Source organism: Onychomys torridus, chromosome 5 (assembly GCF_903995425.1).
Source record: "Onychomys torridus chromosome 5, mOncTor1.1, whole genome shotgun sequence".
NCBI lineage: Eukaryota > Metazoa > Chordata > Mammalia > Rodentia > Cricetidae > Onychomys > Onychomys torridus.
The window spans coordinates 57034539-57322896 of record NC_050447.1 but is presented as its reverse complement, the minus strand read 5'-3'; positions in this window follow the sequence as shown (position 1 = coordinate 57322896).

The window sequence follows — 288358 nt, the reverse complement described above, 5'->3', positions numbered from 1 at the left end:
GACCTCCTGAAACCGAGAAGCTCTTGTAGAGCAAAGGACATGGTCAATAAGAGAAAACAACAGCCTACAGAATGGGAAAAGTCCTTCACCAACCCCATATTTTTCTCAATACCACATACTATTGTAGTTGGAGCTTTTTTGCTCTCTTTTTCATGTTACTTTGAAAGAAGTTTAATTATAGAAATAGAAGGATAATATCCCCTTTATCTAAGAAATTTTAATTGATCTCAAAGGAATCTAAACAGTGTTGGAACTAAAAGTTGCCTGATCCAGGAGACTCATTAGAGTCCTGAAATGAAATTAAGGCCTAGGAAGCCCATGAGGCTACAGACTGCCTTTTGCAGAACACAGAGGGAGAAGTTGTGTGGTGATATTGTGTTCTCCAATATATTGTGCACCTTAATAAACTTATCTGGGGTCAGAGAACAGAACAGCCACTAGGTAGACATAGAGGCCAGAAAATGGTGGCACACACACCTCTAAACCTAGCATTCTAGAGGCAGAGAACCTTCTGGATCTCTGTGAATTCAAAGCCACAGTGGCAGCAGCTAGGCATAGTGACACACGCCTTTAATCTCAGGAAGTGATGGCAGGAAGCAGAAAGGTATATAAGACATGAGGACCAGGAACTAGAGTTGGTTAAGCTTTTACACTTTTGAGCAGCAGTTCAGCTGAGATCCATTTGGATGAGGACTCAGAAGCTTCCAGTCTGAGGAAACAGAATCAGCTGAGGAATTGGCAAGGTGAGGTGGCTGTGGATTGTTCTGATTCTCTGATCTTCCAGCATTCACTCTAATACCTGGCTTCAGGTTTGATTTTATTAATAGGAGCTTTTCAGATTTGTGCTACAAAGTTGGATAATTTAGACTAGTGTATAGATGACAGTTTTTAAGACTGCTGACCTCCAGCCCTCTATGGACCTGACCACCATCAGCTCTGTGACCCCAGTGACCATCAGTTATCATTCTGAAAAGACTGATGCAGGTTATCTTTCCCCAGTGTTACCTGTGCCTATCCAAAGCATCTTGTGAGACCTACCTGAGTGGAGTTAGGTTTTATATTTGCTATTTTAGGGCATCATCAAGTGCTTGACCAAAATGAGATGTGTAAAATGTGGTGCTATATTCAGCCTAGTCTCTTCTTGTCAAATGGACACTTGTGAAATTTTTGCTAAAACTTTATCCCAGCTTTGACTTTGTTTCAACTAATAAAGTGAGCTCTGGATAATTTCTATTGTATTTGTTTATTTTGTGTGAGTGTGTGTGGACATGCATATGCCATGACTTTTATGTAGAAGTTAGAGAACAATTTTTGTGTGGGTCCCAAGGATTGGGATCAGGTCATCAAGCTTGCTAGAAAGTGTGTTTGCCTTCACACACTCTGGATAATAGCCTTAGAAAAGGTAGCTTTACAACATTCATGACACTCTACTTAATAAGTGCTTGTTATAATTTAACAATAAAATTTTAGAGAGGCTAATACTATGTTAATATAATACAATAATATTGAGGATGAATAATTAATAATTTTAAATAAACATCACTATGAAAATAATCATAAATGCCATTTTATATTTTGAAATTTTAGTATTTTATGAAGCATCCCTCAAAATATAAGAATTAAATTATTTTACTTTATATTGAGAAATGTTACACACTTTAGTTCCTGCTGGCCTTCCTTGCAAATTTAGATTTACAAATTATTACAACAGTATATTTTGGAAAATAATTTGTTTTTCATGTATGAACAAAGAACATGGTTCACCTAAGTAAAAAGAGTGTACAATATAAGGAGATGAACGATTAGGCCACTTTTAAATAATTAGATTTTTCTCCCAATGAGTCACACATCCCTGGATTCCATCCCAAACAATTACTAAGTCCTGAGTCAGTGTTCCTCACTCCTGGGGGGGGGGAAGCCAGACTTCTTTGCCAAGTGTTCTTGGGCAGGCACTCCATGCATACAGGTTGCTCACTTCCCTCCATTCTGCTTATCTTCCTTCTAAATGTATTTTGTTTTTGTTACATTCAGGAAGAGAGGTTCAAATTAGATAGTCTAGAGTCACTAGCAGATCATTTTAATATTGAAAACATGATTGAAATAACTGCACACTAATCTTATCCTTTCTGATCCCTAGTACTTTATATCTAGCACCTGAATGGTCTTGATGGGGATGACTTTATTTGAAGAAGGTGGATTAACTTTGGCATCTGCTTTCTCATGGAGAAAGCAGAAAACTGTGAAGACAAAGTAAGTGCAATGTTCTATGGTAAGTTCTCCAGCATCTCTAATCCTTTTATCCACTGTCAACTTAAGTGGGATGCCTGGATAAATGAAACTCTCCCATCATTTTAGAATGGTGGACTTCATAGATTACTGTGTTTTCCAGAGGGTTCTGTTTTTAGTTTTACTTCTGGGGTAGTGTGATGCTCAGACTTCTCCCTCCATTTCCTAGTGTGCTTCTGTTATACTGCATTTACAACTGATTTACTAATAATCTACTGTATACGTATGAAACCTAGTAAGGACATTGTATTGTTGTAATTAGGTTACTAAAGTAAATCTTAAATCAGTGTAATTAAAATAGTAGTTGTATGAAAATTATGTTGGCTTCTGGGAGAAAAAAATCCATCATGGAGACTTCCTGAAAAATTATTCAACAAAAGAGACAAGAAGACAACTGTAAAATATCAAAGAAATAGTAAGAAAATATCCTACAACCCCATGAGGCCTCTATATTGAGTTGTAAAAACTGGGAATTTGTCTTAAGTTCACCTAAACTTCATGATCAATTCATACACACACACACACACACACACACACACACACACACACACACACCAAAATAAGAAAAGTTATGGTTAAAAAATTATTTTTCTGAATTATATAATATCCAAATAAATGTGCATATATTTATTTTAGATAAAAAGAAAATGCCTAAAAAAAAAAAAATAGAAAATGCCTAAACTGCATTTAAAAACATTTGCTTGTCAGATAACTTTTGAAACTTGGGTTCAGTCCATAATGTCTTGGCACAAAGATTTTTATGTCAATTGGTATTTTACTAATACAATAGGGACTATATTTAAGATGTAGCCTAAAGCCATGAATGAGAACTGGAGAGGTGGCTCAACAGTTAGGAGCAGTTGCTACTCTTTCAGAGGACTCAAATTCAGTTCCCAGCATACCTGTTAGGTGTCTCACAAGCACCTCAAACTTGAGTACCAGAGTGTCTGCCACCATCTTCTGGCCGTTGTCTGCAACTGCACTCACATGCACATACCCATACAGACCACACATATATACAGAATTAAAACCAAAAATCTTTAAAAACCATGAGCGGAAAGAGGAAGTTTAAGTAATTGGAATAGGATATATAATAGGTTTAGAACTGTTAGACTTCTGAAACATCTTAGAGAGACAGAAGGCAGAAAAAGACCAGTTTGACCTCAGCAGAAGAGACTGTTTATTTCAAAACAGTAAAAGACAGATACTCTCCCATGGGAAAGGGGTATTTGTGAACGGGTAAGAGGATACCTGGAGTTTTCCTAGGAGTTTGGGGAATGGGAAGCTGAATGAAACTGCTGGGGCTATGAGCAATATAATTTCTCCTTGCTTGTATTGTCTGTTCCATCAAGAAAGGTTATTTTGAGAGACATGCTGACCACTGATAATGGTTTGATCAAGGCCAGCTATAACCTCACAAGAATTCTATTTTTATAGCTGAGGCACTATGTCGTTCCAAAACCTATAAGAGTTATAAAAAAAAAAAAAGGAGTGGGGGTGTCCATCCTTTTTTAGCTCTTTCCTACTGAGGAGGGTCATTATCAGGAGGGGATAATTCAGGGTCTGTGAAAGAGGGGGGTCCTCTGGTGACTTAGCATGAGGAGAATTTTGACTTGATCTGCTGTGGTGGGTCATGCAACTGTTGCCATGAATCCCTATAGAAACTTTAGAGAAATAACTAATAAAGGGCTGAGGGGTAGATGATTGGGTTATAGAGTGAAATAGGAAGGTGGAGAGAGGCTAGTAGGAGGAGAGATGGGAGAGACAGAGATAGCCAGTGAGAAGAAGTTGGGTATAGAGTTGATTCAGGGTGATAGTGACTAGTCCCACTGCCAGGAGTGCTGTACCAAAGAGTCAGCACAAGCAATAAGGGACTGCAGAACATTGAAGGTAGGGGACAGGAGAAAACAGGACTCATGTGAAGACTTGTGTCTGGCCTGGGTGAAAGAGGTAATGGTCCTTTGCATCCAGAATTTCCCTATGTCATTTAAAAGGTCCTTTCCCACATGTATCAGTCGTAAATGGAGCTGTGCTGCTGTGAGAGTCATTGGGAAGTGTTTACAGGAAATATCTTGTTTGGGTATAAATGGAAGTTCAGTATGTGAAACATTTAAAAGACAGGGGGAAAATACAGGTATGGGGATAATAAGGAAGAAAGAGTGATCAAGAGGAGGAGCCAGAGCAGGAGGGAACCAGAAGCACATACATATAGAAGTTGTAGTTGAAGTTTTTGTCTGGTCCTTGTGTCTTTGGGCCCCATTCCAAACTATTCTGCATTTGTTGGTGCAGAGATGTACCAGTCATGGATTATGCTCCAATTCTCATCCTTAGCCATAGTCGTCAGATCTACGCTTGGAGTATTACAGCAGCCAAAGAATCGAGTTGGTTCTGAAGGATGTTAAGCTGACCTGAAATTTCTTGAAGGCATTTTGAGAGCCGGTGAGACAGAGATGCTAATTGGTACAAAGAAGGCTTCAGCCCAACTGTTTTAGTTCTGAGTACTGGAAAGCATGCCCAGACTCACAAGAAGACTGATACGTTCTGTGTCCCATGGCCTATTAGTCCCCAACTCAGTCAACACACAAACTGCTTTTAGGGATTTGGGACCTTGGATCATTCTTAACTGTTTTAGGCTGACAAAGGGGCAGTGTAGAAAGGCCAGCTGCTAGAATGCCTCACAGGAGGCATTTTCTCTAAGGGGCCATAATAAAATTTAACAGATGGCCCAAAGTTCAGAACACAAGACAATCATTTGGTGATCAAATAATGGTGATAGCATAAAGTTCTTGGGACATGCTAAGTGAGTGAGGTAATATCTGTAAACATATAAAAAGTGAGACCAGTAGTACTATTAAAATTGTACTGAGGGCACAGTTAAGAAAATAGTTTGGGTAGTTTTGTCCTTTTTCATAGGCAGTAGCAAGACATTTTTTAAAATCATTTTTGTCTATCATAAAATGTAAGCTCATTTGTTTGGTGAAAGAGCTTGAGACATTTTTCATTAGCCAGCATAGGTTCAGAATCTATTGTGTCTTTTATATTGTAACCTGATGTGAAACATTAAGAGTTTGACATCAAATATCTGATTTGACATGAGGCATACTCCAAGAGGTGGGACCCATACCTGAAACTGTTTGGGTGATTAAGAACTTGAAACTAGATAGACCAGGACACAGGGGCTTTCATTCCTATATTTGGCTCCATGTTCTTTATTTAATAACACCGCTTAGAAATTCATCTACAACAAGCACCAGAAAACTTTATGGGAAAAGCCAGTTAAATTTAGCATCTGATTGACAATTTAAGGGAAATAGAATATCCAAAAGACTTTTGAATTTCTGTGAGAATGAACCCATTAATCTACTTATACATAACCAGTTTGTATACATGTCTGCAGATGGGAGATAACCTAAGATGATTAACAAGAAATTTTTCTTATAAATACATCAAGTTGCCAATAATACAAGTACTTGTAACCTACAGGTTATCAGACAGAAAATGATGTAAATATAAGCAAAAAGATCTAGGCTTGGTCAAACAGAAACAATGGCAGAACACAAGACAAAAAAGTTCCAAGAACAGAAACACTATCCTAGCTCAATTACAGGAAGCAGATTTTGAGGCCCAATTAAAACAGTAGGAGTTCCCAGCAGAAACAGTAGGCAGTAGTATTGTGGCTTCTTTTAATGTTTTATTATTCAATAAAGCTCAGGAGTCACATATTAGGGAATAAATCTGATTGATCCATGGAGTGATGGAGAAATGATCACCTCACCCTCTTCTCCAACTTTCCTGATTGAAAAGACTGCCATCGTTTAAAGGTACATTATCTCTGTGTCCTTTTATTTCCTCTGAGTCCACCAGAAAACTCTGTGGTCTACTCTATTAGTGGTCCTAGAGTGAAAACATGAACAAATCTCCCACAACATTTTCCTCCCTTTGTCTAAATAAGAAGGAAAGGTTTTTAACTCTAATACAGTAAAACTATATACAATAAGAACAATTACCAGGTATTGTTTTAATGAAAAGGAAAGGTAAAACTTTAACAAAATGAAACTATATGCAGTAAGAACAAGATTCACAATGTCCAGTCCATTAATATTTTGAAAAATTCAGAGAAAATACTCCATTATCTATCCTATCTTAGTAAGTCCAACGTTTTGTATCTAATTTACTTTCTATTATAACTAAGGAAAACTAACTATACCTATTTAGTCTTCAACCCCATCAGAAACCCCAGAAGGATATAATATTACATGAGTAAGCAAGAAGTACCGAACAAGCAACTTCCAGAACTATAGAAACAACAGAGACATCTGGCTGCCTGGATAGTCATCCCAACACTCCTCTGCAATGTTGGGTCATCCATCTTCAGCCTATGGGTCTAGTATATTGGTGAAGAAGGAAATTTTGAAGGACTGTCCTACCTGTCTTGGCAAAGTTTGGCAGTCACCTTCATTTGTGTCCTATTTGTCCAATTTGGAAAACACTGTCATCAGTCAAGGCAAAGGCAGTTTCTTTCCCAAATGGCTAGCTTTGCCACATTGAAAACAAACTCCATATGGAAGCTCTTCAATACCCATAGTGTCATCCCTTTTTGAAGTAAATTGGTGCTTCTAGGAGCAGATGTGTCTCACTGTCATGAATAGCTTTATGTTATTAAAACACTTCAAATGCCATATTCTATAGGTCTCTGAGTGTTTGAAGACCCTCTATCTATTTAAAATATATCTCTGTTTGACCTTGAAAACATACCTAACATTAACATAAATTTGATTGTTATAGATGACTGACTAGCTTTCAAGGACTAAAACTTTACATTTTTAAATGAGCTGTATAGGCACAATACCTTAAACAAGAATAAAATTTATATATAGTATGACAAAAATAACCTTAAATTTGTATCAATATACAAAAATCCATACCAATGTAAAATATTTGAGTCTAGCAGTTGGTTTTTTTTTTTTTTTAGTTTGAAAGTAGTTTAATAATCTTCCCATTCATCCTATCATTTTTACACTCCCCCCTTTTAGAATGACTGTTTTCAGAAATTTCCTGGTTCTAGCCAAGCCCACACAGTCATAAGGCTCACTTATAGAATTATCACTCAGAAGCTTATATTAATTATAATTGCTTGGTCATTAGCTCAGGCTTATTACTGACTAGCTCTTACACTTAAATTAACCCATAATTCTTATTTTTGTTTAGCCATGTGGCTTGGTACCTTTTCTCAGTTCTGTCTTGACATCTTGCTTCCTCTATGTCTGGCTGGTGACCCCTGACTCAGCTCTTTCTCTTCCCAGAATTCTCCTTGCCTGCTTTCCTTGTCTATACTTCCTGCCTGGCTATTGGCCAATCAGTGTTTTATTTATCAACCAATCATAGGAACATATATTCACAGCCTACAGAAAGACATTCCACAGCAAATAAGAGCCTGAAATCTAATCTCCTTTGTTTAGTTTCCTCCCTGATCATGACAAATAACAACCTGTAACCACACCTCTACATGATAATAAACGTCTATAATCCACCAAATGACTAGAAACCACCAACTCCACCTTTTGGGTATTTGGGTGTCATGTTCTTAAATTATTCCCTGTTGTCTGAGGTGATAGCATCTTTTGGGGATTAGATCTTTCTATAACTGCTTGTCTTTTAGGATTGTGAGGTATACTTGTAATAGGCTTTATGTTGTACTATGCAATAAACAAAAACAAACAAAAGAAAACAAAACAAAACAAGACAAAAAACTCTTTTTCATTTTACTAGAAACATATGCTGGAACATCATCAAGCTTAATTTACACAGGTATTCCCATAATGGCTATAACTTCTAATAAATATTTAGTGACAGAACCAGCCTTTTCAGACCTCAAAGCATTTGCCCATTGAAATCCTGAAATCTATGGTATGGTACCCATACTTTAATTTTCCAAACTCTGGAAAATGAAACACATCCATTTGTCAAATTTCATTTCTTTGAGTACCTTTTGTGTTACTTCTTGTAGGTAATGGAGTTTGGTTATACAAAGAACAAGTAGGACACTTATTGCCAAGTGATAGAAAATCTTTCTTCAAACCTTTGCTATTAAAGTGTGTTTCCTATGAAATTTTGAGGCTTCTAGCACATTTCCTACCAATAGTTGATCAATTTCATCATTACTCATGCTAGAGGACCTGGTATACCCATATGGTGTCTGATATGTGTTATAAACAAGGGATTATTTCTAATTTTGATTATTTCTTGTAATTGAACAAATAACAAAGTCAATTCTGAATCATCTGGAATAAATTTAGCAATTTCAATATGTAAAACAACTCTTTCTGCATATTAAGAGTCAGTAACTATATTAAGAGCTTCAGGAAAATCTAATAATACTATGAGAATAGAATATAATTCTGACTTTTGTACAGAATCATAAGGGCTTTGAGCCACTTCACTTATTTTCCATGACTTACAACCTGCCTCTCCTGATTTATGTGTATTAGTATAGAATGTAGGGGCTCCAGAAATTGATGTCCCTCATACCATGTGAGGAAAATCTAATTAATTCTTTTTATAAACCAAAGTCTCTTGCTTTGGGGTTATCTGTTGCTAGTCTCTCAAAAAACAATTACTTCAAGCTCTTTGCCAATGTTCAGTTTTTGACCATAATGAGGAAATGTCAGCATTAGTAAAAGGTATCACAATTTCTGCCAGGCCTATTCTTGATAATTGACAAAGTCTCAATTTTCCTTTCAGGAACAATTAAAAAAAAATTTGGCATAGGTTGTTAAAATTTTTCTCTGTTTCTAAAATATTATCTTATCTCTGCATAAGAATTCCTGTAGGAAAATATGTAGAAGACAAAATAACTAGAATACAATCAACATGATCAACATTTGCATCCTGCAGTTTTTTTTTAACCAAAGCCAATTATCTCTCAGTCTCAGCTGATAATTTTCTTGGGCTACCTAAGACCTTATCATCTGGTAAGGTTTGAAATAAATTATTTAGTTCTTGAATTGTTAATCCAATTGTGGGCCATAGCCAGTTAATATCTCCCAGCAATTTTTGAAAATTGTTGAGTTCATAATTGATTTCTCTTAATTTGTACTTTCTAGGGTTCAATTTTTTATAAACCTATCTCATATCCTAGGTAATTAATAGACTCTCCTCTTTGTATTTTTTCAGGAGCAATTTGTAATCCCCAACAAGACAAAATTTTCTTCTTCAAACATGTTTTCTAAGGTGTTTTCATCAGAATCAGCTAGTAAGATATGATCCATATAACAATAGATTATAAATTGAGGAAACTGTTTACAAATTATTTCTAATGGCTCTATTGCAAAATATTGACACAAAGTGGAGCTGTTTAACATCCCTTTTGGAAAAACTTTCCACTGATCCCTTTTAACAGTCTGAGGATTATTGTAAGTAGACACTGTGAAGGCAAATTTTTCTCTGTCCTGTTCTTATAAAGGTATAGTGAAAAAGCAGTCTTTTAAATCAATCACTATAATAGACCATCCTTTAGGTATTAAAGGATGTAGGGGAATTCCAGGCTATAAAGAGCCCATTGGCCGAATCACCTTATTTATGGCCATTAATCTATTAACATTCTCCATTTTCTATATTTCCTTTTAATAACAAATACAGGAGAATTTCAAGGACTGGTTGATTCTTCAATATGTTGAGCATTTAGCTGCTTCTGTACCAGCTGCTCTAATGCAAATATATATATATATATATATATATATATATATATATATACACACATACATCCCCTTTAAGAATTCCCAGGTGTCTTACCAGATCTGCTGACAATGACAGCAGAAGGTGAAGGTGAAGCTGTGTGAGGGTAGCCAGCTGTGGTGGTGGGGACTTGGGGTGTGGATAGGCAGATGGACTAGCTCCACTTGGTCAGGCTCTTATGCCAGGTCTTGCAGGAATTTCCTGAGAGGGAAATGTCAGGTGTTCCTGGAAGCTGGCCCAGGCACTTGTGCAGGAATGCACTGGGAAGGGGAGGGAGAGGCCTGAGAAGTGGACTGAAGGGGAAAATTGGCAAGAGAAGCCTCCCCAGCTATGATATGATGTGGGTGACAGGGTCAGTGATGAGTGGCTGGTTTAAGTGGCTTCAGAGCCTGTGGATAGCCACAAATGCCCATTTGGGGGTCTGGGTGCATAGGTGTTGCTGTGGAGAGGATCACAACAGGAAAAGACTCCTGATGGCACAAGTGGTGACCCAGTTGGGAGGGAAGTGGAGGCTTGAAAAAGCCACCATGTGATTTTGCCCCATGTTGGACACCAGATATTGTGGCTTCTTTTAATGTTTTATTATTCAATAAAGCTTGGGAGTCCAATATTAGAGAATAAACCTGATTTATCCACAGAGTGAAAAGAAAGGATCACCTCACCCTCATCTCCACCTTCCCCTATAGAAAAGACCATGCATCTTTCAAGCCCCTCCTTATTATCTCTGTGTCCCTCTAAATCCTCTGAATCAGCCAGAAAACTCTGTGGTTCATTCCATTGGAGGTCCTGTAGTACAAACATAAACAAATCTCTTGCCACACAATTGTATGCTGTGTAGCCAATATCTCCAGGATCACTCTAAGACATACAGCTAAGAAACTTTTCCCCCATAGGGAAAAATTGTTTTGCATAGAAAAACTTGTCCTGCATCCCATAGCCATTCTAAAGTGGGATCCCAGACTCACTGGTGGGCAAGGCTGATGGTATGACTGGGGTCTTTCAGGGGGAGGGAAGTAGGAGGGCAACCCTGCATATGTTTTGCAGTTTCTGCTCTATGGCTCTTGCAGCCACTATTTTCCCTTTATGACAAGCTACCCCAGCTTGGACACTTTCTTGACTTTATGGTTTCTCCCAGGGCCAGGAGGATAGGTGTAAATTAAATTTATATTCTGGGCATAGTTACAAGTGGGAGCTGAGTGGCAGGGATAGGAGGGCTTAAAATGGGTTGGGAGTTATATAGAGGAGGGGCATTGGACCATTCTCCATTCTGCCTTATGAATTTATTTAACTCAGTTTAGATATTACAATTGAAACTTTCAGATATGGGCTGGCAGTGGCCATTGCCCAGTGTACATTGAGACCAGATTAGGGTCAAGAGCTGACCAGGTGTGACTATTCTGAGGTCTTCCAAATGGAACTCGCTTAGATTAGCCTACAGATAAGCTAAGGGTGTGGCCTTTGAAACAGACAATTTGGAAGTAATGGTGGATGTGGAACCAAAGTTAAATCAGGTCTCACAGGGCCCATAGAGAGTTCCTAGAACTCTCTACTGGTTGAGGCTCCAAATGGTCATTGGAAACCTCTAGAACTTCTGATGGAGTGAGTCTTAAGACAGAGGGGATTCCTGTGAACCCCCAGACCTAACCAGACCACCTCTGAGTTAGGTCCCATGAGTTACCTTGCCCTGACACTTTGGCTGTGTTGGATGCAGAGTCTGGTCTGATGGAGAAAGAGCTTCTATTTGGAGGCAAGACTGTGTCAGAGTGAAATGGAGATATGTGGGAGAAGAGACATGTTAGATTTCGTTCTATAAGGAATGGATAGGTAATGGAGGAGAGAGAAGTTCTTGAGAGAAAGGAATGGGTAAGTCTACCAATCAGACTCTGGTAGGCTTGAATGAACTCAGCAAAGGTGCTGGATGATCACAGTCATCAAATCCAGAGTTACGGGTGGCTTTCAGAACTTGGGACCACTGGGGAGGGCCCAAGGTCTTAACAAGATGAAGATGGCAGGAAGAGAAAGAAAGATAAGGCAAAGGAATGGCTGTCTGAAAGAAACATGAGGTCCTGCAGGTTCACTCAGGGCCCATAACTGGGTTTACACAGAATGACAATAAAGCTCCCAGAAACAGAGGCCCTATCCATGGGACTTGCACCACTCATAGGCAGAGGCCACAAAGACCAGTGGTCCCAGGTCCCAGGTCTCAGGTAGACTGATGACAGTTTAGCCTGTATGGTGAGCTTGACAGGTCTCTCTGCCCCCAAGAGAATGCATCCCAAGATTAGAAAAGGACAGTAAGAATATCAAAAGGTCCTACAAGGAAGACTTGGAGCTACCTGCTGGGGTCTGGGGCTCAGGCTGTCCTTCCAGGTTTTAGCACCAAATGTTAGATTTCTGAGATGGCTTAGAGAGACAGAAAGCAGAAAGAGACCAATCTGACCTCAGCAAAAGAGACTGTTTATTTCAAAACAGTGAAGGACACTCTCCCATGGGAAAGGGGTGCCTGTGAATGGGGAAGAAGATACCTGGAGTTTTTGTAAGAGTTTAGGGAATGGGAAGCTGAATGCAACTTCTGGGTCTATGAGAAAGTCTATAGTTTCTCCTTGCTTGAATTGTCTGTCCCATCAAGACAAGTTACTTTGGGAGACAGGCTGACCACTGATAATGGTTTGATCAAGGCCAGCTATAACCTCATAAGAATTCTATGTTTACAACCAAGGCACTCTGTCAAGAAGCCTGTAAAGTAAATAAAGTGTCTGTTTCATTTGAACTGCGTTGGGTATTATGTCAGTTAAATTTATTTTTACTTGTAATTATTATTATATGGTTGAGTGGGTGTACATGCATGGTGTGCATTTGCGGGACAGAGGATAAGTTTGTGGAGTTGACAAAGGATGTCAAAAGATTACTTTACCATTTATTATCAGTAAAAATCCATGCACAAATACCACAGGACAGAATAGGGAATCTGAACCAGTCATTGCTGCTGCCGCCACCATGTCTTCCTCATTTGAAAGGGCCACTCATCCCTCAACTCTGCCTTTTCTTTCCATCACATCCATCTCCAATGAAAACTCAGCCTCTTGGACAAAAACCCTCATTTCAATTAGCTAGCAGACTGGTGACAGAATTCCTGTAACATGAGGTTGCTTCTCTCCTACCTTGACATGGCTTCTCAGGATGGAACTCAGGTCATCAGTTTTTTCCAAAATTGCCTGAGCTAGCTGAGCTATCTCCCTGCCCCATGTGTTAGTGACCTTTATGTCACTTTGACTAAATATCTGACAGAAGCCACTTAACTGAGGAGTTCATGAGATATAGCCTATTTCTATGTGGCCCCTGAGACTTTTACAGCAGTAGGCAAGTGAGGCAGTGGCTTTCTCATATCCTGGTCCAGCAAGAAGCAGACAGTCACATCAGATGCATGGTCATGCTGTAACCTCCATGGCCTGTGTCCCACAAGCCAGCCAGTCATGTCCCAAGGCTCCACAATCTGATAGCCTCCACAAACATTACCACCATCTAGAGACAAGATCAAAGCTTAGTACACACACAAGCTTGTGGGGACATTTCAAACTGTCACAGGTAAGCAAGGGGTTTTACAATATCAATAGATACAGTAGCACCTAAAAAACATTACAACACATTGCTTCCTTTAACATAGTACCTGAAATTCAGAAAGCAATATTTTTATATGAACATAGACATAGAAATTTATTAGCAATTATAGAAGTCTTACTGAATTAGTAGGAAGAAAACATTCTGTGAGGTACTACTAGCAGATTAGAAATGTGTGGTGACTCATGGAAACTCTGCCTGTGTCCCTATCTATTAGAAAATAAGCATTTCTGGGTCAGTGAGATGGCTCTACAGGTAGTCCTTGCTTCCAAGCCTAATGACCAGAGTTCAATTCTCAGGAACCACAGAGTAAAAGGAGAAAAATGACCCCTACAAGTTGTCTTCTGACTTTCAAACACACATACACATACCATACAAACACACACACACACACACACACACACACACACACACACACACCACATACTATACATAGATGCACACACAACACACAAACATATACATAGCACACACATATATGTGCACACACCATGTATATGTGCACACACACACACACACACATATATATATATATATATATATATATATATATATATATATATATATATGTACACACACACAGACACACACACACATATTTTCTGATACCTTTATAAGTCACTTTGAGGACTGAGAAGATAGCTCTGTGGATATAATGTCTATCATGCAGGCCTGAGGACCTTGGTTTGCAAATGCGGCACCCATATTAAAAGCTAGATGAAATGGGGTGTAACCTTGGGGCTGAAAGTCAGGGACAGGAAGATTCTGGGTGCTTGCTGGCCAGCTACTCTAGCTGAAAAAGTAAGATCCAAGTTCAGTGAGAGACCCTGTCCCCAAATAAAAGTGGAGAGTGGCAGAGGAAGACACCTGACACCAACCTGTGACCTCCACATGCACATATCTGGTCAGGTGCACCTTCACACACACATACACTCACATTCATATTCTACACAAATACACACTTGTAAATAAGTAAAGACATATGCTGTGGGCTGTTCTATATGCTAAATGTGTCGCTCTGATTGGTTAATAAATAAAACGCTGTTTGGCCCGTAGCCAGTCAGGAAGTATAGGCAGGACAAGCAGAGAAGAGAATTCTGGGAATAGAAAGGCTGAGTCAGGGAGACACTGCCAGCAACCACCATGACAAGTGAGATGTAAGGTACTGGTAAGCCACAAGCCATGTGGCAACTTATAGATTAATAGAAATGGGTTAATTTAAGATATAAGAACTAGATAACAAGAAGCCTGCTGCGGCCATACAGTTTGTAAGCAATATAAGTCTCTGTGTGTTTACTTGGTTGGGTCTGAGCAATTGCGGGACTGGTGGGTGAGAGAGATTTGTCCTGACTGTGGGCCAGGCAGGACTGGAGAAAACTTTAGCTACAGACATAAATAACATTTAAGGAAATCCCTGCCAGAAGAGTAGCTTTCTGTAATGGTTCACACACAGGAAAAACTGATAACAGAAAATAAATTTATATTTTATATTTTATCTTTAATTTGAATTGAATACTTTCCAGCAGAAAATTTATTTTGCTCTTTCTCTCTAACACACACACACACACGCACACGCACACGCACACACACACACACACACACACATATAGTTGTAATTAGGGAATAAATTATAATTTTTCTTTCTGGTTTTGATGCAAAGCTCCTTGCTCTGGGAAGTATGAAAATGCCTCAGCTAGAATACCCTGGGGATAGTGTCCCTCAACACTGTTTTTGAAGGCTCATTTTGCCAATGATGTGTGTACTATTTATACACACAAAATAGAGACTTCACTTTATCCATAAAGAAGCATTTGGAAAGTATCTATTTGCTATTAGTGGAATGGGAGTTATAAAACAATTAATTATCTGGACACTCAGCAAGTTGTGTTCTGAAGTTACAGAATACTTATAAACATTAGGAAAAAGAGGTATAAGAACTAAATAAAAAGTTAACACATTTTAAAAATAGCATTCATGTAGCCCCTGCCTTCATATTTCCCTCAAACAGTAACCAAAAGCCAAATACCCAACAGTATGACTGCAGAAGTCAGGCTAAGCATTGTGGGGAGAGGAACAGAAAGAGGCTAGAGTAAAGACAAGATATGTCCAGTGTCCCTCAGTGTGAAGACAGGAATAGCTGGTGACAGGTGTCTGAGAAGCTCCACTACCTAACCAGCAGTGGGATGTGCTAAGATGGAATTCATGGAGCCAGGGAATGACACTGTTACCACCATTGGAAATCTAAAGCACTCCACCAAGCCAATGTGGCTGCTGAACAATGCTTCTTCTATTTATTCATTCATTTATTTATGTTATATTAGAAAGAATCACATTAGTAAGAGTCACAGGTTTCCTGTGGCATTTTCATACACTTGGTTTTGGTTTATCTTCAACCCACCCCACATCCTCATCTATCTTGTCCTTCTCTGTATCTCCTGGAGTCCTGTTTCCTGAGATGACCTGTAGTCTCTAAAGTCCCCTTTTTCCACTTTCACATCACATATGTTCCATTACCTTACCAGGTCCCTTCTTTAAAGCTTATCTCCTCATATCTCATGGATGCTTTTCCAGGTTGTTCTCTGCTACCCATATTCACTTTTGCTTTGATACACATATGTAACAATTCCAGAGGGGAACAAATGAAATGTTAAATTTTTGTATGGCAAAGTCTTATGAAAAATATTCTTTTTTGTTTTTAATCTTTATCTTTATTTTTTATTGTTTATTAAGCTTTTATAGTAATGAGTTTAATCATGACAGTTTCATATTATTGCACTTATTAAATTTTCACCCCCATTACCCTCTTTTATCTACTTCCTGTTCTGCTCCCTTTCTCCAAAATACTCCCCACTCTGCTTTCATTTGAGAAAAATAGATACAGAACTAGTCACATATAAAATATGATTAACATATATGATTTTTTTATATGTGTCTGTCTTATTTCCCTTAACACAGTGGTCTCCTGTTCCATTCATCTTTCTGACAATGGCATAATTTTATTATTCTTTATGGCTGGGTAAAAATATCACTTTGTATATGTACATTATTTTCTTTATCCATTTACCCATTGGTGGATATCTAGGCTTGTTCCATAACGTAGATATTGTAAATAGTGGCATAATATGCATAAATATGAAGGGATCTCTGTAGCATGATGACTTTGATTCCTTTGAGCATAAAGGCAAGAATGGTATAGCTAGATCAAATAGTAATTTTAGTTTTAGATTTTTTAAATTTTAATTTATTTATTTATTTTGCATCCTTACTATAGTTTCCTCTCCCTCCTTTCCTATGATCCCTTCCCCCCATCTTTTTGCTCCACCCCAATCCACACCTTCTCTGTTTTTGTTCAGAAAGTGGGAAGCTGTCCATGGGTATCAACAAAACATGGCATATCAAGTTCCAGTAAGAATAAGCACCTCTCCTTGTATTAGGGCTGATCAGGGATATTAGGAACATATCTAAATATAATAAACTCAATATACAGCAAACCAACAGCCAACGTCAAGTTAAATGGAGAGAAACTCAAAGCAGTTCCACTAAAACCAGGAGCAAGACAAGGCTGTCCACTCTCTCCATATCTATTCTATGTAGTACTCAAAGTTCTAGCTCCAGCAATAAGCCACCAAAAAATTAAGGGGATACAAATTGAAAAAGAAGAAATCAAAGTATCACTATTTGTGGATGACATAATAGTATACATAAGAGACCCCAAAAATTCTAACAGGGAACTCCCACAGCTTTAGTGAAGTGGCTGGATACAAGATTAACTAAAAAAAAAAAATAAAAAATCATTAGCCCTGATAAGGGCATAAAAAGAAATCAGGGAAATAACAACCTTCACAGTAGCCACAAACAATATAAAATATCTTGAAGTAACTCTAATGAAGCAAGTGAAAGACCTGTATGACAAGAACTTTAAGTCTTTGAAGAAAGAAATTGAAGAGGATAACAGAGAAAGGAAAGATCTCCCATGCTCATGGATCAGTAGCATTAACATAGTAAAAATGACCATCTTACCAAAAGCAAACTATAGATTCAACACAATCCTCATCAAAATTCCAACACAATTCTTTACAGACCTTGAAAAATCAATACTCAACTTCATACGGAAAAACAAAAAACAAAAAACCAGGGTAGCTGAAACAATCCTGTAAAAGTGCTCTAGCTCATGTAATTAAACCTAAATTTGATTCTTTTTATTAATTTAATTAAAACATTTTTAAGCATTTCACACATTATATTTACAAAATTTCTACCCCACTTTCTCTTCTGCACCTTCTCATATTCCCCCAACAACTCTCAAATTCATGACCAACAAGATGACTTATTTTTAATTATTATGTGTTTATTTATAGATATGTATATATAGATAAAACCTCCTGAGTTAATTTAGTATTGCTTATGTGTATATGTTTAAAGCTTACTTCTGATTCCTACCTCATCAGTCATTAGTTGCTTGTACCTAGTAGTGAGGCCCTGTGAAGATTCTCTCATCTATATTTATTGATATGTCAACTGTTGTTGACATTGTACAAGTTTTGTTTGGACAACCATATTGTTGATATTTCATGGGTGTGCTTGGTTGACACATCTAGGAGACACTACTTCATAGCAGATCCCCTGGTCCTCTGTCTCTTATAATCTTCCCTGTTCCTTCTTCCAAGATGCTCCTTGAGCCTTAGGTGTGGGAGTTATAGTACAGACATAGTGGCTCTGATTCTTGACAAAAAAAGCACACACAAAAAAAACTCTGGTAATATTGATGCAGATTTGAGAGGCTAGCTTGAACTCCACTAGAACAAAGAGAAAGAAGAGACTGGAATTATGCCTGAAGTTCTAAGACACCCTCCCTCCTCTAATACTAACTCAAGACTAGAAGTGGCTTTGCTCATTGATGTAGATGCTGGGATCATTGAGTTGAGGATTGAGTGTGGTAGATACCCAAGCTGAGGAATTTCTGATGGCAGGTTATATGGGGATCAGGCTGTGAAATCTGATCCCTACCCATGTTCTGAATCAATGGAGAACAGGCACCCACTTCATTAATTTGTCTTTGAGAAATCTAAACCAAAACTTTCCATATAGAAAGTAGTAAAATACATTAGGATTAGAGGTGGTGCTTGGAGTTACGGTAGAATGAGGTGTTGAAAGTCTGATTTTAGTACCAGTTGTTCATAATATTAACAGATGAGGATAATTGCATTCTAATCTTGTAGGATCCTATGGATTGAGCAAGATGATGTGTGTATTCAACAAAACTTTGAAGAATTAAGTAACTGACAAGTGCTCTGTCAGCTAAAGAGCATTGACTCTGTGTTGTCTTTCATCACTGTCACCATCACTTTGAAAACTTCCACTGATATTTAGGAAGCCACACTGAGTGTGGGGCTATCTCTTACTCTGTACTCTACAGACCAAGAGTGGGAATGCTGTCAATCACCCATAATCTACCTGTACTTCAAGGGAAATTGAAATTTCAGTCTTCCTGTTCTGCTCCCATGAGGCAGCCTTGATGGGGGTGTGATGGTTCCAATTCCTTGTTTCTGCTTTTAATTTATAAATGCAAAAACATAGCAGTTCCTTTCTATGTTGAATTCTTTTAATTAAAATAGAAAAAATAGTAACGCTTAAAGGTCATGGTGAGTATACCATTAACAAATAGATTTCAAAAAGGCCAGTCTCAATATTTCATCAGTAACTAAGTGTGCTAGAGTCTCACTCTTAAGATTGAACTGAGAAGAAGAGAATTTGGCATTTTCCAAGGCTGCTTCATGTGAGAAGGTTAATGTACTGTGTGACTGGCCAATTTAACACAGAAAACTAAGAAAGTGTATCAGTATTATTCCAGAAAGATGGCATCTCTGTAACATAAACAAACATTAAAAAGATGAACCGCCTGGGTGGGCTAGAGGGATGGCTCAGTGGTTGAAAGCCCTTGCTGCACTTACAGAGGACCTGAGTTCAGTTCCCAGCAACCACATCAAAATGGCTCAAAACAGCCTGTAACTCCAACTCCTGAGGATGTGGGTGCCCTCTTTTGGCTTATACAATTGCAGCACTCATGAGCATAGACTCACACAGAGACATACATACATATCCATAACTGGAAAGTAATTTTAAATATATGAACCTTTCACCTGTGGACTAGAGGTGATGTTATTCAGTCTCTGTTATTCCTCCATATCTTCAGATGACTGCTTGCTTGTAAGAAAACTACCAAGTAATACAATGTATATCTACCTGAAGAATATTCCCAGAGGCCTTTAAACTGTGCATATGCCACGAGTTGGAAAAAAGCTGCCTGCATATTATAAAATCTATAACAAGAAATTTCATTTAAATGATTGTGTAAGAACGTGGTCCTATGAATAATTCTGTTTAATTGTATAGTTAAAGATAAACTTGCTCACTGTGTATTACTGTTGTCCTTAGCTATTGGTAGCATATTAAGACAATTCACACTAACACCATCTTCACAGGGAATTTTCTTCAAAAAGCAATATTTAAAATATAGGTTTTCTAACTAATTTTTTGTTTAATTTTAGTTTTTTGTTTAGTAGCTTTGTATATTTACATAATGAATTTTAATCATTTTTAGCAACATTTCTTGAGTCGTTTGAAAGTCTGGTGCTACAAGATCCTGTCAAAGTGTGGGGCATAATTGTGTCTCCCTGAATTCGTAATTATTAGTAACATGATGGGCTTGTAATTGGTATAGTGATAACTTAGTTTATAATGATTATTTTACTTTTTCTTATGTATATATGTCATTTTGGGGCTATATGCATATGAATTCACTGCCTACAAAGATTAGAAGAGGGTGTTAGGTCCCCTTGAGCTAGAATTCTATGTAGTTGTAAACTACCATGAAGGTGCTAGGAACTGGACCCAGGTCCTCTAGAAGAACACCAAGCACTTTTATCTATTAAACCTTCTCTCCAGCTTAACAGCTAAGATTTTAATGCTTAGGTATTATCCTGAAAGTTTTCCATGCATTAAAATGTTTTAAAATGCATTTAATATAAAAATGAATAAAAAAGCTAAAGACTTTCTCAGATCAAAAGTGACATAACAAGATGTATGATTGCATCCTGATTTGAGAGGATTGTTCTATTAAAATAAGTTAGAATATTAACAGAACCCAATTTGGTTAGAAATAGTGTTATTAGTTTATACATTAAGTATTCATGGAATGGCTATATACCATATGCTTACAGTGTCTAGCTTGGAGAAATATGTAAATGGCAACATCTTCCTACACTATAAATTATGTAAGAATTTTACATTTATAATATGTAAAGTTTTGATGTTAATTTGCATATATTAAAAGAGTAATTACATGTCATTAACTTGGAAAGATTTTAGAGATTAGGTCGGGGTTTTGTAGTTTGTGTTGTTTTTAGTGTCTCCTCTGTTTAAGCTAACTGAGGTAGCAATTATCTCAGACAATAGAAGAATATTTCTCCCTAACTATTGTGGTTAGGCTAGTATTGCCAAGGGATAGAATCTGGAATCATTTGGGAGTTTGTCCTCTTGAAAGGCTGGTAGGCAGATGTATTAATTACTTTTCAAAGACCCGTCCACTATGGGTGGGAGTTACCTGGCTGGGATCCTGGACTGCACAAATGGTGACAGAGAGCTGAGCAGCAGCATGCCTTATGCTCTCTGCTTCCTGATTGTGGAAGTGATGTATGTGATCAGCTGCTCCAAGCTTATGCTTCCTTGATTTTGACACACTGTCCCTTGAACTCTCCCCAAATGGTTTGTATCAGAGTATTATAGCAATAGGAAAAGAAACTAAGACACTAAAACCATATGGGTTATGTGGGAATGGCAATTTCAGGAAAAAATGTTGCATATTTAATATGGACTCTCCCCCTTCCTCACTAATGAGCTAGTTTCTACTTTTGCTTTGTTGATTTTACTGTAGTCATTGCTCTCCAACTCTCAGCATTAAACTCCTAAAACTAGAAATAATGTCTTTGAAATAATTCTCTTCTAAATTATTACTACAAATTTATTATGTTTGAATGACCTAAAACCATTCAAATGCAAGCATTGTGCTAAATACATCTTTCCCACCTTGCTTTGTGTGATGAGTTCAGTTATGTTTCTATAGTGTCCCTGCATAGTTTTGGACTTAACATGCTGTAGTAACTCCTAAGAACAAGACATTTGCCAACAACTATTGGGCAACGACTATATTGTCCTCAAGAACACAACTTTGTAACATCATTAAGTAATTAGCCCATATGTAATTTTTCTTCACTGATGTATTTTTTCTTATTCTTCCAAGTCAGTCTACAATGATAAGCCTTGTCTAGTCTTCTAACTCTTGAAAACCTTTTGATTTGATCTTTATTTTTCATATGAATATTCTGCTCTGAGACAGAAGTTTCAACCATTACATACATGTTTATTCTGCCCCAAATTATCTTTTCCATAATCAGTAAGAACAGTGTTCCTCTCTGTTTTTCTATTATTTTCTTCCTTCCTTCCTCCCTTCCTTCCTTCCTTCCTTCCTTCCTTCCTTCCTTCCTCCCTCCCTCCCTCCCTCCCTCCCTCCCTCCCTCCCTTCCTTTCTTTTTGTTTGTTTTTGAGACAGAGTTTCTTTGTGTACCTCTAGCTGTCCTGGAACTCACTCTATAGACTAGTTTGGCCTCAAACTCACATAGATCATCTGCCTCTTCCTCTCTGAGTGCTGGGATTAAAGATGTGTGCCATCACCACATGGCCCTTTTCTTTACTTTAGAAATAGTTTTGAAATCTTGGGGTCAAGCATATGCCCAGTTTATTTTGAAAGCACATTTAACTCTATAGCCTGTGTTTGGACATAGAAGTTTTAATTCCTAAACCTCAAATTCTGTAACCCTTACAGTTTCAGACTACCAGCTTCACTTTCTGATGACCAATATTTGATTATCTTGCTTGAACATGAAATCACTGATTTCTTATCCTTCTTTGAGATTTATTCATTAAATACGTAAAAGAAAACAGTTGGTCATATCTCATTGTATTTGTGATAAGAGGCTTCTTTTTGTCTGTTTGCTTGGTTGGTGGTTTTGTTTGTTTTCTTTCTTTCTTTTTTTGTTTTTTTGTTTTTTGAGACAGAATTTCCAGTGTATCCCTGGATGTCCTGAAACTTGCTCTGTAGACTAGGCTGTCCTAGAACTCACTCTGTAGACCAGGCTGGTCTCAAATTCACAGATCAGCATGGCATACAAGAGAAGATTGTTAACTATTTACCACAGTTTACTATTTGCATGCAGAACTTATTGTTTCAGTTTTATAAGCAATAAGGAGTGGATATAGTTTGAAGAAACTTCTTATATGAAAAGAGAACATTGCAGATAAAGACAATCTATTTAACAACAAAGTAACAAATCTACAAACACCCTGAATGTTGGTTCCATAGAATTTAGAGAGAGCACAGGGGTTAGCTCTTTAATCTTATATCAGGAAATTACAGCATGTTGAAGGGTCAGCTGCATAGAAGTGTTCTGAGCTGCACATTAGCTGTTTATCCGAATTCTTATGAATTTTACCTTATTAAAATGATATCCACCCAAGCTTCATACCCAGTGCTATTTTAAGAGGAGAAAGAGAGAAGAAAAGAAGAAGTAATGACATTAGCTGAAGATTTACTGGTGATAGAACCATTTTAGCTTTTTCTCTTCTTTCCCCTCTGTCCTTCCCATCACTTTTCCTCTAATTTTTCTCTTCTTTTCATATTCTTTTTCTTTTCTTCAGTGCATGCACTAACTATGTAGCTCCCCATTGGCTTTGAACTTCAGATCTTCCCTCCTCAGCCTGCTTAGTGCTGAGATTGCAGGTATGTCTCAGGCAGTTCCTCTCAGAATTTCTCTGTAACCACTTTCTCCTGTGAATACTGCTATCATTTGGTCATCTTATGTCCCCGACTTGTTCCCTTGTGGGAAGTTCACTTTACATGGTGATAGTGCTGAAATAATAGAGGAGGTAGGGCTTAGAGCAGGTAATAACAGGTCATGGGAGCTGCACCCCAATGAATGGACTGTTGATGTACTTCAGGAACAGGTCATCTCTGGAGTAGATTTGTTTCCATGGGAATAGGATGTTAAAAATAATGATCCAGGTCTCTTGGTAGTGTCTCTCTCTCTCTTCCTTGCCCCACTCACATGATTTCTATGTGTAGACTTTCCCTTTTCACTGTTCTACTGTGTTAAGACTCCGTCCAGGCTGCTAACCAAGTTATCAGCCCTATGACCCCTCAGGCACCACATTTATGAATGAAATAAAATAGTTCATTTTATGAGGAAATTAGGTTTAGATATTCTGGTATAGAAACACACAATGAACACACACAGAGAATTTAAAGTATCCTGGAGCTCATTGCCTTCTGTGAAAAGACGATTTAACAAATCTTTTAAGTTGTTTTTACTTTTATTTTCTCTGCTTTCTGCATGGCCATGGGAGGGAAATGGAAGTTATACTGTAAATGAATTAAACTGCAACATGCATGTCAGGGACACATGAAGAATAAGTAATGTTCAGAAGACTGAATGCATAAAAAGACTGAATGTATGAAAAACACAAACAAGAGGAAAGAGAGAAGAGAAAGTCAGCCAAGTGCTGCACTCACTGTAGTTGCTCTGCCCTTGGCCAAGTGTCACCAATTTCCATATCCAATCCCCAGTCTTCTCGTGGTAGACGGATGGATAAAGCCCCTTGCAGAATCATTCGCCATGAACACGGTGCTGTGTTTACCTAAACCCAGACGGTGGGAAAAGCAAAAGGAAGAGTGGGCAGTCCACCTCACAGCATCTCCTGCAACTCTAAAATTGGTTTCTAAAAATAGAACTTGTGGGACAAGAGAGATGACTGAGAGCAATGGTTCTCAATGGTTGAGAACCTCTGCCCCGGGTTAAATGTGTATACTGCTTCTGAGGGGCTTAGAGCAGGTTCCCAGAACTCCTGTAGGGTGGCTCACAACTGACTGTAACTCCAGCCTCAGAGGATCTGACACTGTCTTCTGGTCTCATTGGACACACACACACACACACACACACACACACACACCTAGTCTTTAAAAACCAAATAAAGAAACATACTTATATTCATTTCAGCCTTTCTTGCACTCTTGAAGAAAGCTGGTTGAAACTAGAGCTTTCTAGTTTTACATTTATTTTAAGATAGAAAGTTCTGTATTGTCACAAAGAGATAAATATGTAAGCATATGGGAATTTTTATAAATGTGTTTCAGATATTTTATTCAGAGTTTTAAAAATGATATGTAATTAGGTCAAGCTATCCAAATTTGCATTTCACTTAAAGAAGTAAACCATAGATATCTAAACTACAACTGTCTCTTGACTCAGAACATGGTCAGATTCCTTTTACACCCTACAGGTGTGAATGGAAATGAACTCATTAACTAAGGAGGGTATTATCTAATAAGGATGCTAATTCTATAGCATCATTTTTTGAATGGTTAATTTGAAATCTTGTATAGTATGCTATTAGATTATATAGCTAATATGAATTGTGTGTAAATTACTTTTTAAGAAATTACACAGCATTATTAATGACTATTAGCATTGATACATAGTAATACACATTTTCCAGTTCTCCCTAGAGATGATTTTAGTTACACAACTATTTTAATTTTTGAGTTCTCATGATGTAACTTTGAGGTTTTTAAGCTAAACTTTGGCCCCCTTCTCTTAATTTACTAGCAGATCAACTCCATCATGATTTAAAATAATGAATTTTAAGGTTGAGCCAATGTTTTTTTTTATTTACTTTTTACTAAGACTTTTTTATTCATTTTACATATCAACCACAGATCCATTGTTATTTAAGTCCTGTTTATCTGAAAACCTCAAGCAAAAATCAAATCAATAGTTTTGTGGTATTTGTCTTGAACCTATTTTAAATGTGAGGAAAACACTGTGTAAATCTTTTATGATCACATCAATTGACTTTGACAGTTGTCCAGTGACCATTCCTTTTAGCAAGAGCTAAGGGCAATAGCTTCAATAATTAATAGCTTTAAATCCACATGGGAATTAGTTATCTAAATCTGTACCACTGTTACCCACTCACAGTGACATTCATGCATGTCCTTATTGAATAAACCTGCGATGTTCTAAAGCTTTGCTGGTTACTGGAGGAGCCCAGGGAGAAAAGTCAAGGTCAAAATTGTGTGACATTTGCTCAGAATGTCAGTGGCATGGTAGTGGTGCTTTGATCCTGAAATATTGTGATGTATGGAGGAGAAAACTTAGGAAGGCCAAATGTAGCCTCAAGCAGCCAACAGATGCTTTGCAAGGTAAGCTGTGCCTCTACTGAGATGGTCAGTTCTCTTCCTGTAGTGTATAGAAGTCTATAGACTAAGATATCTTTCTTCCCCAGCAATGTATTGTGTGTGTGTGTGTGTGTGTGTGTGTGTGTGTGTGTGTGTGTGTGTGTGTGTGTGTGTGTGTGTGTGTGTAGGCTAAAATATCTCCTGTAGTATGCATTCTTTCATTTTTCTTGTTTAGTTTTAGTTCTGTTTTTGAGACAGGCTTGTCTCAAACTCCTGCAGTTGAAGATGACTTGGAACTCCTGATCCTCCTGACACCACCTTCATGAGAGTTAAAATTATAGGCATACACCATTATACTTGGTTTATGTGATACTGTGGATTGAAACCATGGCTTTGTGTGTATGCTAAATGAACACCCCCATCCCACATCTGCTCATTTTAAATAGATTCTCTTATAAATGATATCACAAAATTAAAAGCCAGAAGTAAAAAGTATCAAGAAAACAAAGCAGTGAAATTGTGTACTGTTTATTACGATTAGTATGACATGAGACTGATCATTTACATTATCATGTAGACAAATAGCATACTCTAAGTCATTACAAGTAAACACTAATAGTAAGAATAAATGGTGACAGGGTTGGAGGATGGCTCAGCTAGTCAAAAGCTTTCCCACACAACTGATTGATCCTCAGCACCTACATAAAGAGCCAAGCATTAGGATGTATATCTGTAATCCTAACTCTAATCCTTCCTAGTTCTCACAGGCTAACAAGTCCAGACTAATTAGTGAACTTCAGATTTATCAAGAGACCCTTTCTCCAAAGAGTAAGATACATTGGGATATTGGTGAAATTATTAAGGCCACTCCACGTAGTTAAAAGGGAGGTTTATTTTGTGGCATAACTTACAAATGAAGGGATAGGTAGATTGTAGGGTCTGGCAAAGGTATGGCACAGTCCGGCGGTGTTTTCTGGAGAACTCTGCTCGGTCTACCTCCAGCGTCCAGGGTCCAAGCACCAATAGATCCTTCTCATTTGGATCCTGGGTCTTCAGTGTCCCCTCCTCACCCTGTCTTGTAGGCATGACTGTTACTGAAAGCCTCAATGGGGGTTGGAACTTCCAGGCCAAAGCTGGAATGGCTACCCACTACATATGGATATGGAAATTGATCAGTGGTTGTTTTGTACTTTCTGCACAACTATGAGAACCAGAGTACAGGCCTCAGCATATACATAACTAGTTGGGCATCTTGCAAATATAACTTTATCACACACACACACACACACACACACACACACACACACACACACACACAAGAATACACAGAAGCAATAAGGAAAGATAGAAAGAAAGAAAAAGGAAAGGAAGGAAGGAAGGAAGGAAGGGAGGGAGGGAGGGAGGGAGGGAGGAAGGAAGGAAGGAAGGAAGGAAGGCCACACACCATGATAAACATGTAATAGAAAAACCATCCATTCCATTATTATGGTCTCTGAGCTAAGTGAGATTTTCTTTGTTTTGCTTATGGGTTCTGTGTTAGTGTTTTCACAGTGACAATTAATTTAACAGTGAATTTGTGCTTTAATAATGCACTTTCAGCTTGTCATGTTACATGGTTGAGAGGACAAAAGCTGAAATTTGTAACTGGAGTGAGGCCTTTTCTGCATACAAAAGCAAGACTCCCTAGAATTTCCAAGGTGGGTAATGTTTTGTGAAGGATGAAATATAAACAAGTTCTAATGATGTTTCTATCCTTCACTGCCCAAATAACTTAATAAGTTCTCTTAATCATTCATTACCAAAAGTTTTCTTGATTATTATGTTCAACAAGTTGTACAGATTTAATGGAAAATGCTTAATAGGTTTGAAAACACGTCTGAAACATGTTTTAAATCTGCTGGTAAATACAGCTAGCACATAATTTTTCATTTTTGGGTTTGATTTTGAATACTTGAAGAAAGCTAGGCCTAAGAGGTAGCAAACCTTATCAGGGGTCATCTGGCTTTCTTCAACCCTAGCATGTGCTGGAAGTATACCTTCTGGGAGACAGGATGTGGACGAATGATCTAGAGAATTACTACAAGATAATTGCCCAGAAAATAGTTCTATTTGGTGGCTTTTGTCAAAAGCAGATTGATTTATTCTTTATTAACTCAATTCAGAAATGTTAAATGTCTAGCATTCTTGCTAATGAAAATAAATGATCAAGAAATACTTATCTGAAATTCTTGCTTTTGCTGACCAAGAAAGGCCATGTATCTCTGAATTTGTGTTCTCCCCTAGAATAGTCAAGATTAGAACGTAGGTGGAGCACACCAAAGTGTGGAGACATTACCCTAGAACAGTCACAATCAGATCATAGGCAGAGTACACTAGAGTGCAGAGACATTATAAACATGTCCATGTGTTGCAATTATTATTATTGTAAGAATTATGTGACTGATTGTGGATTTCTATGATTTTACACACACACACACACACACACACACACACACACACACACGCACACACATGCAAAGAAAAAAAATAAACAAATTTTAAAAAAGCAGAAGAGAGGGCAAGAGAGATAGCTCAGTATATACTATTTTTCCAGAGGACCCATTTTCAGAGTCAACATCAGGCAGCCCACAACAGCTTGTAATCCTAGCTGCAGAGGAATCCAACAACCTCATACCCTCTTCTGTCTTTCTTGGGTACCCGTACACACAGGTATACACACATACACATCATTTAAAAAACTTTTTTGGAGATTATAATTGTATCAGTTTCCCCTTCCCTTTCTTCCCTTTAAAACTTCTCATGTCCCTGTTTCCTTGTTGTTTTCCAAATTCAGTCTCTTTCCCTCTAATTGTTGTAGTATACCCATATTTATATATTCCTAAAAACATAAATGCAAACTATTCAGTTGCATTTTTTTAGGCATTTTTTTTTCGGGGCTGGCCACTTGGTATTGGTAGTTAATTGGTGTGCTCTTCCATGGGGAAGGCTATTTTTGCCATCTCAGTATTTCTTATCTACTTGTAGTTCTTTGTGCATGGATGAGACCTTGTGAGATTTCCCTCATCCACAGTAGCACATCTATTGGTGTTGGTTTTGTTCAGCTCATGTTTAGGCAATCATGTTGGGGAGATTTTAGGGGTGTAGATTCTGACATTCCTAGAAGACACAGTCTCACAGCAAACTCCATGCTCCTCTGGTTCTTACAATCTTTAAACCATCTCTTCTGCAATCATTCCTGGGCCTTAGGCATGGTTGTGTTATAGATATATCAGTTGGGACTTACTTCCATAACTCTTCATTTTGATTGGTTGTAGTTCTCTGTAATGGTCTCCATCTGTTACAAAGAGACGTTTCCTTGATGAGGGGTGAGGACTACACTTATCTGTGGGTATAAAGACACGAATTTAGTATGTAGCTAGGGATTATGCTACTTTAGTAAAATGGTGGTTGTAGGTCCTCCAAGATGACTTCAGTAGCTCTGGGTAGTTGGCTAGGTTTCCAGTACCAGGCATGGTTTCCCTCTTGTCAAGTGGGGGCCTTAAGTCCAACTAGAGATCAGCTGGTTACCAACAAGGTATGTGTGCTACTACTGCACCCTGAGGCTTATTGTAGCATGTTGGTTGTTGTGATTCATAGGCATCATAGCTAGGTGGACTGTTGGTTGTTTCCTTTGGAAGCTTGCTTGGTGCCTTCAGGTAGCATGAAAGCTAGTCCTCAGGGAGGAGGCTTTCAGGTCAGTTATAGTTCAGGAGCCTCTGAGCCTTGCATTTGATTGAAGTGCTTGTTGTCTTCAGCAACGGGAACTTATCTTCCACCTCTGTGAGCCAACCAAGGGCAACAGCAAGAGACAAAAATGTTTTGGGAGTTTCTTGGACAGCCCACACCAGCAACTCAAAGGAGGGCTTCTCATACCTGGTGTTTAGGTTTTTATTAGATGTTCTATGGCTCTTATGGGGATCTTGTCATCCCAGATGGGAAATTTTCATTTAATCTATAGATGTATGTTTATATACAGACTTATGTGTATTATAGGTGTTTCTAAAAATTAAATAGTTAATAGTAGGATTCCCTAGAACTTTTCAGACACCCTTACTTTTATGTCACTCTCCTCCCTTTTTCTGCTGTATTTGTCTTCCTCCCCTCACCTGTAATTAGAACCCTCATTTCCCATTTACCTGATCAGATAACCTGTGTCCTGCTATTCCACTGGCTATTGTTCTCTCTTAAAGAGTAGAATAAAACAGAAGATAAATTTTGTGAGAAGAACCATATATTCTTATTTGTGTAATCATTATTTTACTTATAAGTTTTAAAAACTAACTCATATTTGATATAGCAACTTGAGCTGAATTGTCTTTAAAAACATGAAGCATACTTAATGATATTTGTTTAATATTCCGGGTAATATCTGGTCACCATCTGCCAGACTTCACGCTGTGACTAGCACCGGTATTTGGTGTTTTCAGAATCCAGTAAATCCCATTGCTTCAGGGTTATGTTAATCCCCTCAGCTCTCCAAAGGATAGCCAAATTCTCTTGTTATTCAAGTTCACTTTCTAAATTATTTTATTTTATTGTCCCAATTTCATGTCATGTGGATGTCAATAGATTTTAAAATGTATTCCTTTGTTCTTAGTTATTTTAATATAAAGGCAATAAAAGCTTTTGTTGAGTGGTAAGTGACAAAACACAAAGAAGGTGAATAATGCTTTTATTTGTTTTTTTATGTTAATATGAATAGATATTAAGCTTCTTTTTTGCATTTAATAACTTTGTTTTAGCTTCTTAACTGGAAGTTTAGCAAAGAACTGCATGAATTTGATCTTGTTTTGGAGAAGCATCATGAATGAAGTGGAATGTAAGAATTTTATAAGAGATATTGTGATATAAGTCAGGAGTGAGGGGTCTGGGGGGCTGGCAGGTGGGAGCAATGGTAGAGAAGGGGCTGAGGGAGCTGTGTTTGTGGAGTATACCACTGTGGAAGAGAAAGCCGATGTGTGCCAGGAGATCGATACTCACTTTAAAAGGCTCTGTGTTGAGCTTGTACAATCCTCTGGATAATGTAAACGTTGGACAGAGAAATGAGAGTTGATCATGTATCTTAGCACTGAGGTTACATTTCTTGTGTTAGTTTGGGTTGTTGAGGTTGGATCGCCAGCACCACAGAAAAAGAAAATTGCAAACTCATGTAAAAAAATTATTTAAAACTCTATAATCAGATGCTTTCAATTTTGTTTAAGACTTGGAAGAAGAAAAAAACACAGGGAGGAAATAAGAGTAAGCGACACTCTAACTCTATCCAGGCACAACTTTAAAAAGTAAAACTATGAAAGATTTAAAAAGTTAATGATAAGATTTGAAAGAAACTTCCATTAGGCAAAACAATTGAAACAAAACAAGAGCTTAGTTAAACTATGATATATCATATATGTATAGAATATATATACATATATATATTATATTGTGTATCTATCATAAATTATATTATTCATTTTACATATATTAATGGATTAAACAAATAGTGCATCTAAGCATAATCTACTCCTCCCATCCTCAGGGAATTATTCCCACTTTCTGCCCATGGAAACTCTGTCCTTCTTCACTGGAGTGACTTACTCTTCAGTCTGTACTGGAGCCTTATTTCTGGGGTGGTTTTTCCTGATTCCAATTCATATGATTCTCTGACACTTTTTATACCAGAGGATTGGCAACCTTCACACTGTTATACTTGTCAGAGGTCAACTTCTATGCTGGATTCTAGCAGAAGGAGACATATGTAATAGTTCTGTATTATGGCATCCTTATTACATGTTATTTGGTACACTAAAAGTTATTTGCCATTGAAATGAATTTAGGGAGCTCATTATCAACCATTAGAATACAGAAATGAATGGGCAATTGAAAAGAACTTACATGGATGCCCAAATTATACCTTGTCATACATTGATGATAATACAAGAAATAAAAATTATTGTATTTTGTATATCATCCCAATTATAGATATGTACTTCTATATCTATGTATCCACTTTCTAAAATGAATACCTGCATTCTTTGTCAAAAGAGAATTAACAATAATTGATGTTGTGAGTATGATGAAATGTACCTGAAAAAATCACTCATCCTGTGAATCCTACTTGCTAAAAATTCCCTATAACAACTGAGTGCTATTCACCTGAAACATATTAATAAAATAATTTCTTGTATGTGAATGTATGCAATATGAAGTGTCTGACAATATTTCTAGTAAAACCCATAAGTAAATCCTTAAAATCAGAATCAGCATCTCCTTGGTTATGCTGAAGGTAGCAAGGGGATGCAGTGCTGCCCATACACTGAATAAATGTGCTCACTTGACACAACAGAACTACAGTAGGTAGAATGTATGAAGAATCATGAATGAAAAGTAGCTTCACAAATGAGTCTCATTTGTGTATGCAGATGGATGAGTCTCAGGTTTCAAAACGAATTCATCTTCTCAAATTGAAGTTCCTAGTATTAGTAAGTTAATATCATTATAATTGCGATTAAATTAGAAATGTTAAAAATCTGCCTAATTATCTTTTCTGAATGAGGAACGGTGTGAAGGTGACTGCCTCCCTTCTTTTAAATCAAGGAACAGCCACTCATTTATTTCAGCTACTATATTTTATTCAGCCTAATTCTATTAATAGGGACAATGAGCCATAGGCAAAAGTGTCAGACTAGAACATTTTGCATAACACTACACAGAGCAGTAGGATCTCAGCCTCCCAAGGCTGGGGAAGTCCTTCAGGTTTCATTCATCCAGCTCTCAGTGGGGGAAGGATCCTTCAACCAAAAGAATGAAGTCTGTAAAGCCTTTTTATTTAAAAGGAGACCATTTGAAACCACAAGTATTTGCTCCCATCAATGTAAAATTGTCTCATTCTGCTCAATTCATTGTGTTTTTCATTATCAGAAATTGGGTGATCACTTCAAGTGGATTAGTGGCTCACCAAGATCTTTTATCTCTTGGGTGAGAGAAATATTGATTTGTATGATTGCCTGTTTGAGCTCAAACCAGTTATATATTTCCGTGTCATTTATGAGGCAGAAAATTTTTTCACTATCTGAAGAAGTGAGAATTTAAAAAATGTATTAATTGATTTGCATGTAGAGTTTGGGGAATTTGCCACCATGTGGGAGTGGAGGTCGGAGAATGTGCAGGTACCATTTTCCCCCCTCCATCCTGTGGGAGCTAGGGATTGAACTCTGTTCACCAGGCTTGAAGGCAAGTGCTTTCCCCTGCAGGGCCATCTCTCCAGCCCAGAAGTGAGAGCTTTTGTTTCTGTGTTTATCTGGGCTGAAAAAATTAGGATGGAAACCATGTATCTAACGATTGCAATGGAGCATGATCTTTGTCTCAGGCCCATTTTCTGCTCTCCGTAGTGTATCACTGAAGTCTATGAAGAAGACCCAGTTTTGGGAGGTGCATCTTCTGGCTGTTGGCTTTGTTCAAAACCAGAAATGAGTGTTGCAGGGCCTGGCATTTGGGTTCATGTGTATTCTCAGCTATGTTACAGGGCCACAGTGGAGTTGTTCATACCACAGTAAACTGAGCATTTATCAAGGCAGATTAATGAGGGCCTCCTTGTGTGTTCTCTTGTTTCCTTTTTGTTCCTTTTAATAGATAGACTCCACCTACAAATCTGGGCTGTGATTTCTGAAGTAGATCTTATAAATAGTGTACATTCATTCTACCTAAACAAACAAACAAACAAACAAACAAACAAAAAAAACCCCTTATGTTAATGGTGTTTTGCTTGCCTGTATGTCTATTTACCACTTGTGTGCCTGGTGCCAATGAAGACCTGATGAAGACACTGAATCCCCTGAAACTGGAGTTTCAGAGGGTTCCTGGGAATTGAACCTAGGTCCTCTGGAAGAGTAGTCAGTTCTTTCTCTCCAGTTACCACATTACATTTTTAATAATGTCTAGAAGTTGTATATTAAGAAAGCTAAACACAGTTGTTTATATGGAATTTCCAAGAATTACACACACACACACACACACACACACACACACACACACACACACAGTCACTCCTATTCAAACACTCTCATACATCCACACATTTTCATACACATACATGCTGACACTCATGGATACACTTACAAACACTCAATCACATATATTCACACATTAAAAAACTCCCATCACTCCCTGGGCAGTGGTGGCGCACACCTTTAATCCCAGTGCTCATGAGGCAGAGCCAGGCAGATCTCTGTGAGTTCAAGGCCAGCCTGGGTTACCAAGTGAATTCCAGGAAAGGCACAAAGCTACACAAAGAAACCAAAGAAACTGTGTCTCAAAAAACAAACAAACAAAAAACTCCCATCACTCACACACACAAGCTCAACACACCCTCAAAGTCATATACATAACTTACAATAACACACACCATACACTAACTTTTACAGATTTCAGAAGACACACATCTACCCACACATTGAAAACCATATTTATTCACACATCTATCTACATATTCACAAACTCTCAAACACACATTCTTCCAGATTCATCAATGTACACACAGTGCTTTACACAGACACTCACTCAAGCACAAACTCCAATTGCTATTACAGGGGAAAAAATAGTCAGCTCCAATCTCAAAATCGGCTGTAGAAGTCAGGAGTCTAGTCCTGCCATAGAAGGACTAGAAGGAGAAGTGTTCTCAGAAATTTCCACATCCTCTGCATGCAGGATGGCTTCAAAGGAGTCATAAAGTTAAAACTTTGGTGGTCATGCACATGTATGTCCCATCTCTCAGAAAGGTGAGTGACACAAGAGTTCAGAGTTTGCTGTAGACTTGGTCAGACAGTTATCTGTAATTGGGAGGGAAACTCAATAGAAAGAAAATGCAGAGTACCATGAAGCAAGGGAGAGGAGGCATGACCTCCCAAGCAGGTGACTTCCTCCTTCATTGGTCCACATGTCCTCCACTATAGAGCTGGCAGAGCACTTCTCAAGGCAGAAGCTTTCTCCCTTGAAATGGAATGCACTAGTCAGGCACAGTGATGCACACCTGTAATCCCAGCAACTGAGAGGCCAAGGCAGGCAGATTTTTGGGATTTTGAAGTCCTCAGTCCGTGTTGTAAATTCCAGGACAGCAAAGGCTATGTAGAGATAATCTATATGAATCAATAAATAAACAAAGAAAAAAACAAACAAAGCAGATAAATAAAAATGGAATGCATAAATGTAAATGTAAAACTCTTGATGAGGTCTCTGGAATGCCATGTACATGAAACAAAGATGTAAGCAATCATTGTCACTGTTGTCGGAAATGGTTTCAGATCATTTTAAGACTGTTTGTGCCAGGTCATAGATTCTCAGAGCCTCCTGAGCAGGAGGTGGCTTCATTGCTTCAGCTTCCCTAAGTGCAATCTGTAGGAGGATGTGCTGGAGGAAACATTGAAAGGGAAACAAAACTCAAAAATTCTAGAAAATTTAAGATGCACATGTCTTCCTCCTTTGCAGCCTTTTAAAGCCCCAGCCAAGTGAAGCACAGCATGGAGGAAATGACAGAGCACTTTGAACTGGCTCCTCTGCTTTGACTCTTTCCCCATTTAATTTGGGGACACCATTTACCTTCAGGCAGTCTAAATGCCTTCCTGAAAGAAAGTAGTTACTGCAAGGATTGGATCTGTTTCCAAAGGGATCCTCCTAGTCCTAAAGGACAAAGTGAATGTGAAATGGTTTCATAGTCAGAAATCACAGTGAAAATGTCAATTAAGTCAATTATATAATGACATTCTGGGATGCTAAACATATGCTGTCAGCCAATGTTAAAATCTCAATTTGGGGAAGAGTCTGGTAACAGAGCAAAAAATATGTTTTCTAATCCCTGCCTGCCTTTCCTCAAATGACTTCTTGGGTGTTTGTTTTCCTTTTAAAGTAGATGCTTTCCTTCCATCTGAGCAAGTAATGCTTTGTACTCCCACCAGTTATCAGTGAAATCAAACTGTCCTCGTTTGACCGGGACCGTCAGAGAAATGAAACACCAAAACTTAGATTAGCATACACTGCTGATCACAGTGTAACTCTATAGAGTTTAGAACCTTAACTGCTTCATCTTTATTTATCTATAGATAGCACAAGTGAACATTTAAGTGCTGATTGAAGACATGTATGTAATACCTTCTTCTGGTCTCCAGGCCACACACCCCCCACAACACACACACACACACACACACACACACACACACACACACACACACACACAGAAAGAGAGATAAAAGAAAAATAAAATAAAATAATCACTTCAATAGCAGTGTACAAATTTAATGTCTAATTAACCTTCCAAACTTTGAACATAACCTGCATAATTTAAGAATAGTTTATCCTTTTTATTTTCATAGACATATTTTAGGGAAAAAATGTTTGTTAGAAATAATACTTGAAAAATGTCAAAAAAGTTCACTTGCCAGTTGATTTTTAATGTTCCTCACACACACAAAATGTAATGTACATTTTCAAAAATTGTCAAGCTTACACTAATGAGTAATAACCTCTCCGAGTGGTAAGAAATAAAATTTCTGATGAATCAAGCACAGCCGTTCTTCTAAATGTTTAAACCTCTGAGGAGCCTGATTCTTTCATCAGAGCTCACAGTGTTTTCCCAGTATCTTACTCCACTGGAGGTGGATTGGCTTGAGATCATGCCAATCTGTCTCAGTTATGGTGGTCACAGTTAGCTTGGGACATTAGAGATAATGCACTTTCAATAGTTTACAGAAAATGATTTCTCATTGTTTTGGAGGCTGAGAAGTACAAGTTCATGGTGCTGATAGGAAGAATGTCTCCCAAGGTCCTGCTTCCTCCTTCATATATGGCCCTTTCTTCCAGTCTCTGCATGTGGACCACATGAGGGGGTCTACCAGTGATCTCTTTTTATAAGGAACTAGTCCCATTTATAAGAGTGCTACCTTCATGGCTGAACCACCATCCTGTAAGGCACCGTCTATTGGGTAAGAAAGATGTCAGCATATAATCTTGGGACTTAAGGGAATGGTATGCTCATTCTAACCATAGTAACCCTGAAAGAGGCCATCCAAACTGAGAAAAGTAACTAAAATTTAATTCAAAACTCACTGAGTAGTTATCTCCCAGATTTGGTTCTCTATCTGTATTCAGTGAACCTAATCTCTGAGACCAGAGAGGGTTCCAGAAGGCCCTCCACACTGAGATGCTTCTGTGGCTTCATTGCATGTGCTTTCTGGGAGCTACAGCAACCAGAACCTATGCTGTTTTAGATAAATGCACAATTTTACCTTTACCAAAGTAACTTAGAGTTATGATGAGGAAAACAACATAGCAGAAGTCCCAAATATCTCAGAAACATTGGATGTATTTTGATTGACATTGCCAAGACTTGAAAATGAAAAAGTAAGCAACTAGTAGATAAAGCTAATGCCCAGTATGCACACAGAAGCCACTTGGTACTGGTTTTTGTGTTTGTTTGTTTTTTGTTCATTTTGTTGTTGTTGTTTTGTTTTTAAATGGAAATTCATTTTTGAGAAGTCAGTTATTTAGAATGGCAAAAATAAAATGACCAACTCTGTCTTCTTTGTGAGTTGTTCCTGGAGGACTTAGAGAAAGGAAAGAGAAGCTGCTGACTAATCACATGGTAGGGAGTGCTTCAGGATTAATTTTAGAGTGGTAGATGCTAATTGTGCCTCTTTTTTGGTCTCATGTTTCTTTGTGGAGTGGGTTATATTGTGTACAGGGGACCTTGAGCTTATGAAATCTGACGGACATGGCTGGTGTGCCAGGATCCTAAGTGGTGGACGACTGCCCTAGTTTTTGAGTTTTCCTAATATTTCTCTGCTGTTTTTCTTCTGTTTCTTTTAACTTATGACTGCAAGATAATGAAAAAGTTGGAGCCCCCAGCTGGATCAGGCCTTCTGGATAAGTGAGACAATTGAACAGCTTGAACTGTTTGGGAGGCATCCAGACAGTGGGACCTGGACCTGTCCTTAGTGCATGAGCTGGCTGTTTGGAACCTGGGGCTTACACAGGGACACATGCTCAGCCTGGAAGGAGGGGACTGGATCTGCCTGTACTGAATCCACCAGGTTTAAATGAATCCCCAGGGAGGTCTTGGCCCTGGAGGAGATGGGAATGGAGGGGAGGGGATGGGGGGAAGGTAGGGGTAGAGGCGGGAGGGGGGAGGACAGGGGAACCCATAGCTGATGTGTAAAATTAAAACACAAATATAATAATAATAATAATAAAAGATAATTAAAAAGTTGGAAACATCTGTAAGACAGGGGCCCTGAGTAAGCTTTGGGTCTTAATTACTCTTAAACCTGAGTAAGGATTGTGGCTATTTGGCCCTAAGTACCATTGAACTCTTGTTGTCAGAGCTTGAATTTATTTGACTGTAAGGTTGTGGGGTTCACAGGGACTCCAGTTAAGGGGTACACCAGAGCCTTTACCATTATTCTCCAGGAAGCTATGTAATAGTACCTCTCAAGGCACTGTATATGGAACATACAGTTTCAAGTGTTAAACATGTGTATGTAGATAGTTGTCACCCATCAAGAATATACTAAGCAGTCGTTAAAATGAGGAGGTATCATGCCTTTGGAGTTATTACTGAAACCAAATAAGTCTGTTCATTCTGGAGACAAAAAAAATGGCCCAAGCATTAAGATATGGTAAATTTCTTTCTTTCTTTCTTTCTTTCTTTCTTTCTTTCTTTCTTTCTTTCTTTCTTTCTTTCTTTCTTTCTTTCTTTTTTTGAGACAGGGTTTCTCTGTGTAGCTTTGCACCTTTCCTGGAACTCACTTGGTTGCCCAGGCTGGCCTCGAACTCATAGAGATCTGCCTGCCTCTGCCTCCCGAGTGCTGGGATTGAAGGTGTGCGCCACCACTGCCCGGCAAGATATGGTAAATTTCTTAGTATTAGAGGGGTGATCAAAAGCAGGGAGCTGTTAGTCTGAATTTGGCTTATGAACTGATCCTGGCTCAGAGCTTGTACTAGTAGACTGCTAACTAGGGACACAAGCTAACTGAAAGCAGACTAAGGAACTACTTCTTGTAGCGTGTACCAGGGCAAAGGCAGTAAAGCCAAGTGTCAGTGAATCCCAGGCAGCCACTGATTAAAATGAGGGCTGATGGCCAATCACTTGCCTTGGTGCCTGCCTTTCATCTTCAGTCCATAATGTCATTTTGACCATTCCACTTGCTAAAGTTTTCCAAACTAGTCTGTTTCATGAATATTCTTTGCTTAATTAAACCAGGGTGTATTTAACTTGTCGAAGAGCTTTTCTTTAAAACAACAGACTTTCATTTCATAGAGACAAGACTTGACAATCCAACAAATGATCATTTTGCTAATTCCATATTCATGGGTGACTCATGACTCCTCTAGCAATACTGTCAAGCCTCCTTTGTGAGGGGCGACAGCTGCTTTCCACTCAAGCTCATCACCAAACAGTTGTTCTTTATGAAGAGGCTGTGAAAGGAATAATTCTTTTGCTTAGCACGGAGGTAGCTTTCCATGTTTAGAGGAGTAAATTTAACGAGGACTACATATTCTACTGAAGATTTGTGCTTTAGAACACTCAACCCTCTTGAACTGCAAGAATGGCAATGGAGCATACTGCTGTAGAATGAAGAGATTAGAGCATAGATTTTATTGGTTCATCGTTCTCTAGACAGCATTATGATCTACGATTTTCTGAGGTACCTACATGTTTTCTAGGCAAAATCCTACTGTGAGACTTATGGAAATTCATGCATAAGATTTTCCATTCATGCTAAGAACTTTATTTTCCGTGTTTCTAGTCAAAATTCCACAGCTTATACCCAATTCTCATGCCTTTGGTTCCTAGTAGTCTTGTGGGTGGTATTAATCACAGGGCTACCTTCCATCAAGTGTTATTCTCCCCATTCTCAGCCATGGATGATCACAATGCCAGATTACAATCCAGGGAAGATTTATTTTTATTAAAGTGGTATAAGATAATTTTCATTGTTGCAGATTGTGTGCTAGATGGTACTGAATAAGACTAACATTTGGGGAGATTGCTAAAAAAACACAAAATATTTTAATGGTGACATATATTAAATTGATCAAATTGACTTTAGGATTTTCTTTTACCAAGAAGAGACAAGTTGTGTGTGTGTGTGTGTGTGTGTGTGTGTGTGTGTGTGTGTGTGTGCACGTGCATGTCTGATTAGGACAAAGGAAGATAATCAAGTATGTTGAAGCTTGGTTTAACTATTACAACAGCAGAAGCATAGTCATATCTTTTCTCTCTCTAAAGTTATTCTTGATAACACAATGGGACATTGGAAAAAAAATGCTATTGAATGTGGAGAGCTGGTTATTTCTGTTAAATCACCATTACTGCCTCTGTCCCCTCTCTACCTCTCTATAAAAGTGATCTATGTGTGGTCACTCCAGATGAGGACTGACATCTCATTAGCTCTGTTCACCATGAACCTGTCACAGAAAGTACTTTCTTTTCCCCAACAGGGTTCCAGGACTGTAGTAGGAAGGTGCCAAATACTACTCTCAATACGCCCAAGAGTACTTTTTATTTTCTTGGCCAAGTCTTAGCCAGTTCTTTTGCCAGGAATGACCTGTAAACCCAACCCTGTAGTGTCATGCATTCTCTACTCCCTCAAAAGTTTTATTCTTTTCTGCTAAATAGAGTTTTCCCAACTGAACTAAACTTTTGCAGAAAAAGATTTATGGTCCTAAAATGAAGAGATTAACTTTTTGGAGTGTCCCTGTGTATTTTCTTTTAGTATTTTCATGTCATATATTTTAATTCAGTTTGAGATGAATCTGTGCTCATGGTGAGATGTAAGGGTCTGATTACATTCTTCTGCACCTGTATATCCAGTTCCCCCATCACTTTCTTGAAGAGATTTTTCCTTTACCCCATCATGTTCCTGGCACCTCAGTTGAAATTCTTTTGTCTAGAAATAGAATATGGGGCTATCTATTTTCTACCATTGGTTAACATGTCTGTTTTAATAACAGCACCCTGCTGTGATGGTTACTGTGGTGTGGTTATCTGAGATTAGATCCTGTGATGTTTCCCATTTTGTTATTTTTACTTGAAATTGCTTGGGGTCTTTTGTAGTATAATAAACATTTTTGGACTGTTTTTCTATTTCTCTGAAAATTTTCATTTGTATTTTGATGATAATTACATTAGATTTGTAGGTTACTATATGTGGTGATGGCATTTCAGTGTTTATTTTTCCAATGTAGGGACATGAGATATTTTTCATTTATTTGTACCTATTTAAATTTATTTCATTTCTATTATACATATTTTAGTGGGGAAATATCTTACCCCCTTGGTTAAATTTATCCCTAGGTCTTATCTCATCCTATATCATTGTAAATGGAATTATCTTCTGAAGTTCTTATTCTGGTGCCCCACTATTAGTACACTATTAGTACACTATTAGTACACTATTAGTACACTATTAGTACACAGGAACAATATTAGCTTTTGCACATAGCTTTTGCATATTTCTCACTTCCTTGAATTCATTTATTAGACCGAGTAGCTTTTTAAAAAATGTACTTGCTAGAGTTTTCTGTGTACAAGATTATGTTATCTGCAAAAGAACAATTTATTTTTTTCCAGTTTGGCTAACTTCATTTATTTCTCTCCCCTGTAGGCTCTGGCTATATTGAGTATACCCCATTACTGTGTTGAATAAAGGTGCTCTTCTTACCCGATTCCAACTCTCAAGAGAAATGTTTTCACTTTTTTTCTCAGTTACTGTGATTTGATGTTAGCTGTAGGTCTGTTTATATGGTCCTTATGTTTCAGGATTCTTATGTCTAGATTGTGAGCTGTTGTCCTGAGAAGAATGCTGAATTTTGTGATACATCTTTCCTGTACCTATAGATATGCTCATTTATGTTTTATTCTTCATCCTATTAATGTGAGGTATTGTGTTTTTACTGGCAGTCCTTATTGAGTCCCTGTGGCTACTCACTGGATCATGGGAGTGATCATTTTTATGTGGTATTAGATTTCTTTTTACCAGTATCTTGTTGAATATTTTCATATTAGTTAGAGATAGTATTCTGAAGTTTTATTTATTTATTTTTGTTATACTTTCATCAGGTTCTGATATCAGCTTAATACTAGTTTCATAGAATAAGTCTGGATGGATTAATACCCTTTGATTTTATGGGCTGATTTGTGAAGAATTAGTATTATTTCTTGTTTAATTGTTTTGTAGAATTCAGCAGTGAAACCATCCACCTCTCAGCTTTCCTTTTGATGGGATATTTATTTTTTATTAGTGTTCAATTTCCATCTCATTATTGGTCTATTCAGACTTTCTGAACTTTTTCCCTCATTATTTAATGAAGGCTGAATGTGTCTGGGAATTTCTCACTTTCTCCTAATTAGGCCATTTCCTCTAAGTTTTCTGGTTTGTTGGTATATAATTACCCATGATGTTGCCCTTCATTCTTTGTTCTTTTTGTGGTCACTTGAAATGTCTTATTTTTCATTTCTTATTTATTTGAATCTTCTCTGTTTTTCTTAGTTAATGTAATTAAAGTTTTGTGAACTTTATCTTCTCAAAACAAACCACAAACACCATAGCTTGCTTTGTTAACCTTTTTCCCTATTTGCTTAAGCTTTATTTTATTTATTTCTGTGATAATATTTCTTATTTCTTTTCCTGTATTGAGGGTTGAATTTGCTCTTGTCTTCCTAGTTTATTGATATACAGTTGATACACTATTAATTTAAGATCATTTCTTTGTGACACAGGCAATCATCAGTTGTTTTGGGTTTGGTGTGTTTCCATGTTTGTTGGCCTCAGGGAAGTGCTAAATTTTTCTTTTCATCTCATTTCATCATTGTTAGAAGCATATGGTTTGATATCCATATGTTTATAAAGTTGCTGAAATTTTTCCTTTCATTAATGTGTAGTTTTCTCCCATTTCCATCAGAAAGATACTTGGTATAACTTCTGTCTTCTTACATTGGGCAGCTTTGTTTTATGGCCTAACATGTTCTAAGCTAGAGAATATTCCACATCCAATTAGGACGATGTTTATCTAGGCATTATTGAATCAGATGTTTTGTGAATGCTTGTTATGTCTATTTGGTCTAAAGCACACTTCAATTCTGATGGTTTTACTGATTTTCAGAAATTTGGATTCCTTTCTGGTGTATGTGTGTCTGTTATCTTAATGCATAATATGTCTCTCTTCTAGAAGTTCCTATGATATATGTTCTAAATTATGTACCCTAAAATAGATAGGGTACCTATATTAGCACCCCTTTTCATTTGAAATTATAAAGAGGAAGCTGTCGCCATGGAGCAGTCACTTTTGACCAATTTATTACAATAAGTTTTTGTTATCTAATGACATTTTCATCATATAATTGCAATGATAGATGGTGTTGACCTTTAATAGTCACCAACAAGCTCACAGTTTGAGTTTTGATTCTATTTTTCTGACAGGAGTGATGGATTTTTACCATTTTTGTTGTTGTTCATTTTAGTCCGATACTATGATAAAATAGTTTATTATGAAATTCAGCAGAATCTCATTTTGCCAGAGTGGCACTGGGCTTTTGTTGTCCCAGAAGCTTATGCTCAGTGATCTTGCCATCAAAATATAATCTTTAGTCCCTTACTCTCACATCTTGTACAATCACATTTTTAGCTTCTCATGTGTCTAAAATCACTTTTTGGTAACTTACAGCACAATGAGTTATTATTGACTGATTGATGACTTTATTGGTTGGTGGTGATAGTAATTTTTATCAGTCAATAATGTCATCTGAGACCAACATATTTAAGAACTTTGTATGTGTTCCTAAGCTCAGGTGTTTCTTCAGTCGAACTAAAATAACAAATAACTATAAACATCTAATAAGAGGGCAATCTTCACAATGATATAAAGGATGGCTTTAATAAATCGTCACTTTCTCACTAAAATTTTATGTTTAAGAAAGTTAAAATTCTAACATGGTCTGGGCGAGTGCTCCTGAGGTGCTATAGACAGTTAATTTCTGATGAGGGAAGGAGACTCATGTTTCCTTGAGGAGGCTGTATGTTTTCCATGCTCTATTGGGTGTCTTTACCCTCATTGATGCATGGCCAGTGCTTATTAGAATTCAGGCAGCTATTAACAAAATAATAATAACACAGTGGAGATAAGTTGGCAGGTTCCAAGGGAACATGGAGAAAGACAGTAGGGAATGGATAAGATCCTATAAATTGTATACATGCATAAAATTGCCAAGTAATAAATACAAATATTAGAAAACTTTATGCTCCACATTCTCAAGGTGAATGCCTATTCTAAATATAATTCTAGTTTTGCTTTTCCATGCTTTCATCCAAGAAGCCTAAACGTTGAGAACTGTATCCGGCAGATATCATCACAGATGCAGCCCCTTGTCTTCTAGAATTTACAATGCAGTTAGACTGTGACAAAACAAACAAATTCAAATGAATTGGGCAATATATCACAGTAGTGCAGTGGTTCTCAACCTTCTTAATGCTGTGACCCTTTAATACAATTCCTCATGTTGTGGGGACCCCAAACCATAAATGTATTTTGTTGCTACTTCATTAATGTAATTTTGCTTCTGTTATGAATCATAAACTAAATATCTGATTGCAGAATATCTGATATACTACCCCCTGAAGGGTCACAACCCATAGGTTGAGAACCACTGAAATAGAGGGAAATTATGCTCTAATCTGTCAGTCTCAGCAGAAATTTGTGTTTTGTCTCTTTCTCATGAACATTGCACTTTCCATAAATAATAAGCCTGGACTCCAAAGGTACATTTGCGCAGCCCTCCATTTCTCAGATCGTTCCCAAAGTGACCCTTTGGTTCCATCAGCAGCTTTGACATTCCTGCTATATGCAAGTGCTTCAAAGATGGTAAGGCTGATCCATTACAACAGTAGCAGAATATAGTTACAATATTCCATCTATAAAACATCAACAACACAAAAGATTACATAAAATATGCTAATGTCTCAAAATTAGCAATGAGGGAAGGGAAATGAAGCTAGAGGATGGCTGCTCAGGGCATGCACAACGTGTCTATAGCACAGAAACAGCCTAACGTTAGAACGGGAACCTCATGGTCCAGTCCACATGAATTTCCAAAAGGAAATGCCATCATCAGCAGCAAAATATAAATTATCCCTCTTTTCCCAAAGTATTTTAAGCTCTAAATCCAAAACAAGCTGGAGGGAACAGCAGCATAGTAATCCTCTCTGATTCTCGCTTATCTCTGCTTAATATTTCCACAAGCAGCCCAGGCTCACATGCCGGCCACCCTGGTCTGCTGGTCCTGATTCTGCATTTTCAGTTCCTTGGTTAGACTCCCATGGGCAGACTGGAACTTCTCCTGATGGGTGATAGCCCCTCTAGTTGGTAAACACAGAATAGGTTCAAATGAAGGTGATCTTTAAGCAAGTTCTGTCACACATACACCTTAGAAAGAATTCCAACAAGTCTTCTCTTCTTGGGCCACTGGAGGTTCCAGGTCTTTGTTTTGCATTTTGCACACAATGTTCACCCAAGGAGAAGGAGATAATGTGTCTACAGCATGGTTCAGTTAAACCTCTGGTGAGGCAGAGGAAATGGGTGTCGTTATTTGCCAAAGTGGTCTGCTTTTGAATTCTGAGCCTGGATGCTGCTATCTTGCAGAATCAGGAAGGCTCTAGGATCAATGGATTCTTGACTGAGCAGCATGCTGGGCACTGGATACCTTCTGGACATTTTCAAGGTCCTTTATGTTAATTAACATAATAAAAATTAAGAACTAAAGTGCCCTGAAAGAGTTATATTTGGATTATGACTTTGTGAATAATAGACTCTTCTATGATAAGTAATATTGAAGTTAAGAAGGTACTTCTAAAACAGAGTGAAATTAAACATAAGCTTAAGGCACAAAGAAATGAAAATAACGGCCTCCAGAAATTCAGCTGTGTATCCAGATGGTCATGGGGTGTGGAGCTTAAAAACCATAGTACACTAGGTTGGGATTGTGGCTCAGTTGCTAGAGTGCTTATCCAAAATGCACTAAGCCCTGAGTTCAATTTGCTGTAATTCATAAAACATGTGCATGCCTATAATCCCAGCATTTGGAAAGTGGAGGCAGGAGGATCAAGAGTTCAAGGTCTCTCTCTCTCTCTCTCTCTCTCTCTCTCTCTCTCTCTCTCTCTCTCTCTCTCACACACACACACACACACACACACACACAGACACACACACACACACACCATAAATCAAAACAAAATTGTAGCATGAATCTTAATAGGTCTTATTAATAAAATCGAACCTGAGCCAGGTATTGTGGTGAATGCTGGAAGTTCAGAGAAGCAGAATAAGCCACAGCTACCTCACCTCACTAGTTCCTCAGCTGATCCTGCTTCCTCAGACTGGAAGCTTCTGAGTCCTTATGCAGAATGGCTCTCAGCTGAACTGCTTCTCAAAAGCCTGAGAGCTTAGCCAGGCCAAAAGCTTCTAGTTTCTGGTCTTCACACCTTATATACCTTTCTGCTTTCTGCCATCACTTCCTGGGATTAAAGCTTACTTTCTGGGATTAAAGATATGAGTCACCATGCTTGGCTGTATCCTTGAACACACAGAGATCCAAGTATCTCTGCCTCTGAAATGCTAGGATTAAAGGTGTGAGTGCCACCATTTTCTAGCCTCTGTATCTAGTGGCTATTCTGTTCTCTGACCCCAGATAAGTTTATTAGGGTGCACAATATGTGCACAAAATGTGACCACCACATTACACCTTTTTTTTGTCTAAAAATTTAAAAAAGCTTATAACTACTACAAGAAAAACTATCCAATAAATATATACAGTCAAGAATTACATTAATGATGTCTAGTCCATTAACATTTGACAGATTCAGATAAAAACTCCATTATATATTAACAATGTCCAGTCCAGTAACATTTGATAAACTCAGACAAAAAATTTCATTACTTACCTTATTTAAAACAAGTAGTTCCTTTTTAAAAGTATTTTTTCTTTTCATAATAGATTAAGTAATCTACCTTTTGTCATTTTTATATCTTCCCTTTTTTCTTTTTAGAGTAGATTCAGTGATCTACCAATTTATCCTATTATTTCTTTATCTTTTTTCTCAGAGTAGGGTCAATCTACCTCATATCTATATTCTCTTCTTTCTTTTTCCTTTCTTTTTAAACAAAAACTCTGAATCTAATCTCCATGTTCAGCTTTTTTCTGACCATTAACAATTAACAACTTGTAATCAACCATCATAAACAATGACAATTATCCATAAGTCATTAAACGACCCATCCTTCCTCTTGGGACACCCATCCTACCTCTTGGGAATGTGGGTGTCATTTTCTTAATATTACTTCCTGCTTTCTGGGAGCAAAGACATCTTTAGGGAATCCTAAAAAGAAAAAATTTCAGTTAATTGTCAAGTCCTATATTATATGTCCAGTCACTGCATAATGAGAAAGTATAGGGCTTGTTTCAAGTCCTTGTTCAAGTAGTCTGTCAGGCTGGACCATCTCAGCTAGCCATCTCAAAATTGTCCTGAGTATTTTGTAGTTCAAAGTCGATCTTTTGGTGGTGTTAATCAGCTTAATGGTTTTACCATAGTCCATGTGGAATCACCTTTGTGGGGGCCCGTCTTCCTTTTGAAGATATCAAAGTTGCTGTTAGGCGTGGTCATGGTTCCCTTTAGAATTTTTTTTGTGTGTATGCCTCCTCTGTGGTTTGGAGCAATCACAGTCTGATAAATATCTGTCTCTAGAAACTGTGAATGGTCTTCCCTAGAAGAGAAAATCTTCACTGTAATTTCTCCCCACCATTTGTCTTGCCAAACTTTTCCAAACTGAGCTTTGCCTATGCTTTCTTATAACACAATGGTCCTGGCAATTCTTCTCTGAACAAGCAGTAGTAAACCCTTCAACCCAGGGAACAGCATCACCACAGTCACGAACACCATGAGAAGCACCTGGCAACTTGGAGCAGCAGCTGCTACCTCCATGGTACCACCATCATTTCTGGCTGGGTCCCAGCCACAGTTTTTCCTTAGTAAGCCTCCTAGGCTGGCCTCAAAATTGGGATTCTCCTGCCTCTGCCTACTTCAGTAAATCCAACCAGTGTGCCACCACAACTAGCTGAATGTAGCTTGGGTCAGAGCTGGGGCCTGCCAGGCCACAGCCAAGAGGCTTTTTTTGTGAATTCGTACCATGAACGTTGGGTGCCAGATGTAGCATGAATCTTAAAGGTACTTATTAATAAAATCAAACCTGAGGCCAGTTATTGGGGTGAATGCTGGAAGATCAGAGAAGCAGAACAAGCCACAGCTACCTCACCTCACTAGTTCCTCAGCTGATCCTGTTTCATCAGAGTGCAAGCCTCTGAGTCCTTAACCAAATGAATCTCAGTTGAATTGCTTCTCAAAAGCCTGAAAGCTTAACCAGGCCAAAAGCTTCTAGTTTCTGGTCTTCACAACTTATATACCTTTCTGCCATCACTCACTGGGATTAAAGCTTACTTTCTGGGATTAAAAGCATGAGTCACCATGCTTGGCTGTATCCTTAAACACACAGAGATCCAGGTATATCTCTGCCTCTGGAATGCTAGGATTAAAGGCGTGGGTGCCACCATTTTCTAGCCTCTGTATCTAGTGGCTAGATATGTTTATTGAGTGCATAATATTTTGGGGAACACAATACCACCACATAAAACAGGGCTGGGGAGATGGCTTCATGATAAAACCCTTGTTATGTGAGCCTGAGGATCAGTGTTCTGACCTTTATCCAGAACATGTGTGAATGCTGGGTAGTATGGTGGTCCACCTGTAATGCCAGTGCTCAAAACAAGAATTAACTAAAACACCAAAGCCAAGCAAAACAAAACACAACAGCAAAAATAGAACATTAAAACCACGCAACCCCTGCAGGCTGGAGAGATGGCTCTCAAGAGCACACGCTGCTTTTGCAGAAGATGGGAGTTTAGTCCCCAGTATGGATTATGACTACCTGTAACTCCAGCTCCAGGACATCTGATGGACACATAACTAAAAATAAAACAAATCCTTAAAAAACAAACTTTTCCCCAAACTAAGCATAGTGTTTCTTAAAATCAACATTCCTTCCATTAGTAATTTTTAAGCGCATACTTAAATCTATTATTGAAAGGCTATCAAATCCAGGGAGCTCATTTGAATGGCTCAACATAAGGCCTGGATAATGAATTCTAAACTGTGGGTATTAATATTAATAGGCTCATCATGTTGATTCATGACAATATTTTTGAAACTATGAACTGAAATGAAACTTAAAAACAAATTTTATACTGAGTGTTGTATTTTGGATACAGATTCAGAGCATTCAACTTTTAAGATTTATTTTCTTTTTAATTATGTATTTCCATATGTGTCTGTGCCAGGTATGGGTGCTCACAGATGCCTTGAAAGGGCATCTGATCCTCTGGAGCTCAGGCAGTTTTGAGCTGCCAGATATGGGTGCTGGGAACAGAGCCCAGGTCCTCTGCAAGGACAGCCAACTCTCTTAACTGCTGAGCCACCTCTCCAGCCCCATCTCACTGCCTGTATTCCTGACCATGTAAGTCTTTGTAATTAAATTCACAGGAGGCAATGTCTTCATGATTTTATGTATTTGATCTCTAGATAATTTAAATGGGTATTTCATATTGAGTAGTTGCATTCTGCTGAAGATACTTAAAGTTACTGAGCATTGCAATATGAGGCTGTGTGTGGCTTGAACCCCATAACCTGTTCAGTTCCATTTCTCTCTGTTCAGTGACTCATATTTTGAAGGGTCTGGAGATGGCTCAACTCTTACCTTTCTTCTTGGCTTATGCTCCATCTGCCTTGCATTTCTGCTTCTGCCCAGGATGTTTTTTCCCTCTGCTGTAGATACTAAGTTGCACCTTGAGACTTGTCCTTCTCACATACTTCCAAGGGGGTGGATCAGGAGCTCTTTGAGATGTGCCACCATACTACATTTACCACACAGGGAAAAATCATCCTTTTTTGCTGTTCCTTTTTGACTGCCTTGTTTGTTTCCTGTCTGGTGTCTGAGAATATGAGTTTCTGGAAGGCAGGAAAAATCACGATGATCAGCTCCAACCAATACGTAGAGCTTATTTATTTATTTATTTATTTATTTATTTATTAATAAATTGCACTGTATTAATTTGTTAAAATGACCAAAATGGAGAGGTGGTTCAGTGGTTAAGAGCATTTGCTGCTCTTCTTGAGAACCAGTGTTCTGTTCCCAGGACCCATGGCAGGCTGCTCACAACCTATAACTCCAGTCCTAGTGGAATCAACACCTTTTGTCCTCTGCAGGTATCTGCACTCACATATATGTACCCCACAAAACTAAAAATAAACTTACTTTAAAATATCTAAAAAGTCAAATATCTTCCATAATCCCTAACAGGAGACATTTCTGTGTGCAAAATGTAGTAACAACCCCAAATCAAATATTTTATTTTCTTTCACTTTTCAATCTACTTTTCCATCCAGCTGAATTACATCTTGAGGGCTCGGATATGACTGTCCCTCTGCAATGACCCACCTTTGGTAACTGCAGATCAGAACAATGGAGCCACAATGATTCTCTCAACTTTGGAGCTCTGTGCCCTTTCGTTCATTTCTTGCTTGCTGTTTTTATTTATTTGGGAGATTTCTTCTTTTCTTTTTTTTACCATGGGGATGCCAATGAATGCAAAAACACACAGCATTTCAACTTTATCTTTGTAATTGGAATATTTAACACCAAAGAAAGATAGTGGCATAGGCCTGTTATCCCAGTTCCCAGCAAACAGACAAGGGAGGGCTGGAATTCAAGGCTACTCTTGGCTACACAGCAGTTTTGAGAGTTTGAGGCCAGCAGGGACACTCTGAAAAAATAAACTAACACACAAACACAGGCACAAAAGCAACATGTGATGTGTGTGTGTGTGTGTGTGTGTGTGTGTGTGTGTGTGTGTGTGTTTATGTACAAATGTGTGTTGGAAGAATCCTGTGTTGTCTTTGCTCTAGATATTTCTCACACACATTTTCTTTGATTACTTATCAATTTCTTCTTTTTTTCTATGGTGTTTTTTAATATTAGAATATCTGGATTAAAAAAAAGAACCTCCTGGACAGAAGTAGAAATTTAAGAAGAGCAAGCAAGTGCTGAGCCACTTCAAGACCCCTCTCTTGTGTTGTTGTTAACAGTGCCTTGAGTCTGAGAAAAAATTAACGTTAGATATTTCAAAGTCCACTCTCTATTTTTATTAATTCTGATTTTTCTAAAGTGGTTGCGCTAATATTGGAGTCTGGAGTTACTACTTCCTCAGGTGGCCTGTGTTTTGCTAATTGCTCAAACATATGCAATACAAAGGAGACCAGGTATTGTGGTTTGAAAGAAAATGGCCCCCAAAGGGAGTGGCACTATCAGAAAGTGTGGCCTTGTTGGAGCAGGTGTGGTGTTACTGGAGGAAGTGTGCCACGGTGAGGGCAAGCTTTGAGATCTCATATATGCTCAAGTCACACCCAGCGTCTCAGACTACTTCCAGTTGCCAGTGAGTCAATATGTAAGGACTCCTGCCTCAGCACCATGTCTGCCTACACACCATCATGTCACACCATAATGAAAATGGACTAAACCTCTGACAATGTAATTCACCATAATTAAATGTTTTTCTCTTGCTAAGAGTTGCTGTGGTCATGGTATCTCTTTACAGCAATAGAAACCCTAAGACACCAGGTATGATGGGGTACATCTGAAATTCCGGAAAGGTCATCCTGGGCTACATAATTAAGACCTACTTTGGGGAATGGAAGGTTACATAGAGAGACCCTGCCTTAAAAAACAAAGTGAAAGAGAAACTCATAATTTAGGGAATGACTATTGGCTCCTGCAGATTTTATGACCAGAGATTTCTCCTTCCCTGAGTGCTATTGTTTATATTTGGATGAACTCACCCATTTTCTTCCCCCAGCCCCCGTGTGTATTTCTGTGTGTCTGTGTGCATATCTCTGTGTGAATATTTATTTGTGCATTTCTGTATTTGTGTTTGGGTGTGTTCATCCTTGTCTTCAGTGTTGAAGAACTGTGTTTCTCTTTACCCTGCATTTCTATCTTTGAGGCAGGTCCTGGAGACTTAGCACATGGTTGTTTCTTCCTTCTCCTGCAGGTGATTAGCTTGCCTATAGTTTAATCAGTGCACAGTGAACTGTTGATCAGCTCCATTCTACAGCTGCATGCAATGAAAAGGTCTTTGTTTTCATGTCTTGCACAACAGGATTACAAAGCAAACGCCCATGACTCAGAGCTCTAAGTACTGCAGGTTGTTTCTTCAGGATCATTAAGATTTAGCAGCACCTTTTCTTTTTTTCCATTATTGATGCTCCTAGGACTTTCTTTTCATATTTTCTTATTAAGAATTGTCTTACCTGTTGTGATCATCACCAATTCTACTGAAAGTACCAGTCTCACTGTGGGGTAGTAAATTCATCCTCATTGAGATTTATTTGAAGTTGCATAAAATTATTTGACAAAAGAAGCCAAAATTTAAATTTTTTCATATAACAATTTCAAAAGAATCTTATATTTTGTATCATGTTGAATGATGGTATTTTCTTCCTTGTAAATTCTATCTGGTTAAAGTTGGTATCAAAGAACTATTTAATGTTTAATGCAATCCATTGCAAGTCTTTATGTGTACTATTGCTCCTTATTTCTAGCTTGCTTGGAGGTATGCACTTCATTAAGCTCTTTTCATTTAAACTAGAAAAATTTTGCACACATAATATAATATGATATGATATGATATAATATAATGTAACATAACATAACATAATATAATACAATATAATTAACATAATAATATAATTAATAAATATAATGTAATAAGGTAATAATGTAATGTAATATAATATAATAAATATAACAAATATAATAAATATAATATAGCTTTATACTCACCTCCTGTGTGTGCATGTGAGCATATTATTAATTATCTGACCCACCCCTTAGAAACCTATCCCTTGGGGCCACTCTTCTTCTTGATGTAAAAGCCTGATTTAAGGAAAAACCCCTCCCTTCTTCCCTCTCTTCCATTCTCTTTCTCTCTACTCCCAAGAGGTATGCACCCTCAACCCCCTTCCTCTCTCTTCTTTCTGTCTTTCCCTCTTTTCCTATCTTTCTCTTCATCTCTCTAACATAATAAACTCATTTCCGAGCAGATGCAGTGCCTGAGTTGTGAATAACATGCCGCCTCTTGCTGCTACATCTACCCAGCGTGTTTTCCCTCATGTGTGGGAGACCCTGGCCAGCCAGGTACACCACATGCAGAATCATAACATATATGTGTATGTCTCTTTGTATATTTACATGTATCCACACATCTCGTAAAAAGGAGATGTAATGTGTTTCAAAGTTATAAACATAGTTGAAAGTCTTTAAATAATTCTGTTCAGTCTTATTCCTTCCTTCATTTTCAGAAGGAAACCGAATTTTGCAACAATTGGCCATTCTTCCCAAGAGGGCCTTTGATAAACCTGCTGCCTAGCAATTTGTCCATAAATGTGACACGCTTATTTAAATGAGTTACATTTGAGTAAATGATATTAATCTCTGTTTGCGTCTTCATTTTTCTTTAATTCTCATTTTGTTTTTCATGTGATCATTCCCAGATTCAAAGAGCAGGGAAATAGGTTCAATTCTCAATAAAGCTGCTATAAAATACTTGGACATGTTCAAAAAGTAAAGACCATCAGAGAAGCAGAAAAAAGCCAATATCATTCCAAAGTGAGTATATTGCTGAGCCTGAAAATATGTCACTTGGAACTGAGGAATTTCTTTCACCTCATTTGGCTGAGCTGGATAATGGACATGACAGGGACACCAGTTCTACTTTCATTTCAATAATTTTTGTGCATGTTTCTCACTAATTCCCAGTGATAGACTGTGCATAGCAAGTATCTTAGTTAAGGTTTCTGTTGCTATGACAAAACAGCATGGCCAAAAACAGCTTGGGAAACAAGAGTTTATTTGGCTCACACACTGTCATCCTAGTCCATTGTGAAGGGAAGTCTGGGCAGCAACCCAGAGCAGGAGTTTAGGACTGGAACCTGGAGTCAAGACCCAGGGAAAAGGCCATTGAGGAATGCTACCTACTGGCTTGCCTCTCAGGGCTTACTCAGCTTGCTTTGTTATGCAAAACAGGACCATATGCCCAGAGGTAGCAAGGGCTACAATAAGCTGGGCACACCATATCAATCATTAATTAAGAAAATGCTCCCAAGGACTTTATCTTTAGGTCAAACTATTGGAGGGATTTCCTTTTCCAAAAGTGACTGTAAGTTGTATCAAGTTGACAAAAGCCAATCACAGGAAGCAACTTCAAAATAGATGACTTCACTTAACTTTTATCTTAAAAACACACCATTTATCCTTTGTCAGTTACATAAGTGCTCTCAAGTGCCAGCAGATTTGAAGATATTTAGTTTTTCAAGTTTTTGATTGACATGACACCTTCATGCAAAATGTTGGTGAGAGTAGAATTGGATATATTGATAACACTATGTTGCCAAATCAGGGAAAATGCCATCTGTACCCCACTGTCCTTCCCAGTCTCTATGACTGTTTTATAGTTTGCTATACTTTGACTTAGTCTGTCCTAAAGTGATGTATTTTGAATAATGTAGTGATTTTTTACTACACTCCAATGGTATCACACTTCTGATCAGCAACAGACCTTATATTAACATATAGGTAGCATTCTCCCCTTGCCAAGTGGTGACTACTTTGTCTCTACTTGTCAAATACACACAAAATATACCTTTAGAAGAAAATTTCAAAGCATAAGCTTCCATTCCTCAAATGCTCTTTAAAAAAAAATGTACCCTTTGTACTTAATTTCAGTTGTGTACAAACTTTTCAGGTCATTATTGTCCATAATACAGAATCAATCTATAGTTCAAAACACCTAGTTTTTATTTTTACTTTTACTTTTTTTTTTTTAACTAAGCCTCAGTTCTCAGGTAACACTGGGCCCATTAAAAAAGTGACACAGACATGGAGTGCTGCCTGGATTCCTGAGTTTTCATCCAATTGTACTTGAACCCCAGAGAAGTTCATTAAAAAATTATTTGACAAATTCATATAAATTCAAAGAAAGTAAATTAATATGTGTTGTAAAAATGTAAAATAACCACTGACTGTTCACTGCATGCATCAATGGAAGCTAAAAAGCTATTTTAGATTTTTTTAATAGAGAGAACTTTCCTTTGAAAAGAAGCGAAATTCCTTGTAATAGCTTCGTAAGTGGTCATAACAGTGCTTCTGGGATGATGTTGAGGAATTTGTCATCACAGGAACTGTAGAGACAGATGTTTTCATGGGTTAAGTACTTGCCACCTAGTAAGTAGGAGGACCTGCGCTGGAGTACCAGCATGCTGATAAAGCTGGGTGAGACATGGAGACAGAAAAATTCCTGAAAGCTAACAGGCCAGTGAGCTTGTTTTAGGAAGCAAACAAGAGCTCCTGCTTCCAACAATGCAGAAGACAGGGACTAAAAACTGGCTGAGGTTGTCCTACCTTCCCATGCTGACTACTGCCTGTAAGTACCTGTGCTAGTATGCACACAGGGATTGGAATTCTTACCTCTTTTGTGTGTACATCATGATGATGTGTGTGGACACAAACTTAGCAACAGCATGTGTATGGAGATCAGAGGATAACTCTGTGGAGTCCTGTCTCTCTTTCTACCTTTATGTAGGTTCTGGGGATTGAACTCAGGTCTTCGGGCTTGTCCTCCAAGTACTTCATCTGCTGAACTTTATTAGCAGCTCCACAAGAGAGATTGGCTTTGGCAGTATATTTGATCTATGCCTATGGTTTTAAATGCCTGGTGGTACCATAAATCTCATCAAAGTGAATTTAAAACTGTATGTAGACATCAATACATGATGTACCATTACACTTGATTTTTTTCAGCTATTGGTAGTTAAGATCACATGCATTCAGTAATATATTTTGCAACTTATGCACTTACTTATGGATCACTACTATTTTAACTCTTCATGTGTATTTTCACAGGTTTAAAATTATATTTTGAAAAATAACTTAGATAGAATATGAACCAGAATAAACTGTGACAATAAAAAAGAAATTCCTGTTATTATAAAGAAATAGCACAGGGGTGTCAGATGCATCATATTTACTCAGATATGTAAGAATTGTTTATTTTTCTGACACTGCCAAAAATTATAAATTCAAATTCTTTAGAGGAAATTCTTGCCAAGTACAGGATGTATCTCAAAGACGGATAAAAATGATATGGGGTGAACAATATATCAACCACAGCTGGGCGAGAGAAGAGGGGGATGAGAACAAAAAGGTGCAAAATATTTATGAAAATTGCCATAATGAAAACCCATTATTTGTTTACAAATTTAAAGATGACTAACAACAATAATGTATTACCAAATTTGTGGAAAATTTCTTTGAAAAATTATTTTATTATTTTTTGTATAAGCACATTTTGATTGTAGGTATGTATGTGCAAGACCTCTGTACCTGGTACCCTCTGAGATAAGGAGAGGGTACTGGGTGTCCTGGGACTGGAATTACAAACAGTTGTGAGTCACCATGTTCAGTTGCTGTGGAATTGAACCCTGTTCTGCAAAAATAACAAATTCTCTTAACTGCAGAGCCAATTTTCTGCACCGTCTTATTTATTTTTTTGTTTATTTGGAGAATTTCATAGAAAGTAGAAATAGTTGATAGAAGTCTTAGCATGAAAGTTCTATAAATGCTTTTGCATAATTTGCCACATGATTGGCACCATGTATGGACTCAATGTGTTGACACCATCCTAGATCAAATATAACATCTTTGTATTGTATTCCCAGGCCTCCGTGCGGGGTGAGACTCTGACTAAAGCACATGTTAGAATGTGTAAGAAATCTGGGATTTGGCAGACAGACTGCAGATTCCCTTGCTCCCTTCTCCAAAGTCTAACTCAGAAACTGAGAGACACATCACAGCCATATATATATATAAACACCCAGGTGTTTCTGAGGCAGTTCATAGTGATGAGGAGCAGGTGCCCCCAACACAGGTCATTTCAAATCACACCTGGAGATCCATAATTTGCTGAAATGAATCAACTTATCCATGGAAACTTTGTCCTTTATAACACACCATTCCTTAGGCTGTAAGTATTTTTTTCTTCTCAGAGATGTTTGTGATGTGTGCTTCCTGCACTAATAAAGATATGACTCTGACTTGAATCCTCAAGGGAAACATGGGAAACAGCTGAGAAAATAAACTTAGGAACTGTGTAAAGAAGGGAATCGGGTAGAATATATGAATATGCAAATCCAGACTCAGAAGGAAGGTTAGTGAATGGCAGGGGCTGGGCAAGGGAAAATCATCACTACTGCTAATGAGTATGGGTTTTTGGAGGAGAACAAACCTAGAATTAGACAGTAAGAGTGTAATGAATATAGATATACTAAGCATTTGTATATTATAAGGGATTATAGTAGGTGAACAGTGTGTTAATCAGTCTAGTCAACAAAAGAGAAACGAGGGCTTGAGATGTAGCTTAGATCTTGCTGAATGTCCATTGCCTGATTATTTATCTCTATTGTCATGAAAAAATTCAATTTAAATATCTGTGGTACATTTTTTTTTTCTCAGTATGTGACAAAAATACTTGACAGAAGAACTGAAGGCAGGAAGAGCTTACTCTGGCTCACATTTTGAGGTTGTAGTCCCACGTGATGCAGAAAGATAGTGACTTGAGTGGATTGTCTGTGGCAGTGGGAGCTGAAGAGCACAGGAGGCAGAAAGCTGGCGCAGAAACAGAAGGGGATATAACCCTCAATTCCTATGTCTGGCAACCCACTTCTCCTAGCTGAACTACATGTCCCCAAAGTTCCCCAATTTCCCGCAAAGTTCTCCAACCTCCCCAAACTCAGCACAAGCTGGGACCAAGTGTCAAACATATGAACCTTTGGGGAGAATGCTATATTCAAAGCATTGCAGTCCTTAAGAGGTAAACTGGACAATAGATGACTGTGAACTCACATTAGGCTCTTCCTGGGAGATGTCCATAAGCTGCAGTCAAGATGTATTGTACTAAGAGGAGAATAAATTAAAGGAGGAATTTTGTAGCATTGTGTGATTTTGAAGACTTCTCAATCTTTGCTGAACCAAAAGAGCAAACCTTAACTCTTTAAATAGCCAACATTGCACACACCAACCAGAAGTAAGGGCATGCATTCACCATGTTCATCAGCCCACCATGTATGCAAGCATGATCACAGACAGGGAATATAATCTGTGAATTTCTCAAGTTCCTATATAGAAATATGGAAATAAAAAATATCACTCATCTTTTCTGAAAACAAAAACTGAATTTATTTTCTAAAGCAATTAATATTTTCCTTGTGGGATTTCTATCTAATTCTTTTATCAGGTCATTTGTCTTCTTCTTCTGCCACAGCTCTAATCAAAAGATTCAGGATCTGGTTGCTTTTCACATAGCATCAAAGTGAGTGACAGGATGAGCAGAAAGCAAAGAAATTCCTGGGCAAGCACTGAGGAAGTCAACGGTTTTATTGTCAGGGAGTCTCACTGACAAGGAGTCTGTGTATCTTTGTCTCTGTCTCTCTGTCTCTGTTTCTTCCTCTGTCTCTGTCTCTCTCCGCTGTGTGTGTGTGTGTGTGCATGCATGTGTGTGTGTGTGTGTGTGTGTGTGTGTGTGTGTGTCTGTGTGTCTGTGTGTCTGTGTATGTGTGTGTTTGGTGAGGACAGCTGGGTAGACTGGGATACATATTGTTTGAGACACCGTGCCCTTGTCTAGACATAGAAGAAAACCCTCACTGGGTTCTGCTTGGGATGGCACAGTTTACTTTGCACTCCTTCACACCCAAGAGGGATGACTGGAGTTTGATGTTTTGTCATCATTAATCTACATGTGTGGTCTGAGAAAGACCCTCCTCTCCTGGCAGAAGGCAGCAGAGAATGAAGCTCATATACAGTCCGTGTCAGGTCTGACATTTGTTGATGGGGATGCAGACAGGAACCAAAGTGACAGAATGAAGTTACTCGTAGAGTGTGATCTTCTGTTTAAATGCAAAATTGCACGGAATGGCTTACTGTTGATTTAGGATAATTCAGAGGCATAAGGGACAGTTTTTTGAACTTCATAATCCTAAGATTGATGGGCATTTGAGAAGGGGTCACCTGGCTGGACACTGTCTGACTTATGAGCTATGCCGAGCTAGGGGTATAGTAACTGGCCCATCACTGGTACCTATGCTTTCTATGAAATCTCTGTCCTTTGGCAATTTCTCTTTCTTTGGGCAGAACATGTAGGTCTCTGGACAATTAGTGCCATGTAACAATCATGCCCCTTTATGAATCCCATCAGTAAAGTCTAGCCATCTTATCTTATCTTGGTGACTTTACACCTATTTTTTTTTTAATCCATAGAAGAAGTGAAGTAATTTTAATGAAAACAACTATGATGTTTCAGTAGGGGAAATGAAAATATCATGGAAACTATTTGATAATATTTAGGATGCTTTCTACCTCTAAATCATTGTTGCGAAATGTAAAGAATATTTTCATTGAGAATTGTTGCCTCCTCTTTCTTCTTCTCACTGCCAAGGGAAATGCTTGCTGGAGCCTGCTCCTATATTTTCTTGCCAGAAGTAGTCCAGGTAGATTCAATTAAAGAGATTTGGCATTCACATGACTTGGAAAAGTGGGAAAAATGAAGCTATTAATATCATATTATAAAATCCATATGACTTACTTCATTTTAACTGTCAATCTGATACACCATTGGATCACCTGTGAAGGGGTTCTCTACTGAGACACTGCCCAGATAAAATTGGACTGTGGGCATTGTCCTGATTGTTAATTGATGGAGGTGGGACTCAGCACTCCCTGAGATGGTGGTCATGGACTGCATAAGAAAACTAGCTAAGCCTTGGTCAGAAGAGCCAGGAAGCAGTATTCTTCCATGGCTCTGTTTCAAGTTCCTGCTTGAGTTACTACTGTGATGACTTCCCTCAGTGATGGACTGTGACCTGGACACTGAGGAAAACTGCACCCCCCAAGTTCTTTTGGTAAGAGTGTTTATCCCAACAACAGAAAGGAAACTAGAGCACTGTAGCACCAAGCTGTGTGGGTAACACAAAAGTTTCAGCCTCACGTACTGGGTCTGTAACACCGTGTCAATCATTTAGTCTCAGACAACTGAGAACTTGTGTTCTGGCTAGCTGGGTAATTTTTTCTCACTCAGTCCTTCAAATTCAGATGTACCTATTGGTGAAATTATTAAGGCCACTCCATGTAGTTGAAAGGGAGGTTTATTTTGTGGGCTAACTTACAAATGAAGGGATAGGTTGTAGGGTCTGGCAAAGGTATGGCGCAGTCTGGCGGTGTTCTCTGGAGAACTCTGCTCAGTCTACCTCCTGTGTCCAGCATCCCAGAAACAAGCAAGAGAGACCTCCTCTCTATCTTGGGTCTTCTGCTTCCTCCTCCACCCTGCCTTGTGGGCGTGACCATTACCAAAGCCTCAATTGGGGGTTGGAACTTCCAGGCCAATGCTGGGATGGCTATCCACTACTTGTACCTATGGGGAAGGACTCCTTAGAGTTACTTCAGGTCATCCTAAGATTGCAAATGCTCTTGAGATGCCAATGCCAGATGTTCACCTCCAACTTTCAGAATTTATTTTCATTTCCTCAGCAAGTTCTTCTCTTCACTGTCAAGCTTCTGGCCTTAGTTATCCCTCACATAGAAACTGAAGATAAAACAAAACAAAGGAGTTAAAGACAAATACTGCTATGGATTAACACATAGATAGCCATGCTTTAGTTAATAGTCATTTACCATGAGTATGGCATTGACTACGTGTCTTCAAAGCTGTGGTTTTGCAGTGACTTCTTAGCTTTGTTGTTTTTGTAGGGTTGCAACTGCCTCTATTTCTTTGACACCATAGCTAGTTAAAGATGTATTTTGAATGTGAATAAATGATGCTTTGTTTTGAGGAGTTAAGTAATATTTAATGTTTATAAGAACACATTCCTTTTGTTAATTTACCTCATGCCTATCTTCTTTTGATTCAACTGTTCTGTTAATCCTACCCTCTGTATTGCCAATCTCCCAGGTATTGTAGGTCAGATTTCCAAACACTATAGAAGAGTGATATCACATTTTTCAAAGTATCATTTCCCTTTGCTTTAATCTCACATTTTTCTCTTTATCATGACTTTTAAGAATTTAGAATCTAATATTGCTAATATTATCAGAAGGAGCTCCCAATGAATGATTGGCCTGGGAACATAATTGATTGTTACTAATGACCCTGTAGTTGGGAAAGCAGTGATGTAATTGCTTACCCGTCAGGCGTGTCCTATTCCACCACCTTCACGATATTGATATTAGAGAACAGCAGAAAAGTGGGACAAGCTGTTAGAGGATTTGCTTCATTGAAGGCCATGGAGCTAAGAGAAATTCAAGAAGGGACTCTGTGAGACTAGGAGAAAGTTTTAATAATTTGGATTACAGACCAAATGTAGAAGCATATTCTTCTTGGCATCAGACTGAGCATTACCAGAACAAAAGGTTTACATCCCGAAAGAACAGGCTTGGCTGTATTACAGGCTTCAATTTGTTGCTGGCTCTGTATGGTTAAAAACAATGTAAAATTTCTTATATTTGCATGATGGGAGAGGAAGTGGCAAGACTGTAAGGGCTTATGGGAAGGCAGCTGAAGGAGTTTGGGAAATGGCAGTAGATACATTGATTTTCAGAAAATTTAATCACCAAAGAACATTTTTTAATAAGAATGAAAGCTCTGTGTGTAACAAGAAAATTGCCCAGCCACACATTCCTCATGGTCATTCTTGGCGTCACTTGAGACATGACTGTTTTCCAAAGAGCAGACATGGAGACACTGTGACTTGCTAACTGTGGGTCTTGAATACTCAAAGATATTTGGTTTAGAGAAATACAGAGCTGCAGGGGCCTGATTAGCATGTGACAGTTTGCAACCGGCAGCCTGAGGAAGATCAGAGGGAAACGAGGAAGAATGTAATAAATGAAAATGGAGGAAAAGAATGTTCAGAGAAAATTCCTATGGCAGCACATGGTCACTGAATTTTACAACACTGCATTCTTTGAGGCCAGGTGTTGTGGTTTATTCATCTCTTTATGTCCAGCTCCTCATCAGCTGATAAATTACAAAACCCTCAGCAAATATTTGCTGACTTGAATCCATTGAAATAGGTAGTCATGTTGGTAAAGTAGCCCTCTTAGGTCAATAGAACTTCCTGCTTACAAACGACAGTGTCAAAGCTTGAAAAATTAACAGAGACAGAACTGGAAGGAATTGGGAGGAACTTGAGCGTGATCTTTATGGATCAAAACTTACAACATAGCTGGGTGGTGGTGGTGCATACCTTTAATCCCAGCACACAGGAGGCAGAGCCAGGCCAATCTCTGTGAGTTCAAGACCAGCCTGGTCTACAGAGCAAGGTCCAGGACAGGCACCAAAACTACACAGAGAAACCATGTCTCAAAAACCAAACAAAAAACTTCATAACATTTCAATTATAAAAAAGATAATTTAAACTAGGTCTTCAGTCCTATGAGAGAGCTACAGAGAGGAGAGCTCATGGTTGATGATCTTAGGGAATCTCATATGCCTTGCTGTCCCTTCCAAATGATCATAATACATGTTAAAATTTCTGATAAAATGTCTGTTTGGAGTAGCCATTCTTCCAAAAGGCTTCTCACATTTTTTATATCATTTTAACTAGTTTCTCTCTCTCTCTTTTTAAGGGTGTGAAGATAATGGCAGCAAATGAACACCATCTGTCATGCTAAGAGCGATCCCATCACTGGCTCAGACATGATGGAGTACAGTCATTACATTTTGGAACGAAATAATTCAACTTACTAGACATTGTTCAGAAAGTATAAACCAGTGTTTTCTAAATTTGGAATACTCAGAGGTGCATTTTTATAGGTGTAATTTGCTATCTATTCATGCTTCCTATAATGACAGGATCTCTAACTGAAAACATGTTTATTTTTAGCATGTACTACTACTAACCTGAACTAAAACGGGTAGACATGTCATTCCTTAACTTGTGCAAATATGTCATTGAATTTTTCATTAACTTTATATTTGAGATTATGAAGTGGCTTTATTTTTGGCTTATGAATTTATTATGTTATAGCATATAGGCTGTTTCCTTTCCATACAGTTCAAATGGGCTAAGCTTTAGACAAACTTAGAAATAATAGTCATTTAGAGAGGTGGCTGGAAAGAATTTATTCCTAAGTGAACAATTGGATTGTAGAAACTAAGTATTAAAAATGCTTAGTGCTTCAGAAAGTCAAGTTATAAATATAGGGTCATACAAGGGGCAGGGCTTGTATTAGCGCTATTGATTCAGAGAGATTTAGATAGATAAATAGAGAGACAGAGATAGACAGACAGACAGACAGCTAGAGAGAAAGCAGTAATGAAATGCTTAACTCAATGTCAACAAAATAATGGTCATTTGTATTGATTTGTGTTGATTTAAAGTAAAATAATATTGTAAGAGATTAGGCAGTCTAGACATATTAAGACTCTGGCACTTGTATAATTTATATACATACATTTATTTCATAGGAAATATATCTTTGTCCTATCTACCCAGACTTTCCACATTAGAAAGAAAAAAGTACAACTCAATTTACTTCCAGAATAACAACTTACTTTTTAATGTATATTGGTGAAATTATTAAGGCCACTCCACATAGTTAAAAGGGAGGTTTATTTTGTGGGGTAACTTACAAATGAAGGGGTAGGTGCAGTCCGGTGGTGTTTTCTGGAGAACTCTGCTCGGTCTACCTCCAGCGTCCAGGGTCCCAGAACCAAGAGAGAGCCCTCCTCTCGATCCTCTGTCTTCTGCTTCCTCCCCCTGCCCTGCCTTGTGGGCGTGACCATTACCGAAGCCTCTGTGGGGGTTGGAACTTCCAGGCCAATGCTGGGATGGCTATCCACTACAAAAGTATTTACTCCTTTTAATACATTTAATTCACTACTATTTAATAATGATTTTCATTGAATGTTAATCACATGAGAAGCTGCTAAAGTGGAAGTTGAAGAACAGACAAGGTAAACATGTAAATGACAGATGATTGGGTGGATGTTACTTTTTAAATTGATCATTAGGTTATTAACTATAGCATGTTATATTAAAAATATATCAGACTTGGTTACAGACTCATTGGCTAGCACATTAAACACTAAATATATTATTGTCCATAGAAAAAAAACAAACCAGTGTTCTAAAAAATGCAAATATTGTCAGGCAGTGGTGGTGCTTGCCTTTAATTCCAGTACTCGCGGGAGGCAGAGCCAGGCAGATCTTTATGAGTTCAAGGCCAGCCTGGTCTACAGAGTGAGATCCAGGAAAGGCGCAAAGCTACACAGAGAAAACCTGTCTCGGGAAAAAATAAAAATAAAAATAAAAATAAATAAATAAATAAAAAATAAATAAAAACCCCAAACAATTACAAACATTAATGACTAAGGAACCCAAGACAGGGAAGTATCATAACAGATCAACCAGGAAACCTCAGAAATAGTGGAGATTGGATTTGAGCCTGCAGGTTTATAATGCAAGAATTCTAGAAGGCTTCAGAACTACTGATTAAGACCAAGTCATTAGAGATGTGACTACATAAAGATGATGAGAGAACAGGATGGAGGAGATGACAGAAGACCATTGTTAGTTTGATGACACAAGAAAGTTCCTGGTTGGAAGTAAAGATAGTATTTATATATTAGGAGACTATATACAGAGGAATTAAAGTCAAAGCCAGGGAAAATCTTCTAAGATATTCAACTTAGCAATTGAACATTTTTAAAAATCAGGGTGTGAAGTTCATTTTCAATTATTAAAATCTGTGTGTATGCCAGAAAAGAGTGGTATAAATTACTAGACACTAAGTAGATTTGAAAAGTCATTCTGAAAAATATTGCCTGAGGTGATTGAGCACCCTGGGGAAAGGGAACTTCAGATAGCATTCAAGCTTATTAGGTACAGCTAGTACAAGATGCTTTTGACATTCTACATGACTCGCCAATTATTCAAATTATTAAAAAAGCAAGTTCACTGATGCTAAGATCAGTATAAGGAAATCAACTTTATTTCTGCCCATGTGATCATAAGAAACTGTATGACTTATAGTAGCAGTAACAATAAATATTAATGTACCAAAACATAAATCTAAAATGCTGCTATTGAAAGCATATAAATGTTGTTAAATTGATATTTTATGGTGACAACAATAAGTACTTATGAAATTTCAAGCAAGCACAGTTATGTAAAACTTTTACAAACAAAACCATAAAGCTTTATAATTAATAATAAAATAAAGCCAACACAAAACATTCTTATTAGATGTCATAACAATATTAACTCTTCAGAAAATCATGAATCACATCTGTTAATCTGAAATAAAATAGAACAAACTATTTTTAACTTAAAAAGATAGTTACAAAATTTATATGTAAGCATGAGTAAGAGAAACTTTCTTAATTTTGTCTAAAATATAAAGTATGTAGCATTCAAAATAGCATGCTTCAGGAAAAAGGGTAGAAATGATCAGATCTAATGAGCTACAAGAATGTTATAGATGGTAAACAAAACGCTTCATAATAAAGCCTAGCAATCTGAAAAATATTTCTAAGATCTTTATTTCATACACTACACAAAAATGTAAAGGCAAACATTTAGGAAAGAAGCAGGAAATTAACTTTGGGTTCGGTATGAATTTCCTAAGCCAAATAAGCAAAATGTTCTTAAAATAAGCATTTATTATTGGATATGGGGCATTGTTGGGGATGACTCAGTCAGTAAAGCAAATATGAGGACTTCAGTTCAAGCCTCAGAACTCGTTCCAAAAAGGCAGGAGTGGTGGCATGTGTTTATAATAACAGTGCTGGGAAGGTGGAGACAGGCAGAGGCTTGTGGCCCATGGACAACCACTCTAAACTAATTGATGATCTCACCAGGCAAATCAGAGACCTTGCCTCAAAGAGGTGGATGGTGCTCCTTTGAGGATGATATCCAAAGTTGTCTTCAGGTATCCACGTGAATGCATATACATGTACATTCACAATGAAGCACATGCATACCTACACATAAAGGTGTCCACATATGCATATATGTCAACAAACGTATTGATAAGTTTAGGTTCATGCAACCCAAACTTTATGTTCAATTTTGAAGTTATATGAAGAATCTATAACATCTTCTAAAACTTGGTAAGGAAGAGATAGTAAACCCAACCAATCAAAAGATATGACCTGGCATTTTATAGAGGACATATGAGTGAATGATACATGAATGTAAATCCTTTCAACATAAAGTCATTCAAGGCATTAAACTAAAATAAGATAGCAGTTCATACTTAGTGTATTAGCAGAAGCTGAAAATGTAAGAATGTTAGGGTTGTAGAATAGGAGAGCAGAGAACACGAGGAACCTACCTGTGGGTTATGGATTGATGTAGCTCCTTAGACAAATATGAGACTCCTTACCTAGCACTTCATAGGAACCGGTCCTGACCTACAATTCTTGATACTTAATAGATTCCTTACAAAGCCTGTTTCATGTCTGTAAGGAGAATGTTTTCAGTAACATTCTTTTTTGTTGTTGTTGTTGTTTTGAGACAGGGTTTCTCTGTATAGCTTTGCACCTTTCCTGGAACTCGCTTGGTAGCCTAAGCTGGCCTCGAACTCACAAAGACCTGCCTGGCTCTGCCTCCTGAGTGCTGGGATTAAAGGCGTGTGCCACCACCACCCGGCTTCAGTAACATACTTAATAATAAAATGTGTAGCAACTACTATTATTTACTGGGAAAATTCATAGAACATAACAAAAACAAAATATAAAATAGAATGCAGAATATGTATAAGTTAGAATATAGCAGTCCACAACAATGACAGTAAAGAGTTGTAGCACAGCAAACAAACAAAACACCACAAAATTAATATTGAATAGAATTATGAAATTTGTCAGAAAAGAATTTATTCATTTATATTTGTCAAAACCAGAAAATAAGAAAAGTAAACAATGTCTTACTGAAGAATAAAGCCATAAGAGAAAACAATGAAGAAACTGGAGGAGTGAGAGGCAGACAATAACTGATAGTTACCATTAGCTAACAAGATAAACCAGGGCAGAACCCCACAGAGGGTCCCAACAAGATGCTAATGCTGCTTTGTAAGCTCATTGGTGACTTTTGATATTTATTGTTTGAATATGTTTGACTTAAATTTTAGTAAAAAGAAGAATAAAACACCTAGAGTCATAGAAGATTAGAATTTTGGTTTTGTTTTGTTTTTGAATACTTTTTTTATTAAGAGATTTTCTATTCATTTTACATATCAACCTCAGATTCCCCTCTCCACCCTCCTCCCATCCCCCAGCCTTCCCCCCCAACTCTCCCCCATTCCCCCCTCTTTCAAGGCAAGGTTTCCCATGGAGAATCAGCAGAGCCTGGTAAATTCAGTTGAGGCAGGTCCTGAATTTTGATGTGAAGTGCTTCTGAGTGTGACAATGGAATGATGGTTTAGATTTTTTTTATTGATTTTGGACTAACAATAAGATAGTTAATTAATGAACTTCATATTATTCATGTAAGTGGTTGGAAATATCAGGACAACTTTTATAGATTTAGCAAGCATGACAAAGTTGATGGGGCACCATGCAGCCAGCTAAGCCTGCCTGCATCCCTGTATCGTGTCACTGTCCTTATGTCTACAGCAATTCTGATAGGCCTGGCTGACAGAGATGGCCAGGCACATCTCTCTGCACTTATAATTTGATTACATAATGGTAACATTCTTTTTACCTCGTAATTTGCTTGATGACTTGCATATTATATCTTCTCTAGACAACAGGTTTTTGTGTATGCACGTGTGTGTTCATGGGTATGTACGTTGGTGTGAAGGCTACAGACAACCTCAGCTATCATTCCTAGGGCCTCACCAAGTAAGCCTTGCTGACTGGTTTCTCTTGATCAGGTTAATTGAGATATGGAAATCCATCCACTGTGGGTGGTACCATTCTATGAGTTGGGATTATGGTCTTTATAAATACAAGAATGTGAGCTGATAACAATCACCCACCCGATTATAGATGCAATATGACCCATGGCCTCAGACACGTGTCCCTGAGCCTTCTCTGGAATGAGAGACTATAATCTCCAATTGTGACCCAAATTATATTCGTGCTTTCCTAAATTGCTATTGTTAGTGTATTTTATCAGTGACAGCAAAACAATTAAGACACTAGCTTTTTTAAAAACAGAATTCTAAAGATCAAACTAATTCCTCATGATTGAAGGACAAGCATTTTACTATCAGCCATCTTCCTAGACCTGTTACCACCAAATTTTTCCAAAGTAGAAAATATTTCTTCCATTTGTTGTTGCATACCTAATCAAAACCTTTATAGAATTAACATTTGCTGAATGAGTGAATCGAGGCTAATAGAAGCCAATGAGGACTTGGAGCAAAGAGCTAATATGCACTTTCTAAGAGCCAGTCTAGTTCATGAAGGTGGAGGCCCTTCTCAGTGAAATCTACCTGACCATATTGTGGGTCACTCAGTAACCACTGCTTTTATTAGGGGTCAGATAAAAATACTTAAATACTGGTCCTTTTTCAAGTGGAGAGGCTGATGCCCTCCTCAGCATCCATGCTCTGGAACTTCCCTGATCCTCCCCCTTCTCCATAGAGGAGGAGTGAGAAGGATTCAGAATCATGCTGGGTTAGCTGATAACCTCACTCCTGAAGTTTTCTTCTTTTCAATGAATTTACACCTTTTGTATATAAATATATTTGTATACTATTTATCCTATTTACTCCATCTTTCTTAGTTTATTCTTAGAAACTTCCAGAGGCCAAGGCTGGAATTTCCTTTACCCCTAAGTGTTCAAGGGCTGGACACTAGCTATACCTGATGCTTCTTTTCACACCATACTTCTGTGAAGTGAGATGATGGACATACTCCTTAGGAATCCTGCTCGAATGCTAGGATACTCTGAATTCTCTAGAATTGCTGCCATACATAAATCTCCCTTTAGGTTCAGCTCTAGGGTCAGAATATTGGCTGCCAGAGCACTTCACACATGCATTTAAATTTTTGTCATTAATATATGCACTCTTTTAGTTCCTAAGTCCTTCAGATCGAGACTGTTAGCCATGTCCTGGATTGTGACAAGACATTAATTTATATCTGCACTGGGGTCTGGGTATTTATAAAACTGAGCATGAGCCTGGTAATTTCCATGGAAGTAACACATTTGTTTTAGTATTTTTAGATGCAGACTGAAAGCTACCACGATCAACCACTATTCATTTCCAGCCTTTAGGGATTTGTCTGGACTTTGTTGCTGTGTGGAAATGGAAATTTAACTCTCTATTACCGGTGCTGGTTAGCTTATCAGAGTTCTTGTTCATTTGGTTGCTTATGGCTCCTCTGCACCTGTGAGATGTTATATTTTCACCTAAGTGTGTTACATTCGACAGGTCTCCCATGATGAATAGGTTGTGATCCTGATGAATGGTACATACAGGAAGGGATTGAGAGATGACCTGGTTTGGTCCCAGTGCCACTGTCAAATGACCCATAACTGTCTATAACTCCAGTTCCAGGGTATCTTAAACACTCCTCAGGCCTCTCTGGGCACCAGAAATGAAATGAAGTACACATACACATATGCAGGCATTCACACATCTACGTATGTGGACCAGAAACGAAATGTGATACATATACATACACACAAGCATTCACACATACACATACACATATGTGCACCAGAAATGAAATGTGGTACATATACACACACCCAGACATTCACACATACACATAAATCTTAAGAACATAAATCTGAAAAAAGAGCATCACAGTAAATAATATGATATCCTATTAATCTCCATGACCAGAAATGTGGAGTTAAAAGTTTTAAAGAATTTCCTTATGGTTCTCAAATGTCATATTATAATTAAAAAAACACTGATTATTTAATTTCAACTGTACTATACTACAGAAGAATACCAATATGTATTATATGATTAATGTTCCATACACATTTGAAACTTTTTTTAACTTGATTTTTTTCTTTAGTAAGAAAATTTCTACTCACTTTACATACCAACCACAAATCCCACCTCCTCACTCCTCCCATCTCCCAGCCCTCCCTCCCAAGCCACCCCACATCCCCACATTCCTCACATCAAGGTCTCCCATAGGGAGTCAGCAGAGCCTGGCACACTGAGCCTAGGCACGTCCAAGCTTTTTTCCACTCTACTAAGGCTGTGCAAGGTGCCATACCACAGGCATCAGATTCCCCAAAGCCTGCCCATGCACCAGGGATGGATCCCGATCCCCCTGCCTGGGTGTTCCTCAAACAGTTTGAGCTAAACAACCATCTTCCTTATCCAGAGTGCCTAGTCCAGTCCCCTGGGGGCTTCACAGCCACTAGTCAGTCTACAGTTCATAGGCCTCCAGTAGTGTAGCTGGTCATCTCTGCACTTCTTCCCTTCATGATCTCAACATCTCTCGCCTGCAGAATCCCTCCTCTCTCTCATCGATTGGATTCCCAGGGCTCAGCCTGGCTCCTGGCCATGGATCTCTGCATTTGCCTCCATCAGTCAAAGGACAAAGGATCTATGATGATAGGGTATTCGCTAGACTGGTCACCAGAGTAGACCAGTCCAGGCACCCTCTGGACCACTGCCAGCAGTCCAAGGGAATGCAAACTTGTACAGCCACTCTGGAAATCAGTATGGCAGTTTCTCAGAAAACTGGGAGTAAGTCTTCCTCAAGAGCCAGCTATACCACTCTTCGGGCATATACCCAAGGAATGCTCAATCTTACCACAAGGACACATGCTCAGCCATGTTCATATCAGTACTATTTGTAATAGCAGGAACCTGGAAACAATTTAGATGCCCCTCAAAAGAAGAATGGATAAAGAAAATGTGGCATATATACACAATACTACTCAGCAGTAAAAAATGGATGGAACTAGAAAATATCATCCTGAGTGAGGTAACCCAGACTCAGAAGGACAAACATAGTATGTACTCACTCATAAGTGGATACTAGATGTGAGTGAAGGGATGGCCAGACTGCAACCCACAGCTCCAGAGAGGCTAGCTAACAGGAAAAGACCCTAGGAGGGACACATGGATGACCCAGCAAAGGAGAAGTGGATGAGATCTACATGAGCAGACTGGGTGCATAGGGGATGGCAGAGGGCAAGGAGTGGGGGATGAGAACATAGGGAAATGGGAGGGTTGAGCTGGAACAGGGACAGAGTAGGAGGGCAGGAAGGAAGATACCAGGATAGATGAGGACATCATGGGAAAAGGAAGAGGCAGGGTGCTGGAGAGGCTCTCAGAAACCCACAAGGATGACACATTTGAAACTTGAAGTAATGGTTCTCAGTGGTACTATATTGAAATATTTACATCTGTTTCCCAGCAAAATCTTTCAGGAAATATAAAAATTACAATGTGATTACATTCTGCTTTTCAAGTGAATGATTACAATGAATACAAGTAAAAAACAGCATGTTTTCTACATACCTTACATGATGAAATATTTTATGTATTACAGGTGAAAAACAAATTATCCCAAAAGCCCACATACATTCACACCCAAGCAACTTGTTATAGATTAGCAGTGTGTAAATAAGATATTTTTCTCAGACAGATCTTTTACTGGCAAGCTGCAGTTTTGTGGTTACAAAGAGCCAATTACTTTATTACTTAACTTAGGAGGTAATCTTATAAGGAATCTTGAAGAATCACAAACCTAAACGTTTATATATGAAAAATAGTCAGTTTGGCCAGGCAGTGGTGGCACACACCTTTAATTCCAGCACTCAGGAGGCAAAGCCAGCCAGATCTCTGTGAATTTGAGGCCAGCTTGGTCTACAGAGCGAGATTCAGGCAGGTACCAAAACAACACAGAGAAACCCTCTCTTGAAAAAACAAAAAAAGAAAAAGAAAAAGAAACATAATCAGTAAGCTATACTTTAAACCACCTTTAGGGTGCATACCCACTTACTTGTACTTTTATATCAGGAGATTGAGGGTAGAAATGGTTACAAGGAATTAATCATCACCTTTCATCATCAACCAATCCTAGGAAGAAAAGTATGTCAGCTCTAATAATTGGGCTGCTTTGTTTTTGTTCCCTTTGTTCCCTGACCTTAACAAGTTCCCCACTCAACTATGTGTCTTTCTAAAATTTTAGATTGTTTTCTTGGGTTTTTCACCTCAAAGCTATTTAACAAAAACATCTTAGTCTAATATCGTTATTTTCAAAGGTTTGTTTCAGCCATGCTTATCCTGAACCTGTGAGCACATCTCCCAACATTAAGATTAAAAGAATTTAAACTAGCTGGGCTACTGGGACTCAGTTGTTTTCCTTAATCATTAGCCTAAGCCACAGTCTATATGGCTCCTCAACAGAAACTCATGTATTCTAGCTTTGTGACACTTCCTTGTTTTATTTTTTAACAACAAAATTATATTTAAACTAACAATTTTATTATCAACTATTCAGTACAGCTTAGGAATAAATCATCTTCATAATAATCCACAGGTAAAAATGCCCAGTAGAATGGGATGTTTCCATGAGATAGACACACTACATTACAGGCAGTGGGTAGCTCCTCATAATCTTTCACACTGTGCCAGATACCAGAGAAAGATAGCAGCATCAAACATGTAAAGGCACAGCATCTATAAAAACACTAAGACAGTAAGTAGTAAAAAATGCTGTGAAAATGTGTTATAAAACAGGGTGAGAGGTAAGTAATATGAGAATTTAGAATGATAAAGTAAGATCTTGTGTTGAACTACCATGGCATAGAGAGCTGTATTATGGAATAGAGAGGTGGTTGCAAGGACCTACCTGTGTTCAGTTAACACAGCTAGAGGATGCCTCTGAATCCAATGTGGCATGATGGTGACCACAGAGAAGGAAGCTGCATAGTGAAGCCTGGAATGAGGTGGGACCTTAAATGCTGACAGGGCCAAGCCATTGGCTGTCTACAATTCATTCATAAGAAAGACTGACAGAGAGCAGTAAAGACTGAAGCCTAAAACTGCTATGATGGGCCATGTTTTACCAAGAATGCTAACAGAAGGTTAGAGGTTTAGAAATATAATAGGAGGCTACAAGGACCCGGATCTGTAAAGAGTTTCTTGTTGCCTGTCCCCCTAACTTGAACTTACAACTTTGGTCACTTGATCAATTAAAAGTTAAATGGTCCTTTGCCCTTTCTTTCAAAGGACTCCCTGTTTCTGGTACATTTTATTCTCATTGTCTAAAACTTTTGACAGGTTTTCTTTTCAACCTTTTCAAATTATACACATTCATCTGTAATTGCACACTGGTAAAACTATAACCATGTTTTCAAGAGTGTCCAATGTAAGATCCAGAAAATTAAGTTCAAGATGCAAAATTTCATATTGTGTATTTCAATGTATATACTCTGATTATTCATGTACTTGTTTCTGTTTTCAAAGAATTAGTTGCTATTGCTTTTTTGATTTGGGGGTTTTTGTTTGTTTGTTTGTTTGTTTGAGACAGGGTTTCTCTATGTAGCTTTGGAGCCTGTCCTGGAACTCACTCTGCAGGCTGGCCTCGAACTCACAGAGATTTGCCTTAAAGGTGTATGCCACTACCGCCCAGCAGTTGCTACAGTTTTTGTAATCTACATGAAGTTATTATTAAATTTTGTTCACTTTTGTGATGTGTATGTATGCAGGTGTAAATGCATGTTTGTGTGCATACTTATGTGCATGAAAGTCAGAGGTTGATATTGGTATCTTCTCTTTCTTCTCCATCTTATTTTTTGAGACAGTGTCTCTCGCTGAACCTAGATCCTACCAATTCAGCTAGACTGACTGAGAACAAAGCCCCAGGAATTCTCTTTCTGATTTTTGTGGTTACAAATGTATGGGGCTGAACCAATTACTTTACATGAATGTTGGTTAGAGCTGTGAATCCAGATCCTCATGTTTCTGCAGCAAACACTTCACCAGCTGAGCCATAGTTTGTAACTGAAATTGTTATCTTTCACAAAAGGATGTTTCTAAGGCTAGGCTCCCTGGAAATAAACTCAGAGATGGAGATAGTGTGTGGAAAATTTACTATGGAGGGCTCTTGGAAAATACACCTGGAATGGAGTGAGAAAATAAGACTCTGAAGAGTTGGAAGCTGGTCACCAATTCACTTATAGTAAAGACATAAGTAGTTTCAGAATAGCCATGGTCTTCATACTCCTATTTGGTCAATCAGTGGATATGCTGTAGTAAGAGTAGATTAGTTGAAGAAAGACTCAGACATAAGCTAGTTGAACACCTTGGTCCTGTGATGTCTGCAGAGTAGAGTTCACTCTGGCTGTGTATTGATCTGCTGATGCATCATTTTGGGGGTGTGATAAAGCGCTTCTCTCCTTTGTATGTTCTGTCATGGCAGAGTTGTTATTTTACATCTGACTTCAAAAAATGGCTCTGCTTAAGTGCTCAGGTGTCATTCTCCTTTCTTCTGTGGAGGCTGTCTTTCTGCACATCACAGCTAGTGTGAAATGTAGCACTTCCTGCTTATGTAAAAGGAGTACACATTGATTCTTTAATGACAATAGGCTGCAGCTAAAAGCCAGGAAATTCAAGGTCTTTGCTACATTCAAATTCGTGTAGATAACAATAGAGGGATAGCACTTACATCCATCATGCATATGGTAATTCTGTTATTTCTAGAAATTCTTCTGAAGGTGAGAAGCTGAGCTCAAGACCTGATATTTTTATGACATGATTAGGAACAGGGTGGCTGGGGAGGGAGCATCACTGAACTGCTGGCAGCAGCAAGTGGCCATTCCAACAAGCTGCAAGGATGTGTTAACCTTTATCAACCTCACCATGGCCTTGGGCTGCTGATCCCCCAGGAAACAGAATGACTGTGTTTATTAGCCTTAGACTACTGGGGAAGTGTGTCTTCTTAATCCACATAAGAAAATAGAAGTAGAATACTTCCACACTGGGGTTTTAAGTATGTGGTGGTATTTATCTTCCACGAGTGAAAACATGAATACACAGTAATGAAACTGTAATATCTTGATATATTAGTCACCTTTTTTTTTTAACTTTTGTGACAAAAATACCCTATAGAAGCAATGTGAAGAAGGAAGGGTTGATTTCATTTCACAGTTTGAGGGTACATTCCATCATGGTGTTAAGTCAAGAGAGTCATATTGGTTTCTTCTGCACGGGTCAGGAAGCAGAAAGAGATGAATGCTGGTGCTACCCTAGCTTCTTTCCACACTATTTATTCAATCTAGGCCCCTAGCCCGTAGGATGGTAAATCCCACAATGAAGATGGGTCTTTCCTCCTCAGTTAATCATCTTTGGAAACATATTATAATTATACCAAGCTGTACCTACCTCATCAATGGCTTAAAGGTTCCTTAACCCAGCAAAGTTGCTAATTAAGATCAACCATAACTTTGATTAATAAAAAATGCCATTCCATTCATTTTATCAGGCCCTTTAAGGATATTCTTTTACACAGTGGTGTCAGTATCATGCAAGACCTTTGTTGATGATTCTAAGCATCTTCTATCATCTATCACCGGGGGAAACAGACTTTCTCTTCTTTGAATTCACATGGCAATTCTCATTTTGAGTTAGTATCATCTGTCAGTAAGAACAGACTTGTTTTCAAGAGGAAATCCAGTATCACCAGGGTTCATCTAGCTACTCATTATGTAACTAGAGATGGAATATAAAGAGCACTCACAGAGGCCTGAGAATACAAGGTCAGTCCTAGATTTCTCAAAGAGGAGGAAACCTCAAAGTTAGTATGCTACTAAAGGGAAAGAAGCACAAGAGTTTGCCAGAGGATGAGCTGAAGCTGAGTAAGTTTCAGGGATAGGTGAGTAGCTGAACAGCTTACAAATGGCCTGTTTGGCTTCAGCAAGAAGAGCAAGGCAGGAAGAGCTGCTGAGGAGATGGAGGACATTGATAGAATAGGTAGGAATGAAAAGTAAGAGGGGGCCCATGTAGTGTTAGAGTAACAGTTGAAAAGTTTAGTCTTTCTTGTCTCTTTTGGTTCCTCTTCAGAGTCAACAGAGTAGCTTAAGCTTAGTTCCATCCTCTAAATTGTGACAGAACTTGCATCCATTTTATTCATAAATGTATGCAGCAAGACTACCATTGAGACTTCTAGTGACTATAGTTAAATTTTAAATATTTTTTTCAATAAGTTGCTGTTTTGAAGTACTTAAAACTCTGAAAAAGCTCAGTGACCTTAACAAGACCCAGACACCTCAAGAGAATGAGCAGAGGGCTAGGGATAATACCTGCTAGACAAAACTTTGCTCCAGCTGAGACCATCAAGTGGACTTAGTACTAACTCTTCTGGGGTTTACAGTTCAGTCAGACAACCTATTCATACACATGCTTCCATTTACTTGATTTGAATAATCAAGAAGGTCTAGGGATTATATTTTTAATGTCCTATCAGTGTGACTATCAGGAGGTAAGAGGAGCAGATTTCTTAGACTTAGAAACAGAACAGTTCAAATACTGAGCAAATAAGTGCAAAGTATTTAAAAGTTAAATTCTACATGAAATTCTATGGACTACAGCTAGTAAGACAGGAAGTATTGTGGTTCAGGTCCTTGGTAGAGACTAGCGGTCTTCTTAAGGTAGCCATGTGCCCTTATGGGAATCCTTGTTACATCTGGACAGGTTTTTGGCTACCTATCAACAAAGGTTTAAGACTTTCCAATGTAGAAGATAACATTAGTTTATATGTGATGTACACAGACACAGTAACTCTCTCTCTTTTGCTATCTCTCTCTCTCTCTCTCTTTGCATGTGTGTGTGTGTGTGTGTGTGTGTGTGTGTGTGTGTGTGTGTGTGTGTGTTTAATATATTCTAGACCACATCAATTAATAGGTGCCCTGGATCTGAACACAAATCTTCCATTTGCTTGTACAACATACACATAATCAACTGAGCCATCTCCCAAGTCTTCCATGATAGGCCCCAGAAATGGAATCACAGTTGTAACTACAAAAGTGAACATAGAAATTAAATGTAACTGAAATATGGAGATATGGTAGGAAGATTCCTTATTAGATGTGGGAGTTTAGGTATTAAAACATTATGAATGAGTTACACCATAAAAGTAAAAGAAAAGGACTACAGTAGAGCTATGGAAGTATGGATGTAAAGTAGGGAAAGTATGCATGGAGTAGCTTTAAGGTCATGGTAGTAAGGAAGAAGTCTGAACCAATAGCAGATAGCTTTGAAGTCTACCATGCTGTAGAGTTTCTGTGATCTGCCACAAGCTAGCTTCCAATCATTTCTTTGCATAACAATGATACCATATAGATTTTATAAAGCATGTGTTAAGTAAAATGTAATTAACTGAGTTCACACATAACAGGTGAGAGCAGAAACCAAAAAGAAAGGCTGAGTTTGACACCCTAGATATATGGGAATCCAAGATAAAAAGTATTAGTATTAGAAAGAAGGCAATAGAAGCAGCTTCAATGGGTGATTTTTTTTTTTTTTTTTTTGGTTGTTCATCTTAAGTGGAAGGAGTCCAGACCTTCTACTATGTGTGCCAGACAGTTCTTCATTTGGGTGGATGGCAAATTCACCAAAGATTTTGTTTCTCTGCTTCTTGCCCTTCTGGTCTCAGATGTTATGGTGGACCTCATTTCTTTAAGGAAGGAAGTAGAGTCAGGACATGGATATATACAGTTATGAGCTATAAGAAGTAGCTCATTCCATTCATCAGGCCCTCCATGAAGCCATTGAATAGTCATCCATCAAGGAGTGACAATGAAGGTTTTCAAGTACACATGGACATACTATTTTTCAACTATGGCTCTGGTTTGATTGTCAAGGATTTCTTGTAAGGTGGAACTGGAGTGCTGTGTCACCCTTGTGTTCACCTACATGAGGCTCTTGGAACAGTGTAGGGTTGCAATGTGGCATTTAGTAGAAAGATTATACAGATACCTGTCAAAGCTCCATCCAAAAATTGCATGGTAGCAGACAAGTAGAGAAGGAAGAACACAGCAGATGAGTCAAGAATGATTCAGGAGTTGATGGGCAGGTGGTAGAAATGGGAACAGTGAAAACAGCTGATGAGACAGTAGTGTAGAGACAAGTTGAAGGGAGAATTGATATAGATATAAAATTCTGGTGTGATAGTCTCATGGAAATATATGCTAAACAGTTGGATTCTTGTGTTAAATCTCAAAGTTCTATAACTAAACAGGTAGACAATTTCAGAATCCTCATCCACTGAAGGTAATAAAACAAGTTCCAGGGGCTGGGGAAAGGCATCAGTGGGTAAAAGGGCTTGCTGTACAAGTGTGTTGAGTTAGGCTCCTCAGCGCTCACTTACAATAGCATGGTGTTACCATACATGAGCTTATAACTCCAGTACTGTAGGGGACAGAGATAGGAGAGTCTAAGATAGTTGGGCTCACTTTCCAGATAGTTTAGATAAAGAAACAATGAACTTCTGGTTCTGTGGGAGATCATGTTCCAAGGAAATAAGGTGAAGTGTGGGGGTTGGGGATTCAGCTCAGTGGTAGAGTGCTTGCCTAGCAAGCATAAGGCCCTGGGTTCAATCCTCAGCTCAAAAAAAAAAAAGGTGAAGTGCGATGGAGGAACACACTTGACATTCTCCTCTGGCCTCCATGTGAGCACATGGACACATGTATCTGAATAGTCATTTGCAAACAACAACACCACACACACACACACACACACACACACACACACACACACACACACAAAGAGAGAGAGAGAGAGAGAGAGAGAGACAGACAGACAGACAGACAGACAGACAGACAAAGACAGAGAGAGAAGGGTGTTGAAATATCACAGAAGACCAGAAGTCAGGAAAACAGAAGATGAGAGACCAAATTGTGAGATGTAGGAAAAACCAGAAGAGCTCATCAATAGGTGTGAGATGGAGGGAAGTTTGTCTTTCAAGATGGCTCAGCAGTTAAGAACATTTGTTGCTTTTTCAGGGTTCAGTTCCCAGCACCCACATCCAGAAACCTATAACTGTGTGTAACTCTGGCTCCAGGAGATCTGACACCCACTTCAGGGTGAGTCACTCTTAGGCTTCTGGTGTCTTCTGTGTCTGTATTTCATTAAAAAAATACATAAACTGGTGTTGTACTTTTCTTTCTGTTTCTGTGATAAAACACTCTGACCAAAAACAAGTTAGAAGAAGAAGGTTTTAGTTTGTTTTGTTTTCCAGCTTATAGGTCACAGTCCATCAGTGAGGGAAGCTGGGACAGCAGTAACTGGAAAGTAGGAAGCCAAAGCAGAAACTGTGGAGGGCCACTACTTATGGCTTTCTCTCTGGCTAACACGTACATAGTCGGCTTCTTTCTTTCTTTTTAAATTTATTCTTCTCTCATACATTACATCCCGAGTGCAGTTCCTCTCCCCCACCTCCTCCCAGCAAGCCCCCCCCGCCCTCCTCTCTCCTCCAGATCCACTCCTCCTCCCTTTCTCTTCAGAAAAGCACAGGCATCCTAGGGCTATCAACCAAATACAGCACAGCAAGCTACAATAAGACTAGGCACAAACCCTTATATCAAGGCTGGATGAGGCAACCCAGCAGGAGGAGAAGGGTTTATACAGCTCAGGTCCACTTGCTCAGGTAATGGTGCTGTCCAGAGTGATGTATGTGCCCGCACATGTCATCTAATACTTAAGATAATCCCACAGACACAGTCGAAGGTCAGTCATTCTAGTAAATCTGCTAAACGAGCCTTCTCCATGGCTTTATGCTGTGTCAAGTTGATAGTCAAAAGTAGCTAAGAAAATCATCATGTTAATGAACTGTATAGTACATGTGTCAGTCTACCCTCCAACCTAGCCGGCAGACATGGAGATCCCATTTAGGTCACCAAATGCACTTGCCTTTACCATCCCACCAGCTCACAGTACAACACAGCCATTTTAGAAATGGAAAAGCCTGAAAAGTGTGAAAAAATGAAAATTATTATTTCCTTTGGAATCTATGGTTGAGGATTTTTTTTGTTACTTCCACATTTTGATGGTTTCCATGGGTAATAGTATTAACCACCATGTCCACTTACATACTTAAAAAACACAAACTTACATTTTTTGGTTGTGAGCCTAGCCTTTAACAGCTGAGCCATCTCTCCAGCTAGGAAAAACAAAAAACGAACAAACAAAAAAACCCTTATTTGAATAATTAAAGACTCATGTGTTTGCCTTCATGTGCCTTGAGCCTGGTTACTGTCAAACTTCATCAGCACAACAAGGAATAACATTTTCCCTTAGGTATCAGCTTTTGGGGGAGGGGGTGTTATTTCTGTCTTGTGTATTGTAAATAATTTTCTAGTTTTGAAGATGCAGTCTTATAATTTATTAAAAATTTGGCTTTTGTTTCTTTGCAGAATTTTCCTTCAGGAAATGTCAATACCTGTAGTATTCTGATTTTTGTGTTTTCATTAATAATCCATTTAATATGAAAATAAATCAGTGTTCCAATGTTGCAATCCAATAGCTCTCTCTGTTTGTGTAGAAAGCAAAGAAAAAAGTAATATTAAAATAATAGATAGATTCAGAAACTTGAAATTATCACTTTGAAGTGATATGTGTTCATTGGGAAGCTTAGAGAAAGCAGTACCCTGGTACTTTGCTTCTGTGACCATACAAAATGTCATAATTATCAACATTTGTGTCAAACACAACTCTTGATCATCTGTTTTCCTGTGCTGGCAGGAGAGCTGTTGTGTTCTTGGGAATGGAACACCATGTGTATGCTCTTTCTTGTGCTGGGCTGAGTTCTCTGAGGGGGCACAGCTGAAAACAAAGTGCTTTTGTTCGGATGTTTTGCTTGGATTAATATTGCTTTTCCAAGAAGGAAACTGAGTGCCTTTGATAGGCTATTCTTCCCAGATCACTAATGATCCCTCCAGCCCACACTGTAGTCTCCAGGTAGCTGACTGGCGGGCATTCTTGCTTGGATTTAGCATTTTTTCATTTATGTAATTGTTTCTCTCTCTGGGGAATGCTCAAGAGGTGTGGGTTCTCTCTATTTTGTTGTTGTTTGTAGATTATTAAAGTGTCAATAAATGCATTCTGTTAATAGAGGCTTTTCCTTAATTAGTTGGTTAGCTTGGAGTACTGTATAGTAATATTGCATACAGCATACTAACCAGTGGCTCATTTCATATTATTTTCCAGCTTTTTTGTTTTGGTTGGTGTGAATTTATGTGTGTGTATGTAGATATATACAGCCGTGAGCTTGGATGCTAGATGTTGACTTGAGGTTTTTCTCCATTCATTCTACACTTGCATTTTTAAAATAATATTTTATTCTTTGAGAATTTCATGTAATGTGTTTTGACCATATTCATCCTCTTCTCTAAGCTTTTCCTATATCTACTTCTATTACTCTACCATCCAACATTGTGTTCCCCCAACCCACCAAGTCAAGTTTGTGATATCTAACTACTCTTGGGTGTAGGACATGCCCAAATGTGCTAACATGGTGTCCCGCCATTAAAGAAACCAACTCCCCTTCTCTCAGCAACTGTTGAATGTGGTTGACGTACTAGGTATCATGTGTTTAAAAAAAAAAAAAAGAAGAAGATGACTTTGTCTTTTCCAACAGCTATCAACACCAACAACTCCTCAGCTAGGATGGACTTCTTGCCTACCTCCACTCTAAGCTGGAGTTTGTCCTAGAGACTGTTGTGTGACACTAATCCTGAGGAAGCATTAACAAATGTTGACTCACGCCAGATAGCAAACCTAACAGACCAAAGTATGGATACCACCAAAGTCCATCTTGGTGGGCTCATGAGCTTTATTGGAGTTACTTAACAGGACTATGGTGAGGAGGCACTTAGAGGAACGGAAATGACTCAAAGACAACTGTATCACCAAAGCTCACCCCAGCATGGGTAACAGCTCATGTTTCTGGAAACCTGGAACATATTACATAACCTATAACAGCTCAAGGGATTGGAAACTTTTCAGGCAGCTCAACTGCTCTCTGCTTCTTCTAGGAATCTTGACTTGTCTGAGGAACTTCTAGGCAGCTCTTCTGGTCTGAGAATGTCTCTAAGGAGTCTTTACTGCCTATGTACTCTTACAGAGGGAGAAGCCTAGTGAATCTGACCACAGGAAAACCTGCAGGATCAGGTTTCTCCTCCATCATGTGGGTCCTAAGTGTTGAACTTAGGTCATCAGCCTTGTCAGCAAGGTTCTCCTTTAACCACTTAGCCATTCCACCAGCCTGCTAATGCTAATATGCTACAAAGTCATTGAAACCACAGTGAAAACAACATGCAAATTTAGACTATTACCAACTTGTCTAATGATTTCTTCATACATGTTAAACCATAAGAGGCAAAGACTGAATTTCAGCCATTATCTGCAGGACTCAAAGAAGGCACCATCATCCCGGGTATATGGAAATCCTAAGCACACTAGTGCAGCCTGAATACATGAGGCCTGTTGCTATGGATATCACTATGTATAAATAAAACACTAATTGTCTAGTAGCCAGGCAGGAAGTATAGGCGGGACTAACAGAGAGGAGAATTGAGAAAACAGGAAGGGAGAAGGGCACACTGCCAGTGGCCGCCAGGACAAGGAAGATGTAAGGTACCAGTAAGCCACAAGCCACGTGGCAAAGTATAGATTAATAGAAATGGCCTGATTAAAAGAGTAAGAGCTAGACAATGGTAGGCCTGAGCTAATGGCCAAGCAGTTTAAATAATATAAGTATCTGTGTGTTTATTTTATAAGTGAGTTGTCAGACTAACAGGGCTTGGTGGGGGCTGGAAAGAAGGTCTCCAGCTACAGCCTGTTTTCCTTATATGTGAGTTGGAGACAATAAAATACTTCCTAAAAGGTTCACTACATGAACCAAGTGACAGAATATGTTTACCATCAAATGCAGCTCCCAGCTCTTAGTAGATATTTGATCCATCATAATTATCTTTCTTTCTCAGAACAAATTGTATACAAAAGAAGAAAATATGCTTGTACTGCATTTAAAGTATTTTTAGCTATTGTTATCTAATGGAAATACTTTTGTGACAAGCCTTTTTATTTATTTTTTTTAAAAAGCAATTTAATGGATTCCTGACTCAAACATCTACCTGCTTGAATCTGACAGCAATACCAGCCAAACACAACTGCATATTTTTTTTTCTGCTAATGCTGTATTCTCTAAACTAGTTTAGAAGTATACACTCTGAGAAGGAATATGCTGCTCACAAATGCATCTATTATTCAGCTCACAGTCTGTCAGCCTGATGGATTTTGCTTTTACTACTGGCAGAATATCCTGTTCGGAGGATAGCTTCATGTTATCTACAGACACAAACCTTTCAAAAGAGGACATCTCTTTGCCTACTTCATTTAAACACAGTGCACAGAACTTAATGTATATAAAATGGAGTTTTATTTTAACAGAAAAGTCTTACAACTTGATTTAAAATATGTAATTATTTCTAACAGAAGAGACTTGACCCATGGAATGGTGCTGTTACTGGAATTCACAACAGCAAAGACAGTAGAGTTGAGAAATCTGGCTCCTTGATTTTCAGGTTCCACTTCTGTCTGTAGCATTGGAGCCCATGCTGTAGCTTCACAGGAAGTCACCTGACATGAAATCACACATAGAATAGGCCCTGTGTGGTGTCTGTGGGGAGTATCTTACCCCTGGTCCTTCCTCTATTCTCCTCTGTTTCTTGCCATGAGAGTGTGAGCTTTGTTCTTCCACACTCTTTTTAAAGATTTATCTTTATTATTTCCATTCATATCTCTCTCTCTCTCTCTCTCTCTCTCTCTCTCTGTCTCTCTCTCTCTCTCTCTCTCTCTCCCTCTCCCTCTCTCTCTCTCTCTCTCTCTCTCTCTCTCTCTCTCTCTCTCTCTCTCTCTGTGTGTGTGTGTGTGTGTGTGTGTGTGTGTGTGTGTTTGTGTATGCCCTTGAAGGCCAGTGTCCTCAGATGCTCTGGACACAGAGTTATAGGCCATTGTCACCTGCACTTGAGTCATAAGCAAGAGTAGTAAGCACTCTTAACCACTGGGCCATCTCTCCAGACCCTCCTCCAGATTCTTCCTCATTATATTCTGTCTTCCCATAGCTCGGGATCATCAAGCCTCTAAACTCTGAGCCCAAATCCATCCCTCCTCCCTTATACTGTCCCTCTAGGGTGTTTATCACAGCAAAGTTATATCTGATCAACACACTGCAGGACTCTGATTGTTTCCACATGCTCTTTTAAACCAAGGGCCTTCACATGAGTTGTGAAGACAAACAATGAGCTTTTAAAAGCTGTACTTTTAAAAGGCCAGACATGATGGTTCATACCTGTAACCCCTGTGCTTGAGGGGCCCGGGGAACAGAAACAAGATAATCAACTTATGATCAAAGGAGGCTTGGTCTACACAGAAAATTATAGACCAGAGCAACTAGGACTACATAGCAAGACTATCTCAAATAAACAAAATCAAAACTGAACAACCAACAATCAACTTCCTCAAAGGTTCCTAAAATGTAAACCTAGGGATTTCAAAGAGATTTTATTGATTTGTGCATTCTAATGAGAACTGGCATATATAGTTTTCATCCTGCCTTGAGTTGATCCTGGGCAGGGTGTTGGTGTTGCATGGACACTTCTTACTGATGTCTGTATTGTATATTTCAAGAATGGTAGATAGGGAAAGATGGTGGTAGTCGCCAACAGTGGACTGGGATAATGTGGACCTATGGTCATGGAGAATTCTGAGTTCTTTGCAGATTTGAACAGTATCACTGTAGCACTTTCTATTAAAAAGTAAAAACTGGCATTGCCTTGAGAAAATTATTTTTTCTCAATATTAATATTCTATACTGCCATAACACTATAAACTAAAGATGTTAGTATTCAGGAATGTAAGCTGAGAGTGTTATCAGTTATTTAGTGTTTGTTCCTCTTTATAAAACCATGTGCGTTTGGTGTATGTGTGTGTGGTATGGTGTGTATGATGTGTATTTGTGGTGTGTGTGTGTGTGTGTGTGTGTGTGTGTGTGTGTGGTATGTATGCTGTGTATGTGTGTGTGATATATGTGTGTGTGTGTGTGCATAAGTACTTTACTTTAAAAATAGGTTTAGATGCTAGAGATGTAGCTCACTTGGAAGAGTGATGACCTCTCATTCATGAAACTCTCAAATCAATCATGAGCACCAGATAAACTAGTCATGGTGAACCATGCTTGTAATCCCAGAACTTCGAGGTAGAGAAAGAAGTGTAGGCATTCAAGATCTTGACTATATAACAAGTTAAGGGCAGCTTATGCTGTAAGGGCAAGGGAAGGAGACCTAAGTAAAAGGAAGGAGAGGAAATGCTTTTTTGTTGCTATGGTTTTGTTTATTTATTTGTTTTGCTTTTTTTTGTTATGGCTTGCTTTGTCTTTTTGTTTTACTTTTTGAGTCAAGGTCTCAAGAAGCTTTGACTGGCCTTGAACTGACTTTGTAGGTGACAGTGACCTTGAATGCCTGAACCTCTAACTCCCACTTTCTCAGTTCTAGAATTACATATTTGCATGTCCTTGTATGTTTGTCCTTCCATATTTCTATCAAATTCTCAAAGGAAATCAGGAAGAACCTGGGAGAACTCCTCTTAGCATCTACCTAGTGATGCAAACCACTGTCCCTAGTTCCTCAACTGAAGAAAAGTCTTTCTTCACCATCCTGATATTTTGGTAATAGGTAGAGGCAGTCATTGGACTAAGCTTGTTGGCACAATGTCTCCCAGGATCATGAGCTTTCATTGCCTGATGGTGGACATCTTTAAAATCACCATCATTTATTATTTCTGATTGATCGTTTGAAATGTGAGGGTAAATGAGTCTCTTTTATTCTATCTTCATAAGAATCACAACATCCCCCACAGAAAGAGTTTTGGTATCAAATTTACAAATTTCCTCAGAGCTTTCCATCTTTTAGAATTCTGAACAGAAGATGTAGACCTACTCCATTTAGTCCAAGCTGCATGCTATAATTTCTAAAGTATACAGTGAGTTCTCACACAAAAATGATATTATTGTTTTGAGAATACTGTGCTCAGGATGGAAGCTTTGTTTCTGTGTTCCAGTTGCTCTGCTCTTCATGTTCCAGGCTCCCTTCAAGGAATCACAAAGCCAATGTCTTGTATTCTATTTTATATTCTCAGTCTAATAATTTCTCTTTCATGTTTTCTTATATCAAATCAGGCATCTGTTAAATTGTGCTTGGTAATGAGAAACATGTTTATTTCTTTTTATTGCTAGGCATGGCAGCTGCCCTGAGACTACCATGGTAATTCCCAAGGCACCATGAGATACTTTAAGATTACAAGGAGTTCCAGCAGCATTAGATATTTTGTACATTGAGTGAATGACCTGTTTAAGTTAGTTCAAAATGTCAACGTTAGAACATGTTCTCTTCCATCCAAGTAAAAAGTATCTTGGCAAGGTACACTTGTTGAAGTTGTGGTAAAGAGTAAAGATAATGTAAAATTGAGTGTGAATAGGCTACAGTAGAAACAGTCAGCCTGATTCTGAAGTTTGAGATGTTGAAGATGATGGATTGATTCTTATATCTAATAAATAAGTAACTTATCTTCTCCAAATTGAATATGGAATATTTTCATTCCTATGTATGATTTTCACTAATGTAATTATTGGACACCTAAGTGGTTAGGTTTTTAAATACTTAATCGTTTAGATCTCTCTAACTATTTAAAAAAAAAAACAAAACGTTTATTTTGGCCTAGGGTCTGTGAATCAATTATGAGAACCTGAGTGATACCACAGATGGAGACTACACAGGGGCTAGAATAATAGGCCATACTAGCAATGGTATTTAAATATTTTAAAGTTACAATATATAATTAAACATCTATTGTATGACTTTTCCTGGAGAGACATGAACAAACATGTATCCACTGTAGAAAGGACACTTAAAACAGACCAGAGAAATAATTTCTCTCATGTGTGCCTTGGAGACCCAGCGAGCTGAGTGTGGGTACTTGCAGGAATACTGATGACTCAAAAGCAGCTGTGTCACTGAAAAGCACAGCTGTCAGCCTGTGAGTCATCAAAGCTGCATCCCTCAAGCTCCCAGCACGAATTTTAGGCCCTTCAACCAGACCAAGTGTCTCCTCTTCTTAGCAGTTGTTACTAATTATACAACCTTGAAGAGAGTCCAGTAAGTCTTCAGACTTCCTGAGCTTCCTCACTATTCTGAGTTTCCTTTGCTTCCTGGGCATTGTATGTTTTGTATACTTCAGAGTCTTAACATTCTGCATCTAGTTGGGGGGGGGGTTCTTAAATTAGGAGGACTACACGGCAATGTCTTTGTCCTGCCTCAAGTATTATATATATATATATATATATATATATATATATATATATATATATATATATAAAATTTCTTCTGAACACTACAAAAATATCATGTGAAAGTAATTTTAAGTCTGATGAAGCAGAGAAACCCTCTTCCTTGGCTTCATAAGCTTGGTATAAGCTTTAAATTGGAGTCTGGAAGGCGATAACAATATTTGCCTATTTTTTTCATGACCCAAACCAGAGCACCATTTACACACACACACACACACACACACACACACACACACGGTGGTGGGGGAGACAGAGAGAGAGAGAGAGAGAGAGAGAGAGAGAGAGAGAGAGAGATATCAGTGTTAACTGGAAGTCTCTACATGTAAACTTTAACTTTTAAAACATCATCTCTAAGTTGAAAATAAGAATAGAGTGGACTCAACAATTCACGCTCTTACAGTCCCTCCTCTTTCTCGACAGACAATTGGACTCCTGAAGCTCCACCTGGGGCCTGGCCAAGGATCTCTGCATCCACTTCCATCAGTTATTGGATGAGAGTTCCAGCATGACAGTTAGGGTGTTTGGCCATCTGATCACCAGACTAAGTCAGTTCAGGCTTTCTCTTGACCATTGCCAGTAGTCTACAGTGGAGGTATCATTGTGGATTTCTGGGGACCTCTTGAGCACTCTGCTTCTTCCTATTCTCATGTGGTCTTCATTTATTATGGTCTGTTATTCCTTGTTCTCCCTTTCCGTCCTTGATCCAGCTGGAATTACGAGCGTGAATTGTTGAGACCAAGCTTGGAAAAGCACAGGGACAAATAGCCAAACTAATGGAAACACATGAACTATGAATCAAAAGCTGTGGAGCCCCCAACTGGATCAGGTCCTCTGGATAAGTGAGACAGCTGAATAGCTTGAACTGTTTGGGAGGCACCCAGGCAGTGGGACCTGTCCTTAGTTCATGAGCTGGCTGTTTGGAAGCTGGGGCTTATGCAGGGACACTTTGCTCAGCCTGGAAGGAGGGGACTGGACCTGCCTGGACTGAATCTACCAGGTTGAGGTGAATCCCCAAGGGAGTCTTTGCCCTGGAGGAGATGGGAATGGGGGGTGATGGGGAGAAGGTGTGGTCGAGGGCGGGAGGAGGAGGACAGGGGAACCCATGGCTGATATGTAAAATTAAATTAAAAAAAAAGAATAGAGTGGAAAAGAAAACATTTTTTGAGATGTAAATTCCTCTACTAGATACTTTCAATTTCCTCAAATATTTTACCATCTTGAATTTAGAATTACATCAATTTTTATATAATCTAATAATCCAAGTTCAGTTGCTTAAGGACCAGACAATCCATCAACATCAAATGCCTTCTTAGTTATTTATATGTAAGTAACACATAAAAAGGCTTCAGACAGTAATGTGACAGACATTAAAAACATACAAAATGCTTGTTACACAAACTACATAAGTACAACTGTGCTAATTTAAGCAGTGGAAGTAACAAAGTAATTTGAACTACTGAAGCGCAGAATGACAGATTTGCTCTGGAAAACTCACAGTCATTACCATCAGATACTCTGATCAGCTAATACTAAGTAATTGCAGTATTATCAGATGGGCATTTATGTCTTCATAGACTCAGAAGATTCTGTAAAAATGTATCCAAGATTCTGCCAAATAAAACACCATTGCCTCATAATGAGATAATTCAAAAGCAGCTTCAAAATTCTACTTATTTAGATACTTTAGGTTTTCATGATTAAAAAAAAAAAAAAAGAAAGAAAGAAAAGACAGGAAAGAAATATGCAGTGCAAGACAGTTCCATGTAGTTAGGTTTCCTAGAATGAAATTTAGAAACTACAACAGTGTTCATTGGAAGAAAAATGATGTATAATTGTAAACATAAAATACAAAGAGTGTGAGTGCATGATTCGATGGATTGACAAGTAATTGCATGCATTTCACCAAGTTCAAATCAAGATAGAGATCACTGTTATCCTTACAGAAATCTGTCATTTTCATTCTACATTCTCTTCACCCTGAGAACTAACTTATCCAGATTTATTGAATATTTTTCTTGTCTAACCAGTTAATTATACTCAAAACAAAACATTTTTGTATGTAATATTTTCTTTTATGTATGTTCTTTCATATTTTAACTATTTTTCTGTTTCACCAAAATAAAATTTAATTGATTTTAATTGGAGCTCCTTGAATATTTGTAATTACTGGAGATAATAAAGTTACCGATTTCAATTTTGTCATTTTTTGAGATACACATAACTTCTGCACAACAAGAGGTTTTCATTTATGTAGTGAGGTCATGTCTATCCCCATCCCGTGAATTTATTTGAGTAAGTCACAGGCATCTATTACCTTTTAATAATTATTTTAAAATGACTTTAAATTTTATTCTAATGTCTGCATCTAGTAGAATTTTTTCCTTTGATTTAACAGTTCTATTAGTTTTTTATGGTGAGATCTATTTGTTTATGTTATTATTCACTTTTTCTTATGCGGGTATTAAACCCTAGGGCTTCATGCTTGCAAGGGACACATTCCACCACTGACCTACGCTCCTGGCTCTCATAAGCTGCTTGATTCTTACAGTTAGTTAATAGTTACATTTATGGGTCATGTTGAGCTATATATTTCTAATTTTAGATCTGACCTATACCCTTCTTCCACGAAGTGTGTATTTACAATCAGCTATTTTGTGTGTGTGTGTGTGGGGGGGGTGAATGCAGATGTGTGCCCATGTGAATGCATTGATGACCACAGAGCAATTTGATGGAGTTCGTTCTCTCCTTGCACAATGTGGGGTCCAGGGATCGAATGCAGGTATGCTGTCTTTTTATTTAATTGTTGCTGCCTGTTAAGCCATGGCTGCCTGAGAGGGCAGCTGCAACTCTGCTGCTACCAGCAGCAGCTGGGCCACAAAGGCCATAACCGAGGGAATTCTGGTCCCTTAGGCACTGACTCTTTTAAAGCTATGAATGGAACTTAGCTAAACCTCTGCGCCTATAAAGAACTTGAGATTCAATGGTTAAGGTGGAATTGTGCTCTTCAGAGAGTTGAATAGCAAGTAGCTCACCTCCTCTCCATTCTCTGCATTACTGATCCATGGTCTGGTACTTTCGATGCTTCTCATTTCTATTGTATGCCATTTCCTCCCTTATGACATTACTTACATTTTAAATACAAACACATTATTTCTATTATTAAAATCATGACCTATTTCATTACATTGTCTTCAAATATTGCATAGTGGAAATCATGCAGTGTGAACTATATTCATACATGCTTTCTTTAGGAAAAATGCTTACTTGAATAAATATACATGGTAAATTTTAAGATAAAATCCATACTTTATTCTAAAAATGAGCAGAAAACGTATTTCATTAACATGTGTACTGATATTAGAGTTAATACAATTAAGTATTTACAGACATGTGAGTGAATCAAAGCTTTTAAAAATATGGAACCCCAAGGGCTGGAGAGCTGACTCAGCAGTTAAGAGCATTTGCTGCTATTGCAAAACACTGAAGCTAAGTTATTAGAACATACATCAGTTGGCTTCCAACTGCCTGAAATCTAGCTCAAGGGTCTGATGTTCTCTTCTGGTCTCTGTGAGCATCCATATACCCGTGGCATACATAGGACACATACAAACATATGTATGTAAATACACATAAATAAAAATAAAATAAAACCAAAACTATATAATATTTATTTCCCATACACCTATCAAAATGCCATTAAGCTTACACAACATGACCTGTATTTTGTCCATCGGCAGTAATGAATTACTGTAGCATATCTAACACAATTCATTCACACAGAAAGGAATTTTGACAGAATGTCAAAATGATCCCTTCTATGGTAGGCTATCTTCATTCCATGCCTCTGATGGGAGATTGTGTCCCATGGAAACCATCTTGCAAAGTTCTCAAAGCCTTAATGAAGGTGAAACTCACTTGTGTTCTCTCACTGGACTTGATGCTGTCCATGTTGAATTAGCCATTGTGAAACTTTTTGTCACCTCCAGATCACAGATGTTTAGCTTCAAGTCTTTGTTGTAGATGACACAGCTAGTTGGACGCTGAGATTAATGCTCACATGCCTTAGACTCTGAAGTCATGGTCCTTCCTGTTAGAGGTCTGCTTCTCAGGGAAAGTGATGGCCTTAGATTTCATACATTATGGAAAATCACAATTTTTATAGGTCAGAAGGGAATATATTGGAATAAGTATTCCAGACCTCAGTCCCTTATGACTAATATTCTATTTGTCTGTAGAAAGATTGGCGACAACAGGAAATCACAAACAACTGAAACCCATAACAGGACCTTAACATCACTGCATTATCCCGCAGCTTTAGCTAAAGTATCCCAACTCAACTCAGGAAAATGTCAATGAAATAATTATGTTTCTTCAAACTTTTAAATATTTAAAAACTTTTATGAACATTGCACTATTTTTTTAGTTGGTGTAGTGATTTAGAATTCTTCATGTAAATACAAACCTTGTAGGGGCAAGTCTCTCAATGTCAGAAGCTAACCCCTGGGAACTCACAGGGAATTACTTCTCTATTAAAGACTTCACTCAAACTCCCCTAAAGGCTCCAGTTAAAGCAAAAATGCAAATGCATTCTATGCTGAAATCTTAATTTCTGATCTAAAAGCAATTCAAAACTTTCTGAAGATTTTGTTCTTAAAAGAGACAAAGGTCAGATGACATGGGATCAATCCAACCAAGCCCAGAGAGCTAAAGATGGTTACATTAAAACTGTCAGGATGACACAGAAAAAAAAATCTTTGAAAAATTTCACCTCATCTATTCCATAATGGCTCTCTTAGGAATTCTCTAAATCCTGAAAGTAAATTACAGACTACTCTTTAAAGAAAATTAAGAATCAGTCACTCAGGTACTGTTATGTTTGTTTTCCTAAAACCTTATGATGATATGAGTTAGAGTATTTATTATTTTTGTTTATTAACCAATTTCTTTACATTGCTAGGGATCAAACCCAGTCTTCTACATGATGCTCAAAATTTCTCCCATTGAGTCACCTTCCAGCCCTATATTGAAGGCAGCATAGCCAAATTTGTGAATTTCAGACAAAAGTAGGAGATGTTATCTTAATGAACAAGATGGATACCTCTTGAAGAACAACACACCTGAGGTTCACATCAGGCCTCCACAAACACATACACACACATACACATGTACCTTTGCACTCAGTGTACACATGGGATCATGGTTGTACACATATACACACAAAATTATCATTTTTGCAACTGTATAATTTTTCTATTGCTATGATAAAACACCATGGCCAAGGAAACTTAGAAAAGAAAGACTTGAAGGAGGGGACTGGAGCTGCCTTACTGAATCCACCAGGTTTAAATGAATCCCCAGGAGAGTCTTGGCCCTGGAGGAGATGGGAGTGGAGGGGAGGGGCTGGGAGGAAGGTGGGGGCAGGCGCAGGAGGGGGGAGGACAGGGGGAACCCATGGCTGATGTGTAAAATTGAAACACAAATATAATACATTTTTTTAAAAAAAAGAAAAGAAAGACTTGAATTGGGCTTACAGTTCCAGAATGTTGGAGTCAGTGATGATGGGGCAAAGACATAAAGGCAGGAAGAGCAGAAAGCTTAGATCTCAAACCATAAACAGGAGGTAGGGAGAACTGGCTTGAGTCTTTTGAAACCTCAAAGCCCATCCCTGGTGACCTACTTCCTCCAACAAGGCCCACACATCTTAATTCTTCCAAAGCAGTTCCACCACCTTGGTACCAAAAATTGAAGCATAGGAGCCTAGGAGGGCCATTTTCATTCAAACAAGTCACCACATCAAAGAGAGATGCAATGAAAAGATTGCCAATTGTTCATGGCACATTTTAACTTTAGAGGTGGTCCAGCTTTCCAGGATCATAGCAACACTCTTACTGGGATGACTCAAGTCTTATCTTAATCAATTCGACCACATAAAGAAGACAACTGTCTTTTTGAAACTCAAGTCTTAAGTTTTCCTGTGTAAAATTCTCATGGTCTAGTAACTTTGAATCTAGTTTGTGTGTACAGCGTATGAACATTTTTGCATGTGTGGGGCTTCCCATGCAAATGTATGTGCATGCCTGTGGATATAAGAAATTGATGTTGTAGGTCTTCCTCTCACTCTCCACATTGCGTTTTGAGTCAGGGTCTCTCACTGAATATGGGTTTCAAAGATTTAGCTAGACTTGGCTAGTAAGCTACAAGGATCTACCTATCTCCAGTGTTGGGATTATAGACATCCACTGACATGTCTTGATTTCTCATGGGCTCTTGGGATCCAAATTCAGGTTCTTATGTGAACATAGCAAGGACTTTGCACTTACAAGTAGTCTCTCTAGTCCATTAAATCTAAGTTTCAGCAACAATTACCAGCAGTCTACAGTGCCTTTTGTGTCTGGCCCTTGATTTCCTTGTTCTCTAACTTACAGTACACTGGCCATGTAGACTCAGAAATGCTAGACATAAAATGACTCTTTAGATTACATCTTCCCTTGACTTCTGTTTCTCCCCAACTTCTCTAATTTTAATGATTTAACTTCTTGAACTCCAGACAAAGTGCGTTTCTCTTGTTAGATGCTATCCTACAGCATACTTGGAGAAAAACAAAGAAATTAATGGAGTTTTAAACTTGCACATCATTCCAGCACATATGCAAAACACAATAAATATCCAGTATAAAGGATTATTAAAAAATGAAAACACACTGACCAGTGTCTCACAGTATAGTCTATATTGTGTTCTCTTTTGTACATGAACTGACACTTGTAAAATTAGATCATATAATTGTAAGTCTGTGTTATTCTTGTTATAAACAACTTGTTTATATAGTTTTATATATTTAAAAGTGTGTAGGTTTTGTTTGTGACCTTCAGTGCTGTTATGACATTTACAAACATATCTCTTAGTTCATATTTTTAACAAATTTATTTTGGTAATAATTAAGAATGGATTGCTCTGAGATTAAGTATATTTCAACTTAAGTACAATTAGTCATGGCAGACTGTTATTGGATGTATTAGTAATGAAGTATATTTCTTAGCAGTATGTGTAAATGTCTATAATTTTAAAGTCTTGCCAGCATTTTACATATTCTGCAGAATGTTGCATAGTATTTCTTAATATTTTACCTTTCCTCCTTTTGAGTAATGGGTTGACTCTGCTGAGCTGGCTGACTAGGTGGTTATTCCCTTCCTCCTCCACCATCCCAAATATGTCCCTCCCAAAGGTGTGCACCCTATTTGTAATCTTGACAGAGGAGGACTGCTCTTGGGTCAAAGGTATTTGAGTAGATGAACTCCCTGCCAGACCCAACAAACAAGTTCTCACATGATGGCAATTTCATGAGCAAGCTCAGTTTCAATTTTCCAATAATTCCTTTTATGAATAGTCATTTCCCTATCTTGTAAGATATTGCCTTTCCCAAATTTGTGACATACTCTTACATTATTGTTGAGATAACTGATTTGACTGGCACTCTTCCCTCACATTGTGTGTGTGTGTGTGTGTGTGTGTGTGTGTGTGTGTGTGTGTGTGTGAATACCTGCATGTCTATGTGTACACACTTGCAGGACAAAGAATATCATCTAGTGTCTTTTTCAATTGATCTACACATTACTTCTTGAGATAGGACTTCCTACTGTGTGATTATTTCAGATTTCCCTTGCTCCTTTTGGCTTGAAATTTATACTAGGTGCTTAAGTTAAACAAGCCTTGAAAACTTGTTTTTTTTTTTTAAATTGCATTTATTTATTCACTTACCATTTTATCTTCTCGAATGACTTCATTTGGTTTGTTGACTGGAAGAATTATGGGGAAAGTTCTATAAGTCATTTGAGGTTTTGGATACTATAATCTTCCTTTAGGGCTTTGAATCTATATATAAAGATGGCTGTGAATGGTAGTATTATAACTTCACCCTCATATAATTAAAATGAACATTATAACTTGAGATTAAACTGAATTTTCTTTTTAGCTTAGTGTAGTTCTGAGTTACCCTTTCTTTAGAACAGGAGTCAACACAGAGATTGTTAGTCAAATTGTTAGGGGAAACTGAGCTGGCTGGCACTGCCCTTCATTGGCTGCAGCACTTGGGAGATCAGGTTTACTCTTCCCCTGTGCAGCACAGGAGAACTGTCTATCCTGGTGGCATAGACAAATATGAGCCTGCCCCAAGGGTGTGAGTGCAGGAGAGCTTACCTCACCCCTCACCTGTGCAGTGTGGGAGACCTGGCCCCAAAGGTATAAGAGTGGATGAGCTGACTATGCCCCTCATCTGAGCAAAGCAGAGGAGCTGGTCCTGGTAGCATGGGCATAGGATAGCAGGTGTACTGACCAACTCAACTATCACTCAGTCCCAGATCTAAGGCTTTTAGTTGGCATACCCCATCTACCCCATCTAAGAACTGCTGGAATATCTGAAGGCATCAGCCCTGCAGAACCAAAGCTGCATGATCTCTATGACACAGGACAACCACAGGATATTGGAGAGAAGTCCCAGTGAGGATCCAATATTGATAGTTCAGCATGAGCCAGAGGCTTTGAACCAGACCAACAACTCAGTGCAATGAACATTCGAAAGCAAAGCTGTTTTGGGCAAAAGGGTAGACTAGGTGACACATCATGAAACACTGCAGCTTTCAATGCTGGTTATTTTTTGTTTGTTTCTTTTCTTTCATTTGCATTTTTTATTTTTTTATTTTTCTGTTTTCTTTTGGGAGGAGGTTGCAAGGGCAGATAAGGAGGATTGAGGAGATGAGAGGGATTGGGTGCATGATATGAAACTCACAAAGAATAAAAATAACTCTTTTGTGATGCAATATTTTATTCTCTCATCACAAACTATAAGGAAGATGTGGCAGAAAGAATCTAAGAGTTCCCAGTTCCTGGCTATTATGAATAAAACTGCTATGAATATAGTTGAGCAAGTGTCCTCATGGTATGATAGAGAGTCATTTGGGTATATGCCCAGTAGTAGAGCTGAGTCTTAAGGTAGGTTGATTTTCAATTTTCTGAAAAACTGCCATATTGATTCCCAAAGTGACTGTACAAGTTTGCATTTCCACCAGCAATGGAGAAGTGCTCCCTTTGTTCTACATCCTCTCCAGTATGAGCTGTTGCTTGTTTTGGTCTTAGCCTTTCCGACAGGTGTAAGATGGAATCTCAGTGTCATTTTGATTTGCATTTCCCTAATGGCTAAGGATGTTGAACATTTCTTTAGGTGTTTCTTGGCCATTTGAGATTCCTCTGTGGAGAATTCTCTATTTAGATCTGTACCCAATTTTTAAATTGGATTATTTGATTTTTTGATGTGTAGTTCCTTGAGTTCTTTACATATTTTGAAAATCAGCTCTCTGTCAGATATGGGGATGGTGAAGACCCTTTCTCATTTTATGAGCTGTTGTTTTGTCTTTTTGATGGTTTCTTTGGCCTGGCAGAATATTCACAGCTTTATGAGGTCCCATTTATTAACGGTTGATCTTAGTGTCAATGCATTCCAGGCTATTCTCCACTTTCGCTTCCAACAGATTCAGTGTATCTGTGTTATGTTGAGGTCTTTGATCAACTTGGACTTGAGTTTTATACAGGGTGATAGATATGGATCTATTTGCAATCTTCTACTTACAGACATCCAGTTAGACCAGCACCATTTGTTGAAGATGCTTTCCTTTTTCCATTGTACATTTCTGGCTTCTTTACTAAAAATCAGGTGTCCATAGATATGTGGATTTATGACTGTGTCTTTGAATCAGTTCCATTGATCAACCTGTCTGTTTTTAGGTCAATACCATGTGGTTTTTATTACTATAGCTCTGTAGTGTATGTAGTACAGTTTGAAATCAGAGATGGTGATACCACCAGAAGTTCTTTTATTGTATAAGATTATTTTTATCTATCCTGGGTCTTTGTTTTCCCATATGAAGTTGAGTATTTTTCTTTCAAGTTCTGCAAAGAATTGTGTTGGGATTTTGATGTGAATTGTGTTGAATATGTAGATTGCTTTTGGTAAGATGGTAATTTTTACTATGTTAATCCTACTAACTCATGAGCATGGGAGATATTTCCATCTTCTGATATCTTCTTCAATTTCTTTCCTTAAAGACTTTAAGTTCTTGCCATATAGGTCTTTCACTTGCTCAATTAGAGTTACACCAAGATATTTTATATTATTTGTGTCTGTTATGAAGTGTGTTGTTTCTATAATTTCTGGAAACATTGTAGATGCCCATCTATTGAAGAATGGATAAAGAAAATGTAGTACATTTACACAGTGGAGTATTGCTCCTCTATTAAAAACAGTGACATCATGAAATTTGCTGGCAAATGGATAGAACTAGAAAAGATCATACTGAGTGAGGTAACCAAAACCAGAAAGACAAATATGGTATGTATTCACTTATATGTGGATATTAGCCTTAAAGTAAAGGATAACCATGCTACAATCCACAGACCCAAAGAAGATAAGTAACAAGAAAGGCTCAAGGTAGGTTGGGGGGCGAGAACATGGATCTCAATATAAGGGGAAATAGAATAGATATCACAGGTGGATGGGAGGAGAGGTCTGGATAGGGGGTGGGCATATAAACAGGGATCTACCTAGGGAAGGATAGAGAGAGAGTACTGAGAGAGACAACTGGAATCAGGGACATCTCTGGGATGAGCTAGAAACCTAGTGCAATGGAAACTTCCAGGAATCTATGAGGGACCCCTAGCTAAGACTACTAGCAATAGGAGATGCAGAGCCAGTACTGGCCATCTCCTGTAACCAAGAAAGACTTCCAGTGGAGGAAATGTGACCTCAAATCAGCCACATAACCTCTGACCTACAATTTTCCCTGCCTACAAGATAAACTGGGACGAAGGTGGCACAGAGATTATGGGAATGGCCAACCAATGACTGATCCAGCTTGAGACCCATACTATGAGAGGGAACCCACTCCTAAAAAAGCCTGGAGGGCCAGTACCCAGAGGCTGGACAGCCCAGAGACGTAGGATAGAACCAAACATGACTAGCAAAAAATTGTCAATGAAATGATTCATAACAATATTCTGCAATACTCATAGATTGTTGCCTAACCCAATTGTCATCAGAAAAGCTTCACTTCACAACTGTTGGAAACAGATGCAGAAGCCCACAGCCAAATATTAGGTGGACATCAGGAAATCTTGTGTAAGACAGGGAGGGAGGATTATAGAAGCTGAAGGGGCCAAGAACACCACAGGAAAACACACAGAGTCAACTGACCTGGCTCATGGGGGCTCACAGACACTGAACAGCCAAACAGAGAACTTGCACAGGACTGACCTGTGCTCTATGTTTATGTATTTAAGTTGAGTGGCTTGGTCTTCTTGTGGGACTCCTGGCAGAGGGACTAGCAGCTGTTTCTTTTGCCTGCTCTTGAGACACATTCCTCCTGCTGGTTTGACTCACCTGGCCTTAATAGGAGAGAAGAGGTGCCTAGTCTTGCTGCAACTTGATACACCATGGCTTGCTGATATACATAGCAGACCTGCACTTCTCTGGAGGGAAAGGAGAGGGAGTTGCTTGGGTGGGGAGGGCTGAAGTTGTGGGGAGGCACTAGGAGGAGAAAGTGTGATTGGGGTGGGGAAATTAATTAATTGATTAATTAGTAAGGAAAAATAAAAATACTAAATCAAATGTGTTATTTCCATGAAAATTACTGGGCTCATGCTCAGTTTTATAAATACCCAGACTCCAGTGCAGAAAAAAAAGAATCTAAGAGACAGAGGATAGGCATGGGAGTATAGAAGGCTGTCCTCTCTCTGGACGTGATATAACTGTGGTACACATGAACTTACAGAGGCTATGATTGCCCACACAAGATCAAGTCAGGTAAAAATTCCAGCATGGAACAGAGAAAAGCTCCTGAGTACCCATCTGATGATGAAGAGCTATTGGCAGTTCATGGCTAATGGGGTAGTGAGATTGGGGGTGTGGACATTGATAGGTTACCCATGTCCCAGTGGATTACCTCATGCCCATGTGCATGTGGGAAATGCTAATTAGACTCACTAGGTTGAAAAATAATCAATAAACAAATACATTTTAAAAGAGGACATGAAACTGGGATGGAGATGTGCTGGAGGTTCCTGAAGATCATTGGACTGGGGAAGTGAAGAGTTAGTATCATGTTATATACATACATGAAAAATTTCAATACAACAAGAAGAGAGGAATGGCAAAATTTTCTGCTTAGGTAAAATCTGGAGCCAAGATTTGTTCTCCATCCCCAGAAACCCACTACAGTAACTACTCATTGTGTGAACCGCTCAGCTTCCTCTTCATGATGTGGCAGACACCACTCATTGGAAATATGTCCTGAATTCTAAGTTCCTTCTTGCATTGCTTCATTGATCTCTGGTTTTCAGTATGCTACAGCATTCCTAGATCTCATACACATTTTGAAAACATTTCCTGGTATTTCTCACCATTCTGGGTGTAATCATATAATCTGCCATTCATACAAGGAAAAATACTGTTTAAACGAAATCTGTCTGCTGGGGTAGACTCACAAGTCAATGAAGCTCAAAATTCTCACCCTGTCCTTCCTATCAATGCATCTCTAGATTTCAATGTAATTTGCATTGTTCTAAATCAATAATCATGGCATCAGAGAAGCATCTTTGTGCATTGAATGGTGATTGATTTCAGTCTCTGAACTGGTCAAAGTACAGAGAATAAGTGTCTGTGGAGTGGAGAGTCAGTTGTAAATGGTACATCCATATTGTAATCACTCCCCTAAAGCTCAAGAAACATCATGGAAGAGGGGGCTGAAAGATTTAAAGAGCTATATATTGGGGAAATTGGTCAAAACAGTGTCTACTGGACAAGCCAGGACCATTTCACAATTGCTACAGCTGCCTACACATGTCCTGCACAAGATCAAGTCAGTCAACATGTCAACATGGATGAGGAAGGAGTTCATAAGTCCCAACTCCTAACTGCAGATCTCCTGACAGTTATTGGCTTGATAGCAAGAGTCAGTTTCCTTTAGAGGTGTCAGATGTGATAGGTTGACCATGCTCCATTCCTATATGTTGTGTATGGATAGAACAAGTTGGATTAAATGAAAAGACATGAAGTTGGAAGATAGAAGTGGAAAGAATCCAGGGGAAGTTAAAAGAGAAATGTGGGGGTGAGTGTGATCAAAATATATTGTATACATGTATGAAATTCTCAAAGACTAAGTAAAATTGTTATGTTAAAAATGGGGAGAGTATCATAAAACTGGAACTCAGGAGCTTTCATGGTCTGGGATTCCTGTTGTCACTTAGCACACTCATTCCCTGAGTTGCACATCTTTCCATTGGTAGCAGCAAATACACTATTCATTTTTATCAAAATCTAACAATCCCAAGTTGCAACAATAAGATATTTGTCTAGTGAGTAAGATAACTTTCTGGTTAAACAGTTGAATTTCTTAGACTTCTTGTGGTTGTTAAAACTCAAAAACTTACTTTAAACTTTGAAAAAGTTCTTTATTTTTTTCTTCTAGGAATAGATCACATAAATAATAAGTAGGCCTAATGATTTCCCTCAGAGTGAAAGCCCCAGACGTCTGTAAAATATAGCTTTCATTCTAAATGAAGTTCATTTTTCTGAGTGCTTGTAACTGTCATTCAAGCGCTTCTGAGGTGATTTCTTTCTGAGATGGGGGGATTGTTATAAATAGCCTCTTCTTAAAGATTTTAATTTTTAGGAAGTGTTCATTCATGGTATAGAGTCAATTAACTGATCTTTAAGATTTAGAAGAAATAACAGCCATGATTGCTAAATCTCAATTTTCAACTTGATGAGATCTGTAATTACCTAGGAGATGGGCCCCTGGACATGCTGTGGAGGATTATCTTGATTTGGTGAATTGACAAAGGAGAACTTCTCACTGTAGGTGGTTCCATTCCCTGGGCTAGAGATTCTGGGTTGTTTAAAAAGGAGAACATGAGTTAATCAGAAACATTCATCTCTCTTTGCTTCTTAATTGTGGACTTACGGTGGCAAGCTGTCCCAAACTTCTGATTCTCCAAGGCCTCCACCTTCACACTCCATGATAGACTTTGAGTGAGACAGAAAAAACAAACAAACAAACAAGAAAACCCTTTTCTCACTAATTCACTTTTGTCTGGGGATTTTTATGACAGCAACAGGAAAGGTAACTAAAACGACAGGATATGATATTTTTAAGAAAATTCTGAGGAATTGTCCTGGACTATGCGACAAAAATTATTTTTCTGTTGTACGATGTATGAGAAGAATAACAGTATAGATACTCCATTTTAAAGCTATGCTTGTATTTTACTTTTTCATGATTGTTACACAAACAACTCAAGGAAAAAAGAGTTCTCTTTGACTTATAGTTTGAAGGTAGCATCCACTGTGATGGGGAGGAATGAGAGCAGGCTATCAAGGCAGGTGGTCACATTGCATCCATAGTCAGGAACCCAGGAGAAAGGAAAGGTGGTACTCAGCTAGCTTCATGCTTTGCCCCTTTTTATCCAGTCTGGAGCCCTAGCCAATGGAAAATGCCACCACTTGTGGCTTGGTCTTCCCGCTCTGTTAAATCTCTAGAAATATGCTCACAGACAAGCCCAGTTTGGGGTAGCTTGTCCACTGAGTCAAGTTGTCCATAATGATTAGTCTTCACAATTAGTTGCAGGTTTCTGTCAGAAATTGATCTGATCAAATCAGCCCATGATGGAAAACAAACTATCAAGATTAGCAGTCTAGGTTTAAAATCTTCATTTGAGTCCTATACTTGAAGATACTACAGGTAGCAGTTTTCTTCCATTCCTTTCCCACCCATGTCTCCTTATAGTTTCAGTTTTACTCTGTAAAAATCTAGGGCAGTGCCATTTCTTTTACCAGGAATAAGTTGTGTATCACTCTGCAGAACAAATAAGTTGCATTTGGGGGAGGGGGATTGCTAGTGATGTTGGCCGCCCCACCCAGGGGTACGATAGCCCTCTACCATCAAAATGGAATTAAAAGCTGTTTGTAAAATGGGGTCTCTTAGGGCAACCCTTGGCCTGAAAAAAAAAAAAAAAAACATTGCTATGTACAATATAGACTAACTTAGAGTACGGCATGACTGATCACAGTTCAACCAATGACTTCTCTTTCTGTTGAACACTACACTTAATCAAAAAGTTTTGGAAACCAACTGGAAATCTTTGAAAACATACTACCAAGGGATTTGACATTCTTCTCCTGGGGGAGAATGTGGAGAGGAATGGAGACAGTAACACTTAAATCTACTTCATTATCTAAACAAAATCTATTTCTTAATAATACCTTACAGATGTTTTGATTTTTGCCATTTTTCTTTGACACCAGAGAACAAGGGCACTAATTCATTGCACATTGTTCTCAGAAAGCTATTGAATTGGAACTGCCAAAATGTTCTAATTGTTGGAATGCTCTTTTGGGTGTACAGTTCTTGATATAATTTTGGTGTTTTGTTTCAGGAATGGCAAAACAGCAATTCTGGATTTGTCTGTTATGTTTTATCTTTCTAGTAAGGAGTTTTGTAAGATCCACTGGATAGCATACTTCTGTGAGTGAACTTTCAGGGTTGTTGAGTAGTAAGGGATGTCCAATGTCTTTGTTTTTATTTTTGTTTTCCCAGTGAAGATGGCTGAATATTTCATTACTATGTGCTATCACCTTGATTCCTCAGCTTCTGGCTATGTACTGAAGATCTGTGACAATGCAGTCCCTGTTAGGGACATCATTAAGCTTCAGTTTGACTGGTTGTCACAATGATATCCATTAGTAAGGTACAACTTCTGCAAGTACTATAAATCTGACTAAAAAACCAACCAAAACCAAACCTCATAGGTTCTAGGGATTTAACTCATATCCTCATGCTTATAAGTCTTACCCTTTACCAACTTAGCTATCTCCTCATACCCCATATTTGTTTTACCATTTACTCTGATCATACCCAACTTTTATATCCAGACTTCAGTCCACCTTCATTGGCAGCAAATCAACTAATACCTTATGTTTTCAATTCATTGATTTTCTGTAATTGTTGGTTGGGATTTAGAGGCAAAGGGAAATCTAGCCTGAATGGCTTGACTATCTCATATGAGTATATACTGATTTTTGGCCTGTGTGGGATTTTGGAAAGAGAGGGGGGAAAAAAGCTCAATTTCTGGCAAAGAAAGCATGAGGGAGATTAAGCGAACAGGAAAACAATACTAACAAAGGAAATAAAAACAATTTGTGCTTCCCAATCTTTTCTCACAGATTCTTTTAATTAAACATAGATCCTGCATTGATAGTAAGGTCTCTAAATTTTTCACATTTGCATAATTTAAAATGGGTTGCTCTTCCGATGCTTTTGATTTGGTTAGATTAATCTGAAGGGTAGAAATGACCATAGTTATATGAAGATAGGATAAAAATTTTAAGGGACCCAGAAAGCCCAAGATCTCTCTTCAGTGGATTTATTTTCATATCTTCCCATTAGTTAGTTAGGAGCTAGTATGTCATCGCTCCCAATAAACTACTCTGCATTTGCACTTTCTGCATACTGCCCAATATATACTGTTGGCCTAAGCATAAGAAGATATTAGTGGTCATGATTTAAGCAAATTCCTCATACTTGTTTTCAATTTCACACAGCACAGTTTTTAATAATGATTGATCTTTGCCTTCACATGGAAAGTGAGATTCCTGGGATAATTGTGTGCATGTTCAAGCTCAGAAACCAGGAAAGGAGTCCAGGAACCTCAGGTCTCTCAGTGTGAATGCTGCCATGTGCAAGGCGGAAGGCAGCTAAAAAGCTGTGGATGCACCTCACTGCGCAGTCCCTGGGGCTGAGCTCTGGAGCCCCAGCAAAGTCCCGACAATTTCATTAGCCAGTCTGTGCGCTTGCCTAGGAAGATGGGATGGCACCGCGCCACAGCATCTGCGCTCGTTTTCCACTGAGTCACTCTGATCTCTCCTAATCTCACCCACCCTTCCCTGTGTCCCTCATTTCAAAATCTGTGGCATGCTAAGAGCACTCCTTGAGAGAAATAAATAGGGATCTGCAAACTAAAAATAATAGATAATATGCTATGCTAATTGTCAGCCTACTCGATCTCCATGGGCCGTGCTCTACAGCTTTTAAATATATGTGTGTGTCTATATATAATTTTTCTTTCCACCATCTGTTCACGTCCACTGAGAGCTTGTCCCCTGGGATGCTCAGCAAACCCTCCCCTGCCAGTGCTGAGATTCTTTCTGTGCCTTTGGCTCTCTAAGCTCTTTTTTTGTTGTCGTTCCTCTCCAATGCCCCTGCTCCAGCTCTGTTTCATGGACTAACATCTCCAACCTCCCCAGGATATGACAAAGATGGCCAGGGTTTTCAGGATTTGCCACTGGCTTAATCTGATAGCTAAGCCAATGAGCTGGCTATGTTGTTGAAAAGAGGATTATTGGGCAGAAAATAAAGCAAAACATGGGCGAATAGGTAAGAATAAAATCCCGAACAGAATGTTAAAGTCAGAGGTGAAATTGCATTAGCTGCGGAAAAAGGAAACCAGAGCTGGGGAACAGCTCTTCTGGAAAACTGCCCAAGTACTCATCCCACAGGCTCACAGGGGGGTCACGTCTTCCTCCACCAACCTCCTGGTGCTCATATCTGTCATAACATCTATCACGCTGACATATTCTTGGAGTTGGAGCACTCTTTCAGGTAGGTGTCTTTCTCCCCCTCACTTTAGCTACCATACCTCATACCCTTGAAAGTTTTCAGGGACAAAATTTCCCAGTTTATAGTTAATGTCCCAGAGTCAGTTGTATTAAAGGCAGTGTATTACCTTTAAAAGATATATATATATATATATAATGAAATAAATAATCATAACAGGAAGCCATTTGAATATCTTTCTGCTGATTTTATAGACTAACTTCAACAAGGTAATTTATGATAAGCAGACATTTAATAGCTCATGATTATGGCAGCTGGGGAGTCCATGGTCATGGGATTGGTGTTGAATAAGGGCCTTCTTGTTATATCATGCTAAGGTAGAAGATGAAGGAAAAATGAGATGGGCGGGGGTTGTTCTCCTTACAACCAGCACACATACCATGGGAGTTCATTTCTTCACCCTCTACACTCTTGGGGAACCTAGTCAGACCTCACCAGTGCCATCTCCATAAACTGCCAATGTTTCAGAGTGTTAAGTGTCTGATGCATGCTTTGTGGGGACACCCTGAAAGCTTAACAGGGAACCCCCTCATCCTTATATTTATAGGAAGAAAGTGGAATATGGTGCAGTACTTCATCTCCAAATTCAGATTTTCACCACACATGCAAATGCAATAATCATGATGTGAAACTAGGGATCACAGAGAGTCCCAGCTGAAGGTATTAAGTTTAGATAGGAACATCTTTAACATTTCCAAGTATCCAATAGAGTTACAAGTCTGTAACTGATATAAAAACCTAGACATGAATAGGCACACATTTTGTTTCTTGGCTCTACAACGGCACCCTTGAGTAATTGGACCAAAGTATGACCTTGCTTTGATTGCTCTTTCATTTGAGTTTCTTATCTGAACTCTCAAGATTTCTAATGTAGGTAATTGGAGAGAACTTGTAGGGCAGGTATTTTATGAAATTATTCTGCATAAGATTTTAAATTATTGGAAACTATGTCATGAAAGACAAAATTTTAGTAATATACAAAACTTAGAAAAATGCTAAAGTCTCAAGGATATACAAAGTAAAATATGACTTTACCCAACCAGCAAGGGTGCCTGCTTGCTTTCTGAGGTGGCTACTGTCACTTATTTATTTCATCAGTCTGAGTGTCTGTATGACACATGTGTGCATTCAGTGGCATGTTTCCTAACTATTACTATGTAAAAAAAAAAAATCACAGTGTTGGAAGTTTAAACACTTTAACTCACAGCACATGTTATGAACTATGAACATAGACATGGTATACCTGTATCCTCTCCTTCAGGGAGAACCATGGGCATAGACTACTTATGTTCTCTCCAGGGTTTCTCACAAGGTTGGTGATAGTACTGACTACCAGTTCATCTCCAGGTATCAAATCAGAATGATTGACAAGTGATGGTTCTGCTTTCTAAATACTCGTATTTATTGGTGGAACTTCAATTTTTTTTTTTTTTTAGTGAAAATTTTCATTTTTGAACTGACAGTTTTCTTGAGTCCATTCTCATTTCCTCTTCTCAGAAATCTCTTTAAGAAAACCATTAGAGGCGTTGAATGGCAAGATAGAATAAGCCAAATGGCAGGACACAGAATCATAAATAACTCTCCTCGGAAAAGTTACATTCTCTCAGCTCTGAAATATTCTGGTTAGAAGCGAGCTGTATAAAGAATGAATTTTACTTTATTTCATTAATAGCAGGAAGATGAAAAATTTGGGAGACATCATAGACACTATCTAACAAGGTCTGCATTAGGCCCCCAAATGTTCACATCTTCTCTGTGCATAAAAACACACCCCAACCTCCTAAGAATGTGAACTAATTTTAGAACTTATTCTAAGTGCAAGACCTTGCCATCAAGGTAGGTTCTGATGGTGATGAGAACAGTTGGCTGAGGAAGTCAGCTGAGACACAGCTCTTCAATCTGCAGGCCTGGGACACTAGGGAAGGAAGTGTTCTCTACAGAGATAGCCTGACCTGGGCAGCGGGCTATAGGATGATGACTGCTGGCATTACAATTTCCAGAATGTGGAGATGGTTGTTGAGAAAGAGACCAGAGTAATTTTGAAATGGATCTAGGCAAATGTTGCGTGTTCTTTAGTTCTGTTTTCAGGCCAAGGCATGTCTTTCTGTGGTCTTGGCTCTACTGTCTCTGTGCCATGTTATCCTGTGTCTCCTAATTTTTCCAGTCAAGATGACTATGTGATACACTGTAGTCATTTTCTCAGTCTGTATCATGCAAGGAGAAGTCTAGCTGAGATTCCTCTATCTTGTGTTCTCCTCTGACCTGACTGTTTTTCTTCAAACTATTTTTATCAGTGTTTCTGGGGAATAATTTTCTTGCAGATTTGAAATGACACAGTCCATGTAGCTGGGGAAACCCTTTTCTACTTTGGGTTCTACTGAGAGGGTTTAGGGACAATGCCATATGGGTTCCAATAGGACTGGTTTTGTGGCAGGATGCTCAGATGTCTTAACTTTATGAGCTTTTTAACAAGTCTGGGTTCACACTCTATACCCAGTTATCACCAAAGATGGCCCCCTAACACATGTTTTTGATCACACCTAGAAAGTATTTCATAGTTTTTTCTTTGCACAAATGAAGAGGCTTAGAGCACCCATCATGATCAGTCCAGGTAACTTTTTCTTTAATAATTAATTGCCAAGTTTATTATCACTTACACACCATAAGTGGCAAGCAGAAACTAGCAGGCACCCGGAACAGTGTGCTTTAATAGTTAAACAGGTAAATCACACATTACCAGTGTGATTGACATATACAATTTCCTAAGCTTTATCTACTTGATAAGACTCTTTTCCCTCTAATTTTAGAAAATATTTTTCTTACTTCTTTTGAGACTTCATTGTTAGTATTTTCAAAGTTCAAACTTCCACTAAGAGCTTGATTGATACGACTTAGACATTTTGTATTATTACATTCCAGACTTTTCTAGCCTCTGACTATAGCATGTCTTGAATCTTCTCGCATTAAGAAAGGTAGCCAATAGGGATGAATCTTCCAGGACAGTATAATCTTGATGTCTTCATGTCTTGTAACTCAAATGCGTTATCTTCAGCAACAATGTCTTACCATCAAGTTCTGAGGGTAACTAATACGAATGGGAATAGCCTATTTGGGGGTTATTTATTGGGCTATTATTTGGGGGCTGTTTATTGACCTCATTGACCAACAATTCAAAAAGAGATAACCCATACCTGCCACTTTGGTTTTTATTTATGATATCTGGGAAAAAGTTACCTTTACAGGGTAACTCCATTTTAACCCCTTTATCTATCTATGTATATATATAAAATTTATGAATCTTCTCCAGTAGTAGGTTTACCTATGATATTTCCTTCCTTCTTCCTTCCTTCCTTCCTTTCTTCCTTCCTTCCTTCCTTTCTCTCTTTCTTTCTTTCTTTCTTTCTTTTTTCTTTCTTCCTTCTTTTATTCATTAGTTCCTTCCTTCCTCCCTTTCTCCCTTCCTTCCTTCCTTCCTTCCTTCCTTCCTTCCTTCCTTCCTTCCTTCCACCTTTCCTTCCTTCCAGACAGGGTTTCTATGTGAAGCAGTTCTGGATGTCTTAGAACTCACTTTGTAGACCAGGCTGGCCTTGAACTCAGAGATTCCCCTGACTCTGCCTCCAGAGTACTGAGACTAAAGGCATGCATATGGTACTTTCAAAAGTCTTAGTTTTAGTTATCTTTCACAGTAGCACTCTCTCATCTACCTTATGCTCTCAGCCTTACATTACTTAACCCTTCCTGTTGCATAATTCCCTTTTCTACTGTATTCCACCTACTTTCTGTACCCATTTACTGGACCTCCTTCTTGACCCCTTACTAGTTTCCTAATTTCTATGGATATTCTGACTTAAACACACATATTTAAATATTCAGAGCTAGTACCTATAGATGAATTTCTAAGTGGTCTTATTAGATAAAGGACATGGAGCCAAATATAGGGGTGAAAGCCTTAAAGATCAGGGAAATAGTGAGAGCCACCAACCACCTTATCTTACAAGCTCTGTAACTTCTAAAATGCCACCACTTCCTGTCTACCCAGGTTTTTATTGCCTTGTTCTTCTGTTCTTTCATTGGCTCTTAGCTCAGCTACCCCACTTCCTTGTTACTGCCTGTCTGTACAGACCTCCAGGTCTCTATGGTTGGTGTTGGGATTAAAGGCATGTGTCACCATGCTTAGCTCTGTTCCCTAGTGTGACCTTGAACACACAGAGACCTTGCCTGCCTAGTGATCAGATTAAGGGCTTGTGCTACCACTGCCTGACTTTTGTGTTTACTTAAAACAGCTTACTATTTCCTCTGATCTCCATGAAAACTTTATTGATTAACATACAAATAAAATAGCACCATATTTCAGCACAAGTAAAATTTCACCACAAGCATCCACATATGAATATGGAGTGTTTGTCTTTCTGGTTTAGATTACATCTCTTGGAATGACTGTTTCCAGCTCCATTCATTTACCTGTAAGTTTTATAATTTGCATTATCTTATAAATTTTATCATTTAAAAAATTGAACATAAGTAAAACATAACACATCCAAATTAACCAGACCCCAATTCAATACAACCCAATGAAGTGCTATACAGTTAGAATTGGAGTTCATTTTTATTTAAGGCTGAAAAACCTTCCATTGTACATATGAACCATATTTTAATGATTTATATGTTGATGGACATCTAGGCTGTTTTTATTTTCTGCCTAATTTGAATAGAGCAGTAATAAACATGATTGAAGAAGTATTTATATAGCAGTATATAGAGCCTTTTGAGTTACATTGCATAATCTACTGAATCCATTTAGTGTTGCTCATATGTACATGTATTTAGGACTTAACCCTTTAGAATCAAATAATGTATCATGGCCTTGTGCCTGGAGGAAACTGATTTCCCTCTTTCAGCAGTCATTGACTGCTTATAGTTCTTTATCTGGGAGTGAGGCCTTGTGAGTATCTGTTCAGAGACCTACAAATAGTCAGCAGGCAGAAAATAAAAGACTGTTGAGTATTCATCTCTAAATGGGACATCAATATCACATCTTTCCTCCTCAAGTCTAAGAGGTCATTGCTAAACAGGGGGCAGAAAATTTGTAAGAGCTAGAGGGTGTGTGGATGTCTGTGGCTAAACACTATTTGTATATGACAGGGCAGTTGTACAATACACATGAACTCACAGTCGCTGGGACTGTATATACCAGGCCTGTGCAAGATCAAGCCAGCCAAAATCCCTTCACAGGTGGGAGAGGTGGTTATTAAGCCCAACCCTTTTCTGAGGATCTAAGGATCTGTTAGTAGTTGATGGGTGAGGACTCTGAGATTCACTCTCCAGTAAATTATTCTACATACAGATAGTGTGAAATGGAATCAGTAGGTATGAGAAAGAGAGAGGGAAAGAGACAGAGAGCATTCCTATCTCTGAATTGGGAGTGAAATTGGGAGTGAAAAGTGGTGGGGAGGAATAGGGGTGAAATTGGAGAGGAGGAGATGGGTGCTGGATTTGATCCAAATGTATACACATGTATGATTATTGTATAAAAATTCACAAAACTCATTAAATACCAAGATGCAAGGATTATGAGGAGCCATTTTTGTATAGGTAGTCTATCATTAATACTCAAAACTTTTCTTCTTATTCAGTAATATAACTTGACAATCATTCTACATAAGCATGAATAGATATACCTCTTTAATAAATTTTCTCTCTTAGTATTTTTATCCTCTGTCAAGTCTTTCTGTATTTAATGATTTTTCACTAATGTTACTCTATTGAAAAATTATATAGTATGAAAGGGAAAATATATGAAGTCTAATGATTTGTTCAGTTTTATGTTTTTATATTATGTAGCTGAGGACTAGGGCTATAACTCAGTTGGTAGAGTGCTTATGTAGCATGCCCAAAGCCCAGGGTTCAATTCCAGTGCCACATAAAGTAGGAGGGGTGATACACACCTGTACTCCCAACACATGGAAGGTGGAGGCAGGATGATTAGAAGTGTAGTATGAATATTAAAGGTTCTTATTAATAAAACCAAATCCGAGGCCAGTTATTGGGGTGAATGCTGGAAGATCAGAGAAGCAGAACAAGCCACAGTTTCCTCACCTTGCCAGATCCTCAGCTGGTCTTGTTTCCTCAGACTGCAAGCTTCTGAATCCTCATCCCAATGGCTCTCAGCTGAACTGTGCTGCTCCAAAGCCTATGCTTAACCAGCCAAAATGCTTAACCAGCCAAATGCTTCTAGTTTCCGGTCTTCAGGCCTTACATATCTTTCTATTTTCTGCCATCACTCCCTGGGATTAAAGGCTGGATTTCTGGGATTAAAGGCGTGTGTCAGCATGCCTAGCTGTTTCTAAAGTGGCCTTGAACTCAGAGATCCGGTTAGCTCTGCTTCCCAAGTGCTGGGATTAAAGGCGTGCACCACCACCGCCCAACTTCTGCTATGGCTTGCTCTGACCCATTTTCTAGCCACCATTTTTGGCTTTGTCCTAGTGGCTGTCTGTTCTCTGACCCCAGATAAATTTATTAGGGTGCACAATATTGTGGGGAAAACAATACCACCATACAGAAGTTCAATGTCATCCTCAGCTACATAGGGAATTTGAGGTCAGCACCACATTAATTGAACAAATTGTACCAAACATTCTATTAATACTTAAAAAAATGATTCTAAAGAACTTACTCAAATTAAAGACCTACTTGAAAGTAGCAAGGTCTTTGTTACTTTTTACTTAATGTATCTTTTCAACCAATGTTCTCTGAAGCTGTGCGGGATAGAAGCAGTCTTAGTAATGTTCTCAGTTTAATATTTAACAGCTTACTAAAGAGTAATTGTATGAATACAGTGAACTCAGTAATTGTATGAATACAGTGAGAAGAATTACAATGATCTAAAAGAACTAGTTGGTAATGTTATTTTAAATGTAGACAGAGCATCACTGAAGAGGTTGCAGAAATTTCCCTGTATCAGTCATTGAGTTAAATTACATTGGAACTATGACAGGCCATGGGAAGAGGCATTGTCCTTCAAACACATTACTTATTAATTGTATGCAGAAGTCTGTTTCTTTAAAATTTCCCCCCTTGGTTAAATTGCACTGTATTTTGTTGTTATTAGTTTGAAGTTTTGAGTGAGAGAGAGAGAGAGAGAGAGAGAGAGAGAGAGAGAGAGAGAGAGAGAGAGAATTAGTGTGGCACACATTTGTGTTGTATGCATATGTGTATACATATGTATTAGCTTGTGAGTGCATGTAAAGGCCAAAGGAGGGCACCAGGTATCCTCCTCTTTATTCATTTGAGTCAGGGTTTCTCTATAAACCCAGAGCCTGTGTCTTTGTTTTTGTTTGCTTGATTTGTTATTGTTGTTGGGCTAACATCCAGTAAGCATCATTGATCCTCTGGCTCTACCCATCTCATTGCTGAGATTCTGGGTATGTATAGGACCACACCTATAGCATGTTACATGGTTGTTGGGATCTAAACTCTGGTCCCCATGTTTGCATGGCAAGTGATTTTACTTGATGAGCCATATCTGATTTTTAATGCTTTACAACACTGTTTTGGTTTTAATTTTTCTGGTGCTGGTGATTGAACCTAGAACCTCACAGATGTTAGGCAAGAGCTCCAGTTGAGCTCCAGCTCCAGCCCCAGGCCCTACAAATTTGCTTGGTCACACATTCCACATGCCTTTCTGCTGATAGGAGGAAAGAAGACAACATCTAACAGTTTACTTCATGACCTTTATGACTGCCTTTCTGAATCCAGAAAAAAATACATTTATATTTATCAGGAATAGGCATCTTAATAATTCTCAAATACTGTATTTCCTTTACATGAAGATATGTTAGAAAAGTCTAAGCAGGTCACTAATGTATCAAAATGTCATGATAACACTGTCATTCATTGCTGTAGGATTGTTCTACCCTCTCACAAATTTTCCACAAAAATTTTTATATTCATGGGACTTTATGTTGATAACAAAACTACATCAGAAGCTTTCTCAACAAAAATGACTTGCTATATTTCCACATACAAGACCAAAACTGACTTGTGACACATTACAATCCAGTAAAGGAAGATTTTCCTATAAAACTTTGGCCTAAGTTATATCACTAGTGATAATTTTTTCATTCTAAAGCTAATTAAGACATCAGATATTTTCAGATGAAACTGTGATTTGGAAACTGTGCTCTGTGGCTCATCATCTTGTACAAATCACAAATAGGGTGAGGTGAATGTAATACTTTTTTCTTTACTGATCTATTTCTGAGAATGCTTCTCTGATTTCTCAAAATTTCTGAGCATAGACTTTTTTCTTAGTGCAATGTTTATCTTTAGAATTTTTATTTGCATTTATTTATCTATTTGTTTGTTTATTTTCTGATTTATATTTATGTGTGTATTGGCTCATATAAGGGCCATTGAAGACATGTTGAGATAAGGACAACTCTCCTTTCACCATGTAGGTCCCATAGAATTAGACTCAGATCATCACACTTGGTGGCAAGCACCTGTACTAATTACAGCAACTCTTCAGCCCAAAATGTTTATGATGATATTTATGTGAATTTTTAAATCATACAGTGTGTACTGGCATGGTGTTGAATAAATTCTGTAATCATTTAAACTTTCCACAGCAGCCTTCAAGTATAGTAAAGGAATACTATATATACTATACTATTATGTTATAGCAATTCCTCTCATAGAGGATAAGTTTTATAGAGGATAAGGATTTTTAAATTTTTCACACTTCAGATTTTGAAAGACTTGTTCTTATTTTTCTTTATATATAAGGGTATGTCTATGTGAGTTTATGCAACATGAGTACAGTACCCACAGAGGCCAGAAGTGGGCATCAGATCCCCTGGAGCTGAAGTTACAGGCTGTTGTGAGCAGCTATTTTATTAAAAAAACAATTTACTAGGTGAGCATCGGTGCTCTTGAATCCAAATTGGATCCTGTCGTACATCAGTGAATCTTTTACATTCTTTGAAGGTCTCAATTTCTGTGTGTAGTATTGGTAAGAGCTTTTAAATATGCGGTCTGGTGCTTAATAAAAGCTCACTTTGAGAGTCATTACTAACAGTAATAAACCTTGTCAAATAATTTTCATACTTCTCTCACTGATTAGTTTCTCATAACTTACGATTTTATATTCCAGTGTTGAAAAATGAAACTTTAAAATGTGCAAGTTGACTAGCAGTGAGGGCGGCTTTTTGTGCTCTTTTGGACACTGAACTGAAGTCTCAGTAGTTGCTTCTGTGTCATTATGGCTAGGGTCATAGTTTGCAAAGAATTTGGAGACCGAAAATACCACAAAGAGCAAGGATGACAGTAGGCAGCAGAAATGAATTCCTACAATTATGAAGGTTCAAAGTCTACAATGAAGCCTTTGGGGAACTGCATTCCTTCAAGAAAAGTAGCTGCCTCAGGGTGCCTTTCAAATCTTCCTAATACCTTGGCTTAGGCAAGCATCAATTCTTTTCTTGTGAGATATTCAAATACAGGCATGTTCCTGTGCTCAGATTTCCCCATCCTATAACGGCACCAGTCACCTCAGATCAGTGGTCCCTAGATACAATACAACCTTATCTTAACTAAAATATTTCTATATGTAAAGACCCTATTGCCACTTTTGCTTTGTGGAACACCATGCAGCTAAGAGTATTTAAATCTATTGTATCACTGTCTTGTTAAAAATTACTAGGAACTAGAAAATATATGTATTAATTTTTATTTTATGCCAGCACTTTGAGCTCATCATTCCACTTAATCTTCTCAGTGACTCTATGGGTAAGAACTAAGATTATGATGCCAGCTCTCTGGGTGAGAAGACAGAGCCATAGTGTTTCATTATGTTCTAATGATGATTTTCATGCAAACATTAAATATTTTGCAAGTACTATAAACCAGAATAGGTTCATACTCCAGTTTCAGAAAGCTGTTTAACTTTCACTATCCCTATCTAAAAGCAGGTCAGAATTTTTTTCTCTAAGTATAGAATAGTGAATATTTGCTACTTTCTAGCCACATAATCTCAGATGCAATGATGGCAGCATTAGGTGGATTCAGAGTAGTGTGTGTGTGTGTGTGTGTGTGTGTGTGTGTGTGTGTGTGTGTGTGTGCTGGAGACATAGCTCAATAGTTATGAGCACTGGCTGCTCTTGCAGAGGACCTGGGTTTGATTCCAGCCAGGACATGGTGGCTCAAAACCATCTGCAATGCCAGTTTCTGGGGATCCAATGCATTCTTCTGACATTGCTCAGGCGTTAGGCATGTGCATAGTACACTCACATAGATGCAGGCAAAACATTCATGTGCTTAAAAGTAAAAATAAATAAATTAAAAAAAAAACTGGACCTAGTGGATTTTTAAAAGCACATGAAATTGGGAAGAAAAGATAGTGGAGATGGGGAGAAGAATTAGAAGGGAGGGAATGGAGGGCAGAGTTGATAAAAGCACATAAACGTGTATGAAATTCGCAAACAATAAAAACCATAAATGATGAGTATGACTGCCTTCTAAGAAAATGCTCTTTACAGCAGAAGGAAATGGTTCATATTTGTCCCACAGGGCCTAAACTGTTTATTAATTTCTGGTCCAATAAAAACATTATAATTTTACTTCAAATAAGTTTCCTGATACCTTATTTGCATGATATACAGATAGATCCCAGATAGCTGTTTCTTTGGATAATACTCTAGGATTCTTTGTAAAGGGAACACTGTTCCTTTAAGAATAAATGTTTTTGCCGGGCGGTGGTGGTGCACGCCTGTAATCCCAGCACTCGGGAGGCAGAGGCAGGTGGATCTCTGTGAGTTTGAGGCCAGCCTGGTCTACAAAGCAAGTTCCAGGACAGCCTCCAAAGCTACAGAGAAACCCTGTCTTGCAAAACCAAAACAAACAAACAAACAAATAAATAAATAAATATTTTTTCCACTCCAATTTTACAAGAGTTTGGTGTTTTCGTTGTTGTTGTTATTGTTGATTATTTGAGACAGGAGCTATAGTCCAGTCTAGCCTCTAATTCCCCATGGAGCTCAGGATAACTTTGGACTTCTGATCTTCCCATCTTCACTGCTGAGTGCTGAGATGATGGATATATAACACCGAGCCTGGTTCATGAAGTACTAGGGATCAGGGCCAGGGCTGCCTGCATACTAGGCAAGCATTCTACTAACTTAGCCTCATCGCAAGCCCAAAAATTCAATGTTTTTGTTAAATGTCCTTATCACCTCAGAAAGCAAATGCAATCTAAAACAAACATAGATTCATCCTATAAAATGCTCACTTTCAACTCATCTATATCAGTGTGTCCTGCAACTGGTAGTTTGATGGGCAGATGAATTCTGTTGACTTCCTTAGCTATATCCTGTTTTCAATAAATTTGATATAAAACATACCAGTAACATTCTTGAAAATGAACATGTGCGTTGACTGAGCATTTCAAAAATGGAGAATGCACCCTATGAAAGGACATTGGAAATGACCTGTAGGCACTTGATATGTGTCAGCAAATTAAGGGTAGAGCTTATGACAGGCATTTGTTGTGGTTTTTGTAGTCAAGGGGTGTGGATAATTCCATGACTACTTCTGCTGAATAGAAGATGGAGGCAGAGATGAGCTAGGCTGTAATTGACAGAAGGGATGTTGTAGCTCTTTTTATCAAGGATAAGCAACATTTGGTTATTATTTTTGTGTGGCTTAGACCACCTTCATATTTTGCCAATCTTTAGACATGACTACTTAGGGTACTTCTCTTTTGTCTAGACACGTCAATGTTTTGGGGCAATCTTGTCTGGTACTAATTGTTAACAGTTGTCACCAAGAACTTGCTGTGAGCTGCAAGGCAGACTGGATATGTATTCTCATATATGAAGCTACTTCAATGCAGAAAGGTGGAACTTTATGAAGTTACAGCAACAGAGGCCAGACTTCTTTCTCAACAAACACATATAATGTATAACGTTGAATGGCTGCCCACATTACTCAACTTGAGATGTCCCTATAAATCTGTTTTGTGGTTCCTGTTTTTAAAACTTAAGGTTGCCAAAGGTAAATAAGCTTGAATTCCATGCCTAGCATAGTGCCTTGATAGAACAGACTTTCATAATCTGTTGTGAAATGAACTAAAGCTAGTTGTAGAGATTTTTACCCACAAATACTGATGACTGAATGAGCCTCAAAATGGACAGAAGCCACATGGCATTTATGCTTCTGTATTATAGTCAGGTGCCTCTAACAGAGCTTCTAGACCTCAGACTGCAGAGACTCTTTTAGTTCAGTGAGAGCTCACATGTTTCAATTTGTTGACTTTCCAATACTGTATTCTTTCCAACAGTAATGCCACATCTGAAACAAAATATAATAACTCACAGTTAGAGCAGAGTAACTCTCAAATATGGGATTGCTTTGACAAATTTGTATGTACACCAAAGGAAAAAGCTAAATATCTGTCAATTATTCCAATCATCATAAATCAGATATGTGTGTTTCGAGAATTAGAGTGTTCTTGGGTCATTCCATGCTTGTTATCCTTTCCAAGTATGCACCTTGGAAACTATAGACTCATATTATAAGGACCCAAAGAATAATTCTCCAGGCTTGAAACACAGTAAAGGAAATACACAGGTCACATAAAAAGTAAATATCAGGTGCTTAAAATGTCTCTTGAAATCCTATAAATTCCTTGACTTATAGTTTGCAGTGAAGCACACTGTTCCTTTTCAACAATTCCTAAAATGTCATCTTTCTCACAACAACATCAGTCTGATGAAGAAAATGAAACAAAACTTGTTTCTGAAAGTGTCATTCGTTAACACTTCAAGCACAAAGTTGTAAAAATGTATTTCCTTATATAAGAAGAGAACATGGAATAATTTAAACAAGTTTTCTGGGAAAAGTATATCTAGAAAGTCCATTGCATGTATCTTTCTGGGGTCTTTCAGTTCTAACTCACTGGTTCGCTGATGCTTGCTTAAGAAACCGTTGCTTAGAGGGAGGCTGTACAAGTAGAAAGGCAGTTACTGATTTAATTGGGTCTTTTGGGGTTTGTGGTTTAATAGTGATGTTGTCACGTGTGAAGAAGAATGCATTTTACTGCTGTTTTCAAGTGATTAAAGGTAAAGGTGTTACCACAGTGAAGTCTGGTAATTCCCCACTGGTTACAGTAGTGTGTGTACTTGAAGGGTTTTCATTGTGGAACCACGTTTTCTGTGCTTCAATATGAATAGGATGAAAGAGAAGTGACCAAAAATTATTTACTCAAAATACAAGAAATCAGAAATTCTTCTGGAGTGTAGGACAGTAAAGTTAACGCACCATGAAGCCAAATTTCAATAAGAAAGTTCATTATTAGGCTATATAAATTGCTTCTGGGTGGGTAGATGTGGAAAATCAAAATCCTAACATCAATATTTATGTTGTTAGGTGCAACAGTACTTGAGAAGAATGAGAAGTCAAGAAAATTTAAAAGATTATAAAGTAAAACACAATACAGGAAGTTATTACTGGTGAAATGATACTTTAAAAATAACTGGGTCAGGCCCTCTGGATAAGTGAGACAATTGAATAGCTTGAACTGTTTGGGAGGCCTCCAGGCAGTGGGACCTGGACCTGTCCTTAGTGCATGGGCTGGCTGTTTGGAACCTTGGGCTTATGCAGGGACACTTTGCTCAGGCTGGAAGAAGGGGACTGGACCTGCCTGTACTGAATCTACCAGGCTGAGCTGAATCCCCAGGGGGTCTTGGCCCTGGAGGAGATGGGAATGGAGGGAAGGGTCTGGGGGAAAGATGGGGGCGGGGACAGGGGGAGGAGGACGGGGAACCCATGGCTGATATGTAAAATTAAAACACAAAAATAATTTTTAAAAATAAATAAGTAACTAAATAAAAAATAAAAATTTATTTTTATTAGTTCTTTGAAAATTTCATACAATGTATTTTGGTTATATTCACCTTACTCCTCCAACTCCTCCCATATCTATTCACCCCATTGTCTAAACACCCAATTTTTAGTACTTCTTATTTTTAAAAAAGTTAAATTCAAATTGCGTTATCCACATACTTTCAGGTGTAGCCATCTATTGGAGCATGGTTAACTTACCCAGGTGCCACACCCTTAGAAGGCTAAAGGCTAATTGACAGTGTTCATAAAGTCTACTACAGTGGACATACATGGTATAAGTCTCCCATCTACTCACCCCACACTCAGTAACTCACCCAGAGCAACTTTGTTCACAACAGAAGCCCTGTGTGGATAAATTGGCCATATTTTTACTATATCTTTTCTATGTTTAGACATATCTGAGTACATAAGCTCTATTTATCTTTCAGTTACTGTATCAAAATATACTTAGATAATCAATGTTTGGTTTACATTGTTAGGGGTTTCTGTCCATGATTCTTTGACTTTGCTGCTTTGGGACTGTGGTGAAGCAGTCCATTGTGTCAGGAATACAGAACAGAGGAAGCACCTGACTTTATGACCACCAAGAAGTAGTGGTAGAGAAAAGTGTGGTTTCCAAATATCCTCTTCAATGGCCTGCCTTGGATCACCTAAGCTCCTCCTACCTCCAAAAATAGTGCTACCTTCCAACCATGCCATAGTCTATGAATCAAGTCTGCAACATCTGAGCCTTTCAAGAACAGTTTGGTATTCAGATCATGCCCTGAACCACTGTGGTTGATCAATTTTCACTATGATACATTGTGTGAAATATAGGCTTTAAACAATATAGTAAGTTCCAATAAATGCTATCAAACTCATCTCATTTCATCAGAGAAGGAACCTTTGAACGTCTTTGTCTCTGAGAAAACTTTGTAAATGAAAGTTGTGATGCTCTGAACTAGGGGGATGATTCATGGGATAAGAAGCTTATCACTCACTAGTCCTGACCTTCAGAGACTGATTACCAGGACCCACAGGATGGAAGGAGAGAAGCAACTTCTTGCAAGTTGTCCTCTGACATCCACATGTGGGCTATGACACACACACCCCCTACTCAAATGAAAGTACATAAGTATAATAAAGATAATGAGAATACCAGACTTCGGGTTGTTTTTAATGTAATAATGGCGTCAGACATCAGGTAATGTTTATCTAAACTCTAACTTTTTACTATTACATGTCCAGAAAGACACATACTGTTAGGAAGGAGTGGTGAACTACATCAAAAATAAAGTTAATTCAGAACATACGATATGTGGGCTTTGGAAATCTTCTCTCTGCCTCCAGTTGGCTGTGATCATGGCTACCTCTGTAGGCTTTAGAAAGGGTTTGAGTTGGATCTGGTTATGCCTTAAGCATATTTCTAGCCCAAGAAGGTTGTCACATACTTGGTTTTCATTTTCTCATTACCACTGATATTTTTGTAAGGCTTTGACAAGAGAGTAGGTGGAGAGGGGTATATATCCATGCTAGCTTCCCAGGATAAAGTTGGCTCAAATTAGTCTTTTTTCTCATCCTTTATTTTCCCCATTCTTGCTTTGTGTTCTTATCTCTGCTCATTTTTCTATGTGTCAACAGAAAATCATTGATTTGTTTTTCTTTATCAACAGTTCATATTAGGAAAAATAAAACCCTGGCTTCCCTTTAGAAGAACCAAAATTTCTTTTATAAACTGCTAACAATTGCAGCCACAGATTTTGTAGAGATCATAACACACCTTTGATCTGCTTTGTATCCCAGGAGTTCCAAAGGGATACTGGGATGCACATTTTTAAATTGTGGGAAATGTTTTACCAAGGGGTTGATGATCTAGAAAGTTCAGGAAATCACAGAAAGAGGATTAAAGACTTAGATTTTCATTGTTTCTTGAGGAAGACAATTTGTCTAGCTATGCAGTGAAGGGGAGTGATGACCAGCAATTAATTATTACCATTGCTAATGTTAATAAGTATTAGTATATTAATAAAATGGGATGGAGAATAAAAGATGGAATTCTTTAAACTGTCAATTACCAGCTAAGTCATTAAAGTTTTCAAAAGATACAGACACACACACACACACACACACACATACACACACCACAGGACAACACACTCCTTAAAAAAAGACAGAGAGAGACCATATGATGAGTCTGATAGAACGTAGCTCAGCAGCAAAACTGCTGTCCAGCATGTCTTGTGCTTTATCTCCAGCCCTGCAGAAGAATAAACAACTTAATGAGGCTAAATCACCTTCCATATTGATAGGCATTGTTTTCAAATAGCAGGACCATATGTTGTGTAACACATTTAATAGTACACACTAGCAAATAATAAATGTTTTCATGAACACCATTTAAATGTATTCCAAAATAGCACCACAATTGCAGTGTGGGATGAAAAAAATGTATCCAAATACAAGTGCATCAATGTAAGTGGATGTGAGCAGTTATGTTTACTGGAAATGAAGAATTCTTGTCAAAAAATCCTGGTGATAATGAAGAAGATAAATACTACAACTTGGGGGGGGGGAGAGAACCATTATCCATTTACTCAACACTAATTCTACATGTATACTAATTCTACTATAAGAAAGGGTATAATTGATATTAAACTTTATACTTATAAAAAGAAACACCAAATTAATTTGTTAGGAATGGAGGGAAGATTTTTAGAATCATGAAAAAGTCTGATGGTTTCTTCTTCCACCCTGAATACATTTGAATATCAATTCTCTAGTTTTTGAGTATCAGAAAGCACAAAAGACAGCAGTCTGCCTCCACAAGAGTCAATGTCTCTGCAACATACATAGAGCAAACAAACAAACAAAGTATCAATAGATCACCAAAATGTCTTGGTTAATATAACAACCTTTACCTATGTCTAAGCACCTCAACTAAAGACTCCTATTTTCCCTAAATACATTTTACTCTTAAATAATTATACATTAAAATTTTTCCTCTGAGAAAATTATCTCATTGTATTTGTAGTGATTAAGACATAAAACTATAGGCCACTAGCAGATAGCAATGGCAGTTTTATTGAAATTCTCTCTGACTGTTGCTTTCAGCAGCATAATTTAATGAACTGTATTAAGATGCTCACAAGTTGACAATTTTCCCATAGAGGAAATTGATTTTATCTATGCAGAATATGATATTTATATGCTCAAGCGTCTGGACCAAATAATTGGGGGGGGGTACTATCCACACTAAGAAAATGCAGAATTATGCAGTGACTTTTCCTGGTCTTCCTTTATTCACAAGTCTGATTCTTCTTTGGTACAGGGTACACTAAAATCAAAATGTCACTTCACTTCACAATTGTTTGGAAGGAAGACATTTTCTTCTGAAACAAGAGACAGATGATTTAGAAAACTGAAGATTTTAAGAATGCTGTCTTTTAACCTATTATTTTCTAACATTTTAGTCATTTGAATTTTGAAGAAAGAAGTAAAAAAATGAGAGGGAAAAAATCTTGTAGCAGAGAGAAAATAATTTGAATAAGTTTTGTCTTGGAAACTAGTGGATTCATTCTATAATATAGCAGTGTAGGATTCCAAAACCAGGGAAGATTTTTAAAAAATGTAGATGCAGATTATTTTGTAGTTTTGTAGATACTGTGATGTTTATGTATCTGTGTATCTAACATCTATCTATATCTTTCTATCTATCTAACATCATCTCTCTTATCTGTCTATCATCTATTTATTTATATGCAGCTATTTGTGTTTATGTAGTCTCTGTTTATATATTCTTCCAGATGTAAAAAATGGTCATTGGATCTTCTAGAGATGGAATTACAGACAATTTTGTGCTGCCCAGTGTGGGTGTTGGGCACTGAACTTAGGTCTTCTGCTGGTGCAGTAAACACTCTTAACTACTAAGCCATCTCTCCAGCCCAAATGGACTCTCTTTTAAACATGTTGTTTGTCTGTGATTAAAACAACAACAACAACAACAACAACAACAGAAGTCACAAGATGCTGTAGTTTGAATTTTCCTCCACCGATTTTGCATTAGAAACATAATGCCCTGTTACACTGTGGTGAGGGATGGAAGCTTGAAGAGGTCCTTGAGTGCTGAGGATGGATTGAGGTTGTTACTTCTGCAGTGAGTTAACTGCACTTTTACACTTCTCTCTCCCTCTCTCTTTTGGTTATCTCTTGTCCTCCTTCCAACCATGAGATAACACAGCATGTTAAAACCCTTGCTAGGTACTGACCCCTCAGCCTTGATCTCTTCATCATCTACAACCATACGGAATAAATTGTGTTCCTTATTACTCAGTTTCAGGTTTTCTACTCGAGAGGCACAAAGTAGACTAACACAGAAACTCTCAGGAAATTTCAGCCTTAGAGCAAAAACAATATTTTTTTTTCTTTAGGAAGCTGACCTTGCACGTAATGCATTTTGCTCCTTTCCAGAGTGGTGTGGTGTGTGTGTGTGTGTGTGTGGTGGGGCGGGGGATTGTGGATGGGCAGGTGGGTGCATGTGTGCATGCATATGGAATTATATAAATCGAGGAGTCTGAGTTACCAAGTAGTTCATCAGGATGCAGTGGTGAAGGATCTCTAATAAGTTCCAAATACACAACTGTGGTGGCTAATTGTAATTTAATAACAAGAGGACTTAGTTTGGGGAGGAATGTTACTTTTCTAAGAAAACTTAGAAGATACAAACACATTTTTCTCCCCTTGCTGGCTAAGGGTACACAAAGAACCTGTACCCTTTGTGTTCCCCTATTCATTCAGACATTAGTTCATTTTGCATATGTTCCTTAAGGACTTCCACTGTCAGTGACTATCATAGTGTAATAAAATGGGAACAACGCAGGTGCAGTCTGTGGCCTCACGGGACTCACCATGTGGTTGGCCATGGAGTGAGTGGAACATTTAGGATAAAGGAAGGAAACAGACACATACAAAAGCACAAGTCCCCATTAGGAAAGCCCAGATGTGTCCAGGCTGTCAGAAAAATCAGCCAGAGGGGTCCAGAAAAGCTTCCTCGAGGCAGTGCTATTTGAGCCAACCCTGGAAAATGAGTGGTGTAACTTATCTCTACAGACAAAAGATTTGGGAAGGGCATTGTGGGAAGAAGGAATAGTCTATTCAAAAGATCTCAGGCAGGAGGGAACAGGGTTTATTTGGGGAGCTGAGAGTTGCTCAATCTGTTGGGAATAAAGAGCTGGAGGGAGAATGGCACACCATGCTGCCAGAGCAATTCACGGGGACCAGATCTCGTCCAGAAAGCTCCCAGAAGTGATTGAAGTTTTCAGACACAGGAGTGGTGTGATTAGGACTGCAATGTACAACAGGCCCCCGTGGATAGATGACTCCAGGACCTCCAAACGGATGTACGGAGAGAGTAGTTAGTGGAAAACTATAATGGCCACAGGAAAGTTGACAGTGGATGGAACTGCAGTTAGTGAAATGGGAAATTTGTGTGATATTTTAGGGGGAAAATCTAGGTACTAGGGTCAGAAGAATTCGTTATGGAGTAGAAGATAACCATTCCCATATTCAATCAACTAGCCAGCTACTCTAAGGGGTATTTTTATTCTAAGGTGGATTTTTAAATTTTATTTTAGATACAGAGTTTGAAGAAATTTTGGAGTGTTCCCTGGAGATCAAATTGAAGAAACAGAATGGTAGGGAGATCTCAAACAAGAGAGGGGCAAACTTAAAAATGTCAGAGTATTTGGAGAACTCCTGAGATGAATGAAATTGATAATTATGAGTGGGAGCATTATTGGAATGTACATGGTGGGCTAGGTGAGGACAGCACTGTGCTGGGAAAGGAGGGTGACATCAAAACTCTCTTTCCACCAGCTCCAAATTATCACAAGGTGGAGTAGTGAACGTGGAAATGCTGATGGAGACAGGCATGATAATGATGGGGAATCTAAAATTACAGAGCTGTAATGAATATTCAATAGAGAAAATTGGGAAGATTCCTGAAGATGGCCTTAATCTAATTAGGCATTTAATGGACTCAGAGTTGATGAGTGCTGTGGACATGGCTTTGTCCACTCTACCTTGCCCCATCTGTAGGGAATGAATGAGATCACAGACATCAGCTGTGACACAAGGCCTCTGCTCTTTATAACTATCTCATTCACATCTCAGTAGCTCAAGGCTGCTAGTTCTCAGGTGCTTAAGGTTTTAGGACCTCACAGTGGGTATTCTCAAATGCATCAAGGGACATGAACTTTTAGAAAAGGGTTATATTCCAGATCTGTCTAGAGTTGTTGGGTTGTCCAGTCCTGGATGGGTTGTCCCATCACGAATGACTTGTCAGCAAGCATCAAATACCAAGCTTTGCTTTACGTCCCTGCTGTGAGGGTGTGGTCTCTGCCACTCTTTGGGGCTAGGGAGCCTGATGTTCTTTTGTCTGGTATGTTGGGCCCCTGTGCCCACCACATCTGAGCTGTATCCTGAGCAGTTGACATAGAGACGTCATATTTCTGAAGTACCCTTTTCTATTAGACCTTGGTCTTTCAAACATTTCTTTCTTCAGAAGCTCTGCAATGTATCAAACAAATTCATTTTGTATTTGACCTGACTGTTGTGGTTGTTCTCAGTGGGGTTGTGGTTTTATTGAATTTTCCTCCTACAAGATGCAAATTAACAGAGGGCTTCCTCATCTAACTTTAAATATCATGATTAATTTAATAAAAGCCTCAAAGGTTTTATACTCAGGATATGTCCTTATTTTATGTGTATACTGTACCAATTATGATTTGTTCCCTGTTCTGATTTTGCAAAGAATCCTGTAAATCCTCTAGCATCCAACACCAAGAGTAAAGGCAGAGTTCTCTTAATTACAACATCCCTGCTTACATACAACCATCTAAAGCTACACAAGGAGCAGTTTGGGGTCCATGGTGTTGGACGGCCTCTCTTGAAGGGAAAACATGTTGTCCTCATTCCAGTGATTATAGGCAGGAGAGTTGCCAGTGGAGCTTTTAGGGCTGACAATGGTCCCTTTAATTTTGGTTGTTTTGAACAGAGAAGCTTTTATATTTGAGAAATTCATAGAACTATGAAACTGATTTTGAACATGCTTCAGCTTATTCTGGGTATTTCCTATTCAGAGTATCATAGACGGCATTAAACTAACATCTTTCTTCACATGTAAAATTGAAGTCAAATTGTGATGAACTGGATAAGACTTAAGAACTTGATAGTTGGTGTGCATGAAGTCTATGGCCCCGAATATATCCCCCTCCTTCTATCGTCACAGCCCCTCCCTGGTGGCTATGAGCCATGTCTAGAAAATTCAGGACCAACCTTATAGAATCCTTCACTTTCCTTATAAGTTTCCATTATAAAATCAAGGGAAAATGCTCTTTGTACCAGATGATAGAAAAGTATTTCTTACTGTGGTTCCCAGCTTTGTCAAAAGGAAAACATAGCCAGACTTAAGTTCAAACCTATACTCCCAGCTACTCAGGAGGCTGAGCCAGGAAGCTGAGAGTTCAGCTTCTGCCTGGGTTACAGAGTAAACTCAAAGGTAGTCTTAGTAAATAATTAGAAATCCACATACATAAATAATAAGTCCATAAATTTAAAGCATGTTTGAGGCCCTGAGTAGTACAATTGTTTGTACTATCTAAACAAGTAAATGAAAAGACAACAAACAAAGGAAAGATGTTTCCTGAACCACAAAGAAACAAATGTGTATGTGAAACACTTTATACTCACTAATTACTAGGTAAGCATTGTAACTAATAATTAGTGGGAAGAAAAGTATCAATCAAGAGGGCTTTAAACCTAGTTAGATTAGTTACTTGTCTTCTGTGACAAAATACTTGACAAAATCCAGTTAAGGCATGTGGGTTTTATTTCACCTTTCCACTGGAGGGGATACAGCATGTCTTGGTGGGAAGGCACTGTGGCAGCAGTGTGAGGCAGCTGGTCATTGCATCCCCAGCCAGGGAGCAGAGACATGCATGCCAGTGTTCCCCTTCCTTTCCACTTTTGATTCAGTCCAGGATCTCAGCCCACGGGACAGTGCTGTCCTCTTTTGGAGTACATCTTCCCAGCTCAATCAATACAGTCTGGAAGCTCCTGCACAGCCATGCCCAGAGGTTTGCCTCCTAAGTTATTCTAGAGCCTATCAAGCTGACAATATCAACTGCCACAACAGTAAACTCCAAACCACAATTGTTTGTTTAGTAAACAGTGAGCTTTCAATAGAGACCACTGGATTTATAAACCGCATTTGCTTAACACCTTGGCCTAGAATCAATAAGAACTTTCTTCTTATCATCAGGACAATTAAAGTGAAAATTAGATTTGCGATAGCACATGGGTAATCTCTATATTTTATTTTGTAAATGACCTGCCAAGTAATTCATTTAGTATGGATGAATGCTTAGATTCCTAATGACTGTTAATGCCTTGGAGACAGCCACATGGGCCCTGTGAAGACAGGCTTTCCGCCTGGGTGGTGCTTCATTCTAGCCCCAGGTAAGGCACACAGAGCCCTTGGTCTGTATGAAGCTCTGGTCCAGGCATGACTCACAGAATCTTTCTTAGTCTCCATCTTTTGGACTTATTACATAAGCCACTTAGATAATTTGATGCATCATTCTTTCCCCAAAATACATCTATTGGGATGTTTGTTGTCTAAAATCTGTGCAAAAGTATGATTCTCTGCAAGTGGTTGAATGCTTCTAAGAAACTATTTCTATCTCATGGAGTGCACAGAGTTAAGGTTATGTAAAAGAGAACAGAGAAGCAGCCAAGCATAAGCCCCTGGCAAAACCAGAGAACAAAACAGAGATATTATAAGTTGAATGCCATCCTTTCCAGGCTCCTCACCCCCCCCTTCCCCTCCTGTTAGTCTCCTTTGTTACCCAAGGCAGCTTGACTTCTACTTTATGTCATATGCATATATATATAATTGTAGTGTATGTGTTTATGATATATGTGTACACACATGTATTTTATATACATGTTATATATGTATCTATATTATATATACTTTCATGTCTTTATATAAAATTTAGAAAACATAGTATTTGTATATCTGACACTGGTTCACTTATTTCATATATGGATATCAAATTATATCCATTTTCTGCTAATGGCATGACTTTCTTTATGGTTGAAAAAAATCCACTGTGTATGAAAATCCTATTTTCTTTAGCCATTCCCATGATAATGGACACCCAGGTTGTAAAGCCCCTTCCGAGTCAGGCTCCCCTGTCCTGGGGCAGTCTTGAAGCTGTAGCTGGTCTCATAGACATGATGGCAGATGGGCCTGAGGCACACATCTTGCCTCAGCTTGCTAAGTTCCAGAGAAGCAAGCTTTGCTATTATCATTATTATTTATTATTATTAATTTGTTAAAAATCCAATCATTGTGTATATTTGTCAGACAACCCCTACCCTGCTCTGTGCAGATATGTAGGTGCACGCAGTGGTGAGATAGGGTGGTGGACAGCCATTATGTACATTTGCTGATGTTTATGTGCACATTAATGTAAGACATAAGATACAGGTTCCCAGGAATTAACTTCCAAGGTAACTCAGAGAGCATTCCCTCTGCTGCCAACTCAGCAAGCATCCTGCAGGTGATTTCCAGTGTCTTTCGGCTCTGGCTGTGTGGCTGCTCCTTTGTTGCTTAGCTTTTCCTTTCATTGGCTCTGCATTAAAATTCCTTGGCAAAAAGATATGCCAGTCTCTTGCAGTTAGTTGTCTTTGGGATAACACAGCCAAAATGATATCACAAAACCTAATGATTGACGGTTCTCTTGAGATGTCCCCTTGGGCAACCTGGTGAGGCTGGGCCCATTATTATCCTTATAGCACTCACACTGTCCTCCCTGGGGATAGACAGCTTGGCCCTGGACCAGCTTGGTGGAGAGCATCAGAAAAAGCAAAGTTGGATTTGTAGAGGAAGTTGTTAATCCTATTGTGTGGTTTTTTTTATTTTTTATTTTGCTAATATTATGAAATACTTAAGGAAACTGGGGAGAAAAAGAACCATTACATTCTGTTCAGAAAGAATGCCAGACATTGAAAAGCAACAAAATGCAGACTAGGTACACACTGGCATGAGCCAGTCCCAAACTGTTTATCTATCCCTGCAAAGTCATGAATCATAAGGGGAAAACAGAGACAGTGCTTAATATGTAGATACAGATGTACAGAAATAATATAGAAATAAATCTGATAAAATACAGATTGATCAAGATTTTTGGATTTTATCGGTATGTAATTATAAAATCATTGTTTTTTGAGACATGGTTTCTCTATGCAACCTTGGCTGTCCTGGAAATAGCTCTGTAGAACAGATTGGCATGGAACTCAGAGATCTGCCTGCCTCTTCCTTTGGGGTGCTTGGATTAAGGGGTACACCACAATGTCTGGCTTTCCTTGTGGGTTTTTAAGCGACATGGACAGATAGTAACTTTTAGAGAGTGCCATTTTCTTTTCTCCTTAAGATATCTACCAGCATTAATTATATACCAGGGTTAAAATACACAAATCCTAAGTATGTATATACACAGTTTAATTGATTTCTCACATATTTGCATTCATGTAACTGTCATTCAGATTTAACCAAGAAATATCCCTTTAGATGTCAGAAAACCCAATTGACAGTCTCATCAGTATTCTGAGCTCTAAATGACCCTATCACATGGTATCCATCTTCTTATATGGTCCCTTATAATGTATATTTTTTTCTAATTATGGATAGGTTGGTGTGTGGTCTTTTCAGCTAGATCATGGAAGTCACCGTGTCTTTCTCTTTGCTTCTGCCTTGTTTTCCTAGAGTGGGCACTACATTGATTCCCTAGCTGGCAGGTCATGAGGATCTCATGTAGTCATATGGGGAATCACATGGTAAAGAACTGAAGAATTCTGACAACAGTCATCTCCAGCTTGCTAGCCAGCAGCCCTCCATCTGGGAAGCAAATTTTCTGATCCAAGCTGACACTTCAGGGGTCTACAACCTATGTTAGTACTATGACTGCAGTCTTCCAGGAGAGCACAATTCATGCTGAGCTCACTACATAAAGTGAATCATGGTGTTATTGTGTCCTATAACCAGATATTTAAAGAGGTCAGAAATTCCAGCATAGATGGGGCAGGTAATGTCCAGGCATCACCCCTTGCTGAGGAGCTGTTGGCAGTTGATAGTGGCTGGGAGGAGAATCGATTTTTGATAAAGATGTGTGCACTGGTAGTATTATTACCATGTTCCAGTGGCTGGCCCCACACCCATGTGTAATAGACAATACTGACTGCACTTAATAGTTTATATATTTTTTGGTCATGTAGTTGGGAGAGGGACGTGTTGGGAGGATATAGAGGGAATTAAAGGGATAAACTTGGGTATATATGATCATATTTTGTTGCATATATGCATGAAATCTCAAGAATAAAAGGTAAAAGATTATTTTAAAGGTCCAAGTATGTACTAAAACCAAGACAATTGTTACTTATCTAAACATTGGTATTTATCTGGATAACTTGTCCCTATAGTCAAGTATAATCACAAAATTATTAGAACAAACATGAAGAGTATAACATATAGAAAATATACAAAATAGACTTGCAAATTCTATGGGGCATTTCTATAGTAGAGTGATAGTAATGAATTGTTTTCTGTATTTGTTACTTTTTTGAATTACTGTATGCTCTGTGTATGAGTAGACAAACCATAGCTTTCCTCTTCCACTGTGACAGGTTGATTGTCCTCTGCATTATCTAGTTCTGAAGGAAAAGAGATCTTTTTAGTCTCCAAAGCATTTGCATATAAGTACAACTCACGTATTAGTTGTGTTAGTAATAGAGCATTACACTGGCTTCATCTACATTAGCTTTGATTTCACTTTCCAAAACTAGAGAGGTAGACTGAGGTTACAAAGGGGAAGAAGAGGCAAACAGAGAGCATCTATTGAACACTTATCCTGTGCCAAGCACTAAGATCACTAAGATCTCTGCTGCCTGAGTTAATCTACATAACACAACAGAGAGAGAAAAAGTGCTTCTCTATTAATGGAAGATGACAGGGGAGCAAATACCCAAGCCAGAAAAGAATTAGAGGAGTAGAATCAGTGTCTGAATGAAAATATCTAACTTCAAAATTCATCATTTCCTATAGATTTTTGTTTGCTTGCTTTTTGCCTAATTCTTTTCTAAACAAAGAGAGAAAGAAAGGATGTGGAGTTGAGTGGATGGGGAGGAGGAGAATATCTAGAATGAGTTGGGGGAGGGCAAAGAATGATCATAATATATTGTGTTAAAAATTAGAAAGAAAAAATTTTTATCTTACTACTTAACACAAATGTCTAAAGAAGACAGGAGTCCAGAATTTCCATTCCAAATTTGGTCCATCCATCATCCATCCATACATACATCTGTTATTGTCTGTCTGTATATCTATCTATCTACCTAAATCACTATGTTTATTATCCTTGCGAACTGACACACAAAACAGTAAGTCTCATTATCAGTTTTTTTGCAAATGTTCCAATTTCATTGTTCTTTACAGCTGAATAAAATCCCATTATGCATCCGTACCATTTCTCTGTTCATTAATCTGAGGATCTCTGCATCCACTTCCATTAGTTATTGGATGAGAGTTCCAGCACGAATGTTAGGGTGTTTGGCCATCTGATCACCAGACTAGGACAGATCAGGCTTTCTCTCAACCATTGCCAGTAGGTTACAGTGGAGGTGTCATTGTGATTTTCTGGGGACCTCTCTAACACTTTGCTTCTTCCTGTTCTCATGTGGTCTTCATTTATCATGGTCTGTTATTCCTCGTTCTCCCTTTCTGTTCTTGATCCAGCTGGGATCTCCTGCTCCCCTAAGCTCTCTTACCCTCAAACATTGTCCTTCATTACTCCCACTGTCGTCCAGGTTGTTCATGTAGATTTCATCCATTTCTCTGTCATTAGGCAATCCCTGTGTCTTTCCTATGGTCCCTTTTTCTAGGTAGCCTTCCTGGAGTTGTGAATAGCAGTCTAGTGATGTTTGTTTTACATCTAGTATCCTAATATGAGTGAGCACATACCATGTTTGTCTTTCTGAGTCTGGGTTACCTCACTCAGGATGATTTTTTTCTAGATCCATCCATTTGCCTGCAAACCTCACGATGTCATTGTTTTTCTCTACTGAGAAAAACATTGTATATATGTACTCCATTGTATATATGTACCACATTTTCTTTATCCATTCTTCAGATGAAGGGCATCTAGGTTGTTTCCAGGTTCTGGCTATTACAAACAATGCTGATATGAACATAGCCGAGCAAATGCCCTTGTGATATTACTGACCATTCCTTGGGCATATGCCTACGAGTGGTATAGGTGGGTCTTGGGGGAGATGGATTCCCAATTTTCTAAGGAAGCACCATATTGATTTCCAAACTGGCTGTACAAGCTTGCATTCCCACCAGCAGTGGAGGAGAGTTCCCCTTGCTCCACATCCTCTCCAGCATAAGCTGTCTTCAGTGTTTTTGATCTTAGCCATTCTGACAAGTGTAAGGTGGTATATCAGAGTCATTTCGATTTGCATTTCTCAGATAATTATGGATGTTGAGCAATTCCTTAAATGTCTTTCAGCCATTTGAACTTCCTCTGTGGAAAATTCTCTGTTTAGTTCTATAGCCCATTTCTTAATTGGACTGTTGGGCATTTTGATGTCTAATTTCTTGAGTTCTTTATGTATTCTGGATATCAGCCCTCTGTCAGATGTGGGGTTGGTGAAGACCTTTTCCCATTCTGTAGGCTGTTGCTTTGTCTTGTTGACCATGTCCTTTGCTCTACAAAAGCTTCTCAGTTTCAACAGGTCCCATTGACTGATTGTTTCTCTCAGTATCTGTGCTACTGGTGTTATATTTAGAAAGTGATCTCCGGTGTCAATGTGTTCAAGACTACTTCCTACTTTCTCTTCTATCAGGTTGAGAGTAATCTTGAGGTCTTTGATCCACTTGGACTTAAGTTTAGTGCACAGTGACAGATATGGATCTATTTGCAGCCTTCTACATGTTGACATCCATTTATGCCAGCACCATTTGTTGAAGATGCTTTCTTTTTTTCCATTGTACATTTTTGGCTTCTTTGTCAAAAATTATATGTTCATAGGTGTGTGGGTTAATGTTAGGGTCTTCAATTCGATTCCATTGGTCCACATGTTAGTTTTATGCCAGTACCAAGCTGTTTTGATTACTGTAGCTCTATAGTAGAGCTTGAGGTCAGGGATCGTGATGCCTCCAGAGGTTGTTTTATTGTACAGGATTCTTTTGGCTATCCTGGGTTTTTTGGTTTTCCATATGAAATTGATTATTATTCTTTCCAGATCTGTGAAGAATTGTATTGGTAATTTGATGGGAATTCTGTTGAATCTGTATATTGCTTCTGGTAAGATTGCAATTTTTACTATGTTAGTCCTGCCTATCCATGAGCATGGGAGATCTTTCCATTTTCTGATATCTTCTTCAATTGCTTTTTTCAGGGACTTAAAGTTCTTGTCATATAGGTCCTTCACATGCTTAGTTAGAGTAACCCCAAGGTATTTTATATCATTTGTGACTATTGTAAAGGGTGATGTATCTCTGAATTCCTTCTCAGCCTGTTTGTCTATTGTATATAGGAGGGCTACTGATATTTTTGAGTTGATCTTGTATCCTGCTATGTTGCTGAAGGTGTTTATAAGCTGTATCAGTTCCTTGCTTGAATTTTTGGGGTCACTCATGTATACTATCATGTCATCTGCAAGTAGGGAAAGCTTGACTTCTTCCTTTCCAATTTGTATCCCCTTAATCTCCTTATATTGTCTTATAGCTCTGGCTAGAACTTCAAGTACTATATTGAATAAGTATGGGGAGAGGGGACAGCCCTGCCTTGTTCCTGATTTTAGTGGTATTGCTTTGAGTTTCTCTCCATTTAATTTGATATTGGCTGTTGGCTTGCTGTAGATTGCCTTTATTATGTTTAGGTATGTTCCCTGTATTCCTGATCACTCCAAGACCTTTATCATGAAGGGGTGTTGGATTTTGTCAAATGTCTTTTCTGCATCTAGTGAGATGATCATGTGGTTTTTTTTCTTTGAGTTTGTTTATATGGTGTATTACACTGACGGACATTCATATGATGAACCACCCTTGCATCCCTGGGATGAAGCCTACTTAATCATGGTGGATAATTGTTTTGATGTGTTCTTGGAGTCTTTTTGCCAGTATTTTATTGAGTAACTTTGCATCAGTGTTCATGAGGGAGATTGGTCTGTAGTTCTCTTTCTCTGTTGCATCTTTGTTTGGTTTAGGAATCAGGGTAATTGTAGCTTCATAGAAGGAGTTTGGTAATATTCCTTCTGCTTCTATTGTGTGGAACAATTTAAGGAGTATTGATACTTAGTCTTCTTTGAAGATCTGGTAGAATTTTGCACTGAAACCATCTTGTCCTGGGTTTTTTTGATTGGGAGACTTTTAATGACTGATTCTATTTATTTAAGGGTTATTGGGCTTTTTAAATTGTTTATCTGGTCTTGATTTAACTTAATTATGTGGTACCTATCCAGAAAATTATCCATTTCTTTTAGATTTTCCAGTTTTGTGGAGAAGAGGTTTTTGAAGTAAGACCTGATGATTCTCTGGATTTCTCATTGTCTGTTGTTATGTCCCCCTTTTCATTTCTGATTTTGTTAATTTGGACGCTCTCCCTCTGTCTTTTGGTTAGTTTGGATAAGGGCTTGTCTATTTTGTTGATTTTTCTCAAAGAACCAACTCTTTGTTTCATTAATCCTTTGTATTGTTCTCTTTATTTCTATTTTATTGATTTCAGCTCTCAATTTGATAATTTCCTGGCATTTGTTCCTCCTAGGAGACTTTGTTTCTTCCTGTTCAAGAGCTTTTATGTGTGCTGTCAAGTCACTAGCATGAGATTTCTCCAGCTTCTTTATGTGGGCATTTAGTGCTATGAATTTCCCTCTTAGCACTGCTTTCATAAGTTTTGGTATATGGTATATTCATTTTCATTGATCTCTAGGAAGTCTTTAATTTCTTTCTTTATTTCTTCTTTAACCCATTGGTGATTCAGTTGAGCATTATTCAGTTTCCATGAGATTGTAGGTTTTCTGTAGTTTTTTTTTTTTTTAAATCTAACTTTAAACCATGGTGGTCTGATAGAACACAGGAGGTTATTCCAATTGTTTTTTATATCTGTTGAGATTTGCTTTGTGGCCAAGTATGTGTTTGATTTTAGAGAAAGTTCCATGGGGTGCTGAGAAGAAGGTATATTCTTTTTTGTTCTGGTTGAATGTCTGTAGATATTGATTAAGTCCATTTGAGTCATAACATCAGTTAACTCCATTATTTCTCTGTTAAGTTTCAATTTGGCACATCTGTCCAGAGGTGAAAGTGGGGTGTTGAAGTCTCCCATTCTTAGTGTGTGGGGTTTTATATGTGATTTAAGCTTTAGTAATGTTTCTTTTACATATGTGGGTGCCCTTGTGTTTGGGGCATAAATGTTCAGAATTGAGACTTCATTTTGGTGGATCTTTCCTGCGATGAATATGTAATGTCCTACATCATCTTTTTTGATTGATTTTACTTTGAAGTCTATTTTGCTGGATATTAGGATAGCTACATCAGCTTGCTTCTTAAGACCATTTGATTGGGAAGTCTTTTCCCAGCCTTTTATTCTTAGGAGGTGTCTGTCTTTGAATTTGAGGTGTGTTTCTTGTATGCAACAGAAAGATGGGTACTGTTTTTGTATCCATTCTGTTAGTCTGTGTCTTTTTATAGGTGAATTAAGTCCATTGATTTTAAGGGATATTAATGACCAGTGATTGTTCGTTCCTGTTATTATGTTTATTTTTTGGTGGTAGCATGTGTGTACTTCTCTTCTTTGGGGTTTACTGCTGTGGTGTTATCTTTTGCCTGTGTTTTTGAGGGTATATCTGACTTCCTTAGGTAGGACTTATCCTTCTATTGCTTTCTGTAGGGCTGGATTTGTGGATAAGTATTGTTTAAATCTGGTTTTGTCTTGGAAGGTCTTGTTCACTCCATCTATGATGATTGAAAGTTTTGCTGGGTATATTAGTCTAGGCTGGCATCCATGGTCTCTTAGTGTCTGTATCATATCTTTTCAGGTCCTTCTGGCTTTCAAGGTCTCCATTCAGAAATCGGGTTTTATTCTCATGGGTTTGCCTTTATAAGTCACTTGGCCTTTTTCCTTTGCTGCCCTTAATATTCTTTCTTTATTCTGTACATTTAGTTGATTAATTATTATGTGGCTAGGGAACTATTTGGGGGTCTAGTCTGTTTGGTGTTCTATAGGCTTCTTGTATCTTCCTTCTTTAAGTTGGGAAAGTTTTCTTCTATGATCTTGTTAAATATATTTTCTGTGCCTTTGAGTTGGTATTCTTCTCCTTCCTCTATCCCTATTATTTGTAGGTTTGGTCTTTTCATGGTGTCCCAAATTTCTCGGACATTTTGGGTCATGACTTTGTTGATTTTAGTGTTTTCTTTGACTGATGAATCTATTTCTTCTAACGTATCTTCAACACCAGAGATCCTCTCTTTCCATCTCTTGCATTCTGTTGGTTATACTTGCCTCTGAATTTCCTGTTTGTTTACTCAGATTTTCTATTTCCAGCATTCCTTCTGCTAGTGTCTTCTTCATGTTTTCTATTTCCCTCTTCAGGTCTTGGACTGTCTCCCTTGCTTTTTCATGATTTTCTTTCAAGGACTTATTGTTTTCTTCTGCTTTCATTGTCCTTTCCTCTAGTTTTTTATAGTGTTCTTCCCATTTTTTGTTTGTCTGTTCCTCCACTTTATTTTTGATTTCTTCTATATAAGGCTCTAGCCTCTTCATGATGTTACTTATAATGTTGTTTTTTTCTGCTTCTTCCATTCTGTGATGTTCAGGTCTAGCTGTTGGAGAAGGGCTAGGTTCTTGTGATGCTGTATTCCCCTTTATTTTGTTGTATGTACTTCTGCTTTGATGTCTGCCCATCTCCTTGTGGTTTCATTTTTTGTCTTATCAGTGTACTTTGTCCAGACTGAGATGACAGATTTAGGGAGCCTCTCTCTGGTCCAGATGGAAGCTCTGGGCTGGAAGGGAGCTCTGGTCCAGATGAGAGTGCTGGCTGGCTGGGTGCTGGGGGCTGGACTTTGAGTCTCAGGAAGTCCCTGGAGTCTCCTTATCTTGTCCAGATGGGAGCTTCCCTTGTCCAGAATGGAGTTCTGGGTCAGGATGGAAGCTCTGGTCCAGATGGGAGTTCTGGGGCAGATGGAAGCTGGGGGCTGGTTTATAAGCCTCTGGAAGTGGCTGGGGTCTCTCTGGTCCGGATGGGAGTTCTGGGGTGGATGGGAGCTGGGGGCTTGTCTCTGAGTCTCAGGAAGTGGCTGGGGTCTCAGGCATATGGGTGTGGGGGCAGGGTGTGGAGATTGCAGGGTCTGCCTGTAGTCTTGGAAAAGGGGAGCCCTCCAAATGGCCAGAACCTGGGGCCAAGTTGGACAGGTCTTCCTGAGATGGCTGGTGCCCAGAGGCCTCTTTGACTATAACTCCTGGCACTCACCTCTGGTCCAGATGGGAGTTCCAGGCCAGGATGGAAGCTGGGGCCTGGTTTCTAAGTCTCTGGAATTGGCTGGCATTTTGGGCAGATGTGTGTGGGGGAAGGGTGTGGAGGTTGTAGGGTCCAACGGAGGGTCTTGGAGATGGAGTACCTTCCCAGTGGTGATGGTGGGTCCTTCCCTATGGCCAGATCCTGGGGCAAAGTTGAGCAGGTCTTCCCCGGAATGGCTGGTGCCCAGGCCCGGGACCTAGGTGTGGGCCTCTCTGGGTGTGACCCCAGGCACACCCATTGATCATTTATTAAAGAAGTATTCTGACATCTTTTTCTAGCACTTCAGTTGTATTTCTCCAGGACTGAGGAGTCATGAGCTTAGGGTGGGTACGTTTGTGGCAGGTTGTCTCACATTGTTTCTTCGGTGTGCTTCATGTATCTGTTAGGATGGGTACACCCTCTAATTTTGTTTGGACTTTTCTGCTTTTCTTGTTATTTTATTTTATTTATGTGCATACTTCTGGTAATTTGTCTTCAGTTGGATTTAGGTTCTCTACCATTGTTTTGTATGGGGGTAGATGGCTACAGTAACAAATATGATGACTTGATAGTAGCCAAAGTATTACCTTCTTGGAGAAGATACTTGTGTACTTTACCTGTAACCCACACACAGTTCACAAATAGTATCACTGAGATACTGACTAGGTAAAATGTAGTTTGTAGAATTTTATAGGTAAGTGCATGAATAAGTGAGTAGTGAAATGAGAAGGGAATAGGAAAAGTAGAATCTGATAGTCTAACTTGGAATTTCCTAACTCATCAGTCTTTTGTAATATTAATAAAAACAAGATAGTATTAATAAATATAATATAAGTGAGCATTCTCAAACTTGTGGATTAATTTTTAATTATTCATATGACATAAAGCAATTTAATTTCTATATTAATTTTACTAGGAAAATAATGCAACTGGTGTTTTGGCATTCATGATTTAAAAAAAAGTTTAGTTTAATATATACTCTTTTCTCTAACTTGCAGATTTTCAGAGACTGTATCTGCAAGAATATTTTCTGACATGATTATTTCTGGGTTTAACTTTGAACAGTTGAGTCTACTGTTACACATTTTATGACCAATGTATCAATCATTGGCATGCAATATTGTTCTTTTTCTAGGTTTACTGGCTTTCTTTTTGTCAAGAGGCATTGTAGTTTTTCTCTGATTTTTCAGTTTGGAAAAATTGCTGCCAGCCATTCCTTTAAATCTGAAGTTCCAAGATTTGAAACCAGGGATACATAAAATAGAAATTGTAACATACCTTGAATAAGTCAAGAGAAAAATATAATAATTGAAATATAGCTACCTCTATATATGCTTGTGGTTATCCATCTTTTGTTAATGACATTTTATCATCACAGTATCATTTTCAATAAAAAGAATCAAGGACCCAAGGATGACTTATGCAAGTAGCTTTTGATGTGGCTGACTGGTTTCTGTTCTTTTAAGCAAAGCAAAGGCTGTAGAGTTGACTTCTCAACTCCCAATGCATTTCTTTTCAGTAGAGTTGAAAAGACTTGTTATTCCAGTACCACGTTGAAATGCTCTGAACATTGAAAATAATGCATCAGACTAATTAATTCATGTTTGGAAACACAGCTCTCTGTGATAGATTAGTTCTTGGTTCAGTAACTGCTGACAACACCTTGCTGTTAATAACAAAGGGCAGAAAACAGTGCTAGGAACATGGATCCAGCTAACTAGTACTTTTGAAATAATCCCTAATGAGTTGTGTGAGTCTAAATTGTCTTTGGTTTTATTCCTAGGATTTCAGAGTGTTTAAAAAAAAAATCATACATTTCCAGAGTTTTAAACAAGAGCAAATCCCCAGCAATTCTCTAAAAGTTACCAAAATGCACTTTCCTAGAGTTTTGTTTGTGTGTAGTTTATCTTGCAAAGATTATAAATCTACCAATTAAACTCATGCAAGGAAATATTTTTCTAGTGAATATTAATATATCAATCAGGTTTTCTGAGGAGGACAGTGCTTTGCCAATGTTAAAAAAAAAAAAAAAAAATATCTCTAAGAGTCTGCAGGTAGCCCAGGGTCAGGTCCAGGAATCTAGGACTATCACTTAACAAACCTGAACAGATGGTCCTTTTGCTGCTAACATTATCTGTATTAGCCTATTACTTACACTTCATCATATTTGTTGCCTAGTATATAATTTTAGAGAATGGAGCATAAAATGGTAAATATTTGAAAATATGAATTCTGTGTGAAAATGTATCTTGAATATATGGTCTTGTAGAGGGGGCAAACCAATTACCATTTTTGTGGCCCTAGTAGAAATACTTTTTATGTAAATACTACTCAATTCAAGATCCATAGTGAGATCTGATTGGAAAGCTATGAGAAGATGGGCAAGTGAGTGGGGTCTTTGCCTAAAAATGGAAACTTCCAGAGTTTGGGGAAACTGAGGATCTTAGAGTAATGGGAGTCTGTGGGCTGATTAGTTGAGTGGAAAGTTCTCTTATTTATTTATTTATTTATTTATTTATTTATTTATTTATTTATTTATTTATTTATGTGTTTATGTGTTTATGTATTTATTTATGTGCTTATTGATTTATGTGCTTATTGATTTATTTATAATCCACAGTATAATGTTGCTATGTCTTTCTCTTAAATACTATGAATTTCTACCAAAATTTGATTATTCTAAATTTCCATGTACTGTTTCATATGGAATGGAACAGGACATTGGTAGGAAGCTCTGTTCTGTATGTTTCATCTGGTAAAGGGGTGAGGTAGTTTGAATGTAATTGGTCCCTATAAGCTCATAGGGAGTGGTACTATTAGGAGGTGTGTTTTTTTGAAGTAGATGTGGCCTTGTTAGAGGAAGTGTGTCATTGTGGGGGCAGGCTTTGAAGTCTCTTATGCTCAAGACACCATTATCCACTATATCAGGTCACTTCCTGTTGCCTGCAGATCAAGATGTAAGACTTCTCTGTTCCTTCTTCACCATGTCTGCCTATGTGCCACCACCATGTCCCACCATGATGATAATGGAATAAACCTCTGAACTGTAAGTTAGCCACCCCAATTAAATATTTTCCCTTGTAAGAGTTGCTGTCTGTGGTCGTGGTGTCTCTTCAAAGCAATAGAAACTTTAACTAAGAAAAGAAGCAAATAAAGGGGCTGAGATGATGACTAGGTCAGAAATGTATTTACTGTGAAACATGAAGATCTGAATTCAATATCATTATGAAAGACAAAATAACAACAAAAAAGCCAAGGTAGTGATCTCATGCGTCAAGAAGCAGATACAGGAGGGTTCCTATGGTTCACTAGCTAAATAGGCAAGCTGAGCTCCAGGTCAGTGAGAGACTTTGTCTCAACATTGGGAAGAGGTAAGTAGATCATGGATAACAATACTCAAGGGTGACCTCTGACCTCCAAGCTTACAAATGGACATATCTACACCTATGAACACATACAATAACACATGAATGAATGAATTGTTGATTGTGTTGGGTTTGCATTCTTGATGACTACTAGTGATTGATGAGTCATATTTTAGTGCCTGAGATCACTCAGGCCTAGCGCTATGAGAACAGCTGTCACCTCAGTTCAGTGGCCTCTTAATTGTTAAGCTTTTGTGAGTTCTCATGTTTGCCTTTCACAGTTTGTTATTACAGTCTTTCTTCTGGACTCCAGATGTTATACCCACTGGATGTGTCCAGTTTAGTGCACTCAAATTGCTGCTGTGAGTTGAGAGAAAAGATCATTTACACAGTGATCTGTTTCAGCAGCTGTGTGTGATTCAGTGACTACTATGGCTACACCTGGGTGTAAAGTCTCACTTTTGGTTAATTGTTCTTTATTTTGCCACTTTTCAGATATCAACATGCTCTGAATAATTGGTATTGATAAATAAATAGAAGGCAATCTCACTTGGGGAGACCTTGAAATGATGCAATGACCTGTAAGAAGTAAAAAAAAAAAAAAAAAAAAAAAAAAAAACAAAAAAAACAAATACGCTGGTTATAAAAGTCTGGGTAGGAAGAACTCCAAGAGAAATAAGATAATTATAATGCTTTACATAGGATAAAGTATTAATGGTGACCTAGATACTGATAAAATTATTTACTTTAGAGCACAAGCATTTTGGGGAACGTCTTACAAATAAGATGAAAATAATTAATAATTTTAATTATTTACCTCAACTAATGTATACAGGGCTTTTTAAATGGATGTAGAGAAATGTTTTCTCCTGAAGTCATACTTCTGATTTTTTGTACTTAAGAATATCACTGCCAAAATGAATGTTAAGGAGGAGTAAATTCAGTCAAAGTGAACAGAACAACACATTAACATAACGACTTAAAAATAGTTCTCTGTGTGGGAGAGAGGATGGCTGCTCTGAACTTCATTAAGCCGATTGTTGAAGAGACATCTGGAATCTCATTCCAGGGAATGAGGGAGCAATATATGTTCTGGGTGACTTTCTTCAGGTGCAGTTCAGACAAGATGTGTTTGAACAAAGTATAGTTTTTAAGTAATCACCTCCAGTCAACCCCATGAGCACTTATTCATACTGAGGAAGGACATAAGAGCTAGACAAACAAGGAAGGACTCAGTTTACATGCCAGGGCAAAGAGAATTAAGTGACAGGAATTAAATGAGTTACCAAATTGAGTCAGTCCAGGTCTGCCATTCACTTGAAGTATTTTTTCTTGCCTAATTATAAACTCGTAGAGGGTAGAAATCATGAATTTTCCATATCTTTATCAATTTAGATAATGGATATTTAATAAAATATCATTGAATGAATAGGTAATTTTCCTAGAAATAAATGATGGTAGTACTTTCTGGAAGTAAAGGTCACTCAGCATGGATCAGATGAGAATTTAAAGAACTATTATTGCGAAAAAACAAAAGTTGGGTGAAATTGTGAGCACTGTTTCAGTTTAACAAGGAAGTCCTGTTCTTATAAAGGAGGGTAGGACACAACAAGAAGCTTCAAGATGCCTTTAGGCACTTGCAAGTAATGTCAACCTGGCTTCAAACCATGACACTGTTGAAGGGAACATAAGGGGAGTACTTCATTGCATTGACATTGGCTCAAACCACTCCTTAAATGTCTATGCTTTGCCCACAAACAAAAGGCCAGTCTCAGCCTTAATCAGAGAAGTCTGTCCTTGCAGGAGGAGGAACAAATGCAATAACCCGTGGCCACATAAGACATGAAAAAAATTCCATTGGAGGGCTTAGCCTCATACAGGATATTTGCTTCACCTCTTTAAAGCTGAGAGAATTTTCCAGAAGAGATGGAGGAAAGAATCAAAAGATGGGGAGAGGGAATACCGTATGCCATCTTCTAAGTAAGACATTGACATAAGATCTACAAGCTCACTTCATCTGTGCACATTGCATCAATAGAAGTCAGGACCCCTGACAGCTTTGGAGGGAGAAGAGACTCACAGGCTACTACCACATACTTCTGGTTTGGGAAGAGGGGAAGACATAATATCTAGGTGTGTATACACTGAAGAACCCACTAAGCTCTGTTTGTTGGTCAAAAAATGGACACAAATTCTGCCCTGACTGAACACTGTAGAACACTATTAAATAAAATCAACTTTAGTAAATAAAGGACAGGAACAAATAGGGAGGGGGATCTGTAAGGGCAAGAGGAAAATGGGAGAGGGTGAGGGTGAGAAAAAAGGGACCAGAATACATAGCTACATACTATATAAGTATGAAATTGTGGAAGAGTAAAAGAAAAGAAATTCAAAGCCCATTTGCGTGGTGGCTATCACTGAACACATTTGCTTGTATTCTAGGACATCCATAGTACTTTTTAAACATAATTCATCACTTCTTCATAAAAACTGAAGTCATGTTCACTGACAGTGAATTTACACATACATAGCAGAGGAAAGGAATTGGTGTTAAGGAGCCTTCACACTGATGATTTGGGGTGACAGTGGAATCCTAAGCTATGAGTTTAGGGATACTGCTATGAACAATGATGATATAATCCTGTGTGATCCTCTTCCCTAAAAGACAAGGTTCCCATTAGCTCAGATATTGTGCATTGAGCAACTTATCCTGAAGGCACTTCCATGATCATGTGTTCTATTACACAGGATTACGCTGAGTCCCTGTGGGAGGCCAGGGCTCTTCTGGAAGGTGGCAATTCATTAAACAAAAGAGCCAAGAAACTTTGATTGGAGGTATGTGGTTGATACATTGTGCACCCCAATAAACTTATCTGGGGGTTAGAGAACAAAACAGCCACTATATTAAACATACGGTTAGGCAGTGGTAGCACATGCCTTTAATCCTAGCATTCCAGAGGCAGAAATATGTCCGGATCTCTGTGAGTTCAAGGCCACACTGGCATGGTGACACACACCTTTAATCCCAGCACTTGAGATCTCATGTCTTGCTTGGGAAAGACACACACCTTTAATCCCAGGAAGTGATGGCAGGAAGCAGAAAGGTATACAAGGCGTGAGCACCAGGAACCAGAGGCTTTTAAGCTTTTAAACTTTTAGCAGCAGTTCAGCTGAAATCCATTCCAGTGAAGACTCAAGAGGCTTCCAGTCTAAGGAAACAAGATTAGCTGAGGAGTTTGTGAGGCGAGGTTGGCTGTGGCTTGTTCTGCCTCTCTGATCTTTCAGAATTTACCACAGTGTCTGGCTCTGGTTTTTTTTCCCCTCTCTAATAAGACCTTTTAAAATTAATCTTACAGAGGTAACCTGAGCCACATTCTCTTCCAATGCTCTGTGTAGAGTCATCCAAATATATTTCCTATATCCTTATGCCTGTCCAGAAAGATCCTCTGCCATATAGTAGGCTCTCTTCTCTGTAATTTTAGAGATGCAGAGTGGGCAGTGGTACTCCAGGGCGTCACCTGCTTTTGTCTAACTTATAAACAAGCTCAGTTGTCCTGAGTCTGTCACTCTTACATGAGTTTTCTCTTGCCTTTATCAAAGGACATCTCTTTTTAAAAGGCTGCTGTGTTTTATTTTTAATTTTTTCCTGCTTCAAAGCAACTCTTACAAAATGTATAAAAATGAGCTGCATTGGCAAAGTTTCACCAAGGCTTTTTGCTCAGCACCAGTCTCTTTGACCTTGACTCCCACTCCAGTCACAACACACTTACATTTTCTATGTTATACACCTTCCTGCTGTTAGAGGTTTCAAGGGCATGTATTCGTTTTTATACTCAGGGAAAACAAGAAAGGTATTAAAGTTTTAGGATGGCATGTAAGGAGTACTGCTAGCTAATTTATGCTCAAAAGAATATTGCCAATAGTAGATATAATTTACATAAACTACTGAGAAAAGATCCATGATTATCATTGATATAATGACAACATATTGGCAACTTGTGACAGAATATCTGAGAAGGAGCAAATTAAGATAGGAAGAGCCATTTTGATCTCATGACTTATAGTCCACAGTGGTAGGAAGGCATGGCAGGACTCCACAGTGGTGGGAAGGCATTCATTCACCCAGCAAGACTCCAACCCCTAAAGCTTCTACAACTTCTCAAAATAGTGACATCACCTGAGAACCAAGTGTTTAAACACATGAGCCTGAGGAAAATTTTATGTTCAAACCAAAGCAAACATCATCATCTATGGCAGCCAGAATAGACATCAACTAGAAAGGTCCATCGACCAGAACTGAGAACACTGAACTATTCCTGTATTTTAGCATGGAAATTTACATTTTTAACTTTAACTGTCAAAGGAGATTTCATGTATAAAAGAAGGATGTTTTGAAGGTTATCATTAAAAAAAAGTCAATAAAGCTTAGAATGTAGTTATGATTTTCAGTGGACTTTTTTTTAAATAAATAAGTCTAGCCAAACCATTATTCCAATTTTCAGTAAGTTTTCTGATTTAATAGTCACTCTATGTTTTTATCTATTTTCATCAGAGAACATTTAGGTCACACTGTAAAGGCTAAAGGTCAACATGGGAGGAGAAAAGTAGATCTGGGTCCTAATCTTGACTGCATTCTTTCAGCCTACTTCATATTTTACAGAAACCCCTCTAAATTATTCTTCTTTTGGTTGATTTGAGTTTGTTGTTTATAGATAGTACATGTCAATACAAAATCTTTTAAAATATTTTTTATAACTTCGTTCCTAGAAGAGTGATTGTCACCTAACAGGTTATAAATATATTTCATCAAAAATAGGACTATTTTCATGAATCTTTAACACAAAGACAGGTGCCAGTAATGTAATTATAAAGCAAAAATTCTATTTTAAGATGCTAATCTAGGACATAATAATCTAAATTGGATGGATCAAGTCTGAGAACATTTCCCTAAATAATTTCCTATGTGTTACACTGTTGCACACTTACAGGTACTAGGAAAACAGCTTTTTAAATTTGCTTTATTTTATTACATGTTTTTGGCACTGGATATGGAACCTAAGAATTTAGGCACTTGAAGAATATGCTCACTGTACTACTGAACTACATACCTACCTCCTGGGAAAAGATTTCAAATATCTGTAGAGTCAATATAACAGTAGTAACCATATTTAATCCTCCCACTTCCACATTAACAGTGCTGACCTAGGGAGACTTGTGAGTTATTTATTTGCTTACTTATTTGTGGAATTTGAATATGTAGCTGTAGCATGAATGGGGGCTTTGAAGTTGGCTCAACTGACAGAATGTTTTCCTGGTGAAGCCCTGGGGTTGATCTATACCACACATACTGGACATGGAGGGTCATACCTGTAACCCTAGCATTCATGTGGTGGGAGTTCAAAAGTTCAAGGCTCTTTTTCAATTTGTGGCCAGCCTGAGTTTCTTGAGACCTCATCTCAAAAAAGAAAACAAACAAAACATACAGGTATTTAGTTAGGGTGGGACTAACACATACCTCTTAATTCTACTATTCCTGCCTTAACTTCAATGAAGTGTCTTCAAAATAAAAACAAACAAACAAACAAACAAACAAACAAAAAACAGAACTATGATTCTATTCATTTAATTTCTCTGAAAACAAACCGGAGAACCAGGCTAATATTTGATGTCATGCTTTAGTGTATTTTAAAAATCTTTTATGAATGGTGACCAAGGTTTTCTTTCAGCATTCTAAGTTGAGGCATTGTCTGATTCTAAATGAGGATGGCAGCTAAGCGGTCTCAGTGCTTTCTCCACCTTCATCCTAGGAAAGAAATGTCAGGACACAAACCTTCACTTCCCCTACCAATGCAAGGAATCTGCAATTCTTCTTATTGATTTTTTTTTCAAGTGTGCTGCTCTCATTTTTCCTGTAATATGCAGCTCACATACAATGTCTCTTCTAAGCTCTTCCCAAGGAATTCAATATCTCTTTCATAAAAGAACTACACTGTGTGCCTTTTCTCAACAAATGGATTTTTAAGGACTCTGAGGCACAGAATCCCAGAAGGTCAGGTTTTTACTGAAGTAAAACATTAACTTCATTAAGTACAAAGGAAACACAAACTTTGAAGACTGACCCAGGTATTTAATCTGTTTTTCATTTCCAAAATTAAAAGGTCTCATCTAGAACCTCATCTCCCAGAAAGCACTGGTACCTGGGGGTGTTGTTTGTTAGGTTGCTAGGAAATAGATACTTGCATCCCTTGGTATTTAGTGTTTAGTAAGTCTCTCCAATTACTTGATAGCAGAGTCAACAGGAAGTAAGTGAATTATTGCCATCTAACTCACTAAGAGTTTCAAGTACAACTTTTCCTGTGGTCAAAGGTATACTATCCTCGGGGGACTGTACAACATCTCTGATTGTCAAATGTTTCAACTTCTGTTCCTAGAGCTCACTCTAATATTATTTCATCCATGCTAAAGTTTAGATCAAAGATGCTTGGTTCAGCTCTTTCCAGCCATCTTGGATTTATTTTGTGATCATTTCCATCCTTGTCCATAAGGTGATATTGACACTATAAACATGATTTTTAGGAATTATGACTTTTTGATTTACCTTGAGATAAGGAAATGGGGACATAGTTTAGAATGCAGTACACTGAAGATATGTGAGCAAGGTGCTGATGCCTGGGTTCTGGAGACAGTGATGTCATATTCCTAGAAACCCATTTCCCTTTGTGCAAAGTAAATCAAGTTGCTTCTTGTTTTAGGGGAAATTTGTTTTTCCGTTGGTCATAGTGTAGCCTCTACTGGGTGTGGAGAAGGAAAACCTCAGTGCTGACCAATGTGCACATGACTTTCACCACTTTATTCAGCAAAGTGTCCTCCAGAGCATCTAATCAGTATGAAAAGTAGGACAAGCTCATAATGATCCAGCTAGCATTTCAGACTGGAGAGTGGGAGAACAAGGTCCATGTCACCACAGATGTACATTTGGTATCAAACCTTTGCTTCAAGATCATGCTTATGTGCTGGGTCACTTGTAAACTGTTTAGAGAGCTATATTAGGGTTCAGATGAGTCAGCCAGAATTGATTCAATTTGTGTGTCAAGGGGGTAGTCTAACCTACCATCCTACTCATTTTCTTCTTCATGAGTGAAAACTCTGAATGGAATACAATTTGAAGGACCATCTGAAGAAGTGATTTTTAATGAATTCTAAGGATGGAGAACATAGAAAAATGTGAAGAGAGAAAATTGTGGTGGAAAGAAGCCATGTTCTTTAATACTCATTTGGAGAATGGGAGAATATAAAGAGTAAAATGAAATTGGAATTACAGGAGATAGAAAAATGAGGGACATAGAGAAAGACAAAGAAAAGTTTGGTGGAAACTGCCTACTACTGTAGGGAGAAAGCCAAATCAATGCCTGTGGGAGTCCATTTTATTTTAGAGATGCAAGCATTGACTGAAACAACAGCACTGACAGAGAGGTGAGTAGGTATTAATTTAACTAAATGAAATATAAACAAACCTTAAATTTAGCTCTAGGGGTGTGAGACATGTCTCACTGGGTAAGAGAATAAGAGAGGCTACTGCTCTTTCTAAGGTTACAAATTCAGTTTCCAGCACCCATGTCAGACAGAGCACAATCCTCTGTTTTCAGCTCAATGGATCACTGTCCTCTTCTGAGCTCTGTGGGCACTGCACTCACATTGACATACACATACATGAACATAAATAAATCTTTACAAAGTTTAGTTATGAGAAATTTAAAGAAAATGGATGTAGTTTTTCTTCTTTTTACATTTTTTGGTTCTGATATAGCCAGATCCCTGTCTTCAAAATTAAAATAGCTGAAACTATCATAGCAGAACTAACCTAAACGTGTCAGTGAAAGTGAAAATGTGTTGAAAGTAAAACTTTATTCTAGTTACATGTAGAAATACAGATGGTATAATAGTTAAGTGGATGATGAGCTGTGTTTAAGTGTGGTTACAAATCAGCATTTTATGAGCACTTATAGTCTTTAATATTTTCATTAATTAGAAAGAAGGAAGAAAGGATGATCCCGTCTAGACTGGGTTTGTGCCCATGAGTGATAAGCCAAAGTATGTCCTTTAGGGAAGTCCTCTGATAACCACCTTGAGCCTTTGAATAGTTGAACATGATCAAAATCAGATACATTATGAGGAGGGACATGTGGAGTAGAATAGGGATTGTGCGACTTAGTCTGCCACTGAGAATAAAGAACGACTCATACTACCCCTCTTAACAACCAAACTCCTCCTTCTCTAGAAGTCCAGATAAAAATATAGTTCCCATTTTTATTCAGAGCTGAGATTTTACTACTATAAAGCTTGTAAGTTTGTAATTAATCTTGCACAAAGTATTAGACTATGTGTTGTGTGTGTTACTTTCTTCTAAAGCAACATGGAAAGTTCAACTTAGTCATTTTATTTCAAAGTAATCATTATTAAACACTTACTGTATTTCTATAGATCATTAACTCCATGCTAAACAAGCTGATTCTGTTGCACTGTTAAATCTTGTAGTAGTAAGCTTTATTGACTTTCAGGATTATAACTCTTTAGTCAGTTTTTATTTTTATTTATTTTGGTATTTCAGCCAAATTTCATTGCCTGTCTGCTTTATGTCCACCACAGTCTTTCTGCACTTCTGACCAAAATTGATTCTTTCAAGGATCAATCAAGATTCATCCCTAATTATCAGGAAAATGCAAATCAAAACGACTCTGAGATACCACCTTATATCCGTCAGAATGGCTAAGATCAAAAACACTGAAAACAGCTTATGCTGGAGATGATGTGGAGCAAGGGGAACTCTGCTCCACTGCTGGTGGGAATATAAGCTTGTACAGCCACTTTGGAAATCAATATGTCACTTTCTTAGAAAACTGGGAATCCATCTCCCCCAAGACCCAACTATACCACTCTTGGGCATATACCCAAGGAATGCTCAATCATACCACAAGGGCATTTGCTTAGCTATGTTCATATCAGCATTGTTTGTAATAGCCAGAACCTGGAAACAACCTAGATGCCCTTCAACTGAAGAATGGATAAAAAAAATACGGTATATGTACACAATGGAGTACTACTCAGCAGAGAAAAACAATGACATCATGAGGTTTGCAGGCAAATGGATGGATCTAGAAAAAAATCATCCTGAGTGAGGTAACCCAGACTCAGAAGGACAAACATGCTATGTACTCACTCATATTAGGATACTAGATGTAAAGCAAAGATGACTAGATTGCTACACAACTCCAGGAAGGCTACCTAGAAAACAGGACTCTAAGAAAGACACAGGGATCACCCAATGACAGAGAAATGGATGAGATCTACATGAAAAACCTGGGCATGAGTGGGGATAATGAAGGGCAAGTTTTGAGGGAAAGAGAGCTTGGGGGGGGGCAGGAGATCCCAGCTAGATCAAGAACAGAAAGGGAGAACAAGGAATAACAGACCATGATAAATGAAGACCACATGAGAATAGGAAGAAGCAAAGTGCTAGAGAGGTCCCCAGAAATCCACAAAGATACCTCCACTGTAGACTACTGGCAATGGTCAAGAGAAAGCTCAAACTGACCTAGTCTGGTGATTGGATGACCAAACACCCTAACTGTCTTGCTAGAAATCTCATCCAATGACTGAGGGAAGCAGATGCAAAGAGCCACAGCTAGGCCCCAGGTGTAGCTCCCAGAGTCCAACTGGCGAGAAAGAGGAGGGATTGTATGAGCAAGAATTTTGAGACCAAGATTGGAAAAAACACAGGGACAAATAGCCAAACTATTGGAAACACATGAACTATGAACCAAAAGCTGAGGAGCCCCCAACTAGATCAGGCCCTCTGGATAAGTGAGACAATTGAATAGCTTGAACTGTTTGGGAGGCACCGAGGCAGTGGGACCCAGACTTGTCCTTAGTGCATAAGCTGGCTCTTTGGAACCTGGGACATATGAGTGGACAGGTTGCTCAGCCTGGGAGGAGGGGACTAGACCTGCCTGGACTGAATCTACCAGGTTGAACTGAATCCCCAGGGGAGTCTTTGCCCTGGAAGAGGAGATGGGAGTGGGGGGTAGGCTGGAGGAAAGGCAGGGGCAGGGGCGGCAGGACAGGGGAACCCATGGCTGATATGCAAAATTAAATTAACTTATAAAATAAAATAAAAAAAAGGAAAAAAAACACAGAGGAGGGGTATGATTCTTTCAAGAATCTGCCTCATTGTGCTGAAGATGCTTGGAAGTATCATGTATCATGATCTTCCCTCTGTGTGAGATTTGCACAGAAATGTGTAAAAAAAAAAAACCCAAACAAACAAACAAACAAACAAAAAACAGGTGTTGAAGGCACTGTGAGATGGTGGACCTTATAGAGGAGTAGGCAGTAGAAACTTTAGGTCATTCAGATATATCCTCAGAGGTGTATCTGTACCAGTCATACGTTCCTATTTCTGCTGTTTCTGTCCTGGTCGTGAGATAAGTGCATCTGCCCTGCTACATGGTCTCTGCATTTACCAGCTGCCTTACCACAGGCTCAAAAGCAATGAGTCTCTTGAACATGGACTGACCCAAAATAAACCCTACTTCTTTATAAGTTTATTGTAGGTATTTGTAACAGTAAGGAAAAACACACTATTATTTCACAGGGGATGAAGTGGCTGACAGGCAGGAACATATGTCATCTCTGCAGCTGAAGAGATGTGTTCTATCTCCATCCTGCAAATAAACACATAAACAAAAATTAAAAAACAACCAACTCCATAGTATACTGCACATTTTGAGTGCTCACTAAATTAATAAAATTAATACATTTATTAGTAACATTTAATAATAATAAAAATGATGCAAGATTTTTTTATTCTTTCAGAGTAAAAACTTAAATGGTTAAAATTAATAATTTTGAATGAGTGAGATGGTTCATTGAGTAAAAATGCTTGCTGCGAAGACCAGTGATCTAAATTTAAACCTCAGATACAAACACATAGTAGAAGGAGAGAACACAGTACCCACAAATTGTTCTCTGCCCTCTGTGCACACACTGTGCCATTGCATGCATGGATACTTGCAAACACATAAACACATGTAAATACAGTTTTATGTTAATAGTCTAATAAACTGGCACATTTGGTTGTTCTTTTGCCATTACTGTGGTTTCAATGGGAAATGTCCCCCCATAAGTTCCTTTATTTGAACACTTGGTCAGGTGGTAGGTAATGGAGGTCTTGGAACAGTTAGGAGGTAGAGCCTTCTTGGAGGGAGTGAATCACTGGGGCAGACCTTGAGTCTTTATCATCCATCCCACTTCTTCTTTGCTCTCTGCTTTCAGAATTCAAATGCCATGTGACCAGCCAGCCTCCTGCTCTTTCCATTATGCCTTCCCTGTGTGTTGCTATGTCTTTCCTGCCATGAGAGTCTGTATGAATCAGGAAGTGTTAGCCAGCATCCACCCTTCCTCTTTCAGTTGCTTTTGTTGGAGTACTTTATCACAGTATCTGAAAAGGAAATAATACAACATCACAGCATCTCTGAATTACTACAGCAACACACTAAATGGCTTTTTTTGCTTCCATCTCTGCTCCCTATAATGATATGAATCCCCAAACCAGGGTTGTTCATTTAGATTCACCTATAACACTTTGTTCTGCTTATAAACCATTCTAACAGCTTGTAGTCTCACTTAGACTAAGAGCTAAATCCTAATGGCTGTGTGTGGCACTGTGCATGACCCCATTTTTCTGCAGCTTGCTGATCCCATCTGTTGCTATTTACCAGTCTCACTCTTCTCTGGCTACCTTGCTATCTTGGCTCTTTATAATAAGCTCTGTGTATGATTCTCCCTTATGGATTTTGCAATATTTTCTACTGTTTCAGCTTCTTCTTTCACTAGAAGTCATTAGACTGTCATTATGGAAATCCTTCATCCAAACATCAGCTTCACAACAAGAAGATCCCTGAACATGCTACATGAATGTATACACTGTCTCTCTCTCATTTCCCCTTCCCTCTCCCTGCACAATCTCCATCCTGCCTGTCACCATCACAAACATCTCATATATGTCTAACACTCTAAGGAGAACACAGGAGCTAGGGTAGCAGAGTTTCTCTTTGGTTTGCTCGTTCATATGTTTAATTCACTTCTGAAACAGCATCCCCAAGAAAGTGGTTGGCACAATATATTCTCTCAGTCACTTGTCATTCTTATTGTTGTCATTTTGAATGAATATGAAATTGAAACTCAAGGGAGCTCAAATCCCTAAGTTAAAGGGGGAAAATACTGAAGAAAGATTCCTTACAAGGGCAGCCCAGTTCCAAAGTCGACAGGGGACACAAATACATTTCTCTACAATGCAAGTGACTGATAAGTACATTGAAAAATTGCTAAGAATTACTAAGAAAATTACCAACCAAGCCACAGAAAGAATCCTTGAATATCCTGCAACATGGTCTTTATCACTACAGCCATAGCAGGAATTAGTGGCGGTTCTGTTGATGTTAAACAGGCTTCTGTATGGCCCAGCAATTCCTCCTTGGCTTATCTTTAGAAGAATTAAAACAAAATATGTCCTGAATAGGTATTTGTGCACCAGTGTGTATCCAAAGTATGTCTATAATATCACTGTCATAGTAGCTACCAGGTACAAAAATCCCAAGTGTCCATCCATCAATGGATGTGTCAAAAATACAGCATATACATCTATAGGAATATTATCATTATCTTACTACAAATTTCAATGAAGTTCTATTACATGTTTAATGATTGGTGAACTTTAAAATTTTCACATTAAGTGAAATAAGTCAGATAGAGAAAGACACCATGTGATAGTTTTGTTAATACAGGTGAGAATCAAGAGGAAGACAGTCTCCATCTGGAATTATCTAGATCAGGTTGACCTAGGGTAAGTCTGTGAGGAATTGTCTTGATAACTAATGTTCCTTTATGTGAGAGGACCCAGCCAACTGTGAGCACTAATCCCCAGATATGAGGACCTGAGCTGTGTCAGTATAGAGAGGAGGCTGAGCACATGTAAGCACAGATGGAGCATTTCCCTCTGCTCTTGTCTAAGGATGTGTGTGTTTTATCTATTTAAGTTTCCCTGCCTTGATTTCTATGCTGTAATGAACTGTAACCTGGAATTACAAGCTGAAACAAAAACTTTCTCCCAAAGTTTCTTTTTGTTAGGGTATTTTATCACAGTAACATGAATGAAATTAGGACTTGCCATTTACATGCAGCTGTCAGCACAATCAACTTCATGGATTTTGAAAGTGAAGTGAGTGCCACCACATACTGGAACAAGAGCAACAAAACCTGGTATTCAATGGGTAGAGGGATTCAGTATGCGATAAAATAAAAATTTCTGGAGAGATATGTCCCTGGTGGTTGCTATCACATGCTTAGGCCCCCTTTATACTGTGGATTCAGGTTTGGAAATAGATTTATCTTAGGATGTGGAGCTTTGAGATGGAAAGAAGGAATCAGTGGCAATGGGCCTAGGCTGAGGTTTTAAGCTAAAGTTTCTCTCTTTAGTAGATCCATGGTTTTAACGTTGAAGGAAACCCATTATTAGTTATGTGAAAAGAATAAAGTCAGTGTTAGTGGGCTGTGAGCTGTGATGGCATCGATCCAGGAGGGACAAGAATAAGACTAGACCAAGGATATGGCATAGGAGGTGGCCCTTCCTTTAAAAGCCAAAAGGTGTTTATACAGTTACAATTTTCACTTAAGAAGCAAGTTTGACCAAAAGATAAAGATAAGGAAAATAATATTGCTCTGAATTTTATAGCCCCAACTCAACAAGCATATTAAACTGATGGACATGGTTAGTCATTATGTGAAAATAAAATGCGCATTTTATTGAACCAAACTACAAACTTGGGATCCTGATGGCTTGAAGTCACCAAATAGATGAAGTAATTCCTATGGGAGAGACAACCCATAACGTGCCAAAAAGGGTACTTCCAAGCAGATTTGAAATGACCAAAAGCTAAAATTAATTATTTTGCTTAGTAAAGGCTATTTACATGAGGAAATTAGAGATCTGGAGACAGAGCTCTAAGTTCACTCTTTGTGGAAGAATATTGTTATATACTGAAATTTCTTTACATCTGTTTGTAAAATTCTGTTTGCTGAAAAAATATGCTGAAAATAAAAAATCTAAGGTGACTTATTTTTTGTGCAAACAACAGGGAAGACAATATTAATTTTTGAGGGCAGTAATGTGCTGAAAATTTAAATTACTTTTATTTATTTGTTGTGTGGGCATATGTGTATGGGTATTACATGCCACAGCACACGTGTAGAAGTCATAGGACAACTTGCAGGAGTCAGTTCTATCTTACCATGTGGGTCTGGAAAATTGAACTCAGGTTATCGAAGTTGACAGCACTTACCTGCTGACCTACCTTGCTGGCCCACATTCATCTCTGAAGGTGTTTAGGAAAAGTGCAGGTTGTGAGTTAAAAGAATAAGAAACCTGTGTCTCTAATATCCTAGGTCTTTATGTTGTTACAGTGTGCTTGGCTTCTGGGAATACTGAATTTCAATAACTTTTCATTTGTCAAATAAAAATGTAATGTAATTTTGAGCACAAACCCTCTAAAAATACATGTTTTTTGCTTGTTTGTGTGGTTTAAAGATTATCAGAGTTGATGTTCTTTTCCATATGCTATGTGAGAAGCATGGAATGATGAGGATTTGCAGCAGTGAGCATCAAAATTTATAATTGTGCATCTAAAAAATATATGTAAGTGACTTCTGAAAACCTCTTTGCTCATTTTATTCTTGGCTACACATAAGAAACAATTACCCTACTGTGTTACACTAAGGTGAAGCAATGGGTACCCTGCCAATATAGATTTCAATCACCACTTAAATTATTCAAGCTGTTATTGACCAGAGATTGCTATGAGAAAATCAATCAATACAAGGGATTTGTACAAACTCAAAGTTTGGTATTTGGAAGTTCTAGATTATTTGGAAGCTTTCTTGTTGTCAATGAGTAAAAAATCCTAGCTCACTGTGGACTTCTGCCTTTGAATCCAGTCTGTCAATGGTTCACTGCTGCCATAAGTCAAGCCCCAGGTCTGGAGCCCTGGCATGCTGAACAGGAGTAACTTCTTGGCCTGGAGGAACACATAACCCATGGCACAGGAAACAAAGGAAGAAACACATGCTCACTCTTGTAACTATATGCTACTAACAAGAAAATATAATCCTAGCTTCATCAGAAATGTTATTTATGGGAGGAACATTAGGTAGCCAGAGACTGAGAGGGCAATTTGGGTCCTTTAACTTCTAAAATCCAAAGGGATGTGTGCCAGAAAAGTGTTTTGTGCCTGACTTGTTGTGTCTTGAGTATTGCATCATCACAGCAGGGTATTAGATGGTTAATCATTGTTCCTGTGACTGTTTTCCTCTCCCTCCATAGCTTTATGATTCTCTATTAAGAGTCTTAATTGAAGGAGAGGTACAGATTTGCTGATGTGGAATGCTACATCCTATCTCCTTGCTCCATGTACTGTGATGAGATCTGGAGACAAGTTTCCCATTCTAGGACGTGTAGAGGAGACATTCTCTGCAGGAGAAACATCCACAGGAAGCTGTCAAGTCCTGAGTGCTTTATGCTAGGTTGAAGAAACCTAATTCCCCATTCAGAAAATTCCACATCAAGAGGAGCCGGAGCCAGCTTTCTAGAAACTATTTTAACTTTATTGCCACCTGCTAATTATCTACATTTAACCTTTACCTGTTATTTTTGATTTCCCCCTGCAACTAGATTCTTTTTGTTGTTGTTGTTTAGGAAAACAAACATGGACATAATTTCTTTTGTACACACAAGAAAACAATCACTGTTCAAAGGCCTTCTTTTTATATAGGCTACATCTTGAAGTGCTCCCCTGGTGTATGTTTATAATCCAGTATGTCAATATTGAATGAACATAATTCTTTAACTTAAATCCATATCATTTAAATTACAATGCTGCTTTAACTATTCATAAAATGATACTATAATTTTATAGTTTAAGTTACAGTATGAACCACAATTTCAATAAACATAATTTGAATTACAGTAATGTTTTTATAATTCATGAAATGATAGTATAATTTTATAATTTTAATTGTAACAATTTAAAGTAATTTAAACTGTAATTTTTTTAAAAATATGCTTATTCATAAGTATGTATGAAATTTTTAAAAAGAAGAAAGAAACTGGTAAGGAATGAGTCTAAAAGTATATATTATATTCATGTATGAAGTTACTAAAGGATAAATCTATCTATCTACTTATATCTATATCTATCTATCTATCTATCTATCTATCTATCTATAATTGGTGCCTTATTGTTATATTCTTAAGTTTTCTCTCAGTATTTTGCTATTACCGTTTTTTCAATGAATATGCAAAGAACTTATGAAAATACATATATACCTTCCAGGTAAGTCCCCATATGCATAATTTTCAATCAATACATATCAATGTTACTTTAGAAAATAATGATGGTAATTCTCCTATAGGACTGAGTTGTATCCCCACCAGCAGTGTAAAGAGGTGCCCATTTCTGCACAGCTTCTTAAACTAATGTTGGCGTTGAACTTGGTTGGCCCTTACGCCCTTCTGGTGTGCTGACTTTTTTTTTTTTTTTTATCAGTTTTGCCATTTGCTTATATGGAACTTGGCTTTAAGACCTCTCCTTTTGCATATTGTTAAGTATCTGTGTGCATGTATTAGTTAGTAGCTTACCTGTACATGTGGAATCAGAGAACAGTCTCAAATGTCAGTCCTTGTCTTTCATTTGTTTGCAACAGGATCTCTTGTTTGTGGCTGTGTGTACCAGATTTGTGGGCTTGCAGTCCTCCAGAGAGTTGCCTTCCTTTATTTCCCATCTTGCCAGAAGAACACAAAGATTATCAACACACTCTGGCTTTCCATGGATAACTGGAGAACTGGATTCAAATCCACATGGTTGCAAAGCAAGCTCTTTACCCACAGAGCCATCTCCTCAAGCTCTTGGCAGGTTTCTAATAGAGTCAGATGCTCTTCCTTATTGTTTTTGGATTAAAAGTCCTGTTTAGAACAGCTTTTCCCACAGTGGGACCTCTCACATTGCTATTTCAAGTAATTCTATAATCCACTTGGAAATAATTTGATCAATTTAGGATAAATGTGTCCCACATAGCCTGATTCCATTTTTCCATGTGGATTATCAGTCACTTACTTTATATTTTGCCTCTGGCTTGAGTGCTATTTTTAACCTACATTAAATTCTCACACATCTTTAATTTATTTCTACATTTTAATTACCCTGCAATGTTCTTCTTGCCTATCTTGCTGAAAGGAGGAATTTCTTATCCACCAAGTGGACGATTTACTTCTTTAAATACTCAGAAGTTCCTCAGGCAAATCATTACAGTGGATATCCTTCTCTGAATTAGAAACCAACTGATAATATCAAAGTAGAAAGAGCCTTGGGAGCCAGCCAGCCAGTGGGAGTTTCTTTTTGTCCCAAAATCTCTTCCTTGCTAGGCTCTCTATAATTCTGGAGATCATTACAGAGAAGATCCTGTAGGGTTGCAACATCCACAGCTTCTTTTCGCATGCAAATGTTCAACTGCTTAAAATGTTTCTTAAACAAAATAAAGTGCAACAAGAAGTAAATCCTTAGGCACAGCAGTCAAAATCCAGATTGATTACATTAAATCAGAGGGCCCGGAGGAGCCTGAAGAATGTCTCCTGTTTTCAAAGAGATCATGCCTTTCTGTTCCCTGTACATTTATTACCATAAAGCCACAGTAGACTGTGCCCATAGTCAGCTGGCCTCAGAGCACTGTCAGGAATTTGGTAGTTCAAAACATGTTCTGTTTTAAGTGACAAATTTTATTATGCAGCCAAAGGTTTGTATCTATTGTTAGGAGGGAGAAGCCAAGAGTGGTAAAGTGCTGTTCCCCCTTCACATTCTTACTGGCTGCAGAAGCAAACTGCATACTATTGTAGTAACCCAAACATGTCATGTAGAGCAATGGCCTGGACAGAGCTATAGAACAGATCTCTATCAGATCAGATAGCTGGTGGAGACCCCAAGAGTTGTGATTGTAATTGTCACAGTGACTTAGGAATGTCTATGAATACAAAGACAGTCCACTTGAAGGGTAAAGGAGTCTTGCTACTGACACGTCTGATAAACAAAGACACTGGGCACTGGAAGCAAATGCATTTGTTTAATCTATTCCATCTAAGCATCTAATCCCTAAAGGAAGATGGGGAGAGATCATTCTTACCTAAAATGTTTTTCTATTTCTCTGTTTTAACCTACTACTAACTGTATTCAACCAGATAGTACTTGAATTACTAATTCTCCTGCCTCCAACTCCCAAGTGAGGGGATGTCTGACATGTCCCACCCTACCCAAATTTGCAGATTTTTACTGATATATAGTTTTCTAAGATTATTTTTATTTTAAAATATGTGTACCTATGTGAGCGTGTTTGTGGAGGTGTATTACCAGGAGACCACATGTACTTGGAGGTCAGAAAAGTATGTCTGATCCCCTATAGCTGGAGTTGAGAGCAGTATTTGCTCTTAGCTGCTGAGCCATCTCTACAACCATGATGTATGAGTTTTAAGCAATAAAATAATAGTCATATTTTGTTAAAAATTAACTTCATTAATGTGTAAAGGTAATAAGCAAGGAGTTTTAGTAAATGTATATCATTGTAAGTATGGACTTTGTCACTTGAAAGAATTCAATATAATAGCCATCAAGTCAGCTATCAAAGAGACAGCAGGCAGATAAAATTGCAGTCTGTCTCCGTTGATAGTGCAGATATTTGTAGAAGAAAGATAAAAAATCTACTATGGATGACCAGAAGTGGACTTCTGGCACTCTTTCTACAGACAGAGAAGATCAAGGTGTATATTTGTAGGTCTTGGGTCACTTTGTGTGTGTGTGAGGGGGCAGTTACCTTGCTCTGCCTGGGGGCTTGTGGTGTCCAAAGTCTATTATTTGATGTTTAGACATCTTTTTTTCCTGTTCATTCCTGAAACCCTAGTTGCACACTAATCTCAAATGGATTCTGAAGGCTTTTCTTGAAAAAAAAATATAAAGAAAAAGAATTTAAGCACCTTCTCACTTGAGGAAAGTATGTCCATGTATGTGTAGGCTCTGCTGTTTCATCAACACTATGTCCTCTGTCACAACTTCTATCAAGAGACAGAGGGGGATATTTCCACCATTCCCTCAAGTCCCTTCATGTTCCTTTCTGTGTTCTGGACTTAGTGACACACGCCTACACTCTCCTGAAGCAGGCAGCACACAGCTGCTTTCAGCCTTTTGCTTAGTTCTATGTGTTTAGGACTGTACTCATGGAACCATGGGATAGCCACATACACTTGCATGCCTTGCTCCCTTCAGTAATATTTTCCTGAGAGTTGTTCCTGGGACTCGTGGTGAATGCACAAATCTTTGGTGGCATGCTCTGCCCCACCTCTTCATGGTGCAGATGAACTTGTGTCTTCCTAGGCCACAGACATTACGCGTGTTGGGTTCCAGCCCTTGTCAGATTGAGATATGTCCTCTTCTCACTTCCTTTCCTATTGAGAACCAATTTCTATTTCAATGAAGCTCAACTTACCAGTTTACTTTTTATGCCCAAGCTAAGAAACTTTTGCCGAGTCAGATAACAAACAAACAAACAAAAATCCTGCCCTTCTAACATTTTATAAGCATGGGTTCTGATTTGCTGGTTTGATGTATTTTCTGGTTTGATGCATTTTCAGTCATTTCTTTCCTATCTGAGCAGAAGCCGTGATGGCAGCCCTTCCCTCTCACAACTGACGGAGGACGGCCAGTCATTCTGAACCATTGGTTGAAAGGTTCTCCTTTGCCCATTGAATTACTTTGATGCCCTTGTTTTAAAAAATCAATTGTCCAGATGAGTAGGGTTTGTTTCCTGTGTCTGTTCTGATCCATTTGTCTATAGGATCAGCTGTGTTCATTGCTATAGCCTTTTACATACTATAAGGTATGATATGTCTAATTCCTCAATATGTTCTACTTGGAAAAATTGTTTGGGCTCTTTTAGGTCCTCTATGACCTTGTTTCATTACATGATTTTTTATTTTATCTTATTGTATGCTTGTGATTGTGTGTGTGTAGGAGTGAGATACCTGTACAAGCTTGTATGAATGCTAGAGACAGAAATTGTGTCTTCTTCTATCACTGTCCATCTCATTTTTGGACACAGAGTCTCTTTCTAGTCTTCTACCTCTTACCTAGACTGACTGTCCAGCAAAGTCCCAGGATCCTCTCATCTCCACACCCTTAGCTCTGAGGTTATAGACATGTACCCTAGTGCACAACTTTTACACATATGCTGGGGATCAAACTCAGGTTCTCATGTTTGTGCAGCACTGGGTCATCTCCTCAACCCTTCTCACATCTTTAAAAAATACCAGTGTGTCAGTTTCTAGTTTTACACAAAGCAAACAAACACAAAACCCCGCAAGTATCCTAACTGGGATTGTAGTGAATCAATAGGCAAACGAATGGACCATTGATAGTTTAGTGTTTTCAGTTCTGGGACTAGTCTGCTGCTCTATGTATTTAGATCTTAGATGCCATTCAATTTCCCTCAGCCAAGTTTTGTGCTTTTTATTATATATAGAATTTGTACTCATTTTGTTAAATGTAATCTTACTATTTCATGTTTTTGGTGACCCTACACATTATTTTTTATTATTATTATTATTGACTAGTTTGAGATGTTTACACTTAATGATTGTTGAATAGCTTCATGTCCTGTTAGGTTATGAAGTGACTAGATGGCTTTAAATACTTAGGATGGTCTACATTCATGGTCACATGCTCTACAAATAAAGATAGCTTTGCTTTACCCTTTCTGATCTCTACGCTAATTTAACTTTCTTGCTTTACCATCCTGGCTAGACCTTACTTTTTATGCTAAGCAGCAATGAGGTCAAAAAGCATCCTTTCAATCTCCTTCACTTTAGAGAAAAATTGCATCACATAGAATGCTGGGGGGGGTTCATCCTGGATAGAGAGGGAGCCATGATCATCCTTCTAGAGACTATTAGAACTTAAGATTTAGGGGGAAGGGTGTGATTTTCTTCAGTGGTATAGCCACAGTTAAGTTACCCTTGCTCCAGTACATTACCTCCCACCAATGCTGTTGGGCAAGAAACTGATTAAACTCAGTTGGTCACACAGAGAGAATTCATAAAAGTAAGAGAAATTTGCCAGGAAGAGGGATTCCTGCCAAAGAGTAAGAAAGAGGAGAGGATGAGTTAGGGTGAGGGTGATTAAAATTCATTTTATATATGTATGAAACTGCCAAAGAAACATACATTAATTCAAAAATTGTAGTAAGAGTCTATCCATAGAAAGTAGGACTGACCTTGACTGAGATGTCTTTATCACACACACCGAATCACTTCAAGGCACTAGCAGGCAGAGAGAATAAATAGAAGGAGAAATCTGGGAGGAAAGGAGAAGAAGCCAGAGAAGGAGGAGGATTCCAGGGACCAGCCACCCAGTTACATAGCAAACCATGGAGTAAGAGTAAGATTTACAGATGTAAAAGAAAAGGAAAAGCCCAGAGGCAAAAAGTAGATGGGATGATTTAAGTTAAGGAAAGCTGGCAAGAAACAAGCCAAGCTAAGGCCAGGCATTTATAATTAATAATAAGCCTCTGTGATTTATTTGGGAGCTGTGTGGTGGGCCCCCCAAAAGATCAAAAACAAACAACAACAATTAATGGAATAAAAAACATAAAATTAAAATGAAAACAAACAAACCATAACAGGACCAAATTGGCAAATTAACAGATGAAAAAAGCCAAAGAATAACCAAAAAAACCCCACATATAGATGCAGAGACATGTACCTTTGCACACATAGAATCCCTGTGAAAAACACAGCACCAGAGACTATATATATATATATATATATATATATATATATATATATATATATATACATATAAATACTTATAAGAAAAAATAAAACAATGTTCAGACAAAACATCAGGAGACAAGGAACCTCCAAAAATGCCATTGACTTTGTGTTGTTCACCTCCTGCTGCTAGATATGGGGTCTGTCCTTAAGATGGTTTGTAAACCCAGTGAGACTCCATTGGAGACAACTGTTTTCTTTGCCAGCAGTTATCAATCAGCAATAGTTTCTAAGCTAGGGATGGGAGCTTGTGTTCATGTCCCCACTCAGGGCTGGGACTCTATCTGGCTTAGACCCATGCAGGTTCTGTGGATGCTGCCACAATCTCTCTGAGTTCATATGTGCATCAGTCATGCTTTGTTTGGAAGAACTTGTTTCCTTGGTGTACTCCATCTCCACTGGATCTTACAATTTTTCTGCCTCTTCTTTGTCAAGGTTCCCTGAGCCCTGAGGGGAGAGATTTTATAGAGACATCCTATTTAGGATTGACTGTTTCAAGGACTCTCATTCTCTATATATTGCCCCATCATGATTTTCTAGTTTTCCCATCTACTGCAGCAAAAGCATCTCCGATAATGGCTGAGCAAGACACCAATCTGTGAGTATAGCAGAATATTATTAGGAGTCATTTAGTACTACATTCCTTTAGGAAGACAATAATATTTGGATTCCCCTAGATCCCTGGCCTCTCTAGTCTCAGGTTCTTGGTCACCTGAGAAGTGTTGAGGTTGGGCTGTATCTCATGGAGTGGGCTTTAAATTCAACCAGATATTGGTTGGTTACTCCCACAAGCTTTGTGCCACTATTGTACCTCTGTAACTGGGTTCATGCATGCAGAATACCTTATAGTACTATGAGCACTATTCAGTAGAGGTGAAAGCTCTAGGCAGGTGTCAGCTCTACTTTTCTGTGTTCAATGATTTATGTAGGTGTTTTCTTCAGCAATTGGGCCTTATCAGTTTGTGGAGAAAAACCAATAGTCTTGGGTTTTTTGGGTGTTTCCATGAGGCTCCTTTGGCCAACAATTCAGTTAGATGTAAGCAATTCTGGGAAATGGAGGTTTCATTTGGTGATAAGATATGTCTACTTTGAGCTACAACTTCTCCATTATTTGGTGATTCCTCTTAGAGATCTTTCATGTATTTATATATTTTAAGAAGTTTCTACTATTTTAGATTGACATATTACCCCTCAAATGGCCCTTAATTTTTAGCTGTCCCTCACTGTATTTCCTCCTTCATTCTCCTCTACCCTCCAACTCCCCACTTGATCCTCCCATTCTAATTTCCCACCCTGTCCATCTATAACTATCTATTATAATACTCCTTCCTAAGGAGATTAACCCATTCCAGTCTAGTCCTCTGTTCTATAGCTAACTTCTGTGGATATATGAACTGTAGCCACTTTATGGATGGCCTAACAGATAACATCCACATTAAATGAACATACACCACATTTGCCCTTTTGGATTTGGATTACCTCCCTCAGGATAGTTCTTTTTCTAGCTCCATGTATTTACTTGAAAATTTCAAGATTTCATTTTTTTTTCTTTTTAGTGGTTGAGTAAACGTAACACTTCTTAAAATTCATTCTTCTATAAATGGACATCTAGACGGTTTCCAATTTCTGGTTTTTATGAATATAACATCAATGAACATGGTTGAGCAGGTGTCTTGTAGTAGGGTGTAGAGTCCTGTGAGTATGACCCTAAGAGTGGTATAGTAGGATCTTGAGGAAGATCTATTCCCATTTTCCTGAGGAACTATCACACTGCTTTTCATAGTGGCTATGGAAATTAGTACTTCCACCAGCAAAGGAGGAGTGTTCCCCTAACTCCATATATTTGCCAGCATGAGCTGTCATTCATTTTATTGATCTGGCCCATTCTGACTTGTGTAAGGTAAAAATCTCAAAGAAGTCTTAATTTGCATTTCCCAGATGACTAGGGATGATGAACATGTATTTTAGTGCTGCTCAGACATTTGTGCTTCTTGTTTGGAGATTCTGTTTAGATCTGTATCCCATTTTATTGGTTTCTTTATTTTCATGATGTCTAGAGTTTTTTATTTATTTAAATATTTTAGGTTTTAGCTTTCCATATTATGAAAAGTTTTCCCATTTTGTACACTGCTGCTTTGTCCAAATAATATTGTCCTTTGCCTTACAGAAGCTTCTCATTTTCATGAAGTCCTATTTATTAATTGTTGTTCTTAGTGCCTGTGCTAATAGGTGTTCAATTCTGGAAGACTTTTTCTTTACCAATGAGTTCAAGACTATTCCCCACTTTCTATTCTATCAGATTCAGTGTATCTGGCCTTATGTTGAGGTCTTTGCTGCATTTGAAGTTGCAAATTGAGCAGAGTGACAAGTTTGAATCTATTTGCATTTTTTTACATGTGGACATTCAGTTTGACAAGCACTATTTGTTAAAGATGCTGTTTTTTTTCCAGTGTGTATTTCTGGCCTCTTTATAAAAAAAATCAGATGTTCATATGTATACAGACTTTTGTCTTAGTCTTATACTCAATTCCATTGATCAATATGTCTGTTTTTATGTCAACACCATGCTGTTTTATTTACTATAGCTTTGTAGTACAATTTGAGGTTGCAGATGGTGATGCTGCCAGCAGTTCTTTTATTATTAAGGGTTGTCTTAGCAATCCTGGTGTGTGTGTGTGTGTGTGTGTGTGTGTGTGTGTGTGTGTGTGTGTGTGTTTTCATATGAAGGAGAAAATTTTTCTTTCAAGTTCTGTAAAGAATTGTATTAGAATTTACATGGGGAATGCATTGAATCTGTAGATTGCTTATGGTAGGTTGGCCATTTTTACTATATTAATCCTACCAATCCTCAAGGCTCTATTCCCTAGGGCCTCTGAGATCTACTTGGCAGATACATCCTTCCTTCCTCCAGCTTTGTAATCATGTAATTTTCCCTCTACTTCCTATCCTCCAGTTCCAGTGTCCCAGACTCACTAGCTCTGCAGTCACATTTCTGACTCCACTCATTTAAGACTCTGTCAACTATCATGGCAGAAGCAGCTTTCCTCCTTCCTGTGGACTTTTTCAGCTCCTTGACCTTATAGACCATTTTCATTCCTTTGTATCATCCCCCAATACCTAAAAATGAGTTATATCTGAGACCTCCACTGGCCATATCTGGTAGAGATGCAGAAGCACTCTTTCCAGACAACCCTCAGCCACAGAATATTCCTAAGATCCAGAGAGGGAAACAGAAACCAAGGAACAGAAAATAGCTATTATGAGTATGTGCAAGGACCTTAAAGAGGAAAGAACAAATCCATTAATGAAATCTATAAACACACACATACACACACACACACACACACACACACACACACACACACACACATGTGGAATGAAATGAAAAAATAAGTACAAGACATGAAAGTAAACATAGAATCACTAAGGAGACCCCCCCCAAACTGGGGGAAAACTGGAATTAAAAATATAGGAAGTCAAAAATAAAAGAAAAATCTAGAAAATCAAACAAAAACCTCAGCTATAAGTCTCATCAACACATTTCAGGAGAAAGAAGAGAGAATTTCAGGCACTGAAGACAAGATAGAAGGAATTAATATCTCAGTCAAAGAAAATATTAAGTCTAAAAAATCCTGGGTACAAAACATCCAGGAAACCTGGGACACTATGAAAAGAACAAAATTAAGAAAAATAGTAATAGAGGAAGGAAAAGAAACTCAGGTCAAAGGCACAGAAAAAAATTCAACAAAATTATAGAAAATTTCCCTAACCTAAAGATGTTAATGGATATACTTTCTAGTTTGCAGAATGAAATATAAAGTACTTTGAAAAATGTCACACAGTACTTTGAAATTATTTACTCTTGTGGCAAGGGTTGACAACATTGATTTGGAAAAAGTACCAGATAAGGGATTATGTTTAGGAAACATGGGTTACTAGGAAATGTACTGGCTGTAAAGACTATAGAATAAACCTGATGATTCATGGGGACCTGCTCATTTTTGACTTGACACAAAACTTATACTGTTTGATACTAGCACAGAGAATGTTAAGGTGTATCTGTGGAAAACTTGCTTTGGACATGAAAAACTCTTTGGGAATGTTATTGTGTGGACAGAAAATATTTGATTCTTGAGGATCAAGAACTGGACTAAGTTCCTTCACAAAATATAGGTGCCATCTGCAAACATTGCTAAAACTTAAGGTACATAAAAGGGCAAGTTACAGATGTCTTAGAAAGTGTGGGTGGTGGGCATAGTGGAGGTTTTATGCCATCACTATAAAGTACACTCATTTTTAAAAGGTCGGTGGGTTAAATTGGGTTATGGAGACTAAATCAAAGTCATGAACAAAGAGCAGGGTATCATTGTGAAGTCAAAAAAATGAATATTTTGAGGATGATCCATACAGTTTGAAAAAAGGCCAGTTTCAGGGGAAGGAGGCATGGTAGTTTGCTGAATATGGGTAAGGTGAGTATGCTCATTAGCAATGCACAGAAACCCAAACAAGAATACATATCATAGTCAATATGTATGAGTCATGAAAACCTATGTTGTTGATGGGTTGCTAGGGGCCATGCAGTGAACTTGTGGCCTGTCTTGAGAATGAATTTTATTTCAATAATTATATGTAATGATGCTTGTTAGAAATTTCAAGACATAATTGACAGACTACTTGGTTGCATGGTTGTAACCATAGTCATTGTAATAAAAGAATGATATATGAAATATTTTCAACTAATAAATGGTGGATATTGCCAATTTGATAGCCTTGTTTTTAAAAGCCCCTTTTAGGGGCTTAGGCACTATAGTACTTGTCTTGTCTTTCAAAAGATAAGATCTGAGTTCAGTTGGACATGGCCATGTGAGCTTATAATTCCAGAGCTGGAAGATGTAAGGAGGGAATGGAGGATTGTTGAAGGTTATAGGCAAACCTGGCATCCTTGGTGAAGTTTCAGGTTAACCAGAGACCAACAAAATGCAGAAAGCATCTGGGGAGTAACACCATTGGTTGTCTACTGATCTACATGTGTGCTGTGTATACATGTACACATACACAAATGTGCACCCACACACTATCACCCCCCTCACACATATACACAAAGGGCAGAGAAACTCCCTGTACCAAAGACAGTAACATGGAGTGGTAAAGGTTCTATATGGGCATGAGTTCAACTTCTCTATGTTCACTGAACTGTGTAGGTGTTGTCTTGAGCAATGAGAACTTGCTGTCCATTTGTGAAAAACAACCTATATTTTTGGCAACAGCCTGGATTGTTTGGAAATTCACATGGGACCTCTTTGGCCAAGAACTCAATTACTGGAGTTGAAGCTTCCTGGGTTGGAAGCTTTGTTTGGTGACAGGAGATGGCCAGTTGGGGCTTTGTCTCCCCCATTATTTGGTGATTTCACTATTACTATGTACATATAATTATATATTTTAGGAAATTTCCACTGTATTAGGTTTCCATACATACTATCCCTCAAATAGCTCTTAATTTAAGCTGTCATTCCTTGTTATCCCTACCTTATCCTCCTTTTCTCTCTCTCCAGACTTGATTCTCCTGTTCAGGCCCCCATCTACCCACAGGTATCTTATTCTATTGTATTTTTATTTATTTATTTACTTATTTATTCACGTGTGTGTGTGTGTGTGTGTGTGTGTGTGTGTGTGTGTGTGTGGTGTGTGCATGCCTGCACAAGACTGCAGTACCCATGGAAGCCAGAAGAGGACATTTGGACATTTGATCCCCTGGAGTTGGAGTTAACAGATGTTTTGTGAACTACAAAGTGTGGGAAAAGGGAAGTGAACTCCAGTCCTTTAAAAAGTTGTATACTCTAAGTTAATGTATCATTTCTCCAGCCCCTCAGATAGAGATTAGTGTTTCATTAGTTGCCTTAAAAAAAAAATCTCATTCACAGTAATTGTTACCGATATCAATTACCATTTTCCAGATTTCAGATCTCTGTCATTGCTACCAGTACATTAACACAGCAGAATTTTTACAACATTCTTCCTTCAAGGGCCCATTGGGTACTTTCATTAAATTGTCTAAAAGTACCCTTGAATTTAGATAATGCTCAGGCCGAGTTGATACACAGAAAGAGGAGTATGTTTCTATTTACCGAAAGTAAATACTACAACAAGCATCACATATCACAAAATTTCTTTAAAATTTTTAAAGTAAATTTTGTTTATTTTGTGCAGTTGTGTATTTGGCAGGGGGTGAAGTTCGTGCCATTGAGCACGTGTGAAAGTCAAAGGACAACTTGTGGGGACATTTTCTCCTTTTACCAAGTGGGTCTCAGGTATTGAACTGAGGTCCTTAGGCTTGGCCACAAGCACCTTTACTTACTGAGCCATTTCACCAGCTCACAAGTTTTTTTCAGTAGTTTTTAAAAAATGAAGTCTTGTTTTCTGGCTGCCTTTTCATTAGAAAAGGACAAGATATTATTTCAATTTCTTTTGACTTTTGACTATTTTAAAATCACCTAAAATCACGCTTAGGAGAATCTTCAAGATCTCTAATATCAAAATGTTTTCTCAGTGCGGATGGGACCCTGAGGTCTAAAGAATTCAAAGATGATTGTCTAAATTAAGATGTTGTAGAATAAAAGTTCCAAGTGCACAAACTGAGCATCACCTGCTTAAGACCTGAGAAAAATTTTCCAGTGACTCGACAGTCGTCAACTGAACAATGACAGACTGAGTTTGTCAAATGTGCATAAATGACACCAACAGTACCAGAGGCTGAAGAGTTCCAGGATGTCAAGTTGTTGACTAGTGTCTTATAGAAAAGAGATGTGCATGGATACAAGGGTTTATATTATTGTCATACTGCTTGGAAATGGTGGTAGCTTACATTTTAATTTTTCATAAGAAAATAAAATATCTGCCATGACTGTTCAAGCTAAAAGGGATAGAGAATAAGAGCATTACTTTAAATCACTTTCTGACCAATCTTTACATTTAAGTAAGTTGACAAACCTTCATAGATAATCAATCACTTGGGAGATACATCCTTGTTGCTGATGCTGGGGCAATTCTGCAGCTGCCGGGCCACCTTAAACAACCTATGTTTTTTATTTATTTCTTCTGTTTCTTTTATAAAGCTACATTACACTTCTGGAAATTCTTGACTCATGCTCTGGTGTCTTTAATTCCCAGGCCTTTCCAGAGTCTACTTGTTCTACCAATAGCATGCTTATCATTCCCTGACCCTATGCTGACCTCTCCTCCTAATATCTCTCTTCTGTTTCCTTGGTCTTCCTGATTTCTCAATACAGTACACACTACCTCTTAATCTTGGTGTTTATATTATATTCACTTTACTTCCCTGATGCCCAAATGGTTGCAAATTATACCAAGGGCATAAAAAGTACTTAGCATGTGGCCTGGAGTGTAATATTGAGATCAGCATTTGCTTATTGAATGACTGTTCAAATTTTTCAAATTTATATATGAATAGTTACATAATTTTAAATTCTTATTGTATATCTGAAATCATTTGCATTAGATTCTGGATTTTAGAGATGATTGACAAAATTTTATTTTTTTTCTCACATACTGAAGAATAATAAATTCTAGCTTTAGATATTAATGCATATTTTATTTCCTCATGAATTCCTACTGGTACTTTTACTCCATTACTGCATTACATGAATGAAAATTGCTAGGAAATACATATGTAGGAAAATTATACAAATTTTAAATTTGTGGCAATGACAATATGATCCTGCATTCCACCCTAATCCATCTATAACTATCTATTCTATTGTATTTTTATTTTAAATTGTGTGTGCTTGTGTGTGCTTGTGTGTGTGTGTGTGTGTGTGTGTGTGTGTGTGTGTGTGTGTGTGTGTGTGTTTTAGGCAAGTAGACTGTACCATTTATGTGAAAAAATATCTTTTCCGGTTTTACATTTGAATGATTATATTGCATGAGAAAAGAGTAAGGGCCACCTATGAGAGCCATCTCTGCCTATAATTAATGAGTACTATGCTATCTAAACTGTCAAAGAAATATAAGACATTTATAAATATAAAATTTTACATAGGAGATATTGTTTTGTAAGAGCAAAAAAACAGCCAGCTTGTAGTACTCCTGAAATTTTGCCATTGAAAATGAAGATGAAGGAGGCTGAGTCCTCTGAACCAAACCACAAAGCTATGTTCTCAATGGAACAACTGTGAATGGTTGGACCTTTCTTAAATTCAGGGTTCTGATTAGTTATTCATTAAGATAAACTTCACTTGCATTCCTATCCTTTCAAATTGAAGTTATGTTGGTGACATAATCATGCATCTTCTCTTTATAAATACATTTAAATATATTGCACTTATAAGTGAAATAGGATTAAGATATTCTCATTAGATAGATTCAAATGTAATTAGTGTCTAAAAATCAAGAAAATTTAATTAGCAAGGAAATCAGCTAGTCTATCTTTTAATTCCTGGATAATGCATTGACATTGTGCATTGCCCCATTCTCCATTATTCAGCTCATGGGTACACCATCTAGAAAAGCATACTGATAGGCACTGGCTGCTCAGAGTCCTTTCTACCATATTCCTTTTTATAATGTCTAGGCCTTGGGACCCTATCTAGGTACTTCTAGTATTCATCTTACTTTAAAGCTTTTCTGTTATATCTAATTTGAAGTGTTGTCTGAGTATATAGCAAAGACAAATATGATAAATGCTTAGTGATTTTGTTCCTGTGTGATAGGATGGAGAGCTAATTATACTGTGGACTAGTCTGCTTATCTTGAATCTCCACCTCTGGCCCACCCCTCACACTCCATGAAGGATAATCCTTAATGCAAGAGGACTTCAAAATGCTCACAAGGATATTAAATCAGACAGAAACACACAGCACTGAAAGTCCAGGAAAAAGTGTACTGTGTAGAATGGATTAGAAATCTGGGGAGATATTAGAGACTTCCAAAGCAGGTGTGTTCATACAGAGAGTACCCTATTGATAGTGCAGTATGTTAGTAAGATGGTCAAATTCATAATGAAAACACATTAGAGGCAACCTGGCCAAAAGAAGTGGGCAAGTAGAATTAGTGTTGTATACAACACTGAAAAATGTTTATTTTAAGATTTGCAGGAAGTCAGGCAGTGGTGGCGCACACTGTTTATTTCAGCACTTGGAAGACAGAGGCAGGTGGATCTCAGTGAGTTCGAGCCAGCCTGGTCTACAAAGTGAGTTCCAGGACAGCCAGGACAGACTGTTACACAGAGAAACCCTGTCTCAAACAAACAAACAAACAAACAAACAAAAATAATTGAAAAAATATAGAAACCTGAAATGGAGGAGAAGCATGGAGGAACAAATGATTTTGGTGATCACATGCCTGTATACCAAGCACAATTACGGTCCACTGAATTATTTTACCAAATGAGGATGAAAGGACATTGATGTAACTGTGAAAAGAACTGCACAACTTACAGGAATCTTCTATATTAGACCACAAAGAAATGATGAGCAATGAGCATACAGTAAGAGAGGTATGCAGATTGAGGGTATGTATTGCTTAGAAATAAAAATACTTGAACAAGGGTGGAGGTGGGATAATCAATATCTATACTTGTACCTTTCATTAGTATTGTAATTTTTCACTTAATGATAGAGAAAAAATGCAAGAATATATCCCATAGAAAAGGTTGGGGGGGTGGGAATTGAGTGTTATTTAAGTGTGAGATGGATCACTTTTTGTATCACATGTGATTCTGAATATAAACAAGAACTGAAAAGTGTGACTGAAAGACACAAATTTGGAGTTAAAACATATGGATGCAATTTAATTGTGAGACAAAATTATATAGAGAAAAATGTCACTTAGTTCATTTGGGATTAATGAAATTTTCTTTAGAATAACCTTACATCAAGTTTTAAACATTCTGTGGATGCACTGCTCTGTGAAATTTAGAAAACATCCATATATGTGTATATGTGTGTGTGTATATATATATATATATAAATTCAAATGAAAAGTAGAAGAGTCAAGAATCACCTTTAGACTTTGGAATCATGGAAAAATTTTGTTAACCTTTCTCAGTCAATACCAGATAAGGGATTGGATTGAACCCATATGCTAGACAAGCACAACCAAGGAGTTAGCCACTTTGCACTTTGAAAAGCAGTTACGAGAAACCAGCAAACTAGCATTGAGGAGGTGGCTCAGTAGGTATAGTGCTTCCTGAGCAGGCATAAGAACCTGAGTTCAGATCTCCAGTGTTCATGTAAAAGTTAGGTTTGTAACCCCCAGCAATGGTGGATGGGCGAGAAATGTATGGTCACTGGAGCTCACTGCCTGGCCAGTCTAGCCAATTGCTGAGCTCCCAGATCAGACTAGTCTCAAAAATTAAGATACAGAAGTTATTGAGGAAGACATTTCATTGATCTCCAACCTCCACATGTGTACATACACACACATGCTTGAGCAGCTGCATAAGCACACGTACATGCACACACATATAAAAAAACTAAAATTAAGTAATAAAAATTTAAAACCCAGGAAACTAAATGTTGTTAAGTGGTGGAAGCTACAATTTAAGTAACTACTATGTAGCAGACCACAAAATTCCTTCCACTGAACCTCAGAAAAACTTACAATTTAATGTCCTTGTCAACTTTTCATGATCTCTAGACATAAAGGGGACTTGATTAATAAATAATATTGTATCAAGAGCTGTCCATAAATACTTTCTTTATAATAAATGTATATAGCAATGGGTCCTTTTAACCTGATGGAGTGATATATTCCCATAATAATCATTATTTCTAAACTAATTATAAAACTAGAGTAATTTAAGTCAAAAGTCATAGCTTCCAAAACTATTTCTTTTATATTATTTGTGAAATTATTTTGATAATCTTTGTATAGGGCCTAGAAGTAATTAATAAAAGTAATATTAATAGTTGTGATTATAGAAATATAGTATATTTATAATGTGGGGAAATATTATTAAATTAAGCAATAATTTCCCTTAACATTGATATAGTGAGTGAACACAATATTAAAGATAAATTTGGAAAAATTATATGATCCATATGCTTCACCTCCATATTTTTTATTTTTTTGTGTAGATGCTCAAGTTAAACCCGGTGAAGTTGTACATGCCTCAGCTTACATTCAGCTTGTGTCACATATGTTATGATTTCTCACATCTTCCCTCTCTGAATTAAATGCCAGGCACAATCTTCTTTGCAGAATATAAATGATGTCTAGGAATAAAGGAGAAAGGGAGTAAGTAGTTTGCCTCTTGTTTGCTTTTTCAATTATTTCCTGTTCTCTGTCATACCTCATGCTAGCCATAACATCTGGAGCCATCATGGGCTAAGCATTCCTGTTGGAATGCCGTGTGGAATGCCTGCAGATGACCATCTGAGGTCTACTGAGTACTACTAACTTTTACAGCATAAGTGTAGTTTCTGGTTAATTTCTTTCTATCTGCTCCATTTTGAGCTTCTTTGAAAGAAATAGCATCTACACTCTGTAGGATCCTGCCCAAGATCTCTTGACCTCAGCATCAAGTCCACTTGGAGGAAGCATCATCAAAATGGTTAAGTGGGCTATTAAGCAAACCATATATACCCTAATGGATGCATACACCTATTTGGAGACACATATATGTACACATGGGGGAATAGAGGGAAAGGCAGAGATGAGACAGAGAAGCACACACACAGAGAGAGAGAGAGAGAGAGAGAGAGAGAGAGAGAGAGAGAGAGAGAGAGAGACAGAGACAGAGAGAGAGAGAGAGAGAGAGAGAGAGAGAGAGAGAGAGAGAGAGAGAGAGAGAGAGGCCAGTGTGAATGGCTACATGGACCTATGTATACATATGTGGAAGTCAGAAGTCAACATTGGATGTCATCCTTTACTACTTTTCTGTCTTATTGTTGAACAAAGTTGGTGAGCTCTGAACATGGAGCTCACCAATTCTCTAAGCTGGCTGGCTGGCTGGCTGGCAAGCTTCACTGGCCCTCTTGTCTATACCTACCAGTGCTTGGAACCCAGAATTATGCCACAATATCTGGCTTTTTACATGGGTACTGGGGTTCTGAACTTAGGTCCTCATGCTTGCACAGCCAGCACTTTACCTGCTGAGCTATATCCCAGTCCTGAAATCAAATATCTTTGAATGATTGAATGATAGTTGGTAAATATTCATAGTACATATGCTTCTCTCTTCACTCAACTGGCCATAAAGGATGACTCTAGATTTTCTGAAATTTTCATGATTCATAAGGCAGAGACATATACAAGTCTCTGTGGGTCTCATATGTCTCATGCATCCCCAGAGTCCAATACACAGAGGACCTTTGCCCAGAGACTTTATATCTGTAACATTATATAGCATTTATGTCATCCACATTTGTGAACTTCAAAATTGACTTTGCTATTCTTAATAACTTGTTCTTCAATTTAATTTCATGGAAGCATCCAACTGTCATAAAACACTCCTGGGATGAATATTTGGATTATATTTAATTAAATGTTGTCATGAGGAAAAATTATAATATATAGGACCCTTGCACTTATGAGAAAGATTTAATTCCATACTAGTGGTCTCATTTGTTTGTTTGAGTTTATAACATTGCTTTTAAAGTCTGCACATCTTATTCTCCAAGATTTTTAGTTACTATTGCAGTAACATATAAATAGTATTTTGTATTAAAATACACATAACACAAAATTGATTATCTTACCCTTTTCAAGTAAATATCTTAGTGGCATGTGTGTGTGTGTATGTGTGTGTGTGTGTGTGTGTTTGTGTGCTGTGTGAGTATATGTTTACATGTGTGTGAAGGTGCTCATGGAGGACAGAAGGGGAAGTGTGATCATTTGTGCATAGAAGTACAAGCATTTATGAACTGCAAGATATGGGTTTTTGACAGGGGTCAGCCCCAGCAGTTGACAGGTCCCAGAGAGGAGGGAAGGAGTTGGCCAGGGAAGGAGTGAGCCAGGCATCTTGAATCTTGCAGTCAGCAGAATCTTGCAGCCTGACTGACAAGCAGCCAGAGTGTTTCTTTATTTATACAGAACTCAGTAAGCATGGATAGATTCATATTGTTCCTAAACATAGATCATATCATTTTGGTTTTGGGACATGTGTTTCACTTCCTCCTGCACATCTTTTAGTCATCATTGACACACTATGACAGAATAGAGTTATCTTTTACAATCATTTCCCCTCATCTAACCATCATTGATAAACAGTTACCTCTAATAACAATTTTTACTCTTTAACCCCATAACCTAACTTTTAAGAATCTAGAGGCATATGACAGCCTGTTCTCAGGCTAGTAGTTCTTGTGCCTACAGGAACTCCAAACCAAAACAAAATCTCCAAGCCAGCCCAGGCATATTGCCATGTTCCAAGCAATGTATTATTAACTCTTAATGGTCAGAGTGCTCAAGAAAATTTCTCAGGACAAAGCTGCTGCAGTTATTATTCAAATTCTGGCAAAATACAATATTTATATTTTATATATTTATAGAATTTGTTCATATGTCTGATCCTGGCTTTCTTTTGTTCCTTGGCTATATGACATCACAGTGACTCCACATAAGCTAACTTTTCTAAGAGAGGGATGTACTGACAGCTCATCCTTTTATTATCTTTTTACACTATTCTTTGCCCATCAATGTAAGTCTCTGTTAGGGCAGAGGTAACTTCAGCTAATCTAACTTTTTTTGCTGTATATGTCATGTAATTGCTTGAGTATATAGAGGGAAGAGGCTTGTAATCTGATCTGTGGCCAACTCCTCTAGCCTACAGAATTTTGTTGATCTTTTAAAATTTACTTTATTTTGATTATCTTGTTCCTAAGTAAGTACAGGTTTGGATGTTTCAAGAATATCTCAGAGTGTCATAAAGAGACTTCTGGCTTCTTTATGTGTGTCACAACCTCCAAGGCATGAGGAAGCCCTTCAAGTAGATAAGGATATCTCCCTAAAAGCAGGAGGGGTAGTATGTTCAGGATTTTCCTGGGGAAGCATAGAAGCAGTACTCCTGGGAGAAGGAATAACTGTTTCATAAGAAATTTTACATCAATCAAATAGCCCCAAATTGTACAAATATGAAAAGTCCTTCTAGTATGCAACAGGTGGAGATCGAAACCAAAGGTGGCACAGTGGCCATCATATGACTCAGCTTTGCTGGATCTTTGTCAAACAGCTGTGCTGGCTTTATGACTTTTGCCATTCCCATCAGATATGGCTGTGCTAGGTTTTGGGACCTGAACTTTGATCCTTTGATAGTGCTCTTAACTGCTGAGCCACTCTTCAGACCCTTGGTAGTTAGTATCAAGTACGTTCATATTGCTAGGCACTCATCACCACTTTCCATCTACGGAACTTACTGATAATCTGTAAATATATTCTGTGTTGACAGGTGGATTGTGTACTTGGTTTTTGATACTAAAGGGTGTGACTATTTATTTCAAATTGTTACTTTACATGTGGCAAATTGCTAGCAAATTATTATTCATTCTCATGGCTTACTCCTAGTTTCTTCTGAATTCCCTTCATGGAAATTCATTGCATAAAATGCTATGATATTTTCTAAATATTTTAAACAACATAGTCTCAGAATTTGTGGTTTCTTATTATAGTTTTAATGTGTCTATTAAAAGACTCATATGTTCAGGGCTTGGTCCAAGATGTAAGCAGTGTTGAGAGGTAGGGTTTGAGGGGACTGACTGGATCCTGAGGGCTCTTAATTCATGAACTGATGACATTATTGACAGATGTGGAACCTTAGGAAGTAGGGCCTACTTGGGGGAATTGGGTAACTGAGGCCATGATTTTTCAAGGTGTACTGTCCCTTGATCCTTAGTTTTGGCCTATTTCTGTGTGTTCTGGTCACCAGGAGCTTCATAGCCTCCTAGCTGTTATCCTGCTTTTGAGATAGTTCATGTCAGAGACCAGAGTAAAGGAGCAGTTGGCGAACACACACTAAATAAATAAATAAGTCTGCCAATGTCCAACCTTAACAGTGAAGTAAACCTAAGGACTTGTGAGAAATCATTTGAGCATTTGCTACCACAAATTTAAAATTAATTCTCAATGAAAGTTAATAGTATAATTTATGAAATGATGACAGTGTAAGGCATATTGGCTAGCATTACATTCCTAGCACCAAGTAATTCTGAAGTCAGTATATCTTTTCCCGGTGTCTGGTAAAGTGGCAAAGTCCTACTCCCTGATCCTCAGTATTATTCTGCACTCTCACAATTTTTACTCATTTTCTGTTCACCAGTACTTAAAATTAGCTTGACTAAGTTTTGATGTTTTAATGTCTAGATTTTAATTTTCTCTCTAATCTACCTACCCATTCTTTTGTTTGTCTGGTTCTTTCAACATTATTTCTTTTCTTCATATGTGGTGCCAATAGTTTTAGATAATTTGTACTCACTTTAAAAGTGTTCTTAGGCCAGGCATTGGTGGCTCATGCCTTTAATCCCAGCAGTCGGGAGGCAGAGCCAGGCAGATCTCTATGAGTCTGAGGCCAGCCTGGGCTACTTAGTGAGTTCCAGGAAAGGCGCAAAGCTAAACAGAGAAACCCTGTCTTGAAAAACAAAATGAACAAACAAACAAACAAAAAAATAAGTGTTCTTAATTGTCATATGACAATCTTCTAATATATTGTGGTTATCTCTTTTAATAACTTCTTTTTAATAAATAACTATATTATTTAATGTTAAAATATTTACTATTGACTTGTTGAAGTCATTTGTTCTTGGATTGTTTTCAACATCCTGCCCTTATGTTATAGCCTAAATATAAGCATTGTATCCTAAAGGTGCTGATATAGAGGCTTGGTGTCCAGGGTAGAGATATTGGGAGGTGTTAGGCAACCTCATGAAATCCTTGGGCCACTGGAGACAAACCCTTCAAGAATATAAAGGAACCTATCCCAGTCTCACTCTCTCTGCCTCTTGGCTCAAGGCATGAATGGAATGCTTGTATCAGCATGAGCCTCTTTAGCTGCCATCATCCTCCCTCATCTGATTCCATATGGATACCATGCCTTTGGAACTAAAACCATTGAGCCATAGAATCAGTTTCCATTTTTAGGTACTTGGTGCTAGGCATGCAATGCTAACCAATATGCCTTATACTGCATCATCTCATAAATTATAATTTATTTCATTAAGAATTAATTTTAAATTCATGGTAGCAAATGCTCAAGTGATTTCACACAATTTCTGAGGTTTCCTTCTCTGTTAAGGCTGGATATTGGCACATTTATTTTTATTCCTGTTTATCTTTTCTTGTTTGTTGATATTTTTTACTTTATGTTTAATATTGGATATCTATCAATAAAGAAAAGCTATCAGGGATCTGACAATCTTTAATGTTTCTAGTTAAGAAAAATAGTGAATATTTATAGAATGTGCTCACAAACAGCAAAATAGCAGTGGCTCTAGAGCCATGTGGAAATTGAAACCAACCTGAGCTTTATAAATCAGAATTACTCATGTGGTTCTCCATAAACTAAAACAAGGGGAATAAAAATTAGCTTTGGAGCCAAGCTATAGGAAGTGGTGTTGCCTGTCAATGGACTGCATTTTCCACAAAACCTGTTGAGCCTTGATCTGCCATGTGATAGCAACGGAAGATGCTGGCTTATAAGAGGTCAGAGTGAGGATATTATGATGGGATTAATATCATCATCATCATCATCACCACCACCACCACCACCACCTCCATCATCATCACCATCACCATCATCATCATCATCACCATCATCATCATCATCATCATCATCATCATCATCATCATCAGATGAGAACAGAGTTCTGGACCCATTCCTGAGAATACACCATAAAGGCAGCTGTCTGTCCATGAAGCAGAGAATGAGAATGCTCACCTGGAGCTCCAGGGGTAATATTGGCCGTGTTCCCACACTTCAGAACTTTGAAGAAGAAACTGCTCTTTATGCATCTAAGCCCATGGTTCCATTTGGCTGTGTATATAGTATGTATACATATGTGTATTCTGTTCTGATGTTTGTGGATGTACATGTATGCATGGATGGATGTGCACATGTGTGGAGGCCTGATGTTGACATCCAGTGGCTTTCTCAGTCATTCTCCACTTCATTTGTTGAGTCAGGCTCTTTGGCTGAACCTGGTGTTCATTGATTCCAAAAGTCTAGCTATCCAGCTTGCCTCAGGGATCTCTGGGCTTTGAGCCATGAGTACAGAGATAACAGTTGGGACATTGTACCTGAAGGGCATTTAATCTAGGTGCTGAGGATCAAAATATCAATCTCCATATTTACAGGTTTTTGCCTCGTCATCATCTTATATCCAGTTTCTGTGTTTCTAGGGCTGCTAGAGTTGACCAAGACACTTCTATTCAATCATCTTAATTGGAAGACAGAGTCCTGTGCACTTCCATGAATTAATAAGGTCTCTCCAGAATCCTGTTTCTGGCTTTTCTCCTTTAGGGAAGTTGTCCTTATGTGGAGCCCCCAAGCAGTTTTAACTATGCAACCAGTGTTCACATGTCTTGCTGTGCAAAAGGCAGCACAGTGAACTCTTCTGGGCTTTGTGAAATGAAAGATCCACAGACATACCTTCATTTTTCGTTATGATTTAAAAGTTCTCCCAAGCTGGATGTGGCAGTGTAGGCCGGTCATCCCAGCACCTAGGAGGCAGAGACAGGAGTTTAAGTCCCCTTCCAGTGAACAGTGAATTCAAAGATAGCCTGAGATAAATGATATCATGTCTCATAAAAGCAAATAACAAATGTCCAGTGAGAAGGCTCAGTGCTTGATGACAAGTATAACAACCTGAGTTCAATCCCTAGGATCCACCTTTAGGAGAAAACTGGCTCCAGCCCAAGTTGTGGCATGTATAAACACACACACACACACACACACACACACACACACACACACACACACACTTAAAATTTAATATTTATTAAGAAATCAACTCCTAGCCACTTTTCCTAATACTATAAATACTTAAAAGTTTGGTAAAATTAGATTATCAAGGAAGTCAGGAGGCCAGCAAGTCTAAAGACATGATTTTATAGTGAGTCTTAATTTATGCTGATTCAGATACTGGAAAATTGAAGCACTCTACCTCCCTTCAAAAAAAAATTTGATGATAGTTATAATAATTCAATCTAATTCCATTGCACTTTATGCTAGCCATTGCAGTTTTCATTTTTAGTTGGGAAAAAAATCTCTCCCTTTTGGGAAATTGAAGTGGTAGATTTTATATCCTGGACAAGAGATAGTAATTTAATTACTCAGTATTGAACACACTAGATTCTTTTGGACTCTCTTAGAATGGTACTGTATGAAGGGTGTTCTCCCAACTATAACTCAATTATTTTAATACACTTTAAGTAAATGGATTTCAGAAATAATTTGCAAGCACATTGTCACAGCGTTTGTCTTCAGGCGTCTCTTGATTTTAGCTAGGTATTATAAAAATCAGTTTGCTCAGGTCCTTCCATTATGCTCTAAAATATGAAGAAAGGTTCTCCACACCATCCCACTGACTTATAAAATGAGAACATCCAAGGCTGAGGAGATAGTGCAGTCAGTAAAAGTGCTTGCCATGTCAACACGAGGACCTGAGTTCCTCTCAAGCTCACATAAAAATGTCAGGTGTGGTGGCAAGCCCCTGTAATCCCAGTGCTCAGGAGATGGGAAAAAAGTATCCCTAAGGCTTTCTGGCCAGTCATCATAGCCTAATTGACAGGATCTTTTCTCAAAATCAGGGTGAACAACTCCTGAGGGACAATATCTGAAGCTGCCCTCTGTCCTCCACATGCAAGTGTGTGCATATATGTACACATGCACAAACTCTTTTTCTAGACATTGATGTATATTTAAAAAACATGCTCACACACACACACATATTAAAGGGAAAAAATGGAAAGAAACTGCCTAACCCAGGTGGAGATAATGTGAGCGAGAGATGCCAAGTGAGCCATGAGTCTTAATTGCTTTTGAAAGAGTATAACCCTGGGGATTCAGAACAAGGTTTACTGTAGTTTAAACTCCAAGTACCCCCATGTTATTCAGTTTATTTTTTAAAATAAAACTCAGTCTTATAATAATAAAAGTAAAGTGTTTCAAGGCCTCCTGGGAGTAAAATCTGTCACTCTTTTGCCCTGAGTCCCCAGGGAGCATGTTTTCTGCACTTTCTTGTGGTGCCACAGGAGCCCAAGTCTTCTCCTTGTCACAGAGACAAACATCCTGAACTCTACAGTGTGTGGAAAGCAGAGAAGGTTGCCATGGCTGTTTGAGGATCACAGCTTTGATTGCATAGATCCTGGATGGCAGCCACAATGGCCCAGGGGATCCAAAAACAAAAACAAAAAACCAAAAAACAAAACAAAAAAATACCTATTTGTTTTTCCTATTCAATGGTGAATGCAACTGAGAAACCTAAGTGATACCTTACCAAAAATACAATAAAAGATATTACAGACTCACAAATTCATTAAACATTGAACCAATTTTTCTGTCTAATTCTGGATGGCAAGGGCAGTGCTGTGTGTACATCAGACCACACTCCTTCCCCAACTGCTAGGCAGAATGGCCACTTATAGTCCCTTAATGTGCCCTTTTCTATGAAATTTTCCAGAGCAGACAGGGCCCGTGTCACCCCTGATTATGTCTCTCCTTCTTTGGAGGCAGCTCTTTATTTAGCATAGGAGGAGGGCCATATATTCTATGACTTGGTGGACTCTGAAAAGTTTTCCCCTAAAATCCACAGAGGCCTGTGTGGTAGGGAGGGGGTGATGGGTTACCTACTGCAGGATTCAACTTCTGCAAAGTCTTGCTTCCCTCACCTCTATAGAGGCTTGTTCTGGAAAGCTCCCTCAAACAGAAGTTCTATATGCAAATCTTTTACATCTGATTCTGGGATGTAAATCTAAGACAGGAGCAGAGACAGCGAAGCTGAAGTCCACACTGAAGAATCTTAGGAACCAGTCAAAGGAAATGATTTAATCACAGAAATGTATTATAAAGCACAGTGTTGTATTGTGCATATATAACAATGTTTACTTCATATGCTGTAATGAAAGGAGAGAGAATGCATATATGGAAGGGGTAGGAGAAGATTTTTATTCAAAATCCTTTAAAAATATGTGGTGCATGAGTTACTGAACCAGGTGACCGTTTGTCATAATAACCTAGAGTTCTCAAAATAAACCAGCTTAAATGAAACCAAAATCATTGTCAATTCGAAGTAAGTTGAGAAAGTTGGGATCATTGCTTTGAAGCCTACCATGTCCAGCAGTTTTGACCTCTGCCTTTCTCTACTTGACTGGAAGTTAGGGACCCTTCTTGTTTGTGGTCTACTTCGATAATGAGCCAATGACCAAAGGACTAGAGGTAGATCCATGTTTTAAGTTCAGATCTGAAAGGTATAGTAATTTCTACTCATGCTTCATTGATAGGAGCCCAGTCACATGACTCTTCCAGAAATAGGAGGGGTGCGGGTGGGAGCTACTTAGCTTCAAGGCTCCCTTAGGAAGTTGAGAGTTGAGGTATCATGGGAAAAAATCAGAAAGAATGAGAGAATTAGGGACATTCAGTGGGTTTCTTTATAGTTGCCAACTTTCCAAAGCTTGAAGATTTCACAGTATAGGCAAAATTCCAGCCCTTGATGGAAAAACCAGGCTTCCTTTTTGCCTGGCAATAATCATCTAGCTTTGCACTTTACCCTCAGATGCATTACAAGTTTGCTTCTACATATGTATTAAGTAAAAGAAAAGGTAGATAAATGAAGATCTTTCTATGCTTTAAATAAAATATATAAATCTCCTGGAATAATTTAATGTAAAAATGTACTAATAAAGCATGTTTTAATCAAAAGTATGAATAGTGAAATTTCTTGGATAAAACTTTATGAATTATACTATTATGAGCATTCTGAGCACACATTTTACAATGTAATTATAAGCAAAGTGAAAATATTCAGTATATGGAGTGAAGATAAGTACTTTTACTGATGTAATGTTTATTAGTATTTATTTTGCCTCAAAGGTGTTAGTCATTTTAGCAGGAATATGTATTTAGAAATATAAATAAAATAATTATAGAAATCACTCAAAGTTTGAGTGCCCACTTTCACCTGTAACTCTGGCAGGAGATATAATGTTCTCTTTTGGTCTCTGTACACATTTGTAAAATATAGACACACAATACAATAAATGAATATATCTATATATGTATATGTAAGATAACAATATCAATGTTGAAAATACAAAAACATTGTAAATATTTATCAGTCTATTGGTAAAAAGCACTGAGATGTGTGATGTTCAGCATTTTAAAAGAGAACAACATTGGTAAGAAAACATGGCCACAGTATCTGCTGAGTGCAGCATGAGGAAAGTCATCCACTGACCCAGCCCATGGGCCACAATGTCATCTTGTAGGTGGACGCTTTTCTCTGTCCCACCCTGGTCCTGTGGTCCTGTAGCCACTTTTTTCTGTGGCCTGTAGAATGTCTGGCAGACTCTTTCATGAATTAGGAACCCTGAAGTATTGTCTCATTTGTTTTGGCAATTTCAGCAGTCATTTTTTGAAGGTCTTGTATGTCCAGTTTATATATTGTCAAGCAGTCCAGGCAAAAGCAATTTCTTGCCCAAATGGTTAGCCTTGCCATATTGAAAGCAAACTCCATAAGGAGCTTCTTCGATGACCACCATCCTCTTGAAGTAATTGGTGCAGCCAGGTGCTGTCTCACTGAGTTCTTAAAACATTTTAAATGCCATATTCTGTAGGTCTTTTAGGTGTTTGAAGATTACCTATCAATCTGAAATATGTCTTTGTATCTCTAGAAAATCTAACCAACATGGCTATGAGTCTATTATAGATGACTATCAATTTGTATTTCTTAACTATACATTACATTTTTAAATGAACTGCATAAAGATAATACCTTAAACAAGAGTAGAAATATACATATAGTATAACAAATTGACCTTAAATTTGTATTATTAAACCAAAATCCATACCAGTGTAAAGTATTTTGAGATCAACTGTTCTATGGATTAAAGTAGATTCATTAAGCTACTTTTTTTTCACCATTTCTATATCACCATCATGCATTCATTTTAGTATAAAAATACAGATCAGGGATCACAATTACTGGTGGCCATGTTAGAGGAGCAGCAGGTGGCAATTGAAGTTTGTGGCATCAGCCCACTAGGAGGAAAATCTCTGGTGGGTGAATCTTGGATAGGCAAGGCCCTGAGACCATAGACTCCAGAATGTCTTTTGCTTTTCCTGTGCCCTTACATGTTTTTTGCTGCCATCTTTCTCTGGTATCTTGCATGCATGAATGGGTGTAGGGAGATTTCCACTATAGTGTGTTTATCTCATTGAAATATCCTGCTCTACTGGGCATTTTTACCTGTCAATTATTATGAAGATAATTTCCTCCTAAGCTATACTGTTTAACCCAAACAATGATTTTATATAATAATAGTTTTAGTTTAAATAGGATTTTGATGATTGAGGGTTTTTAAGAAATATAGTAAGGGATTATTATAGAGGTTAGTTTACTAGAAAAATTAACATAGGTAAATGTAGTATAAAATGTTGCCCCTGCCTCTGATATAGCAGAGGGTGCAGATGATGGAAAATTAAACAAAAAAGTATCACACAGCTGGAACACATGAGTTTCTATTGAGGAGTCATATAGACTGTAGCTTAGGATAATCATTAAGAAAAACAACCAAGTCCCAATAGCCCAGCCAGTTTAAATTCTTTTAATCTTAATGTTGGGACGTGTGTTCACAGGTTTTGGAGTGCATCACAGCTGAAACAAAGTTTTGAAAATAAGGTGTTTTTGTTAACTAGCTTTGAGGTGAAAAACCCAAGAAGACAATCTAAAGTTTTAGAAAGGTAAATTGAGTGAGGAACTCTTTAAGTGATGTGCCTTTCTTGCTAGAAATAGTTGATGACCAAAGGTGATGATTAATTCTTTATACCCATTTTTGCCCTCAATTTTCTGATACAAAAAACTATTGATGAGTGGGTATGCACACTAAAGATTTAAAGTAGAGCTAAGAGGTAACAACCAAATATGACAAAATAAAATATAATAAGATGAAACAAAAACTTTCATAATGAAGTTGGACACAGCAACCCAACACAGAAATCATAAAACACTAAACTTCAAAACAGCTGTCCAGGATCTTCTGGATTTTAGAGTCTCCATTGAAAAGTCAGATGTAATTCTGATATAGTATGCCTTTATATGTTACTTGGCCTTTTTCCTTTGCAGCTCTTAATATTCTTTCTTTATTCTCTCTGTTTAGTGCTTTGATTATTACATAGCGAGGGAACTTTTTCCTGGTCTAGTCTATTTGGTGTTCTATAAGCTTCTTGTACCTTCATAGGCATGTCCTTCTTTAGGTTGGGAACGTTTCTTCTATAATTTTGTTGAATGTATTTTCTGTGCTTTTGAGCTGGAATTCTTCTTCCTTTTCTATCCCTATTATTCTTAGGTTTTATCTTTTCATGGTGTCCCAGAATTCCTGGATATTTTGTGTTTAAGAATTTTTTTTCGATGTAACATTTTCTTTGCTGAATGAACCTATTTCTTCTATCATATCTTCAATGCCTGAGATTCTCTCTTCTATCTCTTGTATTCTGTTGGTGATGCTTGCATCTATAGTTCCTGTATGCTTACCCAGATTTTCCATTTCCAGAATTCTCTCAGTTTGGGTTTCTTTATTGCCTCTATTTCAATTTTCAAGTCTTGAACTGTTTCCTTTACCTGTTTGATTGGCTTTTTGTTTTTGTTTTTGTTTTTTGGCTTTCTTGAAGGGATTTATTGATTTCTCCCATTTTTGTTTGTCTTTTCCTTGATTTCTTTAAGGGAATTTGTCATTTCATCTCCATAAAGTTATTTTTAAGGTCACTTTCTTATGCTTCATCTGCATTGGGATGTTTAGGTCTTGCTGTTGTAGGGCCACTGGGTTTGGTGGTGCCATATTGCCCTTTATGTTGTTGAATGTATTCTGACATTGATGTTTACCCATCTCTTCTTTCAACTGGTATAGATGGTGCTTGTACCTATAGGGGCTGCTGTACTTCCAATTGGTATAGGTGGTGCTTGTATCTATAGGGTCTGCTGATGTTGCCAGAGAGGGCTGTGCACAGGGAGGATGCTGGAATAGGTGGGTATAGGCAGCATAGTGGGTCTTGTGGGAACTGGGTCCAGTGGGTGGCATGGTGGTGCAGCCTGTCTGTGGGTCCCTCACCTGCTAGCTAGCTGCTGTGGTCTTTACCAGAGCAGTGGAGTTCCACCAAGTTTGGGGGCAGGGCCCAGATACCAACATATAAAGACATGGGATATACATTACCATTTCAAAATGTGGGGGAGGGAACACAGTAAGGAAATACTGCGTGCACCAAAGCAGGGCCAAAACCAGCTGGGCAAACTCCAAACTGCATCTCCATGTCTGATGTTAAAAATATGTTTCAAGTCTCCAATTCTGTCTACCTTTGTTGATTGAAACTCACTTCTTTCTCTTGGGCTGGTTCCACTCCCTGTTAACAGCTCTCCTCAGCAGGTATCCCATGACTCTGGCATCTCTCTAATCTCTCAGGCAATTACAAAATTCCAACAGTCCAATATCTGGGATCCACTGATCCAGGGATCTAGGAATCTTCTTGATTCCTCCAAAGGTCACTTCTCTGGCTCTGTTCTCTGCAGTGCACAAAGCTCTTCTTCTGTGCTCAGGTTGGCTCCACTCCAATACTACTGCTGTTCTTGGTGGTCATCCCATGGTACTGGCATCTCCAAAACATTGGGGTCTTCTGTTGCAACTAGGCTGCACTTTCACCAATAGCCTCTCATAGGCTCTGCTCATGGTGCCAAGTCTCAACTTCTCTCCATTACCCCTTCAGTCCTGGGCCTTTAACTGCCACTGAGGCTTCACTTTAACCAATGGTCTTCCCTGGCCTTTCACAGTGCCAAACCTCAACTGTTCTCCATGACTCCTTCATGGCTTCAAATCCAGTACCACCTAGCTTACACATTACCAAGTCTGGCTACCACATGAGGTACAACCTTGGCCACCTCTGGAAAACAACTTCTCTGTGCTCTCAGGAAACACTTCCCAGAAGATTTCACTTTAGTGATGCTGATCTCTTCTTAATCACTGCTAATTTCTTAGCTCCAGCCAACTAGCATTAAATATTTCCAGCAAAGCAAAATTTTGCTTTAGTTATTCTGGCAGCTTGTTAATCACAGCTGATTCTTCAGCCCCAGTTAACCAGAATCACAGGATCTTAAGTAAGTCCTTTCTTCTATCCTTAACTCTAAAGCCATAACCACATGGCTAAAGCTGCCAAGTTCTGCTGCTTCCTGGGGCTGGGATTTGGCCCCCTTGTTTAATTATATCATCACCAGCTTTCTGTCTTTCATTGCCTAAGCTTGATTGTCCTGAAACTTGCTCTGCAGACCAGCCTGGCCTTAAACTCACAGAGATCTGCCTGCCTCTGCCTCTGCCTCTGGAGTGCTAGGACTAAAGGCTTATGCCACCATCACCTGACATTATCACTCTATTCCATTTCTTAATCCCTTATGTCCTTGAACAGAGGATTTATCAACATTTCATTTACTGGTGCCCCTTTCTCTTCAAATATTTTTCCTTGCTCAGCTTGCTACTTTCATTATATATCTTCATTAGAGTTGTCACTAATATCCACATGACAGGATCTGTACTAGGCTGTTTTGAGATTTCTTCTGCCAATTGAATTAATCCAAAACTTTTCACTTTAGCCTCACTCAGGCAGAATCTTTAGACAAGGTCGAAAGGCACCCACTACCTTCACCAAAATATCACAAGAATGATTTCCAGGCAACATCCTAAAATTCTCCTCTGAAACCTTTGAGCCAGCTCCTGATGTTTCAAATTATGGAAACCATTGTCTTCCATGCTAGTACTAGTAAGCCCCATTAAGCAGTGCTTAAAGCATTCCATTGCTTTCCAAACATCTAAATTCCTCCAAACAAATACAAGGTCAGGCCTATCACCATAATATCCCAGTCCCTGGTAATAACTTCTGTCTTAGGGTTTGCTTTGCTTTGAAGAGATATAATGACCACAGCAACTCTTATAAAGAAACCATTTAATTGAGGTGACTCAAAGTTTCAGAGATTCAGTTCATTATTGACCATGAAGGAGAGCAAGGCAGTATGCAGGCAGATGTGGTGCTGGACCTGAGAATGCTACATCTTACAGGCAACAGGAGGTCAACTGAATGACAATCACACTGGGTGAAGCTTGCAAAAAAGATATTAAAGTCATCCCCAACAATGACACACTTTCAACAGAAGGTGTGGCCCAGGTTAAAGGCATGCCCCCTCCCTAGTCTCAAGGTCTGTATTAAAGGCTTGTGTCATCCAGCCTCCTCCAACAAAGCCATACCCCCTAATATTGCCACTCCCTATGAGCTTATGGGGGCCAAATACATTCAAACTACCACATATTCCATCTCATGGAGTGGGCCTTAAGTCAATTAAGACATTGGTTAGTTACTCCCACATGCTCTGTGCCACCATTGCCCTAGCATATTTTGCAGGCAGGGTTTCATGGCTGGATTGGTGTTTACATTTCTATTTTGGTAACCTGCAGAGTACTTTCCTGTTCCAAAGACACTAGAACATAGGGGTGAATGTTCTTTGTAGGCATCAACTCAAATTCTCCATGTCCAATGAGTTTTATGAGTGTTGTCTTCAGCAATGGGGCCTTGCTGACAGTTTATGGAGAGCAACCTATTGTTTTGACAACAGCCTGGGTTGTTTGGTATTTTCATGGCCCCTTTGGCAAACAACTCAATTGGTTTTAAGTCAGTTCTGGTACTAGAAGCTTCTTTTGTGTCAAGATATGGCCCATTGGGACTCTGCCTTCCTCATTATTTGGAGACTTCACTAGCATTGCATTCATATATTTTAGGGAATTTCCTCTACACTAGGTTTCAAATTTCAAAACATGATTTAAGATGTATTTTTTATTATTTCTAAGTGATGTGTGTGTGTGTGTGTGTGTGTGTGTGTGTGTGTGTGTGTGTGTGTGTGTGTGTGTGTGTGTGTGTGTGTGTCTGTGTCTGTGTGTGTGTGTATGTTTATGTGTGTACAGAGGGTGCAACCTTACGTAGGTCAAAGAGACTGGGAACAAGTTGCAGAGTCAACAAGAAAAAAACAGATTTCTTTTCTGAGTAATAAAATCTTCTTCCTTTTATTATTCCTTCTGTTGTTTTTTCTACTCTGTTCCTTTTCTATTCTGTTCTACCCTTATGTTTCCCTTCTTTCTCTTTTCTAATGACTTACTTTATTTTTAATTTTTAAAGACTTCTTCATTTTTTCCATTGTAGGTTATATACCTCAGCAAAATCTTTTAAGAAATATAAAAATTATAGTGTAGTTACACTCTATTTTAAATGAATGATTACAATGAGTACAAATAAAAAACGTTTCTCATTTTTCTAACATGATTAAACATTTTATGTATTACAGATGAAAAACAAATTATGCTCAAAAAACCCACATACAGTTGAACATTTATCTTTTAGACTTCTCATAGATCAGGAGCCTTTCAGCCATAACTATTCATATAGGCAATAGTTTTTATAATTGCCAGAAAAACAGATTACTATTTTCACTTTTCACCTTTTAGAGTCCTGTCTAATTACCTTTTTTTCAATATTAAGAAGCTCAATTTTTATTGAAATTTAGTTATTTGAGTCATATACTTTTTCTTTTTTTTAAATTATATTTGTGTTTTAATTTTACATATCAGCCATGGGTTCCTCTGTCCTCCCCCCTCCCACTACCTTCCCCCCATTCCCTCCCCTCCATTCTCATCTCCTCCAGGGCAAAGACTCCCCTGGGGATTCAGCTCAACCTAGTGGATTCAGTACAGGCAGGTCCAGTCCCCTCCTTCCAGGCTGAGGAAAATGTCCCTGCAAAAGCTCAAGATTCCAAACAGCCAGCTCATGTACTAAGGACAGGTCTGGGTCCCACTGCCTGGGTGCCTCCCAAACAATTCAAGCTATTCAATTGTCTCACTTATCCAGAGGGCCTGATCCAGTTGAGGGCTCCTCAGCTTTTGGACCATAATTCATGTGTTTCCATTAGTTTGGCTATTTGTCCCTGTGCTTTTTCCAATCTTGGTCTCAACAATTCACACTCTTACAGTCCCTTCTTTTTCTCGACAATTGGAGTCCTGGAGCTCCACCTGGGGCCTTGCCTAGGATCTCTGCATCCACTTCCATCAGTTATTGGATGAGAGTTCCAGCACCCTATCTAATTATCTTAACTCATCATCCAATTCTTTGTTTTTTACTTATGGTCATTTTGTTTTGTTTTGTTTTGTTTTTGTTTTTCAAAACAGGGTTTCTCTGTGTAGCTTTGCGCCTTTCCTAGAACTTGCTTTGTAGACCAGGCTGGCCTCGAACTCACAGAGATCCACCTGCCTCTGCCTCCCAAGTGCTGGGATTACAGGCGTGTGGCACTACCGCCTGGCATGAAGTAATTTTTTAAAGCTTTGTTTTAGCTATGATGTACACTGAAATCCTTGAACACATTTTGCAATATCAAAAAGAACTTGGGCCAACTCTTAGTACTCTATTGTTTTCCTTAATCATTAATCTAAACCATAGTCTATGATCCTCCTCAAGAGAAACTCATATGTCCTAGCTGTGAGACATATCCTTCTTCCTATTTTCTACCCTTCGCAGCCCCTGTTTTATCAAGTGTGGGAGCAACACTTTATTCTACACTTACGTATATTAATTTTCCCACTAACCTACTTTCTATCTCTCTCTAGGAATTTTAAAAGTCTGTCTGAAATCAGTTTATCAGAGGAGAAGAATGGAGTGAAAGGATGTTGAGCAAATGAATTGCAACATGTGAAGGAAATCTAAACAGAGAATAATGCTTTCCATTTCCACCAAACATTAATGAAGTGTAAATGGAAAGATTAGAACTCAAAAGTTTACTCGTAACATTTTTACTTGTAAAGCTTCAGAAATGTCTTTTAAATGCAGGGCATTTGCAAAAACAAGTAAAACAACAACAAAAAACAAACAAAGATGAAGCAAGAATGCAGAAGCTAGGCTGAGTGAGGCAGCAAAGTACTTGCAGCTCAGTTGTGAGAATCTGGGTTTGGATCCCATAATCCATGTAAAGCCATGTAGACTCTTCTGTGCATGTGTGTAATTGCAGCTTTTGAACAGAGCAGATCTGGGGGACAGGAAAGGGGGATTCATGGAGCTCTTGGCCAGTCTGTCTAGCTCTATCAGTGAGCTCCAGGTTCAGTGAGAGAACCTATCCCAAATATTAATATGAAGAGAGATAGATGAAGACACCTGATGTCAACTCTGACCTAACATGCACAAACATGAACAGGTACACCCACACACCCACTCCCAAACCCCCACACCCACACACCCCCCACACCCTCCCACCCCCCACACCCCCCACACCCCCCCCACACACACAGAGAGAGAGAGAGAGAGAGAAGAAAAAGTATACAAAGATAGTCTGTGTGTGTTGAAATAATTTAAAATTTTAAAACAGTAATAAAGTATGATAATTATTACAGGCGTTACTATAAAACAAAGGATAATACAATTTTTACCATGTACTTGCACAAGAGGCTAAGCATGCAGAAAAATAATGGTCTGAACACAGTAGAAAAAGCAGATGGGTTAACTAAGTGAGACCTGTAGAATGATATGGTGACTTAGTGAATGATCTTGAGCAAATCGTATTTCACATTTAATTCTGAAACTGAATAGACTCAGTATTCCCTGCTCAAAATCAGTGACATAATCACAAATAAAAAGAACTCCCCTTACACACACTGTAAACAGAAGAGTAAATGGACAGATGTGTGTCATCCTGGGGCTGGGTTGGTGACTCCATGGTTAAGCACTTGCACAAGCAGAAGGAGTGGAGTTATGCTTTCCAAAACCCACATAAAAGCCAGGTGAGCTTGGCAGTCTGCCTGAAAACTCAGCCTTCCTATGCAGTGACCAAGGCAGGGGATCCCCAGACAGGTTGGCTAGTGAGACAAGATATGATGGCCAGCTCTGGGTTTGGCTGAGAGACCCTGAAGGAGTAAGATTCCTAACAAGGATGATTCTTGGCATTGACCTTGGGCCTCCACCTACAGGTGTGCACATGTGAGTTCATGCATGCATACACACACACACACACACACACACACACACACACACACACACACACACACGAGGAAACATAAAATTGTCCATTAACACCCCTGTGGAACTACCAAGTAATACAAGTGAATAAGCTAAACAGATCTAATGAAAAACAGCAGACATATCAAATGCACAGCTTCAGTGCTGGATACTGATAAAGATATGTGTGTGTGTGTGTGTGTGTGTGTGTGTGTGCGTGTGCGTGTGTGTGTGTGTGTTGTAATTATGCTGTATTCATTTGTTCTAGGATAATATTCTACAATCAAATTTGTAAAAAGAAAAAAGAAAAATTGCTGAGAAATAGATTAACAGCAGGAACTATGAAGATGTTTCATCAGGTATCAGATATGAACTCTGTGTAGTTAATATTTTGACCTGCATATTTATCCATCCTCACGTAATTGTCAGTTTACACAAACATCTGCCTTCATCTTGATGACATTCCACTCTGCACATGCTGACATTTTTCTACAAATCCTAAAAAATATATATTTAAGGATTTCCCATAGAGAAATAAGAAATACCAAATGCCTTGAAATAAAACTTTGGATGTATTAATATAATATTCAATCTAACAATATGGCCCCAAAGCAAAGCAAAACAAAGCAAATGAACAAATTAAAAATGTCAAAGGGTATGGAATGCAGAAATTACTTGATTATTGCTTGAAACATAAATAGGAATTGAACTACTCAATTATTGAGTTTCTTCATGCAGTTTCATAGAATCAATAATCCTGGCATTTTAATGTGAGGTGTTCTTTTCTGCCTCTGAGAATGGGACAGTGGAAAATATGCTTTGCACACATTCTATTCTTGAAATTTATTTTATATAGTATGTACATGTGACTACAGAACCCATGGAGTCCAGAATAGGGTGTCAAATGCCCTGGAGCTGGAGTTACAGACAATTGTGAGCTACCTGATATGGGTACTAGTAACTAAACTTGGATCTTCTGGAAGACTAGCCAACATGTTTATCCACTGTATCTTGTCTCCAGCTCTGCAGATTTCCTTTTAGTTAGCTATAACTAGCCATGGGTCTATGTTTTGTAATATGGGTAGAGATATGTTGCACCCACACATTGTACTCCAATGCCGATGCTAAAAGCAACTTAACTTGTTATAAATCATAGTAACTTTAAATTATATGTATTCAGGCTCCCATCCCTTTGCAATAGCAAAAATGGAGAATGGAGTATATCTACTCAAAACTGCCCTTGAGTGAGTGGGTTATATGACTTATTTGCTGTAATGGATGTGCTTTAATTACATAAATATAAAATGACAACATATGAATAAAATTTTAAAAATACCAAAATATAAGGCAGAAATTGTTTCTATCTATAAGTTGAACACTCGTTATTGGATGAATTTGTCAAAATGAGAGATTATTGAAGTTACTTTCCTAGATTATCTCATTGTTAAGTGAAGTTGGGAGCGGTAGCAGCCTCCATAGGACTGGGCCTCTCTGTTGACCAGCAAGCAGCCACCGTAGTAAAGCTCTAGTGGACGCCTGTAAGTGTCGTGATTTTCTCCGTCAGCGTACACTCCTCTAATGGACTCCTGTAAGTGTCGTGATTTTCTCCGTCAGCGTACACTCCCTACGCCTGTAAGTGTCGTGTGATTTTCTCCGTCAATGTACACTCCCTCTTCTACCTTCTTAGTACATTTTCATTGCTTTGAAATCTTAACTACTTCCTATTATGATTACTAGCAGATTTAGTTCCAGCCTCCTTTTTTCAGCAAGCATTTTTACAAACCAAACAGGGGCCTCACATGAAAAGGATAGGAGTTCTTCCACAGTAGAATACTATAAGATGGTTAGAGGTCTTCAGACAGCTAAAAAGAATTTTGATGATTTTTTGACTAAATCTTTAAACTGTATTGTTTGTTTGTTTAAATGAGATTATTAAGTGTATAGAGGTCAAAAGTAAAAGAGTAAATAGAAAGTATAAAATAGATGGAGGCAGCAGATAGACAGCTCATCATCAAATCAGGCACTTACAACATCCAACAGAGATAACTGTAGTGGCCCAATTCAGAGAATAGAAAACATCATCAAATTGGTGCTTACAAGATCCTAAGTGTATCATTTAAAGTACCATCTTTCCCTGATGGAAAACAACATGTATGTATATTGATAGACATTGTAATATTGTGTCTCAAATGGCATGTTGTAGTCCTATACATTCTTTATGGGAATGAAGAAAGAAGGGTCTAGAAGTATAGAAGCAAACTTAGTAGCTCTCCAAACTGTTGCTTGGGTTGGGGGATGGATCAATGGGTAGAGTCCTTGCTGTGAGAGCATGAGGACATAAGTTCTATTCCCATCATCCATGTGAAAAATTGGGCATTATAACCCCAGTACAGGGAAGGTAGACACTGGAGCTCTCTGACTAGATAGCCTAGATGAATTTATGGCCTTCGCTCCCAGAAATAGACCCTGTCTTAATAAATAAGGTTGATGGCACCAGAGGAAGTAAGACACCTAAGACTGCCCTCGGGTCTCCACATGTGCACACACATAAACAATTTCAGTAAAATATGAAAATTTAAATTTTACATATATATTTTACCCATATAATAATGTATTTTCCATTGCTATCTAACAAAATTGGCTACCTAACATGCAAATTTTTGATGTTCTTTGCATCTGGAATATGTTTCAACATAAATATTAATCATTGTGGAATTAAGCACTGTTGGTTTCAAGAATTTTGGGCCTTGAAATAGAGTTGTTTTTAAAACAATATGTGAAGAGTATTTAAATTATAAAATGTTGCATAACAATTGGGAAGGGTGACCTAGAATCCAGGAGTTTTATTTTATTTTATATTTTTATATTATTATTGTAGCTAGAGTTTTTCTCTCCAGGTCCTGCCAAGCCCCAGCAGTCCTGTAGCCCACTTATAAAATAAACATACAGATGCTTATATTATTTAAACTGCTCGGCCATTAGCTCAGGCCTACCATTGTCTAGTTCTTACTCTTATACTCAGCCCATTTCTGTTAATCTATATGTCACCACGTGTTCTGTGGCTTTACCTGCTGCTTTTACATGATGTTCCCTGGACAGCAGGCTGGCATATCCTCCTCTCTACCTTCCTGTTCTCTCAATTCTCCTCTCTGCTACTTCTGCCTATACTTCCTGCCTGGCTACTGGCCAATCAGTGTTTTATTTATCAATCAATCATCCACAGCACTTCCCTTTTTGTTTTTCAAAAAGGAAGGTTTTGACTTTAACATAGTAAAATTACATATAACAAAACAGTTATTAAGCAAGAATTACACTTACAATATTAAAGAAGATATCCTATCTATCCTATATTTGTGAGTCTAAGGTTTCATATCTAACTTATCTTTTATCATAACTGAGGAAATTATTACTATCTAGTCTTCAAATACATCAAAGACCTCAGAAGGATATACTATTTATTACCTGAGAAATGGGAAAAGGATGCAAGCAATTTTTGGAAGTCTTGCAAGAGTAGGCAGAGACAGCTGGCAACCTGGACAGTCATCCAAAGTTCCTCTGTAAAGTTGGGGTAACTGTCTTCAGCCCACAGGGCTAGAGACTCTCAGTCACTTCTCTCTGTGTCCTGTAGAATGTCTGGCAGTTTCCTATGTGAAGCAAGAACCTGAAGGACCATTTTGCCAAGCAATGTTTAGTGATCACCTTCCTATGGGGCCTGATGTCCAGTTGATCAAGCAGACCAGGCAAGAACAGTTTCTTCCCCAAATGGCTATTTTTGCCAAGAAGAAGATAAACTCTATATAGAGTGTCTTCAATTCCCATCCTCCTTTCTGAAGTAAATCAGTGCTGCCAGGAGCAGACATGTCTCACTGTCCAGAAAGTCTAAATTTTAAAAAAACATTTTAAATGCCATATTCTTTGAAATGTTTGAAGATTACCTATCTAATTGAATTATATCTATGTATACCTAGAAAACAACATGACTATAAGTTTGACTATCATAAAAGGCTGATTATTAATCTGTATTTCTTAATTATCCATTACAATTTAAATGAGTTACATAAACATAATACCTCAAACGAGAATAGAATATATATACAGTATAACAAAATTAAGTTTAAACTTGTATCAACAAACTAAAATCCATAGCAATGTAAAACATTTTAAACAAGTTTCTCTTTAAAAGTAGATTCAATAATCTACCCTTTCATCTTATCATATCTATATCATATCCCCTTTTCTTCTTTAGAAAGAGATTGCATTTATAATCAACCTGATTTAAATAAAAATATTGGTTTTTTTTTCTCTGTTCTACACCAGAGGGCTCTTCTGATTTGGGACACAAGAATCTCTTAACCTTTTCTTTTAGCAATATGCCTGGGTTTAAGGAAGGAGTGAGCCAATTCCATCTTCAAAGCCAGCTTGGTATATTTGGGAATTTGGGTGTAGCTTCTCTTACTACTCCCTGCTGGAGGGTGGCTCTGTATCTTATGGGGACACAACGAAAATTTTAGGATTATGGAGTAGTCTGTGAGGGTGTATCATCTGAGCCAGTTGCCTTGAAAACTTTCTGGATGTTGGATCATCTGGGCCATGATGTCATCGGAGACCTTTCAGGGGGTCTTGGCTGGTCAAACCACATGTATCTTAATCTGGAACAAATCCATAGCCTCTGGCTTTCTGTGGAAACGAAATCAGAGCTTCCTTTCCAAAGTAACATTCTTACATCCAAATTTTGAAGTCAAGATACCTTTAAAATATACATATTTGTTTAACTCAACAGCTTTTATGATCAAATGTTTTTCTGCAAAGACAACACAATCCAGATTCTCTGTGTAATATACATCTTTACATAGCTTATATTTTATATTACTTTACTGTCTCTTTAAAGACTTTTTAAAAAATTATCTTTTTTATATATAACTACATATATGCCTTTTTCTCTCTCTTTCAAGCCTATGTACATTTTTACACACATTGTAAAGCATTTAAAGTCTTGTTCCATCTGAATCTGTTTTATTGTGAATATATTGTTTTAAACTGCAGCATTACTAGGGCTAAAATAGCAGCTTTGGCTGGTGGCTCTGTCTGCATCAGCTTCCCAACATGGCGGTGGTACTTTTACTGCCAGCTCTGGGAGCCATCAACTCTTGGAAACAGTGGGTCTATGCTTCTATCAAAGCAGCATGAAACCCAGAAACTGTTTTTTGTTGTTTTTTTTTTGTTTGTTTGTTTATTTTTTTAAACTAGCAAAGGCTAAATCCACCAGGCAGCATAATGTGCCACTTGCAGGCACCCCATTCCCACCATACTGTAGGTCAAGCGCACATGCCAGGAACCTGTCATAGCTCAAACCGGCAGGCTGCCGTTAACATGAGAGACACAATTAGGAAGCTGTTTTTAGCTCTGTTTTAGAATCTTTTTTTCTCAGGTTTTAGATGAAAACTCTTGCCAACCCATTGGGTGCCATTTGTAGCTAGAGTTTTTCTCTCTGGGTCCTGCCAAGCCCCGGCACACCTGTAGCCCACTTATAAAATAAACCTACAGACGCTATATTATTTAAACTGCTCAGCCATTAGCTCAGGCCTACCATTGTCTAGCTCTTACCTCTTATACTCAGCCCATTTCTGTTAATCTATATGTCGCCATGTGTTCTGTGGCTTTACTTGCTGCCTTTACATGATGTCCCCTGGTCAGCAGGCTGGTGTCTCCTCCTCTCCACCTCCCTGTTCTCTCAATTCTCCTCTCTACTAATCCTACCTATACTTCCTGCCTGGCTACTGGCCAATCAATGTTTTATTTATCAATCAATCATCCACAGCATATTATTGTTATTATCATTTTGGTTTTTGACACAGGTTTGATTTTCTCTCTGTGGCTTTGGAGCCTGTCCTGGAACTCACTCTGTAGATCAGGCTGCCCTCAAACTCACAGAGATCTGCCTGCTTCTGCCTCCCACATGTTGTGATTAAAGACGTGAGCCGCCGCCACCACCACCACCTGACAAGGAGTTTGGTTTCAACTAGAAGAGAAAAAAAAAATCAGGAATTCAGTATTTTAATAGTTTGGGCAAATTATCTTCTCCCACTAGTAAAATAAAAGAATCACAGTGTGACCAAACAGAAAAAATGTTGTTGGGATTTTTCTTTTTTAATGAACACTTTTGATTTGAAAATCCTCAAAGGGTTGGAGGCTCGTTGAAATTGCATTTCCGTCTGGGCACTTCCATTTTTTATAAAACTTGTTTACATGCTGGGGTTTGTTTCTGAGAGTATAGGCAGAATCATAGCTAAAAGAGACCAGCATCCCGATTCTAAACAGCACTTTTAGAACACACGGAACCCTAGTGCCATTTATTCAAGATGGCCATTCAGTGTACACAGGTGTAGCCTTCAAATATCTCAAGGTCTTCATTAACTGTGGACAGTACAAAGTAAGTCTTCGACATAAAACTTAAGTTTCTACTCATTCTTTGTTTTGTTGAACTGATTTTAAGTGACTGAACTGTGGAAATATTTTTACAAATTTAAGTTATTCAATGGAAAAATTCTATTAGAGGACTTAGTTGTAGAGACAAACTTGGAGCTATCCCGTGAATTTCATGTTGATTATTCAACTGAGCAACACTTTACAAATGGTCCTGTTGCTTAGACCATGTTGTCTCTGAATATTGTGTGTTTAATTTCCTTGAAGAATCTTAGCTGTAAAGTACACATGTTGTCCTGTTGTGCATTCAGAAGGTAATTAGTACCAAAATATCCAATTTTGCTTTTTATCTTTATCTAAATGAATAGTAAGAAAATCTTCAAATTGAGGCAGTTACCAAGAAAGATATTCACTCTAATTAAACACATTTAATATCAACCAAATTTTATTTGTTTACAATCACAGAGGAGTCACCTGAGTGCAATGTGCAAAGCTCTTCCTAGTTTCCATAGTTCTGAACATTAGTACCACCCCAAAATAAAAATTGGAGTCTGAAGTGATCAGACTACACTAAAAACTGCATGCATTTCCTGCATTCACTTAACCAAAGGCAAAAGTTCATTCTTTGTAATTCAGACCAAGTGAAGAGTCAATCAGCAAGTGCATAGAACAAGCTAAACATCCACTGTCAGTTTCCATTCTGAGCTTCCTTTTCTCTGCTTGCTATCTGCATTCTCAGCCCATTGTTCCAGCTTGCTTCTGGAGTATTCCCATCTCTTTTGTTTTGAAAATTTCATATCATGAATTATTGATATTATTACCAAACATGTCATTTTTTTCTTTATTTGTCATTTATTGAAAATAGATTTTTTTTCCTCATCCACTATACCCTGAATATAGTTTCCTCTCCCATCCTCTCCCCACCTCCCCTCCCATCCAGCTCTACCATTTTTCTGTCTTTCATTAAAAAAAAATCCGGCTTTTAAGGGCTAATAATAAAATAAAATATAAGATAAAAAAAAAGCTAACATATCAGAGTAGGAAAAAACACACATAAACAAAAAAAAAACAGAAATAAAGGAATAAAAGAGGTCAAGAAAAGACACTTAAAAAAGATAAAGGTGCAGAAACCTTTAGCATGTTCCAGAATCCCACAAAAACATGAAACTGGAAGGCATAATATATATACAAATGGTAAAAGGAGAAAAATGATAAAAATTAAATAAGATAAAAGTAAAGAAAAAATTCCAACATAAAATTGTGAGACAAGGAACCTTCAAAGATGCTCTGAGTTTGTTTTCTGTTGGCCATCCACTGCTGGGCATGTAGCCTACCCTTTAGAGTTGTTTCTTTTCCCTGTGAGAAAACTAAATTTTAACTTGCAAATGGTCATCAATTGGAGATAGCTTCTGTGTTAAGGGACTGAAGCATGTGCCCACTTCTCCTTTCAGCTCTAGAACCCCATCTGGTGCAGACCCTTGCAGCCCCTGTGCATGCTGCCTCATTCTCAGTATGTGCCTGTTGATTTAGAGGGCTTTTTTCCTTGGTGTCCTCCATCCTCTCTGGCTCTTACACTCTCTCTGACTCCTCTTTCTCAGCGTTTCCTAAACTTTGAGGGGAGGGGTTTGATGGAGTATTTCAAAATCTCTCACTCTGTGTATAATGTCTGGCTGTGGGTCTCTGTATTTGTTCCCATTTGCTGCAGGAGGAAGCTTTTCTGATGATGGCACAGATCTGTGGGTATAGCAGAATGTCCCTGGGAGTCATTTTATTGCTACATTCTTATAGTAGATAAGTGGTGTTTTGTTTTATCCTATGTACTTGAGATACTTAGTCTCTGGCTGTCATCCCAGCAGTGTCAGGTATGGGTCTCATTTTGTGAAATAGGCCTTAAGTCAAATCAGTTACTGGTTAGTTACTCACACAAACTTTGTGCTACCATTGTACTAGCATATTTTGCTGGCAGGACAACACTGTATATCAAAATATTTGTGGCTGGGTTGTTGTTTATATTTCTCCTTTGGTAACATGCAAAGTACCTGCCTGTACCCCAAAACACTAGCACATAGGGTGAAAGCTCTATGTAGGTACCAGTTCCCCTTCATCATGTTCAATGAGTTGTGTTAAGTACTGTCTTCCATGACAGGGCCTTATTGTCGGTTTGCGGAGAGCAATCTAATGTCTTGGCAATAGCCTAGGTTGTTTGGGAGGTCCCATGGCACCTCTTCAGTTAGCAACTCAATTATATATAATCCATTCTCAGTACTGGAAGCTTCATTTGGTAACAAAGGATAACCAGGATATCCATCAAACGAACCCAGTAAAAGTGTGAGGAAGTAGCAACTAATCAAGATAACGACCCCAGCCAAGGAGCTTCCAGGGAAAAGATCTTTGAATTCACTCCTTAGCTGAGCTTGGGTGAAGAGGTACTGAGGAGAGCTGTTCATTTTCTATGCTCAGAACTTGTTTTGTAAACTACATTTTAACAGGCTGTTCTCATATGTGGGTTTTCAAGTTAGTTATTTAATGATACAGAAAATAGTTGTGGGAGAAAGGGCTCAGGCATAAGATCATTTGTTACTCTTCCAAATGACCTGATTTTAGTTTTTAGTTCCAGCAGTCACAGTGAGCAGCCATCAGCACCTGAAACTCCAGCTCCAAAAGATCCAATGCTCTCTTATGGCTTCTGTGAGAACCTGCATACACACACACACACACACACACACACACACACACACACACACACACGTGCACATACATACACACAGATTTGCTTCTAAGAAAAGATAGGATATTTTCTTTGAATTTGCCAAATATAAATAGACTAGATATTATAATGGTAATTCTTCCTTGTTAACTTTTTTACATATAATTTTACTATGTTAAAGTTAAAACTTTTTTTTTAAACAGAAAAGGGGAAATCTGTGGGATAATGCTTTTGTATGCTATTTGGATAAAACACTGATTGGCCAGTAGCCAGGCAGGAAGTATAGGCAGGATAAGCAGACAAGGAGAGTTCTGGGAAAAAGAAGGCTGAGTCAGGAGACGCCAGCCCACCATTCAGGGAGCAGCATGTAATGACACACAAGGAAAATCACAGAAAACATGGCCTCATATAGATTAATAGAAATGGGCTGAGGTTAAGTGTAAGAGCTAATCAATACTAAGCCTGAACTAATGGCCAAGCAGTTATAATTAATATAAGCCTCTGTGTGCTTACTTGGGGGATGTGAGTGGGAGAGATTTGTCCCAACTGCCGGCCAGCAGGGACACAGAAAAACTTTCATTTACAAAGAAAGAACTTTCTTTTTTTTTTTCTCCTGAGTTTCACTGTTTTGTATTAAACTAGAAAGGATGGTTATTTAAAGAAGAGATATTTAATTATGTCACTGGGTATATGAATTCCCCTCTGAGAGATAGGTTTCATCATATCTGATAGCTATCCATTGTTAAACCACACGATATAATTGTCACCTGTCACTCATGATTCATCTTTATATCTTTAATGATTTAATTAACTAAGGATTTCAACTTTCTGCACATATATTCTTCCTCCTGTATTCTCTAGGTTTGAAGCCTCAAAGGGAACATGAATTTTTGACATAACAGCATCCTCCAGGTAAACTGCATTTATAAACACAGTTTCCAGGTACGACTACTTTCTTTTCCTCAGTGTTTCTCGCTTTGGGATTGCAAGTAAAAAGCATAGGGACCTTGTACTTCCTGCCTACTCAACCAGCACAGCTTCTCCTTAGAGCAGAGCCTTGCTTGTGTCTAAGATACATGTCTCAGCAGATTGCATCTCAAGAGTGCGTCTCACATGCAATTGACTACCCAGCGTCACACAGGCACTGCAGCCAACACTCACCTTTCTTCTATATTTCACTTTAAATAATTGGCAGGCAAAGCGCTGTAATGTTGCAGAGAGATAGCTCTTGTCATATGGCTAAATTGCCTGAGATGAGAAAGAGTTGACAGAAATTCTTTGTTTTATCAAGATTACTACTATAAATTGAAAGTTCCAGAATATTAAATGCATCTCTCTAGGCCATTTGATTTTATTGTCATTGGCTTTTGCTTTTATAACAGTCAAAAATACTCCAGTCAGATCTGAGCACCTTGGAAGAAAATCTATTTCAGGTAGCCAGAAAAGGCAATCTGTATGTTTTCCTGGGCATCAGTAACAACAAACAAAAAATGTCATCTTTAAAATTCTGTGTGCCTTCTCACAAGTCTTGGGAAGATTTCAGCAAATGAACTACATGGCAAGACATAAAAATATGTCCATTATCTATGTATATATCTATGTATGTTTGTATATATGTATGTATATATTTATGTATGTATGTATCTACCTACCTACATACCTATCCATTCATTCATTCATCCTACTAAAATGAGGAGCTTGAATAGGAAATTTAGGAAACAAACAAGTTGTAAAGAGAAATGGGAAAATGTGATGCAGAGAATGCAATCTTTGAAAACAGGCAGATTGGGATGTGAATGTTTCTGTCACTTAAAAGTTGGATGAGTTAAAAGAAATTGCAATGAGATTCTTGAAGCCTCAGCTGCCCACACTGAAACTCAGAATGACAATTTGTAAGACCCTTGGGTTTGTGAAGATTAAACAGTGTCCCTTGTACAAATTGTAAGTAGTGCTGTCAGGAATTTGTTTCTGTGTTACAAGTTTTCTGCTCTTTCTGCTGCTCCATTGTATGGTTAAAATGTGACAATGTTCATGTTTGAATGTGCCTTGTTCCCTATAGACTCATGTGTATACACATTTGGTCTCCAGTGGTTGGTGCCATTTGGTGAGGTTGATGAACTGTGGCTAGATAGTAGCTGACCTCGAGACGTAGGGTGTGGGCTTAAGGGTTAACTCCACTTACTGTCTGAGCTCTCTTGGTCCTGACTCAGTAACAGACCTGACTAGTTGCCTTGCCCCGTATCAAGATAACTTCTGGCTATGGTGGTCTGTATCTCCTTTGCTGCATCAAAACAAATCCTTTCTCCCTGAAGTTGTTTCAGTCAGGCAGTTTGTCATAGTGTGTGTGTGTGTGTGTGTGTGTGTGTGTGTGTGTGTGTGTGTGTGTGTGTGTAGGATGGCTAATGTAGCATCTTCCTTAAGTCATCTGTGACTTCAGAAGTCATTTATCAGATGCACTTCGGGTTGTATGAAGGTGAATAATTTTTAAAGGAATGAAGAGATAAGCTGAAACCAAGAACAGATCAAAACTATAACTGTGGAGGTCTGAAAGAAAATGGCCCACATGTGAAGTGACATTATTTATTAGGAGGTGTGGTTTTGTTAAAGTAGGTATGGCCTTATTGGAGAAAGTGTTACTGTGGTCATGGCATTTTTAGGTACTGTTTCCTTTTATATTTCTCTTTTAATTTCTTATACTAGGTAACATTTTTGGTTGTGAGCCTAGCCTTTAACAGCTGAGCTATTTCTCCAGCCCTATACTAGGGTATGTAAGGCCAGTTACATGCATGTACTTTGAGGGGCTGGAAAGATGGCTCAGCAGTTAAGATCACTGGCTGCTCTATCAGGGGACCTGGATCTGATTCCCAGCACCCACAATGAAGTTCACAGCTGTCCATAATTCCAGTTTTGAGAATATAATACCCTCTCTTATCTTCCTTGGACACTAGGCACATAAATACATATGATACACAGATTTGCACACATCCATACACATAAAAACAAAATTTTAAATGTATATATATATATATTGTGCTTTGAGCATAAACCCCCATCACTCTGTCACTTGTTTGTTCTCTTTCCTCTTTCCTCTCATACTCCCTTTGTTCTGCTAGAAGGCAATCTCAATTCTACTTTAATGTCATCTGTACACATGTAGTTTTGTGTCTAGGAGCCACAAATGTCTTTCTGCGACAGATTTCACTATACTAGGGCCTTCAGTTGCATCCATTTTTCTGCATATGACGTAACTGTGGGCACAGGCAAGCACCTTTGGAAGAATCCAGTCACTCAGAAAATAGCATCAACAATTGGCAAAAGGGATTTCATGATATCTTGAAAGGTTCTATGTGAAAAAGACAAGAGATAACTAGGTGAAGACAGTCCACAGGATGGAAGAAAAATTGTTCTACCCATAGCTCTCCCAGGGATTAGTATCTAGAATACAAGAAGAATTAAAAAAAAAGAAAGAAAGAAAAGGAAAAAGAAAAACTATGAAGAAATGCTTCCCCCACTATTCACCCAATCAATAGACAAGCTAATGAAATGAAAAGATATTTCTGAAAAGGTAAAGTACAAATGGCCAATGAACATAGATCCTTCTCTTGTTTGTCACTCAAGTTCCCCCTGCAAAGTCCCAAGTCAATGATCTCCCTGGTAATTCCTGGTGGCTTATCTCATTTTATGTAATATCTCACCCAGGCCAGAGTAAAGCTCTGACATGCTGTGGTACTGGGGAAAGCCCTTGGAGCCAGAATCTTGGCATGTACCTTGTGAAGTGCTAGATGAGATGAGCCATTGGGTTTCAGCTTCATTATCTATGATGTACAGATCGAGTGTCTCCTGAATCTCTAGAGTGATGGATTCTCATATTGTGGGGGTTTTTATTGAAATTTACCAGGCTGTTATATGGTGCCCAATGCTATTTTTCTTCATTTTCTAGTTGGGAAATAACTCTCCATGTCCAACATCTACATATTTCCAGCTCAATCACTTTATTCTTTACTGAATTTTTGGTTCTTCTGGGTAAAAACACTTTCCTCTTGTTTTTGTGTCTAATTTTCATACACATTATAGAGTGAAGAGGAATCTCTCTCTCCTTCTTCCTCTCTCTGAATGTGTGCATATGGAGGCCAGAGGTAAACTGCTGCGACCACCTCGACCAGCAAGGAAGACACAACACTAGGCTGTGTGTGTAAGCAAGCCAGATTCTCAGCCTTAGCCAATTAAGGAGTTGTTTATCACAGAGAGCACTCACCATCAGGAAGGCGGAGGGTGGAAGCCAGCACCATCTTTGAGGTGCGGCTGTACACAGCTCTCTACAGTTCCCCCTTTTTTATTTTGTAACAGGCAAGAGTAGAGGTCTGATCTCTGTAGAGTGAATCAGGGACATTGTACTGATCTTCACTCAGGTGTTGTCCACCCAATGAATACCAGACCCGTCCGATACTCTTTTTCACAGAGGTGGGACACAGGGCATCAACCCACATGCAATCAGACATGCTCTTCTTGGGGTCCAAGATCTCAGCGGGCCCCAAGTGCAGTGCTTGAGCCTCACATCCTGTGCTTAAAACACACTAATCTTTTAGGGTAGCTAGTCAGGCATGAGGGGACTGTCCTGCTTCAATGGCTGTAAAGGCTTGGATAATCATGGCTGCATTGTGACGCTGAGAACCTCTGATCTGGCAAATGCACCACAGGCATACTAAGGAGACTAACACCAGGAGGCCTGTCAAAGCTCCTAAACCCATCCACTCCTTAAGATGATTCATGGCATTAGAGATCCACGAAGACAATCCCTTCGCCAATCCAGCATCCACCCAGGTCGAGTTCACCATGATGATGGCCACCCTCAGCTGCTTCATCAGGCTGTCGAACTCTCCCGTCCAATTTCCTAAAAGATAACTGGATAATTGTCTAGACAAATTTGCAGCACAGGTAAAATTTTCATACTGGATACTAGTCACACACAACCCAGCATATTTCCATTGACAGCCGAGCTGGGCAATCTGTCAAAGGGTGTCAATTTGTTCTTGAACCAGGTCAATCCTTTGGTTGACTACCAATAAACCCCCCTTTAACTGAGCATTAATGCCCTTCTGTACATCTAGGGCCTGTGCTACATTGGCAGAAAGATTATTCAGAGTTTGTGCTGTTTGCACAGAGTGGCTCATGGCAATGGCAGCGGTGGTTGCTCTGATCGCCGCCAGGGAAATGGCCATAACAACAGTGGCTGTAATCCCAAAATCTCTTTTATGTCTAAATTGAGTCATGGCATTAGGAGCATCAACAGGTACAGGCACCCGAGCTTCCTTTTCTACTCTGAGTCAGTTGGACTACGGCTGCTGCAAGACCAGCATTGGTCAGTGGTCCTCCCAGTTCTCTGCATACCTTCATCCATGCTTCTAGCCCTCTGGACTTATACCGGGTTATGGCAGCCCTACATTCCTTAGTACATTGCTCATAGCCAAGTTGTTTAATAAGAGGCATAGCTGCATCTGGGTCCCCAAAAATTCTGCTGGCGGCCTCAACCATATGGGCGACAAAGTCTGAAAATGGCTCCTTGGGACCCTGCAAAATCTTAGTGAGGTTGCCGCTCACTTCGCCTTTATTGGGCAAGGCCTTCCATGCCTTAATGCCAATTTTATTAACCTGTTCATAAGCTTGAACAGGGTAACCTGTCTGTAGATTAACAAATCGACCCTGTCCAAGCAGCATGTCTCTGTCCCAAGCAGCATTCCCCACAGCTTGATTGGCTGCAGCCTCTTCATTAGCAAACTCAATCAGGAAGGCCTTCCAATCTAAGTATTGGCCTGGGCTCAAGCACGCCCATGCAAGCCTGCTCCAATCACTGCGAGGAGGCATGCAGTGCCTGTTCAAGGACTCCACCTGGGCAATTGTGAAAGAGGCTGTGATCCCGTAGGTCCGCACAGACTTGGCCAATGATTTTATCACCTTAAAATCTAAGGGCTCCTCATACCATTGCCCCTGCGGGTCTTGAAACACTGGGTAGGCTAGGCGCAACTCAGTTCTGATTGCTTTCCATACACCCGGGCTAAAAGAGCATCCGGAACTGAAAGAGCATCCGGAGCTACCATTTCCAGGGCCCTACACATAGGGAGGAGGAGCCGAGGGTGCGGCATGGCATACTGGGGGCGCACAGCATTCTCCTCTGTCTGGATCTTCCTTCTTCTCCCTCGTTTTCCTTTTTCTTATCTTTGTCCTTTTCATCTGCTCTATGAGTGACATCAACTCCTCCTCTGTGTCTGTAGACTCAGGAGTCTCTATCTCAGCAAGGTCAGGGTATAATCCCCCTTTGCTCTGTCCCTTTTCACTGCTTGCCTTTTCCAATTTCTCCTCCTGCAACATCTCTAGGGTGGCCTGACCATTCTCTACCACTTCACTGTAATGCTGATCCACAAGACAGCCTCTTACCAATTCCCAGACTGGTCTTACCCCACTCTTAAGCGTTCCTTGTTCAAAAGCAAAATCTAGATCCCTTCCCAGTTTCTCCCAGGAGGATATCGTGAGGCTTCCGGAAATGGCAAACCATGGGGCAACAATATCACACTCGTCCAAAAATCTCTCTAAGGTACTTTTCTTTATCTTTAATATCTTTGAGTGCAGTAGCTGGTTAAGAGCCAGAAAAATTGGGTTCGATTAAGAAGCGCCCATGTCTAAAACTTTTCAATCTTTTAGACAATCTTTCACTTTTGGCTCATCTATCGACTAACCCTTGGTTCCCGCTCTCTCTTTATCTACAGAGCAACCCCCCCCCCCCCGCTTTTGTCATGGATTCCCACCTTACCTGGGAACTTACCAGTGCACCACCCTGACTGCAGAAAGTTCTGAGCCCTCGTTAAAAGTAGTGAAGTTCCCCGTACGGGCCATCACTTGCTGCGACCGCCTCGACCAGCAACGAAGATGCAACACCAGGCTCTTCTTTCAGCAGTTTATTCAGGAACCTTGAACAATCTTCTGACTTCTGACCCTGGGGAAACCCACTCACAGCCTTAAGTAATCACTGGGTAGCCAACCCTGATACACCATGTGGGCACTACCAATAGGTCCAGGTGTGCGTAAGCAAGCCAGATTCTCAGCCTTAGTCAATTAAGGAGTTGTTTATCACAGAGAGCGCTCACCATCAGGAAGGCGGAGGGCGGAAGCCGGCACCATCTTTGAGGTGTGGCTGTACCCAGCTCTCTATAGTAAACCTCAAGTTTTATTCTTTAGGTACTGGGTACTGTCTTGGCTTATGAGATAATGTCTCTGGGCTGGAACTCATTAGTTAGACTATGTTGGCTGGCCAAAGAGCTGCAGGGAAATCTTGACTAGTAGTGATTTTTGCACCCTTCACAACATACTATCTCTCCCCACAAGAGCTACAAATATAAATTAACATTACAGATATCGCTCCATGATTTTATTCATTTTAAAAATAGATGTGAAGAAAAGTGCTGTTTTTCATTGCTGATTCTGACAACATAAAAAAGAAATATCTGACACTAAAGTGTAGTGTAAATGACTGAAAATTTATGAAGTATGTGATGCATATTAAAATAATACTCATAATATCAGAGAGTAAAGGAAAAGGAGTTCTTAAAATGGAATTTCAGAGGAAAAAGACTGTGTAGTTCAAAAAGGTTTTTAAACAATCAATCCCAGAGTCAAGAAAACATTTCTCTGAAAAATGGAATAAAGAATTTCCCTGAAGTAGAGATGACTGGGGACATTGAAATGAATTATGGAATCTCTAACATGACTAATTTTTTCCAGGTTTAATTAAATTGACCTTAACAGTGCCAATATGTTTCCTTCTTTAAATCTCACAGAATTTAATATATACATCTTTACAGTAATGGCCTCATGAATAACACTTCACAGTTCTCATTTGCATACTCTGACTTCACTCTCTTCATCTGTAGGGACACACTCTATTCTATTTAGTTCATTTTTACCTCATATGAGTTTTTACTTACCACAGATAAGAACTTGTGACTCTCAGCATTTGCACAGGAACACCTCAATGGAAATTAAATAGCAGAATACATGGGAATGTCTCTGAAGATTGTATTCCTGTTTTCTCCTAACTCTCTTTTCATTGGTAATGGTGCTATTCCACTGATAACTTTATGCCACAAAAACATGTGCCTGCAACAACTAACAGAAATACAAAAGCTTTGGGAGAGTTCAGTCTATGATAGATGTTCTTTCTATGTTGTGCATGATGGCAGGAGTGTGTGGCAAAACGAAACTGTTATCTCCTTGTTTCACAAAGGTGAAAGGGGCTGGCTACAATCCCACAGTCCTCTGCAAAGGCTCATGCTGGTACCTATTGTGCTGGTAACTATCTCTCCTAGTTGCTCTTAATGGCTCCACTACCTACAACCAGCACCACCAGGAAAAAAAGAACTTTACTACATCAACTTCTGGGGAGCACTTAAAAAACTATGTTCATACCTAGAACTTCAACCGCAGTTGGCTGTGCTCAAGCTAGAAGGCCATTTGGTCCAATTATAATATCCTGCCCAGAGTTTTCTTGGAGTTCCTACAATGTTTCCCCACATTCTATTGAACAGGCTTTCAAATGGTCACCCAATGACACATCCATAATACCTTGTCACCTCTATCTTTAAGGACCTCAGTGAAAGCCATGCTGTCTAATCCCCTGGCTTCTGAGCCTGTGGCAGAGCAGAAGAGAGAAGGTAATGCCACCCTGTGAGAGTCTCTACTCCTTCTTCCACTTAAACACATAAACCCTTAGTCCCGGATGCTCAGAGATGTCCTAGAAGAGACGCTCTCTTGGGGTTGATGTCTGTTTGTTGATTTGTTGATTTAAATGATGAATCTAGTAAATAAATCCTTTAACTTAAGAAAGAAAGTTATCCTCTCTCATTCTACACAGAAATAATTTCCTACATCTAAATGATAAAAAGGAGCAAGTGACTTGGGGAAGTTTAAGGTCATGGGGTTTGGCATCAGGCATAATCTGTTTCAGAGATTAACTCCAGTTGGTATCCTTCCCTCAGCTTTAAAACTTAGTTCTTTCTTTTCTTCCATATCAAGTGATGCACTGTCTCAGTTTCTGTTACTGTGATAAAATGCTCTAACAAAAGCAACTTAAGGGAGCAAGAGGTTATTTTCACTGATATATCAAGGTTCAATCCATTATGGTGGGAAAATCAAGGCAGAAGGGGCTTGAAGCAGTTGGTCATGTCACATGACCATCAGGAAACAGAGGGACCAATGGATGGTTCTGCTCAGTCCTCTTTCTCTATATTACCCAGGACTCCAGCTAGGGAATTGTCTTGCTAATACTGAAGCTGGATCTTCCTGTATCAGTTAATGGAAACAAGATCAGCTCATCATTCTTAGACTTTCTCAGAAGCCCACATCTCCCCAGTCATTCTTGATTCTGTCAATATGACAATTAATGCTAAACTACCCATCTTCCTTATGTTGGCTCCATTTGGCTTTTTCTTAGTCTTCTGTCCTCTGGGTTAAGACATTAATTTTCTGGAGTATATCCATGTGTAGCTATGTGCAGAGCAGGCATTTGAATGTTGAAGTCAGCAGTGACACTCTGAGGTAGTTACAATCAAAGGAGAAGGAAGTATCCATGGCTATGGCGAGGGAAAAACAAAATAAATCCACAATTGAGCTAAGGATGGCCTAGAGGAAGCACAGGATAGACTGTTCTGATAGATAAACCCAGGTAGGAAAAATGATACCACAATTATGTATTGTAGTACACCTGATTACATGGTACAAACTGAAAGCAAATGAAGAGTAGGTTAACTAATACAATCACATGATTAGTCTTTTGTGCTGAGAATTGGAGGCAAGATATTATTTTTCTGTGTGTGACGTGGGGATAGAATTTAAATACCAAGGTATACTTGTTGAATCTTGATTTTTAAAGATTTAAAATTCTGTTGTAAATTTACAATTTATAATTGAACATATTTATGAAGTACAAAATGATGTGATTTTATGGCTGAATAATATGCAGAGTAATTGAATCCAGCTCATTAGCATGTGCATTGGCATAGTGATTTGAACAGAGGTACAGAGAAGACTACTTGTGGAGTAGAATCAACCATCAAACACCCACTATTAGTTATTTTAATCTCAATAATAAAGATATTGAGATCCACCAGAATTTAAATGCATATTTAATTTAGAGATTGGTAATGTCCATTGGTCCTGGACTGAATGTTAGATGTTCAACATATTATGTGTATTCCAGCACTGCTGTGTGTCAATGACACCCTCATCTTTTCCTTTCATTAGGATAAGAGAGAAAGTATGAAAGTATTGTGCTATATAAACCTAATTTGAAAGAACTATATATTGTTTTCTCTTATTACTAATAATATCTACATATAAAACATTAACATTTCTCCCACACTCAGTGTGATGAGGACCATTATATCTCACTGTGCATACCCTTTTAAAAAAAATACAGTATTTGTATTCTTGTAGGACTTCATTCATGCATACAGTGTATTTTGACAATGTTCACCCCCTACTTCTCTCCCAACTCGTTCCAGATATACTCCCACTCCCCGTTCCCTCCCAGATTCGTGCTTTCTTTTCTATTGTGTATAACTCATTCCAATATTCTTTATTTAATCTAATTAATATTTTTTCATTTATTTTATATACCAACCACAGTTCCCCCTCCCTCTTATCCTTCTGTTCCCTTCCCGCAACTTCCATCCACCTTTTTCCCCATCCACTCCTCCTCTGTCTCTCTTCAGAAAGGGGCAGGCCTCCCATGGGATTGAATAAGACATGGCACATCAAGTTGAGGTAGGACTGAGCTCAAACTCTTCTCCCTGCATAAAGACTGGGAGAGGTAATCCAGCATGGGGAACAGGTTCCCCCAAAACAGCTAATCACCAGGGACAGGCCAGGGTTAGGGAGAAATCTGGTACCAGAGAAATGTCCAGGGATCAACAAGGATGACCCCAGCTAAGACTCCTAGCAATAGTGGAGAAAGTGCCTGAACTGGCCATCTACTATAATCAGATTGGTGGCTACCCTAATTATCATCAGAGAGCTCTTACCCAGAGATTAGTCCAGTTTTCATTGCCCGTATACTCATGGTTGTGGAGGGATTAGCTGGGGCATTGTCAACTCACTAGAAAGCTGATTCTTCCTTGCCTAGACATCATCAACTCCTAATAGCTCCTCAGTTAAGGAGTAGGGGCTTGTGAGCCTCTCTAGCTTCCTGAGTATATTCGTAAACTGGATTATACTTCTACACTTTTGTAGTTTGGTACTACTATTAGATAAAATTTTATTATGTCTATTACATGACTAACATGCACCACTATGCCTGTATGTCTTATGCAGTTAGGACATGAAAACGAATATAAAAATGATTTGAAAGAAAGAGAATTCACAGGAACTCTGAGAATTATTGTAAAATGTCTTGTTAACTAATCTGACTTCATTTAAAGACATTATTTTTCTTTGCAATCTGAGGATGGGTCTGGGGGCCTTACACAAAGTAAGCAAGGGCTCTGCCACTGAACATCTCCAGTTCTGTCTTTGCAAGTTGACTCATTTATAGTTTAGACATGGTCAGTTCATCATTGGATAATGTTTAGATATCAATATATAAATTATAATGATGTGATCTATAAATACAGTTGCTTTGCCAGTAAGGGATTGTTTACATGATGGATTCCATGGGATTCTATATAACACAGCAGAAAAGTTCTAACTATTAAGTAATGTCATCACTAAAATTATGACACACATAGTTCTGTACAAAACAATGATGGATGATAACACATAAGGATGCCACACTCAGTTTTTGTTTCATATATACCTATTGTTATTTTAGTTTGGTCAACTTAGCAAAATCAAAGTTTACCATCAGGCAGAGTGCTGTGCAATACTGGCAGAAGACACATACAGCTCATGAGTCTATTATTTGGGTACTGATAAAGATGACTTGCACTAGTTGAGATTCGCAAAGGGTCACTTATAGGTGTTGTTTTTCTTGTTCCTATGATCAAACACCTGTCATGAAGTAAGCTAATGGAAGAAGGATTTATTTTTGCTCATAGAATGAGCAAAGAAGAGTCCATCATGGTGGGAAAGACTCAGTGGCAGAAGCATGAGACAGCCAGTCACATTACCTCTATAGTCAGAAAGCAGAGAGATGATGCTGGTACTCAGCTTGCTTTCTCTTTTTATCCAGTCTGAAATACCCATCCATAGGATGGTGCTCAGCGATATACCCAGATGTAGTTAGAGTTTTCCTGCCTGGCCTGCAGTCAGGACAAATCTCTCTTACCCGCCAGTCCCACAGTCGCTCAGACCCAACCAAGAAAGTACACAGAAACTTACATTGTTTAGAAACTGTATGGCCATGGCAGGCTTTTTGTTATCTGCTTCTTCTATCTTAAATTAACCCATTTCTGTTAGTCTACACTTTGCCACATGGCTTGTGGCTTACCAGTGTCTTTACATGTTGCTTTTCATGGCGGAGGCTCGTGGTGTCTCTCTCCAACCTTCTACTTCCCAGAATTCTCTTCTCTCTTGTCCCGCCTATACTTCCTGCCTGGCAACTGGCCAATCAGAACTTTATTTACACAGAGCAATATCCACAGCACTTCCCCTTTTCTTTTTTTTTTTTAAGGGAGGTTTTAACTTTTACACAGTAAAATTACATATAACAAAACAATTATCCAGCAAGAATTACAGTTACAATATGAAAGAAGATATCCTATCTATCTTATATATGTGAGTCCAAGGTTTTATATCTAACTTATCTTTTATTATAACTGAGAAAATTATAACTATCTAGTCTTCAACCACATCAAAGACCTCAGAAGGATATAATATTACCTGAGAAATGGGAGAAGGATGCAAGCAACTTTCGGGAGTCTTGCAGGGTAGACAGAGACAGCTGGCAGCCTGAGCAGTCACCTAATGTTCCTTTGTAAAGTTGGGGCATTTGTCTTCAGACCACAGGGCTAGAGTCTCTCGGTCACTTCTCTCAGTGTCCTGTAGAATGTCTGGCAGTTTCCTCTGTGAAGCAGCAACCTGAAGGACCATTTTGAAAGCAAAGTTTAGTGGTCACCTTTCTATGGGTCCTGCATGTCCAGGTGATCGAGCAGCCCAGGCAAGAACAGTTTCTTGCCCAAATGGCTATTTTTGCCAAGGTGAAGATAAACTCCATATGAAGTGTCTTCAGTGCCCATCCTCCTCTCTGAAGTAAATCGGTGCTTCCAGGAGCAGACATGTCTCACTGTCCAGAAAGTCTAAATTTTAAAAGTATTTTAAATGCCATATTCTGTAGGTCTTTGAAGTATCTGAAGATTACCTATCTATCTGAAATATGTCTATGTATATCTAGAAGACTTAACTAACATGGCTACGAGTATGATTATCATAGATGACTAATTATTAATCTATTTTTAATTATCCATTTCAATTTAAAATGAGCTATACAAACACAATACCTTAAACACAATTAGAAATATACACACAGTATAACAAAATTAACTTTAAGTTTGTATCAATAGACTAAAATCTATACCAATGTAAAACATTTTAAATGAGTTGTTGCTCTTTTAGAAGTAAGTTCATTAATCTACCCCTTTATCCTATTATATCTATATCCTATCCCCTTTTCTTCTTTAGAAAGAGATCACATTTATAATCAACCTGATTTAAATAAAAATATTGGTTTTTCTCTGTTCCACACCAGAGGGCTCTTCGGATTTGGGACATAAGAATCTCTTAACCTTTTCTTTTAGCAATATGTCTGGGTTTAGAGAAGGAGTGAGCCAATTCCATCTCCAAAGCCAGCTTGATAATTTGGGGAATGTGGGTGTAGTTTCTCTTACTACTTCCTGCTGGAGGGGAGTGCTGTATCTTATGGGGACACAAAGAAAATTTTAGGATTATGGAGTAGTCCATTAGGGTGAACCTCTGAGCCAGTTGCCTTGAAACCATTTTGGATGTTAGATCATCTGGGCCATGGTGTCATCGGAGACCTTTCAGGTGGTCTTGGCTGATCAAACCTGATGTATCTTAATCTGGAACAAAGTTTATTTGTCATTTGAGAACCAAAACAAAAACATACTGTCTTACTAACATTTCCTGTTGCTGAGATAAAACCCTCTGACAAAAGCATCTTACAGAGAACAAGTTTATTTTGCCTCACACTTCTAAAGTGATGCTTTCTCTTCTGGTGAAAATGAGGTCATGGAAGTAGGCAGAGAATGTATGGGTGCAGTAGTGGGAGGCTGGCTGGTTGTAGGATTCCTGCAATCAGGAAGAGGGACGTGTACAGGAGCCTCAAAATTCCTTTCCTCCAGCAAGGATCCCTTACTAATGATTCCATAACCTTTCCAAACAGCACCACCACCTGGGGAACAGGCATTCAATCCTGAAAGGCTATGGAGGACGTTTCATGTTAGAACTACAGTCAATACTAATTGCACTATTTGAAAAAATATACTCTCTATTTCAATATTTTAGACAGTGTTAACATTTTCTTTGTATTCTTCAGACTTTAATATTTGTTGAAATTTATATTCATCTTAAATTTATAAAAGTCAATGAATTGAGCTGGGCTGCGGTAGCACAGGCCTTTAATCCCAGCACTCGGGAGGCAAAGCCAGGCAGATCTCTGTGAGTTCGAGGCCAGCCTGGTCTACAGAGCGAGATCCAGGACAGGCACCAAAACTACACAGAGAAATGCTGTCTTGGAAAAAAACGTCAATGGATTGTTTCTCTTATATCTTAAATTATTTTTTATTTGTGTTCTTGACTTTCTATTTTATTTCCTTTTATATTGTAGTTTAACCCATTTTACATGGTTTCATGATACATTATATTAGGAGGACAAAGTCAAGATTCCTTATCTAAAGGAAAGGAAAAGAGAATTTTATGTTTTAAAGGAACCCTTCAAGAATTTTACTGATTTTTTGGTTCTAGCTTTAAAACGATTTTATTTAAAACGTGCATTTTTTCTTTTAATGAAAGATACATATCTCACAACAATTGTGATGGTTAATATTGATTGTCAAGTTGAGAACGTGAATAACCATGGAAACAAACTCTAGGTATGGCTTTGAATCCTCAGACTATAGTAGTAAAGGTGGGAAAACATACCTTAAATGTTGGTGACATCATTCCACGGGCTTCAGTGGTGACTTGATAAAAAGAATGAAGTTGATCACCAGAGATAATATCTCTCTGCTTCCTGACTAAATGCAACTTGGCCATCTGTACCTTACTCCTGCCATGATTTCTCCATCATGATAGCAGTACTCTAAAACCATAAGCCAAGATAAAATATTCCTCCCTTTAGTTCACTTTTTTACAGCAATGCCATGCAAACAGGAACACTATCATGAAGTTCTCTATGAATATTAAGACCACTATGAATAGACCATAACCTTCAAGTTGTCAGATCATTTTAAAACTAACTATGCTCATGCAAAGTAAGAATTATGTACAAGTCAGTACAATGTATTGACTCATTTCTATCCATCTTCTTTATTACCACATCCTAAGCACCATGAGAAGTTTGCCAACTAGATGACAATCTATGAAACTTTTATGGTGATCCAAGGAAAAACTTTTATTTTATGTTTTATTCAAGATGTTCAAACTATGTTATCAGGCTAAAAGAAATACAGTCCCTACAGTGTGTGCTGGAGAGAACTTGGGGTCAAATAATCTGCTCTCAAGTTTTATTTTTTCCAACACATAGTCAGAGTATGAGATACAAGACAGGTGGATTTTTTAAGGCCTCCAGTGTTCATATCCAATGAGGATAATAATATTAGACACTTGTAGCCTTTTTGTGAATATCTGCATTAACACATCAGTTTTAGGTACTTTAGTATTTATATTATGAATGTGAATATGTTATTAGTGGTGAATCATTTAACTTTTTAACAGCAATTCTGTGTTAAGCAAATAGAATTAAAAATTATCACTACTCATGTGAGCTAAGCATACATTATTCATATGAGAAGCTTAATTAAATCCAGAGTAGTACAAAGTGGGTCTTAACTGTTTGGAATAGAGAGAGAAAGATTCTCTCTATAAAATGTAGAAGAAAATGTATTAATACCCAGGATTTAATGCCTAATATACTTAATATTTACAGGTGACAGCAACCTAAATGGTTACCTATAAAGCTATTCCTGTTGGAAAAACGTTTTTGTTTTTTTTTTTTCTGACAAAATAGATATAAGGAGAGAATAGACTCCCTAAGTTGTCCTATGACTGCTATGTCTGCATGCATACCTATGCTTTCTCTCTCTCTCTCTCTCTCTCTCTCTCACACACACACACACACACACACACACACACACTTAGTTATTTTTTTAAAAGATTTTAAAATGAGACCAAGTACAATTATTCTAATTTTGGAGAAGAATAACTTCAGAGATTAAACATTTTACTTTTGTCATGCAAAAAATTAAGCTTTGGACCTTGTTACTGGTGAGATGGCTCAGAGGATAATGTTACCCAATTATGCATTCCTCGTACCTAAGTTGAGTTCCTAGGTCCATACAAAGGTGGAATGGTAAAACATACTTACATGTGCCCAAACATATACCATGCTCACTCATATAATAGTAATAAAATTTTAAAACAAAATGTTAAAAGCAATGCTTTACTTTTCCTGGTGCTCAGAAAATTTCAGCAATTAAGAATGCTTGCTACTGTTCCAGAGGATCTCAATTAGGTCCCCAGCACCAATACTGGTGGTCATAACTGCCTGTAATTCCATTTCTAATAGATATCTCCACATGAAACCTGAATGCATGTGCACATATACAGAGACTAATACACAACATACAAACAGATAATATCAAAAATAAACATATTTTTTAAAAGTTGTCCCTTATTATCTAAAAATAATTGATTCCAGAACCCCAAATACTCAAATCTAAAATGAATAATCCCTTAGATAAAATTAACTGGGTGTTGTTTATATCTTATACATATGTCTGTCTATACAGTAATCTCTAGATCATCTATAACAAATCACACAACATAACTGCTATGTGAAGGTTTGATGCACTGTATTTTTAGAAACTAAAGACAAGAAAATATGACTGTGTATGCTTTAGGCAGATGTGATGACAATATATTTGATCTGTGGGTGCTGGTTGACCAAGTCTGGAATTAGAAGCTAGAGATAGTGAGGTCTGATGACATTATAAATCTATTATAATTAAAATACTGTGATAAGGTAAAAGGATGTGTAGACAAAAACAGAAAGCTCCAATATGCTCTCATTGAAACACAGAGCAATATAAATTGCAGTATTAAGTCTCAGTAGTTATAATTTAGATTGTCTAAGGAATGGCAAACAACACCTGATTTTATATATAAATATTAAATTTTGTCCAAAAGTTTGAATGCTTTTGTTATTTATTTATTTATTTGTTTGTTTGTTTGTTTGTTTATTTATTTATTGGTAAAAGGGTTCCTCTTAAATATTTCTAATAAATATATATGAAACCTGCATATTGTTTTTCCTTTTTCTCTGGCAAAATATTTGACAAAAATAGCTTAATTGAAGGAGGATTTTGTTGTGGAATATTACTTTAACTAGGCAAAAATGTGTTACATTTTTTATGTTGCCCAATATTACTTTAACCATGTAAAGGTGCTTTACATTTGTTTATGCTGCATTTGTTTAATTATGTAAAGGTGTGTTGCTTGCTGTTTCACCTTGCTTGCCCAAGGTACCTAATAAAAAGCTGAATGACCAATAGCTAGGCAGGAGAGGGATATATGGAGCCAGTGGACAGAGAGAATAAGTAGGGGAAGGAATCTAGGCTCAGGGAAGAAGAGAGGAGAGAATGAGGGAGAAAGAGAGGGAGATGCCTGGGGCATGCTAGCCACCAGCCAGACACAGAGGAATAAGTGAAAGTAGGACATACAGAATGAAGGAAAGGTAAAAAGCCCTGAGGTAAAATGTAGATGAAGAGAAACAATTTAATTTAAGTTATAGAGCTAGTGGGACAAGCATAAGATAAGGCTGAGCACTAATAACAGGTTTCCCTGTCATGATTTGGGAGCTGGCAGTCTGAGAAAGCCTGATCCAAGATTTATATTGCTTCATGGTGTGAGGGTACAGCCCATCATGGCAGAGGCGACAACGCAGCAAGAAAGTGAGGCAGATGGTCACATGACACAGCTGAGAGGCAGCAGGAGATGAAGCTACTGCTCAGCTGATTCCTGCTCCTCTGCTCGTCAGTTAGGAAAGGACTTCAGGATGAGTTACAAAGAAAGTCTTTCTTCTGTTAAATTTCTCTGGAAACAACTTAAATAAAATAAGATTTTATTACTACCTTATAGATACAACTAAAGGTAGTTTCCACATCCTCTCAACTTAACAATAAAGGTAAATGATCACTGTACTGGTTAGTTTTATGTCAACTTGACACAAACTAGAGTCATCAGAGAGGAAGGAGCCTCAATTGAGAAAATGCCTCTGTAAGATCTGATTGTAAGGCATTTTCTTAATTTGTGATCAATGTGGGAGGACCCAGTCCATTGTGGGTGGTTCCAACTGGGCTGGTGGTCCTAGTTTCTATTATAACGCAGGCTAAGCAAGCCATGGAAAGCAAATCAATAAGCAACACTCCTCCATGACCTCTGCATCAGCTTCTGCCTCCAGGTTTCTGCCCTGCTTGAGCTCCTGCCGTCACTGCTTTATATGGTGAACTGTTATATGAACAATGAGTGGAATAAATCCTTTCCTCCTCAGATTGCTTTGGCCATGGTGTTCTATCACAACAATAGTAGCCCTAACTAAGATAATCACACTATGTAAAGTGGTCTATGTAATATGAGAAGCTAAAGGGATACCTAGAAAATAAGAGGAAAACAAGAATCAGATGTGTGAACAGTGCCTCTGTGCCATGCTTTAGCAGCCAGAACTCAATATTTCCCACAAACTCCCTCATGTAAGAGTGAGTTATAGTGTTCCTCAAGTGACTGAGACAATTCACCAAAATTAGTAGCATAATCTTAAATGTGGGTAGAGTAAATCTGCCTTCCTCCCTAGGAATCAGCTCCTCTCCTTATGATAATTTAGGCTATCTCACAGGATATGTGGATATTTGACTTGTGGTAGTTTAGCCTATCTCACAGCACACGTGGATATTTGTCTCAACCAGCTATTGAAATACAATCCAACGCTTATATTCCACATTTGTGCCTAGCATATTAGGTTTTGTATACTTCTCTTCTGTGCTGTTCCTCCTTGTGTCTGATGTAGCTGATAATGAGTCCCTAAAGGATGAAAAATATGATAAGATAAAAGGAGCAAGAGTCTCTGAGGGATGAGATAATCGGCTCCCCTGGCAATCACACCCACCTAGGCCCCCCACAGTAGCGAGGCATTAACCTCTACCTGACTGAAATACTGGAATGCTGGAGTCTGCTCATTAGTACAACAAACCCAGCCCATAGGGATTATGTATTTAAGACTCAAGTCTGCTCAAATGGTATCACGAAAAAGTGCTAATTTGGATAATTAGAGGAAAGGCAGACAAATGGCAACACTATATACTTCATAGAATAATAAGTGGAAGACAAGGCTGATGCCATCATGGGATCCTGGTGTTTCTGGCTTAGATGTTACAGTGTGACTATGGCGTGACCCTCACAGACTCATAAATAAGCACTTGGTCTTCAGATGACAGTGCTACATGTAAATATAGTGGGAACTTTAAGGGTTGGGGCTTCACTGGAAAAAGTAGCTACATGCTAATATACCTTAGTAGGGTATATCATTCCCTTGTTCCTATTTACTCTTTGTTTCCTGTCCACCATGATGCAGAAAGCCTCTTTCTTAACCAAGTTCAGGCCCGATAGAACAGACTCAAGTGAGTGTGAATAGAGAGCTCTCTGAAACAATGAGCTAAACTCAACCTGGCATATTTGAAGTTGTTAATTTCAGTTATTTTATAAAGTGATGGTAAACACAACAAACACCACACATCATGGTTGCCATTGGAAAAAAATATTAAAATACTAAATTGTATCAAGAATATGTAAAAGCTACAGAGAAAAACAGAAACATTCTTTATGCAGTATCCATTACAAGAGAGTCTAAATGAAAATAAATACTAAAAAAAAAAAAAAATGACCTCAGAGAATTCTGCACCCTCTTAGGTTACATGCTACCATTTCGATATGATATAATTACTCAACCTCCCAAAGAATACTCTTAGTCATGTTGTAAAAGAGTTAAATGTGTTGGAATAAGGAAACATACAGTATCCAAACATTTCAGGGTTAAGGCAACGTACCTGAGCACCTGGAATCCATATCCTGTGGTCCAGATATTTGCTTTCTGTGGCCCCTGAAATTAAATGCTGAAATCCTATTTCCCCCATGTGATGATGATGAAGATAGAGCCTTTGGAAGGGAATTATGTTTTGAGAGCATAGGAACTGTGGTTCAATGGCATCCATTCTCTTTTGCTCACTCATTCTCTCTCTCTCTCTCTCTCTCTCTCTCTCTCTCTCTCTCTCTCTCTCTCTCTCTCTTGCTTTTTATTCTCATGATTCTACCCGATACTGTATCCTCTGGGAGTGCCTTACCCTTTTCCAGCTCACCTTCCAGCACTCTGAGAAATAAATGTCATTTTGTTTAATGCCTCTGTTCTATGCTATTTTATTATAGCAGTCAGAATTGATTAAGATGTCCTAATTCAGTAATGGCTTTAAGGACTCAACATTTTAAAATGTTTCTACTTTGACGTCCTGTGTTGGGTTATCTGAGGCTTGATTGTCTACATCAAGTTTCACTCTGGAATCTACAATCCCCTGAGTTTTAAAGGGAATGATTTCTCCTTTAATCAGTAAGAATAAGAACAATTTACCAGAACCCTTTAGCAGTGTCTAATTAGTTAAAATTGTGTCTCACGTCATAGTTTACATCAACTATTAGTAAGGGGAATGTAAGACGTGGCCCTGTGCTGGAAGTGAGAGTCACTGATGTGAAAGAAACACATACAGGAGGGAAAAAGAGGTAGTATCTATCTACAATAGAAAATTGAAAGTGGGTAGGTATAGAGAAGGAAGGAAAGAAGGAAAAGAAGGAATGAGGGAGGAAAGGTAGGAGGAGGAAATGAAGAAAGGAAAATATAAGGAAGGAAAAGGAAGGAGAGAAGGAAGTAATGGAGGAGGGAGAAAGGAAGGAGGGAAGAAGGGAGGGACGGAGGGAGGGACGGAGGGAGGGAGGGTGTGGTTCAATACATGCTATATACAATGTCAGTTTCAATTCTCAAGAACAGGAGGCAGACGGCTATAGGAAGAAAACAGTAAATACACCATAAATGCTTCTTACATCATCTAAATTAGAGCAATGAAACCCATTGTTGCACAGACTATATGAATGTCCTTCCAGATTTGCCATCAAGATGAACTCTACACAATTACTTCATGCAACCTGAAAATTATAGAGTGCCTTCTAGAGCATAGCAATCTGCTGTTTTGTAGTTCCAGCCTGCCTGTACTGTGTTTTATATTCCCTTTGAAATTCAAATTTCTTTTCTAGTGACTTATATTTTATTTATAACATTTGAAATTCTTTTTGTGTATATTAAACCACTATCTTGCTTTCTTTAAAATATGCACGATCTTCTCAGTTGTTGCACACATTTATGGTTTGTTTTCCTTTTTCAAAGTAAATCTGCTCTCATTTATTATACTGTGACAGGCAAATATTTTACAATTTCCATCATTCAGTTTCAGAAAATATACTTACATTATATTTCTATTTCAGTATATCCTGGAGCAGTAAAGTCTCTCAAATGACTTGTTGTAGCTTGCATGTGAAATGTCCTCCATAGGCCTATATATTTGCTCTCCAAATAGTATCAGTGTCTGGGAACCTTTTGGAATTGAAGCCTGAGAGGAAGTGAGTCATTGGGGGGCTTTAAGCTTTATACTCACCATACTTCCTGTTTTCTTTCTGCTTCCTGAGTACAAATGTGATATGATCAGCCAGCCTCCCACCCTGGTTCCATGCCTATTCTTGTTTGTTGCTTTAACTTCTGCACAATGACAGGGTGTTCCCTTGAACTGTGAGCCTGAGTAGATACTTTCTCCATTAAGTTGTTTGTATCTTCCCATGGACTGGCAGCATCTTGGAGTTTCTGCTTACCATTTTAAAGAAGTTCATGAGTTCTGAGAGGACCTATTTAGAGAGAAGATGGTGCAGAAAGGTGTGAAAAAGATCACAACATGCACTTGGATGCTATGTGCCAAAATGACTTTCAGGATGCTTAGGAGACAGTTACAGTAGGAATCTTAGGCTGGAAAGAGTCCACATCAGGAGTGTAGCAGATGGTTGGCACTTGTAAGACATTGTATAGATATAATCTTAGACTCATTTTAACCATAAATTAAACATCTTCATGTGGTGAGAGTGGCATTCTGAAAAAGTATTTTTGACTACATAATGACCAAACAGACTTTGTGCGTGCATGCGTGTGTGTGTGTGTGTGTGTGTGTGTGTGTGTGTGTGTGTGTGTGTGTAGCATTCATGTCTGTGGTTGTGCTTGGAAGTGTGGTTGTGCTTGGAAGTCTGAGGCCAACATCAGATATTTCTACTCAGGAACTGCTTACCTTGTTTTATAAGGCAGTGATTCTCACTGGAACCTGAGACTTCCTGACTAGGTTAGGTTGGGTGGCCAACTAGCCCCAGAAACCTTCCTTTCTGTTGTCTCCAGCTCAGGCCATAGAAACCCATGGCAACACTCCCTGATGATAGCAATGATGGTGGTGGTGGTAGTGATGATGATGATGGTGATGATGATGATAATGACTATAATGAAGGCTACAACTCCTATCCTCTCTCTTCTCCCCCTCCTCCTCTTCTTTTTCTTTCTTCTGGTGCTGAAGGTAGGATACAGCAAAAATATTGAATGATCTATCTTACCGTTCCCCAAATAGATTTTCTAATTCGCAATCAGTAGGAATCTAAACACTGGACTATTTAACTGGAAGTAAGGCAGTTGCAGTACAAAAGACCAAATATTAATGATTTGAAAGTGTATATTTATTTTGTCATATGGAAACTTCTCACATCTGAGTGCACTTTGATGAATCTGTGATACCTGTTTTGAAGAATGGCTCCTGCTATTGTTCACAAAGACTTTCACAAGAAAACTTTTATGCATCCTTTGAGATCCCCTTAGTTCCCAACTAATATAAAACAAGAGTAATACTTCCTTTTTACAATTTAAAAGTTTTTACGATTAGAGAATTTCATGTGTGCATATGATGTGTTTGTATTAAATGCAACACTACATTTCTTTTTCTCCATTTCATCCCTTATCCTACCCATAACGTATACTGCTTCTACCTTCCAACTCTTTTAAAATAAAATCCACTGAATCTACTTAGTGCTACCTGTATGTGGACAGGTATAGGAACTGAGGCATGGGTAGCCTCTCAGGAGACACATCCATAAAGACAATTTACTAACTTTCCTCAAGCAGCATAAATTACCAAAAGCTCCTTAGCTAGTTAGTGGTGTGAATTCCTGAGTTCCCATCCTGCATTCCTGCTGGTTTTTTGGCTACTTGATCTTGTACATATCTTGAGTACATAGTCACAGTCAGTATGAATTTGTGTGTGGAAGGCCCTATCACTTCACAGACAGGTGTTTTCTTGCAGTGGTCTACTACTTCTGGATCTTATAGTCTTTCTTAGTCCTCTTTTGTGATTGTATTTGAGCCTTTTGGGGAGAGAGTGTGAAACAGATGTCCCATTTAAAGCTGGACACTTGAAAGTATCTCATTCTCTGCCTGATGATTACTTGTGGCTCTGTCCATTAATCACCATTTACTGAAAAAAAGTTTCCCTTATGAGGGTTGGCAGATGCCATAGTCTATGAGTATAAAGATAAAAACTTAGAGAACAGCTTATTATTATATCCACTCAGCAGAATAACAGTATTTGGTCCTCAGGCCCATAACCTAGTCAGCCATCTGTTTGGGGTCCAGTTAAAGGTACCAGTCATAAGTGGTATTTTGTAGAAAGGGCTTTAAAGAGAGCAGTTGGTTACTCCCATAACATTTGGGTCACGATTGCATCATGGAGTGTGTCTTTTCAGGCTAGTCCTTATTGTAACTGAAAGGGTTCACAGCTGAGTGATACCATTGACTATTTTTCTCCCCTAGTATGAATAGAGCCTTTCAGCACTGTGCAAAACTTGTCAGTAGGAATGAATCTTCCAGGTAAAGATGAAGTTTTCAGTCTGTATCAGTTTTATTTCTCCATGACCTATTTTGAAAGTATGTAGTGTCTTTAGAAACAGGATACCATGAAATTCCAGAGCGTATCTAAGACCAATGACAATAAACTACAGTTTTTTTTTTCTTTTAAAATATTTTTTTAATGTAATATGTTTTTAAAGTCCTCCTAGAGCTCTGGGAGAACTGAGTCCTCCATCAAAGCACTTCTCTGTCTTGGTACCTACTGCTTTAGTTTCTTTCTCATGCTACGACAAAAGGGAGATTTTATTAGACCAAGAAATGAACAAAAGTCTTCATCATCTGAGTTTCTTCAGCAACTATAGCGTTTTATGGAGGAGTCTGTGGTATACCATTGAATACCAACTCCAAGAGAAATAACCCATACTTCTCATTGGCTTCTTTATTTAATAGCTTATGGTATCTGGGAGAGGCAATTACAAGGTGACTCTATACTCCCTTTCTATACACATATGTATGTATTTTAGGAGGTTTCTACAATAGTAGGTTTCAATATAGCATTTTCAGATGTCTTTAGAGTCAATGATCTCTCCTCATATTTTCTCCTCTTTCTTGCCCTCCAATTTTCTACTCAGTTTAAGTCTTCCTGTTCTATTTTCAAGCTTTCTACCTTCATACCACCCACTATTTCCATTTTTTTTTTTAAATTCTCCACCATGGTTCCAACTTAAACACATACCTCTAAGAATTCAGAGCTAATATCTACATAAGAAACAGAATATGCAGCACCTGTCTTTGTGAGTCTGAGTTACCTCATTTAAAAATATTATTTTCAGCTCCATACATTAACCTGTGGATCTCATAATTTCATTTTTCCTCACAGCTGCATAATATCATGTGCCACATTTTCATTTCATTATCTCTTCATCAGTTGATGGGTGTCTAGGCTATTTTCATTTCATTTATTTATTTAGGGCATATGTGTTGGAAATCCTGTGCTATCACACACATGTAGAGATCACAGAACAACTAGTAGGAATTAGTTCTCTACTTACAAGATGTGTTTTTCAGTTCCTTGGGCTTGCTAGCAATTGCCTTGACTTGCTGAGCCATTTCAGGTGCCCTGTAGAAATATTTTTCTTTTAATTCCTGATTCCTTCATACTCTGGACGATTACTATGAACCTCAAACAGCATCTTATATATAAATATTTTCAGATAAAAACATAATAATATCTAAAATACTAACTCATTGAAAATAATAGCAGTATTTTTATCCCCTTGGCCTGGTGTATTACCACCACAGCCTGCTCCCTCCTCATCCCAACTCTTGTGTAAGCTGCTTGCCGACTTGTCTTCACCACACAATACTCTGAGTCACACTGCATTTGGGGACTTTCAGAAACTCAGATAACTAGTTATTTGCTAATAACCTATACTCATAGCTTTCCAAATATAGACAAGAGCTTGGACTCCTTTATTTGTCATAAACATAGGAGGAAGTAATTCTCCCATGAAGTTTTATTTCCCAATACAGATAAACAACTTGTTTCTCCTAGACTGTGAGCCTTTTTCTGTGTGTACAAAGTTAGGAAGACTCTGAAATTAACACCACAAAGAAAACCCAGTTCTTGTGATTAAAAACATAGTTCTTCAAGTCAAAGTCTGCACTTACAGAGAGGAATGTTCTCTATATGTGCGCTCTTTCATAGTGCTATGTAGGTTACTTTGGTTGCTTTGTCAACCTAACAAGAAGCATTAAAAGGGAGACATGACTTACAATTAAAAGTGATATGCTCATAATCCTAGGGAAGACAGCAGCAGGAGGAAGAGGCTGCTGATCATATCTATAGTTGGAAAACTGAAGTTGAACAGTAAGTAGGGCCAGGCCCCAAAACACCAAGGCCCACTCCCAGTGACTCACTTCTTCCGAGGGGTCTACATCTTTCTCAGACAGGACCCCAGCTGGGGACCAAGTGTTAAACATGTGAGCCTATGCAGGACATTTCACATTCAAACCACAACAGAGCATCTGGGAATTTATTTTATGTTAGTCTGTAGGCAGTCAAAGTTAATGATATCTGAACATCTCAAAGAACACTTACTTTTGGAAAAAATAAGTTTGTCTTCCTACAAAATTAATTTAATTATATTATTTTTATATTTCAAAAACTGAATCATAACAGTTCCTGTCAAAACACTGAGTCTCCTTCAGCATAGTGCAGGGACTTAGAACTGCCAGCTATGATTTCAATTTCAATAATATTAAATTACTGTAGTGTTCTGACTCAAAAAGTCTACAAGTACAAAACTTATTTCTAAGATTATTTTACGTGGTGTGTGTGTGTGTGTGTGTGTGTGTACATGCATGCATATGGGCATGATTATCCATAAAGATGAGAAGAGGGCACTAGATCCCCTGGATGGGGAGATACAGGCAATTGTGAGCTACCTGACATGAGTGCTGGGAACCAAACTCAGGTCTTCTGCAAGAACAAGTGCTATTAACTGCTAAACTATCTCTCTAGCCCCTATAAGTCTACCTCTTAAATGTCATGAGTTCAATTAGTATTAGCCAAATTAAATTCAAGGCATTCTTATGGATTCAACCAAAAGGAAGACAAAAAGTTGAAAATAAAGCAATTCGAGTCCTTTATGTAGTTGACCAAGTCTGTAATTCCAGAAAACAGGAAAAAGGTGAAAAACTTTCTCTGGACTTCTACCAAGTCCCTGTCATTTATCTACAAACCTTGAAATGTTTTCCAGAACTTAGACAACTTAAGGAAATTCACAAAGGAAAATGAGTGTAAAATTTAATGAAATGGAAATTATCAGCTACCTTAGCTTGGCTAAGTATGTCAGTCTTCTACAGTTAATGACAATTGTGGGGGACCAGCCCCCACCTTTACCTGGGTACTCTTGAGGAGTGTGGGATAAGAGATTTAGATAGAAACATAGAAGGGAGAGAGAAAGACAGAAACACAGGATAGCCTCAGGAGGGCCTGGATCTTTATCCTCTGGCCACTTCTGTCTCTTCTAAAGGGATTTTTAAAGGAATGTCAAGGGGTGGAGCAAAGACCTCCCCTTGTTAGATCAAAGCATACTGTAAATCCAAGTGCAGACCCTTCCAAACACCTGGTAACCACGCATGTGGTCAAACAATCTTCTAATGCAGCTCTGCTGGGTAAAGCAAGCTCAGATATCACTAGGAAACCTTTGTGGGCCTCCACAGACAATCATTTACTGGTGTACCCAAAACTGGACCCTTCCCTAAGTTATTATCTATGTGACACATGAGAGCTTCTTTTGAATTAAAGCCTGGGCAGGCTCACCAATGTGCTTTCTGACTTGTGTCCTCTTCATGCCAGAATTCATCTTGTTGGAGAAAAATCAGCCAAGGACCAGGGATATGGATCACTGTGTAAAGCTTCTGGTTTCATAAATCTGATGACATTTCATTTGATTCCCTGAATTTATATGAAGGTGAAAAGAAAGAATTAACTCCAAAGTTAACTCCAAGTTGTCATTAATCTTGCATAAGCACACCATAGTATGTGCCTCCACCACCAAATTTTTTTAAAGAAATAAATTAGCTAAATGATCCACCCAAGCATCAGGACTTGAGTTCAGCTCCTACACTGAAATAAAAAGCCAGGTGTGTTCATATAGTTCTCAACATTGAGGAGAGATAATCTTTGGGAACCTACTGGCCAGGCAGTTGAGTTGGATTGGTGAACTCTAGGTCCAGTGAGACTGATGGAGAGTTAACTTCTGGCCTGAAAATGCATGTGCAAATGTGCATTCACACAAATAGATACCTCAACTAGTGTACACATCTGAGAGAGAGAGAGAGAGAGAGAGAGAGAGAGAGAGAGAGAGAGAGAGAGAGAGAGAGAATGATGCATCAACTAAAACAAAATGACAGAAACAAATATCTCTTCTAATCCATTGTTTGTCAATGTCATGCTAACAACACAATTATCTACATTGAATATGTAGTTGTTTTGGAGTTTTGTTCTTTTATACTTCTAGAGAAACTGTTCAAAAGGAATTAAATGAGGTACAGAGGGATGTTACTAAATATTCCAATAGTCAGTTTTAAAAATTAAAAAAGAAAAATGGGTAGCCCCTAAGAACACCTCCCAAAAGGCCTCTATTTTACCTCTAGACCCATCTCCTGCCTGTGAGTATCTTCCAATTAAGTCAGAACTCTTCATTATTAATCATTTCTGATAACACCATCAGAGACATTCCAGAGGTCTTTGCTAACAATGCTCCTAGGCTCTCTTGAAGCCAATAAAGTTAACGTAAGTTTAGCCATCAGAGTATGTGAGATATCTTGCCTGGTACTGGACACTGACAATATGCCCACTATACATAAATTCTTATTTACTATTAGTAACAACTCTGTATCTGATATGGAGAGAGCATAAGCTGAATTCTCCATACAAAATTGCCACTATAGTAGAATTTAATGGACTGAAAGAGAAAGGGAAATATCAAGGGACCCCAGAACACACCTACTCATGGACCATGAAATGTTGACACCAGTGGTTCTAACAATCAGCTCCCTAATTGCTTCCTTTGAACTCCCAATGGACCAGGCTGATTTCAGAACAAGCTCAAGAGCTAACAAAAGCAACAGGCAATCAAGACAAAGTAATTTCCCTTAAGGGAAGAGAAAGAAAGAGGGCACCCTAGGAATCTGCTGCTAATGTTCTGAGTCCTGAGAGAGATGAATGACTTAGGGAACAGATGGTTGCAATCAAGGAAAGGATAAGGAGTCTTTGCTGATTCAGATGTCCTATCATTGCACATGAGATGAGAAGTGGGCCTTAGAGATTTGGAAGTCAAGCTAGACTTGCACAGACTGCACCAGAAAACTTATCCAGCAGTAAATTAAGATATTTAATTACACACATGTATATGTATGAATGAATGTCTAATAAATTCTTCAGTAGTTACTTACTTTAATATCTTTTTATCTCTGTCTTTGTGTGTGTGTGTGTTACTATGTAGCTCAGAATTTAGCTTGTAGTCTCTGCTGACCTAGAACTCACAATGTTGCCCAATCTGAACTTGAATTTACATTTGTCCTTCTGCCTTTTTCTCCCCAAGTGTTAGTATTATAAGTGTATGCCACCACAGTGGGTATGTTTTGTATCTTGGATACTTGTAGTCATTTTGATTATTTTCTGAAAAATGAAGATAGAAATATTACATATAATAGATGTGATATCATCTATGATAAATATATAAAACATAATGATCAGTTCATATTTATTAGTGCTTTGATCCTATTAATCCCCCTCTCTCCCAGCTCATCCCAAATTAGGCCCCCCCTTCCCTGACACGGTGTCATTGTTTTCATCATTGCCTAAATAGTCTTGATTTTTACCTTCCTTGGATCGTATTGGATGTCCAAGGGATGTACAGTCTTGAGAAAACTGACTCTCCTCCCTGCAGCTTCACAATTGCCAATAGCTCCAGAGATGTGGATACAATTTAGTGTTTAGCTCCCCTCTCCATGCTGAATTTGGTCTGGCTTGGGCTTATGCAGATCTTGTGCTTTTTCTCACAACTGCTGTGACTTCATAGGTGCAGTTGTCATGTTATGCCGAGGAGTCGCTGTTACTTTGTAGTCAGCAACTGTCTCTGGCTTTGTGACTCTTTCCAACCATTCTTCCACAATTATGTCCGAGCCCTGGGATGAAGGAATGGGGTATAGATGTTCCATTTAGGGATGAACATTCTACAGCCTCTTATTTCTGCACCATCATTTTTAATCACATGGTAATCTTGTGGGGGGCCATTTCTCAACCCTACATTTCAGCAGAGTACTCTTGAATAAAAGCAGGAGGAAATATTAGAAGGATAGAGGGGAGAGAAACAGATAGAAAATACAGGATAGCCTCAAGAGAGCCTGGATCTTAATCCATCGGCCCAGAGCTTTATTCCAAAGGGCTTTCTATAACAATGCCAAGGGTTGAAGCAAAAGACCTCCCTCTTGCTAGTTACTGTCAAGTGTTGACCTTTACAAACACCTGGTGGTCCAATCATCCTATTATGAAGTCCTGCTGGGTACAGCCACTAGGAAACATAGTAAGCTCCAACATAAACTCACCTTGTTGTGTCATGTATCCATTGGACATTCATTTCCTAAGTGATTATTGCCCAGTGGTCACTGAGCTCTGCAATGATGATAGAAGTTAAATGTCATGGGCTAATTCATAGCAGTTTCTATACAAATATCCACCTTAGCTCCACTTGTAAAGAAAGACATTTTACCTGAATTGCTGCTCTGACATGGTGAGCACAGAGGATACTCAAAGATTCCAGAACTAAGGTCTGTGTCAGAGATTAGTCAATTTGGAAGAAGCAAAATGTAAAGGAAGTTATAAAAACAGGAAGTACAAGATAGCTTTTGTGGAGAGAGGTGGGCGGGACAAAAAAGTTCACATTTTTAAAACAAGGTGGGCATTAACTTTAGTACAGATTGGTGCTATGTTACAACTCACCTTGATCCAATAAAAGACCTTTAAAAATGTCTCATGAGGACATGTGAAAGTAGTTAGCACAGAATTTTCAGAACAATTTCACGTTTCCACTAGTTTCTGACAATGCCAACGATGGTACAACAACTTAACAAAGAAAGTCTCAACTCTAACTTATTCCTTCCTGTTGCTTACTACTGAATATGCTTCTCAGTTACTTCACAGGGTTTTCTTCAACTTCAGGCCCAAGCCTGTGATACTTCATTTCCAAACATTCCAGGAGGCTCTTTAGCCTCTTCTCCAGTTCAGAAATATTTCCTCTGATTGATGGATACAGTCACTTCTAAAGTAAGTTAGTAAATAACTAAAAGCAGTAAACTTGGGCTACTTTTAGTCCTTTGACCCATTGCATTGATTTACAAAATAGAATCTTAGATTAGTTAAAGCAAGATCTTCTCTCTTGTGTACTCATCTTGTGTCACAGTTCAAGAGCTTCCTTTTTTATAGTCCACTAGGCCAGGGAAATAATGCATTAAGCAGGAACTTGAGGCAATTATCTCACTTTATCAACAGTCAGGAAGAAGGGGTGTAGATGTAACCATCTTGTTAAATAAGAAACACAGAGCCAAATACAGAGTTAATAGCCAAGAGAACAGAGCAATAGCTGAGAGCTGAAAACCTTACACTTCACTGCTGCTGCTGTCTTTCCTCTCCACAAGAGGCCTACTTCCTGTGTCCTGTCTTTTTTAATAGACTTTCTGTTCTGCCTTCTCATTGGTTGTAAACCCTACCACATGACCTCCTCCCTCCTCTTCACTGCCTGTCTGTCCAGACCTCCAGGTCTTCTGTGGTTGGTATTGAGATTAAAAGCATGTGTCGCCATGCTGGCTGTATCCTTGAACACACAGAGATCCGTCTAGCTCTGCCTCCCAAGTCCTGGGATTAAAGGCATGTCAACCTCCACCAACCAGCTTCTGCTATAGCTTGCTCTGACCCCAAGGCAACTTTATTAACATACAAATAAATTCACATTTCAGTACAAATAAAATATCACCATACAGGGGAGAGGAAAGGAGAGGAGAGGAGAGGAGAGAAGAGGAGAGGAGAGGAGAGGAGAGGAGAGGAGAGGAGAGAGGACTCCAGGAGCTCATCTTGGTTTCTCCTTTTTATTCCAGTCAGGAACTTCATCCATGCAATACAATGACATACATCTACGGTTGTCTTTTCACTTTAGGAAACTGTGTCTCCCTCAGGGATATTCCCAGAGGATTGTCTTTGTGATGATTCTAGAAATTAAGAAATATCACAGCCAAAGAAAAACTTGTTAAAGTGTGTGCAGTTACACACACACACACACACACACACACACACACACACACGCATATGCCTAACTCGACAAGCATATTCCTGTGTGATTAAAATGATGGTGTAACCTTGGGAACATCACCACGGGGTCTCACCATCATGAGGAGAAGTTAACACTATTTATGGCAGTATGAGTAAAGCATATGAACATGGTTAATGTTCTGTACATTGTTAACATGTAAGAAACTTCTATTTGAAAGAGAAAAAGAGTCAAATTGTTCATTATGAAAATGAACATTTACAATAGTACCTCATACATATTCATGAATAGTAACTGCTCAATTGAGGTCCAATTTCCTCTCAGTGAGCTTTCATCCTGACGTTTTAATTTTCACTGGTGCTGCATTTTTTGTTGTTGCATTCCATATTTTCTTGCATGACCAACCCTAAAGCCATCAGTCTATAATTATCCATTCAAAGACAATAGCTAATTGATTTTTGTAATTTTCTACTCCATTATCTACCTGCAAAGAAAATTAAATATGCATCAAGAAATCCTGTGTTCATTGTTGATATAACGGGAACCACAGTTTCCCTTCTGACCTTGGACTTGAGAGTTGGAGATGAAGAATTTGTATTTGAGACTAGAGCTTCCTGAAAGATAAGAGAATTCATGCAACTTAATGACATATATATATTGACAAAAATCCAAGCCTTTTTCTATTGTAAGAACTGAAACATTAAAATGGATATTTTTATTTGTTAGGCAAAATATTGCAGCTTGATTTTCACAGAGCATATCTGACAATTCTATTTCTAGCATCTGAGAAATAGGAAGTCAAATGAGAATTTCCCTGAGCTACCAAAACTGCTGCTGAAGCTAGAGAAGGCATGGAGAAAGGAAGTCCTAGCAATCAAAAACATAAAACAAGGTGTTCTGATGCATTGATTGCTTCTCCTGTGGCTGTGGCAAATTATCTAACAAAAGCAACTATAGATAGAAGGGTTTATCTTAGTTCACAGTTCCAAGTCCATCATGGCAGGGAAGTCGTGGCAGCAGGAACATGAGGCTACCTGATCACATTGTGACCACAGCCATGTAGCAGAAGGGTACAAATCCTGGTGCCCAGCTTGTTTTTCTCCCTTTCTATTTATTTCAGGGTGTCAGTTCATGGATGGCCCTGCCCACATTTAGAGTGTGCCTTTCATCTCACTTAGTCTAGGTAATATCTCATAGACATGCTCAGAGGCTTCTCCACTGAAGTATTCTAGATTTGGAAGAAGTAGATTACATTAATTATAACATTTTGGAAGAGCCATTAGGGGCTTTTAGACCTTTAGGCACAGCATACCTATTTAATACAGCAGACACATGCCACATTGGGATAAATGTTTCATTTATCAAAATAAAATAAAATAAGTGAATTCTTCAGTTGCACTAGCCATATTTAAAGGATACAGATGCAGTAGGCATTGGTGGCTATTGACTATGGTTCTGTGTCCCAAAGAACCTTGTCTTGTCATACTCACAGATGATGCTCAGCTGTGTGGTCCTGAGGCAGGGCTATGAAATAACTGGGAATGTATGTGTTAGAGTGAAGACTACAACTTTCTGTAAAATTTACATATTGTGGTCACTCACAGAAACATCATAGCTGGAGTTGTGAGATAGGATTGGCAAGGTATCTGTGGTTCAGGCTTCTGGACACCTAATCCCAGGGAAGAAACTGGGAAACTAGGCAATCTCTTCAAAGAATTTATTTCATAGAAGTATAGTTTCTAACTCTACTTTGGGAGAAGTTGCTTCTCCTTTTGGCTTGGTTGTATGTAGCAAGCTGGCTCACAAGCAGAAGGAAACCTAAATGAAAGGTTTGTGGGAAATTTTAATGAACCTTGCTGCATCTGATAGAGCTTTAATTGAAAATCAAAATGACAGCAAACAGATAGCTTCTGGACATGACACGGTTGCTGTCCTCATGGAATCACTGCCACCATGGTTAGTCACATAAGACCTGCACAAGGGTGGAACCATCATCACCACCTCACCATGAGAGACTATTAACTTGAGGAAGTGTTTTTCTCTTCAGTGGTGTAGCCACTACTCAGCTGCCCTTTTTCCATTCAACCCACACAGCTCCATCAGAAAACCCTAACTAAATTCTGTGGACCACACACCAAAGGAAGACATGGAGGTAGAGGGGAATGTGTTGAGTACAACCGTGAGAAGGAAGAACATGAGGATGGTGAATGGCAATATGAAAATGGTTGAAATTAATTATATTAATATATGAAATGGTCAATCGGCAACAAAAATAAAAAAGGACACATGAGGGATCAGAAAGAAAAAAAAAAGGAAGAGAATATACCAGAAAAATGTCATCCAATTATTTCAAATTCCAGTAAACAAAATTAGGTGAATGTACATTGCAGAATTAAAAATAAAACATTTTAAAATATGAAACAATGTGAAAATCAAGATTTTGAAATTAAGTCTATTTTCCTTTTTTAACATGTTCTATTTCTTGAATTATGGATATATCACTGTTATGTACCCTTCCCCTTCCATCCTGCCTCAGTTTACAGGTCAGTCACAAAAACTCAGTTTAAAGTTCTTGTCTGTTTCCTCAATGAAATGTGGTATTATCAGACTTTTAAATTTTCATGAATCTTAACAATGTAAGATAGGATTCCATCTTAGTTTGTATTTCCAGAGCAGTAGAAAATCTGAGACTGTTTCCCTGTGACATCAACCATTCACCTCCCTTCTGTAATTAGCCCCTTTTCATGCTGAGTGATTTTTACTTTCCATTATTGTCATTGAGAATTCATTATTTATGAATTTTTTTATTCTACTTCTTCAGTCATTGGTTCATGCTTTAGAAATTATTCATTTGGGGAACTAGGGAGATATTTCTGTGTGAAAAGTGTTTGCTATGTATGCATGAGGACTTGAATTCTGATCCGTAAGACCCATACAGTAACATATACATCTGTTATCCCAACCCTTCTATGACAAGATGGGAGATGGAGACAGAATTACTGGAATCTCATGTTCTAGCTAGTTAGGTAGTCATAGCAGCAAAATGATGATGATGATGATGATGATGATGATGATGATGATGATGATAGTTAAGAAAAAGGAGACTGTCTCAAACAAGAATGCAAAGTCTGACATTCAAAGTTGTTCTATGACATCCACACAAAGTCATAGCACATCTATAGTCATAGCATGCCTGCACACATACACACACACACACACACACACACACACACACACACACACACACCACACCCTCATGCTCATGTTACTCTCCCAGGAATCTAATGTTCCACTTATTTAATGCTTTGATAGAATACTTTGACACAAAGGTACTTAAGGGAGGGTAGAGTTTATTTGGCTTACACTTCTAAGTCATAATCCACCATTGAAGGAAATCAGTGCAAGAGCTAAAGCAGGTAGGCCTGATTGCTATTCCACATAACATTACCACCAACCAAGAAACTCTGTTCACAGCCGCTAAGTATAGCAAAACCATGAAGCATATTGCTTGCTGGCTCCCTCAAAGGCTGATTCTTGACTAGCTTTCTTTCATAGACAAAAACCTCCTGCCCAGGGATAGTGCTTTCCACAGTGGACAGGGCCCTCTTACATCAATTAACAGTCCAGAAAATTCCCCACAGACATATCCATGGTCAATCTGATGTGGGCAATCTCTCAATTGAGCTTACCTTCTCAGGTGACGAGGCTGTGTCAAACAGACAATTAAAGCTATATAGGACAACTGGTGATCTCATTGCTGCGCCCAATCATCTTAATTATTGTCAGTTTCACATTTTATCTCTCTTCATGTCATATAGGATGCAGCAGACCCTGAAATATGTACTGTTGAGCTCACAAGGGACTTTTGAATTCAATGTTGGTCTTGCTCCTGTATTGGCCATCTGACTGAGGTGGTTATGTGGAGTGTACATGGTATTCTCAAGGCAATTTTAGACATGCAAGAGTGTGTATTATCAAAGGACTGGAGAGATTGCTCAGCTGTTAAAGGCTACTCTCACAATGAAAAAATATAAGAATTATCAAAAAACATTAAAGCCACACAGATAGTGTATCCTCAAGGTGTCTATCTACATGACATTTGGTGTCACTGTACCTGTGGTTTCAATAAATTGCTCATGATAGAGTCAACCATTCCAATGAATGCTGTAGCCTCTCAGCAAAACAGGTGGAATCTCTTTTCATGATCTTTGTTTGTTATACAAATAACCAATGATAGACTGTACAAAGAGAGAGGAAAGTGTAACCTGGCTGAAAGATCCCCCGGCACCCCTATAGTAATGCTATGTTTGCAAGGCTTATAAGGGAACAAAAGACAGTTCCAGGAAATAGAATGGCCCCACCGCAGCCCAGATAGCCGATAAGCAATGCCCTGTTGTGCAAACCCCCTAGCTTGTGAGGCACGTAGGGGAACAAAGGAATTCAGCTAGAAGGCAACCAGAGCAGCTGGAATTCTAGATAGGGGTTGAGTCAACACACATATCTGGTTACCAAGGAAACCCACAAACCGCCCTGAGCCTGAATCCACGCCCCATTTGATTTATGCTTATATATTCGCGCCTCACTTGAATTGTCCAATCAGAGCCATTCGTGCCTTGTTTAAATTATCCAATTAGAATTAGAACCCTTTGACTATTCGCGCCTCACTTGAATTGTCCAATCAGAGCTTTGTAACCATTCGCGCCTTGTTTAAACTATCCAATCAGAACCCTTTGACTAATGCTTTCCCGCGCTTCTTGCTATAAAAACCCATCCCACCAACCCAGAGGCGCGCTGGTCTTCCGAGAGGCTTTGTTGCCTCAGGTACCTGTGTTTGAATAAACCTCGTGCTGTTGCATCTGATCGGTGGTCGCTGCGTGCTCATTGAGCCGGGGGTCTCTCCTGAAGGGAGATCTCTCCGGGAGTCTTTCATGGCTAATTAGACATGAAGACATGCAAGCATCCTTTCTTTCTGTTTATATTCACTGAATAACTTTCTGCACATTTATCAGTACCTTGGCTGTTGTTCCCCCCTCAAACTGTGTTTGTTTCAAGATTCTTCTAATCTCTTACTATGACAGCCCTGAAAATGCAATCCTGAAAATTCTGTCAGCCAGAATCTTACTGGTTGGATTTCTTTGTCTTGTTTTCTCCCACTTGACCGGGAAGAAGGTGCAGGGTAGGCTGTGAGGAGGCTTAGCTCTCATGTGATTGAACAAAGAATGCTGCTAAGGATCCAAGTAGCAGCATTGCACAGGGTAAAGGTTTACTTCCTTGTGATCTTACCAGCCTTTCTAATCAACTTTTCTGAAACATGTAGCCTCTAAAATATTGAATTTAAGGAAAAACATGACCATGTCATAGAAAGAGTAATTCCTATTCTTCTAGCTTTCCCTTCTGCCATTGCAGTGTTTCCTGTCAGAAATAAAACATGTAAGTAGAACTTATTGGTGCAAGTTAGAATCCTAACCACTCAGAAGCCTAAATAAAGAAATTGCAAGTTTTATTTGTTTCTGGGGTACAAAGTGAATTATATGAGACAGCCTGGGCAACTTCCATGAGGCGTGTGACTTATTCCATGAGGATGTTCATGACATATACGATTTATTCCATTTATTGATCTAGTTCTTCTGTTTTTCTGAAGATGTCATGATTTCATTTTTCACAGTGTCTGAATAAATTTCCACTGTGTACATGAGGGAAAATGTAAGGAAAAAGAGTACCTCGGGTGCAACTCAGTGGTTACACACTTTCCTAGCATGTGTAAGGGCTTGGGTTCAACTCCTAATACTGGAAAATTGCTTTATGAATAGCTCTTGTGGGAGCCTACCACACTGAGACTTTAGTTACTTTCTGTTTCTCCATTCTATTCTCTCTCAAACAAATTACTACTTTTAGGCCCAAATTCAATCTCTAAGTAATTCAAATATATTATTATTAGACTCAAATTTAACAACTAGCCAGATACAGGTTCTAAGAAATTTTGTTTTCTTTTTACTGTGGTATATTTTCACAATTCTATTTTGTATTAAGTATTGTTCTAGTGTTATTTTTAAATTAAAAGTTTTCATAATAAGCACTGGAAAGGTGGTTCAGTGGCTAACAGAACTTGCTGCTCTTGTGAGGACCTGCATTCACTTCCCATCAACCTAAATCAGAGGCTCACAACTCTCAACTCAACTCCAGTTGTAGGTGATTCAACGCTGCCTTCTGGCCCACACGGACACTGCACTCACATGCATATACTCACACACAGACACACAAAATTAAAAACAAACCTTTATAAATCATACGTATATGGGTGAAAGAAATATGACAATAAGGGTTCTATACCATACTTAAAAAATATAAATTGCAGGTTTAACTCTAAAATCGAAGTCCCTGTGCCATCAGCTAAATGCTTGAGACTGGATGATTTTTTTTAAAGAACCAACTTTTTATTTATTTATTTTATTATTATTTTTATTATATTTGTGTTTTAATTTTACATATCAGCCATGGGTTCCCCTGTCCTCCCCACTCCTGCCCAGGACCCCACCTTTCCCCCAGCCCCTCCCCTCCATTCCCATCTCCTCCAGGGCCAAGACTCCCCTGGGGATTCAGCTCAACCTGGTGGATTCAGTACAGGCAGGTCCAGTCCCCTCCTTCCAGGCTGAGCATGTGTCCCTGTGTAAGCCCAAGGTTGAATAATTTTTAAAAAAGAAAATCACACTTGTTTAAACTGTATGTATTTTTGCACTTTTATTTTTGTAACTACAGCAACAGAAATGAAAAAGAATAATTATGTATGTGGGACAGACTTCAAAATGACTCATATGCAGTCCATGTGTGTCAGCTAATCATTTGCTTTTATTTATGCATTTTGATTAAATATTGAACTTGTACATAGACCCAGAGGCCACCACAGCCACTATTTTAAATCAAAGCAGTAAAACTTGAGTAAATTAAACAGGCTACCTCTCTGGCAAAAAAATCAAATTAACTTTTGGTGGTTTTAGCATATTTCAAGAAATTGCATCATGTCAGGTATCATCTTAAATGAGAAGTTTCTCTGTATTTTCAAATTCCTTAAATGTTATTCTTTGAAATCCAGTGACAATAAATCAGTATTCTTGGGAATTTTCAGAGTTTTCAAAATCACATATTAGAGATGTTTTTAACAATACATTCTGTAATTTGTGTAGCTAAGATTTCTGTTTAAAGAAAAAAATGCACAAAGTATAGCCATGCTAATGAAGAACCACAGCCTACAGGAATGTGCAATGGAAACATGTGGTGATATACTGTATATGCTAATAAAATGTGCCTGAAGATCAGAGAGACAAAAGAACAAAGCCACGTCTTAGCCTCTAGGACTCCTCAGCCTGCAAAAACTTTAGGTCCTGTCTCCTCATGCCTTATAGACCTTTCTCTGCCCAGCCATCATTTCCTTGGTTTAAAGGCATGTGACTCCCAAGTATTGGGATTAAAGGTTTGTGCCCCCACTGCCTGGCATCTGTATTTAATCTAGTGGCTTGTTCTCCTCTCTGATCTTCAGACAAATTGTGTCAGGGTACCCAATATATCATCACAGAAACACATAAATATCAGGTCTCCTGGCAAGGGGTATGGTAGCAGCATACATGGAGTCATATGTGGACATAGATTCATTTAAAGACTTACTTTGCATTAAAAATGTATTGTACCTTGAGAATGCATTCATAGTATTTACACAATGGACATATCTATTTCAACTTTCTCACAAGCTTTCTTACGAGAAACAACTTTCTGTTTTTCTACCCTGTCTTGTTTTTTTCTGAATATTATTCTATACCCACACATGCATTTGTTTACTCATATACTCTTCTTCCAGAGACTGTCTTTGCTTAGTATTATTATCCTAAGCCTACTCATTTTCCTCCAAGTTTATTATTTCATTTTTTCTTTAGAGCTAATTAATATTCTATGTTAGATGTGTAGCAGGTTTTCATTGCTCATTGACCTGTTGATGAATGGCTGGGAGGATTCTATTTCCATGCTGTAGTGAACAGAACAGCAATAAGGATAGGTATAGAGTTCACTGGGTACATGTCCAGGGGTGGATTAGCTGGGCCTAAGACAATGCTATTTTTTCTTTGTTGAGGAATCTCCAAACCAATGTCCATGGTGGCTTTATTAATTTGTACTCCCACCAGCCATTACCTGGAGTTTCTCACTAATACTTGTTGTCAGAGTGGGTAAGTGGGTCCCTCAAAGTAGTTTTCATTTGTATTTCTCTTTTGACTAGTAAAGTTAACACTTTTAAAAGTAATTGACCATTTGAATTTCAGTTTTTGAAAACTGTCTATTCAATTCATTCACCTATATGTTGATTTTCCTTTCTTGTTGAAAAATGTTTTAAATTTTATGCAGTCCCATCTACTAATACTTTAGCTAGTTCCTGTAGTGTTCATGCTTAACCCAAAGTCTTGAAGTATTTACTATTCTTTTGCCTAGAAGTCTTGCATTTTAAATTAAGGTATGTGATACATTTAAAATTGATTTTTGTATAGTTGAAAGATATAAATGTAATTTCGTTCTTCCACAGGTGGGCTCCAGTTTTTATAGCACCATATCTTGAATAGGCTAGTCTTTTTTCCACTGCATATTTTCCCTCTTTTGTCAAGAATTCAGCAAACATTGCTTTTGGAGTTAATTTCCAGATCCTCCATTCTATTCCCTTGGTCTCACTGTCTGTTTTTATGCCAACACCAAGTTGTCCTTATCACTATGGCTCTGCAGTACAATTTGAGGTTGAATATTGTGATACCTCCAGCTGTGTTCCTACTTCTTAGATTTTCTTTGGCTATCTGTAGTCATTTATGGTTCTGTACAAATTCTTGCACTGTTTTTCTACATATATGTGAAATACAAAATCAAATTTTGATAAATATTGTATTAAATTCATAGGTTAGCCACACTAGGGACCCTGCTTTCAAGGCAGGGACTCCAGGTTTAGACTGCAAACATTACTAGTGCACATGCATGCAGAGGCCAGATCAGGATGTCAGGTGTCTCTCTCTTCTTCTCTGCCTTGTTTCTTCAAGACAGGGTCTCTCAGTGAACAGGAAGCTCACACTTTCAGCTAGGCTGGCTGTCAGCAAAGTCTCAATGTGTGTCTATCACTGCCCTGCAATGCTGGGTTACAGGCATATGTAGCCAGCCATGCTTTCCTTTTGGGTGTGTGCTGGGGTCTTGAACTCTGGTCCTCATGCTTGCAAAGCAAGTACTCATATTCATTAAGCCATATCTCTATCCATTTTCTTGTACTTTATGGAGCAGTGAGTGGCATAGAAAAACTTCAAACATGTTTACTGACTGAAGCAATGCAAGTGAACACATTGGGGTTAAATAAAGGCTTCCAAAAAATAAGTATTCCTGGAAGCTTTTCTATCCTATAGAGAAGGTGGGGAAGGTTGATTTCCATGCCCTTGTGATTGTACCCCAGTGATTTCCTGTTGCTGGAATAGCTAGTGGCAGCCATTTCATCCTCCATGAAAGGCATTTTGCAAACATCTGGGGGCATCTCAGGCTGTGCTCACTATTAAGAAGTGATACTGACACTTCGTGGAAGCTGGCCAGGCGGAGGTCTCCATGCAGTAAATATGACAGCTACATGCAGTCAAATGTCACACTGTGTCTTACTTTATTTGGAAATGTCAACAAGGTGAAACATCTCTTTAAAATTATCAGGGCTTAGGAATAAATCTGCTTTACATATACAGAGATACATGGAAAGACACACTGTCAAATCACCAAGAATATGAACACTGTATTGAGAAAATAATCTAATTTATTCACTCAAAACATTTATTGAGATGTATTCACCACTTAATTGATTTTTCTGAAACAAGATCTCAAGTTTGCCAGGCTGGCCTCAAACTCACTTTGTAGCAAATGCTGCACATGAACTTCTGATTCTCCTGTCTCCACCTCCCAAATGCTAGAATTACAGGTATATGCCATCATGCCCATTTTTATGTGATTCTGGGGAGGCCAGATATACACTTGACCAAGCTACATCTCTAACCCATCTTATATCTTTTTAAGACAGAGTATTGGTCTGTAGTCCAGATTGTCCCAGTACTTTGTATGTGGCACAGGATGGGCTCTCACTTGTGATGACTCACCTGATTCAGCCTGTATGGGGCTGAGATTACAGGTATGAGCCACAGTGTCCAATTTCTTCTTTAATTTTGATTCCTCTAATTAATTGTAAAAAACAATAGTTTTCAGACTGACATTTTCATATGTGTATATAAGGTATTTTGATTTCATTTACCCTCCCTTTGACCCATCTTTATTCCTGTGTTCCTTCTTTAAGCATCTTTACTTTAGAAAAAATCTTAGTGGTTATTGATGCTATGTATGCTAGTTGAGAAAATGTGTATTTGTAAGAATGCATTTATAGTTGTTACATTTATAGCCGTATTTCCTATGTGATTTTCATGATGAAACCTTGTTCAGACTTCTCCAGCATTTACAAATTGAAAACAAAATCCCTTTGTTAATTATTTCCTCCTTTTCTCTAAAATATTACAATGAAGTTTGAACACAATATTGATTTTCTTAAAATTACATATTTAGCTAAGTGTATACATACTATGTATTTTAGATTGGCTAAGGGAGCATTAAGTGATAGAGTTGAGAACAACTTCATTGGCTCAGCAAATTTAACATACTTCATTGCATATTTACAATGTGACTCCTATCACTCAACTCTGATTTTAATTTGAAATCATCACCATCTAGATCAACTGTTGTATCTGTCACACTCAAGTGAAAATAAATGGTGAATGACAGGGACAACTCAACTTTTTTTTTAAAAAGGAATTCAAGTTTAAGTTATAAACAGTTCTGCTGAGAACTCTAGAGAGCCTTGGAGGTCCCTTGCCTCAAGGATGGGAAATAAGACATAAGGTAATGAGATGGACAAAATCTTCCTGAGTTCATCCAAACTCTTTTCTGGGATCCATATAGAACACTCTGCCCCATAAACAAACTTAAATGAATTCTTAGTGACCAGTGAGGCCAGTAGCAATTTTTTGAAGATATCAATTTCTTGTTCTATGAGAAAATACATTTCTGAAGTCAGCCACTGCACACACAGACTTTCATGGCACAGGTGCACAGTTAAATAGGTGAAAAAAAACCAATTATGTGAGGATATTGGCAAATTTTATACTCTTGTGAGGTTCAGTCTGCCAAGCTGTGCCTAGCCTCAAACAAGAAATCCTGTTTTGAAAAAGAAATAACATTTATCAAACAATTTGAAAAACCATACTGTAAATGCTGATTAAATTCTTCAGTATGTACATATTTGACATTTGTGTTTGAGTGTAGAGAAAATTCTTTCAAACATTTCATATGTTTGAAAGAATTTTCTCTTGCATTTGTGTTATTGACGCATGCATTTCCCTAGAACAATTATTCCTGCTTGCCTCAGAGAGATAGAGAGATAGCCATGACAAACCAAGAAGAGACTTCCACCTAAATCTAGCTCAGGGAACTAGAGAAGTGTTTTTAAAAAATAAGAATTTAAGTGAGGTGCTACTTACAAGAATAAGTAAGTAAGGGTGACCAGGACACCCACATAACCCAAAGCCCCACTATAGTGTGATTGATAGCCAATCAGTATTGATTATTGCAGTCTCCTCTGCCATGTGTAGGCAGTTCCACTGGACATCTCTCCTCAGTATTGTTTACCATTTACAGAACTGCAAAGGAGGCCTGGTGTGTCTTGTGTTTTTCCCACACTTTTCATGAATGTTTGATACTACCCTTTTCTCAGGGAAGAAACATTTCAACCCAGAAGACTTTATTAAAATCAAATCATGGGATAAATATATATTTCTGAAATAACTCTATGGATATCAATGCCATGTATCTTAAGTAATTTGTGACATAATGTATGAAAATTTGTAAATTTGTAAATGAGACATGCATGTCAATATTTCCACCACCAAGCCCATTGTCTTTCATGGAATAACTTCTTCACTAATTGCCCTGTATGCCTTATATTTTCCCAGGACCGCATTCATGAGATGGTTCATGATTTTAACAACCATAAAGGTAAATGTTCTGGCTTCTCCCAAGAAGTGAAGTTTCCTGAATTACTTTCATGCATTGCAATTAATTCTCTGATATATTTCTTCCCATTTTGCTGAATATAATGCATGTAATGGTTTTTCTCTTTTCCCTCAGTGATATTCTCTGGAGAAACGGATTCTGAACAGGGCTACATTGAAAAATAGCTCCCATACAAACCACATGAGACATTGCTCTAACCCACAGTCCATTTCTGCCTGTGTGGGTCAGGATTTTTAAAATGCCAGTGATTACCTTTTTTTTCTTCATGAGGATTCAACTGGCTTGTGGAAGGTGGCTAGTAAATTATCCAAATAATAGATAGACATGGACACTTCCCTCTGTTGCTTAAATATGACCAATCTACCAAGAGGGTACACATCAGTATCAGAGATACTTATTATTATTAGGGGAATTCCTGAAGAAATTGAAAATAGCTAAAGGGCAATGCTGATATTAGTAAAAATGATTTCATCTCAAGCTTTCATAACCCCCTACACTATGAACCAGGGAATTAAAGCCTCTGAAGTAATGGCAGAGATTGGATTAGGAATGTGGAGGTGACCAAAGTCTAACCAGTGACATCGGAAGGTAAGTCTATTGAGTTTCTCAAAGAAAAACAGAAGTATACTCATTCCTATAGTGATGCAGTAAAACACCCCTCTTTCCTGGACATGTTGGTTAATAAGCTGCTGCAGCCATCTATGGGCATAGGGTTGGGGGCCTCTCTCTCTTACTGCTGACTATCACTGATGAAGACACAGAATGAAATGAGACCCGAAACAGACAAGAAGAAGAGCACAGCTTTTCAGAAGGGCCATACTCCTCACTCTGAGAGTGGTCAGAAAACAAAAAGGTATCATTTCACAAAAGTTAATTAGAGGGGCATATCATTCCTTTTTCATTGTTTTCAGTCACTGATGTTAACAAAATATCATTACATGAGCATAAAATTATACTATGAATATCTCATCTCAAAACAGTTGGGTCTGATAGAATGTGTATATTTATGAAGTCCAACCACTAAGGAACAAAGAATTTTGAGTTATGGAAGCTGCCTGTTTTAAAATGTACCTAGTTAGAACTACAGAAAGTTATTGCACTTTAAATCTATTTTTCTCCAGAGGTAGAAAAGCTTAATATCTACATACAGCTTGCTGCCCCTCTTACATGCTGATTTCTATATTTTCCAGGGTTGGCATGGGTTTTGTTGTTTCCATATTCTTAGAGCCACCAGATCCTTTCCACACAACATCTGTGAGCAAATATTTGCTGAATGAAGACAGAAGAAATCCCTAGAAATGAATCGGGAAACATATATGACACAATGAAGCAGAGTTACTACAACTTAACCCAACATTTCCTTTTCCCCAGAGTCAAAAATGGATTCTTTCATCTGTTTATTACCAGGGTATTATGGGAGCATGAATTAAATATAAAATTTATTCTGCTTTTGATCTTTTGAAAAAGCAGCTACATACTAATTTTGTTTTCATTTATTTACATAGGAATCCATCTTAAAATGTAGTTCTCTTCTTGCTTGCTACAAAACATCATTTTGTTCTGAAGTTATGTATATCATTTTTTATTTCATTCTGTATGTGTGAGAATGTATGTGTGTATATATGTACCATCTGCGTGCAGATATCCACAGAGGTCAGAAAAAAGCAATCCAAACCCCTGGAACTGGAGTTACAGACAGTTTTGACCCACAGAGTGAGTGCTGAGAACCAACTCTGCAGGAGTAGTAAAGGCTTTTAACTGCTGAGTTATCTCTACCCCCAAGTCATGTGCATTTGTAAAGCCTGCATCACATTGCTAAAATTAGTCATCCAATTTTGATTTCAAGAAAAGGGCTTGCTTCAAATCTCCTTATTCATGTGTTAATACCAATATTTTGTATTTGAAGATCAATGCATGGTCTCTCCAATGATGGTGGCTTTTACATGGCAGCTAGAAAAGCAATGTCATGAGTTGAAAGCCAGATGTACCTGAAGAGTTAGACCATATTTAAGCAACAGCATTGCACCTGGCATCTATAGAGAGATCCTGGACACTGATGGGGAAATCTGCCAAGGCTCTCTGGATATCCTTCCTTTGTGTTCCCTGAGAATTGGCTGCATTCGTCTTTTCTACCAATGTCCCAGGGAGAATTTCACAGGAATTGCCAGATGGCTCATTCTGTGAAAAGCTCTGTGCTATTGGGGGACGAGGGGTGAGGGGATTTTGAAATAAATTCTTGGCAGGGAAGAGGCAAAAGAGCCCATCATCATTATTGTTTCAAGATCAATTTTTATGATCTCAAGTAGAAACTGAAATGTGTAGAAACTAATATTCACAGAACATTGAATGCTCTGATGTTTTTGTATGAGATGTGTGTTCTTACAAACTTCATAGAAACTTTACTGATTATCATATAGATAGGAGTGGCTCTACCTCACATACAGGTACATACAAAAAAATGCCCCATTTAAAGCAAAATAGAAAATCTTGAAGATAGTTTCTAGTCTAATACCATTATATTTTCATTGTTGTTCTATTACTAATAAAGACCCAGGAGTCAGATATTGGGGTTAAAACCTTATAGATCAAAGAAGCCATGGAGGAGCAACCAGTTGACCTTCTCCCCACACTTCCTATACCAAAAGGGAAGCAAAAAAGCCCACGAATTGAATCTCCAAGTCCTTCCCTATTCCTTCCTGTGCCTCTCTATGCAGTTCTACATATTCTCTATGACTAATTTTTGACAGCTAGTTGCTGGCTCTGCCCCCATTCAAGATTAATTTTATTAACACAGTCTGAGGGTATCACAGTGTCATCAAATGTCCTGCAACACAATACTTCTTTGATTTGATTGGTGATTGGAGTAATGGCTCAGCAGATAAGAGCTGGTTACGGCATTGGGCCATGTGGCAGAGGCTGTTTCTATCCTAGTAGAGAAAGAAGATGAGGGCCATGAAAGAACCAAGAGGGGGTACAGCCTTTGGAGGCCTACTTCTAATAACCTTCTTCTGCCAGGTAGGATCTAACTTTCAAAGGCTCCATCAACAAGGATATTTATCATTATGAGTGTACGTGTTTCACAATTGCTAGTAGTGCATTCTTATTCCCACCTGAAAATGACTCATCGACACCTGGTTCCAGTGGTTTAGATGCCACACTTACAGTGTGGAGATGATGAGATTTAGATGATGTAGGACTGATTAGATGCACTTTGCAGGTAGATGAATTGTGGAAGTTTAGGGATCTGAGTGAAACTGGCCATGGTGATAGTGGCTGCCCCGGAGTTGTTAAAGTTTTAAACCCTCCAACCTGTGAGTCTAGTGTACCAGCTGAAAAGAAGTTATAAAAATAAAATACATCTTTAAAAATAAGAACATGGCACCAGGCTTGGTGCCACCTGTGGTGATATTGTGCTCCCCAAAATATTTTGCACCCTAATAAACTTATCTGGGGTCAGAGAACAGAAGAGCCACCAGATATAGAGGCCAGAAAATGGTGGCACACATGCCTTTAATCCTAACATTCCAGAGGTAGAGATCCACTTGGATCTCTGTGAGTTCAAGGCCACACTGGAAACAGCCAGGCGAGGTAACAAGAGCCTTTAATCCCAGGAAGTGATAGCAGAAAGGTATATAAGGCATGAGGACCAGGAACTAAGTTGGTTAAGCTTTTAAATTTTTGAGCAGCAGTTCAGCTGAGATTCATTCTGGATGAGGACTCAGAGGCTTCCAGTCTGAGGAAACAGGATCAGCTGAGGAACTGGTAAGGCGAGGTTAGCTGTGGCTTGTTCTGCTTCTCTGATCTTCCAGCGTTCACACCAATACCTGGCTCTGGGTTTCTTTTTATTAATAAGACCCTTTAGGATTCATGTTACAGCCACCTTCCCTGATAGAAAATCCCCTCTTTTACTTGTCCTTGATGGGTTGAACCTGATGCCACCAGTCTCAGGGTCAGGAAATAAAGAATTGCCCCTTTCCTTGGACACTGAGGTTTCATGCAAAAGGTTAACATCCTTAGAGAAAGGCACTTCCTACAAGTGTTTTCAAGTTGAAGAAATCTTTCTTGGTTTTAGTATATGCTTATGTCACACAGTTGTTTAATATTCTAAATCCTGAGGTTACATATGATTTATGTTTATATTTGAAATTCTATTAAAATTTACCAATGTTTTAAATTTTTATTTCAGTAAAATATGAGAAATTTTTTAGAATTTTTAAATGTTTAATTTACACTCTTCCTACAATATATTCTAATCATGTTCTCCCTCCCTCAATCCTCCCAGATTCTCCCCACACAACTTTATATTCTTTTTCTTTCTCTATCTCTGATTTTTCTTCGGTGTGTGTGCTTCATGCATGTCTGTGGGTGTGTGGGTATGTGTGTGTGTGTGTGTGTGTGTGTGTGTGTGTGTGTGTGTGTGTGTGTATGAGAGAGACAGACAGACAGACAGACAGACAGACAGAAAGAGTGCTTTTCCTCAGCATTGTCTGCCTTGCTTTCTGCATAAGTCCCCCACTGACTTAGAACCTACCTGGCTGGCTGGATAACCAGCCTCTGGGATCTACCTGCCTTTGCCTTCCAGTGCTGAACTAGAAGCCTTCAGCACAAGTGTTCTTTGTTTTTAAATATACAATTTCTAGCTTGAACTTATGTCCTCATGTTTACAAGGCAAGTATTCTACAATTGCACCATCTCCTCAGCCCAGACATGAGAGATTTGTAATACAGATTTGCCAAGATAAAATGATAATTCAGTCCCTTGGTGATAAAGGATAAATTCTCAACTAGCAATGCAGAAAATGGTATTGGTTGTGGTATATGATTTCTAGAATTAGAAATAACATGATTTTATCAAAGAATATTTAAGAGAAATTACCGTTATTTAAAAAATAGCATGCTGTCTACATGTGATAGTTAATGTATTGAATGTGATTGGCATTCTATGACTCAGAAAGCAATTATGGAATCTATTCAGAAGAATATTAAGCTGTTAGACATTTTTGTAGAAAAAAGTCTTCATAGCGATTTGAAATCTCATTAAAATTTTCTTACATTTGGGGCCTAGAGAAATGACTCAGCAGTTAAGTGAATGGATTGCCCTTGACCAGAGAGCATCCTCAGTTCCCAGCACTGATTCTGTGGCTTACAGCCATCTGTAATTCCAGCCCCAGAGGCTTCAATGCTTTTTTTTTTTTTTTTTTTTGGCCTCCAGGGGCATCTTCACTCATATGCACATGTACCCCCCCACACACACACACTCATACACACATAATTAAAAATAAAATAAAATACTTAAGAACAAAACTATACATATACAGGTTAGATACGTCTTTCTGGGTGGTAGAGACCCAGGGTCACTGTGTTTCAGTTTCCTGGGGCTGCTAGAAAATTAGCCAAGTTGGTGGTTTAGTAACAGAAACTTACAGACTAAAGTTCTTGTATCAAGAGAGTGGATTCTCTTGTCTGCAAATAGAAGATTACACAGATGCAGTGACCTATATATTCCAGATTGGTTGTTCCACTCATTCTGATTCTCATTCTCGATCACTATTGAGAAGAGCTCCTCTGCTCAATCTGTTCCCAAGATTGATTTTGATGTTAGTCACTGAAAATTACAGTAGACAGTTGGGAGAAAAGACAGAGACAGCTGAAGGGGATTAATCAGTATAAATACTGTTGATTAAGGCTGTATTTATTGAATCCATGCCTTGCTCTCTTGTCCCCAGGAAGCAACCAGATTTCCACATCCCTTCCCAGTGCTCTAGCTTTTATTTATAATACTTGTGATCTTTAAGGACTAACCAAACAGGTTCTGACTCTTCAGCTCATTCAAAGGCAGATGCAGTTAAATATGAAGAAAATGTTTTTAAAATAAAGTATTTGAAAATAAGCCAGCTGATGTTTCTCCTCTAACGAACTTTTAGAGATTTAGTACTATTTTGGTTATAAAAATTAAACTGCATAGGTTAAAATTTCTGTGCATGTATAATATACACATGCACTATCTATCTTGAAGATATGCAATATTATCTTATGGCCTTTACAAAAGACTTATTTACTTTTATTTTACATACATACATACATACATATGTGTTTGCCTGCATCTATGTATGTGCCATATGTAGTGCCTATGGAGGCCAGAAGAGAGCATCAGATAACTAGAACCAGAATTACAGATGGTTGTGAGCCACTATGTGGTGCTGGGAACAGAACCTGTTGATGCAAAATCATCAAGTGCTCCCAACCACTCAGCTATCATCTGTGCAGACACATAATAAATAAATAAATCCAAAATTAAGAAAATAAAAAAGAAGACCTTGGACAGAAGGAGGGAAATGTTCCCTTTAAGCAACAGATAGCAAATGTTTGAAGTTTGCATGCCAGCTTTTCTCTACCTTACAGTATAGTACAAGTCAGGCTTTGGAAAATTACAGAGGCATTAAGAAGTAAATAGATGTGGGAATACCTCACTAAAGTGTCCCTCATGGGTGTTCAGAAAAGCAAACAACAGCTCTTACCAATCAAGATGTTTTCTAAAGAATCAATGAACAAGTTACAGCACTTCTTACCATTTTATCCCATAAAACAGGCAGCTATTTTTGCTAGAAAATCTAACTGTTCTATTGATCGTGTGTGTGTGTGTGTGTGTGTGTGTGTGTGTGTGTGTGTACCCACAAGCATGTGCACCATGTGGGGGCTGGTACCCATGGAGGCAAGAAGGGGTTGAGGTTGTGAGTCAGCATTGTGAGGCCTGGGAACTGAACCCATGTCCTCTGCAAGAACAGTGAGTGCTCGTAACCACTGAGCCATTGCTTTATCTGTTAACCAACTCTTACAACTTAATCTGCTAATAAATTCAAAACATGTATCTCCAGAATATTTCAGGTTCACAACTTTATAGTGCTTGCTAATTTCCACATATTTAGGGCTGTTCTAGATAAATCCTAATGATTGAATTTTACCTTAATTACAGTAGAGTCAAAAGAAATATTTGAATGGTTTCAAGCATTTGCAACCATTAAATTTGCTTTGGAGGCCATGATATGAGGTATTTTTTTTGTTATGGTCAACATGCATTTACAAAGAATATGTGTTCTGAGTTTTGGCTACATTTTCTAAAAATATTAATTATGTCAAGTACGGTAATTGCAAGTCTCCCACACTTAATGTGTTTGCTTCTTTGCTATATCAGTAACTAAAATAGGTGCTTTACAGGCTTCAAATGTAAATGCATATTTTCCTATATTTCATTTCACTCCATCCTTTATTGCTGTAAGTAATTTAATGATATATCATCAAGTGCATATGATTTAGGTTGTTACTTTTTCTACTAATTTTTCCTTTTTACAAAACTGTGTTGAGTGGAAAGGAAGGCCATCTGCTCCATAATATTGAATATGCACCCCTAAACCATTTGCTTTTAATCTGCATTGCTATAGCAATGTTCACTTCTTGTGTATTTGTTTGTAAATGAGAATAATCTTTGCATGGGCTTTTCTTCCATCAGTAACCTCCTTTGATGATGTATCTGTACAGACATGTCCCTACTATCTTATTACAATATTTGTATTGTTATAACTAAGAATATTTGAATGTGTTAATATTCAGATCCATTCTTGTTTATATATTCTGAAGGATTTAGACTCTATAATTGTCTTGCTTTCCTTCTTTTTTTTTTTAGAAAATGCCTAATTTGGTCTTATTAATGTAATTATTATAATTCCAGTCTTTGTATCCTATCGAAAGAAGTTTAAACTGCCTAACCTGAAATCACAAAGACTTTTTCCCATGATCCCTTTAAACAACTGTGTTTCATACTGAAATCAGCTATAGAGTCTTTTGAGCTTGGCTTTTATTTATATATTTATTTATTTAAATTTCTTTGTATTTATTCTTTGTGTCTTTCCCATCATGCTTTTGATCCCACCCATCTCTTGTCCCTTTGCATCTGCCCTCTACCCCTGCAAACCCCCAAATTAAAAAAAAAAAAAATTAAGAGAAAAAAGGGGAAAAAAAAAGAAGAAAGGGCAAACCTTGTCCGGAAGCTGCAGTGTGACACAATGAGTCATGCAGTACACCCTTTTGTCCATACATCTTTATGTGCAGGCATTCACACAAAGAATAATTGGGCTGGTTTCTGATACACTCTCAATGCTGGGCCCTTACTGGGACTTTCCCTGGACATACTGTTGCTGCCCTGCCACAGATGGCAGAGGCAAATAGGGAGGGCATCTTTCCCTCACCCTTACCACTAAATGGCAGACGAGGAGTGTGTAGCCAGCTATCCCACTATGGAACCCTCAGGGATATCTCACCCATGCCTGTGCCAACAGAGGCAGCTCTAACCCGCTGCCCAGGTGAGGAACAGGGCCAGCTTTCCTGAGTGCTGCCGATGGTAATGGGGAGGGTCAGCTCCCTTATCTGTCACAGGCAGTGAGGGGTGAGGTGTAAGGTGTGTGTGGGGGATCTCTTCCCTGTCCACACTGCTGCATGACAGATGAGTAGTGTGGACAGTTCTCCCAGGCTCACAACTTTGGAGCTGGCTCACCCACAGCTCCACTAACAGGATTGGCTCTATTGTGCTGCCCAGGAAAGGTGCAGGACTTGCTCTCCCAAGAGTTTTAGCTAGTGGTGGGGTAGGTGTAGATGGAATTCTAAATGGTCTTATTAAATAAAAAAAACACAGAGCCAAATAAAGAGTTAAAAGCCCAGAGATCGAGCAGTAGCCAAGAGCTAAGACTACTTTATCTTACCACTTGCTGCTGTCCTTCCCGAGAGAAAGATCTTCTTCCTGTGTCCTATCTTTTATTGCCTTTCTGTTCTGCCTTCTCATTGGCTATAAACCCACCATATAACTTCCTCATCACTGCCTGTCTATACAGACCTCCAGGTCTCTATGGTTTGTACTGAGATTAAAGGTCCAGGTCACTGCTTGGCCGTGTCCTTGAACACACAGAGATTCTGCCTGCCATGTGATCAAATTAAGGGCATGTGCCACCAATGCCAGACTTCTGCTAAATGGCTTGCTCTTAGCTCTGATTCTAGGCAACTTTATTAACATACAAATAAAAATCACATTTCAGCACAAATAAAATATCACAATAGGTAGGGGCAACTCTTCTGCTCTTATGACCTCAGGGCCAGCTCTCTCACCTGCCTCAGGCATTGATGGGGGAGGGGGACATCTCTCCCCTGCCAAAGCCACCATACAGCAGATAAGTGGTGGAGCTAGGACCCCCATGCTCATGTTCTTGGGGTTGGCTAACCTGTGCCCTCATTAACAGTGTCAGCTCTGCTGTGCTGCCCAGACAAGGTGCAGAGCCTGATTTCCCAAGTGTTCTAGCTGGTAAAGGGGTCAGCTCCCTCACCAGCTGGAGGTAATAGAGGCATGGAAGGAAGATATCCTTCCCTCATCCCCACCACCACACTGCAGACAAGGGAGGCTATCAGCTATGCCACTCTCACACCCTCAGAGCTGACTTACCTGCACCTCTCCTTACTGTGCTGCCCAGGCAAGGCAGAGGGCCCCTTTCTCCTGAGTGCTACAACTAGTGAGGGGTTGGGTCAAGTCGCCCACCAGCTGCAGGTATCAAGGGGTGAGGGGAGAAAGGCAGATAAGAGGGGTATGACCTGCTCTCCCATTCTCATGCCCTCAGAGACAGTTCTTCTATTCCCCCAAGAACAGGATCAGTTCCATTGTGCTACCCAGGTGAGTCATAGTCACTCTCTCTTGAGTATTTCAGTGGGTGAGGGGTGGAGTCCACTCTGTACAACACTATCCTCTCTGCCTTGATCAGGATCATGGAGTAATAGCCCTTGGCAGCAGCCCAGATCCAGACATCTGGCCCTATGTGGCAGTAAGGAATCTGCATCAGCCCATTCCTCACCACTCTGTGCTCTTCAAATCTGCATCTCTCCTGTGTATGTGACTCATTCTGCCTCTTTCCAATATTGTAACCCTCTACTCACTCATAAAGGTACCTGATTACCCGGAGCCAGGGACGGGCAGCTCATGGGCGAACTTCTTCCCACCCAAAGTCTAGAGATCTGGGACAAAGCACCACAACAGCTCTTATAAAGGAAAGCCTTTAAACTGTTCAGAGAATCAGTTTATTGTCAGCATAGCAGAAAGCATGGCAGCATGCAGCCAGACAAGGTGCTGGGGAAGAAGCTGAGAGTCCTACATTTGTATCTGCAGGAAGCAGGAATAGAGAGAATTGGGGTTTTATAAAGCAGGATGTTTTTCCTTATTTTTAACCCACATTAACTCATATGGCTGACATTTCTACACTTTGTAGACAATGCAGTTTGTCTTTGTATTTATTGATTATATTTTTGAAATATTACATAGTGCTTATCCCTGTAGCATTTGGGTACATTTGTGTGCTTGGAAATTCTCTCCTCTTTTTTTACATTTGTGCTCTCTCTCTCTCTTTCGCCTCCTCTTCCTCTATCCTTCCATTCTTTCCCTTCTTCCATACCCTTCTTCTCTGTGTAACTATGTACAGGTCAGAGGACTGACTATTTGTAGGAGTTGAGTTCTCCCCACCATGTGGATCCTAAAGCTGGAACTCAGGCTTGGTGATAAGTACTTTTGTCCACTCCATTCACCAAATTCTCTTTCTTAGTCTTGGTTTTATATCTGGTTTTAGGCTGTGCCTGGTGAGGCAGTCCTTGAATCCCAGTAATCAAGAGGAAGAATCATGTGCCTTCCTGTGGGCTCAAGAACAGCCCCGTCTTCATAGCATATTTTGGGACAGTCAGAGCTACACAGTGAGACCTTGTATCAAAAACATCTGTTTTTGCTGTTCTATAACCTTTATCTTCCAAGGACATGGTTTAGAACTAAGTTGTTTTACTTTTTAAAAGCAAGTTGTGAATTTTTTATTAGGGTTTCAATGCATCTGTGAAATACTGTGGGTGTAGATTGCATTTTAAACACAAGTGAGCTTATGAGAACTAAGCCTGGGTTTCTCGATCCATTAATTTAAATTTTTCATTTCTTTATGCATTGTCTTGTGATTTTGTATATATTGGCCTTTGGTGTTAGTTTAATATTGCAAATGGTATTTTTCCATTTAATTTCACTTCTAAATTTTCATCTTTAGGTATATAAACATTTGACTTTTCTATTTCAGAACTATATTGTGTGCCCCATGGCTCCTATATTTTTCTGCCACACCTTTGTGAATTCATAAGCATTTGACAATATAAGATAATTTATTTTACATGAAAATGTATGTTTCTTCTCTCTATGTGTGATCTTTTCTATCTTTAGTGAATTGGTTTGAACTTCAGGACAAGGGCTGGTGAGAAAGCTAAGGGGTGATAAGAACTTTGCTACTCTTGCAGAAGACCTCAGTTCCATTCCCAGGACTCGTATTGGGTGACTCACAACTACTTGAAATTTCATCTCCAGGGGATCTGACACCCCCTTTGGCTTTCTCGAGAATTGCACTCAAATATTAATACACACATCCATATACACAAAATAAAAATGAATATTTTAAAAAAATATTCAGGAAAATGTCAAGTAGAATTTGTGAGAAGGTGTATGCTTGCCTTTCCCAGTATAGGGAAAATATATTTTCTCCCCACTTATAGACTTTTCAAATTACATGTACATTTCACATAATTCCCTTTGCCAGTTGAACAATTTTCTTTTTATTGTTTATTAAGATTTTATAACAAATGGTGCAGAATTTGATTTGTTTGTATCTTTTCTATGTTATGACAGCAGATTCAATTAATCACTTCTTTGGTGATGGACTGTTGGGGGCCATGTGAGAGGAACAACAAGCAGTTTTGGAACTCACAGAAAATGGCCCACCAGTCGATGTAAATATGATGAGTATCTTCAGAGAGGCAGAGGCCCAAGGACTACATTTCTTGAGGAGCTCATGCTGTTATTGAGCACTGCTTATTGATCTCACATTCATCACATCTTTCATAATTTGTGGGTTGTGTGAAAACTCTAAAGTGGGTTTCTAGCCCCTGACTGGTCAGTGTCACTTGTACATACAATAATAGTGATTTGCTTTTTCCAAGCATTTTTGCTGGAACAGATTAATGATTCAAACACCCCCTTTAGAAAGAATATAGACATGTCCACTATTAGTAAAGTTAGCTTAAAATGTCTTTGTTAATGGCTTTGATTTATAAAATCTTGGGGAACAATTAAAAGTTTAGAAAGGCACACTTTTGATAGTTGAGTGAGGGACTTGTTGAAGTCAAAGAACAACAAAGTCAGCCAAGTTATTACTAGCTGATGTGCCTTTCTCACTAAGAATGGGTTGGTGAGCCAAGGCAATAATTAATTTCTTGTACCCATTTTTTCCTTCAGCTTCCTGGTATGATTTAATAAAAAAATGTTGATGAGCAGATGTGCACAAAGGACTTAAAGTGGAAACAATTGATGTGTTTTGTAAATAAAAGTTTAGATTTGTGATTCTTTTAAGATTTTTACAATAATAATAAATGATTGATTTTTTGAGATAAATAATAAAATGATCAATCCTTTCTTTGTAACCAATAAATGTCTCTTGACAGTAAAAAACTGGCTGAGTAGAAAACCTTGCTTGATTAAACTTTGTTAATCAATTATAAAAGAATCATTGCTGTGATAGAATATTATTTTAAGGTTGTTATTTTTGTTTATGTTGCATTTGTTTAGCTCTGTGAACCTGTGTTACTTTGCCTATCTAAAACAGCTGACTGGTCTAATAAAGAAATGAATGGCCAATAGCAAGGCAGGAGAGAGAGACAGGCAGGGCTAGCGGGCAGAGAGAATATATGAGGTATTGTACCTATACAGCTCATTATCTCATTTAACAATGCAATGTAAATTTCTAGTCCTTGAAAGTTATTATTACATACTATCTAAGACGATAAAGAAATGCAGGTTAGTAATAAGTCACCTATCACAATCAAAGTTGTAGTCATGTTAGGTATGTTTTCAAGGTCAAATAGGAGATATATTTTAGAAAGACAGGCCTTCAAATACTTCAGAGATCTACAGAATATAGCATATAAGATATTTTAATAACATAAGGCTTTTCGTGACTATGAAACAGGTGTGCTCCTGGCTGTACCAATCTACTTCAGAGAAGATTATGGGCACTTAAGAACCTCTATAAGGAGTTTGCTTTCTTTGTGGAAAAAGCTAGCTCCTGGACAAAGAAACTGCCCTTGCCTCAATTGCTGACAGTATACTATCCAAATTGGACCAACAGAACACAAAGGAAAGTGTGTGTCAAACTTTGCCAAGACAAGGTATGACAGCCCTTCAAATTTCCTGCCTCACAAAAGGGTCTGTCACATATTCTAGTCCTGTAGGCCAAAGATGGATGCCCCAACATTGCAGAGGAACCTCAGGTGACTGTCCAGGCAGCCAGCTGTTTCTGTCATTTACATAGTTTTGGAAGTTGTTTGCTCTGCATTTCCTGCTTACTCAAGTAATATTTTGTCCTTCTTGATTCTTTGATGGGTATTCAAGACTAAATAGCAATAGTTTTACAGTTTTCCTTGTTACCAAATTCAGAAGAGAAACTTATGTAAAAGATGTAAAGTTTATAAGGTTGAGAGACATAAAAGCTTAAATTAGCTAAAAAATGTTTTAAGGTCTAAAAAGATAGTAATACTTAATAATTAAAATGGCCTAGGTATAAAACTTTAAATTCATCAATATAAGATAGATAATAAAGTATTTTCTCTAAATATGCCAAATATAAATGTACTAGACATTGTGAATGTAATTCTTACTTGATAATTTTTATTGTACACAGTTTCACTTCTTAAAGTTAATACCTTTCCTTTCTATTAGACAATACCTAATAATTTTTCTGATCATATATAGTTTTACTATGTTAAAGTTAAATTTTTTCCTTTTTATTTAGACGAAAATGGGGAAATGTGGAACAATCTTTTGTACACTGTGAAGATGTGTCACTGATTTATTCAATAAAATGCTGAATGGCCAATAGCTAGGCAGGGTTTTGGGGACAGAGAGAATGCTGGAAAGAAGGTGGAGGCCCAGGAGATGGAGAACAAGCAGGATGGGCAGTATGGAGATTTGGTAATGAGTGGGGAGAAGGAGATATATTAGAAAATATAGGTTAATTTAAGTTATAAAAGCTAGTTAGAAACAAGCCTAAGCTGATGCCAAGCTTTCATAATTAATGTAAGTCTCTGTGTCATTACTGGGGAGTCAATGATCCTGACAAAAATTTCTGGCTACACTTTTTCATTTGTTTGTTGTGTGTTTGTGTTTGTGTGTGTCTCTGTGTGTATTTGTGTGTGTTGTGGTATGCACTCAGAGATCAGAAAACAGCCTAGGAGAGTCAGTTCTTCAGTTCTCTCCTTTCATCATGTTTGTCCCAGAGATCAAACTCGGATCACCAGGCTTGTTAGCAAGCATCTTTATCTACTGACATATTTGATAGCCCATAAATGTAGAAAATTTTAAACATTTACTATCACTTTGTCATACTTAAAGTATTACAGTGATCTACAAGATCAATGTGGTGAGCCATTGCTTTCAAGGAAAGAGAAGTTTAAAGAATCTGGAGAGTGTAGTTGTGTCCAATATTAGATAGTATTTAATTTGTAGCCCATCAGAAATATTGAGCATAAACATAGACCCACTACATGTAATTATGGAATATAACTATATGATCCTATCTAAATACATAGAGATCATGATCACTTTGATTATCAACTTGATTAGTGTTGCTCGAATCTTAAATAACTCTTTCAATAAAAAAACAAAACAAAACAAAAACCCAGAGCCATATATTGGGGTAAATGCTGAAAAATCAGAGAGACAAAGGAACAAGCCACAGCTACTTCTCACTTCACCAACTCCACAAATCCTCTGACTGAATGTCTCTGAGTCCTCAGCTGAAAGGCTTCCAGCCAAAAAGCTTCCAGCTGAAAAAGGCTTTAGCCAAAAAGGGGCTTCAGCCAAAAAGGGCTTCAGCTGAAAAAGCTTCAGTAGAAAAGGGCTTTAGTTCCTGTCTCTTCACACCTTATATACCTTTCTCTGCCCAGCCATTTTACTTCCTTCCTAGTGCTGGGACTAAAGATGTGTGATTTCCCAAATACTGGTAGTAGAGGCATGAGATCTCAAGTGCTGAGACTAAAGGCATGTGATTCCCCCAAGTACTGGTATTAGAGGTGTGTGCCATGACTGCTTGGCACTGTTTCTCTCCTAGACTGAATAAATCTCATGTAATCCTGGGCGGCTTTGAACTCAGAGATCATAAGATTTCTTAGATAATATCATAAGTTATTTGCTTTTTCTGTCTTTCTTTCCTTTATTATTTATTTTTGGTGTTGATTAAATAACCATTTATTCATTTTCCTAATATATCCTTTCCACAAAATCATCCCATAAAACATGACTGTTGTGTGTCAGATATTGGTAAATATTATTGCTAATTGATGTAACACTGCCTTCATAATTTCATTCAGACTAAAATGTTCTTATTTATATCTGCATAATTCACTAATTTTCCATGCAGATCTAATTGCAATCCCAGATACACTTTGATATAATGTCAATTTATGCATAGCCTGGAGAAACAAAGCACTTGAATTATAAATCATAGGAGGGTTAGTATGCTTTACTTTAGGAATATTTTTGGTTAATAGAAATTACAAAAGCAGAAATCCATTATTACATTCCTATGTTAATCTGTCAATAATGCAAAAATCACATTTCTCATCTATTCAAACAACTGTCTCTTCATTCTGGAACACTCACTTACTTAACGTCTCTATTATTTTCCCAATTATACCTTTTTTTCTAAGAGATTGGTAATATAATCTTCGAAAGATTCAAATGAAGCAGGCAATGTGATGATTAATATTGTCAGCATAACATGATCTAGCATCACCTAGAATGTAAATATCTGGGTGTATCCATGAGAGAGTCCAAAAAAAGTAAATGAGGTAGGAAGACTCACAGAAGTTGTGAGTAGCATCGTGCAGTAGGACCCTTTTTGAACAAAAAGGAAAAAGCAAACTGAGCACCATCATTCATTCTCCCTGCTCCCTGACTGTGCATGTGATGTGAGCAGCTGCCTCAAAGTCCCATGCTCGTGCCTTCAGAGCAGTGATGGACGATGCTTTCCAGCTGTGAGCCCAAATCACAGCCAGTGTTTTGTCACAGCAACAAGAAAAATGACCAATGTAAACAACATTATTTTAACTTTCATCTGGTTGAATTTAGGACTACACATACATGAACAAGCACTCCACCACTGAGCCGTAGCTCTGCTCCCCTGCCCTTTACTTTTCAGTGTTTAAACTTATTTGTCCAGGTTAGCCTTAAACTTACACTGTAGAAGGCCTTAAACTTACAATCCTCTTTCTTCCATTCCACATGTACCCATCAAATCTGGCTGAAGTGGACAATTACAGAGAGAGAGACAGAGAGAGAGAGAGAGAGAGAGAGAGAGAGAGAGAGAGAGAGAGAGAGAGATCTAACTTATTCATTTAATAAATACATGGATTCACCTGTTAAATCTTATGCAAAGATAATTTTTCGAATTTGGCATCAAATACTTTATATATTAATAAATTTTAAAGGGTTAAAAATAAGAAAGAAAGTGGATTCATAATCCATTTATTTCTGAAGTTATTTCCTGATCACCAAAATCAGGTTAAAAAAAAAAAGCACTACAAAATATATTAAAAGGCCTTGTACCTCAGAATGTAATTGCAGGGCTGGCGAGACAGGAGAGCAGGTGAAGATGTTTGTAGCACAAGCCTGATGTTTTGAAATTAGCCCTGGGACCAAAGTAAAAGTAAAAAGAGAAAAACAACCCAGAGGTTCCAATGACTTCCAAACATGTTCCATGGGATGCATGCTCCCACACCCACATATTGTACATACACATACAATAATACTTTTTGAAAAATGTAATTTTAATAGGTAGAAATAACTCAGCAGCTAATATGTCTTCCTATTTTTCCAGATGACTGGAGTTCAGTTACCAGCACTTATGTTGGATAGTACATGTTGCTTTGAAGGCCAGCTCTAGGGCAATCTGTTGTCCTTCTGGTCTCTGTGGGCACTGCACTCACATGAACTCACCTGTAAACAGGTGCACTCACATGAACACACCTGTAAACAGGCGCACACACAAACAGATAAATAAATAAAAATAATAAATTATTTTAAATGTAATTGCAGATATCTTAATCCATATTTAACTAATGAAACTTAAAAGTAACATTTGTCCTACAATATAATAGGAACTCTGATCACTATAATATTTACAATTAGCAATTAGAATATTTTGCATACACATATACATATGACTTTAAGAGAGAAAGGTACTAGTAGCCACCTTAACCTTATATAGGGGCAAGTCATAAATCTACAATCACATTTACCCAACCATTAATAAATCTAGTTCTAGGGGATCTCATGCCATCTTCTGACCTTTGCAGGTACCAGACATGCATTTGGTACACATACATTTATGCAGGTAAATTGCTCATATATATAAAATAATAAATAATTAATAAAAGACAATGGCTGCTATGTACAAAGTGGACAACTGATGTTAAGGCAAGAGCTTTAAAAATCCTTTGATGGCTTTTGTAACTCATATAGTTACAGAAGTTATAAATATATAGTACTCAGACAAGACAAATGGAACAATGGAGAAAATATAAACAGTTCAGAATGAGAGCCAGACACATACAATAGGTGTCTGTGTGTATAAGTTACAGCACAATTAAATGAAGTAAAGCAGGGCTCTTCAGCAAATATTTCTAAATGTTCAATAACCCAATAATAAAATTGAACTTTGTGTGATGGTTCATATTGAATGTCAACCTGACAGTATCAAGAATCACCTTGGAGATAAATCTGAGCATGAAAATCCTGTGAGGGATTTTTGTTTGTTTGTTTGTTTGTTTGTTTGTTTGTTTTTGAGATAGGGTTTCTCTGTGTAGCTTTGTGCCTTTCCTGGAATTCACTTTGGAGACCAGCCTGGCCTCGAACTCACAAAGATCCACCTGCCTCTGCCTCCTGAGTGCTGGGATTAAAGGCATGTGTCACCACCGCTTGATGAGATGAATTGTGGTAGGAAGATCCACGCAAATGTCAAGGGCACTGTCCTGTTAGCTGAAGTCTGGGACTGCATAAAAAGACAGCATGAACTGAATAGCAACATTCCTCTTGATCTGGTTCCTGACTATGGATGTGATGGGGACCAGGCATCTCATCCTGCTGCCACCATGCCTTCCTCATCATGATGGACTGTGTCCTCAAACCGTGAGTTTTTGATGGGTGTTTTGTCACAATGACACACAATGCTGCCATCTCTGCTCAGCATGACTACTGTTCTTCCTGGGTCCATCATTCTCTCTCTTCTTTTCTACTTAAAGCCACAATGACTATATATTAAAGTCCATGCCGGGCAGTGGTGGCGCACATCTGTAATCCCAGCACTCGGGAGGCCGAGGCAGGTGAATCTCTGTGAGTTCAAGGCCAGCCTGGTCTACAAAGTGAGTGCCAGGACAGCCCCAAAGCTACAGAGAAACCCTGTCTTGAAAAACAAAACAAAACAAAACAAAAGTCCACAAGATATCTACACCACTTGAAGGTCTTATTTCCCCTCTCTCCCCTCCCCCCTTTCCATTTCTTCCTTGATTTCTATCACTTTCTTCCTTCCTTCACTTTCTTTGGGTAGTAAGTTGGTATGGGAAGCAAGATTTAGAAACAGAACTTTCCAAGCTTTGCAGATAGACATATCAACTACCACTTGTGGGATGGTGTAGGAGCAGCAAATTCTGCCTCATCACATCAGCTGGTTCCTTTAATTCACTGTGATGAATCAGAGCTTCTAAATGCAGAATCCTATCATTTGTGCTTCCAGGCAATCCCCTTCTGACTCACCCTGTTTTCAAAGTTGTGGTTATGGTTTCCGACAGATTAATGGCGCCATGCCTCCCACCTGGGGCACTCTTTGAAACCATCTATTTTCATTGACTCGTTCAAAATACTTTATTCCTTTCATCTCTCCTGTTTGAAAAAAATCACTGAGGAAAAAAAAAATCTCTGAAACATTTAGTGCTTCAAAAACCCTTACTTCAGAATATGTGCAAATAATAATTTGAGGAATGGAAGAAGAGTTAACTGCTTCCCTTCTTTAAAATCTTGTATGTAGGAATAAATAAACTCCAAAGGAAGAATGAACAGAGTTGAAGACAGGGATCACTTTATTCAAGAAGAGTTGTGGATACAAAGCTAAGAATGGGCATTTAATTACTAAGTTGCTGTTGCTTCTATATACATTTGCTTTGTATCAAATAACAATAGAAATTAATGAGGCACTTGTCTCCAGATAATATAGAAACTAACTTTTTAAATATCTTACTGTTAAGTAATATTAAGTATTTCTTATATAAGCATCTAGGAATTTACTGAATATACTAAGAAGAAAATATGAATACAAATTTCTATATACTCTGTTTTGTAACATAGTTTTTATCATATGCATCTTTATTATATGCATCTTTAAAGTATCTGCTCCAGTTAGCTTCTCTATGAATGTGAGAAAACTGTGACCAAAACCAACTGAGGAAGGGAATTTATTTGGCTTACAGGTTACAGTTCATCATCCACAAAATTCAGGGCAAGAGCTCAAGTCAGGAAATGGGAGGCAGGAACTGAAGCAGGAACATTGTTTCCTGGATTGTTCCTCAGGGCCTACTGAGCTTGCTTTTGATACAACCTAAGGATGGTGCCAAATACATTGGACTGGAACTTCCACATCAATCATTAATAGAGAAAATGACACATACACTCACCTATAGGCAAATCTAATGGAAGCAATTCTTTAATTTAGTTTCCCTTTGCCAAGATGACACTACTTTGTGTCAAGTTGACAAAATTAATGAGGACAATACCATAATTTTCCTATGCAATTATCCTATCTTGCACATAGCTTACATATTTTAATGGTTTAAATGAAAATAGTCCTCATAAATTTAAATGTTTGAACATGTGGTCCACAATTGGTAGCACTGTTTGGGTAGGTGTAGGTGTGGTTTTGCCGGAGGATATATGTCAGTGGGGTTTGAGTTTGAGGTTTTAAATGGTATGTGCCATTCCTAATGCATTTCCATTCTTTTCCAGTGATCTTAGTCCAAGAAATGAGCTCTCTGCAGCTCTGATGGCATGTTTGACTGCCGTCACATTTCCCTACAATGATGGTGATGGACTCAACACTCTGGAATCATAAGCCTAAAATAAGTCCTTTCTTCTACAAGTTTCTTTGGTCATTGTGTCATATCTTAGCAATAGAAGAGTTATTGATATATTTAGTAAGAGAGATCTTGGTAGTTTCTGGTGCTTTCATTGGTGATGTAGGGGTTAAGATAAACTATCTAGAATCATGCCTTTACAGGTGATTTTTATATTTGTAATAACTAGTTATAGAAGTAAATATTGAGGTTTTTTAAAGTAAGCAACTATCTACAGAATGAGAATTTTTTTTTTTTTACCAACTACACATCCACTAGAGGGCTAATATTCAAAATATATAAAGAACTCAAAATACTAGGTATCAAGAAAGTAACTCATTAGAAACTGGAAAAACCAAGATTTCCATCAACCAAAGAATGGATAAAATGTAATACTTACACAATGGAGTATTACTCATTTTTTGAAAACAATGACTTCATGAAATTTGCCAGCAAATGGATAGAGCTAGAAAAGATCATTCTAACTGAGGTAACACCAACCTAGAAAGACAAACATGATATGTACTCTCTTATAGGTGGATATTAGCCTTAAAGTAAAGGGTAACCATGCTACAGTTCACAGACCCAAAGAAGCTAAACAACAAGAAAGTCACAAGGGGGGGGGCACACATGAATCTCACTGTGGAAGGGAAATAGAATAGACATCACAGGTGGATGGGGAGAGGGCTGCATGGGGAGGTGGACATGGGAACAGGAGGGATGAAGTGTGGGGAGGATGGAGGGAAAGAGTACTGGGAAAGTCAACCAGAATCATGCGGCATGGGAGATGAGCTAGAAACCTAGTGCAATGGAAACTTCCAGGAATCTATGGGAGTGATCTAATACACCTCGTAATGGGAGATAGAGAGCCTGAACTGACCATCTCCTGTAATCAGGCAAGACTTCCAGTGGAGAGATTGTGAGCTCATACCAGCCACATAACCCCTTACCTACAATTTGCTCTGCCTAGAAGATATGCTTGCAAGATATGTACCACAATGTTGATGCAGAAATTATGAGAGTGGCCAACCAATGACTGGTCCAGCTTGAGACCCATACTATGAGAGGGAGTCAACCCCTGACACAGCCTAGAGAACCAGGACCCAGAGGCTGGACAAACCAGAGACCTAGGATAGAACCAAATATGACTGGCAAAAAAGAAAAGAAGTCAATGAAATTATTCCTAATGATGTTCTACTATACTCATAGATCATTGACTAGTCCAATTGTCATCAAAGAGGTTTCACCCAGCAACTGATGGAAACAAATGCAGAGATGCACAGCCAAACATTAGGAGAACCTCAAGGTATACTGTGGGAGAGCAGAAGAGGAAGGATTATGGGAGTTAGAGGGGCCAAGGACACCAAAAGAAAACCCACAGAATCAATTAACCTGGTCTCATAGGAGCTCACAAAAACTAAACTGCCAGCCACAAAACTTGTATGGGACTGACCTAGGCCCTCTGCACACATATTGCAGCTATATAGCTTGGTCTTCTTGTGGAACCCCTAACAGAAGGAGCAGGGGCTGTCTCTGACTCTGTTACCTGCTTTTGGAACCCTTTTCTCCTACGGTGTTGCCTCATCCAGCCTTAATAGGAAAGGAGGTGCCTATACTTAGTGCAACTTAATATGTGGTGTCTGGGTGATATACATGGGAGGACTGCATTTTTCTTAAGAGAAAGGAGAAGGAGTAGATGGGGGTTGAGAGAAGGGAGGTTGGGGGAAGGATTGGAGTGAGTGAGAGGAAACTGTAATCTAGCTGGGACACTTTAATTAATTAATTATTCAAAAAGAAAAAAGAAAACAGCACAATTAAAAATAGGGGACAGATCTAAACAGAATTCTCAAATGAAGACATGCCAATGGCTGAGAAATACTTAAAGAAATGTTCAACTGCCAATCCAAACTACTTTGAGATTTCATCTTAAACCCATCTAAATGTCTAAGATCAATAAAACAAGGGACAGCTTATGCTGACAAGGATGTAGAATAAGGTAAACACTTATCCATTGCTAGTTGGAGTGTAAACTTGTACAGTCACTATGGAAATCAGTATGGCAGTTTCTCAGGAATATGGAAATCAATCTACCTCAAGACCCAGCTATATCACTCTTGGGCATATACTCAAAGGATACTTCAACCTACCACAGGGAATGAGAATATGCTCAACAATATTCTCTGCTGCTGTGTTCATAATAAACAGAATTGGAAACAACCTAGATGTTTCTCAGTAAAAGAATGAATGAGTAAAATGTGGTACATTTATACAATGGAGTATTACTCAGCTGCTAAAAATAATGAAACCAAGAGATTCACAGGTAAATGGATGGAACTAGAAAAATAATCATCTTAAGTGAGGTATCCTTGACCCAGAAAAACAATTATGATATGTATTCACCTATATGTAGATACAAGCTGTTTAAGGCAATGATAACCAACCTATAATCTAGAGAATCACAGAAGTTGGATACAGTGTAAGGGACTATGGAGGACAGATAGCTTTTATTAGGGAGGTGAAATAGCATAGATATGGATGGATTGGTGTTGGAACAGGAGGATCAAGTGGGGAGGGTAAGGAAAGATGGGCATGAGGAAGGGAATATAATAAGAGACAGCTAAAATTAAGTACCATTTGAGAGGTAGTATGGAAATCAAATACAGTTAAAATGTAAACATTTATAGAGCCAATCTAAATGAAATTGTCAAAGAATGAGGAAGACAAAGCCCCAGCTAGACATATTTTATCACCAAATGAAGCTTCCAATACTGGGAATTGGTTACATCTAATTGAGCTGTTGGCCAAAGGGGTCCCATGGGAATTCCCAAACAACCCAGGCTGTTGTCAAGACTATTATAGGTTACTATCCACAAACTGATAACAAGGCCCCATTTCTAAAGACAACACCTATACAATTAATTGAACAAGGAGAAGTTGATCTGGTGCCTACATAGAGCCTTCATCCTAATGTTTTATCATTTTTGGTGTAGAAAATATTCTGTACCACTACCAATAAACACCAACCTAGCCACAAAACCTGTGATCTACAATGGTCTCTGACTATAATATATTGTAGGGAAATGGTAGCACAAAGCTTGTGGGAGTAACCAACCAATATCTCATTTGACTTAAGGCCCACTCCACAAGGTGAAACCCATACCCAACACTGCTTGGGTGACAAATAACCAGAGACTAGATCAGTGCTTCTCAACCTTCCTAGTAGTACAACCCTTCAATATACTAATATTGTATTGAACCCAAACCATTAAAGTATTTTCTTTGCTACTTCATAACTGTAATTTTGCTACTGTTTTGATGCATAAAGTAAATATCTGTGTTTTCTAATGGTATTAGGACAACCCCTGTGAAAGAATCATTCAACCCCCAGAGGGGTCTTGACCCACAGGTTGAGACCTTCTAGACTAGATAGCTCAAAGATATCATGTAAAAACCAAATACTACTGTTGCACTAAAAGAATATAGCAATAAAAAGACTCTTAATGGCATCCTGCTATACTCATAGATCAATGCCTTACTCAGACACCATCAGAGAAGTCTCCACCTGCAGCAGATGAGAACAAATACAGAGACCCATAGCCAGACAATATTCACAATGAGAAACCTTGGAACACGTAGCCCTAAAACAGGTGTCTCCATCAAATTCCTCACCTCAGGGCTCAGGGAACCCCAGCAAAGAGGAGGCAGGGTATAAGAGGAGATTGAAGACATCAAGTGTGGTATGACTCATCCCTAACAGGCTTGAAGGTCAGCCAGCCCAAACTAGTAAAAACAGTTTCTGAGAATCAACCTGGGTCAGCCTAAGGGCCTTAGCAGTGGCAGCTGAGATATGATCTAAAGATCACCTGGACCAATGATGAGAGGCAGCCATGTCACACCAGCAGATGCATATTGATCAGAACTTTCCCCAAGGTAGGGTTGAGGGTCTATAAGGCTTGCCTCTTCCTGAATAAACTGAGTTTATTGTTTCAACATTCTCCCAGAGTCTGTCATTGACTCTGCACCTACTTGTCCCTTTCCTCCAAAGGGAACAACAGCACAACACCCTGCTACAAGGCCCTATAAATCAACATGATCAAAGTTCATATGAACTCACAAAGACTAAGGAATAATGCATAGGTCCTCCTTGTATATATTATGGCTTCCAGTTTAGTGTTTTTATGTGATCGCTGAGTGTGAGAATGAGTAGATCTCTGTTTCAAGTGCTTTTTCTTGGACTTCTTTCCTTCTGTTTTGTCAAATCCTGATTTGCTAGTTTTTATTATATTTTATGTTTGATTGTTATCTCTTAGAAGCCTATTTGTTTGCTAATGAGAGACAGAAAGGGAGTGGATACTGATGGGAGAAGGAGGTGTGGAAAATTGAGAGGAGTAGAAGAGAGGAAATGATAATCAGAATATATTATGTGAGAAAAAAATCTAGTTTCAGTAAAAGAAAACTTTCATAAAAATAAAAAATATAGTTAGAGGGGAGAACAGGAGTTGAGACTAGTATAATGATTACATGATATATTGTATTACTATAAATCTATTTCAAATTCAACTTACATTCTAAGTTACAAATGAGAGTCTACAAAATAGGCTTTTAAACAGAAAACCACACACATAGCAGTATGTGCCATGTTCACTGTTTCAACAGAACAAAATTAAGAGTAATTCCATGTGTTGTATGTGGATAGTCAGGTGTGGGGTGTGGAATCTGGGGCATGTAGAAGGAGGTGAATATAGGCAGAAGCCAGAAGAAGGTCATGGTAATACTCCAACTCTCTCTGCTTTATTGCCTCTCGCTCTACTGGAAGCTCAGTTTGTGGTAGGTAGGCAGGCCACTGAGCTCTTGGCAACTGCTTCCTTCTGCCCCCTACATACTAATGTGACAGATTCATGCACCCATGCTTGACTTTTTGTGGGGGCTTGGGGGTCTGAACTCAGTTCTGCTTGCAGAGCATGTGCAATTAACCATTAATCCATCTCCCTGTCACCCAGAATAATTCCTACATTCTTCCAAAACTATCTGCTAATTATCAAAGTTATATATTAATTAGGACCAGAGTCCTATGTATAGTAAATAGATTTTGGCATTTGACATCCAGAATTGCTTTCTTCTTGGTGTGCTATTGAATAAACTATTTGTGAAAGGTTTAGATAGCTTTTTGAAAAGCTTGAGATTTATTTTTCATTTTCTTCCTTCTATCTCTCTAAGTGCTCCTACTTTTTAACCTTTAATGTTATTCTAACTTTTTAAAAAAATATTAGTTATCTATGAAAAAAAATGTTGATGCTAAAGGACCAGTCATAAAATACTGTGCTATGAATATAAATCTCTATATCATAATGCTAGCAATAGGAGTAATTTAGAAAGATACTCATAGAAGAGACTCCATGGTAGAATATTTTTGATGAACTTAATCATACTCTATGAAGTAAAATCTTTTTTAATATATATTATTTTTATTCATTACCCTTTCTTAACCTATTCAATGTTATGCACTAAATAAAATAGGAAGTAGGAAACATACAACAAAATAGAATAAATAAGTTCTACAATGTGATAGAGAGAACTTAGATACACAGACACACAATAAATAAATGTAATAAAATTTATGAGGGAATATTGACATTTTAAAATGAGTGAAACTGAGATTTCCTGCCACTTGTAGAGTCTCATGAACAAATTCTAAGTGGAATTTTCTACAATGTACATATAGAAACATGGAAATGCAAAAGGGAATGAAAGGTGCTAAAGGTAGGGGATATCCAACATATGACATAGATATTGACAGTCCAAGAAATAGCAATATTTATGGAAACAAAATATATGGATACAAGGGCTGGGGATATGGCTCCATTGGTGAACAACTGTCATGTATGCATGAGGACCCTAGTTCAGATTCCCTTAAGCCATATAAAACCCTAGCATGGTCACCTATCTCTGTAATTCCAGCACTGGAAGGTATCCTTGGAGCTCACTTGCCTGCCAGTCTAGACAGTCTATAAGGTCTGGGTTCCATGACAGGTTTTTTCCTCAATGCATAAGGCAAAGAGCAACAGTAGAAAACAGCTGATGCCAACCTTGGGTCTCCATATATATACATGTACATAAAATCATATTGCATATATGCACACACACACACATATTATACAAACAAATGCACATTTGAATAATAGAAATATCAATGCATAGAAGTGGTTCTAAAACTTCATTGCTACCAGGGAGTGTTATCAACTGACCTGGAATCCTCTTTCCCAAGCAATAGTTTTCAGTATCCAAAGTTGCAATGCAAGATATCAAGGGGGATGGGAATCAATCAACAGTCCTACCCAGCTGTAAATCACATCGATGGCAATGACTGGCATGGCAAGAGATACCCAAGGGTCCAAAAGTGATACTTATGTCTTGGGGTTAACCAACAGCTGACTAATTATTCATAATGCTCATTTGATAGGAAAGAATTCATAGCTGCTAGTGAAAACCTAGACAATAACCTAGGGCTGGTGAGGTCATGGAAGCCAGAGGAGAACCTACTACTGCCATTTTTCTAAACCAGCACTATTCCCCAAGGATTCTAAATACCAATCTTCATATCCATAGATAAATGTAACTTTCATCCCTCATCAAAGAAGTTTCTTTTTGTAGCAGATGGGAACCATTAGGAAAAAAACTGGTTAAAATGAAAAGAATGATTGACCTTGGGATGCACATCCCCATTTCATCTAGAGTGCCAGACAACTCAGAACACACGTCCTGGGAACAGAACCGGGTTATGCAGCCAGTGTTCTTAACCACTGAGCAATCTCTCCAGCTTCTCTTTAGCTTCCCTTTTCCAATGTGCATCTTGTACTTAGATATCCTTCAGAATGTTGCTCATAGCCTTTGATCTCCTTTTATTAACTTGATGAGTTCTGCTGCACATGAGCCTCTGCCTATGTGCTTAGCTTGGTATTGTAATGAGTGCGGCGCTTATTCTTTGAACAACAAGTTGTGCTGATCTAAGTCTCCAGAGAATTTTACCAGTCCGCTGAACAAAGTTTTAAGCATCATTGTTCAAAGACAAATAGAGGTACAGAATCCTTTCCATGGAGAATAATTTGTGTATTCATAATGGAGTGAATTTTAATTTGTAGATTTCTGTGTTACAAAGCACAGTGAATATTTAAGATGCTGTCATATTTTTTGTCTTCCCCGCCCCATTGACAGATGAACTCACAAAACAAGTAGAGTTGACCTAGAGGTTGGGCAGTTGGCTCAGTCAGTAAAGTGCTTGCCTTATAAGCATGAGAAGCTTTTCCATCTCTGAGTCTACATATAAAAAAATAAATAAATAAAATAGATATAAGGCAAGGAATACTTACTGCTGCCTAAAGTCCCAGCATCAGAGAAGCAGTGATAAAGATCTGTGGGGCAAGCCCGGTAGCTAATTCTAGTCAGAACTAATAGATTCTATGTTCAGCAAGAGTTTATGTCTGAATAAGTAAAAGGGAGAATGATTAAGAAACATACATGATGTCAATCAGACCTCAAATATATGTCAATAAGATACATATATGCACACACACACACACACACACACACACACACACACACACACACAAAAGCTGAGCATCATGGAATTCACTGCCAATCTCAGCACTGGGAAAGCAGATATAGGCAGATCCCTGAGTTTCACTGGCCATTCAGCATAGCCTACTTGGGAGTTGCAGGTCAATGTCTCAAAAAACTGTAGACAGTGCTTATAAAATGACACTTGTTGGGTTTTTTTCCTGCTCTTCTTTGTGGGGCCTGCCACGCAGATCCCAAATATATCACTTGGAGTCTTAATCTTAATTATGAATGTCCAGGCTTAGCTTGGCTTATTTCTAGCCAGCTTTCCTTAACTTAAATTATCCCATTTACCATTTGCCTCTGGGCTTTTCCTATTCTCTTACTTTTGGAAATCTTACCCATACTCTATGGCTTGTTGTGAAGCTGGGTGGATAGACCCTGCAGTCTTCCTCTGGCTACTTCTTGCCTCTGTTTTTCTAATATTTATTCCCCAGATTCCTCCTATATATTCTCTCTGCCTGCCAGCCTTGCCTATCCTTTCTCCTACCTTGCTATTGGCTGTTCAGTTCTTTATGAGATCATCAGGTGTTTTAGAAGGCACAGTAACACAGCTTCACAGAGTTAAACAAATACAACATAAACAAAAGTAACACACATTAAAATCATAGTCTACAACAGACACTGAAAGTTGTTTAATAGCCTCCACACAGCAATGCCCATACACATGTACATGTATCTGATCTCTCTCTCTCTCTCTCTCTCTCTCTCTCTCTCTCTCTCTCTCTCTCTCTCTCACTCACACACACACACACACACACACACACACACACAAACACACACATGTGTGCATGCACACAGAAGCACATACATACACACATAATTCTCATGCTTAAATGGGATTGGCATCTAGCATTTATTCCAATTTGTTCCATTTTCTGATGGTATATGTGTTTGCATGGCAAGAATCATTCAAGATTCTTTTTTTAATTATATTTGTGTTTTAATTTTACACATCAGCCATGGGTTCCCCTGTCCTCCCCACTCCCGCTCCCATCCCTAACTTCCCCTATCACCTCCCCTCCATTCCCATCTCCTGCAGGGCCAAGAATCCCCTGGAGATTCATTTAAACCTGGTGGATTCAGTCCAGGCAGGTCCAGTCCCCTCCTTCCAGGCTGAGCAAAGTGTCCCTGTGTAAGCCCAAGGTTCCACACAACAAGCTCATGCACTAAAGACAGGTCCTGGTCCCACAGCCTGGATGCCTCCCAAACAGTTCAAGCTATTCAATTGTGTCACTTATCAAGAGGGCTTGATCCAGCTGGGGGCTTTACAGCTGTTGGTTCATAATTCAAGTGTCTCCATTAGTTTGGCTATTTGTCTCTGTGCTTTTCCAATCTTAGTCTCAACAATTCACCCTCTTACAGTCCCTCCTCTTTATCGACAGTTGGAAACCTGGAGCTCCACATGGGGCCTGGCTGAGGATCTCTGTATCCACTTCCATCAGTTATTGGATGAGAGTTCCAGAATGACTGTTAGGGTGTTTAGCTATCTGATCACCAGACTAGGTCAGATCAGGCTTTCTCTGGACTATTGCCAGGAGTCTACAGAGGATGTATCATTGTGAATTTCTGGGGACCTCTCCAGCACTCTGCCTATTCCTGTTCTCATGTGGTCATCATTTATCATGGTCTGTTATTCCTCGTTCTCCCTTTCTGTTCTTGATCCGGCTGGGAACTCCTGCTCCCTTAAGCTTTCTTTCTCTCAAACCTTGCCCTTCATTACTCCCACTCACGTCCAGGTTATTCATGTAGATATCATCCATTTCACTGTCATTGGGTGATCCCTGTGTCTTTCCTAGGGTCCCGTTTTCTAGGTAGCCTCCCTGGAGTTGTGTGCCAGTCTAGTCATCTTTGTTTTACATCTAGTATCCTCCTATGAGTGAGTACATACCATGTTTGTCCTTCTGCGTATGGGTTACCACATTCAAGATGATTTTTTTCTAGATCCATCCATTTGCCTGCAAACCTCATGATGTCATTGTTTTTCACTACTGAGTAGTACTCCATTGTGTATATGAATCATATTTTCTTTATCCATTCTTCGGTTGAAGGGCATCTAGGTTGTTTCCAGGTTCTGGCTATTACAAACAATGCTGATATGAACATAGCTGATCAAAGGCCCTTGTGGTATGATTGAGCATTCCTTGGGTATATGCCCAAGAGTGCTACAGCTGGTTCTTGGGGGATATGGATTCCAAATTTTCTAAGGAAGTACCATATTGTTTTCCAAAGTGGCTGTACAAGCGTGCATTCCCACCAGCAGTGTAGGAGAGTTCCCTTTGTTCCACATCCTCTCCAGCATAAGCTGTCTTCTGTGTTTTTGAACTTAGCCATTCTGACAGGTATAAGGTGGTATCTCAGAGTCATTTTGATTTGCATTTCCATGGTAATTAGGGATGTTGAGCAATTCCTTAAATGTCTTTCAGACATTTGAACTTCCTCTGTGGAGAATTCTCTGTTTAGTTCTATAGCCCATTTCTTAATTGGACTGTTGGGCATTTTGATGTCTAATTTCTTGAGTTCTTTATATATTCTGGATATTAGCCCTCTGTCAGATGTGGACTTGGTGAAGACCTTTTCCCATTCTGTAGGCTGTTGCTTTGTCTTGTTGACCATTACCTTGGCTCTACAAAAGCTTCTCAGTTTCAACAGTTCCCATTGATTGATTGTTTCTCTCAGTGTCTGTGGTACTGGTGTTATATTTAGAAAGTGCTCTCTGGTGCCAATGCGTTCAAGACTACTTCCTACTTTCTCTTCTATAAGGTTCAGAATAACTGGATTTATGTTGAGGTCTTTGATCCACTTGGACTTAAGTTTTGTGCAGGGTGACAGATATGGATCTATTTGCAGCCTTCTACACATTGACATCCAGTTATGCCATCACCATTTGCTGAAGATGCTTTCTTTTTTCTATTGTACATTTTTGGCTTCTTTGTCAAAAATTATATGTTCATAGGTGTGCGGGTTAATGTCAGGGTCTTCAATTCGATTCCATTGGTCCACATGTTGGTTTTTTATGCCAGTACCAAGATGTTTTTATTGCTATAGCTCTATAGTAGAGCTTGAGGTCTGGGATTGTGATGCCTCCAGAGGTTGTTTTATTGTACAGGATTCTTTTGGCTATCCTGGGTCTTTTGGTTTTCCATATGAAGTTGAGTATTATTCTTTCCATATCTGTGAAGAATTGTGTTGGTAATTTGATGGGGATTGCGATGAATCTGTAGATTGCTTTTGGTAATATTGCCATTTTTACTATGTTAATCCTGCCTATCCATGAGCATGGGAGGTCTTTCCATTTTCTGATATCTTCAATTTCTTTTTTCAGGGACTTGAAGTCCTTGTCATATAGGTCCTTCACATGCTTAGTTAGAGTAATCCCAAGGTATTTTATATCATGTGTGGCTATTGTAAAGGGTGATGTATCTCTGATTTCCTTCTCAACCTGTTTGTCTATTGTATATAGTTGGGATACTGATGTTTTTGAGTTGATCTTTTATCCTTCTATATTGCTGAAGGTTGTTATTAGCTGGATCAGTTACTTGGTTGAATTTTTGGGGTCACTCATTTATACTATCATGTCATCTGCAAATAGTGAAAGCTTGACTTCTTCCTTTCCAATTTGTATCCCCTTAATCTCCTTATGTTGTCTTATAGCACTGGCTAGAACTTCAAGTACTATATTGAATAAGTATGGGGAAAGGGGACAGCCTTGCCTTGTTCCTGATTTTAGTGGTATTGCTTTGAGTTTCTCTCCATTTAATTTGATATTGGCTGTTGGCTTGCTGTAGATTGCCTTTATTATGTTTAGGTATGTTCCCTGTATTCCTGATCACTCCAAGACCTTTATCATGAAGAGGTGTTGGATTTTGTCAAATGCCTTTTCTGCATCTAGTGAGATGATCATGTGGTTTTTTTTCTTTGAGTTTGTTTATATGGTGTATTACATTGACGGACTTTCATATGTTGAACCACCCTTGCATCCCTGGGATGAAGCATACTTGATCATGGTGAACAATTGTTTTGATGTGTTCTTGGAGTCTGTTTGCCAGTATTTTATTGAGTATTTTTGCATCAATGTTCATGAGGGAGATCGGTCTGTAGTTCTCTTTCTTTGTTTCATCTTTGTTTGGTTTAGGAATCAGGGTAATTTTAGCCTCATAGAAGGAGTTTGGTAATATTCCTCCTGCTTCTATTGTGTGGAACAATTTAAAAAGTATTGGTATTAAGTCTTCTTTGAAGATCTGGTAGAATTCTTCAGTGAAACCATCTGATCCTAGGCTTTTTTTGTTTGGGAGACTTTTAATGACTGATTCTATTTCCTTAGGGGTTATTGGACTATTTAAATGGTTTATCTGGTCTTGATTTAACTTAGGTATGTGGTCCCTATCCAGAAAATTATCCATTTCTTTTAGATTTTCCAGGTTTGTGGATTAGAGGTTTTTGAAGTATGACCTGATGATTCTCTGTATTTCCTCATTGTCTGTTGTTATGCCCCCCTTTTCATTTCTGATTTGGTTAATTTGGATGCTCTCTCTCATCTTTTGGTTAGTTTGGATAAGGGCTTGTCTATCTTGTTGATCTTCTCAAAGAACCAACTCTTCATTTCATTAATCCTTTGTATTGTTCTCTTTATTTCTATTTTATTGATTTGAGCTCTCAATTTGATAATTTCCTGGCATCTGTTCCTCCTGGGGGACTTTGCTTCTTCCTGTTCAAAGACTTTCAGGTGTGCTGTCAAGTCACTAGTGTGAGATTTCCCCAGCTTCTTTTTGTGGGCATTCAGTGCTATGAATTTCCCTCTTAGCACTGCTTTCATAGTATCCCATAAGTTTGGGTATGTGGTATATTCATTTTCATTGATCTCTAGGAAGTCTTTAATTTCTTTCTTTATTTCTTCCTTAACCCATTGGTGATTCAGTTGAGCATTATTCAGTTTCCATGATATTGTAGGATTTCTGTAGTTTTTCTGTTGTTGAAATCTAACTTTAAACCATGGTGGTCTGATAGAACACAGGAGGTTATTCCAATTGTTTTGTATCTGTTGAGATTTACTTTGTGGCAAAGTATGTGGTCGATTTTAGAGAAGGTTCCATGGGGTGCTGAGAAGAAGGTATATTCTTTTTTGTTTGTGTGGAATATTCTGTCGATATCAATTAAGTCCATTTGAGCCATAACATCAGTTAAGTCTATTATGTCTCTGTTTAGTTTCAATTTGGCCTATCTGTCCAGAGGTGAAAGTGGGGTGTTGAAGTCTCCCACTATTAATGTGTGGGGTTTTATATGTGATTTGAGCTTTAGTAATGTTTCTTTTACATATGTGGGTGCCCTTGTGTTTGGGGCATGAATGTTCAGAATTGAGACTTCATCTTGGTGGATCTTTCCTGCAATGAGTATGTAATGTCCTTCATCATCTCTTTTGAAGTCTATTTTGCTGGATATTAGGATGGCTACACCATCTTGCTTCTTAAGACCATTTGATTGGAAAGTCTTTTCCCAGCCTTTTATTCTTAGGAGGTGTCTGTCTTTGAATTTGAGGTGTGTTTCTTGTATGCAACAAAAAGTTGGGTCCTGTTTTCGTATCCATTCTGTTAGTCTGTGTCTTTTTATATGTGAATTAAGTCCATTGATATTAAGGGATATTAATGACCAGTGATTGTTCATTCCTGTTGTTATTTTTATATTTTTTCGTGGTAGTGTGTGTGTAATTCTCTTCTTTGGGGTTTACTGCTGTGGTGTTATCTATTGCCTGTGTTTTCATGGGTGTATCTGCCTTCCTTAGGTTGGAATTTTCCTTCTAGTGCTTTCTGTAGGGCTGGGTTTGTGGATAAGTATTGTTTAAATCTGGTTTTGTCTTGGAAGGTCTTGTTCACTCCATCTATGATGATTGAAAGTTTTGCTGTGTATATTAGTTTAGGCTGGAATCCATCATCTCTTAATGTCTGCATTATATCTTTCCAGGTCCTTCTGGCTTTCAAAGTCTCCATTCAGAAATCGAGTGTTATTCTGATGAGTTTGCCTTTATAAGTCACTTGGCCTTTTTCCTTTGCTGCCCTTAATATTCTTTCTTTATTCTGTACATTTAGTTGTTTAATCATTATGTGGCAAGGGGACTTTTTTGGGGGGTGTAGTCTGTTTGGTTTTCTATATGCTTCTTGTATATTCATAGGCATTTCGTTCTTTAACGTGGGAACGTTTTCTTCTATGATCTTGTTAAATACATTTTCTGTACCTTTGAGTTGGTATTCTTCTCCTTCCTCTATCCCTATTATTCATAGGTTTGGTCTTTTCATGGTGTCCCAAATTTCTTGGACATTTTGGGTCATGACTTTGTTGGTTTTAGTGTTTTCTTTGACTGATGAACCTATTTCTTCTACTGTATCTTCAACACCAGAGATCCTCTCTTCCATCTCTTGCATTCTGTTGGTTATACTTGCATCTAAAGTTCCTGTTTGTTTACTCAGATTTTCTATTTCCAGCATTCCTTCTGCTAGTGTCTTCTTCATTTTTTCCATTTCCCTCTTAGGGTCTTAGACTGTTTCCCTTGCTGTTTCATGATTTTCTTTCAGGGACTTATTGTTTTCTTCTGCTTTAATTGTCCTTTCTTCTAGTTTTTTATAGTGTTCTTCCCATTTTTGTTTGTCTGTTCCTCCACTTTATTTTTGATTTCTTATATATAAGGCTCTAGCCTCTTCATGATGTTACTTATAAGGTTGTTTTCTTCTTCTTCTTCTATTCTGTGATGTTCAGGTCTAGCTGTTGGAGAAGGGCTAAGTTCTGGTGATGTTGTATTGCTCTTTATTTTATTGTATGTACTTCTGCCTTGATGTCTGCCCATCTCCTTGTGTGTTTGTTGTTGGTCTTATTAGTGTACTTGGTCCAGACAGAGCTGACAGATTTAGGGAGCCTCTCTCTGGTCCAGATGGCAGCTCTGGGCCAGATGGGAGCTCTGGTCCAGATGAGAGTGCTGGCCGGATAGGAGCTGGAGGACTGGACTCTGAGTCTCACAAATTCCCTGCAGTCTCCTTATCTTGTCCAGATGGGAGCTCCTCTTGTCCAGATGGGAGTTCTGGGACAGGATGGAAGCTCTGGTCCAGATGGGAGTTTAGGGGCAGATGGGAGCTGGGGGCTCTCTGATCCAGATGGGAGATCTGGGGCAGGATGGAATGCTGGACACTAGTCTAAGTCTACAGAAGTGGCTGGGGTCTCCAGCAGATGGGTGTGGGGGCAATGCATTGAGGTTGTAGTGTCCACTGGAGGGTCTCTCTCTGGTCCAGATGGGAGTTCCAGGGCAGATGGGAGCTGGGGGCTGGTCTCCAAGTTCAGGAAGTGGCTGGGGTCTCAGGCAATTGGGTGTGGGGGCAGGGTGTGGAGACTGCAGGGTCTGCCTGCTGCCTTGGGAAAGGGGAGCCTTCCCACAGGGCCCACTGATTGGCTGGAAATGAGGCCAAGTTGGGCAGGTCCTCCCAGGACAGTGCTCAGGGGTGGGGCCCAGGGGCAGTTGCCTCTTTGTCTATAACACCAGGCACTCACCTCTGATCCAGATGGGAGTTCCGGGGCAGATGGGAGCTGGGGCCTGGTCCCCAAGATTCTTTATATATGTGACTTCCAAGAGTTCTGTCTATATAAAACCATTTGGAAGTTTTGACAGAGCTAGAGAGTCCACTTTCAGATTTTTTTGTTAATTTTGTAAGTGAGTGATTTGTAGATATGCCTGGGTTCTTGATCATGGTGTTTTAGGCATAGCTTTGGTTTCCTTTTTGTTCTTACTGTGCCGTGTGGCTTTCTAGTTTCTTTTTAGTATTTCAAACTATATTCTGTTTTCATCATTTCAATAGGTTCCATAAAATGGGTATGGCTTCATAACAGATCTATTCTTCCCTTATGAGAGACTTTTTTTTACATCTTTGATCCTTATTCTCTCAAGGACATAAACATAATAACTAAGTATTATTTTCAAAAGTTTAAAGTAGAGCTGTGGAAATGACTCCATCTCTAAAGTTCTGAAGTTCTGATTGCAAATGATGGGACCTGAGTTCTACCCTCAGAATCCACCTAAGAAGCTAGGCATGGAAGCATGCTAATAATCTTGTGGTGGAAAGATCGAAGGTAAAGACAGGAAGACCCCTGGAAGCTCATGATCCAGCTAGCCTTGCCTGCTTGACTAAATTCCAGTGCAATGAGAAACCCTATCTCAAGCAAAAACTGGAAGATGTCCAATGAATGATAAGCTTTTCTTCTCACTCAAGCATTTGTACACATGTATAGCTTCATGCATTCGTAGTCCATACACACATACATACACAGACACAATTTGAATTAAAACCCCTCTTTTATTTTAAATTACCAGTACCAGCAAACTAGCATATTGAAAAATTTGTTATGAGTAGGAGAACAAATATATCCATTTCTCTCAGTCATCAAGTGCTGGAGTTGCAACTGATTCATTCATAATTTTCATAAGAAATTTATAGTTCTGTTGCAAATAGTTGTACATGTCAAAAAGTACACATTAACTACAATTAATTTTTGAAAAGGTGTTACATAGCTTGGATCTGAACTATTCCCCAAAGCACTCCAGTGGCACTAGCAAGAAGAGACAGAGATATAAAAAATGCAGCTTAATGCAAGAATACATATTTATATATTATGTATGTATGTATATAATGTACACTCATGTCAGAGCACATGTGTAAAGGTCAGAGGACAACTTGTGGAAATTTGTTCTCTCCTTCTACCTTGTGGGTTCCCTTCCCTAGAATTGAATTCAGGCTCCTAGACTTGGCAGCAAGTACCTTTCTCACTGAGTCTTTTCACTTGACCTCACACAGGTTTCTAAGAGTTTTGAGGCCTGCCTCTGAAGGAGATCATGGGACCTTGCCCCTTCAGTGCCTTCTGCCCTTCAGCTTCTTCTGTTCTGAGCTCCTTCCATGATGCACTATGCTGTCACAAGCCAAGGCAATAGGGACCACAAGCCAGGAATTTCCAAAACTGTCAGCATAAAAAAATAAACCTTTCCTTTATATGTTGATTATTTTAGGTATCTTGTAAAAGTCAGGGAACCAGTTAATATGGTAGGACAACACGTAACTGATTTTTAAAGGCAGAGAATAAGGGGATAAATTTATTTTCTATTTTGTAGTTATACTCTATTTCTCAAATTCTATTTGTTTATTCTAAGGAAATACAGTTACAAAATACAACAACCTACTTAGTAGATTTTACCTTCTTTTGAAATTATTTATTTTATACCTCAGGGTATGTTGCCTGCCTGTATGTATGCAGTGCTTACAGAGATCAGAAGAGGACACCAGATTCCCTGAAGTTAGAGTTACAGATGGTTCTGAGCTTGGGAACTGGACCCAAGTCCTCTGCAAGAACAACATATGCTCCTGACTCTTGAGCCATCCATCCAGCCCCACATTTATGTTTTTGTAATGTAATAAAGTGGAAAATAATTAGTTAAATGCAAGCCTTTGGGGAAATAACTGGAAAATGGTGGGGAAAAAAAATCAAGATAGCAACAAAGTCTGGGAGATGAAGAGGAAGGAAAGAAAAAATAATGTTTCGTAGGAAAATTGCCAGGAGTCACTGTACATATAATACCTGAAAAATGCCAGGGTGGAGGATTTTGTTTGGGCTTATTGTTTCCAAAAATCTCAGTGCAGCATGGAAAGTCAATGAGAAGGAAGCTGGCGATGTTACAGCCAGCAGGAGGCAGGAGAGGTGGGGACGATGTCCTTTAATGGTCCAATCCTGGATATCTTCTCCTACTTAGCTAACTCTACCTTCCTAAAGGCTCCACAGCCTCCCCAGACACCATCAGCACCTTCAGAACAGGGATTCATTTGGGGAGACACTTTGAACTGAAGCCACAAGACCAGAGAGACAGTGCCTGCTTCAGAGTGCTCTGTAACAGAAATACACATCTCCTTATGGACTGCAACCTCTTCCCAGCACCAGCATCATTGGCTCATTTCTTCCATCTGCCACACAGTCATAGGACTTCCCTGCACTTCATTCTTCTGACTCACAGAGATCTACAGCACTAGGAAAACACACATTATCTCAGTGTATTCATGAACTCCTGCATAAGTATGCCCCTCAGAACTCCAATATCCCTTGGCAAGCCTGTGATGTTGAATTATTTTTCATTATAAATAAAATCATTTTGGTTCTTATTTCATCTCAAACTTACTAGGATTTAAAACTAGATTGCTTTGGGTTGAAGGTATGGAGATGTGGAGCCATGAAGAACACCAGATTCTTCTAACTCTCATCCTTCATCACTCTCCACCTCCCATGGCAGAGGGTAATAGGTACTTGGTGGCACAAGTTTCTGCCCAGACTCTGAATCATTTTATTTCCCTTCCTAGTTTCAGATGCCCACACAGCTCCCCACTGACTTTCCCAATTTATTATAAATCTCCAATGAACTATTAACGTACTAAAACAAGTATCTATTTTAAATTCACTATGCTCAAAATTATGATAGAAAATACTAGCATGAAACTCTCTCCATGGCTAATCTCACTGCCTAGTTACAGAAACAGACATCATACAAGAGGAACTCTCGCATTCCCTGGTGTGGGATACCTTGCTCAGCCTTGACACAGTGGGAGGAGCTTGGTCATGCCTCATCTTAGTACCTTATACTTTGTTGATTCCCCAAGAGAGGCCTTACCCTCTCTGAGGAGTGGATGAGAGAGTGGAATGAGGGAGTGGGATGGGGGTGGGGGTGGAGGGTGGGAGAAGGGGAGGTAGAGGAAACTGGGATTGGTATGCAAAATGAAAAAAAAAACTTGGGGAGCTGGAGAGATGGCTCAGAGGTTAAGAGCACTGGCTGTTCTTCCAGAGGTCCTGAGTTCAATTCCCAGCCACCACATGGTGGCTTACAACCATCTATAATGATATCTGGTGCCCTCTTCTGGCCTGCAGTCATACATCCACGCAGAACTCTATACACAATAAATAAATAAATCTTAAAATTAAAAAAAATAAATAAATGAATTTAAAAAAAGACAAACTCTCAAGACTTCATTAAAATGCTAATGAAGAAGCTATAAGTAGATGATATTCTTGTTGATGCAAAGAATGGGCATGAACACCATGAGTTAAAGAAATCAGGGAGCTCAGCAGGCAGAGCCAGGTGGATCTCTGTGAGTTGGAGACCATGCTGGTATACAGAGCGAGATTCAAGACGGACACCAAAACTACACGAAGAAATCCTGTCTCAAAAAAACCGAGAAAGGGGGCGGCCTTGGGGGGCGGGTAATCAGGGAGAAATGGTCTGTGGACTGCCCAGGCTCTGAATTCTGAATGCGAAACCTGTCAACCACCTGACACAGCCTCTAGGCTGCGGTGCAAAGTGGGGTTGGGCATGATATTTTGTAATAACTGGAGATGTGAAAGGGATTCCCTCCAGCTGAGAGGTGAAATGGTTGTTAAAGAGAAAATTGAATGTGATTTATGAACAATTTTTCCCAATTCCTGTCATGACTGTTATCAAAAGACACATCACCAGTGTGTCGTATTCCCCAAGCAGAATGAGAACAAGGGTGGGAACTCCTTGAAGCTCCCAGTAGTATCTCGCATCAGGCCCATGCCTAAACGTGTGTTAGCCTAACCGCTCCCATGGTGTGATGTGAAGAGGACAGTTTGTGAGTCAAATATAAATTCCCAGAGTATAGTAGCCAAGCTCTATGTTCCTTAAACTTCCATCATACCAGCTTCACTAACAAACAAACAAACAAAAACCAAACAAAACACAAAACAAAACAAAAACAAAACAAACAAACAAACAAACAAAAAACACTCCAGCTCTTTCATGGAATGAAAAACTGCTGGTAAATTTCAGATGTTTAAATAGAAAATTTCAGTATGGATTAATTTCCAGAAAATCCAGTATTAAGTATGTATAATACAAAGTCTGAAAAATTCGCTACATCCAACAGAGATCTGTCACCTTTTTCAGTTGCCATGGAAGTTCATGACAAGGCTTGAACATATGATGTCCCCTACAGGCTTGTGTGTTTGAACAATCAGTCTGCAGAGAGTAGTGCCATTTATAGATAGGGTGGGACCTTGGGGATGTGGGGTCTGTGTTTGAGAGAGTAAATCTTTGGGGTCTGTGTCTTGAGGTATGTGGTTGGGCTGCATTTCCTGGTAGGTGACTCAACCCTGGGCTATTGAGATGTGAGGAAACAGTTGCCACATATGCCATCACGGGAGGCATTCTTGCCATGTTTTTTCTGCCATAATGGACTGGATCCCTCGAATCATGAGTCAAATCAACCTCTCCTTTCTCAAGTATATTTTTGTCAGGTATTTTGTTACAGTGATGAGAAAATTAACTTGTTTGTTTCTTAACTACTGAGTCTCAATTTTTGAATTCACATTTTCATGGGAAAAAAAAAAATCTGTGGCCAGCACAGGTCCTGAGATAACACTGCTTAATCTAACCAAGGATCTGCTTAGTGAGTAAAACTCACTAAGGTGCTTTTCAGCAGAGCCCTATCTATTCGGCTACCTGGAGCAAACTACCCTGATTTTGTGAAGTTTAGAGTCATATCTTTTGGCAAGGAAATAATAAAGAAAAATGAGACTATTAGGTTTTATTCCAATGTCTGTCCTCTGTTCATCATGAATATATCAAAATGACATAATTTCATAAAATATAGTTAATTTCATTTGACTATTTAATGACAATATTATATGCATACACATACCCATCTGTTTAATGTTAATTAGAAGTATTCAAGCCTTTCAAATAAAAATTAAATCTGTATCTGGCTACTGTTATAATTTATTTTTCCTACTGTTTTATTATAAATTCCAAAGTCAAAGTTGTATTCAGGAAAGAGATATCTTGAAATTTTATATTACACAAAATTATATAGCATACAATCAATAAAAAGAATAACAAGGTCGAAAGAAATTGGTTATAGTAACAGATCTGAGAGAGAATGAAATATAAATATTTGAAGTATTTTCTCAGAGGTCCTATTTATAGAAGTAGGTTATATCATTTGAATGTTTGTTTTTGAATTAGTAGAATAATCATGGTGAACATAACATCCCTGACAAGCCATTCTCTCCTGCTCTGCTTCTCTGACCTCTCATCTGGCTTACCTTGGATATACAGATCTGCCCACACTCAGCAGGTTTCACAGCGAGAACCCACAGAGACCCATTCTTCATCAATACAAGCATTTTTTCTTACACCCAAACTTAAAAACAAATATAGGAAGCTGACTCTTTAAAAACACCTTGATCTACTCAGTAAAATTTTTTGGGAAAAATAAAATACTGTGTAATAGAGGAAGACTGCCTCCCAGAGCTGATCAGATTTCACCCAACAACTAATTAAAGTTGTTAATTTTGCAGAAGAATTGAGTCAAATACTTCTGGGTGGTATTGAATTGAAGAACAAATTTGAAAATGGCAGAAAATAAATTAGCCTATTTCCTCAGTGTAACCAATAAATGATCTACAAGGAGTAAGACATTCTTGCAATGTAAGTGATAGGCAAATTTAAAGCCAATTTACCAATATTCCAAAACAGAAAGTGCCAGAAAGCATTGGCAGCCATCACTCTATTTCAAGTGATTGATAATGCATCTCATGAAACATTTTTCATATTTCATATGAAACATATTTTAGCCTTGCCCTCTAAAATGCATCTATAATTCATGTATAATTCACTTTAATAATATTGATAATAATAAATCCACATTCTTATGTTTGAACAATAAGGAAAACTCTACTGCGAAGTTCAGTGTCTGAGAGCCTCTTGAAACTATTCCATCAGTAACAGACATTCTAACCATTGCATCTTCAGCTCCTGGGTGGCCTCTCTGGCCTGGGCAGTGTGTTGAATGAGT